The sequence below is a fragment of the Saimiri boliviensis genome, chromosome 2 (genome assembly GCF_048565385.1).
Source record: "Saimiri boliviensis isolate mSaiBol1 chromosome 2, mSaiBol1.pri, whole genome shotgun sequence".
Taxonomy (NCBI): Eukaryota; Metazoa; Chordata; class Mammalia; order Primates; family Cebidae; genus Saimiri; species Saimiri boliviensis.
In genome coordinates, this window is record NC_133450.1 from 6,088,157 (window position 1) to 6,344,529 (window position 256,373).

Genomic DNA, 256,373 nt, shown 5'->3' on the forward strand with positions numbered 1-256,373 from the left:
GGTGAGCCGAGATTGCGCCATTGCACTCCAGCCTGGGTAACAAGAGCGAAACTCCGTCTCAAAAAAAAAAAAAAAAAAAAAAAAAGATCCCAATAAGAAAGTAAAAACACAAACCAGTTTTAAAAAAAATTCATAGCATATCCACCAAAGGATTTGTATCCAGAATACAAAGAATAATACCTACAATAAAAAGACACCAACTTTAAAATGAGAAGACATGAAAGACACTTCATGAAAGATATACAAAGGAAAAATAAGCATATGAAAAAGTGCTCAACATCATTAATAATCAGGGAAATGTAAATTACAATCCGTTATTTCACGTGCTAAAATGGCTAATATTAAAAACACTGACAGTGTAATGCTGACAAATGTGTTTACCAACTGGAACTCTCATACATCATTGATGAGAGTACAAAATAGTAAAACCACTTTGGAGAACAAGAGGGCAGTTTCTTATAAACATACACTTACCATATGACCCAGTAATTTTCTACTCCTATTTTTCCAAGAGAAATGAAAACATATATCCACAAAAAACAAAAACAAAAGGCTGTGTAAGAATCTCCATAGCATCCGTATTCATAACTGCCCCCAACTGGAAACAACCTAAAAGTCCTTCAATAGGAGAATGAATAAATTGTGGTATATTCAGAATGAAATAATATTCAGCAATAAAGAACAATGTCCTGATACATACAATGCGGATGTCTTTAAAGCATTATCCGTGAAAGGAGACAGATGCAAAAGAGTACACTATTATACAATTCCATTTATATGAAGTCCAAAAGCAGGTAAAACAAATCTTTTTTTTTTAAAGACGGGGTTTCACCATGTTGGCCAGGCTGGTCTTGAACTCCCAACTTTGTGATCTGTCTGCCTCAGCCACCCAAAGTGCTGGGAGTACAGGCGTGAGCCACCATGCCCGGCTAAAACAAATCTTTAGTGATAAAGATCAGAAAGTGATCACTGGAGTGGGGAGGTGCTCAGGGATGATTTAAAGGTACTTGAGAACTTTCTGGGTTAATTGTAATGTTTTATGTCTTCTTTTGGTAGTTATTACGCAGATGTATACAATTGTCAAAACATCAAACAACACTTAAGATGTGTACATTTTGTAATAATATTAATTTCTATGTATCAATTTAAAATAAAGGTAAGTAGTGGATTCCTATTCCAGGAGTGTTTGTCTCCAACTCTTTTTTTTTTTTTTTTTTTTGAGACGGAGTTTCGCTCTTGTTACCCAGGCTGGAGTGCAATGGTGCTATCTCGGCTCACCGCAACCTCCGCCTCCTGGGTTCAGGCAATTTTCCTGCCTCAGCCTCCTGAGTAGCTGGGATTACAGGCACGCGCCACCATGCCCAGCTAATTTTTTGTATTTTTAGTAGAGACAGGGTTTCACCATATTGACCAGGATGGTCTCGATCTCTTGACCTCGTGATGCACCCGCCTCGGCCTCCCAAAGTGCTGGGATTACAGGCGTGAGCCACCGCGCCCGACCTTGTCTCCAACTCTTTATTGGCCTATTATCTGTTTGCTTCAGTGAGATTTTTGGGCTCCAATCTGTTCAGGGCCAGGTTATGGAATTTATCTTAAAGGGCACACAATCCAGTGTCCCAGAGATAGCATTTAGAATCTGTGAAGCAATTTTGTGGAAACAACAGTCATTTATTTCCATTGGTTAGTGAGCAGCCATTTGACCACTGTAAGGCACTGACTTGTACATGAACTTCCTTAAAAGTACAATACTTAACCTCCTTTATTGCAAGCTAGTCAAAATGATGGAGTAAAAATTAATTATTCAGAGCCATGCAGAACACTATTACCTTTCATTAATCCCATTCTCTATCATTTGCTGCCCTGACCTTTACAACACTCCAAATTAGTACTAGGATTTTTTGATACAAAATCATTTCCTAACCACAGCAGACTTCTTTTCCAAAGCAAGTAGACACTCAGATCATTCTTCCCTATTAGAAAACTCTTTAATGTTTTCCCTAGTTAGATAGAAATAAACCACAAGTCTGGTTATGTGGTAGGAATTTATTAACAAGCAAACAACTTTGTTCATACCAGGAAGACCAGCAATTAGATTATAAATGACTTGAGAGCGAGTGCAAGAACTTAACAATTTTAGAGCATTCCATTAGAATGTCTATTTGCCCAAGAAGGCCCACAAGATGTGCTCTACAAATGCTGGTTATTTTATGCTGTACTTCCTCTGAGAAAATAATGTGACATACAGAGGTGGGAGTACACATGGCAAGGGAGTCTCCTTGTAAGACGAAACTGGGAAATTCAAGTAATGGTGTTTCTGGATAGGATCCCTAAGAAAACTTAGGACAAAATCCTGCTGTGTGTGTGTTTACTCAGTGTTCAGGAATCTCACCAATTGACTCCAGAGAGCTAGAGCCTCACTGCACAAACCTCAGATTCATAATCCTAAGAACAGCCATTTAATGTGCACTGAACTGGCTTATAGGGCACTACTCTGCTGTTACACAGAAACAAATTTAAGCTATCAGAAGGAAATCGGAAATTTATAGAAACATGTTTGTAGCCTAAGCAGCTTACTGGGGGATAAACTGTCTCCTATAAAGAGCTGGTTTTGTATTTCTTTTTGAGACACAGTCTCACTCTATCGCCCAGGCTAGAGTGCAATGGTGCGATCTTGGCTCACTGTAACCTCTACTTCCTGGATTCAAGTGATTCTCCTGCCTCAGCCCCCTAAGTAGCTAGGACTACAGGCATGCGCCACCATGCCCAACTAATTTTTGTATTTTTAGTACAGATGAGGTTTTATTATGTTGGCCAGGCTGGTCACGAACTCCTGACCCTGTAATCTGCCCTCCTCGGCCTCCCAAAGTGCTGGGATTAGAGGTGTGAGTCACCATGTCTGGCCTGGTTTTATTTCTATAATCACCCGCCAAATTCTCACTCTGAAAGAAACGTGAATACTTCATGGCTAAGGGCAGGTGACTTGGAGTAAATACGAAACCTTTAAACATGTGTAATCAATAAAGAGGGTTTTATAGATGCCAAATAAGAAATAAACTGTTACTGAGGAAATATGTATATGAAGCCGATATCAGCTGGGCATGTGGCATGCACCTACAGTCTCAGGTCTCAAGAGGCTGAGGTAGGAGGATGGCTTCAGTCCTGGAGTTCATGGGAGTAGCGCACCCTAATTTTGTCTGTGAATAGCCATTATACTCCAGCTTTGGCAACATAGACCCCACCTCTAAAAAAAAATAGTAATTTTTAAGAAAAGCCAACGTCATCAGATCAAAATAAGTAAGATTGGACTTTGGAAATGCAGGGCTGCCTTCCTTAACTCATTAAAATGCTAGGGTGGCTCTCAAATGTGAGAAAAAAGGCATACTTCAGGTACTTCTTAACAGTGGATCTGAGGTTGCCAACAAAAGAGGCATCTGTTTTGAAGAGATGAGTCAAGATAAGAATTGAGTTTCCAGGGCAATCTTAGGTTCAAGTCCCCTAATCAGCCTATATATAATTTTAGCAGGTGCTTTTGGTAAGACTGAGAAGCAGATACAGTTTGGTGAAAATGATATACTGGTCAAATAGCCTCTGTTCTTAACTGGTTGAGTGGCCCTGGGCAATCCACTGAGTCTGTAGAATCAAGGTTAAGAACTTCAGACAAACCAACAGACCTTGTGTTCACTGCTGTACCTCCAGTGCCTGGCACTGTGGATGATAACGAATAAAACCTAGGTTTGTAACTTCATTCTGACACTAACAGGATGACCCCCGGGAAACTATCCATCTTGAGCTTCTATTTTCTTATTTATAAAGTGAAAATAGTAAATACATCATAAGATTGAGATGGAAGAGCTAGGAGCAGAGACACACGCCTATGATCCCAGCTACTCAAGGAGGCTGAGGAGAAGGGTTGCTCGAGCCCAGGAGTTCAAGTCCAGCTTGGCAACGTAGCAAGACTGTCTTTCTTTTTTTTTTTTTTTTTGAGACAGAGTTTCGCCCTTGTTACCCAGGCTGGAGTGCAATGGCGTGATCTCGGCTCACCGCAACTTCCGCCTCCTGGGCTCAGGCAATTCTCCTGCCTCAGCCTCCTGAGTAGCTGGGATTACAGGCACATGCCGCCATGCCCAGCTAATTTTTTGCACTTTTAGTAGAGACGGGGTTTCACCATGTTGACCAGGATGGTCTCGATCTCTCGACCTCGTGATCCACCCGCCTCGGCCTCCCAAAGTGCTGGGATTACAGGCTTGAGCCACCGCGCCCGGCAGACTGTCTCTTAAAAAAAAACGAGATGGACACAGAACATTTGGTAAATACTCAATAGTCACAATTATCTATCATATACCATTACATATATCTAAAAAATCAAAATTTCAGGGCATTTAAGTCAAAGACAATTTCCATAATATGAACCCAGTTAACTATGATCTCCAAGACCTCCCTCCCATTCCCATAGAGTAAGCTCTCATCATCCACATTTGTATTGATGATCCTGCCTCATGGATCTGATCGGTTGTCATGTGTCTGGAACAGTTAACACGTACTACCTGGAGCTATGGGGTGATTGACAGGAAAAGCAGCAGTAACAGCTGTAAGAGCAGTTAAGAGAATGATGTACAGATGGCAGACAATCCCACTTTAGGGATCCAAAATGGTTTTCTAGTTCCCAGTCCAATCTCATCCTGCCTTTTGGAGTCTCTGAGACAGCTCTGTATCCTTGTCTTTTGCCCAAGTCAGCACTGGTGTGCTTATTATTGGGACTAGGTTTTGTTTTCACATGTTCTTTGATCCTCACAACATTCCTATGTAACAGACAACAGCATAATAGAATGAACATACGGAATCAGACAAGCATGGCCCTGTTATATTAAATGTGTAACTCCGGAGTAAGTTAGTAGTGTATGAGTGTCTTTCCTCATAAAAATAGGGTAACAATGCTTGGAAGATACAGACAAAAGTAAGGCATCTGGCAAAAAGTACTAAACAAATTATAGTTCCTATTAGTATTACCATTTTACAAAAGGGAAAACTATGGCTGAGAAATATCAATATTCTTAATTCTATACACTTGGAATAAAAATACAAGATTATCAAAAGAATGAAAGAAGTGAGAAACTTGTGAACTCGAAGTGCTCTAAACAGAGTAACTCTAAGTGGAATTGTGAAGACTTGATGCAAACAGCTTAACGACAGTTTTGCTTATAACCACTCAACTTTGCTCAGACTCTGTATTATTTTACTTTCCCTAGATTTCTCCCCCTTGGTAAGAGAAGGTACTGCCAGTCAACATGGCTGCTTGTCAGTTCTACTTCTTGGTAAGGCTTTTAGTTTTGTGATTTTCTCCAAGGTGGGCCACTTACCAGAAAACTGACAAAAAAATCAAATTGGGCACTGCACACCAGACCTTTGGGAGGCACCATTTCACAAAACCCATTCAACTAGGGCCTCCAGTGAGGCCCTACTCTGAGCTCATCAATTTCCCTTGAATCATTTTGTCCCTTATGATCTGGAGTTTTTGGTTTCCATTCTCTTGATCAAGGATTGTAACCTAATCTGCACATGAGAATCACTGGAATTAGGGATGAGAATGGGGAAAGGGCTTTAAAAAACAGATGTCCTACCCAAAGCAATTAAATCATAACCTCCATAAGGTGAGATGCAGGCACTAGTATTTTTTAAAGCTTCTCAGTGATTCCAATTCATAGACAAGTTTAAGAATCACTGGTCTAGGTAATGTCAGATGGACAGTGGCAATAAGTTGCAACCCAAGACTAATAGAAGCTGGGAAAAAAAACTGCCCATGGCCGGTTTTTCTTTGGCCCACATTTAATTGAGAGAATTCACATTAAGTCTGGATTTCACAGGCTCCTCTCAGAGCCCGACTAGTCCAGGGTAATCTATTTCTAAAATATTTACTTGGCTCTTGTTGACATTTCAGTTCGAGACTCCTGGATTACTTGAGATCCCTGAATTACTATGGTAGTAAGGTTGTTGTGGCATTGATAGGACTGCTACATATCAATGTGTGACTGATTTACAAACTCTAACAGGCTCCTACCCTGAAAATGGTCCTAAATAAGCTTATCTGTGGCCCTAAATAAATGATAGCCTGAAAACTGCTTTTCACATGAATCTCTTATTATTTTTCCCATCTTAAATGCTACTGCCTAGAGGTCAACAATAGTTGCCTTAAAAATTGGACCCAACTCCACAAAAAAGCAAAAAATAAAAATCCAAAAGTTGTCTTAATGTTTACTCCGCTGGTAGGCACTATTTGATTGATATCCAATTGAGTATTTCTGAGATGGCTATTTCATCTTCAGTAACTACAGAAGCAAAATCCTTAATAATCCAGACAAAACCAACTTTATCCCCAAAGACATATGAAAAATCTGAGGGGTCCACACATTTTCCTGTTTTTGAAGAAACCAAAATTTTCTCATAAAGCTCACTGCTTATTATCTTTTTAAAGCCTCAAAAGGTCACAAGGATAAATGCTGAGATTCAGTGGATATGGGATGTTCTGTGCATTTTCAGTTATCAGTTACAAAACAAATCCTGTAACAATTTCCAGCACATTATCCAAAATTCTTTACATTGGAAATTTATTTGAATAAACCAACAACTGCAAATTACTTGGGCACTATTTAGCAAATCATACTAAACCATTTATTCTCAACTACCACGTGAAGTCTTCACATGAGGACTGCCTACCTTAATCTGCAAGATGAGAAGGGCTACTCTTCTATCGATGGGTGGTTTCTAACAATTAGGCAAAACACAGGGCCACATTAGTTGCAAACTGCCAACAAGAAATAAAAGATCAGAGATAGTATAGAGCAACCTCTAACAGTAGCACTGATAGGTATTTATATAGTCTTTAATGTGGTTTAAAAGTACAATATAGTTAAGAACTACCTTCGCTGGTACAGAATACTAGATCATTCTGAAACCAGAATAAGAAAATATGATACAAAGAGGTAGTATGATGTTAAGTTTCAGGTATAAGACACTGAAAATTTGAGTGAGTTATTTTACCTCAGTGAACCTTATCAACTTGCTTTATGAAAAAGGGCAATTTCCTTTTCCACTTGTTTTAGACAGTAAGTTGAAGTGCTTTGAAGAGGAAAGTGATAAACTCTCATAATTAAAGATCCAAATAAGAGTAAATTAAGTTGTCCTAAAACCTGGACTTGGCCAGAATATCAATGACAAACTATGTCCAACTTTGGGACCTTCTTTAAGAAAACTCTCCCTTCATCCCTATGTAAAGTATCCGCTTTAAAAGAGCTAAAATGAAAGTAATGTGAAGGAATCTTGAGGTTAGTTAAGAATAACTTTTAAAGTACTTTCTTTAAAAAAGTGGCATTCAAAGAGCTATTGAGCATTTTTGTATCATGTTACAACACAAACAATTTAAATTCAACTTTAGAGATGCAGAAATGGAAAACTTCCAGAAAATGCTCTGAAAGCTTCATTAACCAAGTTAAATGTTGGGGGAATAGGCTCATTCACAGTTCCCTGCAAAGAAACTGAACCAAATTTTGACATTTTATATTAAGTGGGAACAGTGAATAAGGCACATAACACAGGTGGCTACTGCCACCTTTAGTCATTTTTTAACTACAAAAATAAACATAAGTAACTAATGGAATAACAAAATAAACGTTTATTTTATTAGACTTAGGAATGTTCTTTCCCTCTGGGCAACCTGAACAGTCCAGTTACAATGAAATCTAAGAACAGTTATTTCCACAGCACAGGGTGCTCTATGCACAAAATTACAGGGTTAGGAGCATTTAATCAATTTACCAATCTGATTGTCTCACCAACCCACCCCATCCCATCCCCCAAGTGCTCTATTACCGGGATTTGTAGCTAAAAGAATTTGTTACATTAACTCCTTTTCTCTCTTGTATTAAATTTCAGTTCCTAATCATGGTTGAACCACATTATTACACTGCAGATTCAACCATTTCAAACGAAGTCAGCCAGTCTTGGATCTGTTGCGTATGTGTGTATGTATACACGTGTATTTAATATATTTATTTAAACACACATAAAACACATACAATCTGGGTTGCGGCAAATTACAGATAATTTAGAGTCTGATGATATTATATGCTACTCAATTTTACCACTGTGGTTTGTATCCTGAGCTTTGGATCAAAACCTTAAGTCACTGAAAGTCCATCTGCTGCTGAATGAATTGTTCAAATGAAGCATGCACTTTTCAAAAGACAATGAAACTGACCTCAAGACATGAAGACCTTGGTGCTTACTGTGAATAGAACCCTCTAATAAAAAGACTTATGTAGGTTAAACAGTAAGTTGTCATAATGCGGCTTACTTATCCCAGCTGGGGGTAATGAAGTTACTAACAACATAAGCAATTCACTCTGGGAATTCTGTCAAATATGATGGTATCTGTTAAAAGCCTGGAAGTAGAAAGGGCCAGTTCATCTTGATCCATATAAATTTAGAGAATGCACCCATAACTGCAATATCCTCAGTTCGTATGCCAACACTGAAACTAGAAAGCATCTCTAAAAAGCACTGCTCCTTCACAGGTGAAGACTGGTATTATGACGTGCACACACAATTTTTGGATATTTGTTGCAATAGGAACACGCAGAGGATTTATGACACTCAAACCTAGATACTGCAAAGTTATCTGGTAAGATTTTTTTTTTTAAACACCACACATACACAAAGCGTTTTAAGGGAGCCACATTTATCTATATAGCAACTCTGCTTTTCAAAGTTACCAGGGAAAGAAACTTAGGCTTTCTTTTAAAAAATCTCCATGGTTTTAATGTGTCTTTTTAAGTAAGATCAATGCTGTCATTTGAAGTAAAATCATGTCATATGGATAATGGGGGAAGAGGGGAGGGAGATGAGAATATGGAAGAAGCAGACACTGAGTTTAGATTTGCACCTGAGGTGGCAAGGGAGGGAAGGAGAAAAGGTACAGGTAAAGTTGATCCTAAAGCAACAAGTGGTTTAAGGAAGCAGCATAATATACTCAGCAAACATTCACTGATTTCTGATGGGAAAAGAACAGTTGCAAGTACATCTCCTGTAACAACCTTTTCTAAAAGGAAAAGTAGGGTTTGATTCAGCAAAGCCTAACTTAGGCAAAAGGCCAGAGGAAAGTGAACCTACTTCCCAATGGAGTAATAGGATGTACAATGTAAGAGCAGACAAAGCTGCCCTCACAAATGGTAAACACTCCCTAGGCACAAGACATTTAAAGGAAGACAAAGAGGTCCTCAGCCTCAAATGATTATTTCATATTTAGACCTCTTAATCTAGTTGCCTAGTTCACTCTGCACTCCCGTATAAAACTGACAGATTTACGGATGCTGACCTATTGAAAAATACCACAGCCAGAATGGCCTAAACAGGTATATAGTTAATAAAACCACCACCATCCTTTACTTTTAACATAGCTTAGTAGAAATTTCTTAAAAATGGACATCACAGCTAAAATGCATTATTAATTCTCCTATCTGCTGACAATAAAAAAGCAGCAAACTCAGTGATTTCTATTTAAATGTACTAGATGGGAATATCATGTTCTAGAGGTGTTTGCCTTCAAACCGAACCCATAGCAATACACACAAGCAATTTCAGTATCCGCCATTTTAATTCACAATCTGAGACTAAATGAATGGCTATTTATATTTAAAGCAAAACATTCTCTTTGACACCCTAATGTAGAGAAGGGGTGACAGATGAGCCACAACTAAAATCTGAAAAGGCTCAAAGCAGCAATTAAGGGAAAACCAAAAAGGAAAAGAAATTTTAAAATGCTTCCATTGGTTGTGACAGGGAACTCAGGAAGTCTAGAGCTGTGTGCAAAACATGGGCACACAAAAGTTTGGGTAGAGGCATGATGCCATGAGGGGGGATTAGGTTGGGAACAGGTTAATTTATGAACTATAGCAACAAAACTCCCTGCTGTAGCCCTTAATCAGGTCATGGCATTTAGTCAGAGCTTGACCTCCCTTGTCCCCGATCAAGAGCAGGAATTCAAGGCATGAGGCCCATGGCCAGCAACAGACATACCAAAACCAGAAAGGGCAAAGTAACCTCAGGAAAGTGAAAGACCTCTAGACAGGTCTTCCAGAGGTGCTAAACCAACACACCTTTTATCCCAACCCCAACCCTGGAAAGATAAGCAAACTGAAAGAAAATGCACAGCAAATAGACATAATCTTGAAGATTTTTAAAGAATAAATATTTTTTTGTAATTAAACATTATGCAAACACGTGCCACGCTTGCTTTGTCCATGCATATGCACTATATACAATTTTGAAAAATACTGTGTTGTCCTCTTGTTTTAAAAGTCATATACAAAGTTTTTATGTTTTTTGTTTGTCGAATCCTCTTGCTGCCTACCCCTTCCCCATCCCAAGATTTTCTTTACAAGGAACTAAGCATCATTCACTCATGAACTTGGGGTATGAGAGAAAGAGAGTCAGTTTGTGTGTGGGTGTCTGTGTATGTGTAGGGAGGAAGGGGAAGAGGTCCTTTACCAAAGTACAACAAAATGGCTGGTCTGAACATGAAAAGCAGTGTCAAGGAGCTGTTTGAAATTTTAACTGTACTACACTCAAGGAAAAGAAAAAGAAAAAAGGAGTCAGCTTTGAGAATGAAGCTACGTTACAAGTTAAAGTTGGAGGGCTTTTAGTGTGTCTGTCACACTTTTGTTGGCGGCCTAGAATACTGTTGTACAATGGTTTATCTACCTTTTTTATTACAATATAATTTACTTAAACTTTCCTTTAACAAAACAATTCTGGTACTACAGACCAGTGGTGTCAGAATAGGCTTAGTGCCTCCTTGTTTGTGTTTGTTTTGTTTTAATTGCATGAGCACTCTAGATGGTAAAGTTTTCAGAGTTCATTTTATGCAGGGCCATTCTCAGTCCTCAATGTACTCCCACAGATCTTTTTCATAGCCTTCATGCACATGCTGTAACAAAACCCTTCGTCGACTCTCACAGTATCTGCAATCAAAGAGAAAAAAAAAAAACTTGTTGTCAGCCTCTAATAATAAAAAAAGAGGCATTTGCTTATTTTTTAAGGCATCCCTATCATTTATCCAGACTTGGAACTAAGCACCTATTTTTAATTTTAATAGGCACATGTTCAGGTCTAGATGTACAGAGACATCAAGCTGCTTCTAACATTAAAATGTATTTTCTGAAAGCCAGAATTCCATGGAAATTAATTTTAAAGCAGTAAGGTATTACAAGTTCTGATGGACCTTAGAAATCATAATTCAATCCCATGGTTCTGCAGATAAACAGATTCAGAAATAATTTCATGGGTTATTTATTCACACCCTTAATATCTTTATTAACTGTAAAAGTACTATAAACACATTATAGAAGCTAAAATTGGCTAAGGGAAGGGAAAATACTGGTTAGGACTAAATGTCCGAGTCTTCCCAAGTCCCCAAGTTTCCTACTACTTTCAAAAGATACTAGCATTTGCCACTTTCTGGAAAAGAGCTTCATGTTGAGAAATCAAACACTTTGCACATCTTGAAAAATCACCTACTCCTAGAACAAAGTAAACATCTCCTTAGATACATATATTTTTTTAATCTAATAAAAACTCTAAAAAGTAAGTTTCCATAGCTCATTTGTGCATAGCCATGACCCATACATAGGATTCGCAAGCTAAGACCAACATCCGACTCTCACTCTCATCCTGAAGACCGCTTGCCTTTTTTGGGTTATTTCTTCCTTGCCAAGGTAGCAACTAAATAATTGAACAGAAGCATAATTAACCAGTAAAATAAATGGGCAAATTGCTCCTCTGTGCTTCACCAGTACCACTACCTGCAATTCAGTGCCCAACAGACAGAAGCAATCTGTGAGAAACATGGCAGCAGCTCAGTTGCTGGATATGCTAAACCCAGTTTCACTATCACTGAACTTCACCACTAAGGCATACATACTAGATCACTAGTAGGGAGTTTTACTCAACAGCTTAAAAAGAAAATTACCTGTACTTGTCTTGTACTTTCTGTTTTATATCCTGCAGAGAATCTTGGGAAATGTCTCGTTCAAGGTAGCCCGAGAGCACCTCTGTGGCATTCTCTAGATCTGCTTGGTTATTCTGTAAAAGGAAGAATATACAGTAAATTTTGGCTTCAAAATAAAGCTAAAAAAGAAACCATTTTCTCTGTTTCGTTGACTACAGACTGCTCTCAACACTGAATCCATAATTTTCATAGGTGGTAACTGCACCTGTAATGCTCTATAGCTTTCCTCTCTAATAATTTGTTCTTTTCCAGAACATTTTTTTTTTTTAATGTTAAAAGAACTAAAGATTTCGCCCATTACTTTTGTAAGAATACTGAAGACCATTTGAAAAGATTTAAAATGTCTTTTGGACTCTTCTAGTTCTAAGAGCTGCTCTTTGCTGAAAACTCAAAGGGAAACTTAAGAAAAAATAGAAACCTATTATTGCTTACATCTGGCTATACTTATTTCTTATAAGAAAACACTGTATGGAAGATTCAGATTGTATCATCCTTTACTACTATGGCTGGTTTTGTACATGTTAGCCAACTAAAGTCCCATCTGCTAGTCAGTCTTACTGTCTAGTCATATATAGATATCAATGTTTTATACATCAATTTTAAATGAGCATCTTTACTTGAGAAAACCTTTACTGCTAAAAGCTAGCTTTTTAGTCATTACTTCTCCACCAAAGATAACCACCACATTAACGTCTAATATTGCAGGGTCAGTTTTGCCTGAATAAAGGCTTTTACCAAGAACTTACAATGTTCCAGGTGCTGTATAGCAATTAACACAAATTGTCTCACTTAAACCCAATAACAACCTAGAAAGGTACTATTCTCACTTTAAAATGGAGAAATGAGAGGTTAGGTAATTTGCTCCAAATCAGCAAAACTAAAATATAATAAAGTGAATATTAAAATCTAGGGCTGACTCCAGAACCTGCATACATAATCACTAGCTGGCTAAACCACATCGATCTGAATATAATTTAGGACTAGAAATAGAAATTTCTTGTGTCTTTGTAATAAATACATTCATTTTACCTACATTTTCTGAACAAACAAGAACACTGAAAACTCTCTATCTTATGTATGAAAGACCAGGTAGTCCTATGATACAAAGTGGGCTTTTTCCTCACCCAGGAACTACTCTTACCTCAAAGATAATGGACTGGTTATTCTTTTTGAGGTAGAAAGCGAAGACATAAGTGTACATGAGTGTGGCACGACACTGGCAGAGGACATCAACTGCTTTCTTCAGGAACTGCACCTCAATCCAGGACATGTTGTGCTGTTGCATCTCCTCCATTTTCTGTTTCACCTGAGCATATAGTTTGTGCTCAAAACGCAGACTCTGCATGTGGTTCATATAGCGATTACAGTAGAACAGGTACCTCTGCAGGGCTGCCCTAGATCGCTGTCCCATTAAGAAAAATTGGGTGATATAATTATAACATATAAACTGTACACAAAAACTGGTATCAATTAAAACCACAATTTGGTATCACTTCACACCTGTTAGAATGGTTTTTATGAAAAAGATGAAAGGTAAGTCTTGGCAAAGATGAAGAAAGAGGGAAACTCTTGATACATTGTTGACGGGAATTTAAATTAGTATAGCCATTATGGAAAATGGTATGGGGAAGTTCCTCAAAAAACTAAAAACAAAACTACCACAGAATCCAGCAATCCCACTACTGGGTATACTATGAAAAGGAACTGAAATCAGTATGTCAAAGGGATCTCTCTACTCTCATGTTCACTGCAGCATTATTCACAAGAGCCAAGAAATGGAATCCAACTAAGTGTCCATCAATGGATGAACAGAGAGAAAACGTCGTATAGGTACACACACACATACTTAAACATCATTCAGCCTCAAAAAAGGAGACTACTATTTTTAACAACACAGACGAACTTCGAAGACATTACACTAAATGAAATAAGCCAGGCACAGAAAATAAATATTACATGATCTTGCTTATATGTAAAAACTATAAAAGTTGAACTGATAGACATACAGAGTATAATGATGGTTACCAAAGGCTTAGGGGAATAAAAGGGTAGGAATGGGGAGTTGGTGACCAAAGGCTACAAGTTTCAGATAGACTGAAGAAATAAGTTTTGAGATTTATTGCACAGCAGCGTGAATATAGTCAATAATAATATATATTTCAAAATAAGTATCATTTCAAATGTCTCACCATAAAAATGTTAAGGCAAGGCAATATGATAATCAGTTACATTTAATCATTCCACTGTTTACATATTTCAAAACATTCCACTGTACTCCATAAATGTGTATAATTACGATTTGTCCATTAAAAATATTAATAATTTTAAAAGCTGATCTACTGACAGTATTGTGATTTAGGCTAAAATCAGAAATCGACATCTATGGTTACTTTTGCTATTTAATACTTTTGAAAACTCTTCTATTAATTGTACTTTCCAACACAGTAGCCACAAGCCACACGTTGACTACTTAAAATTAAATTTAAGAAACTAAAAATTCAGTTCCTCATTGCTCAATAGTCACATGTGGTTAGAAGTTACCAAATTAGAGACTGGTGATAAGGAACATTTATATCACTACAAAAATGTTCTATTGGGTGGCACTGTTCAACAGCATGCAACAAGATGTAAAACAAGCAAAAAGCAGAGATATTAAGTAGAAAACTATAGAGGCAACTACATGCCACGTAACTGCTGATATAATACAATATAAAGTATAATCAATTAAGTATTCTGGGTTCCCTCCAACCACTGAGTCTGAATTTGATCAAGTTTCTTGAATTAATCACCAGTTTCAGAAAATGCAGGGATAGAAGAACCTATTACATGACACCATGCAGTTGCAATGAACAAAATCCATAATGTGGGAAACTCTACAGGACAGCAGGATCTAGTTTCCTCAACAAAGAAAAAAAAAGCAAGGAGGCAGGTAAGAGAAGGACCAATAGGTAGAGGAGACTCAACAGATATCAATTAAATCCAATGTGTGGACCTATGTGGATCCCAATCTGAACCAACTATAAAAGAAAATTTAAGATAATTAGGGATATTTGAACAATAGACAGATGATACCAACAGAGTATTGCTTTAAAACATATACAGTTGACTCTTGAATAACAAAGGATTGAACTGTGTGAGTCCACTTATATGTGGATATTTTTCAATAAATATATTGAAATATTTTTTGGAGGTTTACAGCAATTTGAAAACACTTGCAGACAAACCAAAATTAAGAAAAAGCATTGTCATGAATGCATAAAACATATGTGGTCTACCTTATCATTTACTACCATAAAATATACACAAATCTATTAATAAAAAGTTAAGGTTTATCAAAACTTATGTACACAAACTCTTACAGACTGTATATGGTACCTTTCACAGTTGAGAGAAAGGTAAACAAATGTAAAGATGCACATGGTCCTCTGGAAAGGATTGTCAATGCTAGAGAAGAGAACATGAAAGTCGGAAGGAGGGGACCTTGAAGATGTCATCATTGTTATAGAAAAAACTGTGATATCATCAAGCCTGATGAAACAATAAACTCCTGGTAGAGAAAACTGTGTCCAGATGTGCATGACTTCACAGAATCTACAACAGAGCCCAACAACAGAAATCATGAAAGAGATTGTGGGTATGGGAAAAAAAAAAAGGTGGGAGGAGAAGGATTAGTTAACAGACAACACACTAGAGGAATTAAAAGACCACTTGATGGAGATGAGCTGCTTCCAAACCAGTGCCAGATCATGAGAAAGAAGATGCTGAAGAAGCAGTGCCAGAAAATACATTGACATTTGACAATTTGACAGAGGGGCTCTGATTACTTAAGACTGCTTTGGACTTCTTTATGAATGGACCCTTCTATTAAACTAACGCAAACAGAAGGAGGATTGTTATTATATAGAAACATTTTTAGAGAAATGAAAAGGCAAAACAGATTATTATGTATTTCTGTAAAGTTACAATGAGTGTATCTGCATCTCCTGAATTCTCTTCCACTTCCTCCACCTCTGCCACTTGAGACAGCAAAACCAAGCCCTCCTGTACTTCCCTTCTCAGCCTACTCAACATGAAGACCTTTATGATGATCCACTTTTCTTTTCCTTCTTTCTTTAAATGGAGTCTTCCTCTGTTGTCCAGGCTGGAGTGCAATAGCACAAACTGCAATCTCCACCTCCCAGGTTAAAGTGATTCCCTGCCTCAGCCTCCTGAGTGGCTGGGATTACAGGCGCCTGTGTCCCAAAGTGGTGCTGGCCAGGTACAGTGGCTCACATCTGTAATCCCAGCACTTTGGGCAGCCAAGGCAGGCGGATCACCTGAGATCAGGAGTTCGAGACCAGCCTGGCCAGCATGGTGAAACTCTGTCTCTACTAAAAATACAAAAATTAGCCAGGTGTTGTGGCAGACACCTGTAGTACCAGCTACTCAGGAGGCTGGGGCAGAAGAATCACTTGAACTCAGGAAGTAGAAGTTGCAGTAAGCCAAAACCATGCCATTGCACTCCAGGTTGGGCAACACAGCATGACTCTGCTGCATTTAAAAAGAAAGAAAGAAAGAAAATAAACACATTTTCTTTTCTTAACAATTTTTTAAAATAACCTTTTTCCTAGCATAGTTCGTTGTTAGGAACACAATATAATAAAACATGTAACATATAAAATATGTAATAGACATTTATGTTATCAGTAAGGCTTCTGGTCAACAGTAGGCTATAAAACAGGTTAAGTTTTGGGAAAATCAAAAGCGGTACGTGGATTTTCCATTGTTGGGGATGGGGGGCTGGTGTCCCTAACCCCTGCACTGTTCAAGGGTCAACTGTAGTAACAAAGTTCTGTTAAGAGTCCGTCTTTAGAGACACATAAAGTATACTGTTATCAAAGAAACAATGTATCTAGTTTAGATTTGTTTTATATTATTATATTGTACAAATTATTCACATAAGGCCTCTACCATTATACTGTAAATCTCTAGAGCAGGCGTCCCCAAACTTTTTACACAGGGGGCCAGTTCACTGTCCCTCAGACCATTGGAGGGCTGCCACATACTGTGCTCCTCTCACTGCCCACCAATGAAAGAGGTGCCCCTTCCTGAAGTGCAATGGGGGGTCGGATAAATGGCCTCAGGAAGCCGCAGTTTGGGGACGCCTGCTCTAGAGAGAATGGACGTTCGGAAAGGTAAAGTATTTCCAGTACCTGATTTGTAGAAAATGATTAATAAATGCTTACTATATGCAACCACTATCAAAGGGGTTCTTAACAACACACATACATTATTTCTTTTCTTTTACCCTTACCTCCTCTCTCTCTCCCCCCATGTTTCACAGCCTGCAAATAACAGATACTACTTGGTCCTATGGTTGGTCCCTTGGACCAACTAATTCTGAACCACGTAATTAGCTAACCACATGATCCAGCATTACATAACACTGAAACTCTTCAAAAAACCAACACAATTTGGGTGTGGTGATGCACACCGCAAGTTGCCTCTAGTTCTAGCTACTGGGGAGGAGGAGGCAGGAGGACCACTTGAGCCCAGGAGTTCAAGGCTACAGTGAGCTATGATCATGCCATTACACTCCAGTCTGAGTAACAGAACAAGACCGTCATCTCAAGGAAAAAAAATAAAATCACAGCCATGCTATTAAAAGAGAGTGAGGTAGGTATCAAACCAATGCTTATGAACAGGAAAATTATGCCAATCTGAAAATACGTGGAAAATCTGCTTGGCATTTTATCTTCCCGTAAAGTACTAATATTCTCAAGCCTGTCAAATTCCCCAAATGAAATGGAAACCTTCACTTACCATATTGACATGTATGATCCTATGGAACTTGATTTAATCTAAGAATTCTGAAACTGCTTCTCTCTAAAATTCAACATGAAAAAAGAAAACCCGTATCATCACTGCTAGTAAGACTTTTTTTTTTTTTTTTTTTCTTTGAGACAAAGTCTTGCTCTGTTGCTTGGGCTAGAGTGCAGTGGCTCAACCACAGCTCACTGAAGTCTTGACTTCCCAGGCCCAAGTGATCCTCCCACCTCAGCCGGCGTGTATCACCATACCTGGCTAATTGTTTAAAATTTTTTTGTAGAGATAGGGTCTCAGTTGCCCAGACTGATCTCAAACTGCTGCGCTCAATCCTCCTGGCTTCAGCCTCCCAAAGTGCTAGGATTGCAGGCATGAGCCACTGAGCCTGACCAAGACAAATTCTCTAACCAAATGCCAGAATCTGGAATGAGAAATGCAATCGGTGACCTGAAAACAGTTTGGGGAGCAGGGAGAAGTCTATGAACTTGACTGCTTAGAACAGGGGCAGGCAAACTCTGGCCTGCATGACAAATCCAGCTGCCTGCCACCTGTCTTTGTAAATGAAACTGTTTTGCTTTCTTTGTTGTTTTTTTGTTCTGAGAAAGGGTTTCCATCTTCCAGGCTGAAGCGTGATGGCGTGATCATGGCTCACTGCAGCCTGGAACTCCTGAACTCAAGCAATTCTCCCACCTCAGCTCCCAAGTAGCTAAGGCTACAACAAGCACACACCACCATGCATGGCGAATTTTAAAACTTTTTTTTTTTTTTTTTTTTTTTTGCAGATATGTGGAGTCTCATGTTGCTCAGGCTGGCTTCAAGTGATCCTTGGGCATCCCAAAGCACTAGAATTACATGTTTGAATTACCCAGCCAGTAAATAAAATTTACTCAGAACAGTCATACCTATTCATTTACTCTACAGCTGCTTTAGCATTACAAGAGCAGAGGCAGAGTTGAGCAGTCACAACAGAGATTATGTAGTATGCAAAGCTAAAAATATATATCATCTGACTCTTCACAGAAAAAATTTGCTAGGCTTAGTCTAGAAGACAAGAAGATTCGAATATCCACCACTGTCAGCACTGTGGTACAATATACCAAATTAACAATTTTCTGTAACATAGGTACATCTTTTACAAGGCAGTCAAGGTACTACACAGAATCTTTCGAATATGTGTCAAACTTCTAGTAATTTTTCAGATACAACACCCAGTAAATGCTAGGCCAGAGCTTGGTAGTGGGGAAAGATGAGGAGGCTAGATAGCCATGCAATGGTATGATCCTTTCAGGAAACGTGGCTCCCAATCAGTTTAGTGAATCAATCAATCAATCAGTCAACGGAGTGATAGGAAATCTTTCCTTGTACTCTCACAGGTATAGAAGATTCTAGTTTAGTCCAACAGATGTGAAATAAAAAAATAATCTATTTTAGTATCTACAATCTAAACATTAGACTTTGGCTCAGAAGCTATCCACATAACCCACCCTCCCTGTAGATCCCAGACAGGGATTCTACCGGCATCCAAATGAAGACCTGATGAGGCCAAGGATAACTCATACATATTTTCTCTGTTGATAAACAGCATATATGGCTAGATAACTACATCAGGTTAATGGGGAAAAAAAGGGTAAGAATATATATCCATAATACATTCTGGGCAAGTCAAATAATGCATCATAAAAATTAATGTTGGAAATATAGATATACAGAAAAAGTTAGTGGGATATGACTTAAGGGATATCATTTAAGAAAGAAAAAAAATTGGTGGGAGAACAAGTTATCTCATGACATTTATTAGTACAGTAATAATACATTTAAAAAACCCCAAATAACAGTATCTACCAAATTAACATTTACTTGAGTTTCACTGATTTTGTGGTTCTCTTGATTTGGTTGTAGAGATGTGCAAGAGCCTGAGAGTTTATAACTTTTGTTTATAAATATTTAAATAATACTATAATGAATATAATTTAAGTCAATATTGGAATTTGTTGGGATGTTTTCCCCCTTTAAAAGTACCCAAACATTGTGAAGGTCTGTGAAAAATCATTTATAATTATAAAATATAATTTCCCAGTCATTTTACTATTTATTATTTATAGACAGAATCTCACTCTGGAGTACAGCGGTGCAATCTTGGCTCACTGCAACCTCCACCTCCTGGATTCAAGTGATTTTCTTGGCTCAGCCTCCCAAGTAGATGGGATTATAGGCACATGACACCAGGCCTGGCTAATTTTTGTATTTTTAGTAGAGACAGGGTTTCACCATGTTGGCCAGGCTGGTCTTTAACTCCTGACCTCAGGTGATCTGCCCGCCTCGGCCTCCCAAAGTGCTGAGATTACAGGTGTGAGCCACCACGCCTGGCCCAATTTCCTACTCTTTTTAAAAAGCGAAAGACAAAACTTTCACTTCTAATAATATGACAGACTAGGTTACATACATATTCATTTCTATGATATTTTTATTGGAAATACATTTTGAAGATATGTTAACAAGTAAAACAATAAGAAACAGATGCAAACTATATTTTAGATTGTATACTGGCTAGGAAAAACATTTGAAGAGTATTTCCAGGACAACTGGGGGATTTCAATATAGAATGGGTGAATTTGAATTTAAAAACTGTTAAATTCCAGGGTTCTACAATTCTGATAGAATTACCAGGCTGAAAGAAATGTGTTTGGATCACTTCTATAACAGTGGGTCAATCCCCTACGTAGCAATAGGGAATTTCTCAACTCCTGAGTCTCTCCATTCCAAATCAGCTCACCTATAATTAATTATTAGAGCTTCTTGATGGACAATAAAGTTTTTTTTCCCTCTCTCTTTTTTTGAGACAGGAGTACAATGGTGCGATCTCAGCTCACCGCAACCTCCACCTCCTGTGTTCAAGCAATTGATTCTCCTACCTCAGCCTCCCTAGTATCTAGGATTACAAGCATGTGCCACCATGCCCAGCTAAACAATAAGGTTTAAAAAAATTTAAATGAGTAAGATACTGCCTATAAATAGCACCAGGGCCATTTAACAAATGCTGTTTGCTACTGTTCTTCTTGGGGTAGGAGGGATCTTGAAGGCAAGACTACCAAAAGCTGAAATGTGCTACATGACTATATTAATTAAAAGAAAATAAACTTACTATAAATAAGAATGTTCTTGGCCGGGCATGGTGGCTCACACCTGTAATCCTAGCACTTTGGGAGGCTGGGTGGATCACCTGAGGTCAAGAGTTCACAACCAACATGGCAAAACCCCGTCTCTAGTAAAAATACAAACATTACTCAGGTGTGGTGCTGCATGCCTATAATCCCAGCTACCTGGGAGGCTGAGGAAGGAGAATTGCTTGAAACTGAAAGGTGGAGGCTGCAATGAGCCAACATTGCGCCACTGCACTCCAGCCTATGTGACGGGCGCACAAGATTCTACCTCAAAAAAAAAAAGGAAAAAAAAAAAACCCCAAGAATGTTCTTGATAATTATTATTTTGAATAAGATTCCCTTTCTAAATGTAAGTAGACATCCAATATTTATTGGAATGTCTTTCACCAATCTTTCAGAATTGAAAACTTCTACTTAATTATTCCCTGAGCCAAGCGTGGTAGCTCATGCCTGTAATCCCAGCACTATGGGAGGCCGAGGCGGGCAGATCATAAAGTTAGGAGTTCCGAGACCAGCCTGACCAACATGGTGATACCCTGTTTCTAGTAAAAATAAAAAAAAATTAGCCAGGTGTGGTGGCACATACCTGTAATCCCAGCTACTCAGGAGGCTGAGACAAAGGTTGCAGTGAGCTAATACTGTGCCACTGCACTCCGGTGACAGAAGATTCTGTCTCAAAAAAAAAAAAAAAAAAAAAAAAAAATCCCTAATGAATTATTCCCTAATGAATATATAATGTACATTCTTAGTCAACTATTATCCTGTAATACATACTTACCTCCTGTGCATCTCTTGCTGCCTTTGCATCATCCTCATTATAGCGATTACAGTTGTACCTTCAAGTAAATAAAGAGGAGTCCATAAAGAATAAAAATCAATGAAAAGGAAAAAAAAAAAAAAATCACAGAATTTTAACCTGGATTTACAGATTACCTGAAACCAACAGTGTCTTTTATAACAGAGAAACTGAGATGTTAAAACACCCAGGGTTCTACTGCTATAATGATAGAAATAGCAGGCAGAAAGGAATTGTTCTAACCCATATCTAGTGTTTGAATGCTCTCTAAAATAGTAAATTAGTTCTTCATCCAGTGATAGGAAATTCCCAACCTCTTGAGGCAGTCCATTTCAAATCAGCTCATCTATAATTATTAGAAAACACTGTCCTTCCAGAATTTTTATTGACTGTTGTCTGAATTTCTAACTCAAGTTTTTGAGAAAGAGATGATCTTATATTTTAGGCCATCTGTTATTTAGGCAAAATTTCTAATTTTCCAGGATTATTCACTTTATCTGCTATTTTATAAATCACAGAGAACCAACAGTTGACAACCTACCATGTAATAAATAGATGCTGTGCTATATGCTTTGCTATTACAGTTTTTCAGTCATTTAAGACTGTACAACATACAAAATAGTGGGAAGGGGAAAACGCACCCAGAGAGGTAAGCTGAGAGCACAGATAAGTTAAGCTTGTACTTCCCCTGTAGTGGTGACTATACCTCAGTGATGGGAGCCTACATTATGGGAGCAGCTATTTCCTGAGTGCTTACTATATACCATGCACTTGGCTAAGGACTTTAATTTTACTACCATATTATTTAATCCCTTAAACACTTTATGAAATATATGTTATTTTCTTCACTGAGAGGATGAATAATAAAATTCAGAGAGGATGGGTAACACAATTAAGGTCACATAACTACAGAGTTTCAGAGCTGGGAATTAAAAACTTTTGCCTTTCTCCCAATGGACGCTTATGCTCTTCACCAGTGAGAAAACTGCTCATATGCTTTGTCATGTCTTCAGAAATTTTTACAGTGATCTTTTTAGATCTAAAGGAAGAGATCTGAGTTTAATTAGAGCTATTATTTGAGCCTGTCAAGTTCTTCAGGATTTTAAGAGTTAGTATGTATTCAATCTCTCTTTGATGTTACCTCCAAATGTGTAAGATTTTTTTTTTTTTTTTTTTTTTTTTTTTTTTTGAGACAAAGTTTTGCTCTTGCTGCCCAGGCTTGAGTGCAATGGGTTGATGTTTGCTCACTGCCACCTCCGCCTCCCAGGTTCAAGCAAGTCTCCTGCCTCAGCCTCCCAAACTGTTGAGATTACAGGTATGGACCACCATGCGTGGCTAATTTTGTACTTTATTAGTAGAGACGGGGTTTCTTCATGTTGGTCAGGCTGGTCTCAAACTCCTGGGTGATCTGCCTACCTTGGCCTCCTAAAGTGCTGGGATTAGGGGTGTGAGCCACTGTGCTAGGCCCAAGATTTTTATATTAGTTCAAGTAAGTCATCAGCAAAATGAGGAAAGCAGTATATATATTTATTTAAAGAAAAAAAAAATGACAAAGCCTTTTAGCAAGCCTTTAAAGCATTCCACAATGGCCAGGCATGGCAGCTCACACCTGTAATCCCAGCACTTCGGGAGGCCAAGGCGTTAGATCCCCTGAGGTCAAGGAGTTCAAGACCAGCCTGGCCAACATGGTGAAACGTCATCTCTACGGAAAATACAAAATTAGCCGGGTGTGGTGGTACATTCCTGTAATTCCAGCAACTTGGGAGGCTGAGGCAGGAGAATTGTTTTAACCTGGGAGGGGGAGGTTGTGGTGAGCTGAGATCGCACCATTGCACTCCAGCATGGGCAACAAGAGCAAAACTGCATCTCAAAAACAAAAACAAAAAAAACAGAAACACACACATACACACCAAAACAAACAAAAAAACCCTCAAAAAACCCACAAAAGAAATGGTCATTCAATCAATCCCAAATATCCCCCCCTATATTCACTGCTGAGGTCCCAAACTTCTCAGCCCACACTGAAATACCTTAATGAAATCTAGAAAAAAATCCCTGAACCCACTATCCTAGTGGTATCATTTGATTCTGGGGTTTCAAATGAGGAAAAAAATTAAGTTACATGGTTCACATGCACTTTGTAGAATTAATCACACATTCTGGAGGTTTGGAATTACATTTTATGTTTCTAGCCTTTGGTATTTCTCTATTTTCCAAAATTACTCAGAAATAATCAACAATAGTCCATTAAGCTCATTTTTAAGTTTATAAAGTAGCCCACAGAAAATTCATCTAGGTCTGGAGATTTAGTAGTTTATTTTCCCTCTGCGTAGATTATAATCCTCTCCTGGCAACAACTCAGCTGAAAGATTGCTCCCCCGACCTCTACTTGTCAACTATTAACACTTCGCCCTATTAGATCCTTAAAAACTCTCCGAGACAGACAGACAGACAGACAGAGAGATAGAGATAGAGAGAGAGAGAGAGAGAGAGAGAGAGAGAGAGAGAGAGAGAGATTTTTTTTTTTTTGGGAGACAGGTTCTTGCTCTGTCACCAAAGCTGGAGTGCAATGGCACTATCTTGGCTCAATGCAACCTCCCACCTCAGCCTCCTAAGTAGCCAGGACTACGGGTGCAAGCCACCACACTTGGCTAATTTTTGAATATTTTTTTATAGAGATGGGGTTTCATCATGTTGCCCAGGCTGATCTTGAACTCCTGAGCTCAAGTGATCCATCCACCTTAGTCTCCCAAAGTGCTGGGATTACTGGCATGAGCCACTGTGCCTGGCTGATATATTTTTAATATACTTATAAGGCTCATCTCATTCTGGGCTTTATCCTGACAACATTATTAAGGATTTTAAGACCAGACAGGCAAATATTTAGGATTTATCTATACTTCTAACTCAGGTTACTGTTAATGTTACTTGAAATGCTATTTTGAGAATTCTGAGGCATTTTCAGATATAAATAAGAAAGTATAGCATGATTCACTTGCAATGTCAGCATGGGTAAACGCAAAACACAGGCAGCATTTTTGATGCCTCTGGTCCAGGCTATTCTTCATTCTTCTGTATCCATCATTTGTATTGTACCCCTTTCAGATTTCAATACAGCTCATTGAAAATCTGAGCTGTGATTAGAGATGTTATTACAAAAACATATATAGGCTTACAAAAGTATAGAGTGACATTAGTATCTGGGAACACTCTAATCCAGGCTCAGAATTAATTTCAGAGAAGAAATCCCTCTTACTATTCTTCTAGTTAATACAAATAATGAAAGTTTCAATGAAACTAAAAAGGAAAATTTGCCAGTCTTAAGTTTAGAACCTCATCATCTTGTCCTGAACCTGCAATCTCTATCCTCTATACCCAGTTCAAATTATGAGATAATACATGTAAAGCACATAATATAGAACCTTCTCATCTAAGTTTTAACTCTAACCATGTCAGTCCCATTTTAAATCGCGTGTTAACACCCAAACTATGTTAAGCCCTAGTCTGCTCTCCTATTCCCCACAACTTACCAGGGGCCACAAACTCAAATGCCAATCAATATAGGACAGGCAGGTAACACAAATTAGTGAAGTGGGCCAGTTGCATATTATAACACTCAAAACCATTCTCACTTGTATCAGTAAATGTGTTAGCTCCCATTTTTCTCAAAACTCAAAGCATCCCAGTCTAACTTGCATTTTCCCAAACTAGTAAGAAATACGTATGAACAAAGGTACGTATTGGTACTAAATGAAAAACAATGATGCTGTATGATATATGCAAATGATATTAGGCTTCAGTCTGGGGAAACACATCAAAGAGGAAAATAAAAGTTCCATTTAAAGAATTCCAACTCAGTTCCAGGTGACTGCTGCCAAACAGGAAAACACACTGGTTTCTAAGTTTCAAAGAAGAGCTAAAAATATAAATGTTGGACAATTTCCCAAATTTTAAATACAGGGCAAAACAACCTGCATGTTGGGTTTTGCCAACAGCATCTGAGTTTCTACCTTTTGCCTAGAGAGGCACATCTGATAATAGTTATTCTCCAAAAAAAAAAAAGTCATGTATTTTCACAGTATTCTATCTTTGCTCATGTTGCAACTTTTGCCCTAAACGTTTTACCTACTACTTTTTTTTTTTTTTTTTTTTTTGAGACGGAGTTTCGCTCTTGTTACCCAGGCTGGAGTGCAATGGCGCGATCTCGGCTCACCGCAACCTCCGCCTCCTGGGCTCAGGCAATTCTCCTGCCTCAGCCTCCTAAGTAGCTGGGATTACAGGCACGTGCCACCATGCCCAGCTAGTTTTTTGTATTTTTAGTAGAGACGGGGTTTCACTATGTCGACCAGGATGGTCTCGATCTCTCGACCTCGTGATCCACCCGCCTCGGCCTCCCAAAGTGCTGGGATTACAGGCTTGAGCCACCGCGCCCGGCTACCTACTATTTTTTTAGCTCATGAACTCTTGGTCCTCCTCAAAGTTCATCTCAACTGTTACTTACTTTATAAAATACACCTAACTAATCCCCCTACATCTTGCATATGCTTATAACATTAATCACACACACTGCATGTATTTATTTAGCTTCCAAATTATTTTTAAAACTCATTTATTTATTTTACTTTTTTTTGAGACAGGGTCTCACTATGTTGCCCAGGCTGGAGTGCAGTGGCTCAATCTCAGCTCACTGCAAACTCCACCTCCTGAATGCAAGCAATTCTCTTGCCTCAGCTGTGATAACAGGCATGTGCCACCACGCCCAGCTAATTTTTATGTTTTTAGTAGAGACGGGGTTTTACCATGTTGGCCAGGCTGGTCTCGAACACCTGACCTCAGGTGATCCACCACCCACCTTGGCCTCCCAAAGTGCTGGGATTAGGCATGAGCCACCACAGCAGGCCATAGCTTGCAAATTAGATGGTGATATTATGAGGCAGAAATATTATTCATAATACATGGCACATACTTAAATAAACACATTCTTCCCTTAATTTCCCCAACCTACCAGGCAGATCCATGTGGTTCCCAAGGGCCAAGACACACCCAGCAAAACTCTGCTTTACAGTTCTGGTTACGACAGACCATGTGATTACAACCGCCATCCTTCTCAATTGTGACATGGCATTTGGGACATTCCTATGAAGAGAAACTATAAAGTTGGTGTCAATGCTACACTAGGTTGCATTACAAACATTAAGAAAAAGCCAGTTCTAGATTTGGTTTGTTTTTAAACATCTTACTTATTGTGGTTAACACATACAAAGCACTTAGAACAGTGCTGAACACTTAAGTACTATTTAAGATGAGCTGCTACCATTGTTATCACAGGTTTTTAAGATGTACAACAATTTAAGAACTTGTTTTTTAACCTAGAGACAGTCTCACTACATTGCCCAGGCTGGAATGCAGTGGCTATTCAGAGGCTCACTAAAGCACTGAACTTCTGGAGTCAAGTGATCTTCTCACCTCAGCCTTCCTAGGATTTCTTTTTAAGTAGGGTTGAGAGACAAAAACATTTTAAGTACGTTTAATCATATATATAGTAATATTATAGAAGATAAAAACATTCTATTCATATAAATATACTATACTCTCTAGTGTCATCTAGAAATAATTGAGTACTTCCCATATCCCATGCACTGTTCTCAGTGTTATATATGCATTAACTCATAATTCCTACCGTGGTGCTATTCCTATTTCCAATTGTCAGATGAATAAATGGGAGAAAGAAATTATAAAGAAATTAGTCCAAGGTCACATCAAGTCAGGATCCAAACCCAAGCAATCTGACTTCAAATGTCAGGGAACTAGGAAATCAGACCTTGACTGGAAAATTCATGCTGTGGCTACTGGATTTTCCAACTTTCTCCTACCTAATACCCATGTTTTAAACTGTTCTCACTGTGACTTCTTAACAAGTATGCTACAGGGGTCATGTTAGATTTTTTCCCCCAAGTCCAAATCATTTTCTTTTTCTTTTTGAGACAGGGTCTTACTGTTGCCCAGGCTGGAGTGTGGCAGCACAATCACAGCTCACTGTGGCTTTGACGTCAAGGGCTCAAGTCATCCTCCTGCCTCAGTCTTCCAAGCAGTGGGACTACAGGTACACGCCACCACACTTGGCTAATTTCTGTATTTCTTGTTGAGATGGGGTTTCACCATGTTGCCCAGGTTGGTCTCAAACTCTCAGGCTCAAGCAATCTGCCCACCTTGGCCTCCCAAAGTGTAGGATTACAGGTGTGAGTCACCGTGCCTAGCCTCATATCATATTCTTGGTTGCTAGTAAGCCAAAGTTACTGCCCTGTAGGCCATTTTTTTTTTTTTTTTTTTTGTTTCTGCATTTGAGATCAAGATTTGTAACTCCCACAAGGAGGAAACACCACCCAATTTATTAATATTTGCACAATTTGGCCTTCTTTTTGAAACCGACTATGCTGCTCATCAATGATAACCATTCAAAATAGGCCAATATAGCAATTTTTTTTTTTTTTGAGACAGGGTCTCTCTCTGTGACCCAGGCTGGAGTGCAGTGGCACAATCTTGGCTTACTGCAACTTCCGCCTCCAGGGTTCAAACAAATTCTCCTGCTTTAGCCTCTTGAGTAGCTAGGATTACAGGTGTGCAACACCATACCCAGCTAATTTTTGTATTTTTTAGTAGAGATGGGGTTTCACTATACAGGACAGGCTCGCCTTGAACTCCTGACCTCGTGATCTGCCTGACTTGGCCTCCCAAAGTGCTAGGATTACAGGGGTGAGCCACGTACGTGCCTGGCCACAATTTTTTAATTATATAATTCCAATCAAATTTTTGAAATCACCCACATAAGAAATTTAACATTTTTCCAACCAAGTAAATTTCGCGCATAAAATATGTTTCATTCTACATTTCTTAGTTATAATTAACCAAATAGTATTAAACCTTCAAAATATTAGAATATCACTGACAATATGCAAATCTGTTTAGAGAGCTAATAATCATAAAAGCTTCTAAAACCTTTCTCCTTAGTATTCTCTCAAAAGTACTGAGTAGCTAAATTTGCTTTACAAATTGCCATTCTTCCTTGGTAATCTACAATCTAAACCAAGCCAAACATAGTCAAGCCTGGACTCTCTATTTTAAACATCTTTGGGGCTTAAAAGTAGGAATTTCTAACTAGATGCAGAAAGAAGGCTACCATTTAATTAAACCATGTAGTGAAAATATAACTGCCTTATTCTGAATACGAGTTTTTCAGAGCATATTTAAGGATTCTGGGACTTTGATGAACATTTCTTGTGGGAAAATCTTCAATTTTCAAAAAAGAATGCTTGGTTGGAATTTTTTAAAAAGTAACACAAGTAGTAAACACTTTCTGACATTACAGTACATTTATAGTAAGGTATTCTTTGATTCACATGAGTTGTGCTTATCATGATAGTTTCGGAGGGCACAAAAAATTTACTGTTTCACTACTTTCCGGGAGATAGAAATGTATATTCATGTTTTATCTGTAAGTATGCAAGATGTATACTTAAACACATACAGACAACTGTGTCAGCCTTCATCATTTACACACTTCTTACTCTCATTGTCCTGTGATGAGTGAGGGACGGAACAGTGCAAAGATAACTTTATATACTATGGGTCAAACAATTCAGCATTCTTTTTTTTTTTTTGAGACAGAGTTTCGCTCTTGTTACCCAGGCTGGAGTGCAATGGCATGATCTCGGCTCACTGCAACCTCCTCCTCCTGGGTTCAGGCAATTCTCCTGCCTCAGCCTCCTGAGTAGCTGGGACTACAGGCATGCACCACCATGCCCGGTTAATTTTTGTATTTTAGTAGAGACGGGGTTTCACCATGTTGACCAGGATGGTCTCGATCTCTTGACCTCATGATCCACCTGCCTCGGCCTCCCAAAGTGCTGGGATTACAGGCGTGAGCCACCGCACCCGGCCTTTAGCATTCTTTAAAGCATCATCTTCAGTAGTAATGTGAAAAATACTACTAAAATGAATAACCTATGAACCATCCTACCATTCATTACCCAAGGATGGATATTCATGCAACTTTGTATTAAAAAACTAGCTGGATACACGGTTGGCATTCAAATGCTTGCTTATTATATTAGTGATCGAGGAGAAGGGTACTCAAGATTAAAACACTTGTAAGGCATTCGTCTGGGGTTAAGAAAGTGGTTTGTGGTCATAAAAAGACTGAATTTTGAAACTAGTATCAAGAGCAATATACTTCAAAGCAAATAATTAGAAACAAAAAGGTAAATTAGCCTAACAGAACCAAGCTAAGTAAACTCCAATACATCTGTACACTAAAAGGCAACCAAGCACAAATCCCACACTTCAAAAATTATCAGCTTTTTCCGATCTAGTACACTACTCATTTTTCCAGTAGAAGTAACCTAAGGCAGAGAACTATGCATACTCTAGTAAAGCACTGAATATTCTAAAATAAACAGGAAAAGAAAAATAACAGTCAAGCATTCTCAAAAAAAAAGTCAATGGAGAAAAAGATGAAACGAAGCCTAGAAGTGGGTCAACCTACTGCTTTTGCTAATGCCAAAGCACCAATCCTTATCATTTTCATTACCAAGAGTTACTGAAGGAAAACACCAACCTTTGTGTTGGCTGCAATCCAATTGGAGGTTTCACTGTCATCATCACACTTTTTAATCCATTTCTTTAACCACTGTTAGGATATAACAAAAGACTTTAAAAAATAGCAACTTACTTTACCACTTAACTATAACCAAGCTTAAATGTAAAAGCCAATGAATAAGATTATCACTAGGCCCACTTCCTCTAAGGCCAGAGAAATCCCACAGCTGTAATGTTCAGTAGATAGAAAATCAACCAAAGCAAGATTTTCTTTGGTAGAAGCTGAGTGGGGAACCTACAGCTATAAGAGAAGCCCTTACAAAGCCTGACAAAGAGGTGCCTTAGCCACGGTTATCCTAATAATAATCAGGGGCTGACTTGACTTATCCTAAGAAATTACCTCTGATTATATGCAATGATCATCTGAAATTAAAAGGGTAAAATAAAATCTACCAATAGATAGATAACAAAATCATCAGCTGTGATTTTCAGTCACTCTTAGAAGTGTATCATTACATTGTTTAAAAATGAAAATGTCAGATAAACTCACCTTACATTTAACAGGATCATGCCAATTTTCTCCACAGTTAAAGCTGTTAAGTGACACAAAGAGTTAATAGAATTAAAACCTACCTACTGTAAGTAAGTAAATAAGCCAATCATTTCATGCCTTATAGTTCCACAGTATTGTGACTAGTTTCTAGTGACTGACAAATACAAGGAGAAAATCCATGTCTGCTTTACAGTTAATTACCCAGAATTCAGTATTAGAACCAGCACACAGTGGGTACTCAACATGCGTGCAATGAAGAATGAATGTAAGCATGAATACATGCTTTGGTGACAATTTCTTAATAGTTGTTGCTAAGGTGCCTCAGATCATATTGGGAAGTTTCAACCCACGCTTCACCAGTGCATTTTTAATCTTTTACTTAACATCCTAAATGAAGAATAAAAGGCTGACTTTGTAGGTTACCTATATAACAGCACTAATACATGGTAAACAATATATGGGAAGCAAATAGGTCACATCTTTGTATTACTTAAACAAATGAACCTCAGCCCTGTAGAGGGAAATAGTACCGGGCAAGGTATAAAACTAAAAGACTAAATACTTACTAAACATATACTAATCAGTAATTCACTTTTGTTCTTCTAGGTTCATGGCATGCACATTTGTAAAAGAACTATAATTAGCGAATAAACACAAATGCTTAAGATGAAAATAAAATGGCAGATTAGCTAATTAAATAATTTAGAAATGGCAAAAAATCCTTTGCTAAAGAGAGGAATAAACTATTATTGATTTAAATCAGGTTAGGATAATGATTATTTCTGAAAAGAAAGATGGGAAATGTGATAGAGCAGGGAACCAAAGAGCTACAAATTATATGTGTCATGTTTTATCTCTTAATGAAAAGAAAAAAAACCAAAATACTAATTTTGCTTTAGCTGGATTGTAGCTACATAGGTATCCACTGTTGTATTCTCTATACTTTTATGTTTGAAATGTGTCACACTAAAAATACACTGGAAGTAGGTGTTATCCACATTTTCTCTACAGGGTAAACTCTGAAACAACAATGCATATTTAATCTTTATCAAAACAGTAGGTGTTTTACACATTTAATTTGTGTGAGCTTACCTGCTCTTTTTGGAGACAGTTAATAAATTATTAATGATGTGTTAATTGTAATTCTATAGGTGTTTGGAGGAAAAAAAGAATGGTATGAAATACCAATAAAATTATCTCCCCCAAACAACCATCCCCTAAAAAATCTGGCCGAGCATAGTGCTTCATGCCTGTAATCTTAGCACTTAGGCAGGGCCAAGGCAGGTGGATCGCTTGAGGCCGGGAGTCCAAGACCAGTCTGGCCAACATGGTAAAACCCTGTTTCTACTTAAAATTAATTAATTAATATTCAATTAAATTAAAAAAAAAAAAAAAAAAAACAGCCAAGCATGGTGGCACACGCTTATAATCCCAGCTACTCCGGAGGCATAAGAATTGCTTGAACCTAGGAGGCAAAGGTTACAGTGAGCTGAGGTCATGCCACTGCACTCCAGCCTGGGTGATGGCTTCTTACTCCTCAAGACCCAAAGGAGCAGAAAATCATCTTAACTTCTAGCAGGATATGTTTGTGTCCCCTAAAATGCATTATGTTAAAATCTAATAATCAATGTGACAGTATTAGGACGTGGCAACTTTAGGAGGTGAATGGAATTGGCATCCTTTAAAAAAAAAAAAATGAGCTGCCTTGTCCTTTCTACAATATGAGGACCCAGCAAGTAGGCACCATCTATGAACCAGAAAGCAGGCCATCACTAGACAATAAATCTGTTGGCACCTTGTTCTTGGACTTCTCACCCTTAAGAAGTCTAAGAAATAAATTTCTGTTGTTTAGGAGCCACCCAGTTTATGGTATTTTATTATAACAGCCTGAAGATTAAGACAGAAAATGGTACCAAGAAGTGAGGGTGCTGTTGTAACAAAACCAAAAATGTGAAAGCTGATTTGAAACTAGGTAATGAGCAGAGGCTATAAGAGTTTGGAAGTGTAAGCTAGAAAAAGTCTAGATCACTGGGAATGAACTGAACAGGTTAGGGTATTCTGGTGAAGATTCAGAAAGACAAAGTGTGGCGAATGCCTCAATCATAGAGAAAACCTAAATAAATGGCCATGAACAGAATGTTGTTAGAAATATGGACAGCAAAGGCCATTATGATGAGATCTCAGATGAAAATGAGGCACATGCTATTAGAAACTGGAGGAAAGGCCATTCCTGATATAAAGTGGCAAAGAAGTTGGCTGAATTGTGTTTTGTGGAAGGTAGAGAAATGAAACTGAATATCTGGTTGAGGAAATTGCAAAGTGTTGAAGGTGTAGTTTAGCTTCTCTTGTATGTTTATAGTAAAATGCAAGAAGAGATGAATGACCTAGAGATAAACTGTTAATCAAAAGGAAATAAGAAGTTAAAAATGTGAAAAAATTTTAGCCTATTCATTTTGGAAAAAATGAGAACACCTGTAAAGAAGCCTGAACTGATTAAGACACCCCCTAATATGTAGCACTCGAAACTTCCTGGTAGTTCAAATCTAGAATTCAAAGACTAAAGAGTATACTATAGAACTCCAAAAGCCCAAGTTACCAAGAAAGCTGGGCAAGAGGAGTCATATGAAAACTCTTAGTTAAAAAGGAGACCATCACCTGAATTTATCTGCACATTTCCTTTGCATAAGTAAGGTTAAAATTTGGCAGAGTAAAGAAAAAGTCACAGTCCCAGATCTACAAGTTAGCTCCCATTAAGTTACAGTGGAACATAAAGGAAGATATTGATTACAGCTGTATATTTTCTCCATAAAAAAATACATCCAGGCCGGGCACGATGGCTCATGCCTGTAATTGCAGGACTTTGGGAGACTGAGGCGGGCAGATCACAAGGTCAAGAGATCGAGACCATCCTGGCCAACACAGCTAAACCGTGTCTCTATTAAAAATACAAAAATCAGCTGGGTGTGGTGGCACACACCTGTAGTCCCAGCTACTCAGGAGGCTGAGTCAGGAGAATCGCTTGAACCTGAGAGGTAGAGGTTGTAGTGAGGTGAAATTGTGCCACTGAACTCCAACCTGGTGACAGAGCGAGACTCTGTCTCAAAAACAAAAAATATACACACACATACACATATATCTATATATACCCAAAAGTTAGAACATCAAGGAAAGAGAAAAAATTGTAAGATGTGACCTTTTCATCCAATTCTCAAAAAGATACACACTATTTTTAGTATTAAACATCTCCCTGCCTAAGGTACACACTTTTTTCTGCTATTTTAATACCAAGAATAAACAAAAGAAATAGAAATGCTTTGTGCACTATTTCAATTTAGGAAATCACTTGCTTACCAAAATTGGCGCCCACATTTGCAGCGAACAGGTTTAGCATCAGGATATTGGACTTTAACAACATGGTGGCAATCTGGGGCAGGACACCACTTTAACAGTCGATTGCACTGAAATACAAGTTAGAAAATAAAAAATGACAGGTGGCCAGGCACAGTGGCTCACACCTATAATCCCAAAACTTTGGGAGGCCAAGGTGGGAGGACTGTTTGAGGTCAACTGCTTAAGACCAGCCTGGGCAACATAGCAAGACCTTGCCTCTACTTTAAAAAAAAAAAAAAAAAAAAAAAAACAGAATTTAGCCAGGTATGATGGTATGTGCCTACAGTTCTAACTACACAGGAGGCTGAGGCAAGAGGATCACTTGAACCCAAGAGGTGGAGGCTAGAGAGCTGTGATCATCCACTGCACTCCAGCCTGGGTGACAGAATAAGCCCTGCCTCACAAAAAGGCAGAAAATTAAATTAGGTCACAATGCAAGATTTCCTAGCACATCAGGCAATTATTTATATTGCTTCTCTGGTACAAGGGGCAAATGGGGGAGGTTGATACAAGCTTATGAAAACTTGCTTTGGTCTTCTACAGTAACATTTTGAGATGTACTGTTTTTTTTTTAAGATGACTGATCCCTGAAGACCTGGTTTTGTAAAATTTATGAACTATCTCTTGTTCTATCTTCAAAATCCCACTGAATAACTTTAAATATGTGATCATTAAACATCACTAATTTACTTACGGTTCTATTTTAAGACAATTTTCAAAAGACACAAGAAAACTAGATATACTCTTGATCAAGGAAAGTGTCTGGATGCGACAGAATAGTTCAAGCTAAGCTAAAGGATATGCATACAACTTCTCCCACAAAGAGCTCTTGTAAGAAAAAAAAAAAAAAAAAAAAAGCCAGTTCCTAAGCCACAGGCAAAGAGTGTACTTTAGTTCCTGAAAAGGAAATATAACTTTTATAGTATTTTTACTATGAAACAAAACACTCTAAACCAGAATTCAGAAGTCCATTGACCATTTCAAATAATATACTATTTCTAAAATAGGCTATTTCCAGGTTTAATCTTTTTTTTTTTTTTTTTAAGATGGGGTTTCACCATGTTGGTCAGGCTGGTCTTGAATTCCCGACCTCAGGTGATCCGCCCACCTTGGCCTCCAAAGTGCTTGGATTACAGGCATGAGCCACCACGCCCGGCCTCCAGGTTTAATCTCTAACGGAAATAATTACTTTCTAAAATTAAAACACCAAGTTACACTGATGTCATACAGGGGCTGGCAAACTCCTCTGTAAAGAGCCAAAAGGGTAAAGAATTTTGGTTTTGCAGGCCAGAACAGTCTCTGTAGCAACTATGAAACTCTGCCACTGTAGCACAAAAGGAATCATAGAACAAATGGGCAAAAACATGGTCCAGTAAAGTACAGCATTCTTTATTAACAAGATTTACTGGTAATGAAACCTAAAACAAGCAGAGAAACAGCAGGGTTAGACTCTCAAACATGATTAAACATGACATGATTAGTAATCTACTACAATTCTCTGCTAGGGATAAAGAAAAATAAAGGAAGAATACAGTAAAAATAATTTTATTATCCAAACTTAAGTCTATGAATAGATCTACTTGCTAGTTTGTCATACTCTTTTATTTTATGTTTTTATTAAGAGAGAGTCTCACTGTGTCACCCAGGCTGGAGTGCAGTGGTGCCATCTCAGCTCACTGCAACTTCCACCTTCTGGGTTCAAGCAATTCTCCTGCCTCAGCCTCCCAAGTAGCTAGGATTACAGGCTCATGCCACTGTGCCCGGCTAGTTTTTCTATTTTCAGTAGAGATGGGGTTTCGCCATGTTGGCCAGGCTAGTCTCGAACTCCTGACCTCAGGTGATCCGCCCGCCTTGGCCTCCCATAGTGCTGGGATTACAGGCGTGAGCCACCACACCCGGCCTGTCATACTCTTTTGAGAATAAAGGTATTTTGGTATCCTTCATAAATGCAATAAAGATTTGTTTACTGTTAATAGACCATAATTTTTTAAAATAGTATTTCTATTAATAAACAGAATTCCTTCTTACAAGAAGGAAAATAAATCACTTACCTCTACAAAGCTATTTGTTATTAAATGCTGATACTTTAATTTAACTTTTGAATCTGTGATCAGGCGCCTGAAACCAAGAATAAAAATAGATGAGAAAGTTTCCAGCCAAGAGTGTTTTCCACACATTTATAGAACGTAGTTCCAAAAGCTGTTTAGGCTATGGCTACAACATGTTTATGCCCTAAGCTGAAAATACTGAAATCCATATAGGCTGTCGACAGATGTAATTGTACTGATCAAAACAATAATTTCATAGTTTGTATAGCTTTATTTTCATAGACATTTTTTCCATGTTTCTTGTATTTTAAATATTCTACTTTTACCCCGTTTTTAGTATAGCCTAATGACTTACCAACTAATGCCAAGTTCAGGCCCATTTCAGGGTCTCTTGACTCTGATATCATGTCTTAAGACAGCAATTCTCAGCCACCTTCCTTGAGGCACCCCACCCAAATCAGTATGTGAAATGAGAGATATTGCTGACAGAAATGTTAAGAAATGGATCCAGGTTTTGTGATACATAAAGCTGACATAATTTCAGGAGCCTTATTCTGAGAGCTCTTGGAAACTAACCCAAAATGCTTACTAACTGCATCCTGGTCTCTTCTGAACACTCTATAATTCGTAAGAATTTCCAGAACTCACAGGAGTCCACCTAAGTGAGGAACTTGAAGCTTAAGTTTCATTAGTTCTATAGTAAACATTCCTCTCAGTGGAACAAGAAAAAGAATAATTCCCACTGAGAAAGACAGGAAAAACATGCATGTAGACCAACCCCATTAGCATCTTTAAAATGAACCAGACGATCTGGACTCATTTCACACTTGAGCTTCATAGGCCTCTCTCCTTCCACAAGATCCTACCTTTTCGTGTGCCACTTTCAGTGCACTCCTATTACATTCGTATTCTTGTATTTCCTTCAAAACAGTAGTACTGCCCTTCCTCAGAGGCTCTGCATAAAGCTGCCTCCCTTGGAAAGTCAAGAATATTATAATGGAACTCTGAAGTGGGACAGTCTAGGTTTGAATGCCGGCCTCACAACTCACTAGCTATGAATTGAAGGTAAATTCTTTGAACTCTCCATTCCTCAGGTTACTAATCTGTAAAATAGATCTCAGAAATACGGTTGTAAGACTAGAACAGTGCCTGGCAGATAGTAAGCACCCAATAAATATTAAATGCTATTACTATATTACTTCACTCAGTTACAATATAGTGGTAACTCACTCAAGAAAGCCTTTCCTGAGATTCCACACTCGTTTAGATATAGATCCCCTCTCAGTTCTCACAGTACCTCAAACATGTCCTTTATAGAATTTATCATAATTTTAATTAGACAGTTATCTCTATAATCATTTAATAGCTATCTTTCTCCTCCTAATGCCATGAAAGTATCCCTGGGTGTCTAGCACACTGTCTACCTGTAGCAAGTATTCAATGATTATTTTTTAAATGAGTAAATCTCCATATTTCACAGAAGTAGACCTGTGGTCTAAAAATAATTCATGTATTTTATAGTTCCTCAAACAGTTAAACATAGCATTACCACATGACCCAGCAATTCTTCGAGATGTATATATATGTATATATTCATGAGAATTAAAAACAGGTATTTGATGAAAAATTGTACACAAATATTCGTATGTTCATAACACAATTCCAAAAAAAGTGGAAATGTCCATATAATGGAACCATTATTCAGCAATGGAAAGAAGTAAAGTGATGATTCATAATACGACATGGATGAATCCTGAAAACATTAAAGAAGCCAATCACAAAAGGCAACATACTATATTATTTCATTTATATGAAATGTCCAGAATTGGCTAAATCCAGCAGATGAGTGGTTGCCAGTGTCTAGGGGGAGAAGGGAATGGTGAATGACTGATTAATGGATATAAGGTTATTAAAATAGTCTGCAATTAGGTGATGTTTGTACAATAATATGTATGTACTAAAAGCCACTGGATTATATATTTTAAAATATAGTTGCTGGCTGGGCATGGTGGCTCACGTATGTAATCCTAGCACTCTGGGAGGCCGAGGTGGGTGAATCATTTGAGGTCAGAAGTTCAAAACCAGCCTGGCCAACATGGTGAAATCTAGTCTCTACTAAAAGTACACAAAAATTAGCCAACTGTAGTGGTGGGCACCTGTAATCCTGGCTACTTGGGAGGCCGAGGAAGGAAAATCGCTTGAACCTGGGAGGCAGAGGTTGTAGTTAGCCAAGACTGTGCCACTAGTAAACTCCAGTCTGGGCGACAGACAGACTCTTTCTCAAAACAACAACAAAAACCAGTTGCTTCTTAAACAACACAGCTTTGAAATGCGTGGGTCCACTTATACATGGATATTTTTCAAACAAATGTGGATCAAAAATACAGTTATTTATGGGAGGTGAAACCTGCATATATGGATGGTCGAATTTTTGTATACACGGGCTCTGCTAAGCTGACATGAGTATGCACAGATTTTGGTATATTAGGGTAGAGGGTGTGGATCCTGGAACCAATCCTCAGCATACTAAGGATGACTATAATTAAAATCATGAGTTTTATGTTACAGATTTTATGTCAATAAATAAGAAAAGTATTGGCCAAAAGTCAGATGCCTTGATTGCCAAACAAACATATCTTATTTATACATGTATTATTCATATTGCTTTTCTGATATGACAAACCCTAATGATTTCTGACAGCTGACCTTAGCCTAAAAAGCTATCTAAACCTGGCATGGACCACCAGGACTGACATGAGCAAATATCAGCCAACAGTTACTAGGACAAGACTGCTTCTTTAGTTTATCTGATAATAAGGAGGTAAAAGAAAGTGAGCATCCATCTTCATGAACAGGCATTCTGAAGAAGCAAGTATCACTCTGGTCATTAATAAGAAAATTCTCTGGACAAAGATTTGCTGTCATCACAAATTGAAAATAGTTATTGGCTGGCACAGTGGCTCATGCCTGTAATCCCGGCACTTTGGGAGGCCAAGGTGAGTGGATCATCTGAGGTCACGAGTTCGAGACCAGCCTTGGTCAACGTGGCAAAACCCTGTCTCTACTAAAAATACAAAAATTAGCTGGGCATAGTGGCATATGCCTGTAAGCCCAGCTACTTGGGAGGCTGAGACAGGAGAATTGCTTGAATCCAGGAGGAAGAGGTTGCAATGAGCTGGTATCATGCCACTACATTGTAGCCTGGGTGACAGAGCGAGACTCAGTCTCAAAAACAAAATAGAAAATAGTTATTAGGTCACGTCTCTTAGTGGAAGACAGCTCTCTAGTTAAACAAAATGACTTCTACTGAATGCCTACTACACATGCTGAGCTTACTGTCAGATGCATTAAATGGGGAGAATGCCGTTTTAACAAATGAAGTAACTAAAGAAATGTGATTTGAAACTACATGACTTGAAATACAAGTTTTTGTTTAGTTTTGTTTTTTAATTAATGCCAATTGCTAAACCATGCCTTTTGTAGCACTGAGTAAATCAACAATATTATACTTTGACTTAGGACTAATGAATATAATATTTTCCTCTAAAAACATTTTCTTCCCAACATACTAATACAAATTATAGACAAGCATAGAGGAGGACATCAAAATCACCATAGGTAAACCCATAAAACTGTTATGAAATTTGGACTTTTTCTCCTTTTGTAATGTATGATAATTTTTAAATAAAGACTACACATAATTCTGCATCTTAGATTTTTTAGTTAACATTATCATATACATTTTCCAGAGCTCTTAAAATAATTCATAAGCTTTTCTTCTTTAAGAAAAAAATTTCTGCATCTTAGACTTTTTTGTTAATATCATCACAGGCATTTTCCAGAGCCCTTAAAATAATTCACAACCTTTTCTCTCTCTCTCTTTTTGAGATAGTGTTTAACTCTACTGCCTAGGCTAGAGAACAGTGGCATGATCATAGCTCACGATAAACTTGAATACCTGAGCTCAAGTGATTCTTTCACCTTGGACTTCCAAAGTGTTAAGATTACAGGTGTGTGCCACTGTGCCTAGCTCACAAACCATTTTTAATGGCTGTATCACACTCCATCTTCCTGTACTGCTGGGCACTTGGGTTGCAGAATTATAATCAAGCGATTAACACATTTATTTATTTATTTATTTATTTATTTATTTATTTTTTGAGACGGAGTTTTGCTCTTGTTGCCCAGGCTGGAGTGCAATGGCGCCATCTTGGCTCACCGCAACCTCTGCCTCCTGGGTTCGGGCAATTCTCCTGCCTCAGCCTCCCAAGTAGCTGGGATTACAGGTGCATGCCACCACACCCAGCTAATTTTATTTATTTATTTATTTATTTATTTATTTATTTATTTATTTATTTTTGGTAGTAGAGACAGGGTTTAACCATGTTGGCCAGGCTGGTCTTGAACTCCTGACCTCAGGTGATCCACCTGCCTTGGATTCCCAAAGTGCTGAGATTACAGACATGTGCCACCACACCCTGCCTTTGCTCAAATTTCTGATTGTAAAAATGTAACATTTATTGTCATCTGAATTAGCTAATCATAATCACAAGTCATGATGACCTTGCAGTTACTCCTGACTCATCTTTCCTGTATCTAATCCCTGGTTCTACCTTGAAAATATATCCAAACTCCAAACATTTTTCACTATCTTCTCTGCTACCAACCTAATCCAAACCACTATAACTTCTCACTTGGACTGCTATAATAATTTCTCGATCTGTCTCCCTGTTCCCACTTATAAGATTATTTTTTTAAACACTGGCAGTCAAAGCAACCCTCTCTGACCATGTCATTCCTCTGCCCAAAACCCTCTCTCATGGCTTTATCTTAGAATCAAAGGCAAAGACCATAACAAAGGCATATCAGGTCCTAAAGAATCCGCTTCTGGGTAAGCATACATCTGGAGAAAACAAACAAAAAGAATCTGCTTCATACACCCTCTCCAATTCTTCCCTGCCTCCCCTCAACATTTAAGTTTATATTTACTAAAAGTTTAGTAACATTTGAAAAAGTTTAAATTACTAATACTCAGCAATAATTTATTCTGTCTATATACTTTTTTTTTTTTTTTTTGAGACGGAGTTTCGCTCTTGTTACCCAGGCTGGAGTGCAATGGCGCGATCTCGGCTCACCGCAACCTCCGCCTCCTGGGTTCAGGCAATTCTCCTGCCTCAGCCTCCTGAGTAGCTGGGATTATAGGCACGCACCACCATGCCTAGCTAATTTTTTGTATTTTTAGTAGAGTAGAGACGGGGTTTCACCATGTTGACCAGGTTGGTCTCGATCTCTCGACCTCATGATCCACCCACCTCGGCCTCCCAAAGTGCTGGGATTACAGGCTTGAGCCACCGCGCCCGGCCTATTCTGTCTATATACTTAACCTTACTACCACAATTTGACAACTGTCTTATTTCACATTTCAATGAAACTAGGAAGTTGTTTTAGTTCAGGAACCATGAATCAGCAAATCAAGAAAGCAAGAAAATGAACTCTTGGCAATAGAGGCTGCTAGGAACTGATACTTTGTTATGCAAGAATTTGTTGCATTTATGCTGAGGAAAGATTGAAAAGGTAAATTAACTTTTCAAAGTAAAAAAAAAAAAAAGGTTATTTTAGTATGTACTTCAGCTCTGATCCCTGAAACATATATTCTAAAACAGACAATATACTATAGCTCTTGTGCTAAATTTCCTACCTAGAACACTCAAGTCCCTACTTTTCTGTTTCCCTGTGGAGAAATGATAGTGGGCATTCAATTTACTCCACCATGAGACATACAACTCTTAAGTTACATGTTATCAAAGCAGTCTCCATAAATTCTCAGCACCTTAAAAATAAATAGAACTTAAGGTAAGCAAAGATTTCTTAAATAGCAGCAATCATATATGGAAAGACATGAATTAGACAACAAAAGGGAAACTTTTATCCATTTAAAAAATTGTATTTGTTTTAGAGAAAAAAAAGGCAAGCTACATATTTGGGGAAAATAGTTGTAATAAATACAGCTATCAAGAGACTCATCAGAATAAAGAATTCTTACAAAGTAAATCACAGAAAAAAACGACCAATTTTTAAGAATGGGTAAATGACTCGAACAGGCACTTCATAAAAAGGGATACCCAACTGTTTAATAAATGTATGGAAAAATGTTCTATAACACTACCAGAAAACTGCAAATTAAAATCACAATTCACTAGAATAGTCAAAATTTTAAAAGATGGGTGACAGACGTATGAGCAAAGACTAGAGCTCTCACCTATAGCTAGAAGGAATATAGGTACAATGACTTCAGAAAACCACTTGACAGTATCTACTAAAGCTAGAAATTCTACTCCTAAGTATCTGCCCCCAAGAAAATTAGTGTATGCCCACCAAAAAACATACAGGGATAGTCTCTGATTTTTTCACGTAGCCAAAAGCAAACCAACCAACAAAAAATCTCCTAAAGGTATATTATCAAGACACTGAAGTAACTTACAGAAATCTCAAAAGATATTATCTTAACTGAAGCAGACATATGTACACAAAAGAAGGCATGCTATATGATTCCATTTAAATGATGTTCAAGAACTGGCAAAACTACCTCATGGTGACAGACGTCAGGGTAGGTAGCAGAGGGGAGACAGATACTGGTTGGAAAGGGCCAGGCACAAGGATCAACATTCTGGGTATTGGGAAAGTTCTATACCGTGATGTAGGTGGTGGTAAGACAAATATACTTTTAAGGTTAATGTACTTGACACACTTAATTCAATGTATTTGATGACCTAATAAAAAAGTAAAATGAGCCAATTCTAATTAAGAATTTTTTTACACTGTAAAAGATGAGATGCTCTACTGTAATGAGAATAACACACACTGTGGTTTAGTTTGTCTCTTGTCTCAGGAGGGTACAAACCATAGGACTTCACTTAATTGCTCCAGCCTAGGTAGCTTCACAACCCCATTTGTGATAGTGGTTAAGACTGAATGTAAGGTATAAGTGTCTGATTTGGATGCTAGAAACATTCTCCATAGAGCAGCACAGACTTAGAGGATTTACTTCTCTCTGGGTCCACTGAACTACTTGGTTTTACGATTATTTTTTATATAGTTACAACATTATGAACATATTGATTTAAAATTTTCTGAATTTACCTACTGACCAAACAGGAAATAATCAGTTACAAAACAGAAAAGCATTACTATAAGGTTGACAATGTAAAGTGACTATACGTCTAATAGACATTAGATGGTGAAAGAAATAAAGGTGGCCGGGCATGGTGGCTCAAGCCTGTAATCCCAGCACTTTGGGAGGCCGAGGCGGGTGGATCACGAGGTCGAGAGATCGAGACCATCCTGGTCAACATGGTGAAACCCCATCTCTACTAAAAATACAAAAAATTAGCTGGGCATGGTGGCGCGTGCCTGTAATCCCAGCTACTGAGGAGGCTGAGGCAGGAGAATTGCCTGAACCCAGGAGGCGGAGGTTGCGGTGAGTTGAGATCACGCCATTGCACTCCAGCCTGGGTAACGAGAGTGAAACTCCGTCTCAAAAAAATAAATAAATAAAAATAAATAAATAAATAAATAAATAAAATAAAATAAAGGTAAAGGATACCATAGAGGTACCAATTTCCTCCTTATGACCCCAGGTACCCTATGGGTCACAAAGAGGAAATTTAGGCCCTAAACAACTGCATGAAAAAAACCAACCAACTACTAGGACGAATACAGGTAGAATGACATTTATTTGGTTACAAATTATACGTAATTCAGAAAAGTAATTTTCATTAATCTTAGGAAAGCATCAAGGACAAATATAGTGACAAGGAAAGAGTTCTCAAAGTATACTGTTATCTCCATGACTATGGAAGCACAGCCCATTGTGTATGCAGGGAAACCCCACTTAGCCTTGATGGTATTATAGCACAAATCTCTGAAGTATACAATATTGACATAGTTTATGAAAGCAAGGGATAAAATATACTTCCAGTGACTTAATCGAAGATGCATGTCTATTAAATACCAGTTGCTAAGGAATAATTTTTTAAAAAGGAATAAATAAAGTCACTGAATTATCACTACTAGAATTTAAGAATCTAAGAAGCATTGAGAAGTCAGTGAATAAATACTTTCGGTGTAATACTTCCAAGGTTAGCGCTACACATCCTGAACAGAAATAAACAAATAATTCAGACAACATAATTAGAGGACCTGAGGTCACACTTCCTACAGCTTAAGAAAGAATACAGGCAAGAATATGGGCAATTATACAAGTGAATGGTAAACAAAATATGGAGGGGCTAAGGAGGTCACAGGATGCCTGACCAAACCAAAGTTAAAATCTAAACTCAGGCCTGAAGAATGACTAGATTAAGACAATTCAAGAGTAAAATTGGAAGACAGTATTGTAGGTGAGAAAGCCAGGAGGCAGTAGAGAAAAAAAGTAAACTCAAACCAAGCCAAATGCAAATAAAACCCATAGTATTTTCAAGAAACCAAATTCTACCTCGTTGGAATAGAGAATCTGAGAAGAGATAAAGCAAAAAATAAAGCTGTACAGGCAAGCAATGCAGGACAATGGAAGCCATCTGCAAAGAACTAGATGATAAAACTAAATATAAGGGAATCATTTAAGAGCCAGTTGTAGATTTCTAGCTAAGAGATGATGGTTTAGATGAGGTTAATGGCAGTAGGAACAGAAAAAAATAGATGGATTTATGGGTAATGAGGATGTGGATTTGACAGAATTTGGTGCAACGCTGATTGTGGAGGTGCCTATTCGGCGGAGGGACACATAGGTTTTAAGCTCAAAAGAGACATCAGATTTGGAGATTTCCAAAGACTGTCTACGGAAAGTATACAAAATAAGAAGAAATAGGGGACTGGATAGAACCCCAAGGAGCAATATTTTAGGAAGAGGCAGAAAAAAAGATGATTTTGCAAAGTCAGCTGGAGATCTGGCATGGGTGTAACGTAAGAGCCACAGAAGTGGGAAGCTGGGGTAAAGGGTATTTTACAGGAAATAAGTAGATTAGGGAAATGAAATGACAGAGATTCTCAAACTTAAGTACATCAGAGCCACACCAGGAAAGCTTGTTGTTCAGATTGTTGGGCTCTACCTCCAGAGTTTCTGATTCAGTTAAGTCTGGGATGGGCCTGAGAATGTGTATTCTTTTTTTTTTTTTTGAGACGAAGTTTTGCTCTTGTTACCCAGGCTGGAGTGCAATGGCACGATCTCGGCTCACCGCAACCTCCGCCTCCTGGGTTCAAACAATTCTCCTGCCTCAGCTTCCTCAGTAGCTGGGATTATAGGCACACACCACCATGCCCAGCTAATTTTTTGTATTTTTAGTAGAGATGGGGTTTCACCATGTTGACCAGGTTGGTCTCGATCTCTCGACCTTGTGATCCACCCACCTCGGCCTCCCAAAGTGCTGGGATTACAGGCTTGAGCCACCGCGCCCGGCCGAGAATGTGTATTCTTAACAAGTTCCTAGATGATGGTGATCTAGGGACTATACACAGGGGCACTAAAATCATCTGGAATGATAGCAAGCCTTGGGAAAAAAACAAAACAAAACACAGTGAGTTAGGTGTTAGCACTATGAATATCCAAAGTGCTAAAACTATTGGATGTAAGGCCAAAGAAGACATACATTTTTATAACTTGCCAAATTACATTCCAAAAATCTTGTGACAGTTTATAATCCTATTATACTATATTCTTACCCACATTAGACATTACCAAATCCTGTTTTACCAATCTGAAATGCTAAAACAAATTTTAGAGTGATTCTGACTTACACTTATTAAGCTAGACATGATAGCTTATGTTTATGGCCATTTACATTTCTTTCACTATGAACTGCTTTTTCATAGAATTATCTTCTTCCTACTGATTTCTTAAAGCCCTGTGATATTGAAAAAAATTAATCAGATTTGTTTCATGTGTTGGAAGTTTTCATTCATTTCCAATCTACTCTTCCCCCAAATAAAACCTTACTCAGAAATCCATTATATAAGATAGATGTAACAAGAAGTTCCTCTGGCTGAACCCACAGGAAGAAGTCCTACAACAGAGTTGCTGAGTACTCTCAGGAAACTTATGGCTTCATTGTACACAGCTTAAAAAATGTTTATCACACTGTCAGGACAGCGTCTGTAGAACACCTAAGTAATTGAAGAAGTTGTTAAACCTAACTGGCAGTGACACATCCATAGATACAACTCCAATCAGTTTCTTTGATTTACAAAGATGTTCTAAGTAGGACATAAATCAGTTTCATGGAATCCACTGGGAGTATAATCAAGAACTTTCCTCACTATTCTCCATATTCTATTAATGTCTCATTTTCTATTAATGTCTGAACTCACAGCAATTTGATTTCCACTTTCACCATTCTAGTAAAGTTGTTGTCATAACAGGGAAATCCAATGGTCTCGTCAATGCTGTTCTCTTTCACATGTCTGCAGGAAGTGATACCATTAGTAACCTCTTTGCTCACATTCTCTACTCCCTGGTTCCTGTACTATTTTCATAAACCATTACCTAAATATCTTTCAATATCTTTCAGTGACTCCGCCTCCTCTCCTAATGTCCCCTTGTCTAAGACGTCAGTCTTCCTTTGTCTTTCTATAAGTAATGGCTTCCTTTGCCATTATTTTAACTGTTTTTTGAATTCTAAAACTGAAGATTACTAGTTTCTACCTAATAGATCACATTAAAAATTGCAGATCCATGTACATAAGCTAATTATTCAAAAGAAAAAAAAAGAAAAATTGCAGATCTATATTGGAGATTTTTCATACCTTAAACCAATCCGTCTCTAAATTCTGTTTCTACTGGCTCCCCATTAGAAAACCGGCACATTATCATCTTTAAAGACTGGAACATTATTATCCATAGAAGACTGTAACGGCTGGGCACAATGGCTCATGCCTATAATCCCGGCACTTTGGGAGGCCACAGGTGGGTAGATCACCTGAGGTCAGCAGTTCGAGACCAGCCTGGCCAACATGGTGAAACCCCATCTCTACTAAAAATACAAAATTACAGGCATGTGATAGTACATGCCTGTAATCCCAGCTACTTGTGAGACAGGAAAATTGCTTGAGCCTGGGAGGTAGAGGTTGCAGTGAGCCAAGATTGCGCCATTGCACTCCAGCCTGGGCAACAAGAGTGAAATTTTGTCTTAAAAAAAAAAAGACAACGACTGTAAAAACCAAGTCTCACAGCCCAAATGCCTCTTCACTCTAAACCAAGCTTGTCCAGCCTGAGGCCCAGGATGGCTTTAAATGTGGCGCAACACAATTCTGTAAACCTTCTTAAAACATAATGAAACTCATTTCACGGTTTTTTTTAAAGCTCACCAGCTATCATTAGTGCTAGTGCATTTTATGTGTGGTCCAAGACAATTCTTCTTCCAATGTGGCCCAGGGAAGCCAAAAGATTAGACACCCCTGCCTAAACCATCCACCACTATACTACCAAAGTACTATTTTTAAAATGCAAATCTCATCATATTAAAAACATTCTATGACAACATTCATTATAAACTGTCAAAATTTTCATCCTCATCTGTCATAACCTCCTACTCTGCTCTAGCCAGCACAGAATACTTAATAGAGAAGTTCACGACCTATTTCTAAAACACTGACATTCTTTCTTTAACCAATATTACCCTCCACTCCCTCAATCTCAGTTTTTACTATTTTTCCCTAAGTCTCCTCAAACTCTTCAAGTAGAACAATCTGCTTCTTTCTCAGTATTTTATACATACCTTTATATACAAAACATAAATTGCTGCATTGTAGTTACTTATTATTGTGAATCTCCTGGGGGAAGGCACTATATCTTAATTTTTTGTTCTCCTGTAAATATGTGCTAATAAGTAGGTTCCCAGTAAATGTTTGTCAAATGGATAAAAGGATATAGCGACCTTTATTAATGAAATACACTGAGGAAACTTTATTAATGGAACTGGCATAGTGATGAAAGAATACAAGGAACAAGAAAGCATCAGAGGACAAGATAAAGACAAATTGAAGAATGGTGGTACTTCAAGATGATACATGGCTTATTTGTGCTAGCCTAAAACAACAATGGAAATAAGATTTACTAAAAAACATAACCAGTATTAACACAGAACTGATAACAGTAAATATGTTCCAAATAAATCAAAGGAGATAGAGATTAAGGAGGTTTAAAATCACTGAGTTTTATAAACTGTGCTGGTCAAGTCAATTTATGGCATTACTAGTTTAAGAAATGTACTCATTAAAGCCCATGGCTTTTAATTCTATTACCTCAAATTCTAGTGCTTAAATACAGGCATGCCTTTCTGTATAGACAACTATCCAAGACTGATTACACAAATTGCTTATGGATCATTCAGACCCTCAATCTGTTTATCCTCCTGGAGTGATGTCAATTAGGTAACCTGAGGTTTATGAAAACAGCACTAACCCAGTAATTAAGCAAACTGGGATTTTTATCTTGGGCTGAGGAACTAATAACTCTGCTTCTTTCTCCAAGTCTCTTTCCCTCTTCAAAAGAGAACTTTTCAATAAACAAGATGGACTGCTATCTAGATTAACAAAGAAAAAAGAAAGAGAAGACCCAAATAAGCGCAATCAGAAACAAGAAAGGTGACACTACAGTGGATCCCATGGAAATAAAAAAGATCCTCAGAGACTGTTAGGAACACTTTCATGCATATAAACTGGAAAATCTAGAGGAAGTGGATAAATTCCTGGAAACACGCAACCTCTCAAGACTGTATCAAGAAGAAATCAAAACTCTCAATGGACCAATATCAAGCTCCAAAACTGAATCAGCAATTTAAAAACCTATCAACCAAAAAGAGTCCTGGACCATGTGGCATTACAGCTAAATTCTATCAGATATACAAGAAGAGTTGGTCCAATCCTAATGAAACTTACCAAAAAATTAAGGAGAAGAGAATCCTCCCTAACACACTTTATACAAAACAAGTATCACTCTGATAAAATCTGTCAAAGACACAACAAAAAAAGAGAAAACTACAGGCCAATATTCCTGATGAACACAGAACAAAAATATTCAACAAAATACTAGCAAACCGAATCTAGTAGCATATCAAAAAGTTAATTCAACACAATTAACTGGGCTTTATTTTTGGGATACAGGACTGATTCAACATATGCAAACCAATAAATGTAATTCACCACATAAACAGAATTAAATACAAAAACCATATGGTAATCTCAAATGACACAGAAAAGGCTTTCAATAAAATCCCACATCTCTTCATGATAAAAACATCAACAAACTAGGCTTTGACATAGTTTGGAACATAGCTCAAAATAATAAGAGCCATCTATGATAAACCCAAAGCCAGCATCATATTCAACAGGCAAAGGCTGGAAGCATTCCACTTAAGAAAAGAATGCCCCACACATACTCACCAGACCTATAGTACTGAAGTTCTGGCCAGAGCGATCAGGCAAGACAAAGATAAAAATGTATCCAAATAGAAAAAGAAGTCAAATTATCAGTCTTCACTGATGATGATTTTACATGTAGAAATAACCTTAAAGACTCTCCCAGAACTGACAAATAACATCAGTAAAGTTTCAGGATACAAAATCAATGTACAAAATTCAGTAACATTTAATATATACCAGTAACATTCAAGGAGACAGCCAAATTAAAAATGCAATCCTACTGATAATAGCCACACTCACATAGGAATACAACTACCAAGGAGATAAAAGATCTCTATAAGGAGAACTACCAAACACTGCTGAAAGAAATCACAGACAACAAAAACAAATGGAAAAACATTCCACGCTTACGAACTGAAGAATCAGTATCATTAAAATGGCCACAATGCCCAAAGCAATATGCAGATTCATAACTGTTCCTTATCAAACTACCATGTCATTTTTCATGAAAGCAGAAAGAACAATTCTAAAATTCATATGGAACCAAAAAAGAGCCCAAATACCCAAAGCCATCCTAAACAAAAAGAACAAAGCCAGAACTACCACATTATTCAACTTCAAACTGTACTACAAGGTATAGTAAACAAAACAACACGGTACCTGATATGGAAACAATCACACATCAGGGGAACAGGATACAGAACCCAAAACTAAAGCCACAAAACTGCAACCATCTGATTTTCAACAAAGTCAACAATAATAAGCAATGGCTAAAGGACTGTATTCAATAAATGACTGTTGGGATAACTACCTAGCCACATGCAGAAGAATGAAACTAGACCCCTTTATCTTTCACCATATATAAAAATTAACCAAAGGAATAAAGACTTAAAAGTAAAATTCTCAAATCTATAACCTTAGAAAAAAAATCTAGGAAATACAATTCTGGACATCAGCCTTGGCAAAGAATTTATAACTAAGTCCCCAAAAACAACCACAACAAAAGCAAAATTAGGTGAGACTTAATTAAACTAATGCGGTTCTGTACTGCTAAAGAAACTATTAACAGAGTAAACAGATAACCTACAGAATGGGAGAAAATATTCACAAATTATGCATCCAAGGGTCTCACATCCAGAATCTATAAGGAATTTAATCAAACAAGCAAAAAACTAATAATTCCATTAAAACACGGGCAGGTTGCTTTGTCTATGAAGTAGCCATTTCTTTAATTAACTTGCTTTCACAAAACAAACAAACAAAAAACAAAACAGAAGGAAAAAGGCAAAGTAGATGCAAAGGTATTTCTCAAGAACACAAACATGCAGCCAACAGGCACAAAAAAATACTCAACACCACTAATCATCAGAGAAATGCAAACCAACACCATAATGATATACCGTACCATCTCACACCAGTCATAATGACTATTATTAAAAAGTTAAAAAAAAAAATTTAAGCAAAAAAAATTTTTTTTAAGTAAAAAAATAACATGTTGGTGAGATTGCAGGGAAAATAAATCGTTCTACTAAAAAAGACACATACACATGGACTAGTGTGTTCACTGTGGCATTATTCACAATAGTAAATAAAGGAAATCAATCTAGATGCCCAACAGTGGACTGGATAAAGAAAATGTGGTACATGTACACCATGGAATACTATGCAGTCACAAAAAAAGAGCACAATCATGTCCTTTGCAGCAATACAAATGCAGCCAGAGGTCACCATCCTAAACGAATGAACATAGAAAGCTCAGTACCACATGTTCTTATTTTTAAGTGGGAGCTAAACAGTGAGTACACATGAACATAAAGCTGGGAATAAAAGAGTGGGGGCTATTAGAGTGGATAGGGTGGGAGGGCAAGAGTGAAAAACTACCTATCAGGTACTGTGCTTACTACCTGGGTGATGGAATCATTTGTACACCAAACCTCACGGACAAGGAATTTACCCATGTAACAAACCTGCACATGTACACCTGAACCTAAAAGTTCAAAGGAAAAAAAAGAAAAGAACCTTTCACAAGTAGAGTTGTTAGCTGAAAGCCTCCAGCTGCAGGTTGCTTGAAATCAGTAGCAGTATTCCAGCAAAGACCATGATTCCCTGGGTAGTACCAGCCAATGACTGAGCATATCAAGGGTACTTGGCTTGGCTCTTTATACTTACTGAGGTATTCCTCTTTGGGCAATCTACACACTGAAGTTCCCCCACAGGGCTGCAAAAGACTCTCACAGCTGTATCTTACAAAGTCTCTTCCTATTGAATCTTCCTCCTTGTCTTTAACAGATATCAGGCCTACATTGATGTTGCTGTTTACCTTGCACAGATGCTATTCCATAATGAGTCAGTTTCACTTTTTATTCTATCTTGGGATCTGCTTCCAAGAGCACCTCAACTAACACATGCATACATTCTAATCACCAATTCCAAGGTTTATCAAAATCTAGTTAACCATGCATTTCTAAGAATAGTGATCAGGCATTTAACCAAGTTACAAATGGGCTTTTGGACTACTATGAGGGAATGTAGAGAGTTTCTTCAGACTTTGAGAAGTTTCACTTCCTTTGAGGAGCTAAGTAAAAATTAATTTGGTATAACCAACTAACCAATATTCACATGCAGAATCTATCGAAAATACTTACATAACTGTGTTGTCATCCACTAAGATATCACAACCATGAGCAGGACACGAAATAGTCTGAAAAAGATTGAAATTTAAACTGTCTTCATTCAACAAATATTTAATGAATGCTTACCATCGCCAGGCACTTTGCTAGGTTCTCAGAATACCTTAAAGTTTACAGATCTCAATCCTTTCCTTTTTACTTAAAGGAAATATGTGTGAGAGTTACTTTATCACCATAAAGTAACTAGAATTGCTAACCTAATAATTGGTTTTTAAACACAAAACTTTAAAGGCAAAAGTGTGCAACGAGTTTAACTTAACATATACCAATACTGATGCCGGCTGAGAAAACGTTACCTGGATTGGCTCTTTAACTGGAACGCCATATTGCCTATTATCTTTAGTGGTCTGAATCTAGAAAAATGTTCCCCATGCGATTCATATTCCACAAAGCTTTACCTGTTTTTATTTGTGCAAGGGTCTAAACACTAGAAAATTCAACAAAAACTGAAAAACAACTTGGTATCTTTACCTGACCCATGCCTTCTTCCATTATTTTGGTAGTTAAATATTCACTCCAGCATTGCATACAAAACTTATGTCCACATTCAAGGCCAGTGAAATACTGTAAGAAAAATAAAACGTGAATTTAACAAAGACATTCTCAGAAAAATCACTGTAAACAATGACTCCATGGGGCTCGATAAGGTTACATTTCTTACAGTGGCCAATTTTACAATAGATGGGCTCCTAAAATGAACTTTTTGTGGCGAAACATAGACATCAATACACTGAACACACATGTTTTAGGAAAGGTGGGCAACAATGTTTGCATTAAATGTAAGAAGATAGACCAATGAGCATATGGAAGAACGCTCAGTATCATTTGTCATTGTGGAAATGCAAACCAAAACCACCATGAAGACTGGGCAATACGGCAAAACTCTGTCTCTACAAAAAATACAAAAATTAGTCAGCCATGATGATGCACATTTGAGCCTGGGAGGCAGAGGCTGTAGTGAGCTGAGACCGCACTCCAGCCTGGGTAATAGGGTGAGACCATGTCTCAAACAAAACAAAACAAAGCAACACCTCACAATGAGATAACATTTCACACTCACCAGTTACAGCTATAAATAAAAAGAGAGACAAAGCAGGGCATGGTGGCTCACATCTGTAATTCCAGCACTTTGGGAGGCTAAGGGGGGAGAACTGCTTGAGGCTAGGAGTTCAAGACCAGCCTGGGCAACATAGTGAGATTCTGTCTCCACAAAAAAATTAAGAAATTAGGGAGGTGTGGTGGCACATGCCTGTAATCCCAGCTACTCAGTGGGGCTGAGGTAGGAAGATCACACGAACCTATGAGGTCAAGGCTGCAGTGAGCTGTTACACCACTGCACTCCAGACTGGGCAAAGTGAGGCTCTATTTCAGGGAGGGAGCGAGACATAATATTAATAACAAGTGTTGGTGAGGACATAGAAAAATTGGAGCCTTCATACACTATCAATGGAAATGTAAAATGGTATAGCAACTTTGGAAACAATCAGGTAGTTCCTCAAAATATTAAACATAGAGTAACTAAAGGACCCAGCAATTCTTATCCTAGGTATATACTCTAAAGAAATTAAAACATATATCCATACAAAAACTTGTACAAAAGTGTTCATTTTTTTTCATTTTTTTTTTTTTAAAAGATGGGGTTTCACCATGTTGGTCAGGCTGGTCTTGAACTCCTAACCTCTGGCGATCCGCCTGCCTTGGACTCCAAAGTGCTTGGATTATAGGCATGAGCCACCACGCCCGGCCCCACAAGTGTTCATTATAGCATTACTCATAACAGCCAAAAAATGAAAACAATCCAGATGTCCATCAATTGATGAAAAAATACTTTTTCCATATAATTTCCATAAATCAAATATTATTCAGCCATAAAAGACAACAAACCCAAACCGGGAGTTGGAGGTTGCAGTGAGCCAAGAACGCATCACTACACTCCAGCCTGGGTGACAGAGCGGGAACTTCATCTTAAAAAAAAAAAACAAAAAATCCAAAAGATTTCTCATGTAGTACCGCACTGGTACACGTGTGGGTTTGCCCCTTTATAGAAAGGTACCACAATTTTATTTACAGTCTACTATTAATGAACCTTTACACTGCCTTTTTTCCCCCTACTACTGCATTAACTATATAAACATCTTTGTGATGTTTATCAAATTATACATGCTACAATATGGACAAAAATTGTTTTCAAGGTTCTTGTCTTACCACTTGTATAGTGAAATTTCTTATAAAAGAGTGAAAATAAGCCAGTCACAAAAGATCACATATTGTTTGATTCTTTCATATGAAAGGTCCAGAATATGTATATCCATTGACCAAAACAACAACAACAACAACAACAACAACAACAACAAAAACAGATGAGCAGTTACCTTAGGAGCTGGTGGACTTGAGAGAAATTAGAAGGTAAATTTAAAAGGGTATGGAGTTAGCTGGGTATGGTGTCTCACACCTGTAATCCCACCACTTTGTGAAGCTGAGGCGAGCAGATCACAAGGTCAGGAATTCAAGACCAGCCTGCCAACATAGCGAAATCCCGTCTCTACTAAAAATACAAAAACTTAGTTGGGCATGGTGGTACACACCTGTAGTCCCAACTACTCAGCAGGCTGAGGCAGGAGAATTGTTTGAAATGGGGAGGCAGAGGCTGCAGTGAGCTGAGATTGCACCACTGCACTCCAGCCTGGTGACAGTGTGAGGCTTCATCTCAGGGTGGGAAAAAAAAGGGTATGGACTTTCTCCTGAGGGGGCTTATAAAAATGTTTTTAAAATTGTGGTGATGGTGCATAACTCTGTGAATATACTAAAAACCACTTTAAATGGGTGAACTGGGTAGTATATAAATTACATCTCAATAAACCCTTTATGAAAAGATTTATTCAGAATAGCTAAAAGTAATAGTAACACTTTGTTCATTAGATGATCTGGAGGATTATGTCTTTTAAAAAGATTCAAATAATGGTTACCTTATTTTAAATAACATTTTGCAATAATTTACTACTCAATTATTTTTAATTGAATAAGTTATATAGGGTTACGGTTAAAAACAATTTTTGACAGTACAAGTTCAGAGTTTATTTGGCTCATGCCTGTAATCCCAGCACTATGGGAGGCCGAGGTGGGCGGATCACTTCTGGACAGGAGTTCAAGACTAGCCTGGCCAACATAGTGAAACCCTGTCTCTACTAAAAATACAAAAATTAGCCAGGTATGGTGGTGAAGCAGGTTTATCACTTGAGGTCAGGAGTTCAAGACCAGCCTGGACAACGTGGCAAAACCCCATCTCTACTATAAACACAAAACTTAGCCAGATGTGGTTGCACCTGTAGTAGCAGCTACTTGGGAGGCTGAGAAGGGAGAATCGATTGAACCCAGGAGGTGGAGGTTGCAGAGATCGTGCCATTGCACTCCAGCCTGGGTGACATAGACTCTGTCTTAAAAAAAAAAAAAAAAAAAAGGCCTCCCTCACTCCCAACCTTATTGCTCCTTTCCTCTACTCAGAGGCAACTGCTATTTCCAATTTTTTACGTATTCTTCCAGAGGTGTTCAAATGTGTACACACACACACAGAGAGTAATAGTACCACCTATTCTCTTCTGTACCTTGTTGTTCTGTTAAAAAAAAAAAAAAAAATCCAATAGCTGTGGTGGCTCAGGCCTGTAATCCTGGCACTTTGGGAGGTCAATGTGGGCAAATCATTTCAGGTCGAGAGTTCAAGACAAGCCTGGAAAACAAGGTGAAACCCTGCATCTACTAAAAATACGTAAAATTAGCTGGGCGCAGTGGCAGATGCCTGTCACCCCAGCTACTCAGGAGGTTGAGACAGGAGAATCCCTTCAACTCAGGAGGCAGAGACTGCAGTGAGCCAAGACTGTGCCACTGCACTCCAGCCTGGCACCTGGCGACAGAGTGAGACTCTGTCTCGGGGGGAAAAAAAAAAAAAGCCAATAGCTTTCTCATGTGTGGGTTTGCACTCCAGCCTGGCGCCTGGTGACAGAGTGAGACTGTCTTAAAAAAAAAAAAAATCCAACGGATTTCTCATGTGGTACTACACTGGTACATGTGTGGGTTTGCCCCTTTAGAGAAAGGTACTACAACTTTATTTACAGTCTATTATTAATGAACCTTTACACTGCCTTTTTTTCCCTACTACACTACTACACTGACTATTTAAACATCTTTGTGATCTTAAGAATCTATCTAAGACAAATCTGTAGAAGTGACATTATAATAAATATACTTTTCTTTTTTTTTTTTTTTTGGAGACAGAGTTTCACTCTTGTTACCCAGGCTGGAATGCAATGACGCGATCTCAGCTCACCGCAACCTCTGCCTCCTGGGTTCAGGCAATTCTCCTGCCTCAGCCTCCTGAGTAGCTGGGATTAAAGGCACGCGCCACCACGCCCAGCTAATTTTTTGTATTTTTAGTAGAGACAGGGTTTCACCATGTTGACCAGGATGGTCTCAATCTCTTGACCTTGTGATCCACCCGCCTCAGCCTCCCAAAGCGCTGGGATTATAGGTGTGAGCCACCGCGCCCAGCCCAATAAATATACTTTTATAATCTAATAGCTATCACTAGGTTCCCCTGCAAAGAAATTGTCATCATTTATACTGTACAAGAGTACTTGGTTTCTCATGCCCATGACAATGTAGTATATCATCCAACTCCTTGATCTTTGCCAATCTAATACGTGAAAAATGCAGTAACTTCATTAGTTTTGATTTGAATTTCTTTTATTATGAAGTTTTAATATTTCAAAAAAGATTCTACATTGTGTATTTCTTTTTCTGTATACTCTCTTCATATATTTTGCCGACTTTGCCTGTGGGTTTTTTACTTATTTATGGGGACTTTTTATTTATTTAGGAAACTGGTCATTTGTAAGTAGGGGAAATCTTTTCTTCCACTTTCAATTCATAGTGTTCATATTTTTTGCCATAAATAAAAGCTCTTTATTCATACACAGTAAAACTTATCACTGTTTAAATTTATGGCTTGTGAATTCATTAACTTTGATTTATGAAGCTAGGTAGGAAGTTTCTATTACATAGGGCTACCAAGTTCCTCCAACACCGTGTATCAAATAATCCACCTTATTTGAAATGCCTCCTCTATAATACACTAAATTCTCCTCATGCATATTTGACCCTGTCGTGTTCCATGCTCCGCCTATTCTTGTATCTAGTAGGACTAGTCCTCACTCAGCTCTCCCCTGTCAATCTAATCTTCTTTTCCAATATTTTCCTATTTCTTCTATCTCAAATATTCAAGTCATCCTATTACCTTTTTTATTTTTTCCTGAGACAAAGTCTCACTCTGTCATCAGGTGCCAGGCTGGAGTGCAATGGCAAGATCTCAACTCACTGCAACCTTCCCATTCTAGGTTCAAGCAATTCTCCTGCCTCGGCTTTCTGTGTAGCTGAAACGACAGGCATGCACCACCACACCCAGCTAATTTTTGTATTTTTTAGTAAAGATGGGGTTTCACCATGTCTCTACTAAAAAAGGATGGTTTCAATTTTTGACCTTGTGATAGTCTGCCTCAGCCTCCCAAAGTGCTGGGATTACAGGCATGAGCCACTGCGCCTGGCTCCACCTATTATTATCTTATTATTTGAAGTTTTCTTCACAGTAATCTTTCACATTTCTTATCAAATTTATTCCTAGCTCTTTTATTCTTTTTGCAGCTCTTATAAAGGGTATCTTAAAATCCCCTTAGACTTTTCATTTAGCCATTATGTGACATGTACTTATAAAATTTCTGATGTTACTTCTGATATTAGATACAAATATCTGGTTAGGACAGAAATTCTATATAAGGCATATCAGCTATATTTTCTAAATGCACAGACAAAGACACGAAAAGAAATGTATGAGAGGGCTAGGCGCAGTGGCTTGTGCCTGTAATCCCAGCAGTTTGGGAGGCCGAGGCAGACGGATCATGAGGTCAGGAGTTCAAGACCAGTATGGCCAACATGGTGAAACCCTGTCTCCACTAAAAATACAAAAATTAGCTCAGCCTGGCATGCCTGTAATCCCAGCTACTTGGGAAGCTGAAGCTGGTGAATCACTTGAACCTGGGAGACGGACGTTGCAGTGAGTCAAGATTAAGCCACTGCACTCCAGCATGAGCAAGAGTGAGACTCTGTCACATAAAAAAAAAAAAAAAAAAGTGTATCAGAGCCCTGCAATTAGTTTTACTAAAGAATGACGTGTAAAATGTACAGCAAGCTTAAAGGGAGTCTATTATCATTACTCCCCATCAGAGAAGGAGATTTGGCACTAACTTGTTACATCACTAATGGAGACTCTGACTTCTAAGGCTATTAAAGGAAGGGGCATTCTGTAAAAAAAAAAAAAATACAGTAAATAAATCAGCAACTCCAAAATGTTTTATTCAAAACTTAAAAACATATACATATACTTATATGCTTCATTCTTTTTTCAAGTAAGAATCCTTAAGAGAGATCAATGAGGCCGGGCACGGTGGCTCAAGCCTGTAATCCCAGCACTTTGGGAGGCCGAGGTGGGTGGATCACGAGGTCAAGAGATCGAGACCATCCTGGTCAACATGGTGAAACCCCGTCTCTACTAAAAAATACAAAAAATTAGCTGGGCATGGTGGTGCGTGCCTGTAATCCCAGGTACTCAGGAGGCTGAGGCAGGAGAATTGCCTGAACCCAGTAGGCGGAGGTTGCGCCACTGCACTCCAGCCTGAGTAACAAGAGCGAAACTCCGTCTCAAAAAAAAAAAAAAAAAAAAAGAGAGATCAATGGTCACAATGGTTACTAAGTGATCACTTTAAGACTCAACCTTTGTGACTTCTAGTCTAGAGCTCATTTTAAGATAAAAAGATGGAAGATAAAAAGATTCTTTTACAGTTCATAAATGTAATGATTGGGTATTCGCACTTGTGTGAGATCTGCCTCTCTCATCCTTGTTACAACTTCAGCACATAGATAAAAGCTTTTTATTCTTTAAAAGCTTCTTTTAAAATAGCTTTTTCTAATTAGATAAGATTAAACAAGTTAGAAATAAATCATACGTCTAAAGATAAAGCAAAAAAATAAGAACACCAAAAAACAAAACACAAATTAGTGGTCTAAAGATACACATTCATTGTGCTCTAAAGGAACATGTTATTACCTTGTAATATTTATTACACACTTGTTATTACACACTTGAGACAGATACCTTCCTGTCTACCTCACTTCCCTTTCCTTCTTCCTCCTCTGATATATTCGTTCCCTCATAATCTTGAGCTTACCTACATGGCTCCCCGGGCTTTCCCCTGTCCCAGGGGATCATATTATCTATTCATTAAACTTATCCCTGTTTAAATCACAAATACATCTGATCAAGAAAGAGTACATGATAAATACATGAAATATTATCAACAAAAGAAATTAATGGACTTAAACTAAAAAATACACTCTTAAAGGTTTCATATATCACGATCACTTTACATAACACAGCAACTAATGTCAAATATCAGTAAGAAAATTAAGAATAATTTTTCTTCTATAAGAAATTGTCCATATAACCTCTCAAGTTGAAGCCCCTTTGTTTATAAAAATTGAGTAAATGGGTAGGGTGGGGTGGCTCACGCCTATAATCCCAGCACTTTGGAGGCTGAGGCAGGTGAATCACAAGGTCAGGAGTTCAAGACCAGCCTGGCCAACATGGTGAAACCCTGTCTCTATTAAAAATACAAAAATTAGCTGGGCATGGTGGCGTGTGTCTGTAATCTCAGCTACTCGGGAGGCTGAGGCAGGAGAACTGCTTGAACCAGGACCTGGAGGCGGAGGTTGCAGTGAGCTGAGATTGTGCCATTGCATTCCAGCCTGTGCAACAGAGCAAGACTCCATCCCAGAAAAAAGGCAAAGGATCTAGAGATTAGTTCCCTTGTGTGTAGAATGATATGTGTTAAAAGAAATAGGGCTGGACCTAGATATTTTCAAGCAGTGGTTCCAACAGCACCAAGATTCCAAAGTCGGGCTTCAGGGTTGAAGCATGGAAGGGTGGACCACCCTTCCTCACAATTTCAGCTGCCTATATCTACTTCACATATCTTATTCTTAGAAAATAAAAATTATTGGCCGTGCGTGGTGGCTCATGCCTGTAATCCAAGCACTTTGGAGGCCAAGGCAGGCGGATCACCTGAGGTTGGGAGTTCAAGACCAGCCTGACCAACATGGTGAAACCCCGTCTTTATAAAAATAAAAAAAGAAAAGAAAAATTACTTACTTCTTGAAAATGAGACACTGGCTGGGTGCAGTGGCTCACACTTGTAATTCCAGCACTTTGGAAGGCCAAGGCAGGTGGATCACCTGAGGTCAGGAGTTCCAAGACCAGCCTGGACAACATGGTGAAACTTCATCTCTACTAAAAATACAAAAATTAGACAGACGTGGTGGTGGGCACCTATAATCCAGCTACTAAGGAGGGTGAGGCAGGAGAATCTTTTGAAACTGGGGTGCAGAGGCTGCAATGAGCCGAGATCATACCACTGCACTCCAGCCTGGATGACACCGCAAGACTCCATCTCAAAAAAAAAAAAAAACAAAACAAAAAAAACCAAGCTACATTTCCTATTGAAGTGGTGGGGCAGTACAGCTATCACAAGTGCTCCAATGTCTGAGGACATTGTTTTTAAAGAAGCAGCCACTTAGGATAGTTATCTCCAAAGTGTAAACTAAGCTATCAAAAGCACTTACTTAAAAATGTGCCTGCGACACTGCAATAAGCAAAAATTGCTTCCTGGAAGGATAAAGACACTGACAATACAAATGCTTGGAGAGTAGCATAAGTAAAATGTGGGCATTATACAATGTAAGTAAAGAACTCACTCATCCAATTAATAAAGCGTCATGAAGAATTTCAGGTGACATTTATTTCCAAAACCGAAGAGGACAAAATTATTCTATGTTAGTCTCAACATTATGAGAAAAGACATCCTAGTTTTGTGATGATACTTTTCAGAACACTTAGCAGTTTCCATAATGCTTTAACTCACTTGCCAACCCATGCTGTTCCTTTTGCTATCTTGTCCTATCACTTGGATAGTGAAATTTCTTGTAAAAGAGTATACATTTATTGCTTCCATTTCTTTTCCCACATTCAAGTCAGTAACTCTTTAGCCCATGAAGTCTGGTTTCCCATCCTACCCCATTCCTTAAAATAACTTCATTTCAAATTGACTTTTTAAGACTTTTCTCTGAATCTTTTAGCACTGTTTACCATTCCCCAAATCCTGAAAGTACATTCTCTCTTCCTTGGGCTTCTGTATTGCTACATTTTCCTGGTTAGCCTAACGACCATGCCTTCAAATGTTAGTTCAGATTTCTATGAATTTCTGTGGTAAGTCTTGCCTGATCAAAACCAAAAACTGAGTTAGGTATCCCTCCAACACATCCCCATCATACTGTATCTTTGTATTTGCCCTCTCAAAGCACTTACCATTCTTTCTGAATAAGTCATCTTACTACTTATCTACCCAACTAACCTGCAGATTATTTGAAGTTGGAATTATGTATTCATGTGTTCAATGAACAGTACGTTCTCCATCATCAGTTACAAGTACAAAACAAACACTCTGTAAATCTCAAATCATGATTTTGAATTCTAGTTGAGACTATTAGACAATACCAAAAACAGTTAGAAGGTTATAATGAGTATTTGTAAGCAGCTAGCTTCAGTACTCAACTGAGAGTTAAGATTAAAATTAAGAAGGAACTGGCCATGATACAGCAGGAGGAAAAACACCAAGAAGTAAGGAAACCTTGTATAACCTGGGACAAATTATTTGGGTCTCAGTATTACCTCATGGAAACGTTTAAACTATAAGCACTATATAATGTCAACTGGCAAAGAGAATCTGTTAAAGACAATAAAATAGTCAAAACATGAATTTAATGTGTTTTAACAGTAGTAATGATTTTTAATTGTGATTTAAGGTAAGAGAAATAATACAATTCTCAGGCGGGAAGAAAATTTAAATATCTTATTCAACTCACTAGAAAGAAAAAGAAATTGCTGGGCATAGTGGCTCACGCCTATAATCCCAGCATTTTGGGAGCCCAAGATGGGTGGATCACCTGAGGTCAAGAGTTCAAGAGAAGCCTGGCCAACATGGTCAAACCCCCGTCTCTACTAAAAATACAAAAATTAGCCAGGCATGGTGGCAGGCACCTGTAGTCCCAGCTACTTGGGAAGCTGAAACAGAACAATCCCTTGAATTCGAGAAGCGGAGGTTGCAGTGAGCCAAGACTGCACCATTGCACTCTAGCCTGGGCAACAAGAGCAAAACTCTGTCTTGGGGTAAAAAAGAAAAGAAGGGCAGGGTGGGGCAAGGCGGGGAGGGGAAACTGGAGGAACACAGTGGCTCACACCTATAATGCCAGCACTTTCAGAGGCCAGGTGGGTGGACTGCTTCAGCCCAGAGAAGTATAGACCAACCTGGGCAACACAGTAAAATCCTATCTCTACAAAAAAAGCAGAAAAATCAGCCAGACATGGTGACATGTGCCTGTGGTCCCAGCTACTTGGGAGGCTGAGGTGGAAGGATGGTTTGAGCCCAGCAGTTTGAGGCTGCAGTAATCACACCACTGCACTCCAGCCTGGACAGTAGAGCAAGACTGTCTCAAAAGAAAGAAAAGAAAAATCCAGTGAGATTAAATGGCTTAACTCCTCCTAAATTTCATGTTAGAGTTATGATCAGAACTTGAGAATTTAAAAATTCAGTATACCACTTTACCTACTAAATAACTGATCATTCTATTTAAGATTACTTTTCTTTTAAAACTTTTCTCATCATTTGTATGTGAACAAATTAACTCCCCACAAATGGACCCTAGAGATACACATTTACAACTCTAGGATAAACAACAGAAATCCTTCAACATTTACAACTCTAGGATAAACAACAGAAATCCTTCAACATAAATATAACATTAGCCAGGCCTGATGGTACATGTCGATAGTTCCAGCTACTTGGGAAGCTGAGGGAGGAGGATCACTTGAGCCCAAGAGTTTGATGGATGCTGTAGTACACTATGACCGAGCCTGTGAATAGCGTAACACTCCAGCCTGGGTACCACAGTGAGATCCCATCAATCAATCATTAAAATAATGGTGCCAAAGACTTGGTATATAGTAATTACTAGAAAGAGCTGCTTAACTATCAAAGCAGAGGATATGAACAAGATGGTTATAATTATCATAGAACTGTTTCTTAGATATCTTAAGACTTTTTTTTTTTTTTTCTTGAGACGGAGTTTCGCTCTTGTTACCTAGGCTGGAGTGCAATGGTGCGATCTCGGTTCACCGCAACCTCCGCCTCCTGAGTTCAAGCAATTCTCCTGCCTCAGCCTCCCGAGTAGCTGGGACTACAGGTGTGCGCCACCATGCCCAGCTAATTTTTGTATTTTTAGTAGAGACGGGGTTTCACCATGTTGATCAGGATGGTCTCCATCTCTTGACCTCGTGATCCACCCGCCTCGGCCTCCCAAAGTGCTGGGATTACAGGCGTGAGCTACCGCGCCCAGCTAAGACTTTTTTTTTTTTTTTTAAAGACAGAGTCTCACTGTGTCACCCAGACTGGAGTGCAGTGGCGCAATTTCAGCTCACTGCAACCTCCACCTCCTGGGTTCAAATGATTCTCCTGCTTCAGCCTCCAAAGTAGCTGGGACTACAGGCACCCACCACCATGCCTGGCTAATCTTTTTTGTATTTTTAGTAGAGATGGGTTTTCACCAGTTAGCCAGACTGGGCTTGAACTCCTGACCTAGTGATCCGCCCACCTTGGCCTCCCAAAGTGCTGGGATTACAGGCGTGAGCCACTGCGCCCGGCCTTAAGACATCTTAAGACTAAACTTCCTTAGTAAATACTCAAATCATCAAGTAAGTAAATCATCTCAGTTCAATAAATTTTATTTTATATTTTGCGATGGACTCTCTGTTGGCCAGGCTGGAGTGAAGTGGCACCATGTCAGCTCACTGCAATCTCTGCCTTCCAGGCTCAAGCAATTCTCATGTCTCAACCTCCCAAGTAACATTACACCCAGCATTTTTTTTTTTTTGTATTTTTAATTAAGACAGGTTTTCACCATGTTGGCCAAAATGGTCTCAAACTCCTGGCCTCAAGTGACCCACCTGCCTTGGCCTCCCAAAGTACTGGGATAACAGGAATGAGCCACTGAGCCTAGCTTCAGTTTAATAAATTTTTAGGAAGGATATTTGTACTTAAGGGATTAACATCAGTTTTTTGGTTCTCTTCCTATAGCACTGGTTCTGCTCCAACTCTGTCCCCACATGCCACATTTAACAATCTCCATCTGAATTGATTTGTCTAAGTGAAAATCGTATGTTGTGAAGAATTCTAAGAGTTCCCTAGCAAACAGTATTAAAGATATTTTATAAGTGCTTCTGGATATTTAAAAAAAAAAAACAAACCAAAAAACTTAAAGTTTAAATCTATTTTAATTTGGATGAGAAACAATTCTACTCACTGCCTACCTATTACATAATTCTCCCCATGGTGATAAACTACAGAAAGATTTACGTCTATACTGACAACTTGGACATGTTGCTGCTTTCAAAAACAAATGGGGGTTGGAGGTTGGAGGAACCAAGATCTTATTCTTTTTCTTCCTTTCCTCATTCTGAATATATTGATAGGTTATAGCTTACAAGTTACTATTCCCAGATCCACAGATTTTCCTTTGTTTAAATAATGGAAGTTGATTTACCCTCTGAAATACAAAGGCAGCACTAGCCTTAAACTACCAGATACTCACCGAGTTAGGGTAGTTCAAGTAGCAAATCTGACAAGGCATATCCTGTGCTGATGACCTTGTATTCATCTGGCGTGTTCGAGACTTTTTACTTGGATTAATTACATGACACTCAGCAAAGAGCTTCTCCAGGTTTCCATCAAAGTACCTGCATTATTTAAACAGAAAGGGTAAGAGTCGAGCAATTGCACATTGTTAGAGCTCTCCGAAAAACCTTATTTTCTATAGGGAAAAACAAGAAGCTTAATTTAAATAAAACAAGATAACCTTTGTACTCACAGAGGAAATAAAAGCTATATGGTACAAATTACAGCAAATAAAGGGTGTGTGTGTGTGTGTGTGTGTGTGTGTGTGTTGTGTGTTTATGCATATATATATTGCAAGCAGAAAAAACTCAGTCTACTCTTATATATATGAGTATGTGTGTGTATGTATGTATGTGTGTGTGCATATATATATATATATATGTATGTATGTATACATACAATGAGTAAAGACTGGGTTTTTTGCTGCCTTTAAAAAAAACAACAACAACAACAAACTTTGTTTTTAAATAATTGAATCCTGGGAGGTTAAACTATTAGTATTTTAACAGTACTACAACTAAAACGTAAGGATTAAAGTAAGTTGTACTGTTGCTAGGGGTACCTATGAAGAATAATATTTTACATGGCTAGGCTGTATTTTAATACACAGGAATTCATTTTCTTAATAATTTTAAAGCAATTTAAACAGATTAGCTTTAGTAAAGCATTATTTACCTCACAAATCATCTTAAAAATGAAATTATTATATGTTTCATTCTATGTAACAGACTTGCTTTCTAAACATGCTTTTGAAATATTTTTAATTTACTGAGAAAGGAGAAGGAATAAAACAAAAAAGTATTTCTTCAAACAATTTGTATCAAATAAATTACGCCTTTGCTTTTCATAAAATATGTACCTAAATATAGAGTAGTTCAACATCTAAGATATCAGGCATATAATATGCCAAATACTATCGAGAGTTTTAATTAAATAGCAAACCTCTTAACAGAAGACAGTAGTGAGAAGCAGACCTCAAGAAAGAGGGGCAAAAAGGATAGTAGTACTTGGCACAATGTTTCCCATTAATTCAGGTGACATGTGGTCCCTGGCCTCCTGAAATAGCTTACTATTCTAAAGGGAAAAGCAATAGATTCTATAAAATCAATATAACCAGCAAAAATATTAATGCACAATCTGGACAATTACTTTTCAGCTTGTAAGTCCAGGTTTCAATAACTGTAATACTCTTCATACACAAACAGGAGATTTTCAATTTTAAAAGTAATCAATACTCAAAAGAAATTTCCAATATTTGTAATGAAGGTCTTGTTTAGGCTTTATGTCAAAGGCTACTATATCTTATTGTGCCTCCAGAAAAATCATTCCGATGAGAACAAACCATATCACTTCTTTCAAGACTAATAAATATCTTTATAAATACCTTGACAATAACATATTTCAATGAAATAATCATATTATCAATTGAAATGCAAACACATTATAAAAAGGAGGACTGGCCGGGCGCGGTGGCTCAAGCTTGTAATCTCAGCACTTTGGGAGGCCGAGGCGGGCGGATCACGAGGTCGAGAGATCTAGACCATCCTGGTCAACATGGTGAAACCCCGTCTCTACTAAAAATACAAAAAATTAGCTGGGCATGGTGGTGCGTGCCTGTAATCCCAGCTACTCAGGAGGCTGAGGCAGGAGAATTGCCTGAACCCAGGAGGCAGAGGTTGCAGTGAGCCGAGATCGCGCCATTGTACTCCAGCCTGGGTAACAAGAGCAAAACTCCGTCTCAAAAAAATAAATAAATAAATAAATAAAATAAAATAAAAAGGAGGACTATCAGAAAGTTAAAACTTACCAGAAACTCACACAAATAGAAAGTGAATGTCTCCGATGATTCAGATAATGAGACTATATCTACAGCAGAAAATCAAATGCTTTCCTACAAATTCTATCTCTGAGAAAACACAGACCAGGCAAGATGGCTTATGCCTGTAATTTCAGCACTTTGGGAGGCCAAAGCGGGTGAATCACTTGAAGTCAGGAGTTCAAGACCAGCCTGGCCAACACTGGGCGTGGTGGTGGGTGCCCGTAATCCCAGCTACTTGGGAGGCTGAGGCATGAGAACCACTTGAAGCCAGGAGGCAAGGTTGCAGTGAGCTAAGATGGTGTCACTGCACTCCAGCCTGGACAACAGAGTGAGACTCTCAAAAGACAAAAACAAAAACCAAAAAACCCAAGTTTTACCTGCACAATAAAAGCATCAGAGCCTAACATTAAATATAAATTCATAAACCAGCTAAACACCTTGTTTTATAAATGCTCACAAGATAAGACAAACTTCTGTAATCCAAAATCTGACAACACGGAACTAATGACTCTCATTCTTTGGTTAACATTCTATTCTAGACAGCATTCTATGCATATACAGCCACACAGACATGTGTCTGTAACTTCATATAAATAACACCCTAGCCCAGATTTATAACCTGCTTTCTTCACTAGACAATATTTAACAGATCTTTGTCAATAATTTACACATTTTTCATTTTTGCACAATATTCCACTGTATTTACTGTAATATACCTAACCAACGTTATTTTCAGAAGGACATTTACATGTGCCACATATAAGAAATCCTAGATTACAATCTTGGCCCATCAGATGGGAAAAAATAATCTAGACTTAACTTTTATTTAATTTATTTATTTATTTATTTATTTATTTATTTATGAAGGTGAACACTTATTCCTTATTAAATTCAGTGTGTAAAGAGGAAGAGTAAACCTTTATTTCATGGGTTACTTTCTTTCCCCAATTTCTTTCTTGTCTTTGAACCTTCTTTAATGGTGTTTAATTACCACTTTAAAATTTTTATGTAGGCACATCTATCATGCTACCCCACTGTGATTTCTGCAGTTCATATCATACTTTAAAAGACCTCTACATGCAAAAACTTTTTAAATGAACATTCATTAATGATTTAGATCTCACCTTTAAATTGTTTCCATCAAAACTGTTGATTCATTTGGAATTTATTTTTGCATAATAAGGAGTAAAGCTGAGATTCCATTTCATTTCAATCCAAAAATCTGATCATTTACTGAAGGGTGTTTCATATATTGGAAACACTTTTTCCCACCTTTAGGTTCCAGCTTACCCCCGACTTCCTCAAATAAGTGATCTCTGGCAGCTTCTCACTCCCACCCCTATTAGATAGATAAGGTTCCCTTGAATTACATCCTGTTGTTACTCGGTAGTCCTTTCTAGCACTTACAACATTACTAACTGTAATTACTCTTTATGCTTGCTCTGCTAGAATGTAAACCCCATGAGGACTACTATATTATTCCTGGCGCTCTAATGTCTACAGGCATGTTATAAGCACTTAGTTTCTTCTTAAACAGTAACTCACTACCTCTCTCCACGGATCTGTTTGTCATATACCAAATTTCATATTTAGACAAGTTTATTCCTGTATTCTCCCTTCTAGTCCACTAACTTGCCTGCTCTTGTAGTTGTTAATTTTCAATTATTTGACAAAGATCCTTTTATCATTCTTCTCTTATAGAATTTTCTCTGCTATTCTTTCATATTTGTTTCTTCAAGTTAATCAAGTAGTATCATTGTTTACTTTTCAAGTAAGTATAATCACTGTTAAATTTTTTTTTTAATCCTGTTGGAACTTTTACTACAATTATATCAAGAGTAAACTGACTGAAAGAACGGACTCTATAATATTGTCTTCCTAGCCAAGAACAAAGTATCTTTCAATTTACTTAACTCCAGTTCCTGTTCAGTTTCTCAATAGTTTTACAACTTTTTTTCACTATGTGGATCTTGCACATATTTCAGTAACTTTATTCTCAGGTATTTTAAGTTCTTTTACTGTCAATCTGAATTCCTCTGCTTTAGATAGCATGCACTGGTGTTCATAGCATTTTTAAAAATAGCGTATATTGAAGTTTATAGCTTAAAAAAAAAAATAGGGTTAGGGTCTCATTATGTTGCCCGGGCTGGTGAGCGGCAGCTTTTCACACGTGCAATAATAGCATAATACAGCCTTGAACTCTTGGGCTCAAGGGATACCCCCACCTCAGCTTCTTGAGTCCCTGGGACTATAGGTGCACACCACTCACTACACGTGGCTTGGAGTTTATAGCTTTTTGATCCATTCTAGAAGCCACCAAATGAACTTTCAAATACTGCTAAATATCCGAAATAAAATATGAGTGGGAAGATAAGAATCCACTCATATTCTTGGGGGCAGTAGGACTAGAAATCTTTTTCTTTTATCACAATTTCATGTATTTGTTCTGATCTGTATTTATTACATGGTCTGTTTACCCTGACTCCACAAGGATTATTTGGAAATTACTAAAATCTAATTTAGTTTTACTAGGAATTGCCTATGTAATTAATAAGTAAATACATTCCTTAATTTATGAATCTTAAATAATACATCAACCATCCCTATGATTTTGGTTGGAAGTTCCTAAAGCTCTTCCCAGTTGATTATAATTTTACATAATTTTCCCACTAAGTACATTGTTTTTATATTATGTAGCCTTTTTTTAAAAAATGATAACTGCTTTTTGTTTCATAAACTTGATCACTTCGAATTACATAGACATAATTCTAATGTTTAAATGTATTCAAAGGCTTACTTTGGCCAAAATCATTTCCCTCCTCAGTATTCACATAGAGACAGTGTTCTATTTTCTTGTTACCTGTTGTTACTGAGGAATTCTGTGGCCAAAATAATTTTCTGATTTTATTCTTCATTCTGGAACTTTAGTGGTTCCACTAGGCTTTATTCTAAGCATTTAACTTTCTCTTTTGAACTGTCATTTGAATATTAATTACCTCAAGATCCTTTAGTTGTTAAGTATGTGCTTTATGTGCATCCAGTCTCTTAATTTGTCCTCCATGTCTACCATTTGGCTACTTACTTCTTTGTCCTTTTCCTGTCTTCCAGATCTATCTTCTGTAATACCTGCTCTATTTCTTTCTGCTATCAATGTGGTTTCAAATTCTACAAGACCACTACTTATTTATCCTTTCGTTTTTTTGGTTAGTTTCCTTTTCACAGTGTTATCAGTTTACCTTTGATCCCTCATCTCAGAGTCTATGTTTAATTTCCTTAAATCTGATTTTTTCTAATTATGATTGTTTTATTTAATACTATTATGCCTGGATCACAGTCCAGGCATAGTAGAATAGGCTGGATTCTTACTACCCACACTGTCTACCTGGGTACTATCTGGAAGTTTCAGTTTGCTGACTTCCATGTAAATCATTGCTTCTGAAAATCAGATCAAAATAAAAAGGAACTGACTCAATGTGAAGCACTGTAGTTGAGGCATCTTGTTTAATGAGCTAAGCAAACACTACTCTGCTTCACTGACTTAAAACAACTGCAAAGCTTATCCTAGGACTGTGCTTCCTTCCTTCCCTGCAACCCTATCCATCCTTTTCAGGAAATCGTATTGATCAAAATAAAAACAAAGTTGCAGTGTGATTTATCCTTCAGTTCAGCCTCTCCTTACTGAAGAAAGGGCACAAGCAGGGTATTCCCTACTCCCATGGCCTGTATTTCTCTACACTGAATATACTTTTTCTTTCTTTTTTTTTTTTTTTTGGAGACAGAATCTCGCTGTATTGCCAGGCACCAGGCTGGAGTGCGGTAGTGCAATCTCGGCTACTGCAACCTCCACCTCCCAGGTTCAAACAATCCTCCTGCCTCAGCCTCTGGTGTAGCTGGGACTACAGGCGTGTGCCACCAAGCCTAGCTAATTTTTGTATTTTTTAGTAGAGACGGGGTTTCACCATGGTCTCTATCTCTTGACCTCGTGATCTGCCCGCCTCAGCCTCCCAAAGTGCTGGGATTACAGGCATGAGGCGCCTGGCCTACAATAAGGTTTTCATATATATAATTCTGTATCAGTTAAAAAACATCATTAGATTTAAGTAGTTTCTGAGTAGACTATAAATTCCCTTATTTCAAGGATTCTTTCTGCACATTGAGCATATTTACAGAAATAAAGGTGAGCAAGCTGACACTCAGACCACTTTCCAGAATATTTGGATTTTAAATTTTCATTTTACTTGCCTGCTATAGAGAAACATGCCAAATAATATGAATTAAATTTCAAGGCGGGGAAGTTACAGCCTAAGAGCTCTTATGTCTGGTTAAGACGAGAGGAAATGGGACTGGTAGGGATCACCATTACCTAGTGTTTCTTTTTGAATCCTGAGTGACTGTGGCATCACTGTTTGCCATTCTAATAGTTAATTTTATATTAAAAGCTACTAAGTGTTCATACTTCATCAAGACCAACCATTATTGGAGAAGTACTAATTTTCATAATAGCACAATAGAATCAGAAAAGCAAAATGTTAAACCAACTTAAAAGATATACAGTAGGCTTCTCTATGCTGTATTCTGTGCTTTTTTGTTTTTTGTTTTTGTTTTGGAGACAAAGTCTCTCTGTCACCCAGGCTGGAGTGTAATGGCATCATCTTGGCTCACTGCAACTTCTACCTCCCAGGTTCAAACATTTCTTGTTCCTCAGCCTCTGGAATAGCAGGGATTACAGATGTGTGGCACCACACCCAGCTAATTATTTTGTGTTTTTTGTGTTTTTGGTAGAGATGGATTTCACCATATTAACCAGGCTGGTCTCAAATTCCTGGGCTCAAGTGATTTGCCCACCTCAGCCTCCCAAAGTGCTGGGATTACAGGTGTGAGCTACCATGCCCAGCCTCTACATTTAGTCTTAAACTACCTGAGGTCAATCCTCCTGTCCAGTCTTTAATGCTCCCATTATATATCTGCAAGTGAACTAGCCATTGCTATAAGACTGAGAGGGAGTAAAAATAAACATACATATGTAAACTTAATAAAAAACACATTATATATGTATCCATGTATGAAAATGCAAATACACATAATGTTTACTTGTAAATGACCAAAACATTTTTAACACTCACATGTGGCAGTGTATGAGTATCAGACTGCAATTTCAAAATGCTACAGAAGTCACAATTATTCTATACCTTGTAGTTCTGACAAAGAACAAAAATCCATGATGCCAAAACCCTTTCAAGAACTGCCATTTCAACTCCTCCCCAACCCACATTAACCTGTTAATGATGTAGCTTTTTCTACTTTTAGAAAATGTACATTTAAGGGAAAATATCAAAGGAGCAAAGGAATATCTTAAATTCATTTAAATCATATAAATAAGAACTGCCGTCACATTTACAAAAAGCAAAACACAAGATATAAAAATAGCCCTCTTAAAACAGCAATATGGAATAGTAAAAGTCATAAAAAATACTAAAATAAATAGTTCTTTCTCTTTTGGGGAATGGGATCAGAACAGAGTTTGGAGCACTATTTTTGATTTATAACTCTTGGGAAACTATTGGACTTTAAAAAAATCATGATTGTGTTACTTTGACAAAAAATTACATTTCAAAGGGTTCCTGAGGCAGAATATAAGTTTTCAAACAAAACTTACTGCTATTTTCTTTGTGTTTTTTTAAAGATATTCTTTCAAAAGAATGTAAGATGGCTGGCATACCTACATAACTCTACTGAGTAAGTTCAGAATTCCAAAGAACCATAACCGATTAAAGGGGTGAAGGATAGAAAAACTTTTTTGAGACAGAGTCTCACTGTCGCCCAAGCTGGAGTGCAATGGTGTGATCTCAGCTCGCTGCAACCTCCGCCTCCCAGGTTTAAGTAATTCTCCTGCCTCAGCCTCTAGAGTAGCTGAGATTACAGGTGCCCACCACCATGCTTGGCTAATTGTATTTTTAGTGGAGACAGGGTTTCACTATGTTGGCTAAGCTGATCGCAAACTTCTGACCTTGTGGATCCACCCCCCACCAACCCCGCAACCTCCCATAGTACTGGGATTACAGGCGTGAGCCACCATGCCTGGCAAGACAACCTTTTTTCCTAAGGAAAGCTTTTAGGCATCATTTAAAAAAAAAAAAAAAATCAAATGAGAACTTGCACAAGCTGTCTGTAACAGCTTGCTTTAAAATTTAAAAAGGTTTAGGTTTCGTAGAAGAAAAGAAAAAAAAAATTAAAAATAAATAAATAAAAGGTTTAGGTTTCTTATGCTAATCTTTTTTTAAAAAACATGTATTCTATGTAGTTTTTAAAGCTAAATAAGCATATTGCTCACATATTTTTAAGAAAAAGTAGAAAGCCGGGCGCAGTGGCTCAAGCCTGTAATGCCAGCACTTTAGGAGGCTGAGGCGGGTGGATCACGAGGTCAAGAGATCGAGACCATCCTGGTCAACATGGTGAAACCCCGTCTCTACTAAAAATACAAAAAATTAGCTGGGCATGGTGGCGCGTGCCTGTAGCCCCAGCTACTCAGAAGGCTGAGGCAGGAGAATTGCCTGAACCCAGGAGGTGGAGGTTGCAGTAAGCCGAGATCGCGCCATTGCACTCCAGCCTGGGTAACAAGAGTGAAACTTCGTCTCAAAAAAAAAAAAGAAAAAAAGAATAAGAAAAAGTAGAATACTTTGAGGCTGTAAGATTTTTCTTGTTAGCCTAATAAAAAAGCTTTATAATGAGCCGGGCGCAGTGGCTCAAGCCTGTAATCCCAGCACTTTGGGAGGCCGAGGCGGGTGGATCACGAGGTCGAGAGATCGAGACCATCCTGGTCAACATGGTGAAACCCCGTCTCTACTAAAAATACAAAAAATTAGCTGGGCATGGTGGCACATGCCTGTAATCCCAGCTACTCAGGAGGCTGAGGCAGGAGAATTGCCTGAACCCAGGAGGCGGAGGTTGCGGTGAGCCGAGATCGCGCCATTGCACTCCAGCCTGGGCAACAAGAGCGAAACTCCGTCTCAAAAAAAAAAAAAAAAAAAAAAAAAAAAAAGCTTTATAATAAAATAAAACCTAAAAAACAGTATTATAATAAAATCTCCTGAGTCTGCTTACAGCTAAGCAAAAGAATGCTTGACAGATCAGCTACTAATTAATACTATTTCCAAGTGGCCTCACAAAAATCCTATTGCATACTTTATCCTTTTTAGTTCTGAGCCAAGATGAAGGCAGGTGGATTAAGGAAGTAACCACAGTGAAAGAGATGTTAAGATAACTCTTTCTAGGCTCAAATTCACAAAATCATAACAGAAACATAATAAATTATGCCATCTTCCAAAAATGATCCAATACTCACTGACTACAGAAAAATCTAAATATACAAAAGCCAAGTGAATAGTAAATTGACCTCTTACTTCCCCCTCATCCAGCTTTAACAATAAAAAATTTTGCTAATCAAAAAGCTTTTTAAAATAATAACATTTTATTGCTCCTCATACGAGTTTTCAAGGTAGATGTAAACTATGGTGGTAAGTAATATTTCAAAAGAAAAAAAGGCTATGTCCAGTAACTCGCTGCTTGTGTCCCAGCACTGTGGGAAGCCAAGCTGGGAGGACTGCCTGAGCCAAAAGTTCAGAACCTATCTATCTCTATTAGAAATGAAATTTTAAAAATAAAAATAAAACTACAGAGGACATTTACAAAAGAATCTAATGACTATTCTTTTTCTAACACAGAATGGAGAAAATCTCTGTAACGGAGGCTTTAGAAGACACAGATGCTGATTTTCTCAAGGTGTTCCAGCCACACTTACAAACATATGTCATCTTTGCTGGTGGCTGTCTATGACTTCTGGCTTGATTACAATTATTTCAATGTTACCAAGTTCATCAAACACATGAATTTGTAATCGGAGGTTCTTGGAACTTCAACAACTGTGCAGAATCCAAAACATTATAACTTATTTATAAATGTTCTCTGCCCCCAACCCACCCCCACAACCCCAACCCCTACTCCCAGGAGAAGGTTCAAGATTGTATTACTTATTCAAAAGAGACTACGGTCCCCAAACAACAAGAACCATTATTTTTTTAAAACTGCTTTTACTTCAAAAAACAAAAACAAAGACAGTGGCTTTTTCCAAATATATGCATTAAAGGAAGTCTATACCCTCTGCCTAATGGTCTTTTGCTCCTGCTACACATTTTTATCTAGAAAATAAAACACACTACTTGTGATTCATGTAATGTGGATCTGATTCCAACTGAAGAGGAATATTGTTTCTTCAAGTACATAAAAAGAAGTGTCATTTTATTGTTTTGATAATGATTTTTTCCAATATATTTAATGGAAGTCCTCAGGTTGTAAAAGTTGAAAGCCTATCAATCATGTAAGTATGTTTAAAATCTGGCTATGTTAAAACAACAAATTATCGATCAAAACACAAGGTAGTACATAATTAAATTCCATTTTACACAGTTCCCTTACGTATTCAGCAACTCAATGTAGGAATTACGCTAGTTAGTTGTATGTCAATTCTTTTGAAGGAAAGAGATTAACACCTATATGACATGCTATTTAACAGGCAAGAGGCCGGAGCATTCTAAAGAAGTATAGAAAACAGTAACTTCGAGAAATTGAAATAAGTTGGTAAATGTGGTAAGAATTTAGAGAAGAAGAAGATAAAGGAGGCATCATAAATGTTATTTGAAGATGATGTCTATGAACACAACCCCAAAATGAAGTATTATTGATACGCTCTGATTTTATACAAAGCTACAGCTCTTAAAATTGAGGTCTAAATAGTAGAGGGCATCCCAAGGAATATACAATTATAAGCATAGACATACAGAATGGAGTGAAGGTACACAAGGTTTTCAATCCCCGGGAGTATAACATTGACGTGGCAGAAACCACAGAGGTAGTAGAGGTTAGTCAAATAAGTTAATACTATTTAAGTTAAATTTAGGATAGATCTCCTATACTGGAGTCTAGGAGAGCAGTGAGAAAAGCTGTTTAGGCAAAACGATAGATACACTTGTAGGTACAAAGGAACTATTAATCCTACATGTCCAGAAAACAAGCTGGACCTTCCCTTTAAGATTGCTCCTTTTCCTATGTCTGTGTATACGTGTTTTCAAATAATTTTTATTTTGCAGCAACACAATTCTAGAGAAGTACATAAAATGCAGCTTACAAACTGTTATAAAACAACGCCAGTATATAACCACCACCCAGCAGAAGAAATAGAACACTGCTAGTAACACACGCACCCCCCAACGTATAATCACTACCATTTTTTTTTTTTTTAATAGTTACACCACCTAAATATGCATCCTTAAACAATGTGAACTTAGTTTCAAATGTTTTAATCACTGCCCTGGCTTTTTTTTTTTTTAATAGTTACACCACCTAAATATGCATCATTAAACAATATAAACTTAGTTTCAACTGTTTTTGTTTTATGTAAGTAGAACCACATAATAGATAGGTATTCCTTTGGATCCTTTTTGTTTCCCTCAGTATGTTTTTAAGATTTATCTATGCTGTGGCTTGTAGCTTTCGTTCATTTATTTTGCACTGCTGAAACAAGTTACTCTGTCAATATGCCGTAATTATCTATGTAGTCTAATAGTGATAAACATCTGGGTTGTTTACAGGTTGAAGTATGAATAATAGTGCTATGAACATGCTTACATATAACTTTTTCTTTTTTGAGACAGAGTCTTGCTCTGTTGCCCAGGTTGGAATGCAGTGATGTGAAAATGGCTCACAGCAACCTTGACCTCCTAGGCTCCAGCAATCCTTCCACCTCAGCCTGAGTAGCTGAAACTACAAGTGCATCCCACCAGGCACGGCTAATTGTTTAATTTTTTGTAAATACCGGGTCTCACTATGTTGCCCAAGCTGATCTCTAACTCCTGGCCTCAAGTGATTCTCCCACATTGCTGAGTTTACAGGTATGAGCTACCACCAGTCTTATATAGGACTTTCAGTGCAGATGTGCACATATTTCTTTCTACTGGATATATACCTGAGAGTAGAATCACTGGGTCAAAGAAGAAAAAAGAAAATTTTCATATTTCTTTGTAAAGACATTTATTCTAACAATTTACCTATAGACTCTGATTTTTTCCACATATACTATCACATTGTCCGTGAATATTAATAGCCAGGGGGTGGGCCCAGTAGCTCACACCTATAACCCCAGCACTTTTGAAGACAGGTGGATAACTTGAGCTCAGGAGTTCAAGACCAGCCTGGCCAACATGGTGAAATCCCATCTCTGGGCTTTCAAATATCTAAAATCAAAAATTAGCTGGGCTTGGCAGGAGGCACCTGTAGTCCAAACTACTCGGGAGGCTGAGGCAGGAGAACTGCTTGAATCTGGGAGGTGGAGGTTGCAGTGAGCCATGATCAAACCACTACACCACTGCACCACAGCCTGGGAGACAGAGCAAGACTCCATTTCAAAAAAAAACCTCAAAAACCCCACAAAGCACAGGCATTTCTCTTTAACACCATACTTTCATTTTTTGATGTTCTACTACTGGCTAGAATAATTTCTAGTATAATGCTGAATTGAACTGGAGATAGGATATCCATATCCTGAACTCCATCTAAAAGGGAAATCTTTTCAACGTTTCAGTATATAAACTATGATATCTCCTACAAATGTTTCGATAAGATTTATGAGGTTAACAAAGATTGCTAATAGCTTCTTTTTTAAAATCATGAATAACTGCTGATATTTAGCAAATGCTCCTCGACATCTACTGAAATGTTTTTCTCATTAATTTGTTCAAGTGACCAATCAAACTAAATTGCTTCAGGTTAAACCAACCTAGCATTCCCAGGATTCACGTCAGGCGGCCATACTGGGTTACCCTTCTTTTTATATATGTATTACTGAATTAAATTTGCTAATATTTTAAGGTTTTAAAAATCATTCCAGTTTTTGTTTTGTGTGTGTGTGGGGGGGGTTGTATCTAAGTACATGAAACTGGTGTGTAAGCTTTCCTTGGGTTTTGATGTAAAGGTTATAATATCCTTAAGAAGGCAGAAGATCCTCTTTTTCTGTCCTTTAGAAGAATATAAAGTTGAATTTACTGTTATACTACACGTTGCTAGAACTTTCCAGTATAACCATTTGAACTTCAACTTTTCTTTATAAAAACATTTTAAATTATGCATTTCATTTCTTCATAGTTAACAAGAATACAAGTTTACTATTTCTTATGTCAGTTTTGGGAAATTGCCTATTTCTAGGAATCTACTCATTTCGTCTAAAATACCAAGTTTTAACAGTTATCTATAATCTTAAGAGTTTTCTTTTTTAACCATCTGCAAGATTCTAGTGCTATCTAGTGATAGTTTTCATTCCTGATATTGGTTAGTTAGGCTCTCTGGTTTTTCTAACCTCAACAAAGTACCAGTCTTTTAAAAACAAAACAAAACAAAACAAAAAACCACCTGGGGCCAGGCCCTGTGGCTCACGCCTGGAATCCCAGCACTTTGGGAGGCCAAAGCAAGCGGATCACAAGGTCAGGGGTTCAAGACCAGTCTGGCCAACATGGTGAAATCCCATCTCTATTAAAAGTACAAAAAATTAGCTGGGCATAGTGGCAGGTGCTTGTAAATCCCAGCTACTCAGAAGGCTGAGGCAGGAGAATCTCTTGAATCCAGAAGGCAGAGGCTGCAGTGAGCTGAGATCATGCCACTGTACTCCAGCCTGGATTGACAGAGTGAGATTCTGTCTCAGAAAACAAAAATAACAAACAAAAAAACTTACAGCTTCTTGATCCCTTCTACTGCATGTTTTCTATTTTATTATAGTCTGTTCTTTCTATCCTTGTATTTACTCTGTATTTATTTTGTTGCTCTTTTCCTAACTTGAGATACCTAGCTCATTACTTGAGACTTTTACAATGAATGCTTAGCTCGTTATGCATTTAAGGTTATAAATTCCAAAGTACAACATACTGCAAGATTTTTCCTCTTAACAGACACATAGTTGTTTAAATAACAATTATGCATATTTGAAACTTCAATCAACACTGACAGAACAAAATGCTGGTTGGCTTTAAAAAGATACAAAAACTAGGTACAACATAAAACCATTTATATTAATTAAAATTACTGTTTATGAATGTATTTTCCATGAATACAGTATTCTAGGTAAGATTTTCTTTCAAAAGATGGAGGTATCATCTTACTATCACTTTCATTGTTGCTGTTGAGCTGTGTTCTAGATTATTATTATACCTATGCTTTCACCTTTTGAAAGCAGCCTTTCTTGTATCTCATCTCTTTAAAGATTTTTTCTTTATTTTTGCTGATTTTCTAGTTTTACTAAGATGTTTTCACAAGTGGATTTCTGGCCAGGCATGGTGGCTCATGCCTATAATCCCAGCACTTTGGGAGGCTGAGGCAGGCAGATTACCTGAGGTCAGGAGTTCGAGATCGAGATCAGCCTGGCCAACATGGTGAAACCCTGTCTCTACTAAAAATACAAAAATTAACTGGGGATGGGAGCATGTGCCTGTAATCCTAGCTACTCAGAAGGCCGAGGCGCAAGAATCGCTTGAACCCAGAAGTGCAAGTTGCACTGAGCTGAGATTGCACCACTGCACTTGACTTGGCAACAGGATGAAACCATGTCTCAAAAATAATAATAGTAATTAATAAAACTAAATGTGGATTTTTTTAAACCATACTTCATAAAATCTAAAATGCTTTCATGCTGAAATTTCATGATCTTAACCCAAGTTGACATGGAAAATTTTTCGAGTCAAAATTTCAATCTTGTTAGACTGTAAGGTACTATTAATTGAAAGATACATCCAGATTTCATATCTTAAAATGTGAAAAACTGTTTATCTTAAGATCAATGAAACAAGTAGCTATCTCACATGGGTACTGTTAGGTTTCTTAAATCTATGACATTTGGGTCCTTTACCAATCTGGAAAATTCTCAGGCATTTTATCTTCAAATACTGCTTGCCTCTGCCATATTCTCTCCTCTCTAAAACTCAGTGAGACTTTCCCATTTATATCGTCTGTATTTCTTAACCTCTTCTGTATTTTCCATGTTTTAATAGATATACTTAATTCTGGATCATTGTCTGATCTTCGAATACACCAAACTCTCTTCAGCTTTGTCCAATCTGCTGTTAAACTATCTCACTGGGTTGATTTTGCTTATTTTGTTTAGTTATATAAATTCTGATTTTTTTTTCAAATCTGAATGACAGCTCCCTCATGATAGCATACTCCCTCATGATAGCATATTCATTTTAGTCTAGGTCTGACAATTCCAGTACCTTAAGTCCCAGGTTGTTAGGTTTTAAATAGAAAAATATTTGAGAAAATAGTTTAAGGCCTTAAATAATGTTCTTTCCCTAGAGAAAATTTACATTTGTTTCTGTTATATATGGTGGTTACTGCAATCCAAGTTCAAGGTTTAAGGTTTTCTGGACTGCCCAAAAGCCATGAAGATCATCTTCAGTCTTTGAGGAGCTAGTGTATCCAATTCTCACTCTTAGTATACGTAATATTCCAACTCCCCTCTACTAATCAAAGAGCAAACAAAACTCACAGCTCAGTCTCTCAGCTACCTCTTCTGCTATACTGCTAAGGCAGCAAGGAGTGGAAGCCTGTTTCTCTAGATTTCTCTTGATTCTCAAACTCAGACTTGAGCCTCTTTCTTATCTTACTAATTCTCTGATAATCTTACTTTTCAAATATCTTTCAATATTTCATCTAGCCCCTTCCATTGTATTAAGTTAAATGAATGGTCCAAATTACCATGTTTCCCAGTCACCTATATTTTCTGTCTCAGTTAAAACTACATTTTACTTACACTTCCATCTACCCTCTGCTATCAATTTAGCTGTCATTAAGTTAGAACAATATTTTCCTTTTACGTGGATTGTTAAAATAGCTCATTTGTTACTAGATTTTTTTTTTCTGGAATAATGCTTTTCTGTCATTATTTCTTCATGAAACAATGTTCAAGGGCTTCCCAAAAAAGAGAGAAAATTGCAAATTCACTTATTGAATATTCAAGACCCTCATAATGTGCATTAAACATTTCCAACCATTGCCCCTCTATTCTTCACATACTCCAGACATTCAATCTCATAACTGTTCAACATACATTCTTTAAACATTGTGCCCCACTTGGTTTTGTTTTCTGAGCCTTAAATACCCAGGTTCCGGTATCGCTCTGCCCCTCCTTGCCCAATCAAATGCCACACCTCATTACTAAATCCTTTCCCACTTAAGTCAAAAATAAAAATTTATCTCTAAGTACCATGGGGTCATAAACACTTATGTCTACATACCATGGGAGTCTATAGTATGATACACTGTTGTGTCTAACTCCTCATCACCACTGCTGCTCAATGTCTTAAACATAGCTGATATTTAAAAAACCCTTGGTAGGGTGCAGTGGCTCAGGCCAAGAGAGGATTGCTTGAGTTCAGGAGCTCCAGACCAGCATGGGCAACAAAGTAAGAGTCCATCTCTACAAAAAAAAAAAAAAAAATTGCTAGGTGTGGTGGTGTATATTCCTAGCCACTAGGGAGGCTGAGGCAAGAGGATCACTTGAGCCCAGGAGTTCAAGGATGCAGTCAGCTGTGATCATGCCACTGCACTACAGTCTAGGTGAGATAGTGAGATGGGGGAATAGGGACTCCACATTCTTAATCACTGTACCATAATGAAATGGTACATTTGCCTCTTACCCTTCACTATTCTCCTCAATAATATGTGAAATGTTTTTTGGTTTTTGTCTGAGATAGCGTCTCACTTGGTCACTCAGGCTAGAGTGCAGTGACATGATCACAGATCACAGCTCCACCCTCCTGTACTCCAGCAATCCTCCTGCCTCAGCCTCCTGAGTAGGGACTACAGGTATGCACTGCCACACCCAGCTAATTTTTTATTTTTTGTAGAGATGGGGTCTCCCTATGTTGCCCAGGCTAGTCTCAAACTCCTAAGCTCAAGTGATCCTCCTGCCGCAACCCCCTAAAGTTCTGGGATCACAGGCATGAGCCACTGTACCCGGCCCTGGATTGTTCAAACAAGAAAAATTTCACTATATTGTAGGATAGTGATAAATGTCATCAAAAAGGCAAGGTTTCTGAAAAATCAAACTTACATTCACCATCTCAGAGGTTAATTATGAAATGATATATTAATAATGTGGCTGCAAAAAGCTTCATGTTAACAAAATCACTAGTGTTAACACTAGTATCTATTCATTAAATGGGTATTAATGCTTCAGAATGAAAAATGAAAAGCTATTTGTAACAGAGTGCAGGAAAGACTGAATGTTTGTTCAGGATTCTTTAATTATTACCTGTCCAGGTATAATTTTTATAGGTGGTTAAGTTTTCAGTCACCTGTATTTCACTCCACCTCAAACACACCAGTTAATTCATTACCATTTACCCTATACACTACCACACTATCAACTGAAGTGAGTTTTTAAAATATATCATAATAGATCTACAAGAAAAGAACTCTGAGCTGCAGGAAAGGGAAAGATACTTTAAAAATTTTTTTTAACTTGTTACCAACTCTAAAGAGCTCCACTATTGATGTTGTGTTTTTAAAAGCTCCCAAAATGAGATCTGATTTGTATTCATGTCATACTTCCAATAAAATTCTATTACAGAGAAGAAAACCTATAAATGGCTGGATTTAATTGAAATATTTAGTAAACAATGGCTATATATTAGGAACTGCATTATGTGTAGGAATATAAGATAAGTAGGATAGTTTCCGCACAAAGAACTTCAAACAGAAGTGGTAAAATACTAAACAATACAGTACAAAGGAGGTAGATCTTGACAGAAGAAAAGCTTGACTTGAGTTCTGAAGGAAAATAAGGGAAAAAAGACAATAAAAAAGGCAAGTCAGGCCTAGGCCAATGACAATACAATCCCAAAGATGCTCCCTACAGCTGCACAGTAAACAGAAGCCCTGTGTCAAAACACATTTGCAATGCTGAGACAGCAGAAAAATGAATTTGGTGACTATCACAGAGGTTTTGTTCTACTAAAGTGTAATATGAGAACAGACATAAGGATATGGAGATAAAAATAAGCTAGCAAGGTAGACAGAAGACCATTCACTTTCCCACCTCTCTCCAGCTGAGATAATTCCTCCCCAGCAGGATCAGGGAGACAGTTTATCAAAAACGTAATACTCAGAGAAGGTTCAATGAGGTAATCTATCAAAGGAGTAAGGAGATATCCAGCTTTGAGAGGTTGCAGAGGTATTAGTTTTAGTGTCATACCAACATGATGTTATTAGCAGTGATACCTGTGCCCAATGGCAGCACCAACAATGCATCCACTAAAATAGTTTTGACACTGTGATTTTGACACTTGATCGCACAGCCTTCACACCTAAGATCTCACTTTTTTTTTTTTTTTTTTTTTTTTGAGACAGAGTCTCACTCTTTCGCCAGGCGCCAGGCTGGAGTGCAGTGGCACAATCTCGGCTCACTGCAACCTCCGCCTCCTGGGTTCAAGCAATTCTTCCCCTCCCAAGTAGCTGGGACTACAGGCACACGCCACCACGCCCAGCTAATTTTTGTATTTTTAGTAGAGACGGGGTTTCACCATGTTGGCCAGGATGGTCTGGATCTCTTGACCTCGTGATCCACCCGCCTCGGCCTCCCAAAGTGCTGGGATTACAGGCTTGAGCCACTGCGCCCGGCCAGATCTCACTCTTTAATGTCTATTTCACTTTTAACCTCTTAAAGTTACAAAAAGTCCTGACCGATATACACCAGGAAAGGAGGAAAAGGTTCAAGATATGACAGATGAAATAATGAAAGCAATACACCACAAAAATCATGATAGTATCAAAACCAGATGGAAGACTTGACAGATATAGTTGTTGCTAGTTTGTAAAACAAAAGAGAAATTAATCTGCAGAGATTAAAAAAAAAAAGCAGAAGACTGGAAAAGAAGGAATATGACAGAGGTCTGGAAAACTGCTATAATGGAGAAAAGAAAGACCATAAAGTTAAAGGTGTCCTTTCTCCACCAGCTCCCCACCTTTGCCCAAAATTTGTCTTACTTAATTTTTTAAGAGTCGGGGTCTTCCTCTGTCACCCAGGTTGAGTAAAGTGGCATGATCAGGGCTCACTGCAGTCTCAAACCTCTGGACTGAAATGAGATTCCCACCTTGGCCTCCCTGGTAGGCAGGACTGCAGGCCCACACTACCATGCCCGCCTAAGTTTCTTATTTCTTTTTAAAGGCAGAGTCTCACTGCGTTGCCCAGCCTGGTCTGGAACTCCTGGCTTCAAGTCATCATCTCACCTAAGTCTCCTAAGTCACTAGGATCACAGGGTTGAGCCACTGTATCTGGCTCAAAATTTATTTTTAGAAAGAATAAATCACAATTCATTTTTAGAGTCAGTACAAATTTGTTTAAACTACAGACTAAGAGGCATGGGGCAAATAATAGGAATAACTGGCAAGGATCTATTTATATTTCTATTGCCCTCACTGGACCATGAGCCCCTCCCTCTAATGAATAAAATAAAAAGAAATATTAACATGCCTGGTATATGGAAATAACAAAGAAGCATAAAATTTTAAAATATTTCACAATTTTAACTAGGATAAGATTAATCTTTAAGTATATGAAAATAAATAGAAATGATACTTCAATATATTCAGTGTTATCTACTAGGAAGCAAGATTTTTTAAAAAAAATACTATGTCACACACCTTACGGGCTACATGTAAACTAAAGGTAGGTGTATTGCTTATCTTTTCTTATAATTTCTAGGATACTAAATACATACAGGATTAACATATCGGTAACCTCCATTTTTATATGCAAAAATGCAGAGATTAAACATGGCAGCTCATGCCTGGAATCCCAGCACTTTGAAGGGCTGAGGTGAGAGGATCACTTGTGGCTAAGAGTTTGAGACCAGCCTGGACAACACAGTGAGAACCTGCTTCTACAAAAAAAATTAACAAAACAAGAATGCAGAGGAACATAGGGTCACTGAAGCTACAACTACTTACATTCCATGTTTCTTTTCATTTCCCAAGGGAACTGAAGGAGGAAATAACGAAAAGGGACCAGGCACTGTGGGGTTTTTTTGTTTTGTTTTTTAACTTCTCAGGTGATTTTAATGGGCAATCCCTGTCATGGTTTACTAGTGGATTCTTCTGGGTTTCCTAGATTACATATTCTACATATAATTTATCTTTCTAGTCTTTATGCCACTTATTTAAAATTCCATGTATTATGTTACTTATCAGAACTTTTAATAAATTCAAATGGTGATGACAGCCATAATCTTTGTTTGATTTCAATGGGCATGCCTCTGATATTTCAACATTAAGTATAATTTTATTGTACATTATTAGTTGATACCTTTAATCAATCTGAGAAATTACTTTCTCAGTTTGCTAAGAATTTAGTTTTCACTAAATCATGAATTAATGCACAATTTTATTAAAATGCATACCTGGCATTTATTATGATTATCCTTTGGTTTATCTTCATTAATCTGTTAATGTTATAAATGTTACGAACGAAAAATTCTTCCCCCAGTGAGCTGTTCTTGCATTCTTAGGAGAAATCCTACTAAACTGGCCAGGCATGTTAGCTCACACCTGTAATTCCAGCACTTTGGGAGGCCGAGGTGGGCATATCACTTGATGGTCAGGAGTTCGAGACCAGACTGGCCAATGTGGTGAAACACCATCTCTACTAAAAATAAAAATGGAAAAAACTAGCTGGCTATGGTGGCACGCACCTGTAGTTCCAGCTACCTCAGAGGAAAAGGTGGGAGAATCATTTCAACCTGGGAGATGGAGGTTGCAGTGAGCTGAGATCGCACCACTGCACTGCAGCCCAGGCGACAGACTGAGACCCTGTCTCAAAAAAAAAGATAAAAGATAAAAGATAAAAGAAAGAAAGAAATCCTACTGACAGTCAATGATTCATTCAATTAAGTACCATTTTATTTATAAATTCAGCAAGTATGGTGGTGCATGCCTGTGGTTTCAGCTCCTCGGGGAACTGAAATGGAAGGACTGCTTGAACCCAGGAGGTCAACACTGTAGTGAGCTGTGATCTCACCACTGCACTCCAGCCTGGGTGACAGAGTGAGACCCTGTCTCAAAAAGAAAAAAAATAAAATCAAACATCAACTTATCAAGCTGATAGGGAAAAGGAAATGACAAAGAAAAAAACGTATGCTACAGTTTTTTGTCTTGTATAGAGGATACAAAACTTCAAGTAAATATTGTTATAAACATTTATATAGTTTTAAGTATGCAGGTACAAATTATAAAAGTGACTAGAAAAACTGTAATAGAAAACATATATAACTTTGAAATAATTCAAGAAAAAGGAAAATCTGATGAAGTCAACAGAATAAGCGAACAGAAATGGTAATTATAAAGCACAACTTAAAATGACAATAATGAAATCTAAACATTAATTATAAAACATGAATATGTTACTCAGTTATTAAAAAGTAAGTTTTTTTATTCAGATTTTTTTAAAACATCATCCACATGGTATTTACAAAAGATACTCCTAAAACCAAATAAGCCAGAAAGGTTGAATATTTAAAAAATGGAAAAGATACATCGGTAAAATGGTTTAAAAAGAAAATGTGTCTAATAGCAGGCAACATAAAACATAATGTGAAAATCATTAAATTAGACAAAAAGATATTGCATATTGATTTTAAAGAATGAATTATAAATCTTTTAAGTACCCAATAGCTTATCTACAGAAACTGCAAGGAGAAACTGAAACGTTCACATACTCAAGAAGTTTACCAGAAACCACCTTTCAATTTTAAATTCTCATTTACCACTTTTTTTTTTTTGAGACGGAGTCTCACTCTGTCAACAGGGCAGCGGCACGATCTCAGCTCACTACAACCTCCACCCTCCCAGGTTCAAGCAATTCTCCTACCTCAGCCTCCCAAGTAACTGGAATTACAGGTGCCCGCCACCATGCCCTGTTAATTTTTTGCATTTTTAGTGGAGACAGCGTTTCACGATGTTGGCCAGGCTGGTATCGAACTCCTGACCTCATGATTCACCCACCTTGGCTTCCCAAAGTGCTGGGATTACAGGCGTGAGCCACCATGCCTGGCCAGCTCCACTTACTTTTTTTAGAGCAGTTTAAGGTTCCCAGAAAAACTGAGCAGAAGTCACAGTTCCCAAATTAAGTACAAAATTAAGGATAATGGTACATAAATATTGAGTCAATATTTAATGGAAAAATATTTTCAGCAGTGTTATAGGACAAAATTCAGAATGTCTTGGAGAAACACATTAATATGGAAGAAACTGAGTAAATCAGTGTAACTCATTACTTTTAGAAGTAAACAATAAAAACCCTTCCTACTAGAAGAGGTGTCTATTAGCCAGAAAGTAAATGTTACCAAAATTAAAGAACACCACTGACATCAAAAAACATGGTCAGATCCATTAAAAAAAAAGAAAAAAAAAAATCAAACTAGGTATCCTTCATGGGAACCATGGGAAAGCTTTATACAGAATGCCTTTAAGACATAGTTTTGAAGCCCAACAAACCTGTGTTTTGGTGCTAACTCCTTGTGTTACAAAACTTACAGATTAAAAATTTAAGCTTCAAACCTTAGTTTCCACATCAATTACATGGGAATAGTTTCCAGCCTCATAAAGCTATCAGGAGGATAAAGTAAAATACTTGATAGAGGGTTCAAAAATTGATAGTTATTTTTGTTACTATTAAATTGTAATTAGGATGCAAGGTGTATGAAATGGGGTGATAGTATTATTTAATATCTGTTTTATAAAATACATTCTGTATTTAAAAATCAAATGAGAAATAATTTCCATCTATTTCTACAATATACAGGTTCTCGTTTATCAACAACTAGTTGTAATTTTTTATTAAAATTAGGATTGATAATGGAATATAAATTGTCATCCTACCACCATTAATGCATGTCCCAAATTTCCAATTGAACAAATTTCCAATCTAAAAAGCAGACCAGGATTAAGAATGACATTAATACTGTCATTCTCCAGTCCCACTAACGTTTTCTCTTTCAGAACTAGAAAGGAAACATTTTTTGTTTGACACCAAGCTCAGTCATATCTAGGAAACACTTTTTAAAACCCAATGGAACAGAATCCTGCCCTGAAACCAGAAAACCAGTTCAAGCACCTGGTCTGGTGGCCAAAAAAGCCTAAGCAACTTCTCAATTTTGTTTCTACTGAATAAATGTTACTAATATGCCTGACACAGGCTTAAAAGTTTATGAGCAAGAAGTCTTTTTAAATAATTAAAGGAAGATCATATTCATTTATTCCAAGAATGTTATCAGGTGCTTTTTTTCTATACCTGTTTTTGGTTCTCGGTACCCAAGAGGATATATGTAGAAGATATTGAAGCACCACCCCCAAACACACATACTCTCAAATAAAAAGAAACATAAGCCTGAATTCCCTAATATTAAATTTACTGCAAAATTTACAAAAGGGGAATACAAGAAATTAAAGTTGTTACTAGTTGCAAATTTCCAAACCACATACTGCTATAACAGTATGTGAACAAACCACATACTGGTGTATTAATCAATTCCTTACTCGATTCTTGTAAATTTAGTTCAACAGGCTTTCTGTTGTTACTTCTAAGTACAAAGCTGACAATATAGTTCCTTACCTTTCCATTAGCTTCTCTTTATCCCAATTGAAGTGGCTAAGGAGTATTCTTGTGATAGTTGCTGGATTCTAAAGGAGGAGGGGAAAAAAAGTCATTTTTTAAGGTAATAGCACTTCATTGACATTTACTGAACTCCTAGGTTGAAGTTAAATTTCCATAATACTCCACCCAAATTTCCATCCCTAGAATAATTCTTTATTCCTCTAAGGAAATACGTTTTAATGATAAGATCAAGACTATTTAAACATAGCCTGCCATATTACTATGTCAGGTTTCTTTAGGATTCAAAATAACCCAAAAAGATATTAAACAAAAAGTAAGTTACCATAGTAAATCAGGTGCTGTCTTAATTGCAAAAAAAATAAAAATAAAAATTTCAACAGACCACCACATCAGCACACTAAATGTAATCAAGAAAATTTCGGCCAGGGAAGGTGCTTATACCTGTAATCCCAGCACTTACGGAGATCAAGGCAAAACCCCGTCTCTACTAAAAATACAAAAATTAACCAGGCATGGCGACACACACCTGTAGTCCCAGCTACTTGTGAGGGTGAGGCACAAGAATTACCTGAACCCAGGAGATGGAAGTTACAGTGAGCTGAGATCACACCACTACAGTCCAGCCTGGGCTATAGAGCAAGACTCTGACTCAAAAAAGAAAGGGGGAAAAAAAAAAAGAAAGATAATTTCTAACACTCAGGTGCAATCTCGCATGTGCCTATAGTCCCAGCCAATCACGAGGCTGAGGCAGGAGTATCTCAGGTCCAGGAGTTTGATTCCAGCCTGGGCAACCTAGTCAGCCCCATTTAAAAAAAAAAAAAAAAAAATCATTGAATACCTTATGCACTGAATAGTTCAAATGAGTCTAAGTCACTTTTAAGTTAGAATGACACTTCAGAGATATTTAACCAAAATGAAAAAATATCTGTACCACATAGTAGTTTACAGGGTATTATTTTAGGCTGCCAGTTCAAGAAGGAAACGTTACTACTATAAAATAAAACCAAAGTTTACTGCCCCATCATTCAATGCTGTCACAAATATCTCCATTTCCCGTAAAACTAGTGAGCTTACTATTTAGAGTACAAAATTTTAACTAAAAATGCAATGGAGCCTAAGAAACCAGCAAGGCCTGACTCATTCAAAGATATGAGAGCTAGTTACAATAGCAGAAGCAGAACTCAAACATGGGTCTGCTTATTTGCATCTCATATACAATTTTACTACATCAAATAACCTTCCAAAAAAGATCTCTGTGGACTAAAACTACTTTACTTCATCAGAGCTGGACCATAATTAGCAACTGATTTAATACTTTAAACATTACTATCTTGTATAAAAATAACAACATGAAAGAAATGTATGCCAATTGTTTTCAACGGTACCATTTGTTACAGAAAAATTTACATACATGCATACTCCCCTCCAAAAGCCAAAGATACAGACACTCACTCACTCACCTCAATACATTTTGCTAGTTTTATCTAGGTACTCCTTACTTCTTTGAACCCACACCCCCCTAAGAATCCATCTTTAACAGAGCACTGTAGATAGACACCACACATCTGTAAGAATTAAGATGTGAAAAGAAACATTTTAACTGATCCTAAGTTATCATTTGCACAGAATACAGAGACAGTCATCTCCAGCTTTTTCTTAGAAATGTGATTTAAAACTTATTTTAAAAGAACTCTGAGATTAGTAACAGATTTTAACAAGAAGATTTGCCTACAACTGCAATAAAGTCACTAATTTAGATTTAGCTATATGTAAAATAAGAGCAATAATCCATCAATTGAGATACAAGTCTCCTGTTATTATAAAACTGCATGACTGTAACTTTGTGGCATCCAGTACACTGTATTTTCTACCACTGGACAGGGTACTTGGGGTAAGATATTTCAGGAATTGTTAAGAGCCTCAACTTGCCAAAAGGGAAAAGAGAAAGGAGAGGGAGTGTAACTTGATGTTGCTAGTGCCAAATATTGGTTCTAGCCACAAGTTCCCAATCTGCTACTGGTTTACCAAAAGTAACTAGGTTAAGTTTTGTCAAAACAGAGTCCTAGTTTCCATCTCTATATTTTTATTTAACATGGTTAGGGCAAGGCCTCCCTAAATGTGCTCACTGCCATGTGAGGCATGACAGGTAGAAGACTAAAACTCTAATTCCATGCTTCTGGCTAGAGCAATAAAGAAGGCTCCTGGGAGCTGAAGACTATGGGTATGGGTATAATCACTGATGACAGAGACAGAGAAGCAGATCCCTAAGTCTGTGGATCCAGCTGCAAGCTACCTATATAGACATGGAACACATCCAAAGAAGTCTAAGAGAGGCTTTCTCAATAGAACTATGATATAAATCACCACTCAATTCTGATTAGATCAACCAAAGTGGGAATGGGAGGGGCAAATGCCAACAACATGGTAAAAATTTTGAAAACTGAACAGGTAATGGAAGCACTATTTAAGATGAGAAAGAAGTTGCAGGTATAACCTAACTAGGTTGATCTGTGTACTAAAACAAACAAATCTTCAACTTTCTCTAAAGGATTTTAACAGGACTCAGAATCGCACAATATAATAATCAAAACATCTGGGACAGAATCTAAACTACGAGACATAGCAAATACAGAAACAAAAAAACTGACCAATTCTTTTTTTTTTTTTTTTGAGACGGAGTTTCGCTCTTGTTACCCAGGTTGGAGTGCAATGGCACGATCTCGGCTCACCACAACCTCCCGCCTCCTGGGTTCAGGCAATTCTCCTGCCTCAGCCTCCTGAGTAGCTGGGATTACAGGCACGCACCACCATGCCCAGCTAATTTTTTGTATTTTTAGTAGAGACGGGGTTTCACCATGTTGACCAGGATGGTCTCGATCTCTCGACCTCGTGATCCACCCACCTCGGCCTCCCAAAGTGCTGGGATTACAGGCTTGAGCCACCGTGCCCGGCCAAAACCGACCAATTCTTAAAGCAGAAGATAATCAACAGATGCTGACTTCTAGATGACCCAGATATTACAATTATCAACTTTTAAAGCAGTTATTAAAACCACGATCCATTAGGTAAAAAGTGAACACCTTAAAACAAACGAAATACAAAATTCTCTTGGTTTTTTTTTTTTTTGGATGGAATCTTGCTCTGTCATCCAGGCTGGAATGCAGTGGCATCATCTAGGCTCACTGCAGCCTCAAATTCCCAAGTTCAAGCGATTCTCCTGCCTTAGCCTTCCGAGTAGCTGGGATTATAGGTGGACACCACCATGTCCTGCTAATTTTTTTATTTTTAGTAGAGACAGGGTTTCGTCTTGTTGCCCAGGCTGGTCTTGAACTCCTGATCAAGCGATCCACCCACTTTGGCCTCCAAAAGTGCTGTGATTACAGGTGTGAGCCACTGTGCCTGGCCGAAATTATTTTTTTTGAGACAAGGTCTTACTCTGTTGTCCAAGATGAAGTGCAGTGGTGCAATCTCAGCTCACTGTAGCCTCAACCTCTTGGATTCAGGTGATTCTCCCACCTCAGCCTCCTGAATAGCTAGAATTACAGGCATACGCTGTCACACCCAGCTAATATTTTTTATTTTTAGTGGAAACAAGGTTTTGCTATATTGCCCAAGCTGGTCTCGAAATCCTAGACTCAAAATGATCCTCCCACCTCGGCCTTCCAAAGTGCTGAGATTATAGGCATGAGTCACTGTGCGCCATCTGAAATTCTCAAAAAGAAAGAGTTTACTTTTTTTTTTTTTTTAAATGGAAATTTTAGAACTCACTCACTGGACTGGCTCACTATCAGAAAGATGACAAGAAGAGTCAGTGAACTTGAAGACATGGCAACAGAAATTATCCAATAAAAATAAAAGAAAGAAGAAATATTTTTTAAAAAATGAACAATCTCTCAGGGCCTTGTGGGTTAACAAAAGTATCAGGCTAGAATTCCATATTCAGTGAAAGTATATTTCAGAAATGATGACAAAGACATTATCAAACAAATAACAAGAACAGGTTAGGCACAGTGGCTCATGCCTCTAATTCCAGTCCTTTGGGAGGCTGAGGCAGGAAGATCACAGGAGCCCAGAAGTTCAAGACTAGCCTGGGCAACATGGTGAGACTCCACTTCTACAAAAACTACACAAAATTAGCTGAGCGTGGTGGCATTTGTCTGTAGTCCCAGTAGCTGGGGAGGCTGAGATGAGAGGATCATTTGATCCTGGGAGGTTGAGGCTGCAATGAGCTATGATCACACCACTGCACTCCAGCCTGAGCAACAAGGCAAGACTCTTGTCTTAGAGACAGAGACAGAGAGGGAGGAAGGAAGGGAAAGAGGGATGGAAGGGGAAAAAGAGCTAGAGAAAGACCTGCTCTAAAAGAAAAGCTATATAAGAAATTATTTGGTTGGAAGGGAAACGATACTGGGGTAAACTTGCAAACACAGGAAAGAAGGAAGAGCAACAGAATGGTAAATACTGTAACATCATGCTTGGTGGGAAGAGTTAAATGTTTATAGACATAACACATATGACAACTATCATATAAAGAGGCTGAGGGAAAATCTGTTTTACTTTGAGGAGATAAAATAGTTACCCTAACTAGAATGTCAAGAGTTAGATATTTATATGATAATTCCTAGTACAACCACTAAAATCATAAGACCAAGAGATAAAGCTTTTTAAAAGCCAATAGATACATAAACTAGAATATTTTTAAAATTTCAAATAATCTAAAAGGCAGAAAAAGGAGGAACAAAGAAAAAATAGGAACACTCTTACACAGTTGGTGGGAGTGTAAATTAGTTCAACCATTGTGGAAGACAGTGTGGTGATTTCTCAAGGATCTAGAAATAGAAATTCCATTTGACCCAGCAATCCCACTATTGGGTATATACCCGAAGAACTATAAATCATTCTACTATAAAGACATGTAGATTCATTGCAGCCCCATGTACAATAGCAAAGACCTGGAACCAACCCAAATGCCTATCAATGATAGACTGGACAAAGAAAATGTGGTACATATACACCATGGAATACTACGCAGCCATAAAAAACAATGAGTTCACGTCCTTTGTAGGGACTTGGATGAATCTGGAAACCATCATTCTCAGCAAATTGACCAAAGAACAGAAAGCTAAGCACCATATGTTCTCACTCATAGGTGGGTGTTGAACAATGAGAACACGTGGACTCAGGGAGAGGAGCATCACACACAGGGGACAGTTGTGGGGGGGTAGGGGAGAGACAACGGGCGGTGGGGAGGGAGGGGAGGATGGGGAGGGATAACATGGGGAGAAATGCCAGAAATAGTATGTATCTAAAGTAAAATAAATTTAAAAATAATAATAATTTTAAAAGGCCTAAATTCAACTACATAAGTAATTACATCAAGTATAAATGTTCAAAACAAACCATTTGGGCAACCACTCAGATTTTTTTTTTTAATGGCAAAACTATATACTGTCCATAACAGCTCAGTTTTCAATATAATGATATGTAGAGATTAAAAGCAAAAAGATGAGAAAAGATATATCATGCAAACACTAACCAAATGAAAGCTACTGTGGCTATATTTCTTTTTTTTTTTTTTTGAGACAGAGTTTTGCTCTTGTTACCCAGGCTGGAGTGCAATGGCGCGATCTCGGCTCATCGCAACCTCCGCCTCCTGGGTTCAGGCAATTCTCCTGCCTCAGCCTCCTGAGTAGCTGGGATTACAGGCACGTGCCACCATGCCCAGCTAATTTTTTGTATTTTTAGTAGAGACGGGGTTTCACTATGTTGACCGGGATGGTCTCGATCTCTTGACCTCGTGATCCACCCGCCTCGGCCTCCCAAAGTGCTGGGATTACAGGCTTGAGCCACCGCGCCCGGCTGTGGCTATATTTCTATCAGATAAAGCAAACTACAGAACAAGGAAAATTACCAGTATAACTTCAAAATAAAGCAAAAACGTACAGAAATCAAACAGATGATTCTATAATTATATTTAAGAGATTTCAAAACTCCTCTCAGTAATCCACTGAATATGTAGACAGCCTACTTCCAAATTAAACCATATTTTACTAAATACAAGCTTGAAAGAGGAAATCTCAAATAAAACTAGAAAATATCTTGAACTAGACAAAAATGAAAATGCAACATATCAAAGTTGTGGGACATAATAGTGTTTACAGGAAAGTTTATCACATTAAATGCTTATATAAGAAAATCAGAAAGACCTCAAATACTTCAGGGGAAAAAAAGGGAAGAAAAATCCAAAGCAAGCAGAAGAAAGGGAATAATAAAGAGAAGCCAATGAAATTGAGAGGGGGGGAAAAAAAGAGAAACAAAACCAAAAGCTAAAGATGAATGAAACTAATAAAACTCTCCCTTGGATGAAAAAGCAAATACTATGAACTCTTTGCCCATTAAATTCATCAACTCAATAAAACAGGCCAAATTCTCAAAGACACAAATTACTAAACTTCACTAAAGGAAAAACAGGTAACACAAACGCCCCGGTACCTATTAAGCAAATTGAATATGTAATTAACTCTATTCCACAAAGAAATCTCATGAACCAAAAACTTATCACTGGTAAATTCTACTGATCATTCAAGGAAGCAGAATAAGAAGAAGAAGAAAAAAAAAAAACAAATCTACACAACTCTTCCAAAAACTAGACAAAGATGGACCACTCCCCAATTCCCATAGGATCATACTGATATCAAAATTCGACAAAGACATTTCAAGAAAATTACTGTATGAACAAAGATGCAAAAATCCTCAACAAAATATTAGGAAATCCAATCTAGCATTATATAAAAAGGATAACTACACCAAGGTCAAGTGTGGTTCATCCCAGGATTTTAAGGCTAGTCTTAAACATTCAAAATTCAATTTAATTACCACACTAAATGCCTAATGAAGAAGTCATAGGATAGGTTACAGATAAAGCATTTGACAAAATTCAACATCCACTATCATAAAAATCTCTCAGCAAACTAGGAACAGGCACTTCTAGGGCAGGTGCGGTGGCTCACACACATAATCCTAACACCCTGGGAGGCAGAAGCAAGTGGATCACTTGAGGTGGTCAGGAGTTCGAGACTTGTCTGCCCAACAAGGTGAAACCATAGCTCTACAAAAATACACAAATTAGCTAGGTGTGTGGTGGTGGGTGCCTATAATCCCAGCTACTCCGGAGGCTGTGTAAGGCAGGAGAATCACTTGATCTGAAAGTCAGAAGCCGTAGTTGAGCTGAGATGGTGCCACTGTACTCCAGTATGGGCAACACGAGACTCCATCTCAATAATAAAAAACAGAAAAGATACTTCTTCCATTTAGTAATCTACCAAAACAAAAAACTAATGTTAACATTATATGAATGGCGACAGACCACATGCCTTTCCCCTAAGACCTGAAACAAAACAAGGATGTCCACTTTCATCAATCCTAGTCAACTCTGTACTGGAGTCTTACAAATACAATATGGCAAGAAAAAAAGAAATAAAAGATAGAAAATGGAAAGGAAAAAAGCTGTTTCTAGTAACAGATGACTACGTATGTGGCTATGCAGAAAATCCTATTAATCTATAAAAAATAATCTTAGAAGAAATGAGGTTAGCAAAGTCCAAGGCTAATATAAAAGATCAGCTATATTTTTACATACTAGCAATGAGTAACTGAAAATCAAAAAAATTTAAAGTGCCACTTACAATAGCAACAAAATGTGAAATATATACATATAAATTTAATATATGAAGAACACGTACACTAAAAACTGCAAAATACTGATGAAATAAATTTTAATAAGATCTAAATAATGGAGATATACACCATCTTTAGGGATTGGAAAACAAAATAGTTAAAATGTTAATTCTTCCCAAACTGACCTCCAGATTCCACTCAATGCCAATCAAAATCCAAGGATTTTGGGGTAAATATCAAAGTGATTCTAAAGTTTATATGGAATACCAATGAAACTAGAATCGTGAAATTTTGAAAAATTTTAAAACAGAACACCTGATTTCAAAACATAATATTAAGTTACAGTACAGGCAAAAAGATACACAGATCCAAAGAATCAAAGAGAAACCAGAAATAGACCCACATAAATACAGCAAAACTGATTTTTCACAAAAAAACAGTAATAGATTAAGATGTACACATTTTTAAAATGTACTTTAGCTCACATTTAATAAAAAATTAATAATGGATGAGACCCAAATGTAAATCAGACTATAAAACTTAGAAAATGTTTGAGACCTTGAGTTACACAAATAGTTCATACATACATCAAAAGCATAATCCATAAGAGAAAATTGGCAACACTGAAATCCACCAAAAGTAAAAACACACTGTTATGAGAATACAAGATATATCACAGACTAGGAAAAGATAGCTGCAAATTACCTACTGACGAAGAATTTGTACCTATAATAATTTCAAATTATCTCAAAACCTAACAATAAGAAAATAAAAGCCCAATTTAAAAATGAGTTTGATTCCATTTACATGACACAGTGGAAAAGCCAACATTACAGGGCACAGGCCAGGAAAGGTGGGACATGCCTGTAGTCCAGCTATTCAGGAGGCTGAGGCAGGAGGATCACTTAAGCTAAGGAGTTCAAAGTTGTAGTGTGCCAGGATCCCATCTGAATTGTCATTGCATTCTAGCCTAGGCAGCAGAGTGAGGCCCCATCTCACTTTAAAAAAAAAAAAAAAAAAAAAAAAAAAAGGTGCTGGGCTTACACCTGTAATCCCAGCACTTTGGGAGGTTGAGACAAATGATCACTTGAGGTCAGGAGTTCAAGACTAGACTGCCCAACATGGTGAAACCTCAGCTCTACTAAAAATACAAAAGTTAGCCAGAGTGGTGACGCATGCCTGTAATCCCAGCTACTTGGGAGGCTAAGGCATGAGAATCACCTGAACCCAGAAGGTGGAGGTTGCAGTGAGCAGAAATAGGGCCAATGCTCTAGCCTGGGTGACAGAGCAAGACTCAGTCTCAAAAAAAAAAAGGGGTGGGGGGGCAGGCGCAGTGTAATCCCAGCACTCTGGGAGGCCAAGGTGGGTGGATCATCTAACATCAGGAGTTTTGAGACCAGCCTGACCAATATGGTGAAAGCTCGTCTCTACTAAAAACACAAAAATTAGCAGGGCATGGTGGCTTGTGCCTGTAGTTCCAGCTACTCGGAAGGCAAAGCAGGAGAATTGCTTGAAAGCAGGAGGCCAGGAGGTGGAGGTTTCAGTGAGCCGAGATCATTGTCACTAGACTCCAGCCTGGGCAACGGAGAGTGACTCTGTATCAAAAAAGAACAATGAGAGTAAAAGGGAAGCCAAACAGGAGAACACAGATTTGAAATTATGTAGCGCCAGAAATAATGCTAGATACTTTATATACATTATTTCATTTAATCCTCACATCAGTATTTTATGCAAGGTAGATATGATTTACATTTTGCAGATGAGGTTATAGACGCTAAATGACTTGGTCCAAGATAAAAAAGTCTAATAGGATTTGAATATATGGAGGAATTATTTAATTTATGATTATAGCACCATCCCTACCAGGACTTGTCAAAGCAGAGAAATTCACTTCTGTGTGCCACCAGAACTGATAGTTTAGTGAAAAGCCAATTCAAGCTCTTGGCTGAAATAAAGAGCTCTTCATACTTTTTAGAGGATATAAACAAACCAAACAAAAACAGTTTGAGTAAAATCACTAGAATCAGAAAAGTAGGACTAATACTAGCAGCAGTACATTTAACTTTTAGGACCATAAGGCAACCAAAAACTTACATCTTTTCTAGTTATATAACTCTAAATCAGTACGCCCTGTCCCCATCCATTCTGGCTACATATTAGAATCTCTTGAGGAACTTTAAAAATTAATCATTGCCGGGTGCGGTGGCTCAAGCCTGTAATCCCAGCACTTTGGGAGGCTGAGGCGGGTGGATCACGAGGTAGAGAGCTCGAGACCATCCTGGTCGACATGGTGAAACCCCGTCTCTACTAAAAATACAAAAAATTAGCTGGGCATGGTGGTGCATGCCCAGCTCAAAAAAAAAAAAAAAAAAAAAATTAATCATTAATTGGGCTTTACCCCCAGCAATTCTGATTCAACTGTCAGGGGTAGAATATGAGTATATGAGTATATGTTTTCATTCAACATTTTTATCTGAAGGTCCCCAGATGATCCTGACATGTAGCCAGAACTGGGAACTACTGCTCTAAACAATTTCCCATTACAGAGGCTCTGAAAAAGCACATCTGTAGAACTCCCATGAATGTGGCAATCTAGTATTTTAATAATCTAAAGAAAATGACATTCCAGGCTCACAGCAGCTGTATCTGCTTTAAAGTTTTGCATTTTAAAAAAGTTTACTAGTGACTCCAATTAGGTCAAATGTCCCAGATAAAGCTTTAACCATCATCCCCTATCCTTTGATCAAATGGTTTTCAATTTTAGTAGCACATAATAATCAACTAGGAAGCTTTTAATTATTTATTTATTCATTCATTCATTCATTTTTAGAAACATGATCTTGCTATGTTTGTTGGTTCATTCATCCATCCATCCATTCATTCATTTTTAGAGACAGAATCTTGCTATGTTGCCCAGGCTGCTCTCAAATTCCTGGGCTAAAGCAATCCTCCAGCCTCAGCCTCCCAAGCACTGGGATTATAGGGCATGAGCCACTGTGCACAGCCATCTAAGAAGCTTTTAAACAAGCTACACCCCAGACCAAATACATCAGAATATTGGGGGTGAGGAAGAGGGCTGAGGAGGAGACCTGGGCATTACTATTTTCAAAAGCTCCCAAGAGATTCCAATAAGCAGTCAAGGTGGAGAACCATAATGTGGATGCACACATGTGGGCAGACAGGCCCACATTCAAGAGTGTGACAAACTCTCCAGGTAGAATCACAACCAAAGCCAGACTTGGTTGCTCACACCTGTAATCACAGCACTTTGGGAGGCCAAGGCAGGTGGATCACTTGAGGTCAGAGTTTTGAGACCAGCCTGGCCAACATGGCAAAACCTCGTCCCTATAAAAATACACAAATATTAGCCGAGCATGGTGGCATGCGCCTGTAATCCCAGCTATTTGGGAAGCTGAGGCAAGAGAAACACTTGAACCCAGGATCCAGAGGTTGCAGTGAGCTGAGATTGTGTCACTGCACTACAGCCTGGGTGACAGAGCGGAACTTGTCTCAATCAATCAATCAATTCACAACCAAACTGCTGAATGGCATTCCTTTATTTAGCAAGGTGGGAGGCAACTGCTTTTTCAAAAATCTCCAGAGACAACTTTCTTATTTTAGGATAAAGCTAAGTAAAAAAAAAAAAAAAAAAAAAAAATTCCGGTTCGCATACAGAGAAAGCCTCCAAAACCCACCTTTTTATTATTTCAGAATTTGATCTGAAAGAGAATTAAATAGGTTAGAGGCACTCAGTTTTAAGATTTTCCTACAGAAGAATGGGCTAATGTTTTCATCAAATCTACAAGCTCCTCCAATGAGCTGCTTATGGTTCAAAATTTAAAGAGTATTTTTAAAATACTTCTTAAACAGTATTAGAAACGGAAAGGCCACGAAGTACAAAAACATCTGTATTCTAAGGAATATTTATAAACTCTACAACAAAATTAAATACGCATACTCATTCATAAAGAAAATAATCCAACAAAAATGGACACTTCATCAATTCACAAGTTACACTTGGCTGAAAAACACAAGAAAACATCTAATCTCCTTATTACAATGAATGCTTCAAATCTTCCACAATGACTAAGTTCTTAAAAACTGATACTATCTATGAGCTGGGCGCAGTAGCTCACGCCTGTAATCCCTGCTGAGGCAGTCGGATCATGAGGTCAGGAGTTCGAGAGAAGCTTGGCTAACATGGTGAAACCCTGTCTTCTACTAAAAATACAAAAATTAGCCAGGCATGGTGGCACGTGCCTATAATTCCAGCTACTCAGGAGGGTAAGGCAGGAGAATTGCTTGAACCTAGGAGGCAGAGGCTGCCGTGAGCTGAGATCACAACATTGCATTCCAGCTCTGGGCAACAGAGCAAGTCCCTGTCTCGAAGGAAAAAGACAAAACACAACACAACACAACACAACACAACACAACACAACACAACACAACACAAAACTAAACTAAACTGATATATTCAGTGACAAAGGTAAGAGAAACAGGTCATAATTTGTTGTCGAGATGGCAACTTTGGTCAAATCTCGAGGTGTGGCAGAAAATTTAAAATGCACATGAACTAGGACCTAGAAATCCCCATTCTAGGAACCTGCTCAACAGAAATACCAAGTATAGAAGTATAAGAATTTTCATATCCACATTATTTGGGAAAGCATTTTCCCACTTCTACATTTTTTCAAAAGGAGCTTGCCTATAAATTATGCTATATTCATACTTGAAATATGCAGCCATTAAAATTAAACTGATCAGTATGTACTGCCATGGAAGGTTATTCATGAGAAAGATATTACTAAGCGAAAAAAAAAAGCAAGCTTTTGAGCAGTGTACAATAATCAATTTTTGGGTTAAAAAGGCAAATTTCTGAGACCAGGCGCGGTGGCTCACACCTGTAATTTCAGCACTTTGGGAGGCCGAGTTGGGTGGATCACAAGGTTAGGAGTTCGAGACCAGCCTGACCAACATGGTTAAACCCCATCTCTACTAAAAATACAAAAATTAGCCAAGCGTGGTGGTGTGCACCTGTAATCCCAGTGACTTTGGAGGCTGAGGCAGAATTGCTTGAACCTAGGCGGTGGAGACTGCAGTGAGCCGAGATGGAATGCCACTGCATTCCAGCCTGGGCAACAGAGCAAGACTGTCTCAAAAAAAAAAAAAAAAAAAAAACAGGTAAATTTCTGTGAATTATTAATACTCAAAAAGAAGTTCACATAAATAGAAATATAAATTATTTTTATTTATAACTATAAACACTATAGGCTTTGCTACTCAAATTGTGGTTCACAAAATCACAATCACCCGAGTTTGTTAGAAACGTAAAATCCTAAGTCCCAACCGACATCTACTGAATCTTCACTTCAAAGACACCTCAAGTGTTCCCAAGGTGATATGTATGCATATTAAAGTTTGAGGAGCACTGATATAAGCTACAGGAGGTAATGCTCTTGAAGAGTTGGTTAAACTGCAACTGTAAATGGTTTCATTTCCAAACGGTCCTCAGATTTGATTAAAAACTTGATGCCTTCTAAGAAATTATTATGTGTAATTCAGGTATAGTCTTTCTTCTTTTTAAAGGTATATAAGTTTGTTGAGAGCTTTATACTTAGTCACTAAAAGGGTCAATATAATTAATGCTCAGTCAATGACATATCAGAGAATAACCTCTTTATATATCTGAAGTTCAATGACAGAGGCAGGAGGCAGAGACATTCTAGGCAGACAGGGGCGGGTACCCAGTGAAACCACAACTTGGAACCAAAACCCTGAACTGTGGCCCAAAGTGAGAACTTCTATCCTTGTTCACCAATTCTCTCCCAATTTGTTCTTTCTGAATAATGTCTTTTTCCCAATCGAATGTTGCCTTTTCTAAAACTACTGACAGCCCATCCCACCCCTCATTCTGTGTGGATAAAGACCCCAGACTCAGTCAGTAAAGGGAGAGAAGCAACTTGACTGGAAAGGTGCCTGGACTTCAGAGGGATGGCTTGACATCAGGGAAGATTATCTGCCCATCCTGTCCCCTCTTTAGCTTCCTTCTCTGCTGAGAGCCATTTTCATCACTAAAGAAAATTCTCTGCCTCCACCATCCTTCAAATGTCTGGCATGACCTCATTCTTCTTGAATGTGGGACAAGAAAGAGCTTGGGACCCACTGAATGCGGGTGCCCAAAAAAGGCTGTCTACCTGGGCGCAGTGGCTCACGTCTGTAAATCCAACACTTTGGGAGGCCAAGGCAGGTGGATCAACCTGAGGTCAAGAGTTGAAGACAAACCTAGCCAACATGGCAAAACGCTGTCTCTACTAAAAATACAAAAATTAGCTGGGCATGGTGGCGGGTGCCTATAATCCCAGCTATTCAGGAGGCTGAGGCAGGAGAATCTCCTGAACCCAGGAGGTGGAGGCTGCAGTGAGCTGAGATCGAGCCACTGCACTCTAGCTTGGACAACAAGGGCGAAACTCCATCTTGGGAAGGAAAAAAAAAAAGCTGTCACACTGGCTCTCTGTCCTCACTAGTAGAGGGCAGCCGCCCCACACAAAGCAAGGGGCCCACTGAGCTGGTAACACACCGCTGTCCACAGATGGTAGAGCTAAGGGAGCACTGTAAAACACCCTCTGAGGCTTCAGCGGTCACCGGTACTGCAACCTGGGTGCCTTCGTGGGGCCTGCATGAAACTTGCTCCTGACAGCACCCAAAGCAGCCGGCTAGATCCTGCATTTACTTGCTCACGTGCTCCCTCCTGCAAGCGGTTGAGTGCTGCAGGCCAAGTAAATGGGGTACCCCATCACAAGTCCAAAGAAAGGGTCAAGAAAAATACTGCATCACATACAGTACTATCTACAAAACGGAAGAGTAGCATTTTGTCATCAAAGGATGCTCTTGACTTTGGTCAATCAGGATTTGGTGGAGGGAATAGAAACCACTAGATATTTTGAGAATACGGCAAGTTAAAAAGAATCAGGTACTTAATTATGGGAAAGAATGAAGGCGGGGCTATAGGGAATGTCTCCAGAAGTGACTACCAGAATACTACAGAACTGAAATCACAAGAAGCTACCAATGGAACCACTAAATCTAAGAACATATGGCAAATAACTGTTATCCAAGGATTGGAAAGCCTGAATCAGGAAGTTGTCACAACTGCCTCTGAATACCCCAGAAGCTACGGTATGTAAACGATGAAACAGTCTAGCTGCTGCCTTAGCCACAAAAGCCTCTTGATAACTCAAGATGCTGGAGAACAAATAATGCTATGCTGCAGTTTTGCTACTATTGGCAAAATCTCACTTCTTCATGACCCAGACCAGAAAAACGAAGAAACTCCCTTCAAATCTCCCATATATATATAGTCTAATTGTCATCAACTATTTTATATCTAGAACCCTAAATGCAAGATAGTCCGAGAAACCATTTTTGGCCTTCTAGACCACTGAAGACAGAGAAGCACTTAGTGGGGCTGAGGGAGACAATCCACACAATCTCTAGATGACTTAAAAGTAATGTGCATTTTAAAAGAATTTACAACTAAACACTAATAATCAAACTTTCTAGTTTTGAGTATTTACTTTTAAGATACCTTCAGAGAAGAAAGGTAAAAGAAAAGGTAAAAATGTTGAGGGTAATATTCTTGGGAAAACTACCCCTTGTAGATGCTTCCCAGATTACTTCAGCAGGAATGTCATACTTACATCACTCACTAATTTTTTTGTTTTCATTTTGAGACAGGGTCTGGCTCTGTCACCCAGGCTGGAGTACAGTGGCAAGATCTTGGCTCACGGAAGCTTCTGCCTCTCAGGCTCAAGCAATCCTCCAACTTCAGCCTCCCAAGTAGCAGGGACTACAGGCATGCAATATGATGCCAGGTTAATTTTTGCATTTTTTTTGTAGAGACAGGGTTTTGCCATGTTGCCCAGGCTGGTCTGAAACTCTTGGGCTGAAGCAATCTGCCTGCCTCAGCCTCCCAAAGTGCTGGGATTACATGCATGAGTGAGTGCCCAGCCACTCATTACTTTTGGAGATTATTTAAAGCAAAATTTAACCATGGCAAGTTTCAATTAACTGTTGGCTATCCTGTAAATACATGACAATTTGAAATTTTGCAGTGGTATGCATTTGATTTACAAATGTAAACCTGATGCATCCAAACTTGTTAATAAATACGCCTAGCCAATAACACATAGGGGCTTTGCTGTTCTTTGCACATTTATTTTATGAGGGAAATTACTTCCTTCTACACCATCCTAAATATATTATAAAGATTTCACCGGCCGGGCGCGGTGGCTCAAGCCTGTAATCCCAGCACTTTGGGAGGCCGAGGCGGGTGGATCACGAGGTCAAGAGATCGAGACCATCCTGGTCAACATGGTGAAACCCCGTCTCTACTAAAAATACAAAAAATTAGCTGGGCATGTTGGCGCGTGCCTGTAATCCCAGCTACTCAGGAGGCTGAGGCAGGAGAATTGCTTGAACCCGGGAGGCAGAGGTTGCGGTGAGCCGAGATTGCGCCATTGCACTCCAGCCTGGGTAACAAGAGCGAAACTCCATCTCAAAAAAAAAAAAAAAAAAAAAAAAAAAGATTTCACCTCTAGAAAATATCAAGAGTTTAATCAGCATTTAATATAATGTTTCTATAAATGGAAGGGATATTATCACTATGTATAATCATTTGATTTCTTCCATAAAAATTCAAACCAAAGGAGGAAAGGATAATGAAAAGGATATACTTACAAAAACAATAGAAGCAATAGGTAAGGTATTGTTCTATTTTGTATCAGAAAAACAAACTCAAGACTTAAATAGCAGTCGAGAGACAAGTCACTTCCAACACGTAACACCCTAGTTTTTAAACTTTTCCTGTTACCTGAAATCCCATTCATAAGGCAAGATTTGCTTGGATTGCAGTTTCTTAACTGGCTATTCCTTGAGTGGGCAAAAAAGCCCTATTGATAAAAAGGATACATAAAGGCAGGGCCAAGAACCAGATAACTTAAATTCCAAACTGCCCTGGCAAAATGGGGCTAATCTAAACCATAAATATAAAATACCTCATACTACTTTATTATTTTTGTGGTGGTTCAGAATTGTGAAATGATTAAAGTCATTTTGTAACCTTTCAATTTATTTGTTCACATTCTTATTTCTGGGTTCCAACTGTCAATCCCTAAGTATTAGCATTCCACATATCTCTTGCGGCACATCTAAAAATGTTCTACCAAGCACACAGCAAAACATCTGAGTGACTTCTATGCAACTCCACTTCTTCAACTGACACAACCACTAGGTCATCCAATCATCTAGAGACAGCATACAAAAATTTGATTTTTAACAGCATTTGAACCAGTACTTTCTCAAACCATGCAACTCAAAACACTTACTGTTAAGTGCTAAGATACTGATCAGCAATTCACTGACTGCTTCTTACTCATCTATACTATATATAGGTATACACGGTAAATAAAATTTTGTTTCAATAACATAAGATTATTTGAAAACCATACTTCTAATTTTATTTTCAAAGAGTGGGGTTTTATTTAAACAAATTTATCTCACAAACTGTTTTGTAAGAAAAACCCTACTTTTGAAAAAAGCCATTGTAGATTTATTTAAAGTTAATAAAAGTCATAAATTCAAATGACCTTGAATTAGACAAAAATATATTCCTGTATCCTTTAAGTTTTAAAACCAACCAATCAGCTGGGCACAGTGGCTCACACCTGTAATTCCAGCACTCTGAGAGGCCAAGACGGGCAGATCACCTGAGGTCAGTTGTTCGGGAGCAGCCTGACCAACATGGAGAAACCCCATCTCTAGCAAAAAAAATACAAAATTTGCCAGGCATAGTGGCACATCCCTGTAATCCCAGCTACTCAGGAGGCTGAGGCAGGAGAATCATTTGAACCCGGGAGGCGGATGTTGGGGTGAGCCAAGATTATGCCATTGCACTCTAGCCTGGGCAACAAGAACGAGACTCTACCTCAAAAACAACAACAAAACAAGCAACAACAGGCCATGTAAATCTCTAGTACATTCTGTCAATTTTTCTCAAAATATACAGCTCAATAATTAAGAATTGTGACACAGGAATAATGTGTACATCCTTTGATGAAGGCTGAGAGTGAATAGCTGGTCTAGGAACACATCTACATAACTGTCCTGAAGAGATTTTAAAGAATGAAGGTATCACTAAATGCAGACCTTAGGGATTACATTAAATCACTTTTAAATTATTTTATTTAATATATATACATAGTTTTAAAAGTTAATGGTACTGTAAGATTTAACAGTCTTTTTTGCCATACCTCAGTCATTACTGATTTCTAATCCTCTGAGGTAACCATTTTAAACTCTTCTGTGTCTTCTAGTACTTTTATCCTAAATAATATGCTTATGCTCAAAGAGTTATTTTTCCATTTTAGATATTATCACCTGCCTCATGTGAAAGATGAGGATTTAGCACTGCTACATGCATCCCTCAGTCTTTCTTCCATAACTTATCATTATTTTAAGTTATGTCCATTGTTTTTAACATTCAACTAACAGGAATTTCAAAAGGAGAGGAGAGGAAAGGAAATTAGCAAAGGAGTAACAGAAGTAAATTTCCCAAAGCTTCATAAGGACACAAGTCTTCCAGTTGAAAGGGTCTACTAAAGATCCAGTACAATAGATCGGAAAATTCACATCTCTTCAGAATGCCAAAGATAAAAAGGCTAAAACGTAAAAAAAATCACAGTCATAAAGAAAGGAGAAGACACAAATACAAAGTGAATTAAATGTCTAACAATAGGAAAACTGATCAACTGATATGGTTATATTAGAAAATAACATATAATTTTAAAATCTATAGTATACTGCTGAAGGAAAAACAGCAACTTGAAGAATAAAGCAGAACTGGAGTAGAAGTAAGTAAGAACACAAATGTACCTCATTTTTATTTTAAAAAGTCAAATCTTTCTGAACAGTGGTTTAGATCTAGTTAAGAAGTTCACATTTTTACCTCCTTAAGACTCCCCTTTTGTGATCTATTTAGTGGAATATTAAATACCTAAATACATTTGGGAGAAGGTGCTAAACCTCTGGTAAAACCAAAAACAGATTATTGATAGGGTTTCCAAGACCACCCCCTGGAAAAAAAAAAATCTTTAAAAAACCCAAAACATTTTAACACTATTGATTTTGCAACATCCCAACTATGATATATTATGAAGCTTCACTTCCACATTCAAGAAACTATATGTCCTCAATATAGTATGTGGAGTTTATAGAAGTATTAACTAACATCAGCATTTGAGTCAGAATTTAGGCAGCGGTAACATCTTAGGTTTTACAGTTACTTTGAAAACCTAGCCATCTTCACTGAAGACCAAATAAAAATTTTTATCTGACTTCATTTGGGAAGCCTTGAGAAGCACTCTATTAACCTGTTCAGGAAAACATAGCCCCTTTTCTTTTTAGAAGCATTAACAGCATAGAAAATGATGTAAATATCTGCATCATTCCACCACCCCTATAGCACATCACTTTACAGCCAATACTAGAATGATACATGCAACCTAACACTTAGCCTTTTAAGTTTTCCATTTCATCTTCAACTGTTTGCAATGTCTTAAAACTTCCCTGTAATTTACGTTTTAGGATTCAGAATAAAAATGCTATTGCCCTTCCATCCTAACCCAGTAATTTTCTTAAAGCCAGAAATTGCTATTATAACTGCTATCATTTAGCAATAAATTGATACAAATACTTAAGTAAATGGTACAAATATTTAAATAGAATTTCTTAATCTTCCTCACAGAAGTTGGCAAAATAACTGGAAGATTTAGCTTATTTTCATCAAAATATTCCGGAATCAGGAATATAAACATTATCACATAAATATACACACATAGCTCAATCTATCTTTTCTGTTTCTCCTCCCACAGTTTACAAAATAGGATCCTTTATCACATTTCTGAAAATCAGCCAACTCCATGAATCAAATTAATACTCTTAATATCCTCCATTTAAGATGCTATTATTCAGCATCTTAAAGGCAGTGGTAAATCCCAATTACTTTGTTGCCTAAGTGTCAAGTAGGCTTCTGGTTTAAAACATAATAATAAAACTGTGCCCTTTACAAGTACGTCACATTTGTCATGTCAGAACAAGCTTTCCCATAAAGATTTATAGGATAAATGATGTGCCTTTAATTAATGAGGTACTTGTTGCCATTGTCTTGTGTGTAAGTATGTGTGTTTAATGGTCCTTTAATGACTTGTCTTTGGAATGATTCTGTCCTACCTTTGCTGCTGCAGCCCGCCTGTCCTTTGCATCACTGAATTCATACTTCTGGAAGTACCCAATATGCACTGTAACAGACAGATGGACAGATCAATGGGCCACAGCGGCAAAGGCCAAAGAGACACACTTGATAAAAATTAAAATCAAGGTATATAAAGGGGTAGGGAAACCCAGAAGAAAACACATCTATCTATATTCTATAGTAAAATACCTTAACTTGGTGTTTGCCAACCATCTCATGCACATATCTAAATAAGATACTCTTGATTATCACAACAGACAAAATAAATCATTTTTAATAGCATTGACAGTTACAGATACAGCAGACACTTCTGTAACCAGGCCACACAGTTTCTTCAAAGAGAGATTGCTCTTTGATACATAAACTATCACATCCATAGAAGGTTTTCAACACGAAAATTAAAGATGGCAATTACTATAAGCAGAAAGTTTCTACTGTGACATGAAGGTCTGTGTGCTCAGAGTATGCTTGTATTTCAGCATATTGCCATTCTACATTCCTGTCTTTATAAAATGGCTGCTAGCACCACATCTAGGTAAGACAACTTTGGGGGCTTAAAACAATATATAACAGTACTATTTAGATCGATTACCAAGCTATGATAGTGACACATTTATATACAAAACTATGGCCAGGCACAGTGGCTCAAGCTTATAATCCCAACACTTCAGTAGGCCAAGGTGGAAGGACTGTTTGAAGCCAAGAATTTGAGACCAGCCTGGGCGACAGAGTGAGACCCCATCTCTACAAAAAAAAATTTTTTTAATTAGGTATGGTGGTTTGTGCCTGTAGTCCCAGCTGCTCAGGTGGATGAGGTGGAAAGATTGCTTGAGCCCAGGAATTGAAGGCTGCAGTGAGGTGTGATCGTACCACTGCATTCCAGCCTAGGCAACAGAAAAAGACTGTCTCTTAAGGGAAAAAATTATGGGATATATGGTTATATAGATATATATCATATATTTTTGCATAATATATATATCTCTGTATATTTATATCGTATACCTCAAGAAGCTTTTAAAAGCTATTTTTAAAAAACAAGCCTTGAAACAATGTCTCAAAATTCTAGCTCCAGCCAGTATATATATTGTGCTTTGATACAGAAATTTTTTGCCTCACATTAACCCAAATGTCTTTGTCTGACCTGTCTTCACCAAGAGCTTATAATCATGAAGGAAGAATTTTAATTTAATCCGATGTTTTATTTTACATGCATCTAAAATAAACTAGATCCATGCTACATGTTTAAGAAAGTTTCAGGAAAAGGATTTCCTCTTTTGTTTATAGGAGAACTAACCATTTATTATTTTAACCCATCAGGAACATGGGTAAATAAAGAGACATGATAATCAAATGCAGTCCATGATCCTTGACCAAAAGACATATTAAACAAATGTGGAAAACTGAATTAGATTTTTTTTTTCTGTGACAACTTGAGATATACCATAAAATTATCAAGAGTGGTTCAGTGGTTTTGAATATATTCAGAGTTGTGACACATAGTTGTGTCAACCATTAATTTTAGAACATTTCATCACCCCAGAAAGAAACCCTATACTCATTAGCAGTCACTCCCCACTTAGCCTCTGATAACCACTGATCTACTTTCTATCTCTATAGATTTGCCAATTCTGGACATTTTGTATAAATGACATCACACAGTATGAGGACTATCGTGACTGGTTAATTCCGTCACTTAGGCGGACAAGCTGAGAGCCTGCCATGGACACTGCATAGGTCTCTTTTACTGAGGGAATGGAGAGCAACTATTAACTATTCAGCAAGTTAGTTAAATGAAAGTTGCTTAAAGCTTCAACTACGCAATTACAATACTCACAGATGATGAAACAATTTATTAAAATCAAATTACATATGAAGTCACAGAGCTGGTAAAAGGCAAAGCTGGAACTGAATGTGATTCTAAATGGCACCAAAGACTTAATCATTAAGTTACTTTTTTTTCCTAATAATTAGTCATTTCTCACTGATATCTTGAATGCCTTCCCTCCATTCCAGCCTTGCTAGCCTATTTCTTTCACAGGTTATTCTAATGAATTACTCACTACTCTCCCAGCTTCCTAACCTCTTCCTGTTCTCATTTATTCCCTACAGTGCCAACAGAGTGGCCTTTTAAACTCGAATTTGATATTAATTTAAACATTTAAAGTTTTTCCATGTACTCCTAGTAGATTAAGTCCATCTCAATAGCACTATGCTAAAGGCATACACCAATCACACTGCCTAAGCCCCAGCTCCTACCAGTCTACCTCCCAGTAATTTCAGCAATGTTCAATTCCTTATTGTTTATTCAACATAAAAGAACTTCTATTCCTCTTCCTCCTTTATCAGGAATGCCACCTCTAACCCCTAGTAAGCTGCTATTCATTTCAAGCTACTGACTAGTAAGCTAGTATTCATTTTTCAGAATTCAACTTCCATTGTTACCAGTCAGTCTTCCCAGAGAACAGCATTAAACATTCCTTCTTGACCGTATGCTTCTACTGGGAAACATATCAGCACTTTATAATTTATTCATACATGTCATCTTAAAGAGTTGTCCATCATCTGTATTCCCCCTGCAGTATGGCAGCTAAAGAAATCTCAGCTGATAAAAATAAATCAAGTACTCAATTTACATATGGTTCCCAATTAAACTGAAGCATTATTTTTAGGGACCCACTAATCTCAGAAATTCATTAATAAAAAACTATAACATGATATTTAGGATGTTATAAGAAATATAAATATCAAGTTGGGGAAGGGTTCTGCATTTACAAGGAAAGTATTAAGACATCATAAATCTGAGGTTTTGGAGAACAGTTCAGTACACAACTTATTTCTGTATTTTGTTTTGATTACATAGAATGAAGAAAAACCTGATTCACAAACATAAGTTTGCAACACGATTTCAATATTCTTTGCTTAAAGTGACCTAGAATCTTTAAAAAGGTAGTAGAAAACATTGTATTCAGAGCTAACTAGCTGTCTAGAAAGTGCTTTTATTTTTACAAATGCTGAGTCAGAGGAAATATACAGAACTCAAAACTATTAATAATATAACATCAACATTAATTACTTATTCATTTGTTACTGTAAAACCCAGCAACCCTTCAGTACCTGCAATGAGAGTGTTAACAAACAGATCTGCTTGTATTTATTTAATTGAAGAGGGTGCACATGTGCTGCTGTAGTTTTCTACCTTATGTAACTTTGAACAGACATGCACAAGCCTCAATCCAAAATACCAGTGCAGAATAATCTTTCTAATCAACAATCCATAATAAATAAACCCAGAATAAGCAGCAGCTTCATTCTGGGTTCTGCAACCCAAAACGAAAGTGTTAGTCTGGATTAGGTTATTGCACTGGTAGTCGCCAAAATGTTAAATAAATCTTTAAAATTACAGAATGGCTATCACAAGAAGGATTAGAACCAGATAGGTTCAGGTAAAATGCAACAGAAAGGCAAAATCAGTAAATGAAAGAACTCTAAATCAGAGCTGTTCGAATATTAAGTGTGCTCACTTCTGCAAGTGGCTGTGAAGGTTTAGCCATAGTAGACATTTACGAATAGTCTACAGGACCACTTAATAGGGAGGTAGTACTTGATACGTGGTTGGCTAGGATAACTATTAGGATCCTTCCAACCTTGTTAATTTGACTCTCTGAATCAAAAGCTGTGTTGACTGTGGTACAAATCAAAGATTAGGCAAGCTTACTGTCATCTTTAATTCTTCAAATATTGCTTAATGTTATACTTTCATTCCTAAAGGTGACTAAAGTATTTCTGTGTATTTTAAAGTCCTATTTTCACCACTTTGGCTTTACACCTGGGTGGAATGCGACATTATAATCAAGTGTCATACATTACCATGTTTCCTAAGGACCTGGCTATTAATGCAATATGATTAGAGATGATTATTAAAAACGGATAAAATTTTGAGGGCCAATGAAATGGAATTATTACATTTAAAAATTCTGTAACAAACCAGTGACTAAAATCATGTACATAAGTTATTTTCAAAGGAACATTTCCAAATTAAATGACAAGTAATCTGGGGCCCACTCCCTAAGTTTTCCCCTTCATAAGAGGTGAAGTAGTGAAGAGCAGATTAAAAACTAAACATATTTTCTTACATTTGAGGTATTAGTAATAAGCTTACCTGAGAACTTCACTCAAGAACTATTTTCTTATTACCGAGCAAAATAAACTGGCTATTCTCCCTTTAAAACAAGTATCTGCCGAGCAAAATAAACTGGCTATTCTCCCTTTAAAACAAGTATCTGTTGGCTGGACACGGTGGCTCATGCCTGTAATCCCAGCATTTTGGGAAGCCAAGGCAGGCAGATTACCTGAGGTTGGGAGTTCGACACCAGCCTGACCAACATGGATAAACTACTAAAACTACAAAATTAGCCAGGCTTGGTGGCACACACCTGTAATCCCAGCTACTTGGGAGGCTGAGGAAGGAGAATCGCTTGAACCCTGGAGACAGAGGTTGTGGTGAGCAGGGATCAGGCCATTGCACTCCAGCCTGGGCACAAGAGCGAAACTCAGAAAAAAAAAAAAAGACAAGCATTTGTTATCTAGTGCCTCCGTAACAGTTTCAAGGTGCTATTCTTCCAGAGTCTCTTGGTACTTCTTTCAGAATAATGCTGGGCTTTGTGGACCACTAGTCTAAGTGTGTAACTTCATACATAAATCTTGAACAAATTTTAGGTAATATACACGCATTCTATTACTTTGGTCAAGTAGAATTTTTTTTTTTTTTTTTTTTTTTGAGACGGAGTTTCACTCTTGCTACCCAGGCTGGAGTGCAATGGCGCGATCTCGGCTCACCGCAACCTCCACCTCCTGGGTTCAGGCAATTCTCCTGCCTCAGCCTCCTGAGTAGCTGGGATTGCAGTCACGCACCACCATGCCCAGCTAATTTCTTTTTTTTTGTATTTTTAGTAGAGACGGGGTTTCACAATGTTGACCGGGATGGTCTCGATCTCTTGACCTCGTGATCCACCCGCCTCGGCCTCCCAAAGTGCTGGGATTACAGGCTTGAGCCACCGCTCCCGGCCGATAGAATTATTTTTTATTATACTTTGGGTTTTTAAATGCTTAGAGCAGAAAATAATAAATGTTGTAACAGCAATTTTGACTTGAAATTTTCTTGAGGATGGTACACATGTAAGTTGTATCTTAAATGGTGTATGTAGTAGACTTCTGACTCCATTCCACTGTTTATCATTTATTTGGATTCAGAGGCCACATCAATGAAGTCACAAGTCAGAGCCCACTGACTCAGCGTGTATAAGTCAAGTCTTCTGGGACACAGAGCAGGATGGGAAAAGGTAGGAGTTCCACAGAGGAAAACAGAAAATACCCAGTGCACACAACAGTAACATTCACACGTTTGTGTATATTTCATGATATAATATATAGAGTTCCAACCCCAGCTATGAAAAGCTGGTTATTTAATGCCTCTATGCTTCTAATTCCTTAACCATAAAATAGTAAAAACATCACCAATTTCACCTAACAATTGCGATAACAAAAATTCTGTAAGATAACTGGTTAAGGGCAAAAAATAGTATGCTAGAGAATGAGAGAAGGGTTAAATTCAGTGTATCACAGTAGATGAGAAATGTGAACAATTAATTCACAAAGGAGAAAAACAGGGACAGTATCAAGACATTTTTAACAATAATAAAATCAATCAGAAAATTCATTCATATTTGACTTTTCAATCAATGTCTATCAACTATATTCCAGGAACTTCATGGGTCCAATGGTAATATCAAAATTAATACACTGATCCAACTATGAAGAATTTCAGAGTCTATCTAGTAGAGGGAACAAATTATATCAGAGATAAGAGCTTTTTATTATAAAAGTATATACAAAATTCTGAGGCTCACAGGGAAAGATTCAAAAAAGAAACAATGTCTACAGTGGACTGTGAAGTATGAATGAGTTTATGGGGGGAATGGGGGAAGCATTTGAAGCAAAAGAAAAAACTTTACAAAGGCATACCAAAAATTTCCACAGGGAATATCATTATTATTGCTATAATACAAAAAAGCACAAAGAATTGGCAGATAAGGTAGATAGGGGCAAATTATGAAAAGCCTGATGTATCATCGTAATAATTTTATCCTAATCTGCACTGTTTAGTCATTAGGACTCAAAGGCTCAAAACATGTTCAGCTGAGTAGGTTCTTTTTAAGTTTCCTATCCTATTGGCTGCCCACATAATCATTCCTATTCTTGCTTCCTCTCCCATCCCTGCTTACCATGAATGATAAAGATTTGATATGCTTCCTCAGGTTACAGATTTAGGCCAAATATGAACCTTTTTGAGACTACAGTAGAGCAGTCCCCACCTTTTTGGCACTAGGGACCTGTTTCAAGGAGAACAATTTTTCCAGGAGGAGGAGGGGGAGAGAGGTGGAGATGGACGATGAGAAGAATGACTATTCCACCCCAGATTATCAGGCATTAGATTCTCATAAGGAGTGTACAACCTAGATCCCTCAAATGCAGAGTTTACAACAGAGTTTGCGCTTCTATGAGACTCTAACACCAATCTGACAGGAAGCAGAACTCAGGTGACAATGCTCCTGGCTGCTCACCTCCTGCTGTGTAGCCTGGTTCCTAACAGGCCACCGCCTGGGAATTGGAAACCCCTGCTATTAATAAACTGAGTAAGGTGACTAACCTGTAAGAGAAGAAGACATTTCAGCATTCCCTGAAGAAAATTTTGCTAGAGACTAGGTCTCACAATGTTGCCCTGGCTGGTCTCAAACTCCTTGGTTCAATCAATCCTCCTACCTCAGCCTTCCAAAGTGCTGGGATTACAGGTGTGAGCCACTGCACCTGGCCTCCCTGAAACATCTGTGGTGACTATACATTATTATATTCCCAAGGCTACAAAGGCCTCATTTTCCATAATTATCATCCTTTTCATGTTCTTTTGATTTTTCTGATTTTTTCCAAAGAAAGGCTTCTAATAGCTTCAATCAAGCCTCTGCTTATCACAAAGATCAGTATTTTCCTTTCCTTAAAACCAACTGGTTGCTTTGGAGGGCAAAGCTTTCTGTAAGTCAGATGCAAAGAGGTCCCAACATGAAACAGAAGTGAACCACACCAGGGTTGACATCTTACAAAACTAACATTTCAAAGGACAAACTGGGGCTGGGCCCAGTAACGCATGCCTGAAATCCCAGCACTTTCGAGGCAGAAACGGGCAAATCACCTGAGGTCAGGGGTTCATGACCAGCCTGGCCAACAGGGTGAAATCCCACCTCTAAGAAAAACAGAAAAATTAGACAGGTGTGGTGGTGGACGCCTATAATCGCAGCTACTTGGGAAGCTGAGGGAGAATCGTTTGAACCCAGGAGGTGGAGGTTGCAGTAAGCCAACATCATGCTACTGCACTACAGTCTGGGCAAAAAGGAGTGAAACTCCCGTTTCAAAAAAAAAAAAACAGACTAGTAGTGTGTGCAATTTTGAGGTAACAGCAATGCACTAAGATCCTCAACTTTGAAAACCTGGCCTGGGTAGGTCCAGAAACAGAAACATTTTTATTTTGAGACAACCACCATGCTTCAGTACGCAGAAGTGCTTTATACATACCTCCCATTTTGTCACACAGGCAATTAAGATATGTCCTTAAGGAATAAGACTTAATAAAACCAGTAATTTTTACTTCTTCATTTAGGATTAGGTGAAATGTGTTTTTTTGCTCTGAGTGTGTAATGCTGAAGAATACAATGACTACTAGTATAGTTTGGTGCCACTGGTATCTTGATTTGATCTAAGGGGCCAGTGGTTTTACCTACTCATTGCCCTGCAGCATCATCGCAAATGTGAGAACATTTTATAAGTCAAATAATGTCTTTCTGTTATTGTTAAATAGTTTTGTTCTTATGGACCATACTTTGAGAACTACTGTATTAAACAGATTCAACTGTCTTTTTTTTTCTTCTTTTTTTTTGAGACAGGGTCTCACTGTTGCCTAGGCTGGAGTGCACTAGTGCAATCTCGGCTCACTGCAGCCTTGATTGACCTCCCGGGCTCAAGCAATCCTACTCCCACTTCAGCCTCCCAAGTAACTGACTACAGGTGCATGCCACCAAGCCCAGCTAATTTTATTTACTTTTTTTTTTGTAGAGAAAGGGTCTCACTATTTTGCCCAGGCTGGTCTCAAACTCTTGAGCTCAAGCAATCCTCCCGCCTCAACCTCCCAAAGTACTGGGATTACAGGAGTGAGCCACCGCACCTGGCTGATTCAACGGTCTTTAGTATCATCACTGTGTCAGTTCACACAAAGCACCAGGGAACTACATGCAAATAATAGTTTCACCTAAAATGCTGAATATTAAGGGGACTTAAGAAGCTTATTCTCCTGGAATTTAAACATTTCTTCCTTGCCATCTTCTTATACTATTCACTTTGGCATTATCTAGAAATCATACATACAACAATTTGTTAGTGCCAGAAGAAAATCTTGTCTGGATCCCTTTGGTTTACTACAAGGAAACTGAGAAAGCAAGCATTTACCAGGAAGGGGCAAACTTCAACAAATATTTACTGAGTTTCTTCTGTCAGAGATTCATTGTGCCATATGCTACCAACACAAAGATGAAGGAGTTTAGTTCTCACCTTCAAAATCCTCATATCTAGATACCTAGAGAGGTTTGGATATAGGGATGGCTATATCATAACCTCTTATAGGCTATACCAAAGATCCATATGAAGCACTATCCAAACATAGATAAGGAAGCACAGGAAAGGTAGAGGAAAAGGACCTGGAAAGAGATGAGTCACAGCAAGCAGCCTGAGCAGATTCTCAATAGGAATATTATCAGGCAGTTAAGAAGAGAAGGGAGGCCAGGCGCAGTTGCTCAAGCCTGTAATCCCAGCACTTTGGGAGGCCAAGGCAGGCAGATCACAAGGTCAGGAGATGGAGACCATCATGGCCAACACGGTAGAACCCCGCCTCTTATAAAAACTACAAAAAAATGAGCTGCGTGTGGTGGCGCACGCCTATAGCCCCAGCTACTCAGGAGGCTGAGGCAAAAGAATGGCCTGAATCCAAGAGGCAGAGGTTTCAATGAGCAAAGATTGTGCCACTGCACTCCAGTCTGGCAACAGAGAGACTCCATCTCAAAAAAAAAAAAAAAAAAGAGAGAGAGAAAGAAAGGGAGCTGAGCACTGTGTCTCATGACTGTAATCCCAACATCTTGGGAGGCTGAGGCAGGAAAATCTTTTGAGTCCAGGAGGTCGAGACCAGCCTGGGCAACAGCAAAAAACTCTGTCTCTAACAAAAACAAAACAAACAGACAATAAATAAAAACAATAATACAAAAAATTGGCCAAGTGTGGCAGCACGCACTTGTAGTCCCAGCTACTCAGGAGGCTGAGGTGAGAAGATCGCTTGAGCCTAGAAGTTCAAGACTGCAGTGAGCCATAATCATGCCACTGCACTCAAGCCTGGGCAATAAAGTAAAAACCCTGTCTTAAGAAAAAAGAAAAAGAGAAAGAAAAGGTATCAAAAGAAGAGAAAAGAGCATGAACAAAAGCACAAAAAAACAATTAAGGAATTACAAACAATGCAACTGGGGGTGATAAGGGATAAGGAACAACAGCAGATGTAACTGAAAAAAAAAAAATCTATATTAAAATGAGGAAGCCATGAATGCCATAGTAAGAAGTCAAGGATAGACTTTGGACAGGAAGTCTCTTTTTAGCAAGAGGATGACTATTGTACTTGTGTTTTGTAACAGAATGACACACTGGCAAGGAGGCAAAATAAAAAGGTCCTAAACTGGCATTCATTAGTAAAAAGGACAGCAACAACATGAAACAAATTTCAGAGGTGATTTGATCAGGGATAACTGGATGTGAAAAATGAAGGAAAATATCAAGATCACTAAAATTCCAAGAATGGTTCTAAGATAAGTCAATCAAAAGGGGAAAAGCCTCAAAGAGAGAAGGTATTAAATTTGAGTTTTAAGTAAGTTTCAGATAAATATCTGTCCAAATGTCACAAATTTCAAGGTAAATGTCCACATTAGAGGCTTTTATTTATAAATACTGGCTAAGATTCAGATAATACTTCTCGGTTTTTAGTCTACGCTTTATCCCTAAAAACACTGTACAGTTGTGATCAAGAGAGAGGACATATTACCAAGTAATTAGAGTCAGTTAATATCTGAGTTATAAGTATGACAGTTTCAAAGGCAATGGCAAAGCAAGCCTGGAGAGAAGTGTCTAGGATGATAACTATTCTTAGCATTGTCTAAGTAAACGTCTCAGTAACAAGAAAATGTTACCTAATACTTCATTACCTGCTCTATTTTTTGCCAAAATGTATTGTGAGGGCACTTCAAACACTTTTAAGTGGAACATAGCAAAAAAGGAAAGAACAATACTATTGAACAATATTTACATAAGAAAAAAAAACAACAGGAGAAAATTCCTGGAATATTTGGCATTTCTTATTTAAACCTTCTAACTTTTGGCCTTAAAATCAAAATTGTCAGGCTGGGCACAGTGGCTCATGCCTGTAATCCCAGCACTTTGGGAGGCCGAGGTGGGCAGATCACCTGAGGTCAGGAGTTCAAGATCAGCCTGGTCAACATGGTGAAACTCTGTCTCCTCCAAAAAACAAAAAACTTAGAGAGGCATGGTGACACATGCATGTAACCTCAGCTACTTGGGAGGTTGGGGCACGAGAATCACTTGAATTCAGGAGGCAGAGGTTGTAGTGAGCCAAGATCATGCCACTGCAGTCCAGCCTGGGCAGCAGATTCTGTCTCAAAAAAAAAAGTCATTTTTACAAATAAAAAAAAAGTAGGGCTCTGAAAGCGGATTTGCCAGATCAGATGTTAGAGCAATAAAATTTTTTAAGCTGCCTTCTGAGATAGCATACTATCCATCACCTTAAACACTAAATTGGGCATCAACTATACCCCCAAGCTGTATCAAATGAGCCCTTACAGCAGTCCCCTTTCATCCTCATGTCCCAAGACCCTCAGTGGAAGCCTGAAAGTGCAGATAACACTAAACTTACACATGCTATGTTTTTTCAATCTGTTAACAGCTAAGTGACTAGTAGAGGCCAGTAGCAGGTAGGTAGTCTATTTACTGCTACGTACTGGAAAAAGGGGTAATTCACGTTCTGGGTGGGATGTTGAGAGATTTCATCACACTACTCAGAATGGTGTACAATTAAAAACTTACAAATTGTTTCTTTCTGAAATTTTCTATTTAACATTTTCAAACTGTTACACACCTCAGTTAACTGAAACCTTTGAAATTGAAACTGCAAAAAAGAAAAAAGAAGAAAAAAAGAAATTGAAACTGCAATTAAGGGGAAACCATTGTATTTCAGATCAAGTCAGCTATCACTAGGTGAATGACAATTTAGGGGGAAAAAATCAAAAATTTAGAAAGAAACTTAAATCATAAGTGATTAAAGAAATCTACTGAATCTATAAAGTGGCTTGAAAGCTTTTAAAAAATATATACATGAGGCTTTTTAAAACACTGAAAATAATGCAAGGACCACCAGTACTATCTCTGTGGGCCCCAAAGGATCCAGTCACTCCAAGTTAGAAGCAGCCTGATGACTATCTCACCCAATGTCAGCCTAAATAAATTCTCATTCTTCTACTTATCCCATCATTTAATGAAAATAATTAAGCTATTTATATGAAGTTATATAGTAATATAGTGTCAAGATCAAAGGATGAGTTGTGTATTTAACAATGATTTAGTCAAGTTATGGCCCATGATACTATGCCTATTATAAGAAAGTGGCTACCTAGAAGATAGGAACGACTGAGGAAAGGGGGTTGATTAACCTCAGGAAGAAGTTTTTCCTTAAGGATTCCAAAGCAATAGTTATATAAAAAAACAAAAGCATTCAGGGTGCTACTGGTACTAAGAACAATGAGTAAAAGTTAATATGTAAGTAGATTTTATTTCCATTAAAAAAAAATCAATAGGCGGCCGAGCGCGGTGGCTCAAGCCTGTAATCCCAGCACTTTGGGAGGCCGAGGCGGGTGGATCACGAGGTCAAGAGATCGAGACCATCCTGGTCAACATGGTGAAACCCCGTCTCTACTAAAAATACAAAAAATTAGCTGGGCATGGTGGCGCGTGCCTGTAATCCCAGCTACTCGGGAGGCTGAGGCAGGAGAATTGCCTGAACCCAGGAGGCGGAGGTTGCGGTGAGCCGAGATCGCGCCATTGCACTCCAGCCTGGGTAACAAGAGCGAAACTTGGTCTCAAAAAAAAAAAAAAAAAAAAAAAAAAAACAATAGGCAAACACTGGATGGAGCTGCATCACAAAATAGCTCACTGTTATTTACTTGTAGTTAAGCAGAGACGGTAGTGTTATAGGAAAGTTTTTTTCAGAGACAGAGTCTTGCTCTGTCACCCAGGCAGATCTCAACTCACTGTAACCTCTGCCTCCTGGGTTCATCCAATTCTCCTGCCTCAGTCTACTGAGTAGCTGGGATTACAGGCATGCACCCACCACCACGCCCAGCTAATTTTTGTGTTTTTAGTAGAGATGGGGTTTCACCATGTTGGTCAGGTTGGTCTCGAACTCCTGACCTAAGATGATTCACCCACGTCGGCCTCCCAAAGCAGGAGCTCTCAACCCTGGCTGTGCATTAAAATAATCCAGGAAAGATTTTTGTTTAATGGCAAAGCCTGGCCCAAACCTCCCACCCCAAGACTCACTCGGTATGGGGTAGGGCCTGGGTACCAGTGTTTTTTAAAATCCCCAGGTAAGAAAATCTGAGTAAGATCACTAGATCACATCAGTGTCATTATCCTCATTGTGATACTGTGCAAGATGTTTTGCAAGATACTCTTTTTAGATGTTACCATTGTAGAAAAATCGGTAAAGAGTATGTCGAATTAAAGCCGGGCGCGGTGGCTCAAGCCTGTAATCCCAGCACTTTGGGAGGCCGAGGCGGGTGGATCACGAGGTCAAGAGATCGAGACCATCCTGGTCAATATGGTGAAACCCCGTCTCTACTAAAAATACAAAAAATTAGCTGGGCATGGTGGCACATGCCTGTAATCCGAGCTACTCAAGAGGCTGAGGCAGGAGAATTGCCTGAACCCAGGAGGCGGAGGTTGCGGTGAGCCGAGATCGCGCCATTGCACTCCAGCCTGGGTAACAAGAGCAAAACTCCGTCTCAAAAGAAAAAAAAAAAAAAAGTATGTCGAATTCAATGCAATTTCACTTTAGTTCTGCAAGAATGGCCATAATCAAAAAATTAAAAAATAATCGATGTTGTCATGGATGCAGTGAAACTTCTACACTGCTAGTGGAAATGTAAACTGGTATAACCACTATGAAAAATGGTATGGAGATTCCTTAAAGAACTAAAAGAAGTACTATTTGATTCAGCAATCACACTACTGGGTATCTACCCAGAGGACAAGTCACACGAAAAAGACACCTGCACATGCATGTTTATAAAGCACAATTCAGCCCAAATGCCCATCAATCAACGAGTGGATAAAGAAACTGGTATATATCTATGATGGAATACTACTCAGCCATAAAAAGGAGTGAGTTAATGGCATCTGCAGCAACCTGGATGGGATTAGAGACCATTATTCTAAGAGAAGTAAATCAAGAACGGAAAAGTAAACATCGTATGTTCTCACTCATAAGTAGGAGCTAAGCTATCAGGATGCAAAGGCATAAGATGGATACATGAACTCTGAACATTTGGGGGAAAAGGGTGAGAAGGGAGTGAGGGATAAAAGACTATAAACTGAGTTCAGTGTATATTGCTCAGGTGATGGGTGCACCAAAATCTCACAAATCACCACTAAAGAATTTACTCATGTAACCAAGTACCACCTGTTCCCCAATTACCTATGGAAATGATTTTTTTTAAAAAGAAGACTATGAGGGATTTCTGCATTATTTCTTGCAACTGCATGTGAATCTACAATGTTCTATTAAAAAACGTGTAATGAAAAAAAAAGTAATGAAGAAAATCCCCAGGTGATTCCATTATGTAGCTAAATTTTTTAAAAACTCAGTAAACTAGAAAATCTCAAAGTCCTACCAATTCTAGGAGACTACAAGCTATTTTAAACTTAAGCCACTAAAAGGTAATTAAGAATGCTTAACATTGCCGGGCGCAGTGGCTCAAGCCTGTAATCCCAGCACTTTGGGAGGCCGAGGCGGGTGGATCACAAGGTCAAGAGATCGAGACCATCCTGGTCAACATAGTGAAACCCCGTCTCTACTAAAAATACAAAAAATCAGCTGGGCATGGTGGCGCATGCCTATAATCTCAGCTACTCAGGAGGTTGAGGCAGGAGAATTGCCTGAACCCAGGGGGCGGAGGTTGCGGTGAGCCGAGATCGCGCCATTGCACTCCAGCCTGGGTAACAAGAGCGAAACTCCGTCTCACAAAAAAAAAAAAAAAAAAAAAAAAAAAAAAAAAAAGAATGTTTAACATTTACAGGTGCCGGGCGCGGTGGCTCAAGCCTGTAATCCCAGCACTTTGGGAGGCCGAGGAGGGTGGATCACAAGGTCAAGAGATCGAGACCATCCTGGTCAACATAGTGAAACCCCGTCTCTACTAAAAATACAAAAAATCAGCTGGGCATGGTGGCGCATGCCTATAATCTCAGCTACTCAGGAGGTTGAGGCAGGAGAATTGCCTGAACCCAGGGGGCGGAGGTTGCGGTGAGCCGAGATCGCGCCATTGCACTCCAGCCTGGGTAACAAGAGCGAAACTCCGTCTCACAAAAAAAAAAAAAAAAAAAAAGAATGTTTAACATTTACAGGTGCCGGGTGCGGTGGCTCAAGCCTGTAATCCCAGCACTTTGGGAGGCCGAGGAGGGTGGATCACTAGGTCAAGAGATCGAGACCATTCTGGTCAACATGGTGAAACCCCGTCTCTACTAAAAATACAAAAAATTAGCTGGGCATAGTGGCGCGTGCCTGTAATCCCAGCTACTCAGGAGGCTGAGGTAGGAGAATTGCCTGAACCCAGGAGGCGGAGGTTGCGGTGAGCTGAGATTGCGCCATTGCACTCCAGCATGGGTAACAAGAGTGAAACTCTGTCTCAAAAAAAAAAAAAAAAAAAAAAAAAAAAAAAAAAAAATTTACAGGTATAACGTTTTACAAAGCCAAATGTAAATAATTTATGGTTAATCCAAAACACTATGTTCTCCTAATAGTATACAAAAAGATTGGATAGAAAGGCATTCATTATACAATAGCTGTCATTTACCTCTTAGAGATGAGAGAGAAAGACAGCCAGCCAGCCTCTAAGATGGCCCCCAAAGATCCCTGCCTCCTGCTCTTGACATCTTTGTATAATTCCCGGGCTTCCCTGCCCTGTTTGAATATGAACTGGATTTGGTTACTCACTTTTAACAACAAATAGAATATTGCAAAATGATGCAATGTTACTTCTGAGATTAAGTTATAAAAAGACTGTTGCTTCCATCTTAGGGGCATTCTCTCTGAGATCCCTCACTCTGCAGGAAACAAGCTACTGTGTTGTTAGCCACTTTACATAGAGAGGACCACATGGCAAGGAACTGATATCTGGGCAATAACCCAGAGTGAAAATCTGGCCTGGTCACAGTCAAATAAGTAAGTCTGGAAGAGGAACCTTTCCCAGTCAAGTCTTGAGAACAGCTACCCAGGACAGACACGGTGGCTCACACCTGTAACCCCAGCATTTTAGGAGGCCAAGGCGGGCAGATCCTTTGATCTAAGGTGTTCAAGGGCAACCTAGGCAATGTGGCAAAACAAAAAAATAATGGTTTCCACCAAAAAAACCCACAAAAATATAAAAATAAGCTAAGCGTAGTGGTGCACACTTATAGCCCCAGCTACTCAGGAGGCTGAGGTAAGAGGATCACTTGGGTTGGAGAGGTGAGAGTTGCAATGAGTCAAGATTATGCCATTGCACTCCAGCCTGGGTACCAGAGCAAGCCTTTGTCTTTTTAAAAAAAAAAAAAAAAAAAAAAAACGCCGGGCGCAGTGGCTCACGCCTGTAATCCCAGCACTTTGGGAGGCCGAGGCGGGCAGATTACGAGGTCAAGAAATCGAGACCATCCTGGTCAACGTGGTGAAACCCCGTCTCTACTAAAAACACAAAACATTAGCTGGGCATGGTGGGGTGTGCCTGTAATCCCAGCTACTCGGGAGGCTGAGGCAGAAGAATTGCCTGAACCCAGGAGGCGGAGGTTGCGGTGAGCCGAGATCGCGCCATTGCACTCCAGCCTGGTAACGAGCGAAACTCCGTCTCAAAAACAAAAAAACAAAACAGAGAGAGAGAGAGAGAGAGAGAGAGAGAGAGAGAGAGAGAGAGAGAGGTGCTACCCAGCTGTCACCTTGGTTGCAGCCATGTAAGAGACCATGAGCCAGAGGCCCCCAGGTAAGCCACATCCAGAATCATGACTCAACAGAAACTATGATATAACAGATGCATGTTGTTTTAAGTCACTAAGTTTTGGGGTAACATAAGGAAAAACACAACTAATCTATATAGTTACCACAGGTCAACCCCAAAAGGAAGGAATCTAATCTGATGACTTATGCTTATCTTTCATCACAGTATTTAATCTCCCAGGGTCTACATTATTATCCAGCATTTATCAACTCCATTCTACTTTAGCTGACTTCACCATTACTCAAACTCTCCTCATTCTCACCTCGTTCAATTCCTTAGAATGACTTCCTCTTTTCTATCCACCCAAATCTTAGCCATCTTTGATGACACCCACAGATGTTTCTTCCATAAACACCTATTACCATCCACTTATTTAAATTACTCACTAACCTAACAGCTTTGTTTTATTTAACTCTAAGAGACCGTAAACTCCTTAAGAGTAAGTCTTATCATATTCCTTTCAACAGATGTATTTATGCTATCCAGGACTTTGTATCTCTTCCAGCATACTAATAAATAAGAAAACTCAACGCTCTGCATTTAAATAAAAAAAAAAAAAAATCTATAGCACTTAAGTGTCCTTTGATGTGATAAACGGAAAAAAGAAAAAAAAAAATCTAAGAGTGGAAGGGAAATCAAGAACTCCAATCTAGAATGCAAGATGTCATCAGTTTGGCTTATATATTTGAAAATACTGGCCAGGCACAGTGGCTCACGCCTGTAATCCCAGTATTTTGGGAGGCCAAGGTGGGTGGATCACGTGAGGTCAGGAGTTCCAGGGCAGCCTGGCCAACATGGTGAAACGACATCTCTACTAAAAATCAAAATTAGCTGAGTGTAGTGGGGGCGCCTGTAATCCCAGCTACTTGGGAGGCTAAGGCAGAAAAATCACTTGAACCAGGGAGGCGGAGGTTGCCGTGAGCTGAGATTTTGCCACTGAACTCCAGTCTGGGTGACACAGAGAGAAAGAGAGACTCTGCCTCCAAGAAAGAAAAAAAGAAAATACTGAGTAAAGACCACCTTACCTGAAGAAAAACAGCTACAATGACAAACACCTTCCAACCCTATGATTAGCCTAGTAAGTGTTGCCTGGGTTCTGGAAATTTTCCCATTATTACTTTCTGAGTGAATCTCTGTCACCCAGGCTAGAGTGCAGTGGTATGATCTCAGCTCACTGCAAACTCTACTTCCCAGGTTCAAGCAATTCTCCTCCCTCAGCCTCCCAAGTAGCTAGGATTACAGGCACCCACCTTATATTTGTATTTTTAGTAGAAACAGGGTTTCACCAGGCTGGTCTTGAACTCCTGACCTCAAGTGATTTGCCTGGCTGAGCCTCCGAAAGTGCTGGGATTACAGGCGTGAGTCACCGTTCCTGGCCCCCTATTAGTTTCTTAAACTTACCTTCCTTCATTAAGCCACCACTGTAGTAATTTATCACTAGACATAACACACAGAGAAACACTGCTGTCAAATTTCAACTGCATCATCGGTTCTCAAACTTTTAACAACCCCTGAAGGCTTGTTAAAACAGACTGCAGGACTCTATCCCCAGAGTTTGATTCATAAGACTACTGCCATAGTAATTCAACAAGTCTTGGTCTAATTTAAGCTTACAGCTCAAGGAGATCAGCTGGGAAAAGATAAAAGTTCAAGAATAATACATCTAAACTATACCAAACACTTTAATAACTTCAAAACGTATGCCTGCACACATCATGCACAGGCTTTCACGCCCTCTTCCTCCTCTCTCAACTAATGAATTTAAATTAACCATGAAATGCACACCTGAATTTAATTTCTTGGAAAAACGAACATCTTCAGTTAACTCAGGTTTTAAAAATGATGTTAAACAAAACACTTAACGTAGAAAAGGACCAAACTAGTATTTCTACTCCCTCATTTTCAGTCCCAGATTAAAAACAAAACAAGGCTAGGGCACAGTGGCTCACACCTGTTATCCCAGCACTTTGGGAGGCGGTGGGGGGGGAACAGATCACCTGAGGTCAGCAGTTCGAGACCAGTCTGACCAACATGGAGAACCAACCGCACCCCCCTACCCTGTCTCTACTAAAAATACAAAATTAGCTGGGTAAAGTGGTGCATGCCTGTAATCCCAGCTACTCATGAGGCTGAGGCAGGAGAATTGTTTGAACCCGGAAGGCAGAGGTTACAGTGAGCCGAGATCGCAACACTGCACTCTATCTAGCCTGGGCAGCAGAGTGAAACTTTGTCTCAAAAAAAAAGAAAAAAAGAAAAAAACCACTTTTTAATAATAGCAATACTGGTTAAGATTTAAAAAACAAAACAAAAAACCCTGGCTTGGAGTGGTGTGGTGACTCACACCTGTAATCCCAGCACTTTGGGAGAGCAAGGTGGGCAGATCACTTGAGGCTGGGAGTTCAAGACCAGCATAGCCAACCTGGCGAAACAATCTCTACTAAAAATACAAAAACTAGCTTGGGGGGTTGGGGGAGGAAGCTGAGGCAGGAGTATCTCTTGAACCTGGGAGGCAAAGGTCGAAGTAAGTGGAGATAGGCCACTGCACTCCAGCCAGCCTGAGCAACGGAGCAAGACTGTCTCCAAACAAAGCAAAAGAAAAACCCTCATTTTTTGCTGTTGTTGTTAAAAGCTCAAAAGGTAAGCCAGGTAGCCACAAACATACCAGTGTGTTTAATTTGGTCTTTTATTTAAACGCTAATTGGGAAGTTACAGAAAAGCAAGAGCTTTCTAAAAGAAAAATAATGTTGACCTATTTGAAAACTAAACATAACCTGCAGATAACCTGTTTACATCATTGCCCCAGAACTCCTCTCCCAGAAAAAATAATCAAATTCCCAAGGAAAGATTAAGTTAATTTGGTGATCTTTCAAACTTTTTTTGCCTTCAAACGTATCTTACCCGATTTCATATTGAAAATCAGAACTGGGAACAGGGAATTTAAATTTGTAGGGTTAACAGTAAGCTTTCTAATGCAAATTAAATAAAACTCAGTGTTTTTTAACTTGGTAAAACGTGTTGTTTATCAAAAAGACATTAAAAACCTAGATAACTGGTATTTCCAACCTCTATTAATACAAAGAAATCTTCAGTAAGAAATAAATATCCCAAACAGAGGCAATGGGCAAAAGAGGATAAAATGAGCAAAAAGCACGGGGCAATTTAAAAATACCAAGCCCAATAAACACGATAAACTTCAATCTCACCAGTTGTTTTTTTTGTTTTTTTGTTTTTTGTTTTGGCCAAACACCGACTGGTTGGGAAAACTAGCATAACCTTCCTGAAAGCAATGTGGTAGTATGAATCAATTGCCTTGAAAATGAGCAAATTCTTTTGACTCAGCAGTTCTTTTCCCAAGAAAATAAGAATACTCAAAGGCTGACTTACGAGGATATTTTCAACGATGTTTATAAAAGCCATAAACTAGAAAATAACAGATTGATTAAATAAATTAGTTTAGATCTATAATCATACAAGTTCTTGAAAAAATTAACTGACAGTAGAAGGTTGTTCAGAAAATCTGTTTTTGTAATGTTTTACCACTGAAAACACAAAAAGAACATACAGTATGGTTCCACTGTTATTAATGTGGAACCATATTAATGGCTATCCGAAGGTCTAAAAAAATAACTACAGTTCACTTTTTGGTGTAGGTCTCTGGGTGGCAGGCCTATTTTATCTTTTTATTTTTTCTTATCTTATCAGATTTTTCTTATATGTGCACGCTTTACCTGTGTAACTAAAGTCTTAATCTATTAACTTGCAACATAACAAAAGCCTAATTTAGACCTAGTAATTATACCATTCAGAGAAGAGCTGGTCTGGGATACATCCTACCCTTTGATTTTACTGCTATATTTCTAAAGTTTATTTTAACAAGGTATGGCTATAACTTATATGTTCAGGAATTCTATTAAGAGCATCCTTATGGTGAAATACACCAGAAAAAGCGTTTTCCCAAACATCTGGCATGGAAACATGGTAAAAGTAGGACACCAAAAAAAACAAAACCCCTAGTTTTTTGTAGGTCTTATTAGTTCATTTCATCAGCATTTATTTTCTTTCACCTAAGCTAATAAAGAATGATGTCGTATGTATTAGCTATATTTGTTGCAGAAGTGACACACAGAACTTTTTGGCCTCAATGATTAGGACACATCTAAGCTGATGATGTTTAAGAAAACAGAATGTAAGTAAGTCAAAAAGTTAAATAATGAATAAGCATGATTTTTAAAAAGCTAATTAAAATGCCAGTAAGCTAGGTGATAAATTTGAGAACAGATTTTATATAGCTGAAGAAAAATGAAAAGACCATTCAGTTTTACTGCAAATTATTTTAATGAAGTTCCCTTAAAAAGAAAAAAAGTTCTCAATTTAGTTACCTAAGAACTCAATTGTCATATTTTTAGAATCAATAAAAGAGCTTTAAAATTTATATTCTACAGACTGGGCGCAGTGGCTCAAGCCTGTAATCCCAACACTTTGGAAGGCCAAGGCGTGTGGATCACGAGGTCAGGAGTTCGAAACCAGCCTGGCCAGCATGGCGAAACCCAACTCTACTAAAAATACAAAAAATTAGCCGGGCATGGTGGTGCGCATGTGTAGTCCCAGCTACTCGGGAGGATGAGGCAACAGAGCGAGACTCCGTCTCAAAAAAAAAAAAAAAAAAAAAAAAAATTATAAATGTATATATATATATACGTCTTCTACAATCCTCAACTTCCTTCTTAGACTATGTTCTCTATATTAAAAACTAAGACTTCCACTATTTAGTAACAGCTCTACCTATTAGATTTTTCTTATCATGCAAAACACTGTATTCAAACATTGCCTGAATAGAAGCTTTAATTTTTAAAACTGTTACTTATAATACTATAAAAATCTGTTAACAATGTAAAGTCAACGAGTAGGCAGTGACAATACTTCTAATTTGTCAACGAATATTGAGCCAACCAATTTAAGTTAAAGAAATAATGACTGACATGCAAGAAGCAATAGTAACTTGTTTCCAGGTTTTCTAAAAGTTGCACTGAACCAAGCTTCATTTTTATTCTTCAGCTATATCCCTGATTCCTCAGGACAAGTAGGTTTTTTTCCCCCAAACAAATGAAAACTTGATTTTCTGAAGCTCAAAAATGCAAAAATTTGACACACATACTTAAATAAGATGGTTACCAATTTATACCAAGCCTAACTTACCACGAAATAGAAAATATCAGAGAAAAGAGTGCAGACGCAGAAGGCCTCTGCTTTCTAACTCACAATAAGAGTGTTGTTCAGTATTAGACAACACTGCGTTTTGTTGTTTTAGCTACAAGGATGGGTATGCAATATGCAGTTAACTATTCTAACAACTTCAAGCTAGTCATATGCTACGACTAGAAAAAGTAGCAGTTAGGTTACAAACAGCAAAGACGTAAAAAAGATGGGAGCAGAAGCCGCACCATCTGAAAAGGCGGCCCATCAGCACCTCTTCCGAGAAATAGTTCCCTTCCCCCACCTTTAAGTAGGCACTTGAGACTGCCAAGAAGATCCATTTCTTTATTAACTGGTGCCCACTTGGGGCAACCGTACACCAAGCTGCTCTTAGGCCTACCCTAATCCTTTCCAAAAGTGCTCAAATGAGGCTAAGGCCGGGGTAAGCCTCGTCGGGGCCCAATTCTTCCTGACTTCTCTTCCCCACCCCACCCCACTCCTCCGCCCCGCCCCAGTAGGCGCTCGACCGGCCGGAGGAAGGACACAGGGCCCGGAGACTGGCAGAAATTGCCCGCAAGAGAAGGCTCAGGCGGCCGAAGACCTCCGCCATAGCAGGACTTGGGAAGCACCGCCCCCAGCGCACCTCCCCGCACCCGGATAACCAGCGAACCTCTGCTTTCGACACCCTCTCTCCCCAGCAGAGGCAGCGGAGGAGACAAGGCCGGGAGGCACCCGGCTGGGCTGCGCACCAGGCCCAGGCCTGTCCCTCGGGACCGCGCGGGCCGCCCGAATCCGCCCCCCAGTCGGGCCCGGTTCAGCTGACGCGGCGGCCACCCTCACCTGGATGACCTCGTTGACCTCCCGGATACATTCCACCATGTGTTGTAGAATCTGCTCGGCCGTGAGCACCTCGTAGCGGTAATCCTCCTCCTGCTCGTGCCCCGGCCCGCCGCCACCGCCGCCACCGCCGCCGCCGCCGCCACCGCCGGGCCCCAGAGCGCTGCCGCCGCCACCGCCCGTCTCCCCGCACAGCAGTCCGTCCCGCTCCCCGCCGACGCCCAACCCGGGCTCCACCAGCTCCACCTCGCCCAGATCCAGGTTATCGTCGTCCGGCTCGTCGTCGTCTTCGTCCTCCTCCTCCTCGGCGCCGCTGTCTTCCTCACTGCACTCCTCGTCCTCGTCGAACTCGTAGTTGTAGCCCTCGTCCGAGTCCATGGCGCGACGCGCGGACGCCCGGCGGACGCTGGCCGAGGCGGGGAGAGGGCGGGGACGCCGAGGCCCCGGCTCTCGCTCCGGCTCCGGCTAATGTCCGGACGCAGGCCTGGCTCCGGCCCCGGGGGCCGCGGCGCCTCCCCGGGTGCGGCGGCTGGCGGCTGGTGGCGGCGGGGAGGGCGCGGAGGAGAGAGGGAGGGAGCGAGGGGGCCGCTTGCTGCCCGCCTCAGTCAGTTGCGGCTCCGCTCCGGCCTCCGAGAGAAAACAGTCCCCAGCGCCACCTCCACGGCCGCTGCTATCGCTACTGAGCCAACAAAGGGGCGTGCGTCACCGCGTCGCGCTGCGCCGTCGCGTCACTCTTTTTGCGTCACGGCGCCCCGCCCCGCCGCCCCTGCGTGCAGCGCGAGGAGACCCCACGGTCCGCTCTTCCTGGGCCCGGGACCGGCGCAGCGCTGCGCGGGAATTGCCTTCCCGGTCCGTTCCGCTGCCGCTGTGTGGGCCGGGCGGAAACCCGTAGACCTTTAATGTGAAGAGATGGCGGTCTCCAGGTCACCAGTCACCGAGAGAGGGACTCGTGGACCGTGTAGGTGGGGGTTTTTGCCGCAGGCCATAGGCCCTCACGTAGTCCCGTGGGGACGCGGCCTTCTAGCCCGTCGGTAAAGGCGCTTCCCGCCGCCCTGCGGTAATCCCGGGAAGCCCTGAGCCGCTAAAATTTCTGTTCCCTTGCCTACTGATGGAAACCTGTTGTAAGTGGAACCCCAAAACTGTGTGACAGGCGAACCCACTTTAGGTAGCTGTGTGATACTGTCCCCTTGTACAGACGTGCGGTGGTTTTTAAAGTGTCCTATACTGACGTCATTTTAAAGGGGCATTTCCTCAACTCCACTGACAAGAGCCCCTCTTGAGGGCCCTAATCGATGCCAACAACGATGGTTTTCATGAATTGAGCACTGTGTAAGGGCTTTACATATATTCTCACCTTCACGGAGCCATAGTACCCATTTTACACCTGAGGAACCTGAAGCTCAAAGAGGAAAAGGGACTTGCCCAAGACCACCGAACGCTTGCCCTGTTTTAAAGCCGCTGGCTGCCTTAAAACATCAATGACAAAAAATGCTTTGTAATGCATATGTATTGTATACTATGTAGTACATAAAAGAAATGAATGCTTCAACAAAATATAGGCAATAATAGAAAAACCTGCAAGGACCAAATGTAGCCAGAGAGATAATGCTTGAGTCTTGTATGGAAGTGTGCTGTGTGAGCTGAGTGTTGATGAATGGCTAGGGGTTAACAGAGAAGGTGGAGAAGATGGTCTGGCCGAAGAGAACTGGCAACAGCGCAGAAAGTGTGTCAAATAATTAATAGTTTCGGGAGCTTAAAAGTGCGTGGATAGTAGATGGCAAAATATTAGGCAAGTTAGGGGTCATGTCAGAGCATTTTATGCCTTTCTACCAGGGGGCTTAAATCTTTGTAAACAGGACATGAGAGCCAGAAGAGTGTTCCGAAGGAAGGAAAGACTTAAGAAGGCTCCCTCTTGAGATAATCTGAAGTACTGGTCAGATTGAAAACCTTTTAAAATCTAAATCCCTGATTTGTTGACACATCTTACTGTTCAACCTATAGGTTCCCTTTGGAAATTGATTTTGAAAAGTGAAAAATTCCATTATAATGTTTAAAAGCCTCTATCAATTTCTCCATTTTGTAAGTTTTAAAATACTGATAATCAGATTTGATAAAGTAATCTCAGGAGTTACAAAGTAAAGCTTTTAACGTCAATACTGATAGGTCTAGTTTCCTTTCTTCTTTCTTTTTTTCTTTTTCTTTTTCTTTTGGAGACAGAGTCTTGCTCCGTCGCCCAGGCTGCAGTGCAGTGGCCCCATCTCAGCTCACTGCAACTTCCGACTCCCAGGTTCAAGCACTTGTGCATCAGCCTCCCAAGCAGCTGGGACGACAGGCATGTGCCACCACGCCCGGCTAGTTTTTGTATTTTTAGTAGAGACAAGGTTTCACCTTGTTGGTCAGGCTGGTCTGGAACTCTGACCTCATGATCCACCCGCCTTGGCCTCCCAAAGTGCTGGGATTACAGGTGTGAGCCACTGCAACTGGCCTAATCAGTTTTATTTTAATTATGCTTGTAATGTACACAGCCTGTGTTATCCCCATTTTCTAGTGAATAAAATTGGTCTGATATTTTTATCAGAAACCTTTTCCATGATCTGACCTCATTTTTTATTAATATCACAAACAGTATTACAGTGCTTCTGAATTTTTGGATTTCCTACCATTGCTAAATCATGGTAACCATAGTTTGATGGTTAGTTAACATTTTCTGTACATATTTTATTTAATTTGTTCTATAAAAATATGTATAGAACTATACGTATAGAACTATAGAACTATATGTATAGTTCTATACATATTTTTATAGAACGAATTAGTTAACATTCGTTCTATACATATTTTAGAAACCATCTTAGATTCAGGTTAGGTTATGGTGCTATTTAAGGAAAACCAGTAGAACAACTTCTCTCTGGCCCAACATTGGCCAAGGGATGACCCACATACATTATTTTGTTTTGTTTTTTAATGACTTGTTCTTAAAGGTATTGCCTGTGTTATTGTTTTCCCAGCTATGGTGATTACTAGCTAGAAGCACAGTAGTCTTTAAACAACAACAGGAAAAGGTTCTTGAAAAAGAAGATACACCAATTAACACCTTTTTGGTGACAAGATAATTATTGTTGGTAATTTGGCACTCCCATTGTCCCCAGGTCCTCGTAAGGTCAAAAAATATTGGTATACATTTATAAAATAACTATTCATGGGGCAAAATTCCATAAATGTTTATATGCTAACCAAATGATTATGTACTGAATACTAACAGGAAGAATATGCAGGTGCTTTTCAGATACATATAAATTACAGTAGCACTGGAATTTTTCTTCCTTTTTTTTTTTTTTTTTTTTTTTGAGATGGAGTCTTGTACTGTCACCTGGGCTGGAGTGCAGTGGCACGATCTCGGCTCACTACAACCTCCACCTCCCGGGTTCAAGCAATTCTTCTGCCTCAGCCTCCCAAGTAACTGGGATTACAGGCACCCATCACCACGCCCTGTTAAATTTTTGTATTTTTAATGGAGACGGGGTTTCACTATGTTGGCCAGGCTGGTCTTGAACTCCTGATCTCATGATTTGCCCACCTTGGCCTCCTGAAGTGCTGGGATTACAGGCGTCAGCCACTGCACCTGGCTAGCACTGGAATTTTTCTAATGGCAGATAATAGAACTGTAAGTTATGGAAAAGCCAACTGTACCAACTCTACCAGTTGGCTCAGGACAGGGGTTTCCTGGGACATGGAATTTTTCAGTACCTAAACTAGGTAGATCCAGGCAAGGTAGGATTTGGTTTGGTCACCCTACAGGGTACCTGACCAAAAATTCTTGTTTATAAGCAATTGTCTCTAAAATCAAATGGGAAGAAATTGCTTTTTGTCATTTTGTTTATAAAATCAGTTTTAATGCAGCACTTTTTTTTTCTTTTTTCTTTTTTTTTTTTTTTGAGACAAAGTCTTGCTCTGCCACCCAGGCTGGAGTGCAGTGGTGTGATCTGCCTCCCAGGTTCAAGCGATTCTCCTGTCTTGACCTCTGAGTAGCTGGGATTACTGGCATGTGCTACCATGCCCAACTAATTTTTTGTATTTTTAGTAGAGGCAGGGTTTTACCATGTTGGCCAGGCTAGTCTCAAACTCCTGACTTCAAGTGATTCACCTACCTTGGCCTCCCAAAGTGCTGGGATTAAAGGCGTGAGCCACCGCAGCTAGCCTGTTTTTGTTTCTTAATGTTTTAAGTGTTCCTGTGTTTCACTAGGAAGTAGGTAAAGAAATTAAAATTAAATGTTACTACAAATTTAATACTAAATTTAGTCAATTGAGAAAAAGAAACACCGATAAGCTGAGTACATTGCATTTCTGTAGAAACATCTATGTATTTCAAATTTTGTTATAGATACCAATTAAGTGTTACAGTATTATTGAGAGATCATATCACACCAGTTCTAAGTGGTAATAATATTATTATTATTTAGCAATGATAGGAAATCCAAAAATTCATGTAACTGAAGTTACATGTCTCATTAGAAGTCTAATAGAGAGAGTGACAACCACAAGTAGAACCCAAGATTCCCAACTGCAGCCCTTTCTTTAAGATCTCCCCATCCTGGCACAGTGACTCACACCTGTAACCCCAACACTTTAGAAGACCAAGGTGGGATAATCAATTGAGGCTAGAGTTTGAGACCAGCCTGGGTAACGCAGCGACACCCTGCCTGTACAAAAAATAAAAAATAAGCAAATTAGCCAGGGCTGAGTACTGTGGCTCATGCCATAATCCTAGCACTTTGGAAGACTGATATGGGAGAATTACTTGAGTGCAGGAGTTCAAGACCAGCCTGAGCAACGTAGCAAGACCCTGTCTCAAAAAAAAAAAAAAAAAAAAAAAATTAGCCAAGCACAGTGATGCATGCATGTAGTCCCAGCTACTCAGAAGGCTAAGGCAGAAGGATCTCTTGAACCTCCAGGAGTTTGAGGCGTAGTGAGCTATGATCACATGGTTACAGAGCAAGACCCTGTTTCTAAAAAAATAAAAATAAAACATATTCTCTACCTTACCTTTCCTCTACAAAACAGTTGTCCCTTGGTATCTGCAGGAGATTGGTTCCAGGACCCCCACAGAAAACAAAATCCATGGTTGCTCAACTCCATTATATAAAATGGCATGTTATTTGCATATAACCTACATACAGGTTCTCAAGCATTTTAAATCATCTCTACTTGTAACACCTAGTGCAATGTAATGCTTTATAAATAGTGGTTATATTATATTATTGTTATCTTTGAATTTTTTAAATTGCTGTAATGTTACCTTTTATTTATTTATTTTTTTTAATTTTCAGTCCATGATTGGTTGAATCTGTGGATGTAGAACCTGCAGATACAAGGGGGCCTATTGTACAGTATCTATAGACTTTATTATTGAGCCTGAGCTTTTATACAAGTAATTATCTAATATGTGATAAGATAATGCTGGAACTCATGCCTGTAATCTTAGCACTTTGGGAGGCTAAGTGGCGCATGCCTGTAATCCTAGCACTTTGGGAGGTTAGGGTGGGCAGATCACTTGAGGTCAGGAGTTTGACACCAGCCTGGCCAACATAGTGAAACCCTGTCTCTACTAAAAATACAAAAAATTAGCTGGGCGTGTTGGTGGATGCCTGTAATCCCAGCTACTTGAGAGGCTGAGACAGGAGAATCTCTTGAACCTGGGAGGCAGAAGTTGCAGTGAGCCAAAATCATGCCACTGCACTCCAGCCTGGGCAACAGAGCAAGACTCCATCTCAAAAAAGAAAAAAAAGGTAATGCTGGAACTAGAAATAGGGTATATACTATGATGCAATTAGACAAATGTACAAAACCATAGTGTCTATGTGCCCCATGATTGCAAGATAGATTTATTTGGTCTTAAATGTGTACTTACACTACAACAAAAAATAATATATGATGACCTTCCAAAAAGTGAACATAAATTTGTCCTAATGACAACCATTTGAAGGAAAAAAGTATCTTTGCAACTAAAATTTGCAAAAGAAACGTTTCTCTGTAGTTCACAATATCTCTATTGTGTTGCTTTATGGGTATATTTGACTGAATGGATGAATAGGCAAAAAGTTAGCAAATATATTATTGAGTCAATACTAGATGCCACATTAGATGCATTTTTAATTTCTTCTTTATCATCTTGTGAAGTTTGAAGTCTTAATTTTGTAGATGAGAAAAAAGGCTCAAAGGTGAAAGTAATTAACCAAAGTACACAACAGGTGGCAGAACCTTGATTCAGATCTAAGTTTTCAGAATTCAAGTCCAGTTTTTTTCCATATAATTCTCAGTGACTGTAATAAGATCTTATTGTAAAATTTGTCTTTGTATTTTTATAAGGGAGTGATTGCCATCAACCCTACTGCTTTCTGGATTGGCATAAACATTGACTGTATATAGTATTTGTTCCTCCTGGAACTAGGTAATAAAAGTAGCATGGTGAATAGACGTTTTATCTTCTGCTCACAATGTTCTACTTTATTCCTGTAAATATTTTCTTAGCTTTTTTTGTTGTTGTTAAACATAGTCTTGCTCTGCCTCTCAGGCTGGAGTGCAATAATGTGATCTTGGCTCACTGTAACCTTTGCCTCTTGGGTTCAAGCAGTTCTCCTGCTCAGCCTCCCAAGTAGCTGGGATTACAGGAACCCACCACCATGCCTGACTAATTTTATGTGTTTTTAGTAGATACAGGGTTTCACCATGTTGGCCAGGCTGATCTCAAACTCTTGACCTCAGGTGACCCACCTATCTTGGCCTCCCAAAGTGCTGGGATTACAGGCATGAGCCACCGTGCCCAGCCTAATCTTAGCATTCTTTTTTTTTTTTTTTTTTTTTTGAGACGGAGTTTCGCTCTTGTTACCCAGGCTGGAGTGTAATGGCGCGATCTTGGCTCACCGCAATCTCCGCCTCCTGGGTTCAGGCAATTCTCCTGCCTCAGCCTCCTGAGTAGCTGGGATTACAGGCACACACCACCATGCCCAGCTGATTTTTTGTATTTTTAGTAGAGACGGGGTTTCACCATGTTGACCAGGATGGTCTCGATCTCTTGACCTCGTGATCCACCTGCCTCGGCCTCCCAAAGTGCTGGGATTACAGGCTTGAGCCACCGCGCCCGGCAATCTTAGCATTCTTAATGACGATTTTAAGTACATACGCGATGATTTTTTTGGTTAATCAATCAGTAGTTACTTACCAGTGTCTATTCAATGCAGAGCCCCTTTCTAGGTGTTCTGGAGCAATAGCAAGAGATTATAATTTAGGGAAAGAGACAAACTAAAAGGTTAATTTAAAAAATGATAACTGCGGCCAGGTGTGGTAGCTCATGCTTGTAATCCCAGCACTTTGGGAGGCCGAGGCGGGTGGGTCACTAGGTCAGGAGATCGAGACCATCCTAGCTAACATGGTGAAACCCTGTCTCTCTACCAAAAATACAAAAAATTAGCCAGGCATGGTGACACACGCCTGTACTCCCAGCTACTCCGGAGGCTGAGGCAGGAGAATCACTTGAACTTGGGAGGCGGAGGTTGTAGTGAGCCGAGATTTTGCCACTGTACTCCAACCTGGGCTACAGAGTGAGACTCCATCTCAAAAAAAAAAAAGATAACTGCACAGTTGAAAGAGATGTCACAAGCCAAGAAGAATGGCACAAATGGTAGTGCTAAAGGAGTTCTTGGCCATGGTGCCACGTGCCTGTAATCCCAGCTACTTGAGAGGCTGAGGCAGGAGGGTTGCTTGAACCAAGGTGTTCAAGACTAGCTCAAGCAAAATAGCAAGTCCCCATCTCAAAAAAAAAAGTTATAGGAAAAAAGAGGTTCAAATTCTCGCTAGGGACAAAAAGGAGATAGAAGTCACTAGACTGGGATATTCTACAAAAACGTTAATATGCTAGACTTTCTCATGCCTCCTGCCTTTGTACCTCCTGTTGCTTCTGCCTGACCTCCTTCCCACCTACTCTTTCCCACAAACTAATTCATGTGCTTCAAAAATACTGTTTTTTTTTTTTTTTTTTTTCAAATCATTCTAAACATGGTGCTTGATGCCTAGAACATGTAATCATGTATTGCCCATTCCCAACAAACTTCCAGGCTTTTGTTAATGCTGGAATAAGTTAATATAAACCTGAAAATAATAGACATTTATTGTATGTATTCTTACCTCAAAGTATGCTGAATCTTGCCAACATTAAATCAACACTGGTGATCATGAAAACTTGAAGGTTGTGTGGAGCAGAAGGAAGAGGGGGTCTGATATGCGTATGTTCTCCATGGCACTCTTTATCTAGGATTTTTCTAGGGCAAATGCTCATTTTCCCTTTCACATCCCCAGTGGTACCTCAGCCTTTATTTTTATTTATTTTTTTTTTTTTTAGAATAAAGAAAAGGAAGAAAGAGAAAGAGGAAGAGGGAGAGAGGATGGGGGTATTGCTTTATTGCCCAGGCTAGAATGCAGTCCAAATATGGGTATGCCTATAATTGTCCTTAATAATGGAGACATGAAAGAAAATGAGGGAAGAGAATAACAAACAAGGAGCCAACCAAGATTTCATTTAAACTTCTAAATTGATATGATGTGGTACTGATAAGAGTGTATATTTTGTATATTTAAAATGGAGAGTTCTATAAATGTTAATTACATTTACTTGTTCCAGATCTGAGTTCAAGACCTGAATATCGTTGCTAATTTTCTGTCTCATTGATCTGTCTAATATTAATGTTGAAGTCTCCCACTATTATTATGTGGGAGTCTAAGTCTCTTTATAAGTCCTGTAAGTCTAGGTATTCCTGTATTGGGTGCGTATATATTTAGGATCTTTAGCTCTTCTTGTTGTTGCATTGATCCTTTTATCATTATATAATGTCCTTCTTTGCTTCTTTTGATCTTTGTTGCTTAATTGTAACTTCTGCTTTTTATTTATTTATTTTAGCTCTCTGTTTGGTTGGTAAATCTTTCTCCATCCCTTGTTTAGAGTCTTTGTGTATCCTTGAATGTGAGATGGATCTGGATGCAGCATACTGATGGGTTTTAGTTTTTTATTCAAATTGCCTGTCTTTGGATTGGGGGATTTAGTCAATTTAAATTTAGAATTAATAATAATATATGTGAGTTTAATACTGTCATTAGCTGGCTATTTTGTCCATTAGTTGATGTAAATTCTTCATTATATTGATGCTCTTTTTGATAATTTTTTTAGAAAGGCTGATACTGTTTGTTCCTTTCATATGTGTAGTGGTTCTTTCAGAAGCTCTTGCAAAGCAGGCCTGGTGGTGATGAAATCTCTGAGTGCTTGCTTATTCACAAAAAAGTTTATTTTTCCTTCACATGTGAAGCTTAGCTTGGCTGGATGTAAAATTCTGGGTTGAAAGTTCTTTTCTTGAAGGATGTTGAATATTGGCCCCCACTCTCTTCTGGCTTGTAGGGTTTCTGCTGAGAGATCTGCTGTAAGTCTGATAGGCTTCCCTTTGTGGGTAACCTGACCTTTCTCTCTGGCTGCCCTTAGTATTTTCTCCTTCATTTCAACCCTGGTGAATCTGACGATTATGTGCCTTGGAGTTGCTCTTCTTAAGGAATATCTCTGTGGTGTTCTCTGTATTACCTGGAGTTGAATATTATCCTGCCTTACTAGGCTGGGAAAATTTTCCTGAATAATGTCCTGAAGCGTATTTTCCAGCTTGGATTCATTCTCTTCGTCACATTCAGGTACACCTATCAAGCGTAGATTAGGTCTTTTCACATAGTCCCATATTTCTTGGAGACTTTGCTCGTTCCTTTTTATCCTTTTTTCTCTAATCTTGTCTTCTTGTTTTATTTCATTGAGTTGATCTTCGACCTCTGATATCCTTTCTTCTGCTTGATCAATTCGGCTGTTAAAACTTGTGCATACTTCACGTAGTTCTCGTATTGTGTTTTTCAGCTCCATCAATTCACTTATTTTCCTCTCTAAATTTTGTATTCTTGTTGACATTTCGTCAAACCTTTTTTCAAAGTTCTTAGTTTCTTTAGATTGTGTTATAACAAGTTCTTTTAATTCACAGAAGTTTCTTATTATCCACGTTTTGAAGCCTGCTTCTGTAATTGGAACCCACTCGTTCTCCATCAAGCCTTGTTTCGTTGCTGATGAGGAACTGGGATCCCCTGCTGAGGAAGAGGCGTTCTGATCTTGGGTATTCTCAGCCTTTTTTGACCGTTTTCTTCCCTTCGTTGTAGATTCATCCATCTGTGGTCTTTATAATTACCGTCTTTGCAATTGGGTTTCTGAGTGGACGTCCAACTTACTGATTCTCAGCGCCGAAATCTGAGCAACCCACTGCACCGACTAAATCAGCGGCGTTAAGATTGAGGGTGCTTTTCCGACTCTGCACCGAGAACCGACGCTCCGAGGCGCCGGCAAAACCGCCTCGCCGGTCACAAGAGTCGCGCTGGCGACCCGTGGGGCTCCTCCGCTGGGAATCTCCTGGTGCGTGAGCAACAAGAATTCATGTGAAGGTGTGGCGTCCTCTCCTTCTTTGCGCTTTCAATGGGAGCTACAATCCCGAGCTGCTAGTGATCAGCCATCTTGGATCTCTCTCCACCTCAGCCTTTAATACTTCATGGCAAGATAGGATTGATGTTGGAATCCAACTCAATTGGACACAAATGATACAATGCAGCTTGGTTATGAATGAATAAAGGACTGCAACAAGAAGCAAAAAATCTTTAGGACTTGAAGATTGTAGTAATAGGAAACCCAGAAATAGCAGCACCTGACAGGACCACACAGCCCCAAAACTTTCAGAAATGAAAGAGCTTTTCTTATTTTGTCTTTTTGTTTTCTCTCTTGTTTTTTTTTTTTTGGTTCTTTTGGTTTGTTTCATTTGAGACAATACCATGATTTAGTAGGCATAGTCACCTCTTCGACTCCAGGAACCAAATGCCACTCCTTACAGTTATTTTGCAATGTGGCAAGAATTGGTTTTTCAGTTCTGTCTTTCTAGCCGTACCCTCACAGACATCTTTAGTAAAGTAATAATGGAGGGCTTGTGATACATGACAAGAAGTCTTTATGAGCTGCTTTACATTTTGCTTTCCGGAAAAGATAATTTAACGTTGGATACATGTATTGACATATTCAAATTGCTGAAGCAGTATATCAAGTTCCCTTTTTTTGTTGTTTTTTTTTTTTTGAGATGGAGTTTTGCTGTTGTTGCCCAGGCTGGAGTGCAGTGGCGCCATCTCGGCTCACCACAACCTCCGCCTCATGGGTTCAAGCAATTCTCCTGCCTCAGCCTTCCAGGTAGCTAGGATTACAGGCATGTACCACTATGCCCAGCTAATTTTGTATTTTTAGTAAAGATGGAGTTTCTCCATTGTTGGTCAGGCTGGTCTCAAACTCCCTACCTCAGGTGATCTGCCCACCTTGGCCTCCCAAAGTTCTGGGATTACAATCATGAGCCACGGTGCCCATCCTCAGGTTCCCATTTTAAAGAATTTGACAGGACAATAAAATGAAAATCATTACATTGTATCTTAATTTTATTAAAACAAGCCGGGCGTGGTGGCTCAAGCCTGTAATCCCAGCACTTTGGGAGGCTGAGGCGGGCGGATCACAAGGTCAAGAGATCGAGACCATCCTGGTCAACATAGTGAAACCCCGTCTCTACTAAAAATACAAAAAATTAGCTGGGCATGGTGGTGCGTGCCTGTAATCCCAGCTACTCAGAAGGCTGAGGCAGGAGAATTGCGTGAACCCAGGGGGCGGAAGTTGCGGTGAGCCGAGATCGCGCCATTGCACTCCAGCCTGGGTAACAAGAGTGAAACTCCGTCTCAAAAAAAAAAAAGAATTTTATTAAAACAGAATAGACCCAGAGGATTATACCATATTTATTAGTATATTTGTTTGCAGTAAGCAAAGCTGAGTATGTGTGGACACATTTTTTTTTCTAAATCACAAGCTGCCTATGTGGGCTATGAGCCTTTGTTTCTCCTAAGTGAGTGTATATGGGAGGTTGCAGGTGAAGGTCAGACAAAGGGATGAGATATTGTGCAAAAGTGAATATTCTTAGTCAGCTGACTTTGAGAGGTATAATAGTGTAGTAGTTAGCACCGTATTTGCCAGAGCTACAAACCCTACTTAATAAATATGTGAACTTAGGCAAATTACCTCACCTTTTACAAGCCCGTTTCCTCATCTGAGGAGGGAAAAGGAAAAATAATAAGGTTTTCTTCATTGGATTGTAATGATGAAATGAGTTAGTGTAAAGGACTTACATTATTATCATTATTTGACACAGGAATTGTACAGTGCTTTGTTTTAGGTCTGACTATATACAAAGATGATTATTCCTTCAATTTTAAAGTGGTGGCCCTTTGAAGAATAAAAACAAAATTCATTTGTCAAATTGTTGAAAATGCTGCTGTGCTCTTCTTGTATGCTCGTATTTTTATTAGTTAATTCAATAAGTTCGTTGTTCACTAACATGTCAGGCAGTGTGCTAGAAACGTTGAAATTAAGAAATTCAATAAGGCTGGGTGCAGTGGCTCATGCCTGGTAATCCCAGCACTTTGGGAGGCTGAGGCGAGCAGATCATGAGGTCAGGAGTTTGAGACCAGCCTGACCAACATGGTGAAACCCCATCTCTACTAAAAATACAAAAATCAACTGGGCATGGTGGCACGTGCCTGCTACTCAGGAGGCTGAGGCAGGAGAATCGCTTGAACCCTGGAGGCAGGGGTTGCAGTGAGCCAAGATTGCACCCCTGTACTCCAGCCTGGGCAACAGAGTAAGACTCCGTCTCTAAATAAATAAATAGTAAAACCATTTCAGCTCTCAAGAAGTTCACAGAGTAGTAGGAGAGACATGTAAACTATTAATTATACTGTGATAAGTACTATAGCAGAAGTATGATCTGAATGTTGGGGAAGCAAGAATATACGGTATTTAATTTACTATAGAAGGCACACAAGATTGTCATGGAGGCCTTCCTAGGGAAAGAAAGTATGGCCTGAGCTGAGTATTGGAGGACAAATTCCTTGGGAAGAGAAATGTGAATGTATATATAAAATATTTAAGAGTGAAATATGGCGTATTTGAGCCATGCCCTATTTGGGGAACTGCCAGAAGTTCAACACGCCTGAAATTTTGGATGTATATAAGACTGTTAGGGCCACGTGTGGTGGCTCACAATTATAACCCCAGCCCTTTGGGAGCCAAGGCAGGAGGATCACATGAGGCTAGGAGTTCGAGACCAGCCCTGTGAACATGGCAAAACCCTGTCTCTAGTAAAAATACAAAAAATTAGCCAAATGTAGTGGCACTCGCTGGTAATCACAGCTACTTAGGGAAGGGCTGAGGTACAAGAATTGCTTGAACCTGGGAGGCGGAGATTGCAGTGAGCCAAGATCAAACCACTGCACTCCAACCTGGAGATAGAGCAAGACCCTGACTCAAACAAAACAACAAAATCCTACTAGAAATGCCATTGTATCCTTCCTGTATCCTTCTTGTATCCTTCCCGTAGAAAGGTCCCTTTTTTATCCTCTTTCACTTTCTCTTATAACTTGGCTCAAGGCTCCTCCCTCAGCTTGCAAATGATAAGAGGTAGAAATCAAAGCCCTGATTCATCTCTCTGTCTCTAGTCTATACTCCTTCTCTTACGCTACTTTGAAGATTTTTCATTCTTTGAATAAAATTTGTTAGTAGTTTACTAAGATTTTTGTGAGGGAGATAGTGATAGGTTGCACTTTACTAGGCTGACTTTAATCATTACATTTAGACTTTATAGAGCTGGCCGGGTATGGTGGCTCATGCCTGTAATCCCAGCACTTTGGGAGGCCAAGGTGGGCAAATCACCTGAGGTCAGGAATTCGAGACCAGCCTGACCAACATGGAGAAACCCTATCTCTACTAAAGACATACATCATTAGCTGGGTGTGATGACGTATGCTTGTGATCCTAGCTATTTGGGAGGCTGAGGCAGGAGAATCACTTGAACCCTGGGGGTGGAGGTTGCAGTGAGCCGAGATCGTGCCATTGCACTCCAGACTGGGCAATAAGAGCAAAACTCCATCGCAAAAAGAAAAAGGCTTTATAGAGCTAGTAGGATGAGTGCAAGTAGGGGAAGATGTATTCCATATTAATTCAATAAACTATACATATACTGAATACAGTTGGACATAACCATTGTGTTAGCTATTATTGAAAATACAAATCAGGTTACATTTTCTGTCTTTAAGAAGCTTATATTCTAATACAGGAAATCATACAGGAAAAAATGTAATGCCAGATGGTTCATCAAATAGCTGTCTATCAAGCTTAGCACTAGGGCCATGTTTCTCAATTTTTGTTTTTATTATCAGCCCCCTGTGGAACCTTTTTAGATCTGTTTTTCCTAATCAGCACCCCACTGTAAAGTTTTAATACCACAGATACACCATATATGCTTTAATGGATTGTATGTATATTTATGCTTTATATATAAGGCATGCTTATTTTTATACCCTCCCAAAAAAACAACTTTTTCCTCTTGGGGAGTAGTACTGCCCATGTTGAAAATGTGCACACTAAACTAGAGTTACCATTTTCAAGGTCTAAGATTGGGAATCAAATTCTAGTTTCAGGACTAAATATTATACCTTAGAAATTAAATTTTCTGAATTCAGATAAAACCCATAGCACTGTCAGCATCAAATCAAAAAATAAAACAATTGTGTATTCGCATACAAGTGTGGCTAAGCTCAGGGTTGTCACATTGTGCAACTTCAGGAGAGTATATTTACAATATAGTCTGTGTGATAGGAAGGAAAGAAGAGAATGAAAAATAATTTGAAATTATAACCATGATGTGATTAAAAGAGAAACTCAGTCATCTTAAACTTTTCTTGACATTCCTATCTTGTACAGAATTATGTGTTTGTCCTTTGCAATATGTAATTAATTCTCTGTGAATGTTTAATTCACCCACATATTAATTTACATAGAGGCCAAAAATGTATACCAACCAGTATTCACAGTGTATATACACTTTTTTAATTCTTGAATATAGAACTAAGAACATGAATGCTGTGCTAATTTTTACTCCATAAAGACACTATAAATCAGTTGTATCAAAGCTTAAGTACCCACGCTAGGACAAAAATAAATTATTCTGACCTATATGCCATGGAACTAAAGGAGGTCTCCAGCCACCAAAAAACCTGTAAGGAACTGAATTCCCACCAGAGAACTGAAGCCTTGGCTTAACAACAGCCTATGAGGAGCTACATTCTGCCAACAACCATGTGAGCAAAGTTGGAAGTGAATTTTCCTGCAGATGAGATTGCAGCCCTGGACAAGACTTTGTTTGCATCTTTGTGAGAGATCCTGAAACAGATAACCCAGCTAAGCCATACCAACATTGTGACCCACGGATACTCTGAAATAATAAATGTTCATTGTTGTTTTTTGTTTGGTTGGTTGTGCGTGTGTATGGTTGGGTTTTTTCGGTGCTCCCCTTCCCCGAGATGAGGTCTCCCTATGCTGCGCAAGCTGGTCTCTAACTCCTGGGCTTAAGTAGTACTTCCATCTCAGCCTCCTGAGTAGCTGGGATTACAAACTTGCACCACTGTGCCCTGTTGTTTTTTAATTGAATCCTTCTTCACGTCAACCAAACTACCTCCTTTTAAAGATCAACTGCTCAATAGGTACCAGAACAATTGATAGATTCCACGTACTACACTCTACTGTAGAAGTTAGCACTTCTTCATAACATTTGTCAAACTTGCACTTAAATAGTATGTTATCTCTCTGAGTTGGTAAATTACATAAGGATGAGAACATTCTTGCTGTGTTTATTACTAGAAACCATATATATAACACAGTTTTTGATACTTGGAAGACATGCACTAAATAAGGTAAAAATTTATCTCCACATTTATTCTAACAAGTTATATCCTTGTCCTGTGTTATATATAAAAATAAAATCTAGATAAATTAGAGGTCTAAAGAAAGAAAACATAAAATTAGTAAAAGAAATATTGGTGAATATTTAAATATTTGGGAGTGGGGAAGGCCTTATCAAGGACAGTACCCAAGACAATATCTGCAAAGCAAAAGATTGATAGGTATGACCATATGATTTGACTTTCTTCTGCAAAAACAACATAGATAAAAAATATAAACTGGAAAAATGCAAAATATATGACGAGGTTATTTATCTTTAATGTATAAAAGTCTCATATGAATTCATAAGAAACACATGTACACATATTAGTGATTTGGGGAGATGGACAGAGAAGGTAAACTGAAATTCAAGTGTCTAATAAATAACCAAAAATTCAACTTTATTAGTAATTTAAATGTAAATTAATAACAAGCTACCATTTCTACCTGTCAGAATTACAGAGACTTTATAAAATACTAATACTGAGTTTCGATGGGAGAAAAGCAAAGACAGAATGACTACTTGTAGGAGTACAAATTGGTACAGTTTTTTTTAGAGGGCAATTTGTAAGTAAGAAAAACCTTAAAATAAACATGCCTTATGATCTAGCACTGATTCTTTTAGTAATTTAACCTAAAGAAATTTGCACAAAACTTAAACTGCAAAAATGTTCAGGGAATCAATTGATTAAACAAATTATGCCTGGGCGTGGTGGCTCATGCCTGTAATCCCAATACTTTGGGAGGCTGAGGCAGGTGGATCACGAGATCAGGAGATCAAGACCATCCTGGCTAACATGATGAAACCTGGTCTCTACTAAAAATACAAAAAATTAGTGGGGTGTGGTGGCATGCACCTATAGTCCCAGCTGCCTGGGAGGCTGAGGCAGGAGAATCGCTTGAACCCAGAAGGTGGAGGTTGCAGTGAGCTGAGATTCACCATTGCGCTTTAGCCTGGGTGACAAAGTGAGACTCCATCTCAAAAAAAAAAAAGGCTGGGCACGGTGGCTCATGCCTGTAATCCCAGCACTTTGGGAGGCCAAGGCGGGCGGATCACAAGGTCAGGAGATCAAGACCATCCTGGCCAACATGGTGGAACCTATCTCTACAAAAAAAAAAAAAATTACATACTGAATATAAAATAAAAAAACTATGCCCTCATTTAAAATAATGTTGTGGAATGTGAATTGAGCTGGAAAGATGGTCACAGAATGTGGTTGAACAAAGGAAAAGGAGATAGTTTCAAAGCAGTGTCAGGGCGCAGTTCGGTGGTATATATATATGCATTTGTATGAGCAGAAAGAAAGCAAGGAATTAAGGGAATTTCAAAAACTTTATTGACTTTTAATTTACATATTGTAAAATTCTACTGTTTTAAGTATGTGATTCAATGACTTTTTTCTTTCTTTTCTTTTTCCAGAGACACTCTCAGCAAGAAGATTCAATGACTTCTAATACATTTACAGAGTTGTGCAGCCATCACATTCCAGTTAAAATGATCCTTCATTTGTTGCTTACCTATATTCTGCTTCCATGCTAGGTATGTATAACTGGTCATTTTAAAAGTTAAATTCCCCCTTCAGTACTGACTTCTCCAAAAAAGAACAAAAAAGAAGCAAAATATAAAATGTCAGAATAATAGTAATGATAGCTAAAAAGATAAGCAAATACACTTTAACTTTTGTAGAGAGATTAAATATATGCAGAGAGGTTGAAGGACCTGCTTTCAGTCTAAGTGTGCCTATTTGCAAAAGGGCTTTACTCTTTTATCCCCACCCACCCACTCTTTCTATGACTTTGCTGATCCTCCCAATGTATTTCCGCTTTAAAAGGCTAAGGAGTTTTAGTATGGCAGTCATTAAAAGTCCTAATTCAGCCTTAATTCCTAAAAGTAAAAGAAACTATGCTTGATAAACATAAGGAAACATTAATTCAAGAAATAGGAACACAAAAACAGAAAAGAAAATGTTAGCGGCGCATGATGGTTCACACCTATAATCCCAGCATTTTGAAAGTCAGAAGCAGGAGGATTGCTTGAGCCCAGGAGTTTGAGACCAATCTGGGCAATATATTGAGACCCCCATTTCTACAAAACGTTTAAAAAGTGGTGCTCACTGTGGTCCCAGCTACTCAAGAGGCTGAGGTGGGAGGTCTCTTGAGCCTGGGAGGTCAAAGTACAGTGAGCTATGATCACACCATTGCACTACAGCCTGGGTGACAGAGCAAGACCCTGTTAAAAAAAAATTCTACTGGAATACATTGCTTTTTCAAAGATCAACATAAAATAGCCAATTATTATAGCTGTGAAAACTGTACATTTTGTATATTATATTACATTTATATGTTATAGCTGTGAAAACTGTATACAAAATAAAAAGCAGTGATTTGCCATGTTGGGCAAAACCACAATAATTTTCCAACTTTAAGCAACTTCTGCTATCATCAAGATATCAGATCTGAAAGTACCAGAAAAATAGGGATGAGATTTGAAATTTTCTAAAAATTTTATGCTACTCAAATACATCTTGTTTTACAGAAATAGAAACAGGACACACATAAAATACATATGTACCTGTGTTTCGCTGTTAGAATGTAAGCTAGTGCTGGAATAAATATGAAAATATAGGAGAAGGGGGTGAAATGCCAAAGTCCTTTCATATCAGGAGACAAAAGATCAAATACACACTTTTCACACAATAGAATCGCAGAGTATTATGACACAGTAGTTGTGTCTACTTCAACTTATTTATGAATGAGAAAATCGGAACAATTATGACCTATCCATAGTGATATATTAGTTATTTTTTGTTTGTTTGTTTGTTTGTTTTTTGTTTTGTTTTTTTTTTGAGACGGAGTTTCGCTCTTGTTACCCAGGCTGGAGTGAAATGGCGCGATCTCGGCTCACCTCAACCTCCGCCTCCTGGGTTCAAGCAATTCTCCTGCCTCAGCCTCCTGAGTAGCTGGGATTACAGGCACACGCCACCATGCCCAGCTAATTTTTTTGTATTTTTAGTAGAGACGGGGTTTCACCATGTTGACCAGGATGGTCTCGATCTCTTGACCTCGTGATCCACCCGCCTCGGCCTCCCAAAGTGCTGGGATTACAGGCTTGAGCCACCGCACCCGGCCTGTGATATATTAGTTATGATCAAAAATCATAAATCTCCCATCTCTTTCATCATAGTCAAGTATAGTTTTCTTTAATCCTTTCTTTTATAGGACACAATAGAGTAGAAGGCTGTGGAGTCTAAGTGCTTGATTTCAAATCCTATGTCACCACCTAACTAGCTATGTAATTTTGGGCAAGTTACTGAATATTTCTGGGTCTTATCTGTATAGTGGAGGAACAAATAGTACTCTAAATTTATAACAATTGATATGTTGTGTGTAAATTGCATAATACAGTGCCTGGCACATAATAAGCATTTAGTAAACACTAGCTATTTGTTACTCAGTGTGAATAAAATTTTTTTTTGAGATGGAGTCTCGCTCTGTTGCCCAGGCTGGAATGTAGTGGCACGATCTTGGCTCACTGCAACCTCCCCTTCCCGGGTTCAAGCAATTCTCCTGCCTTAGCCTTCCTAGTCACTGAGACTACAGGTGTGTGCCACCACGCCCAGCTAATTTTTTGCCTTTTTAGTAGAGACATGGTTTCATTGTGTTAGCCAGGATGGTCTCGATCTCCTGACCTTGTGATCCGCCCATCTCAGCCTCCCAAAGTGCTGGGATAACAGGCAGAAACCATTGCACTTGGCTAAATAAAGTTTTTAAATGTTAATCTCATGGGTGAGAGTGTGACTAAACATTTGTAAAACAAGGGGTCAAAGAAGTTGAATTTGTGGAAGCAGAGAAGGGAAAAAGGGGTATGGTGTGAAGAGGGAAATTATGAGTCAGGAAACAAACTAGAGTTAATTAGAGCAAGATAACCAGAAGAAAGCTGGACCATAATTTTATTTTGCTTTATTTAATTAATTTATTTTTTGAAACAGGGCCTCACTCTGTCTCCCAGGCAGGAGTGCAGTGGTGTGATCATGGTTCATTGCAGCCTGAACCTTCCAGGCTTAAGTGATCCTCCCACCTCAGCCTCCTGAGTAGCTGGGACTACTGGCACACGCCACCCAGCAAATTAAAAATTTTTTTTGTAGAGACAAGGTCTCACTGTGTTGCCCAGGCTGGTCTCGAACTCCTGGACTCCAGTGATCCTCCAGTTTTGTTCTCCCAAAGTGCTGGAATTACAGACATGGGCCACTGTGCACAGGCTAAAGCAGATCAGCCGGGCGCGGTGGCTCACGCCTGTAATCTCAGCACTTTGGGAGACCAAGGTGGGCGGATCATGAGGTCAAGAGATTGAGACCATCCTGACCAATGTGGTGAAACCCCCTCTCTACTAAAAAATACAACAATTAGCTGGGCGTGGTGGCGCATGCCTATAGTCCCAGCTACTCAGGAGGCTGAGGCAGGTGAATTGCTTGAACTCAGGAGGCAGAGATTCCAGTGAGCCAAGATTGCGCCACTGCACTCCAGCCTGGCGCCTGGCAACAGAGTGAGACTATGTCTCAAAAAATAAAATAAAATAAAAATTAAAAAATTAAGAAAAAAGCAGATCTTACTATAACAAGTAGTTCTTAAAAAACAAAGCAAAAACAAAAACAAAAAAAATCCCTACATCTAGGCATGGTGGCTCATGCCTATAATCCCAGCACTTTGGGAGGCTGAGGGGGAGGGGATCACCTAACATGCTGAAACCCCATGTCTAATAAAAATATAAAAATTAGCCAGGCGTGGTGGTGGGCACTTGTAATCGCAGCCACTTGGGAGGCTGAGGCAGGAGAATCACTTGAACCCGGGAGGCAGAGGTTGCAGCAGGCTGAGATCACATCATTGCGCTCCAGCCTGGGCAACAAGAGCTAAACGTCATCTCAAAAAAAAAAAAAAAAAAAAATATATATATATATATATATATATATATATATATATATATATGTATGTATATTCTAAAAGCTGGCCCATGTATGCTGTATAATGTGAGTTATATCACCCTACCAAACAGTTAAAGGCCAGAAACTTTGGTGCTGGAGTCAGAGCCAAAACTATTTCAGGTGGTAGCTGCAGGCATATCCATTAACCACTGGTAACACAAGAGACTTTTGTCCACATATTTACAGCATTTGTCCCCGATGTTTACAGGGAGATTTGTTCAAAGTTACCAAAACAATGATAGAACTCTTAAGACTTCTGTGGACCCCATCTTGAACCTTTCTTTTGAGATGGCAGTGTCCATATAAGCTCTTTATGCGCCGTTAAAAACAGCCAGCAGTATTGGAAATTAGAATCTTAAAATAAAATCTTGGTTCCCCAGAATGCCAAAACAAGTAAAATTTACTGGGTTTGGAGGTGGAAGGGACTTTCAATGTCCCTAATTTTACAGAAGGGGAAACTGAGGCTCCACAGGGTAAATCGACTTGTCTGTCATCAAAGTGACCAATGGCAGAGCTGGCACTAGAATTTCAGTCACCTAATTTCTAGTGCAATGCTATTTCCACTGTCAAAAATTATTAAAATTATATATTTAAATGGATCTTTTAGAAAACTCAGTCCAGGGATTCCTAAGTAATTTCCCAGGAGCTGGTCCTGGATTGGCTGTAAGAAATTATTAGTAGTACTTCTTAGAGATTCTGATTAAGTATGGTCAAGATATGGAATCTGTATTGTTTAAAACTATCGAGTTAATTCTCTTGATCAGCTAGGACTAAGAAACATTCTCTGGACCACTCTTTTATCAGATGTATCAGTACCGTCAGTAACATTGGTACAGCTTCTGCTTGAATACCTTCAATATAAAATTTATTACATAAACAAGTCCTTGAGAGTATGATACCTAAGCAGAGGAAAATGAGGACAGGGTTTAAATTCTATTTTAAACTTTAGAGACCTCTACTCAAGTTTAGGCAGAGAAATAGGATTTCTCCAGCAGGATGAGGTGGCTTAAACCTGTAATTTCAGCACTTGGGGAGGCTGAGGTGGGCAGATCACCTGAGGTCAGGAGTTTGAGACCAGCTTGGCCAACATGCTGAAACCCCGTCTAAACTAAAAATACAAACATTAGCTGAGCTTGGTGGCATATGCCTGTAATCCTGGTTACTCAGAAGGCTGAGGCAGGAGAATCACTTGAATCTGGGAGGCAGAGGTTGAAGTGAGCCAAGATTGCATCATTGCACTCTTGCCTCGATGACAAAACAAGACTCTGACTCCGCAAAAAAAAAAAAAAAAAAAAAAGTAGGATTTCTCATGTCTTTATAATCAATTGGGCATAGATGTCAGTTTTCACATAGTTTGGGACTGTGTTAATGAAAACATGGAAATAGGCAGAATATCTGTTGAGTTCAGTGATAGAACTGGGTTCTCTCAGAAAGCTGGACATAATGATACTTTTTCATAAATTAAGACTCTGTGTCCAGAATCAGCAGAACTCATAGTTTTTGGCACTTGTAATTAGGATTTCACTATCAAATATATCAGTGTACATCTCACTCTGAGGCTAACTATATAGAGAGCAAGCAACAAATTTATTATAAAAGCTATTGTACTTGGGAGGCCAAAGTGGGCAGATCATGAGGTCAGGAAATGGACACTATTCTGGTTAACACAGTGAAACCTCGTCACTACTAAAAATACAAAAAATTGCCAGGCACGGTGGCTTAAGCCTGTAATCCCAGCACTTTGGGAGGCCGAGGCAGGAGGATCACAAGGTCAAGAGATTGAGACCATCCTGGTCAGCAAGGTGAAACCCCGTCTCTACTAAAAATACAAAAAATTAGCTGGGCATGGTGGCACATGCCTGTAATCCCAGCTACTCAGGAGGCTGAGGCAGGAGAATTGCCTGAACCCAGGAGGCGGAGGTTGCGGTGAGCCGAGATGGCGCCATTGCACTCCAGCCTGGGTAACAAGAGCGAAACTCCGTCTCAAAAAAAAAAAAATACAAAAAATTAGCTGGATGTGGTGGCACGTGCCAGTAGTCCCAGCTACTCAGGAAGCTGAGACAGGAGAATCAACTGAATCTGGGAGATGGAGGTTGCAGTAAGCCAAGATTGCGCCCCTGCTCTCTAGCCTAGGCGACAGAGCAAGATTTGTCTCAAAAAAAAAAAAAAAAAGCTATTATACTATTACTATTAACATAGTAATATAACTTAGTTAATTTCAGAATTTATGTTCCCCTTCTTCCTAAAGAACTTTGTTTTTGTTCAACTTCCTCCTCCCTTCCATGATCTCTATATAATTCTTTGAGGCTCACCTTATCCCTAGCCCTAGCTGTTTTATTATGACCAGTGAAAGCATGGTATTCCTACTTCCATGCCAATGTTTGTTACTTGCTCCAGAACTGGGCTTAAGGCAATCAGCATGTAGCATTGTTATGGTTACTATTATTGATCTGGGGAGAACCTACATTGACCAATCAAACTGAAAGGCAAGTCTTAACATTCAATAGGAGATGAGGGGTTTCCTTTCTTTCCATCTATACTAGAATAAAGATACATGTTTACAGCTACTGCTCTTGGCAGCCATCATGTGGCCAAGAGGAAAGCCGTTTAAGGATGAACCCTACACTCTGAGGAAGGCAGAGCTGAGAGAATAGCACAGAAATGGAGCCAGAGCATGGCTCTAGACACCCTAATCACTGGGCTTTGTTTTGCAAGGTAATAAAATTCTATGTTGTTTTAGCTGGTGTGAATTAGGTCTCATCATATACAACTGAAAACATCCTAACTATTCATGCATAAAATACATTGTGAGGAGGGCAGGGGATATGTTGGAAATCTCTGTCCACTTAATTTTGCTGCTCCAAAACTGCTCTAAAAAATAAAATCTTTTGGCCGGGCACTGTGGTTCACACCTGTAATCCCAGCACTTTGGGAGGCTGAGGTGGGTGGATCGTGAGGTCAGGAGATCAAGACCATCCTGGCTAACATGGTGAAACCACGTCTCTACTAAAAATGCAAAAAATTAGCTGGGCGTGGTGGCACATTCCTGTAGTCCCAGCTACTCGGGAGCGTGAGGCAGGAGAATCGCCTGAACACGGGAGGTGGAGGTTGCAGTGAGCCAAGATCGTGCCACTGTACTCCAGCCTGGGTGACTGAGCAAGATTCTGTCTCAAAAATAAATAAATAAAGTCTTTTTTAAAATATGTATTGCAAGGTCCAGCCCAACAAATACTTAAGATTAGTATAATGTGACCTACTGTAATCCTCAAACTGTAGCAAAAGTATATTTAATCTAACCAATGAGTATTTGACTTGGAGTCTCTAAGTTTCTGTTTGCATCACCAAGACTTCATTCATAAGGCTATTGTCCTACCTACAGAATATGTAAACCCTTATTGAGGGACACAGTCTGAGAAAGGCTCTCTGGAATCATTCAGGAGCTATGGCATGGTGTTCACATCAGTATATATTATACTTAATAATAGGTAATGAGTCTGCAAAAAGATTTACTTACTTATTAAGCACATGCAAAGATTGAAAGGTGAGGCCATTTAGGTACAAGCCAAAGTAGGGGACTGTAATGTTAGGGAAGCAGAAAGAAAAAAATGTTTTGAGAAGGAAAGAATAATCAGCTGTTCAAGCACTTCTAGAAGCTTTCTTGGAATTTAAAATGCAAGTGAGTAGGCAAGATACTCACACATTATAAAACAAAGTCACATATAGTAAATGTGATGTGAATTTAAAGGCTGTATATTCTAGCTCTTTCCTACTCAAAAGAAGCATCACTTAGGAGCTGTTAGAATTGCAGAACCAGCCAAGCATGATGGCTCACCCCTGTGATTCTCAAGAGGCCCTAGGCAGGTGGATCCCTTGAGCTCAGGAGTTCAAGACCAGCCTGGGCAATATGGCGAAAGAAACTCCATCGCTACAAAAAATACAAAAATTAGCTGAGCATGGTGACATGTTCCTGTAGTCCCAGCTACCTGGGAGGCTGAGGTGGGAGGGTAGGTTGAGGCTATAGTAAGGTGTGATTGCACCATTGCACTCTCCAACCTGAGCAACAGAGCAAGACCCTGCCTCTTAAAAAAAAAAAAAAACCCAAAGAACAAAAAACAAAAAAAAAAGGAAACACAGAACCTCAGATCTCAGATACCAGTCCCACCAATCTCACCCAGAATCTACTGAATCAGAATATCACATTTTAATAAACTGATGAAGCCTGGCGTTTTAGAAATTTAACCAAGTGATACGCAGTATGAAGTGAAGAGAAGCAATCTAGAAGTAAGGGGATAGGCTTGGTTTTTGTGTTTTGGTGGTGGTTTTTGTTTAACACTTAAGTCTTCATTTTAATCAAAATTTCATATTTTACATATTTATATATACACATATTGTATGCATATATAATATGTACAATTCATTGTCACCTTTAAATGTATATATACATATAAAATGTATGTGTATATATGCAATTCTTTTTTACCTTTTAAAAATGTGTGGTATATATATGCATATATTTGTGTATATATAAATGTTATGATATAATTCTGGCTAAGTCTGGTCAGGCACAGTGGCCCACACCTATAATCTCTGTACTTTGGGAGGCTGAAGTGGGAGGATTACTTGAGGTCAGGAGTTCAAGACTGGCTTGGACAACACAGCAAAACCCTGTCCTCCTCTTTTTTTTTTTTTTTTTTTTTAGATGGACTCTTGCTCTGTCACTCAGGAGTGCCGTGGTGCAATCTCAACTTACTGCAACCTCTGTCTCCCAGGTTCAAGTGATTCTCCTGCCTCAGCCTCCCAAGTTGCTGGGACTACGGGCATAGTACGCCCAGCTAATTTTTATATTTTTAGTACCATGTGAGCCAGGTTGGTCTCGAGCTCCTGACCTCAAGTGATCTGCCCACCTGGGCCTCCCAAAGTGCTGGGATTACAGGTGTGAGCCACTGTGCTTGGCCTGTTTTTCCTCTTCCTAATGGGGTCTTTTGCAGAACTTTTTCATTTTCATGAAATGCAGTTTCTCAATTTTTCCTTTTTTTTTTTTTTTTTTTTTGTAGAGTTAGGATCTTGCTATGTTGCTCCAAGCTGATCTTGAACTCCTGGCCGCAAACAATTCTCCCACCTCAGCCTCCCAACGTGTTGGGATTACAGGTATAATCCACTGCTCCCAGCCTACTAGATAATCTAGATCAGGCGTCCCCAAACTTTTTACACAGGGGGCCAGTTCACTATCCCTCAGACCATTGGAGGGCCGCCACATACTGTGCTCCTCTCACTGACCACCAGTGAAAGAGGTGCCCCTTCCTGAAGTGCGGCGGGGGGCCGGATAAATGGCCTCAGGGAGCTGCACGCGGCCCGCGGGCCGTAGTTTGGGGACGCCTGATCTAGATAATATTAAGTATTCACTTTTTTTCTTCTTAATTTTTAATTTTTTTTTTCTTTTTTGAGACAAGGTCTTATTCTGTTGCCCAGGCTGGATGCACTTAGCTCACTGCAACCTCCGCCTCCCAGGTTCAAGTGATTCTCCTGCCTCAGCCTCCTGAGTCACTGGGATTACAGGCATGTACCACCATGCCTGGCTAATTTATATATATATTTTTTTCTTACTTTTATTTTTTAAGTCAAACCTGTGAGTTCATAATTTTTATATTTTTAGTAGAGACGGGGTTTCACCATGTTGGCCAGGCTGTTCTCAAACTCCCAACCTCATGTGATCCACCCATCTCAGCCTCCCAAAGTTCTGGGAACACAGTCATGAGCCACTGTGCCCAGCCTAAAAATGTTTTAAAATTTTTTTATGGGCAGCCTTTCCTTAGAGAAACTTGCAAATATTCGCATGTATTTATATGAATTGTATTTGGTTTGGAACATATCATATTATTAGGATACGCTTTTCATGTCTGTAGCTTTAATTATTTTCAAAATGTAATCTGTGTTTTCTTTATTTTTGTTTGTATTTCTTATGATAATTTGGAATGTTTGTATTTTTTCTTTTCTTTTCTTTTTTTTTTTTTGAGACGGAGTTTCACTCTTGTTACCCAGGCTGGAGTGCAATGGCGCGGTCTCGGCTCACCGCAACCTCCGCCTCCTGAGTTCAGGCAATTCTCCTGCCTCAGCCTCCTGAGTAGCTGGGATTACAGGCACACGCCACCATGCCCAGCTAATTTTTTTTTTTTTTTGTATTTTTAGTAGAGACGGGGTTTCACCATGTTGACCAGGTTGGTCTCAATCTCTCGACCTCGTGATCCACCTGCCTCGGCCTCCCAAAGTGCTGGGATTACAGGCTTGAACCACCGCGCCCAGTGTATTTTTTCTATTGAATTCATTTATTTTATTTTATTTTATTTTATTTATTTTTTTTTTTTGAGACGGAGTTTCGCTCTTGTTGCCCAGGCTGGAGTGCAATGGCGCGATCTCGGCTCACCGCAACCTCCACCTCCTGGGTTCAGGCAATTCTCCTGCCTCAGCCTCCGGAGTAGCTGGGATTACAGGCACGCGCCACCATGCTCAGCTAATTTTTTGCACCATTAGTAGAGACGAGGTTTCACCATGTTGACCAGGATGGTCTCGATCTCTTGACCTCGTGATCCACCGCCTCGGCCTCCCAAAGTGCTGGGATTACAGGCTTGAGCCACCGCGCCCGGCCTGAATTCATTTATAATAACTCTATATATGTCCTAACTCTCATTTCCTTTGTTGTTGTTGTTGTTGTTTTGTTTTTTGTTTTGTTTTTGTTTTGTTTTCTTTTGTTTCTTTTTTTCTTTTCTTTGTTTTGTTGTTGTTGTTGTTGTTGTTGTTTTGAGGTGGAGACTTGCTCTGTTGCCCAGGCTGGAGTGCAGTGTCACGATCTCACTCACTGCAATCTCCGCCTCCCAGGTTCAAGGGAGTTCTCCTGCTTCAGCCTCCCAAGTAGCTAGGATTACAGGCACCTGCCACCATGCCCAGCTAATTTTTGTATTTTTAGTTTATATTTGGCCATGTTGACCAGGCTGGTCTCGAATTCCTGACCTCGTGTTCCACCCACCTCGGCCTCCCAAAGTGCTGGGATTGCAGGTGTGAGCCACCGCACCCGATCTGTTTTTGTTTTTGTTTTTGTTTTGTTTTTTTTTTACCAAAATCAGGTGGAATATCTCATTTTCTTTAGATTAGTCTAATGACTGTTACGAGAAGGATGCAATTGATAGTGGAATCTTTCCTCTTGTTTCCCTTTATTCTTTTTAACTTCCATCATCTGATTTTATTCTTATTTTTTAAGAAATAAGGTCTTATTGCTTATTGGCCTTTTGGCTAAGCTCAAATGTGGAGATAGGGGTCTTGCTATGTTGTCCAGGCTGGATTTGAACTCCTGGGCTCAAGCAGTCTTCCCACCTCAGCCTCCTGAGTGATTGGCATGAGCCACTGCACCTGGCTGATATTAGACATACTGTCTTTTGTCGTATATACACTTTGCGAAAACTATGTAGCTCCCTGTAATAGACAATCCAACTAATACTGGCTTTGAAAATATGGCTTTAGTTTTCTCACATAACAAGAATTCTGGAAGTTGGTAGTTCTTGGCAGTTTCCCCTGCTCAACACTGTCATTAAGGACTTAAGGTTTTTCTGTACTTCTGCTCTTCCATCTGCAGTATGTTGGCTCTTGAGTTCGTGCTTTTTGCTTCGTGTTTCCAAGATGACTGCTGCAGCTCTGGCCATCACAATAGCATTTAAGAACAGAGGAGGCTGGGTGTAGTATTTCACACCTGTAATCACAGTACTTTGGGAGGCTGAGGCAGGAGAATCACTTGAGCCCAGGAGTTTAAAACCAGCCTGGGTAGCATAGTGAGACCCTGTCTACAAAAAATTTTTAAAAATTAGCTAGGCATTAAGTCCCAGCTACTCAGGAGGCTGAGGCAGGAGCATCACTTGAACCCAGGAGGTTGAGGCTGCAGTGAGCCATGATCAAGCACCACTGCACTCCAGTCTGGGTGACAGAATGAGACCATCTTAAAACAAAGAGGGAAAAGCTGAGAGCAGCATTATTAGTGTTATGCAAATATGTTTTTACTCTATTGTCTCATTGGCTAGAAATATGTCATATAGCTGTAGAGAAGGAAAGAAAGTGATTGATTATGTGATATGCCACTATTGAAATTGGTCTTTTGTTCTGTCTTGTAAGAAAGTTTTAAAGTTTTCTTCATATATATCTTCTACAATTTAATCTGATTTAAGTAAGGTATGGCTAAAATTTTAACTATCCTTTTAGAGAATTGGTATTTTAAAACTGTCCTCTGTTAATTCATATTTACTAAGAGGAATGTCTTTTCATGCTTCTTGCCCTGTCTATTCTCTATTGTCTCCTTGTTTTATTTCCTTTTTTTTCTTTCTTTCTTTTTTTTTTTTTTTTCTGAGACAAGGTCTTACTCTGTCACGCAGGATGAGTGCAGTGGCTCACTGCAGCCTCAATCTCCCAGGCTTAAGCAATCCTCCCATCTCAGCCTCCCAAAGGGCTGAGGTTACAGGCATGAGCACTGCACCTGGCCTACTCCTTTTTTCTTACCTAATGGTTCAGAAACTAAACTATGTGGGAAGGGGATGATAGCATTTGTTGAAACCACTTTTAAAGATGATAATATTAAAAGACCAGAGAATTTTACTAGTTAGCAAGAGGTACAGGAAGGCAGCAGCACTAAAACAGTGACTGTTTAAGGAGTTAAGAATGGATTTTCATGGTGAACTACTAATATTCCCAACAAAAAACTACCTTTCAATTTCAAAGGCCACAATCCCTTTTGAGAAACCATTTATGATCTCATGGAAATTCCCTGAATCTAGACGGCGTACTCTCTCAGAGAGTCTGGATTTTTTGGCTTTTTCCTTCTTCTCCACTTCTTTCAAATTGTTGAAAGAAGTGGGTATGGCCGGGCGCGGTGGCTCACACCTGTAATCCAAGCACTTTGGAGGCCAAGGCGGGCAGATCTCTTGAGGTCGGGAGTTCAAGACCAGATTGACCAACATGGTGAAACCCAATCTTTAAAAAAAAAGAAAGAAAGAAAGACAAAAGAAAGAAGTGGGTATTACCTACTTTTTTGTTTGTTTGTTTGAGACGGAGTCTCACTCTGTCACTTGAGCTGGAGTGCAATGGCACAATCTTGGCTCGCTGCAACCTCCATTTCCTGGGTTCAAGCGATTCTCCTGCCTCAGCCTCCCAAGTAGCTGGGGCTACAGGCATGCACCACCATGCCCAACTAATATTTTGTATTTTAGTAGAGATAGGGTTTCACCATGGCCAATGGCCAGGATAATCTCAAACTCCTGATCTTGTGATATGCCCGCCTCGGCCTCCCAAAGTCCTGGGATTACAGGCATGAGCCACCGAGCCCAGCCATTACCTACATTTTTTAGGAGCAAACTAACTAAAATAAAGAAGTGACTTACCAGAAGTAGTCTTGGAATACTGAATTTAATTACTCTAACTAGGTGAAGTTATCTACTAAAATAACCTGGGGTTGTATGGGCCAACAGGAAGAACTACTATATTGTTTGTTATTGGTTGTCACAAAAAGGTAGCCGTAGAAGGAATCTCAAAGCCTAGATTCTGATAATTAGCAGAGCTCTTGAATCTCCATAGTCCCAGAGCTGATTTGGGGAAAAGGATGGGGGAAACATGAATTGCTGTAAGAAAGGATATGTTGACTGGGCACAGTGGCTCATGCCTGTAATCCCAGGACGTTGGGTGGCCAAGGTGGGCAAATCACGAGGTCAGGAGTGCGAGACTAGCCTGGCCAATATGGTGAAACCCTGTCTCTACTAAAAATAAAGTAACCAGGCATGGTGGTGCGTGCCTGTAGTCCCAGCTACTTGGGAGGCTGAGGCAGGAGAACTGCTTGATCTCGGGAGGTGGAGGTTGCAGTGAGCCGAGATAAGTGCCACTGTACTCCAGCCTGGACAACAGAGCGAGACTCCAACTCAAAAAAAAAAAAAAAAGAAAAGAAAGAAAGGATGTGTCAGTGAAGGATCTTAGGCTCAAGAAAGTTGCATCTTAGGCCCAAGAAAATTAAATCTTTGCCAAACATGAGACTAACTCATTAGGGAAATGAAGGCCAAAACTGAAAGTACTGAATATCCAAACTGAATGCTCTTTCCGTTTCACTGGGGTGTTCCGCCGTGTGGTCATGGAAGTCTGGAAAGGCTTGGCACCCAGGGGAACCCATTTATAGCCAGCCTTTTCCAGTCATAGCACACGTTTTCTTTGTGATTCAAAAGTTGGTGCCTTTGATCTACACCATGCAAATGACTTTCTTTCATCCAAAATATCAACTTCTTCAGTCAATGAAACATAAACTAAGGAGAGGTCACCAGAGTCTTTATTCTTTCATCTCAGATATACCTCTGATTCTCCTACCAGTCTCCTACAGACCTACAAAACACCTTCAAATCTGAAGGGAAATCTCTGTGCTGCACTTAAAAAAAAAACTCTATCCTCTACTACTTCATATCTAAGATTAAATATATTTTTTTTTTGCATTTTAGGTTTTGGGGTACCTGTGAAGAACATGCAAGATTGTTGCATAGGTACACACATGGCAGTGTGATTTGCTGCCTTCCTCCCCATCACCTATATCTGGCATTTCTCCCCATGCTATCTCTCCCCAACTCTCCACCCCCACTGTCCCTCCCCTATTTCTCCCCGACAGACCCCAGTGTGTGATGCTCCCCTCCCTGTGTCCATGTATTCTCATTGTTCAATACCCACCTATGAGTGAGAACATGCGGTGTTTGATTTTCTGTTCTTGTGTCAGTTTGCTGAGAATGATAGTTTCCAGGTTCATCCATGTCCCTCCGAAGGACACGAACTCATTGTTTTTTATGGCTGCATAGTATTCCATGGTGTATATGTGCCACATTTTCCCTGTCTGGTCTATCATTGATGGGCATTTGGGTTGGTTCCAAGTCTTTGCTATTGTAAACAGTGCTGCAGTGAACATTCGTGTGCATGTGTCCTTATAGTAGAACAATTTATAATCCTTTGGATATATACCCAGTATATAGATTAAGATTAAATTTTTAGGCCGGGCGCAGTGGCTCACGCCTGTAATCCCAGCACTTTGGGAGGCCGAGGTGGGTGGATCACGAGGTCAAGAGATCGAGACCATCCTGGTGAACATGGTGAAACCCCGTCTCTACTAAAAATACAAAAAATTAGCTGGGCATGGTGGCACATGCCTGTAATCCCAGCTACTCAGGAGGCTGAGGCAGGAGAATTGCTTGAACCCAGGAGGCGGAGGTTGCGGTGAGCCGAGATCGCGCCATTGCACTCCAGCCTGGGTAACAAGAGCAAAACTCCATCTCAAAAAAAAAAAAAAAAAAAAAAAAAGAAATGTAATAATCTTCTTTCTCTCCATCCTGCACCCACTCCTTTTCTTAATTCCCCCCACTCAATCACGTGTCTTGCCAGTTCTAACTTTTTAAAGTTTTCAAACCTACCCTGTATGTCTGTTTCCACTTCCTTAGACCATCTCTTTGCTGTGTCTGTCCTGGATTTCTGTAGCACCTTTTTACCTGGTCTTTCTGCTACCAGGCTTGCTTTTCTTCAGTTTATTCTTCACCAAGTTACCAAGTTACCAAGATTAAGGCCTCTAAAAAGCAAATCCGATTATGTCTCTCTTTTGATTAAAATACTCTCATTACTCCCCATTGATATAAAGTAAAATCCTAACCTGTTGGAATAAATTGGTAAAGTCCTACAAGATCTAGGTTTTGGTCACTTATTTAGCTTCATTCAATTATTCAGTATTTCTGAGTGGTAAACACGATGTGGACATTGTATATAGACTGGTAGATCAGTATCAATGATCCAAGAATGAGACTAGCTCCCACCTCCTTGTATGAAGTAGCAAAGTTTTCCTAGACTGCCTAGTAGGATTTTCTTAGTGGTTATTCACATAGGAGGCAGTTTCTCATTTTTCTAGCTCATCTCTTTCCCAGTATATCATTGATGGAAGCTGAACTTAATGCTCTAAATGGCATCAATATTTTCTTTTTCTTTTTTTTGAGACAGAGTCTCCCTCTGTCACCCAAGCTGGAGTGCAATGATGCAGTCTTGGCCCACTGCAGTCTCCGCCTCTCAGTTCAAGCAATTCTCCCACCTCAGCCTTCCGAGTAGCTGGGATTACAGGCATACACCACCACACTTGGCTAATTTTGTATTTTTAGTAGAGATGGTGCTTCACCATATTGGCCAGGCTGGTCTTGAACTCCTGGCCTCAAGTGATCCACCCGCCTCAGCCTCAGAAAGTGCTGGGATTACAGGCGTGAGCCACCATGCCCAGCCAGGATCAGTACTTTCTCCCATTTCACACTCTTGTTCTTCATTTCAGATTGACAGGACTGAACACAATATGAGAAAAAGGAGTATTTGGGGCCAGGTATTGTATAATGTGGTAGAAAACAGGATGAATCTTTATGTAATAAAGTAGTTACAGATGGAATGTCAATGTCCTAAGTAGTAGCATTCTAGTTTCAACTAAGGTAGTTGATGTCTATTTGTCAAGAGCACTGTATAGCATCTTTAATTTGAGTTACCTTTCTGGGCGCTAGTGCTAGTTAGGTCCTTTGCTCGCCAGTGAATGTCCTATAGACCTTCCTAGACCCAGTTCTCTACCTATATTCTGTGGGCCTTAACGCTTGCATGTTTTCTGGCAGACTTCCAGTAGCTAACATCTGCATCTGTTTTCCTAAAGACTTTCGCTGGAGCCAGGAAAGGATTCTCTCCCTAAGCTGGCCCAGATGTTCTAGGGAATTAATATCTGGCTCTGAGTAGCCCTCAAGCAGATCCCTGCCCCTGTGTGTGGGAGGTATAACTCTGAAGCATGGATTTTATGTTGCTCCCATTATCTCTGCAGGATTAAGCTCTTATTGACCATAGTGGCAGCAAGCTTGGTAATGCATCCTTTATTGGTTGCCTTTTTTACTTTCCTCACTTCCCCTCTCCTCTTTCCCACCTTCTGTTTGACTTAGCATCCTGAGATGGAGATAAAATTAAGAAGGAAGGGCCGGGCGCGGTGGCTCAAGCCTGTAATCCCAGCACTTTGGGATGCTGAGGCGGGTGGATCACGAGGTCAAGAGATCGAGACCATCCTGGTCAACATGGTGAAACACCGTCTCTACTAAAGATACAAAAAAATTAGCTGGGCATGGTGGCACGTGCCTGTAATCCCAGCTACTCAGGAGGCTGAGGCAGGAGAATTGCTTGAACCCAGGGGGCGGAGGTTGCGGTGAGCCAAGATAGCGCCATTGTACTCCAGCCTGGGTAACAAGAGCGAAACTCCATCTCAAAAAAAAAAAAAAAAATTAAGAAGGAAGAAGTATTGAGATGGAGATAAAAGTATGAAAAGGAAGAAGTATTGATGCCAATTGGGGCATCAACTCCCCACACCATTCCATTTGTACCTTTGAAATAACCTAAATTTACTTGAATCTTTGTCTAGGATTGACTTCTGGACATTGGACACCCAACTAAAGAGGCAGAAGCTACTACTTGCTCAAAACTTTAGTGGTTCTTAATCACTACACCTAAGGGAGATGATAAACTTCCAAGAGAAACAGTCTGATAGTTCCTCAGCATACCTCCAGTTATGTCAAAGGACAGTGTAAAGAACATACAGGGCCAGGTGTGGTGGCTTATGCCTGTAATCTCAGCACTTTGGGAGGCCAAGACAGGCAAATCACGAGGTCAGGAGATCGAGACCATCCTGGCCAACATGGTGAAACCCCGTCTCTACTAAAAATACAAAATTAGCTGGGCATGGTGGCACACACCTGTAGTCAAGCCAAGTGAGCCAGGATCATGCCACTGCACTGCAGCCTAGGCAACAGTGCAAGACTCTGTCTCAAAAAAAAAAAAAAGAAAAAAAAAAAAAGAAAAGAAAAAGAAAAGAAAAGAATGTACAAACAGCAGACAGGAGAAGATCATTCTGGTGGGAAGCAATCTGCCTATGGTCATTCTGGCAATATATGTACCATTGTCCCACCACATAAAAACTAGACAATTGCTACCTAAGTAATTCAAGACCACAAAAGTTGTCATGTTTAGGATTAATCGTATTTGGCTTCTTTCTGGAAATACTGGAACAAACCTTTTTTTTTTTTTTTTTTTTGAGATGGAATCTTGCTCTGTCATCCAGGCTGGAATACAGTGGCGTCATCTATCTCGGCTCACTGCTACCTCTGTCTCCCAGGTTCAAGCAATTGTCCTGTCTCAGCCTTGGTAGTAGCTGGGATTACAGGTGTGCTCCACCATGCCCGGCTAATTTTTGTATTTTTAGTGGAGATGGGGTTTTGCTATGTTGGGGCAGGCTGGTCTCAAACTCCTGACCTCACGTGATCCACCCACCTCAGCCTTCCAAAGCTGGGATTACAGTTGTGAGCCACTGCATCCAGCCACCATTTCTTACTTGTTACAAAAAATCAGGAAATAATTTCATACTTAAGAGAAAAGTTAACAATAGTTCAAAAACACCTTATACTCTGCCTGAACTCACTTTTTCTCTTATACTTTAACATTTGCTCCCCTGATTTATCTGTATATGTTGGGCTCTTTTATAAGGCCTCTTAACTTCTATGTTTGCCACCAGCCAGCTCATGGATGACAATAGCCATTTCCTTTATTCTGTGGGACACTGGGCTGATGCCCCATCTGTTTTTGAAAATAGTCTCCAATTCAGAAATGATAATAATTGTGGGAAGTGGAAAAGTTCCTTTTTAAAGTTTCTTTTCTTGTTAAAGAGTAAGTGTGCTAATAACTTTGTTAGGCGCTATCCTATGTAGCTGTTAGACATGCCATGCTTGCAGGCACATAGTACACTCTATGTCCTTGTATTTTAACCACGATATCTGTGCTGCTCACAGGCATGTCCCAGCTCTCCATTGCTTTTACCTGTTTAAAAAAAGTTTTAAGTTGTTAGCCAATCAGGTTTTAGTTTAGATGTGAGGTCTGACTCCAGCCAATGGAGATCAGACACAGCAGTAAGGACAACCCCAAATGCATAAGGGATAAATTTGTCTGTTTTCCTTTATTCATTGTACTCTCGTGGCAAGATGGCTAGTGAGAGTACCCTTCCTGCAGCCCAGGAAGTAAAAACTGCATTGTCTAAAGATCCTTTGTCTCAGTGCAAATTTTTCTTTGCAGCACTGAGCATCTATTTCCAACAGTAGTATTTGAGTAAATATCTATTTTGTTGTGGAACCTTCTATTTCTGATCCTCTTATCAATTATTCTTTGGTTTCATATATATCTATTGCCAGTTTAAGCTGCTTGTTCATTTGATAGCAGGGGGCATTCACTATACATTGGTGCTAACTCTGACTACATTTATCACAGAGCCAATTATATCTGTTTCTTTGCATATTTGAACCATTGCCTTGCCCTTTGGGATTATAAGTAGTTTTATGGCTTTAGCACAAATGCATTAATTAGTTTGTTCAACAAATATTTGTTAAACACCCATGCATACATACTAGACATTGTTCAACTCATTGAGTAAACACCAGTGAACAAAACTGTAAAACACCTCTGTCCTGAAGTTTACATTCTAGGGGGGTATATGTTAGTCAGCTGCATTGCTGCAACAATGCTGCACAATAAATACTTCAAATGTTCTCAGTAGCATACAGTAACAGACATTTATTTTTCTCACTCACAGGTCTGCAGATCAGACAAAGTTTGGCTGATCTTGGCTGGGTTTGTCTATGTTTGGCTGGGCAAAGTTGGACTCCAATCTTTGATCAAGTTTGTGCCTGCTTCACATGTCTTCATCATTCTAGGACAAGTTGCCTACCTGAGATACATTCTTCCCACAGTGGGTGACAGAAGTACAAGAGAGGTAGGTAGAAATACATAATGCCTGTGTAAAATACAGGATTTTCACAGCCCCTTCTGCTTATGTTCCATTAGCCAAAGCATGCTATGCTATGCCTAATATCAAGGGAGCAGAGAAATATATTCCATCAACTATAGTGGAGGCTTTGCAAAGTCACATTGTAAAGGGCATGGCTGGATAATCTAATATTAGACTGGGGCAGTCAAGAATTTAGAACGATGGGCCAGGTGTGGTGGCTCACTCCTATAATCCCAGCATTTTGGTAGACTGAGCTGGGAGGATTGCCTTAGCTCAGAAGTTCAAGACCAGCCTGGGCAAAAAAGTAAGACCCCATCTCAATTAAAAAACAATTTTTTTTAAGAAGTGAAAACAGGCCGGGCGCGGTGGCTCAAGCCTGTAATCCCAGCACTTTGGGAGGCCGAGGCGGGTGGATCACGAGGTCAAGAGATCGAGACCATCCTGGTCAATATGGTGAAACCCCGTCTCTACTAAAAATACAAAAAATTAGCTGGGCATGGTGGCACATGCCTGTAATCCGAGCTACTCAGGAGGCTGAGGCAGGAGAATTGCCTGAACCCAGGAGGCGGAGGTTGCGGTGAGCCGAGATCGCGCCATTGCACTCCAGCCTGGTTAACAAGAGCGAAACTCCGTCTCAGAAAAAAAAAAAAAAAAAAAAAAAAAAAAAAAAAAAAAAAAAGAAGTGAAAACAATGATCCAATCTACCATCAGGAAGGGTGGGAGACAGAAAGTAAATTAATATATATCAAATACATAAAGCAAGTTAAAGGCATAGAGAATGAAGGGATGGAGTACTATTTAAAATAGGGCGGGTCAGGAAAGGCTTTTCTGAAAAGGTGACACTTGATCAGAGTCCTGAAAAAAGTAAAGAATTAAGATTAGTGGAGAGAACAGTGAATGAAAAAGCCCCAAGATGGGCACTTGCTTGAAAGGATCAAGGAACCACAAGGAAGGCAATGTGACTGAAGCACCATGAGGAAGAGAGAGAACAGTAGGAAATGAAACTATCTAGAGATATAATTGCTGAGTCATAAGATATATGTATCTCCTAGATTACTAAGTGTTAAGGAATTAATTTCTATTTTTTTTTTTTTTTTTTTGAGACAGGGTTTCACTCTGTTACCCAGGCTGGAGTGCAGTGGAGAGTTTCAACTTCTGAGCTCAAGCAATCCTCCTGCTTCAGCCTCCCAAGTTATCTGGGAATACAGGTGTGCACCACCATGCCTGGCTAACTATTTTTCTTTTTAGTAGAGATGTGGTCTCACTATGTTGCCCAGCCTGGTCTTGAACTCCTAAACTCAAGTGACCCTCCTACCTCACCCTCCAAAAATGTTGTGATTACAGGCATAAGCTACTGCACCTGGCCTAAAATGTTTTTTAACCAGTGTGTACTCCCACCAGCAGTATATAAAAATTCCTATTTTAGCCAGGCACGGTGGCTCAAGCCTGTAATCCCAGCACTTTGGGAGGCCGAGGTGGGTGGATCACAAGGTCAAGAGATCGAGACCATCCTGGTCAACATGGTGAAACCCCGTCTCTACTAAAAATACAAAACATTAGCTGGGCATGGTGGGGTGTGCCTGTAATCCCAGCTACTCGGGAGGCTGAGGCAGGAGAATTGCCTGAACCCAGGAGGCGGAGGTTGCGGTGAGCCGAGATCGCGCCATTGCACTCCAGCCTGGGTAACAAGAGTGAAACTCCACCTCAAAAAAAAAAAAAAAAAAAAAAAAAAAATTCCTATTTTATCAGAAGATAAGAAAAAAAGTTTGATAATATGAGCCTTTTAAATATAATAATTGTATTATGTATTTACACATTTTACTATAACATTGTATTAATAATCTCATAACGTGTATTAAAATTTTATTATAACATTTTATTGTTAGTGTTTTTTTACTTCCCTAATTAAAATTTTTAATTTAGCAAACATCTTTCTTGTGTTATTAGCCATTTGGGTTTCCTTTTGTAAATTGATTATGCAGATTCTTTGCCAATCTTCCTTTTTCTCTCTCTCTCTCTCTTATTTTTTAGAGTTGGGGTCTCTCTCTGTTAGCCAGTAGTATAATAATAACTACTGTTATAGTAGTTCACTGTAGCCTTGACCTCCTGGGCTCAAGCAATCCTCTCTCCTTGGCCTCCTGAGTAGCTGAGACTACAGGCATGCACCACCACATCTGGCTCATTTTCCTGCCTTGGCCTCTCAAAGTGCTTCAGTTACAGGCATGAGCTACCACACCTGGCCCATGTACTAATTTTTCTATTGGGTAATTTGGTCCCATCCCTCATTTTTCTTTGCATAGAATTTACTTATATATTCTAGATACTGATCCTTTGTTCATTATATATAGTAAATATCTTTTTACAGGCCAGCTTATCTCTTTTACTGCTTTATATTTTGTAGCATAGAAATTTTAGGGGTTTTTTTGTTGTTGGTGTTCTGTTTTGTTTTGTTTCTTTGTTTTGTTTTGAGATGGAGTCTTGCCCTGTTGCCCAGATTGGAGTGCAGTGGTGTGATCTTGGCTCACTGCAACCTCCACCTCCTGGGTTCAAGCAATTCTCCTGTCTCAGCCTGCTGAGTAGCTGGCACTACAGATGCACACCACCATACCTGGCTGATTTTTGTATTTTTAGTAGAGATGGGATTTCACCGTATTGGTCAGGCTGGTCTCAAACTCCTGATGTCAGGTGATCCACCCACCTCAGCCTCCCAAAGTGTTGGGATTATAGGCATGAACCACCATGTCCAGCCAAAGTTTTAGTTTTAAAACAGTAAAATTTAACAAGATTTTTTTGTTGTGGTTTGTAAATGCTGTTTCTCTTAAGAACAACTAAATTCATAAAACTGTTTTATTATTATTCTCTGATTTTCTATCTTCAAAAATGTTCTTATTTATTTTGCAGAATTTCAAACCCAGAGAAATGTTGAACAGTCAAATGAATACTGTTATACCTCTTACCTATATTTATCAGCTATTAACATCTTGACACATTCACTCTCTCTCTGTTTCTATGTATATTTTTTCCTTTTTGACAAACCGTCTGAAAGTGACTGTAGGCATTGTGATATTTTACCTCTAAATATTTCAGTGTATCTTGGCAGGGCACAGTGGCTTACACCTGTAATCCCAGCACTTTGGAAGGCTGAGGTGGACAGATCATTTGAAGTCAGGAGTTTGAGACCAGCGTGGCCAACACGGTGAAACCATGTCTCTACTAAAAATACAAAAATTAGCCGGGTGTGGTGGTGCATGCCTGTAATTCCAGCTACTTGGGAATCTGAGGTGCAAGAATCGCTTGAACCCAGGAAGCAGAGGTTGCAGTGAGCTAAGATCAGGCCACTTCACTCCAGGCTGGAGGACGGAGCGAGACAATGTCTCAAAAAAAATTAAATAAATAAATAAATAATTTCAGCATATTTCCCAGGAAACAATGACATTCTCCTACATATTGATAGCATCATTACCACACCTGAGGGGGGAAAAAACATTAATTCAACACAACTTCCAACATTCTTTACATACTCAGATTTCCTAAATTGTCAAAGAAAAAGGCTTATATATATTTTTTTTTGAAAATCACTTTATTCTAATTAACTCACAAAGAATAAAATCATAACAGCTAGTTTAAGGAGGCCACACAAACATTTGACCAGCTCCAAATTCAACAGAGTAGGAACACCCCCTTCTATTTCAATTCTGAAGCAAGGAAGCTAGGAATGACAGGAGAGGTTTAACTGATGGCTACACTTTATACCTTCACTATTAATTAAATTTTATATTAAATTAACTTGGTTATAAGAGCTGGTTTTCCATTTCTCCAGGTTGAACTTCTTGATTAGGCCAATCTGTTTGCAAGTCCACACTGTTTCAGTACCTCACTGAAACCCTCACAGAGCTTGATGTCACGATGGTTCTGGGCATACTCCAAAAACTGTTTGATCTCACAGAAGCAAGGCTGCTGCTGCTGCGCCACCTGGGTTCCCTGAGGCTCCTGGTAAGTGATGTCAGGCCTCACAGGCTCAGGATTACTTCCTCCACTGAAGCCCCCAGTAATGGCCTGGCCCAGTGTGTGCCCCACAGGAGAGCCCACAGCCACGCCAGCTGCAGTGGTTGCCATCTGGGCCAGCAGACCTGGCTGCCGGGGTGCAGCAGCAGGAGAGCCAACTACAGATGGGGGTGCTGCTGCTGGTGGCTGAGCAGCTGGTGCTGGCCTGGGCGCAGTTATCTGAGGGGCCCAACTGGCCAGAGGGGCCAGGCAGGAGGTGCGGCTTCAGCTTCCACCTGGCATCCTAGCTTTGGGGCGGCTCAGCCTTTAGACATGCAACAACCAGCGAAGAAGAGCTTATCGGCTTCTCGGTATATACATTTTTTGAAAGTCCAGATTTAATGGATTTTATCTGACTGTTATATGCCTGTAGTCTCCTTCAGTTTAAACAATACTATTACCTTCTTCTGCTCCTCAAAATATTAAATCCTTAAATAGTGGCCAGTCATCTTGTAGACTGTCCCATAGTCTGGATTTTTGTGTGACTATTTATCATTAGATTCAAGTCAGACATTCCTAGCAAAACACCACACAGTGTATACCTCCTACTGTATCATATCTAAAGACACAGGATGTGCTAGGTGTGGTGGCTCACACCTTCAATCCCAGCACTTTGGCAGGCTCAGGCAGAAGATTACTTGAGGCCAGGAGTTCAAGGCTGCAGTAAGCTGTGATTGCACCACTGCACATCAGCATGGGCAACACAGCAAGACCCTATCTCAAAAAAAAAAAAAAAAGGCTATGACAACCACTTAGTTAAGATTGTGATTATCAAATATTTTGATTGCAAAGGTACTTTTCCTCTTTGAAACTAATAAATATTTAATGGAGTGATAATTTGATACCCTGTTTCCAAATAACCATTTAATAATGACCTATCAGTGATCCTTGCCTTAATTATGTTGGGGATTATAAAATAATGATTTTCAATTACTATCGTTCCTTCTATACTGATTAGCCGGCATTCTTCTATAAAAAAAAGTCTACCTCTGCTTTTTTTCCTTTTTCATTGATTCTGTCTTTTGTGGAGTGTCACTGTGGACACATGGATTTTTTTTTTTTTTAATTCATAGTGTGGCTGGATGCAGTGGCTCACGCCTATAATCCCAGCACTTTGGGAGGCTTAGGTGAGTGGATCACCGGAGGTCGAAAGTTTGAAACCAGCCTGACCAACATGGAGAAACCCCATCTCTACTAAAAATACAAAATTAGCAGGGCATGGTGGTACATGCCTGTAATCCCAGCTACTAGGGAGGCTGAGGCAGGAGAATCGTTTGAACCTGGAAGGTGGAAGTTGTGATGAGTCAAGATGGTGCCATTGCACTCTAGCCTGGGCAACAAAACTGAAACTCTGTCTCAAAAAAAAAAAAAAAAAAAAAAAACCCACAAAATTTAAAGTATAATAATCTGTTACTTTCATTATTCTTTTTGATGCTCAGATTTCCTCCAGATTGGCCAGTGAAGGTTCCTAAAGTTTGCTTTTTACATATAGGCCTTTCATCTTTTGGAACTTAAAAACAAGAAGATCACAAAGCAGGTTGTAGTTTCATGTTTTTCCCCTATTTAACTAGCCATATCAGCCCCTTAGGTAGACAGTCCATAGCTTCCTCATTATGCTTTTTTAATGTTTCTTCTGTATTTCTAGGCTTTCCTATACTTCTAAGCTTTCTATTCTGTTCTGTTTGTTTGTGTAATCCTGTGCCAGTACTACACTATCTTTTTTTTTTTTTTTTTTTTTTTTTTAAAAAGAGGGAGAAACATGTCATTGTGTTTGTTGTTCAGGCTGGTTTTGAACTCCTGTCCTTAAGTGATCCTCCTGCCTCAACCTCCCAAATAGTTGAGATTATAGATGTGAGCCACTCACCCGACTTCCACAGTCTTAATTACAATAGTTTAATAAGTCATCTTCACATCAGGAAGTGTAAATGTCCCCTTTCTTTTGTTTTTCACAATTATCTTGGCCCTTCTGGGCCCTTTGCAAAGATGACAGAATGAGCCATCCTGAATTTGGGGAACTGGTTCTTATTCATTTTCCACAGGAAAAAAAAAATCTCTGAGATTTTTTGTTGTGAATTGTGTTGAATCCACAGGTTAATTTGGATGTAGATTCAAAATAGTAAGCAGACTTTGATAGTATTACAAGGAAAAAATTTAAAACGTGAAGCTATCATGGGAGACTCAACACAGAAAAACATAAAGAGTAGTAAAGATGGTGGGGCGCGGTGGCTTAGACCTGTAATCTCAGCACTTTGGGAGGCCGAGGCGGGTAGATCACTTGAAGCTGGAGTTCGAGACCAGCCTGGCCAACATGGTAAAACCCCGTCTCTATTAAAAATACAAAAATTAGCCGGGTGTGATGGTGACTTCCTGTAATCCCAGCAACTAGGGAGGCTGAGGCAGGAGAATCACTTGAACCCAGGAGGTGGAGGCTATAGTGAGCCAAGATGATGCTATTGCACTCCAGCCTGGGAGACAGAGCAAGACTCCATCTCAAAAACAACAACAACAAAGAGTAGTAAAGAAACAGAAGATGTAAACAATAAACTATGCCTGAGTAATGTATATATAAATATTATATCTATGTATATACTTTAGTTGTGCCCTTTTCATGCTTTCTCTCTCTCTCTCTCTTTTTTTTTTTTTCTTAATTGAGCTTATTTATAGTTTGCCTTTCATTTAGTTTTTGTCCAAAGAACTAGATTTTAGGCTATCACTTGAACCTTAAGGTTTTTTTCATATTTTTACAAAGTTTACTTTAAAAATGTTCTTCCTTCTTTTGGCTTTTCTAGTTATTCTTTTACAGGTTCATGAATTGAATGCATAACTCATTTATTCTAAACTATTTTTGTTGGTTTTATTTTTAATTTATCTATGCATTTTGGTTACAATAATTCTTTCATGGTTGTTTAGTTCTAAATATTTTATTATTTCCATCGTGATTTCCTTTTACCTCATTATTTTAGGAAGCATTATTTTGTGCTAAAAGATGTAGAGCTTTATCTTTGTTTTTTTGTTTTGAAACAGTCTCGCTCTATCACCCAGGCTGGAGTGCAGTGACATGATCTCAGCTCACTACATACTCTTCCTCCCAGGCTCAAGCGATTCTCGTGCTTTAGCCTCCCAAGTAGCTGGTACTACAGGCATCTGCCATTGCACCCAGCTAATTTTTTTTTTTTTTTTTTTTTTTTTTGGGTAGAGATGGGGTTTTGCCATGTTGGCCAGGCTGATCTCAAACTCCTGGCCTCAAGCAATCCATCCACCTCAGCCTCCCAAAGTGCTGGGATTACATGGATGAGCCACAAGGCCCGGCCAAGTATTTTTTTTTTTAATCACTCTCATTATTGAGTTCTAATTTAATTTCATTATTGTCAGGATGCATGGACTGATATATCCTTTGACATTTAATGAAACTATATAGTATTTCATCAATTTTTGTAAATGTTCTAGATAGATCTAAACATAGAATAGTTTCTCTCTGTTGCTTGTGCTATCTACATTTTATCCTATTGGATTTTTTATTCCAATTACCACTTTTCCATTTTAATGATTTATAATTGGTTCTTCATTCTTTTTTTTTTTTTTTTTTTTTTTTTGAGACAGAGTCTCGCTCTGTCACCAGGTGCCAGGCTGGAGTGCAGTGGCACACTCTAGGCTCACCGTGCCTCCTGGGTTTAAGCAATTCTCCTGCCTCAGCGTCCCAAGTAGCTGGGACCACAGGAGCGTGCCACCACGCCCAGCTAATTTTTGTATTTTTAGTAGAGATAGGGTTTCATCATGTTGGCCAGGATAGTCTCAATCTCTTGACCTTGTGATCCACCCACCTCCGCCTCCCAAAGTGTGGGGATTACAGGCGTGAGCCACCACACCTGGCCTCTTGGTTCTTTTTTATTTAAACCTGTTCTTGTTTTATTTCTACCTATTTTTGTTTCATGGTTTTGGTTCTTTTTAATTTATGATTCTGTCATATATCTGTTTGTGCATCCTAAGAATACTTAGTCTTTATCACATTATACCCCAAATTAATCTAGAATGAATTCATATTCCTATTGTTGACTTTGTTAATTTTTTTCTGAACTTTTTTTTTTTTTTTTGCAACAGGGTCTTGCTCTGTTTTCCAGGCTGGAAGGCCAGTGGCATGACCATGGTCATTGAAGCCCTGACCTCCCAGGCTCAAGGATTCGAAAACTACAGGACTTCCCAAGCTCTTAGGACTACAGGAGTGCACCATCACACCCAGCTAATTTTTAAAATTTTTGTAGAGATAGGATATCATTATGTTGTCAGGGCTGGTCTCAAACTACTGAGCTAAAGCAATCCTCTTGCCTTGACCTCCCAACATGCTGTGATTACAGGCATGAGCCACCATGCCTACTGAACATTTCTTTTTTTGAGATAGAGTTTCGCTCTTGTTGCCCAGGCTGGACTGCAATGGCACCATCTTGGCTCACCACAACCTCAACCTCCCAGGTTCAAGTGATTCTCCTGCCTCAGCCTCCCCAGTAGCTGGGATTACAAGCATGTACCACCACGCCTTCCTAATTTTTGTATTTTTAGTGGAGATGGGGTTTCTCCATGTTGGTCAGGCTGGTCTTGAACTCTTGACCTCAGGTGATCCGCCCACATCGACCTCCCGAAGTTCTGGGATTACAGGTGTGAGCCACCGCGCCCAGCCCCTGGCTGAACATTTATTTACATGTTTGGAATTTCTGTTTGTAGGCACATTTGGTTTATTTGTTTTTGTTTCTCCCTCTCTTCTTATTCTATCATACCTGGTAGTTTTGGGGTTTCCTTACATTGGCCAAAGGCCTCAGTCCAGAATCAGGTCTCTAAATGTGGTATTTCAGATTTTCTGTTCTATTATGTTACCAAGGAATATCACAGACACAGTTAATGAGCCAACAGGCTGCTTAGTTTAGCAAGGTTATATTTGTGTGCTTCTCCCTCTTTAGGTCTGCAGTTCCAGATAAGCTAGTTAGTGCTGGGCAGCAGTTTTTGTTTAGCTTCTTTTCTAGAGCTCTTCTTCGATGTAGGGTTGTGAAGCTAGCTTCAGTCTCTTTCTTGAGAAGCACTTTTAGTCCCTTTCACCTGATAGGAGCTATCTCCTTGTTCATCTATGCTTTCTTTGGGACTTAGAGCCTGTGAAGTCTAGGGCTTAGCTTGAATCATAGCATTAGTTGCTTTTTTTTTTTTCCAGTCTATGAAAATGTTTGTCTTATTTTAACTGGACTATACTTCTTTCTTCTTCCCCCACTTCCCATCTCTATCGTTTTTTGTTTGTTTGTTTGTTTGTTTTTATGAGATGGAGTTTCACTCTTGTTACCCAGGCTGGCGTGCAATGGCGTGATCTCGGCTCACCGCAACCTCTGCCTCCTGGGTTCAGGCAATTCTCCTGCCTCAGCCTCCTGAGTAGCTGGGACTACAGGCACACGCCACCATGCCCAGCTAATGTTCTGTATTTTTAGTAGAGACGGGGTTTCACCATGTTGACCAGGATGGTCTCGATCTGTTGACCTTGTGATCCACCTGCCTCGGCCTCCCAAAGTGCTGGGATTACAGGTGTGAGCCACCGCGCCCAGCCCCATCTCTATCTTTCTTCCCACTTAACCTATTATAAAATATGTATAAAACAGAGGGAGTGTATGAAAGGGTAATTTGCTATCTGACTGGAAATACACTTAAGCTTTTCTTTGTTTATTGAGGCAGGACCTTGCTCTCTCGCCCAGGCTGTAGTGCAGTGGTGCGATCTCAGCTCACTGCAACCTCTGCCTCCCGGGTTCTAGCAATTCTCTTGCTTCAGCCTCCCAAGTAGCTGGGATTATGGGCACTCACCACCATGCCTGGCTAATTTTTGTAGTTTTAGTAGAGATGGTGGTCTCACCATGTTGGCCAGACTGGTCTCAAACTCCTGGCCTCAAGTGATCCACCCGCCTCGGCCTCCCAAAGGGCTGGGATGACAGGCGTGAGCCACCACACCTGGCCCACTTAAGCTTTTTAAGGAATTATTTACAAGCAAAGAAAGAGAGAAAAAAGAAAACAGAAAGCATCCAGTGTCCAAAGGAGCAATGAAAGATTGTCTCTGCTTAAAAGATAATTCCTCAGCAGCAAAGTGGAGAACTTGGCTATAATTACTGCCAATTATCCTTTAATAGCCAGGGCATTTGTTGCTTTCTTATTATCTCACTTATTCCACCTTCATTCAGACTTGCTTTCTTCCCTTCACCCCATTTAGAACTTTTGTTCCCTGAAGAGTCATCCATGTTCAGCATCCTGTTAACTTAGTCATATAATTAAAGTATTCAAACTAAATTACAAATAAAGATTGTGAACCCAGTAAGCAACCAGTTAATGTATAGGTTAGAGTTTGTGTGTGAGTGGTAATGTGAGGAAGGGGAATTGGCTTTGACTCCATGTCTGTTCTTACAACCAGACAAAGGCCCAGGAACAGCCTGAAGAGCCTCTGAACAGAGGCCACCTGAAGTAAGGAGGCAGAAGTAATTCTGCCATGACAAAATTCACCTGGTTGGAAGAGGGGCATCAAGAAAAGTGTTTTCTAAAGCAGGATCAAATGAGGTATGTGTATATATGTATGTGTTTCTGTGTGGGGGTGCATACACACAAAGAAAGGGAGAAAAAAGAAAATGGAAGGCATCCAGTTTCTACAGGAGCAATGAAAGATTGTCTCTGCTTAAAAGATCATTCTCCAGTAGCACATAGCAGTCACTGTATGTAAGCTCCTACCCACAGGAATAAAAGCCTAAGTATTAACCTAAAGAGCTTCCAGTTACTATTTGGAAATGTTTGGAAATTATTGATCAGGACCAGGATTATAAGAACTATATAATTGCTCAATGTCTATTATTTTTTTTTCTGCAAAGATTACTAGTGAATCTCTAAATTAAACCAAAATGACCCAAAGGCTTATCTTTGCATCCAGCAAGAGGGGAAGTGGGATACTGTAGTCCACTCCATGGCCAGCTTTGGGGAGAAGAATAGATCTCAATCAGTAGAGTAGTAGTGGCAGCAACTAAGGATATGAAAGACAAAATGAGTATCAGGGACCTTATGCATGAAATCTAGTGTGAGTGTGAAAGGGATCTTTAGCCATCAAAAGACCTATATGATTGCCTGAAAATACCACTTCCTTCCCTGTACTTAGTTTTACAGGATATATAAAATATGGAAAATTTTTCAGCTTATATAGATGTAGATGTATTATAAATATAGATATATAGATCTATCAATCAATCATCTATCAATCTATCATCTATCTACCGATCTATCTACTATACATCTGCTGAAGGAAGCCCTTTAGTCCTATTTGGCTCAGTAAAACATAGTTGATGCTTAAGGAATCAAAGGGGTCACAGACCTGTCAAGAATTTGATGGAGCTGGGCACAGTGGCTCAAGCCTGTAATCCCAGCACTTTGGGAGGCTGAGGCGGGTGGATCACAAGGTCAAGAGATCGAGACCATCCTGGTCAACATGGTGAAACCCCGTCTCTACTAAAAATACAAAAAAAAAAAAAAATTAGCTGGGCATGGTGGCGTCTGCCTGTAATCCCAGCTACTCAGGAGGCTGAGGCAGGAGAATTGCCTGAACCCAGGAGGCGGAGGTTGCAGCAGTGAGCAGAGATTGTGCCATTGTACTCCAGCCTGGGTAACAAGAGCGAAACTCCACCTCAAAAAAAAAAAAAAGAATTTGATGGAATTTACATGAGCCTATCTTCTTGGGGCAGGGGAGAATCTGATGGAATCTCTGGCTCTCTTCACAGAAGAATACATATACAAGTTTTGTATAGAATTTCAGGGAGTTTATGGATGCCTGGTTAAGGTAGCTCCCTGCCTAGGGAGAAGCAGTGGTTTTACGTAATAGGTTTTACGTAAAGATTTCAAATTACCAATCCTCACAGGAAATAAGACCCCATGGATTCCCTATAATCTACCCAGCACCTCTCAGTTCCTTTGAGGAGTAGGTCTTATATCCATTGATATTTGTTCTATTTCTGGTATGCTGTCAAGTTCAGATTCAACAGTATTTGTCCAAGTGCTTTCCATCCTGAGTATACCCAAAGCCACATATAATAAAGAAAATTCCAAACAGAAGTAATTAACGTGCTTTTCCATGGGCCATTCCGGTCCATGAGTTCCCTGATACCCAAAGAGATGTCTGGTCTACACACTGCATCTTTCACTAGTTTCTTTCATTCATGACTCTAAACAATGTTGTTGTTTTTTTTTTTAAGAAATATTTTTCTTAAGTGAGTTATTACTTACTTTTTGACTATCATACATATTTTTGACCCAATGCACACAAAAGACATTTCATTAGCTTTAATGCTGTCTTCTCCAGAAATATGGACATGATATTAGGAGGGTTTCCAAGAATTTATGCAATCATTCCCAACTCAGCTTCTCTCCTGCTTTTAAGACAAGCAATAGTTAGGTTTTCCTATCACCATCACAGTCCTGCCTTTGGTAAATTTTTCTGTCTCACATTTTGAGATTTCATCTTAGACCTTGGCCCTTCATTTTTAGCAGGTGATACTGTAGTCACTGGACCAAACCCCAGCCTTGATATCTCTGTTGGAATCACAGTGATACTTTGATCATGGGTAGGAGATCTGGAAGTAAAGTAGTTGAGAAGAAAGATAATCCCTAGGGGAAGATAATAATTTGAGGTCAGGTTCAATAGGTAATGGTCTTTTGGCTTTTAAAATTCTTACCCATCCTTTAATAACCACATTAAGAGGCATCTTTTCAGTGAACCCTTCTCTCCCCCAGCAGAGTTACTTTACCCTCCTGTGCTCCAATTGCATTATAGTATTTCTCAGACTGGTTAGGACAAAACTTGAACCTCCCGGATTCAGATTTCTGTTCCACTATTTTCTGTGTGGTCTTGCCTAAGTTTCTCAACTTGTCCATGCCTCACTTTGTGATATAACAAGTTGCTAATGCTAGGTTTTCACACTCCAAAATCCACCCTTTCTTCATTACACCATACTGACCCTCCAAATATCGGTGTTCTGAAAAGGAACAGTCAGTGCTTCTATTTCTCCTAGATTATGCCTCCCTTTCCAGAAGTGATTTCCCTATCCATCCTTCCAGCATAGAGCAGGGGAGTAACTCACCAGCAACCGTGTAAAAGAAGTCACTGCACCAGTTAAGATAATAGGTCCATAGGAAATCTGACTCCATGGTATCCCTAGTATGCCAGTGAACCTGTGCCACAAACAGGTTGAGACAGAGGAGCAAGCAGGTAGCTAGGACCAGAAGGAAAGATGTCATAATCCATCAGCATCTTCAGTCTGCCTTCCCTGCCACCACCCAGCTCTTTGGCCTCCAGAGGCCATACGTATGGCAAGGATCAAAAAGATAAAAACTTGGGGATTGACCAAGATGAGAGAATAGGATTTATACCCTGGTAAAGTCAGCTAAGATGTGTGCTATATAATTAGATAAGGCAGGTAGCTGGCGAGTTGACGGGATACTGAAGAAGAGCAAAGAGATAAGAAAAAGAGTATGAGAGTTTCATGGAGAAACTTTGTTACCTTGACTATTTTACCATGGTATTCCCTGCCAGTCTCGGTCTGTACCTGAGATGAAGCTGAGCATGGATACCTTCAGATCCAAGTTGGTGGTCATGCTTCCTCTACTAGGGAGGCAAGAGCTGAAGAGCCAGCCAAGGCTAATGAGTATGGTGAAGATAGAGATGAGAAAGAAGGCCCTGGAATATTGGAGATAATCTGCATGAAGAAGAGAAAAGGAAGAGTGTGGTTAGTCCAGTGAGGGACCTTCCCTTAAGAAAGCCAGATAGACTCTTAGAGAAGGATATAGGGACAAAGGAGGATGGAGCAGAGCTTGCTACATGGCATCCTTTTTGCTTGGAATTTCTTTACTATGATTGTTAAAATGAAGATAATATTCAAATACTCCTGTGTACATTGATTTAGATATAAACTAGCTTATAAGAGGTGTGACCAATGACAAAACAGATTAAACCTTTTTGTTTCTAATTCTAAAAGTAATACTCATTCAACATAAGTATTGAAAAGACTACAAAAGAACAAAGAAGCAGGAAGAAAATCAACCACAATCCCACTACTTAGAGGAAACCTTTTTTTTTACCCACCCCCCCAATGGAAACCATTGTTAATATTTTATTTTTCTACCCTCTGTACATAGTAGATATGATACTAGATGTCATGTGGGTTTTTTTCTTAAGAATATATAATTTGATTTCCCCAGAGATCTGTTGTAAATATTATTTTCAATGGCTACAAAATATTCTATCCTATTAATATATTTTGCTTAATGATTTACCCATTGCTTAGTTCCATTTGTCTTTCACTTTCAGCTGTATCTGGCATGTACAGGCCTTGTCAGCCTATGACTACAAAATGAAGTCACATTTACTTTATTTATTTTATTATTATTTGTTTGAGAAGGAGTCTCATTCTGTCACCCAGGCTGGAGTGCAATGGCACAATCTAGGTTCACTGCAGCCTCCGCCTCCTGGGTTCAAGTGATTCTCCTGCCTCAGCCTCCTGAGTAGTTGGGATTACAGGTGCATGCCACCACGCCTGGCTAATTTTTGTATTTTTTTAGTAAAGACGGGGTTTCACTATGTTGGCCAGGCTGGTCAGTGACCTGACCTCAGGTGATCCACCCACCTTGGCCTCTCAAAGTGCTGGGATTACAGGCATGAGCCACTGCACCCAGCTACATTTACTTTAATTCCCATATTACAATGATTTCAAGCTCCAATTTACAAAACTGCAGGAACTTACCACAAAATGTCTCCCTTTTTTTTAAATTCTGAGAGTCCCCACCAAGTCCTATCATGTTTGTTCAAGTTGCTCCAATGCCCTTATCCAAGTGCCACACCTCTCCTTCCATGTCTTGGATCTAGATGTCTTCTCCTTGGCTTTCCCACTGTGGACTGGATGTTGGTAAGAGAGCAGGAGGGACGTGCTCAAACTTACTTTTTGCTACCACATCCCTACAATGGATCAGTTTCTTCCTTTGATTTCCCCAGCAATATTTTATTGAAGATTTAGAAGGTAACTTACAATTACAAGTAGTTGTAGCTTTTCTGAGCTATCAGAGACCCAGGAATATCTTCAGTATCCTTTATAAGGTGGCTCCTTGTCTAGCTTCTTTTTCTGTCCCAATGTAACAGGGACCAGTCACCCCCACCACTGAAAGTTCTCTAACCACTTATATGCCTAAGAATCCAAGCCCAGCTTCTGAGTAACCCAGAGAGCAGAAATTATGTATCAAGCTTATCCGGTCTAATATCTGCCTCGTTGTTTCATTTTGTTCTCTAGAACCTGCCATTTAGTAATACAATGAATTACAGGAATTTCCATTAAGAGAAACCACACCCCTACCCACAGAGGTTAAGTTCCTCTGTGGCCCCCAACAAGTGAGACACATTAAAACATAATAATTCACAAGCTGCACATTTTCTGAAGACTGGATTATTCAGAATTAGCAGTATATGTAGCCAGCTAGTACATAAGCCCAGATTGAGCTGTGTGAAGCCCAGGGTAACAGGCGTCCTTTGTGGTATTTAGTCCACAGTCCCCCATGGGCTCCAGCAGCCTTTGTCTCTAGCCCTGGGCCCTCTGACTATAGCAAACTGGACTAAGGATGGGAACCTGACCCATACTGGAACAATTTTATTCTTACACTTGGAGATTTGGATTTCCTCTTTTGCTTGCTTGAACTGAGAAGATGTAAAGTTTGACCGGAGTATCACCTTTTAGGCATTTACACACTAATAAACAGGAAAAACTGAGCTGTAGAGATAAAACAAAGTATAAACAACGATGAGTGACAACGTGACTCTAAAAAATCTGAGTGACTAGCTGGCTTGATTTTCTTTATCTGAAATCCCAGCCTCCTCTGGAATCCTCTAAGGTACAGTGAACTTCCTGCCTTGGGAGTCTGTGTGATTCTTCTGAATCTTTTTTTTTTTCCTTTATCTATTTCTTTGAGATGGGGTCTCACTCTGTAACCCAGGCTGGAGTGCAGTAGCGTGATCTCTGCTCACTGCAGCCTCTGCCTCCCAGGCTCAAGTGATCCTCCCAGTTCAGCCTCCTGCATATCTGGAACCACAGGTGCGCACCACCACACCCAGCTAATTTTTTGTATTTTTGGTGGAGATGGGACTTCACCACATTGCCCAGGCTGGTCTTGAACTCCTGAGCTCAAGCAATCTGCCCACCTCAGCGTGCCAAAGTGCTGGGATCACAGGTTTGATCACCACACCTGGACGATTCTTCTGAATCTTTATAAATAAGTTCACTCTTTAGCTTATGCTAATTCAAATGATTCTAATATTCAAAACACCAAGAAGCACTGTCAAGAATATTTCCTGTCCAACTCCAGTCTAACGTATAAAGTCCAGTCCCTCTTCTACCATGAGGGGAAGACTGCAACTTTATGTATTTCTTACAGTTCTCTCTGTGTTACCATCTCATCTCCTGAAAACTACATAAACGAGATCTTCACAACTCCACAGGAACAATTAAAGATTTGCAACATAGAAGAGTCTAACATTCCCCAAGTAACCAAGTCTATTACGAATAATCATGTACAACAAATTATATAAACAAATTAACACTTAGATTCAGAGTCTAAGACATCTGCATTTGGTTAACTTTATAGTTTTTTAAATTAATATTACTATAAATAAATAAATGTCCAAAAGCTGATTTCAAGCTTCCATCTCCGGTAACACCAAAACTAATTTCAGCTTTTAAACAACAGTTTTTGCAGCAGCTTACTCATCAAAGTTTCAAAAATCTTAGGATCTAAGTAACAAAAGGCCCTGGTTGTATGTTTCAGTAAGCAGCCTTGGTCTAGAAAAAAGGAGTGCCTGAGATAAAATGAACACCCATGTGTCACCTGTGTGGGTCAACTGTATCCAAACATTTCTGAAGTTTTCCTTAGTGATATACTTTAATGTGGACTTAAGTTACAAGAATACCAAGGCGCCCCTCCCAACTTACTGAAGCTAATACCTTGGGAAGAGAAAGGATATCACTTTCCGTTTGGGGAGGAAGTACAAATAATCTGAAAAACTTGGTAAGATTTTTGTAGGTGTTCTCAGGATCAGTCCAGCATCAGTTAGGAATGCCACACTTCAGAGTACCATTGGGTAGGATGTGAAAGCTACCAAGATTGGAGGGGGCACCACCCAACCAGAAAACAGTAGTGTTTTGTGGCATCCCCTCAGATCTCAGTGAAATGAGAACATTCACCACTTGGCAGTTTGTAAATAATGGGCTGGATCTCCTTCTACTGTTATGGAGGTAAGACTTAAACAGGGAGCTTTGAGAAAGTGGTGCTGCTGGAGACAAGCTGGGGAATCAGCTCACTTATTTAGCCAAATATGAACTTCCATGCTGCTGCCATTGTGACTGTATTCAAGGTGGAGAAGGCCAACACATGACTTCTCCAGGCTCAGAGGAGGTGCCCAAAGGGGGTGGTTTTGAAATGGAAATGATCCTGGTGGAGACTTAGGACCCTTAAGAGGTGTCTGTGAAATCTGCTTAGTATTTATGCTCCCCTGTAACCCAGTTGGAGTGCCAGAATGATGCATCCCTATACAGCTTGCCAATGTGTATTGTATTCCTAGAGTACTAACTGTAGAGTGCCCAGTGCCTTGACTAAAAAAGGCTTATCCTTTCTTTCCTACGCTCTGCAAAACCGTTCAAATTACTCTCTGTGGCAATATATCGTTTACATTTCAGCCTGATCTCACCAGTGCTATGGGAAAATAACAGATGGGTCTGTTCTACACTTGAGACTTCCTAGTAAAAGTGATGGTTAGTGTCCTCTCCTCCCATCCCTTCAACATCCCATTAGCAACAGCCACAGCAGAGAAGCTATCAGTCATCTAGATCCAGGTGAAGTCAGAGACAGAAGCACAACACCCTGAAATGAGCCCAGCGAATAGGAATATGCGCATGCACATTCTTGAACACACCAGAGATAGCCCCTGTGAAACTTGTGAAAATGACTGAGGAAACTGTCAGGGAGGGGAGCTAAATTCTTACAATCCGGTAGGTAAAAGTTTGAAGTCATTGAATTGGACAATAATTATTAGATAATAATATATTCGAAGGTCGGTCACAGTGGTCATACCTGTAATCCCAGCACTTTGGGAGGCTGAGGCAGACGGATCACCTGAGGTCATGAGAGCAAGACCAGCCTAACCAACATGGTGAAACCCCGTCTCTATTAAAAACACAAAAATTAGCCGGGTGCAGTGGTGCACACCTATAATCCCAGCTACTCGGGAGGCTGAGTCACAAGAATTGCTTGAGCCCAGGAGGCAGAGGTTGCAGTGAGCCAAGAGCATACCGCTGCACTGCAGCCTGGGCAACAGAATGAGATTCCATCTCAAAAATAAATAAATAGATAAACAAACAATAATAATAATGCATTCAGGCAATAATAACATTATATTGTTGTCACAGGAAGATGAGGCCTGGACATTTTGATTACATTTTGGGGGCTTCCTTATGAGATCTGTATTGCAGACTAATTACTGACTTTTTTTTTTTTTTTTTTGAGACAGAGTTTCGCTCTTGTTACCCAGGCTGGAGTACAATGGCGCGATCTCGGCTCACCACAACCTCCGCCTCCTGGGTTCAAACAATTCTCCTGCCTCAGCCTCCCGAGTAGCTGGGATTACAGGCACGTGCCACCATGCCCAGCTAATGTTTTATATTTTTAGTAGAGACGAGGTTTCACCATGTTGACCAGGATGGTCTCGATCTCTCGACCTCGTGATCCACCCGCCTCGGCCTCCCAAAGTGCTGGGATTACAGGCTTGAGCCACCGCGCCCGGCCCAATTACTGACTCTTGAATTAGAACTAGTTATAACAACATGGAAAATAAAGTGGATACTTAATTTATAATTATGTACCTTAAGGACTCAGTTGACTTTCTCTAAACAATTATACTCTGTAAAGATAAAACAAAGCATAAACAAAGATGAGTGACAAAGTGACTCTAGAAAATCTGAGTGACTGGAGCTTAATTTTCTTGATTTTCTTTATCTGCATAAAGGTGAATCCAGGGCTCCAAGAAATAAACTGCTTTAAGTGACATAATTTCAGGATTCTAATTTATTAAAGTTTTTTTTTTCTTTTGAGACAGGGTCTCACTCTTTTTGCCCAGGCTGGGGTACAGTGGCACAATCTCAGCTCACTACAACCTCTACCTCCCAGGCTCAAGCAATTCTCCCACCTTGGCCTCCTGAGGAGCTGGAATTACAGGTGCCCACTACCACGCCCAGCTAATATTTATATTTTTTGTAGAGACAGGGTTTCGTCTTGTTGCTCAGGCTGGTCTCAAACTCCTGAGCTCAAGCGACCCCTACCTCAGCCTCCCAAATTGCTGATGTCAAAGGCGTTTGAACCAGAGCAACTCCATCTTGAATAGGAGCTGGGTAAAATAAGGCTGAAACCCACTGGGCTGCATTCCCAGAAGGTTAAGGCATTCTTAGTCACGGGATGATAGGAGGTCAGCACAAAATACAGGTCATAAAATATCATATCACTGCTGTGATAAAACAGCCTGTGGTAAGAGCCAGCCAAAACCCACCAGAACCAAGATGGCAACAAAAGTGACCTCTGGTCATCTTCACTGCTCATTATATGTGAATTATAATGCATTAGCACACTGAAAGACACTCCCACCAGTGCCGTGACAGTTTGCCATGGCAATGTCAGGAACTTATCCTATAGGATCTAAAAAGGGGAGGAACCTTTAGTTCAGGAATTGCCCATCCCTTTCCCAGAAAATTTATGAGTAATTCACCCCTTGTGAATATGCAAGAAATAGCCATAAAAATGGGCAACCAGCAGCCCTCGGGGCTGTTCTTCCTATGGAGTAGCCATTCTTTTATTCCTTTACTTTCTTAATAAACTTGCTTTCACTTTACTCTATGGACCTACCTCAAATTCATTCTTGCCCAAGATCTAAGAATCTTCTTATAGGGTCTGGATCAGGACCCCTTTCTGGTAACAGGATTATAGGTGTGAGTCACCACACCCAGCCCTAATTTATTAAAGATTTAAATAATAATCTAAGGCCTAAATTCTAGCCTGGGCACCCAGTTACATAAATATGATTGCAGCTTAATCTTTTTGCCTGAATATTTTAATCCATTTCTAGTTATTTCTTTGGAATTAATTTCTAGAAATGGAATTATTGACTCAAAGGAGATGAACTTTTTTTTATTTTTATTATGTTTATTTTTATTTTTGAAATGGAGTCGCCGGGCGTGGTGGCTCAAGCCTGTAATCCCAGCACTTTGGGAGGCCGAGGCGGGTGGATCACAAGGTCGAGAGATCGAGACCAACCTGGTCAACATGATGAAACCCCATCTCTACTAAAAATACAAAAAATTAGCTGGGCATGGTGGCGCGTGCCTGTAATCCCAGCTACTCAGGAGGCTGAGGCAGGAGAATTGCCTGAACCCAGGAGGCGGAGGTTGCGGTGAGCCGAGATCGCGCCATTGCACTCCAGCCTGGGTAACAAGAGCGAAACTCCGTCTCAAAAAAAAAAAAAAAGAAATGGAGTTTCACTCTTGTTGCCCAGGCTGGAGTGCAATGGCATGATCTTGGCTCACCACAACCTCCACCTCCTGGATTCAAGCAATTCTTCCGTCTCAGCCTGCTGAGTAGCTGGGATTACAGGCATCCACCACCATGCCCGGCTAATTTTGTATTTTTTACTAGAGACAGGGTTTCTCCCTGTTGGCTAGACTGGTCTCGAACTCCCAACCTCAGGTGATCTGCCGCCTCAGCCTGCCAAAGTGCTAGGATTACAAGGTGTGAGCCACTGCGCCTGGCCGGAGGTGAACATTTTTAAGTCTCTGGATATACCTAATCATATTGGTTTGGTTATACCATTGCATGGTATGTACAGTAATGTGTATGGGAGTGTATAGCAGTTGCATTATCATTTAAAAATCTGTTAATGTGCTGGTTGAAAAGTTGCATCTTGTTATTCATTTGATTTACCTTTCTTTAATGATTGATTGAGATTAAATTACTTTTACTATGTTTATTAGACAGTAATAGTTCTTGTTTTGTGCATGTCTGTTCAAAGAGAACTCATTTATTTGAGTTTTTGTCTTTTTAATACTTTGTGTATCCTTTTACTATATTAAGGCCATTAACCTTTATCTTTCATAATTGCTGCAAATATTTCCTCTAGTTTTTCTTTTTATACCATTGAATTGTCTGCCTGCCTTTGATTTAGTTTCTTCTCAAGATCATGCAGGATACTGCCCCTTAATTTCAAATGTCACATCCCACGGCCGAATAAATGATGCTCTACCTCAGAGTAGGGCTCAGGTGCTCCCCTCCTGCTTATGTGAGTAGAATAGATGGGACTCCTGCTTACATGAAAGATTAGATGGTTTACTTATACATGTTTTCTTTCACAATATCCACCCAATATTTTTCTCCATAGGCCCTGGTTTCATAGATGCACTTTGAGACATAGTCTATGCTAACACAGATGAATACACACATCACATATTTTCCCTCTTTTAATAGCATTTCCCTCTTTATAACGCCAGATAGAAACCTTATAATTTCTTACTGTTATCATTAGTGCCTTGCTCAGCACTGTGCCCAACTGATGCCTACTCAGTGTATTTTCATAAAGATGCTGAGGACAGCCAGCATCTTTTATTTTCCATCACCCACAAGATATAAATTTCTTTGTGTAAATTTGTTGTCTTGTGAATGATGGGAAAACTGTCAGTGTAATGTTATCTTTCCTCTAAGTTTTTGATTTGATTGGAAAACTCATGCATATGATATTTTTAGCCCCAAAAACTTTTTTTTTTTTTTTTTTTTTTTTGAGACGGAGTTACGCTCTTGTTACCCAGGCTGGAGTACAATGGCACAATCTTGGCTCAGCGCAACCTCTGCACCCGGGTTCAGGCAATTCTCCTGCCTCAGCCTTCTGAGTAGCTGGGATTACAGGCACGCGCCACCATGCCCAGCTAATTTTTTGTATTTTTAGTAGAGATGGGCTTCACCATGTTGACCAGGATGGTCTCGATCTCTTGACCTCGTGATCCACCCGCTGCAGCCTCCCAATCAAAAACTTATTTTGAAATATGTTGTGTTGCACTTTCAGATTTATTTAAATTCACATAAAATTTGACATAAATATTATCTTCATAGCAGGCATTTCTTGTATCACATATCTAACCTAGATTTAAGTTCTCTTCCACTGCTAGAAGAACAAGCTGACCTTGAATGTTAAATGTAACAGAGGTTAAGATATTTGCTTATCTTCCAGCTTTGATCTGTCACTTCTCTTCTAATTTAGCAAGACACATTAGAATATCAATCACAATGCTTAGCAGTAACACCTTGTAAATGACAAAAGAGTTTTTCCTAGGGCAGGTATGGTGGCTCACATATAGTCCTGGTACTTTGGGAGGATCACTTGAGGCCAGGACTTTGACACCAGCCTGGACAACATAATGAGACCTTGTCTCTAGAAAAGAATTTTAAAAATTAGCCAGGTGTGGTGGCACACCTCTGTAGTCCCACCTATTCAGGAGGTTGAGTGGGAAGATTGCTTGAGCCCTGGAGGTGGAGGCTGCAGTGAGCAATGATAGTGCTACTGCACTTTGGCTGGGTGATAGAGCAAGATCCTGTCTCTAAAAAACAAACAAACAAACAAACAAACAGTTCTTCCCATAGAGTAAAGAGAGTATAACCCATTATTTAGGACTGAAAACAATCTAGAATAGGAGGGAAAAAGGGTACACTCAGGATACCAAAGAAATGACTACATTGACAACTTGGCTGAGATCCATCCTGCACTTGGAGAGGTGAAGGCCAAAAGATCTTGGAGGAAGAAGGATGAAGGGCCGATTTGTGTGAACAGAAAGCTCTGAAATTGTGGGGGGCCTGTGGCATTTAATTTGGTGTCACTCACAGGGTGGCTTGGGTGTGTGGCTCCAGCACAGCTCATGGTTGCATAAGGTCCAGAGTCCTGCGTAGAGCTCAAGGCCATTCCTGTTCACCAGGAACTGCACCCAGTTCAGTGGGGACATGCCGATCAGCATTAAGAGGCTAAAACTACAAAGGCTGCCACAGAGCATTCGGATGTAGATGTGTGTCTGAACCACATGCTGCTGCCGCCTCTGAGATGACATCGAGGCACTTGGATGTTTTTTGGCAGGGAGGGTAGGCTACAAGGATGAGGGAAATATTGCCTACTCGAAAGGATAACCTCTGATCCCCCGGGTCACCTACTCTTCTCTACCTCAAGCATTCCCATGTGTGTTTGATTTATGGATATCTATCCCTACTCCTAAAAAAACACACACAATTTTCAGGGTGATCTTTTCTGTCTTTAGGATGCTCAGTCTAGCCCCGCCTTTAAGTAAGTCCTCTTCTTCCCATCTGACTTTCAATTATGTTCCTCCTCACCCTTTGGTATTTCCGGTCCCCCTTTATTTTGGGAACCTCAGGACTGTGGAAAGTTAAGGTTAAATGTTCCCTCCGCTCCATCTTGGCCGCCAGTTCTCTTTCTAACTGCCACGGAATTTGCCTCTGCATCTCCTCACACACGCTGGCAGAAGCAAAAAGGGCCAGGACTCATGGCACAGATCGTGTTTCCGTTTTGTATTTTTGGTCTGATCACCTCAGGAAGAGATCATCACATTTGAAGCATGTGCATTTATATGTGATGCTCCCCACCCTCTGTTCTCCACCTCCTCCCAACTCGCATTAAATAAATCCACAAATATTTTGTTAGCAGTTGCTGGGTGTCAGGCTTTGTGCTGGGACACAAAAACTAATAAGACACAATTCCCTCATAGCAAATAATAAAAGGGGAACTCATATATATGCTTGTTGACCACATGTATGTCTTCTTTTGAAAAGTGTCTGTTCATGTCCTTTGCCCATTTTTTAATGGAGTTGTCTTTTTCTTATAAATTTATCCAAGTTCCTTATAGATGCTGGATACTAGACATTTGTCAGATGCATAGTTTGTAAAAAATTTCTTCCATTCTGTAGATTGTCTGTTTATTCTATTGATAGCTTTTTTGCTGTGCAGAAGCTCTTTAGTTTAATTAGATCCAATTTGTCAATTTTTGCTTTTGTTATAATTGCTTTTGGCATCTTCATCATGAAATCTTTGCTGGTTCCTGTGTTCAGATCATTAGAGAAATTAAAACCACAATGAGATACCATCTCATACCAGTCAGAATGGCTATTATTTAAAAGACAAAAAATAACAGACTGTGGCAAGGTTGTGGAGAAAAAGGAACACATACACTGTTGATAAGAGTGTAAATTATTAATTCAAACATTGTGGAAAGCAGTGTGACAATTCCTCAAAGACCTAAAGACAGAAAGAACTACCATTTGATTCAGCAATCCCATTATTGGATATATGCCCAAAGGAATATAAATCATTCTATCATAGAGACATGTGCATGTGTACATTCACTGAAGCACCATTCTCAATAACAAAGACATGAAATCAACATAAATGCCCATCAATGGTAGACTGGATTAAAAAAATGTGGTACATATCCTTCATGGAATACTATGCAGCCATAAAAAAGAACAATATCATGCCCTTTGCAGGAAAATGGATGGAGCTGGAGGCCATTATCCTTAGCACACTAATGCGGGAACAGAAAACCAAACACTGCATGTTCCTACTTATAAGTGGGAGCTAAATGATGAAAACACATGGACACATAGAGGGGAACAAACAGATCCTGGTGCCCATCAGAGGGTGGACGGTGGGAGGAGGGAGAGGGTCAGGACAAATAACTAATGAATACTAGGCTTAATACCTGAATGATGAAATAATCTGTACAACAAACCCCCACGACAGGTTTACTTATATAACAAATCCCCCCTGTACCCCTGAACTTAAACGTTAAAAATGGGGGCAACTCAGATGTTTCCAGATCTCTATTGGTTGTAGTTCTAATTTAAAATTATATTCCTATCAGTAGCCAGTAGCCTGGAGTTCATGACAGGTTTGTCTCAGTAGGCTCATGAACCAGTCTGTCAGTCATAGTCCTTCATACGGCATCCATCTTTTTCTTCCTTTTTTGCTCTGGTTCCCTCTTTTCAATGCCCTCTATTCACGAAGCCATTTAAGGGTGCTGCTATACCACTGCCACTGCTGACAGGACCCACTATGAATGTGCCAGTATCTGTAGTTCAGAAGACTATAAGCCAATGTGCTAAAAGTCACTTCTCTTCAAGATACCATAGTAGTGCTGGGTTCAAAATGTTCCATATGACCCCCAAAGCAGCACTCTGTAATAGCCCCAAATTGAAAACTACCCAAATGCCCATCAACAGAAGAATAAAAGATTGTGGTCTATTTATACAATGAAATACTATACAGCAATACAAGTAACCTACAACCACCTGAGCAAAGAGGGATGAATCTTATTAACATAATGCTGAGCAAGAGAATCCAAACACAAAAGAGTACTTATGTATGATTCTATTCATATGAATTGCAAAACAGGCAAAACTAATCTATGTTGTTAAAAGTCAGAAACACTCTGGGGAGGAAGATGGCTAGGGAATAGGAGGAGACACGCGAAGGGTTCTTGGGGTACTAGAAAGGTTCTTTCTTGATCTGTGCACTGATGACCAGCTTTGTATATGCACGTTTTTTCTATATGCATTGCTTTTGTATCTGCATGGGTTTTTTTTGTTTGTTTGTTTTATCTTGTTTTGTTTTTCTTTTTTGAGGCAGTCTTGCTCTGTCACCTAGGCTAAAGAGCAATGGTATGATCTTGGCTCACTGCAACCTCTGCCTCCCAGGTTGAAGCAATTCTCCTGCCCCAGCCTCCCAAGTAGCTGGGACTACAGGTGCCCACCACCATGCCTGGCTAATTTTTGTGTTTTTAGTAGAGGTGAAATTTCACCATGTTGGCCAGGCTGGGCTTGAACTCCTGACCTCAAGTGATTCACCTGCCTCAGCCTCCCAAAGTGTCTATATGCATGTTATACTTCAATTAAAAGTTAAAAGAGGCTGGGCATGCCTGTAATCCCAACACTCTGGGAGGCCGAGGCAGGTGGATAACTTGAAGTCTGAAGTTCAAGACCAGCCTGACCAACATGGCAAAACTCCATCTTATCAAAAACACAAAAATTAGCCAGGCATGGTGGCGCATGCCTGTAATCCCAGCTACTGGGGAGGCTGAGGCAGGAGAATCACTTAATCCCAGGAGGTGGAGGTTGCAGTGATCAGAGATCAGGCCATTGAACTCCAGCCTGGGGAATAATTTGAATATATGCATCAAGAAGCTTAAAAATATTTGTATCTTTTGTCTCAGTAATTTCACCCCTAAAAATCTATAAAATCAATAACTAAGATTATTACAGCTTATTTCTATAACATCCCATCTACAAGGAACTGTGCTTTTTAACCTGCTTGCTTTTTGAATCACAATTTTTCCCTTTATTTTCTGATTCATTATTGCTAATGAATAAATTATTTCTTCAATGTATTTACCTTTTATCTGATCACTTGACTGAATTATTTAAATTCTAATCATACTCTTGGGCAATGTCTCTTAGATTTTCTAGATAAACATCCTATCATCTGCAAATCATGATAATTCTGTTTCTTCCTTTCCAATATATGTCATATTGCCAGACATGGTGGCTCACACCTGTAATCCCAACACTTTGGGAGGCTGAGGTGGGTGGATCACTTGAGGTCAGGCATTTGAGATCAGCCTGGCCAACATGGTGAAACCCTGTCTCTATTAAAAATACAAAAAAATTAGCCAGGCATGGTGGCACACACCTGTAATCCCAGCTACTCGGGAGGCTGAGGCAAGAGAAACGCTTGAATTCGAGAGGCAGAGGTTATCGTGAGCTGAGATTGAGCCACTGCATGCTAGCCTGGGCAACAAAGTGAGATTCTATCTCAAAAAAAATAAAGTCATATTGCATTGATTAGACCTTTTAGAATAGTCTTCGTGAAATATTAAGGGTGGTGGGCATTGTTATCTCACTCTTGACTTTCATGGAACTGGCTTTATTGGTCTTTGTTCATTTGTATATTCATTTTTGTGTTAAGTTCCATTCCATTTCTATTTAATCAAGATTTTAAAATTTAGAATGGCTGTATCAAATTCCCTCTTAGCCTCTAGAATATGGCTTTTCTTCTTTAATCTATTCAGTGTAAAAATTGCATTGATACATTTCTTAACATTTATCTGATTTTACATTCCTATAAAATATTTATGAGCACAGTACATTATTCTTTAATATTAGGAGTATTTGTTTATATACTCAAGCCAAGAATTATCTAGAATTTTAAAAATATATCCACGTTTAGATATTTAATTTTTTTAGTTTTAATAAAGTATGATCAAATAATATGTCCTACAAGAACTCTTTTCCTTTTGGAATTTTGTAACATTTGTCTTTTAGCCAGTTTTTTTAAATGTCCTATAGGCATTTATAAACAATGTAACATACAAAGTTTTCAATATATTTGTGTAGAATATGAGATTCTAAATCTATCACATTAAAATTGTCAATAATAGTATTCAGGTTGTTTCTATTCTTGTTAATTTTTTCTCCACTTGATAAAATTTAAAAATAGGTTGACATAGTGGTTCACACCTATAATTCCAGCACTTTGGAAAGCTAGAGGTGGCCAGATGGCTTGAGTCCAAAAGTTCGAGACCAGCTTGGGCAACATGGTGAAACCTCATCTCTACAAAATATACAAAAATTAGCCAGGTGTGGTGGTGCACATCTGAAGTCCCAGCTACTGGCGACTGAGATGGGAAGATTGCTTGGGCCAGGGAGGTTGAGGATTCAGTAAGCCATGTTCATGCCACTGCACTCCAGTCTGGGTTATAGAGTGAGATCCTGTCTCAAAACAAATACATAAATAAATAATAAAAATGAAATAAAAATAGACTGTTAGCTCTTTATATGCACACATGAAAAGATGCCCCTAATATATTATCAAATATTTTGCAAAATAATTTATCAAAATTTTTTGTAAAATAAATTATCAAAAAAATTGCAAAATAGTGGTTATATTGTGTCCTGATTTTTTGTTATGAAGCATTATAAATGTGTGTATACAGAAAATAGTAAGGCTGGGCACCATAGCTCATGTCTATAATCCCAACACTTTGTAATGCCAACGCAAGCAGGTCTCTTGAACACAGAGTTCAAGACCAGCCTGTGCAACATGGCAAAACGCTGTCTCTGCTGAAAACACAAAAATTAGCCAGGCATAGTCTCAGCTACTTGGGAGGCTGAGTTGGGAGGATCACTTGAACCTGGGATGTCGAGGCTACAGTGAACAGTGATTACACCAGGGCACTCCATCCTGGGTGACAGAGCAAGACCGTGTCTCAAATAAAAAGAAAAGAAGAAAAGAAAAGAAAATGGCGGTCATATAACGAAATAACCGGCCAGGTGTGGTGGTTCACTTCTGTAATCCCAGCACTTTGGGAGGCTGAAGCAGGTGGATCACGAGGTCAGGAGTTCAAGACCAGGCTAGCCAGCATGGTGAAACCCGGTCTCTACTAAAAAAATACAAAAATTAGCCGGGCGCGGTGGCTCAAGCCTGTAATCCCAGCACTTTGGGAGGCCGAGGCGGGTGGATCACAAGGTCAAGAGATCGAGACCAACCTGGTCAACATGGTGAAACCCCGTCTCTACTAAAAATACAAAAAATTAGCTGGGCATGGTGGCACGTGCCTGTAATCCCAGCTACTCAGGAGGCTGAGACAGGAGAATTGCCTGAACCCAGGAGGCGGAGGTTGCGGTGAGCCGAGATCGTGCCATTGCACTCCAGCCTGGGTAACAAGAGCGAAACTCCGTCGCAAAAAAAAAAAAAAATACAAAAATTAGCTGAGCGTGGTTGTAGGCGCCTGTAACCCCACCTACTCGGGAGGATGAGGCAGAGAATTGCTTGGACCTGGGAGGCAGAGGCTGCAGTGAGCCGAGATCACTCTGCTTTACTCCAGCCTGGGCTACAGAGCAAGACTCCATCTCAAAAAAAAAAAAAAAAAAAAAAAAAAGGTATCCAAGAGAAAGATCTAAAAGGCACTCCAAGGAGTAAGACATTTAGACTGTGCTCTTACCACTGAAGAGTCCACTCCTAGCATCAGTGAAATTATGTGTTTTGGAAACCTGTATGACAGTAATATGTCACTTACATTTTATGAACTCAAATGTTAGTGGATGGCCAAAGTAGAGAAAAGTTACAGGGGTCTGTGCTCTGAGGTTCCTGGAGGCTGTAGCCTGGCTATTAGTCAAGGGAGGAAAATAAGATATGGAGAACTCAAGCAGGAAGAGACTGGGAAGAAGGCAAGGAGTGAGCAAGGCCCACTGGGAAATTCCAGTGCACAATAACATAAGATCTGAATTGCTTTTTTTTTTTTTTTTTTTTGAGACGGAGTTTCGCTCTTGTTACCCAGGCTGGAGTGCAATGGCGCGATCTCGGCTCACCGCAACCTCCGCCTCCTGGGCTCAGGCAATTCTCCTGCCTCAGCCTCCTGAGTAGCTGGGATTACAGGCACGCACCACCATGCCCAGCTAACTTTTTGTATTTTTAGTAGAGACGGGGTTTCACCTTGTTGACCAGGATGGTCTCGATCTCTCGACCTCGTGATCCACCCGCCTCGGCCTCCCAAAGTGCTGGGATTACAGGCTTGAGCCACTGCGCCCGGCTTGATTTGCTTTTTGTAAAGGATTTAGATACTCAGTGTTTCCATTTCATCATTGTCCCATCTCCCTTCAGGAGGTTTCGGATTATTTTTGTGGATTCGATCAACATGAGCAGCCCTGTCGTAAAATGTATCACCATCAAGTCTCTAGGAATGAGGCCTAAGGATCCAAGTTAGGCTCAAGGTTAACTCTAGTCGGGAGCCGCTCTCAGGATGCCTGGGGCGAGAGGATATATATAATCTAGGAGGAGTCCCCACTGAAAGAGCTTTAAACCACACGCAGCTGTCATAGCCCTATAACTCTGCCCTATTTTGATCTAAAAATCCTAAAGTGGAGGCCCTGGACTATTGGTCTAACCCTGGATGGGACTTTTGATGTTTTTCCATGAGTTTTGCCAACCTTGATATAAGCTTAAATTGGGAACAGCCCTAATCAAACAGCTCCCATGGTAAAGGGGATATTACCAATACATTCCTCAGCTGGGCACGGTGGCTCACGCCTGTAATCCCAGCACTTTTGGGAGGCTAAGGTGGGTGGATCACCTGAGGTTGGGAATTTGAGACCAGGCTGACCAACATGGAGAAACCCTGTCTCTACTAAAAATACAAAATTATCTGGGCATGGTGGTGGGCGTCTGTAATCCCAGCTACTCAGGAGGCAGGAGAATTGCTTGAACTCAGGAGGCAGAGGTTGCAGTGAGCCGAGGTTGCAGTAAGCCGAGATCACGCCATTGCATTCTGGCCTGGGCAGATCGCACCATTGCATTCTGGCCTGGGCAACAAGGGCAAAACTCCATCTCACACCTGTAATCCTAGCACTTTGGGAGGCCGAGGTGGGTGGATCACCTGAGGTCAGGAGTTCATGACCAGCCTGGCCATCATGGTGAAACCCCATCTTTGAAAGAAAAAAAAAGTACATTCCTCATGGCATTATTGTGAGAATTAAAGGAAATGACATAGACTTTTTAAAAAAACTAAAATGTCATAGGTGGAACATATTTACATGGTACAAAATACAAAACATACAAAAGGAGATACAAGGAAAGTCTCCCTGCCATCTTATGCCTTACCCACCCAATATTCCTCTCCAGAGGCCCTGGTTTCATATGTGTGCTTTGAGACATAGTCTGTGCTAATACAGATGAATACACACATCACGTATTTTCCTTCCTTCAATTGCATTTCCTTCTTTATAACGCCAGATAGAAACCTTATAATTTCTTATTGTTGTTGCTAGTGCCTTGCTCAGCACTGATGCCTACCCAGTGCATTTTCATAAAGATGCTAAGGACAGCCAGTTGTGGTGATTCATGCTTGTAATCCCAGAACTTTGGGAGGCCGAGGCAGGCAGATCACTTGAGGCTAGGAGTTTGAGACCAGCCTGGTCAGTATGGTAAAAGCCTGTCTGTATTAAAAATACAAAAATTAGCTGGGCATGGTGGTGGACACCTATAGTTCCTGCTACTAGCTGGGTGAGGTGGCAGAATTACTTGAATCCAGGAGGCAGAGATCGAAGTAAGCCAAAGTTGTGCCACTTCACTCCAGCCTGGGCAACAGAGCAAGACTCTGCCTCACACAAACACAAAAAAAATGCTGAGGACATCACCCAGTGTGGCCTAATTGCACTAGCAAAGTTTCCAAGGTATATCTTGAGTCACTTTCTATCTTGCGTGGAACTTTGTGTCCCTAAAATGGGTCCACTCCTGTTGTCCCTTGTCTGTAAAAGCTGTAAAACCCTCAAGTGTCAGGAGTTGCATACAAGTTGTTAATTTTGTTCTTTATATTCTACTGGCCTGTAATTGAGATGTGGATACAAATAGCCCTGAAGTTCCATTGGAGGAAAAACATCCTGAAGATGACAGAATGAAGGGCAGTTGCTATTTCATTTTTTATCTATAGATCTCTAAGGCTCTCAGCCTAGTACACTATTAAAAAATAATAGTTTAAATGTTATTTAAAAATATGACAGCTGAAGGTGTGTTAATTTTTTCTAACAAAATAAAATCATGGAGTTGTGTGTGTGTGTGTGTGTGTGTGTGTGTGTGTGTGTGTGTGTGTGTTCTGAGATGGAGTCTCTCTCTGTCACCCAGGCTGGAGTGCAGTGGAGCGATCTCGGCTCACTGCAACCTCTGCCTCCCGGGTTCAAGCAATTCTCCTGCCTCAGCCTCCTGATTAGCTGAGATTACAGACATGCGCCACCACACCCGGCTATTATTGTACTTTTAGTAGAGACGGGGTTTCACCATGTTGGTCAGACTGATCTCGAGCTCCTGACCTCGTGATCCACCCACCTCAGCCTCCCAGAGTGCTGGGATTACAGGTGTGAGCCGCCACGCCCAGCCTATATATGTTTTAATCAACACCATCATCACACAGATTAAAAAACAGCCTTTTAAGGGCTCCAATGTGTAAATTCATGGGAATAGTTTATTGTTAGCAGACAAACTGCATATACATACACACAGAGACACACACACACACACACACACACAATGTGTGTGTGTATACCAATTACAGTGGCAGTGATCAAGCCAGTTAAAAAAGCTAAGATATGGCGTATGCCTTCCTAGATACATGGGAGTGCTGAACATGGATAAATAATCATAACACAAGTTTGGCTGTAGTAAAAGATGTATTTGTGGAATCCAGATTATGGAATTACAATGGAGGAATTAACTCTGATGGGGAGGATCAGAACAATCTTGATTTGCACAGAGCTTTGGAGGACCGTAGGATCACCACTGGCATAGATGGGAGAATGAGAGGGTCCCGGAGCTGGAAAATTAGATGGAGTAGGGCTGAGGTGGCCATTATGTGTCTTGTGCAACACTCCAGTTAGGAGAAAATAGAGGTTTTTTTTTTTTTTTTGAGACGGAGTCGCTCTTGTTACCCAGGCTGGAGTGCAATGGTGCGATCTCGGCTCACCGCAACCTCCGCCTCCTGGGTTCAGGCAATTCTCCTGCCTCAGCCTCCTGAGTAGCTGGGATTACAAGCACGCGTCACCATGCCCAGCTAATTTTTTGTATTTTTAGTAGAGACGGGGTTTCACCATGTTGACCAGGTTGGTCTCGATCTCTCAACCTTGTGATCCACCCGCCTCGGCCTCCCAAAGTGCTGGGATTACAGGCTTGAGCCACCACCCCCGGCGGAAATAGAGGTTTTAAGGCAGTTGAAGTAGCTGAAAAGCAAAGAGGAAAACTGATCAGGCATTCTGAGAGAAGCAGAAGAACCCTGAGAGAGAGAAGATGAGAGAGTAGCCAGGCCCTTGATTTCTGCTCTTTTCGAAGTTTGGTTTTGTGCTTTTTTGGGTTTGCTATGTATATCCCTTTCATAGACTTCTGTTTTCCTGAAATAATGTAAGTCTCTATTCCTTGCAAGCAAAAGGCCCTGATCATAACAGTGGATTTAATCATAACAGTGGATTTAATCCTGATAGCATTGCACAGCCATTAAAAGTTCTGGAGAAGGAAGATGACTTGATCAGACATACAATTTAGATAAATAAAACTCTGACAGCAGTGTAGAGCAGTGGTCCCCAAACTTGTTGCTACCAGGAACTAGTTTAGAGGAAGACCATTTTTTCACGGAATGGTGGGATAGGGAGGGGGAGAATGAGTTGAGATGGTTTCAGGATGAAAGTGTTCCTCAGATCATCAGGCATTAGATTCTCATAATTAGTGTGCAACCTAGATACCTCACATGTGCAGTTCACAATAGGATTCACACTCCTATGGGCGTCTAATGCTGCTGCTGATCTGACAGGAGGTGGAGCTCAGGTGGTAATGCCCACTGGTCTTCTGATCACATCCTGCTGTGAAGCCCTGTTCCTAACAGATCACAGACCAGTACCAGTCCATGGCCCAGGGGTTGGGGACCCCCATGTAGAGGTTGAATTGAGGAGACCTTGAAAATGTCCTTTCTTGCCTTTCCCCTCATCTACATCATCTCTGATCTGAGTTCACTCTATTAGCCTCCATCTCTACTCTGTTCTCTTATCTCTCACAAACTTTTCTCTCATCTTTGCCTCTAATTTTTGGCTATCTTTTCCCAATTTCCCTTGACTACATCATATATTTTCATGATTTCAACTGTTATCTCTGGGCAGATGACTCTTAAAGCTCTCTGGTGAGCTCCCAATCTCAGCTCTGCTGGACATCCTAATTGTCTGTTAAAATTCCTCAAAATGGTCTGAGCGCAGCGGCTCACACCTGTAATCCCAGCATTTTAAGAGGCTGAAGTGGGTGCATCACCTGGGGTCAGGAGTTCGAGACCAACCTGGCCAACATGGTGAAACCCCTCTCTACTAAAAATACAAATATTAGCCAGATGTGGTGGCATGCATCTGTAATCCCAGCTACTCAAGAGGCTGAGACAGGAGAATTGCTTGAACCTGGGAGATGGAGTGTACAGTGAGCTGAGATTGTGCCACTGCACTCCAACTTGGGTGACAGAGCAATACTGTCTCAAAAAAAAAAAAAAAAAAAAAAAGGCCGGGCGCGGTGGCTCAAGCCTGTAATCCCAGCACTTTGGGAGGCCGAGGCGGGTGGATCACGAGGTCAAGAGATCGAGACCATCCTGGTCAACATGGTGAAAACCCGTCTCTACTAAAAACACTAAAAATTAGCTGGGCATGGTGGCGTGTGCCTGTAATCCCAGCCACTCAGGAGGCTGAGGCAGGAGAATTGCCTGAACCCAGGAGGCGGAGGTTGCGGTGAGCCGAGATCACGCCATTGCACTCCAGCCTGGGTAACAAGAGCGAAACTCCATCTCAAAAAAAAAAAAAAAAAAAAAAAAAATCCATCAAAACAGCATGTCCCAGAGCTCATCCTCTTTTTCCCGTATCTGCTCTTCCATTTGTACTGAGCCAGTGTACCATCATTCCCCTGGGAAATGTAGTGGGCTGTGATCATGCCACTGCACTCCAGCCAGGGCAACAGAGTGAGATACTGCCTCAAAACAACAACAATAAGAAAAAAAAGAAAGAAAGAAAAAGGAAAGAAAAAAACAAAATACTCCTTTAATGAATAACTAAAGTCATGCTCTTTTCCTTTCCCAGCTGGTACACGGTCACGTCCTTTCCCCATCCCCGCAGCACCCAGTTAGCTGCTGAGTTCCATAATTCTGTATCTGAAATATTATTGCATTTGTCCCACAGCCTCCTTTCCACGGTCACTCCTTTAGCTCAGATCTGTCGAAAGTTCCCCTGGAGCTTAAGTTTTATGACACACAAAAAAATCCTTTGTAAAAAATTCAGGCCATAAATAAACCGAGGCCTGGCTAGGTGTGGTGGCTCACAACTGTCATCTCAGCACTTTGGGAGGCCTAGGTGGGAGGATTGCTTGAGGCTAGGAGTTCAAGACCAGCCTGGGCAATATAGCAAAACCCTTAAAAAGCACAGCAAGTTTCTACAAAGAAAAGAAAAGAAAAGTCTATTTATAGCCTCAGATTGGAATAGATATAGGACAAAGCCAGTTATTGCAAGGTGTATATGTTTAGATTTAGGAAAGGCTGCTAAGACTTACTGAGTAAAGCTGACTAAGATAACTGGGATAATTATAAGACTAGAAGACAGGAAGTGATTGGGCTAAAAGAAAGGACACTGGACACAACATTTTATTTTTGGTAAAGATAGAGATGGGGTCTCCCTATGTTAACCAGGCTGGTGTTGAACTCCTGGGGTCAAGTAATCCTCTTGCCTCTGCCTCCCAAAGTGCTGGGATTACAGGCATTAGCCACCACACAGGACCCTGGACACATTTTTAGAAACCCAACAGAAAATTGTATATATTCAGAAGTAATAAATTGGATAGAGTTTTGTAAATCTAGAAATAGGGATTGAAGAGCTTAGAGGCAACTGGGTAAAGCAGAGGCAGAGGCAGAGGCATGTGAAATGGAATGGGTTTAAAGAGTGTCAGGATGGCTGGGCCAGTGGCACATACCTATAATCGCAGCACTTTGGAAGGCTGAGGCAGGAGGATCGCTTGAGCCCAGGAGTTTGAGACCAGCCTAGCAAACATAGGGAGACCCACATCTCTACAAAAACTTTAAAAATTAGCCTGGCATGGTAGCATCTGCCTGTAGTCCCAGCTACTTGGGAGGCTGATGTGGGAGGATCCTTTGAGCCCAGGAGTTCAAGATTGCAGTGACCCATAATTGTGCCACTGCACTACTGCACACCAGCCTGGGTAACAGAAGGAGACCCTGTCTCTAAAAAAAAATTTATTTATTTATTTTTTTTTTTTGAGACGGAGTTTCACTCTTGTTACCCAGGCTGGAGTGCAATGGCGCGATCTCGGATCACCGCAACCTCCGCCTCCTGGGTTCAGGCAATTCTCCTGCCTCAACCTCCTGAGTAGCTGGGATTACAGGCACACGCCACCATGCCCAGCTAATTTTTTGTATTTTTTTAGTAGAGACGGGGTTTCACCATGTTGACCAGGATGGTCTCGATCTCTTGACCTCGTGATCCACCCGCCTCGGCCTCCCAAAGTGCTGGGATTACAGGCTTGAGCCACCGTGCCCGGCACTTTTTTTTTTTTTTTTTTGAGACGGAGTTTCGCTCGTTACCCAGGCTGGAGTGCAATGGCGCGATCTCAGCTTACCGCAACCTCCGCCTCCTGGGTTCAAGCAATTCTCCTGCCTCAGCCTCCCAAGTAGCTGGGACTACAGGCATGCGCCACCATGCCCACCTAATTTTTGTATTTTTAGTAGAGACGGAGTTTCACCATATTGACCAGGATGGTCTTGATCTCTTGACCTCGTGATCCACCCGCCTCGGCCTCCCAAAGTGCTGGGATTACAGGCGTGAGCCACTGCGTCCGACCTAAAAAAAATTTTTTTTAACAAAAAATAAAGATGGCTGGGTATGGTGGCTCATGCCTATAAATCCCCAGACTTTGGGAGGCCGAGGTGGCTGGATCACTTGAGGTCAGGAGTTTGAGACCAGCCCGGCCAACATGGCAAAACCCTGTCTCTATTAAAAATAGAAAAATTAGCTAGGCGTGGTGGTGGGTGCCTGTAATCCCCGCTACTCAGGAGGCTGTGTCAGGAGAATAGCTTGAACCCAGGAAGCAGAGGTTGCAGTGAGCCAATCATCCAACTGCACTCCAGCCTGGGTGACAGAGCAAAACTCCATCTCAAAAAAAAAAAAAAAAAAAAAAAAAAATTAAAAAGGGAGTGGGAGTCAGGGTGCACAGAGAATTTTGGCAACCTCCACTTCTGTAAACATTGACAAGTTAAAAAAAGCTTAAGTGTTGCTGGTCTGGCCACCTAGCGTGGTAGAAAAGAAATGAAGCCATCAGTCCCAAGTGAATTTAAGTCTTCACTTTCTGAGTCCCACATCACATAAGGATGGTCAGGTTGTTAAATTCTTAGCTAATAGCCTCAGAGATAATTTCCCTGCACTTAGCTTTCACATTCAATCTCTCCCTCATACATGAACAGATAAATCTTAGTTAATCTTAGCTCTGACCTTGTCGTTCCTCAACTAAAGAAATTTCTCTCACTTGCCATGGACTCGAGTAAAATCTGCAGCGTAGCTTTCAAGGAACTGTGCTAGATATAAAAAGAAATGGACTTTGGAACAGAAGACCTGGTCCAAACATTCGTTCTGACAACTGTATGAGACTTGGGTCAAGTTATTTTAATTCTGAGTCAATTTCCTCATCTGTAAAATGTAGCTAGGACTCATTTTCACACAGCTGTTGATAGCGATAAATAAGACAAATATGTCTGCTACCTCACTCAATTTCCTACTTTCCTTACTTTACAATCCAGTTTCAACCTACTTTCTAACATTCCTTTTGTTAGTATTTCTCTTCATGCACTATTTGTTCTAGCCAAACAGAATTGCTTACTTCTCCAGTGTCTCTCCAGATGCTTTGGAGATCTCTGCCTGGGTTCATTTGCTATTTCACTGTATGCATTCAAAAAGTATTCATTAAGCATCTGCTATGTGCCAGGCCCTCTTCCAGAACCTGGAGATCCTGAAGTGAACCCCTTTCCCACATCACAGCACACACAGGAAGAGACTGCTCTTGACTGGAGTGACTGGCCAGGATGACTAGCTGCCCCAGGTCCTACCACCCCAAGGATTGAGGGGCTTGCTGTTTCAGCACACCTGTAGGAGATTCAAGAAGTAACTATGCCAGGCATGGTGGCTTATGCCTGTAATCCCAACACATTGGCAAGCTGAGGTGGGAGAGTCACTTGAACCCAGGAGTTTGAGACCAGCCTGGGCAACATGGTGAGATGCCATCTCTTCAAAAAATTTAAAAAATTAGCTGGGCATGGTGGCAGGCACCTGTGACCCTAGCTACTGGGGAGGCTGAAGTCGGAAGATTGCTTGAGCCCAGGAGGTCCAGGCTGCAGTGAGCTGTAATTGTATCAGTGAACTCCAGCCTGGGCAACAAAGTGAGACCCTGTCTCAGAAAAAAAGAAGGAACGGAGGGAGGGAAGGAGGGAGGGAAAGAAAGAAAGAAAAGTGGGAAAGAGAGAAAGAAAGAAAAAAGAAACACTATTTTTGTTTCGTTTTGTTTTGTTTTGTTTTTGAGACAGAGTTTCGTTCTTGTCTCCCAGTCTGGAATGCAGTGGTGGCATCTCAGCTCACTGCAACCTCTGTCTCCTGGGTTCAAGCGATTCTTCTGCCTCAGCCTCCTTAGTAGCTGGGACTACAGGCATTCGCCACCACACCCAGCTGATTTTTTGTTGTTGTTGTTGTTATTTTTAGTAGAGAAGGGGTTTCTCCATGTTGGCTAGGATGGTCTTGATCTCCTGATCTCATGATCCACCCACCTCAGCCTCCCAAAGTGCTGGGATTGCAGGCGTGAGCCACCACACCCAGCCTGCCTGTGATCCATTTTTAATTAAGTTTGTGTATGCTGTGAGGTAGGGGATCATAGTTCATTTTTCCCACATAGGGATATCTATTTTCTTCATCACCTTTTATTGAAAATAACTTGCTTTCCCCACTAAATTGGTGTCTTTGTTGAAATCGAGTAATAATCAAATGGATCTTTTCCTGGCCCCTCTATTTCGTTCCATTTATTTGTCTGTCAAGCCAAAACCACACTCTATTGTATTGTAAGGGGGGATATTTTGAAAGATCAACAAATTTATCTGGTGTCACTTACTTTTATGTATGCCTAAGAATAATATTTGGTTAAAAAAATCTGGTTAAGTCTAAAAGAACTCTTTCAGTAGTAATGAAATAACTGAATCACTGTAATCCACCACGCTTGGCCCTATTAGTAATTGTTTATAACCTCTTTATTTGGATCTAGCTCTTTCATCTTGTGTGACTCTTTTAAGTAAATGACTCCTCTCTTCTGGTAAAGGTTGAGTATCACATAAAAGGGTGCCTTGGCATGTGCTCAGTCCTGAAATTCTACTTTGATGTACCGCTCTCATCTTTCTGCTCTGAACTCTCCCCAAATTATTGATCCTATGGGCCTGATTATGAACTTGGCTTCTAACAATGCTTCTCAAAACCTCTACCTTTGTACCTTTGGTAACGTCTCTCCTGACTGGCAGAGTGCCCAGACACGTACTAGTGCTGATGAAAATTAAGATTTAAGTAAAGAAGAAATTAGTTTAAGAATGCGCTGGCCGGGCGCGGTGGCTCAAACCTCTAATCCCAGCACTTTGGGAGGCCGAGGCGAGTGGATCACGAGGTCAAGAGATCGAGACCATCCTGGTCAACATGGTGAAACCCTGTCTCTACTAAAAATACAAAACATTAGCTGGGCATGGTGGCGCGTGCCTGTAATCCCAGCTACTCAGGAGGCTGAGGCAGAATTGCCTGAACCCAGGAGGCAGAGGTTGCAGTGAGCCGAGATCGCGCCATTGCACTCCAGCCTGGGTAACAAGAGCGAAACTCCGTCTCAAAAAAAAGAATGCGGCTAGGCTCACACCTATAATCCCAACACTTTGGGAGACTGAGGCAGGCGGTTCACAAGGTCAGGAGTTCAAGACCAGCCTGGTCAATATGGTGAAACCCCCAACTCTACTAAAAATACAAAAATTAACTGGACATGGTGGTGAGTGCCTGTAATCCCAGCTACTCAGGAAATGAGGCAGGAGAATCCTTTGAACCCGCAGTGGAGGTTGCAGTGAGCCAAAATCGCACCATTGCAATCCAGCCTGGGCAACAGGGCAAGGCTCTGTCTCAAAAAAAAAAAAAAAAAAAAAAGAATGCAAGAAGCCTTGGGATCTGAAACTTGATAACTGCGGGATCTAATTTCTGCTTCTTTTGCTGCAGGCTCCATTCTTTTTTTTTTTTTTTTTTTTTTTTTTTTTTTTTTGAGACGGAGTTTCGCTCTTGTTACCCAGGCTGGAGTGCAATGGCGCGATCTTCGCTCACTGCAACCTCCGCCTCCTGGGCTCAGGCAATTCTCCTGCCTCAGCCTCCTAAGTAGCTGGGATTACAGGCACACGCCACCACGCCCAGCTAGTTTTTTGTATTTTTAGTAGAGACGGGGTTTCACCATGTTGACCAGGATGGTCTCGATCTCTTGACCTTGTGATCCACCTGCCTTGGCCTCCCAAAGTGCTGGGATTACAGGCTTGAGCCACCGCGCCCGGCCGCTGCAGGCTCCATTCTATCATAATCAACTTTCAAAGACAAATTGTTTGATGAATCTCTGTATTATTAATGTTTCTTTGATTTCTCATCAAAGCCATGTATGTATAACTAGTAATTAGGTACCTATAACCTGAATATAAATTATCATGATTTCAGTGGCTCTTTACTTGTTTTTTGTTTTGTTTTCGAGAAAGGGTTTCACTATATTGCCCAGGCTAAACATGAACTCCTGGGCTCAAGTGATCCTCCTGCCTTAGACTCCTGAGTAGCTGGGACTACAGGGATGTGCCACCATGCCCAGTGAAAGCCCTTTATTTTAAAAAGTTCATTTTCCTGCGCTCTACATGTATTTTAATACTAAAATTCAATTTTAAAATTTAAAATGTACCTACTAACTAATTAATGCCACCCAATAAAAATAGCATTATTTGTATTATGTTCGGGTAATACAGTGGTAAACAAGGAAGACAGGGTCTCTGATAATTGCGGAATTCCCCTTGATCCCTTCTCAAGCCTCTCTTCTGGATATCCACTATTTCTTGGATCTACAGCTCTCTACCTTCCCCACTTTTGTAGTTCAGTCTCTCATTATCCTCTACCTCCAATAAAAAAGGGCCTCCTAACTAGTTTATTATCCATGCAACAATTCAGCATATTTCTAAAATGCAGATCTTTCGGGTCGATTTGCAACTGCTCACAGAATAAATTCCTCAACTTCCTATGTAAGCCTTTGCAGGACCAGGCCCCTGTCATGATCTCTGGGCACTCTCCATCTTGCACCCAAAGCCCCAGCAATATTTTACTGCTTGCAGTAAATACACACCAGGGTATGTGGGGTTTTGTTTGGAGAAAAGGGATGTGAGGATCAACTAGATTTACAGTCAGACTTGAAGCAAAGAGTTCATGTCGTAGGCAGGCAATGGAATGCCTCAAGCTGGCTCTGAAGGTACGCATTTTTTCCAGTCATACGTAAATCACATTTGTGTGATCTTGTGATCCCCTCTCTAGCACAGCCGTGCAGACGACCTACTTCCAGCCCTCTCTTGCCCCACGAAATTTCACATCACAGTGACTTGTGGTTTTAATCCCCTGTTCCTGCTTCTGAAGTTAGTTCAGTCTGAGAAGTCCTTTACCTTCCAGTAGGCCTGGCGAGCTCTACCTACCAAAACGTTCAAGATTCAGCCTAGAGCCATCTGGGAAACTTTATTTCCAGCTGGCCCTGCGGCCTCGTCTTCCCACTCCGCGCTTCTCGAGTCGGGTGCGCTGTCTAGTTCAGCCGGCACGACCGCAGGGGTGGCGGGTTATTTACCGCCCCGCTGGGCCAGTGAGCCGCCCGGGCAGCAGAGCCATTGCAGACGCTCAGCACGCTCCGCCACCCGCAGCTGGAGCCCCACCCCCAGGCCGGAAGTGAAAGGGCAGGGAGTGGGTCCTCGCGGGGTCGCAGGGGCGGAGCCGCCTCTGGTCACGTGATACGCCGATAGTCACGGGGCCGCCGCTCACCTGACCAGGTTCCCACGTGGCCAGCCCCCTCCGAGAGGGGTGACCGGCTGGCCATGGCAAGCTCCAGGCTTTGGTTTTCGCTGCTGCTGGCGGCAGCGTTCGCTGGGCGGGTGACGGCCCTATGGCCCTGGCCCCAGAACATCCAGACCTCCGACCGGCGCTACGTCCTTTACCCGAACAACTTTCAATTCCAGTATGATGTCAGCTCGGCCGCGCAGCCCGGCTGCTCCGTCCTCGATGAGGCCTTCCAACGCTATCGGGACCTGCTTTTCGGTTCCGGGTCTTGGCCCCGTCCTCACCTCACAGGTGAGTTGGACTTGTCCTGCCCGGTTCCCAGGCCCTGAGAGAGCCTCCCTGAGGACGCTTACCCCAAGGCTCCGGAGACGCCCTCTGGGCTTTTGCCCAGCCCTCTGATCGCAGGCACTCCACTTCCTCCTCGAGCTGTATTAGGTTTTCATCCAGAGATACCTACTGTAGGACAGTGGGTATCTACTGTCAATCAGGACATCAATTTATTGAAAATAATATGCCAGCAGAAATCCAAGGTTCTGACCATGTTCAAGCGATGAGGGATCCCAGTGAGGCTGTGACCAAGGTCTGGGTAGAGGAGACCACAGAAAACACTCCAAGTTAGGGAGACATAATGCGGGAACTATGCAAAGTTACATACAAGTGTCTAACACATAGAATGTTCTGCGGGTGGATCACGAGGTCAGGAGTTTTAGACCAGCCTTGCCAACATAGCGAAATCCCGTCTCTATTAAAAATGCAAAAATTAGCCGGGTATGGTGGTGCGCGCCTGTAGTCCTAGCTACTTGGGAGGCTGAGGCAGGAGAATGGCTTGAACTCGGGAGGCGGAGGTTGTGGTGAGTCGAGATCGGGCCAGCCTGGGCGACAGAGGGAGACTCCGTCTCAAAGAAAAAAACAAAAAACAAAACAAAACAAAACAAAACAACCTGTAAGCTGTGAAAGAAATCACAGAACATTTCCGTAAGGAAGTGAGTTTCCAGCGGCCACTTGGAATGGGGTGGTAGATGTGATTAGCTGGGACTGAAAAGAGGGTATTCTAGGCAGGAAGAAAGGCTTGAACAGTGGCACAGAGAGTTATGATTGAGCTCAAAGTTTAGGTCTGGTAGATGTGATGAGGATAGGGGCTCGGATTAAGGACGGATAAGGGTGGGAAACGTGTGAAATTGAAATGAAAAGTCAAGAGTGCTTTAGACATTGGTTTTATATAAAATGGAAGGGGCTAACAGTTTTCATTTAGGCAGCTATGTAATCAGTACTGAAAATTGCATCTGAGAATAATTATTCCACAGCACATTTATAAGTCGAGTCAACAATGGAAAGGAATACAATTCTACTTCATGGGTTCAAAATTTAAAAGTTTCTTGATAATCTCCTGGAATCTAGCTCTTTGGTTATATTGTATAGATGTTATGGGGGTGGGAGCCATATTTACAGTTGAGTCATATAGTAATGTCATTTCATATGTTGTTTCAAGTGTGCTTAAGTTATTTTCACAAAAGTTATCATTTGATATATAGAATTTAAAGCATTTAATTAAACAGATGATCCTTAGAGAGTGACATTTGATTTAGGGAAAGAAATACAATCTCAACATCAGGGTAGTCCTTAACTGGTAAAATGCATTAAGCTGGAGAGTAGCACCTGGTGCTACTTCTTTCTTTCTTTCTTTTTTGAATCTGCCTGCCTTCCAGACATTTCTCAGGATAACAAGAAAATAGTTATGAATATCTTTTCAGTCTTTGAAGGAGGGTATAATAGTGGGAGGACGCCGGGCGCGGAGGCTCACGCCTGTAATCCCAACACTTTGGGAGGCCGAGGCGGGTGGATCACAAGGTCAAGAGTTCGAGACCATCCTGGTCAACATGGTGAAACCCCGTCTCTACTAAAAATACAAAAACTTAGCTGGGCATGGTGGCGCGTGCCTGTAATCCCAGCTACCCAGGAGGCTGAGGCAGGAGAATTGCCTGAACTCAGGAGGTGGAGGTTGCAGTGAGCCAAGATCGCGCCATTGCACTCCAGCCTGGGTAACAAGACTGAAACTCCATCTCAAAAAAATAATAATAATAATAATAATGGGAAGAACTTGGTGATTTCAAAAATAAAACAATGAAAATTAAAAGTCCGAGCCCCAGAGATGCCCTTCCTTCCATTTCCTTCTATCCCACTTCTTACCTCCAAACAGAAGTGAGAAGCATAGCACTGGAAAGTTTCTGACAGTTGAATCATTGTTGTTTTGTTGTTGTTTATTTGTTTTTAACAGTCCATGCTAGGGCATATTGTCCATTTCTTAGCCTGTTAAAGACATAAGTCTCAATCCCTTTCCTGTTGATGATATAGAAGGAAAGGAGTTTTACTGCCTTACCAGTACTTCTTTTAAGAAATAAAGCTGGGTATGGTGTCTCATGCCTGTAGTCCTAGCTACTCCAGAGGCTGAGGTGGGAGGATGGCTTGAGCTCAGGAGGTAGATAGAGGTTGCAGTGAGCTGAGATCGTTTCACTGCACTCCAGCCTGGACAACAGAGCCAGACCTTGTCTCAAAAAACCAAAAACACAGAAACAAAAACAAAAGAAAGTGGTCACTCTTACGTTTCTGCGGTTTCCTAAATTTCTCCTACTCGCCCTGAAAATAAGTGATAAAATAGAGTCAATTTACATTATCCTCAAGAGGTTTCACAACCTTTGTGGGGCCACTGCCAGCAAAGTCAGCTGAAGAAATGAGGTAGGGTCTGTAGGGGTAAGAGAGGCGCATGTTTGAAGAGTTTTCTGTGGTGTGAACTGTCTCAAGTTTTATGTGTTTACAGTCTATTGTAATAGAGAAGTGGATTATATTTTCTTTTCTATTCCTGGCTGTAATGAATAAAACCCATTATTGGGTCAGGAACTTGAGTCTTCTCTCTTCATGTCCATTGTTCCATTTTAAGCTATGGGCATTTGCTGAAGCTTCCTGGCCACACACTCAGCCCTGATCCCCAGCCAACTGTGGTATGTTATTGTTGTGTCCACATCTTGAGGCTGGTTAGGCTTGGGTGTGGTGTAGACCTCCTTCCTGTGGAAGTGTATACTCAAATGCAGGGTGCTTGTCAGCTTGCCTGTCATTAAGCAGCCTTCCCCTTCTTTTGTAAAGCTCTTGGGATTGACGGGGTAAGGGAGATGGCTTACTAAATACACTGTGTTATGCATGAAAAGTTTAACTACTATACTGTTCAACCTTGTCCTTGTTGTAACTAGGATTCCACATTAGTGGCTTTGTTGTTTTGCCTCGAGCTGCAGCCCTAGGTTGGAGATTCAGAGTTCCAAGGCCATGTCCCTTTTATATGTTGAAGTGTCAGCCTGTTCACACACAGAGTGGCATCTCACAGTAGTGAAGCCTTCAGTTGCCTTAAGAAGTTTATGAAAAACCCTTCAAGGAACCTGCTTCTAGAGTATGGCTCTGTCATAGGAGACCCTGCCCCAGGACTCCTCTGGCCAAATGAGAGAGTGGAGGTTTGCTGGGGCAAAACTGTCTTATTGGGAAAAGGGAAGTAGAACACAGAAGGAAACTAGCATTTATTGACTGTCAGGCACTTGATATATGTTATTGCCCTTTAATCTTCATAACAGCTCTGTGAGATCAGTGATATCCTAGTCTTTCAGAATGGACACACAGAGGCTAAGTAACATGCCCAGGGTTACACAGCTGGTAGGGGTGGAGCAGAAATTCCAGTCATGCATAGATTTTGCTCTTGTCACTGTACAGTCTTGTGGTATACTCATATATGTCTTTATCAAGCCAGTTAGCAATTTGGAAAACTACTGGCCTCTGGCAGGATTGAGCTCTGATCACATCTTAGCATTAGTTAGTTCAAATAGGTAGTAACTTCCAACATCTAGTTGCTTATTCATTAGCACTCAGGTTATGAATATTTTATCCCTGGTCCACTGTTATCAGATTCCAGTAGCATTTCTTCCTTCCTTTCATCCATTCTTAGTACAAGTAGTGTTTATCAAGTAACTTTAATTGTCAATAGCACTAGGCCCACGGAATGTTAAATTGAACACCCCCACCCCAACTCCCCATCCTTAAAGAATTTATAATTCCTGGAAGTGGGGATACAGACAGACAAAGTGTGATTTTTTTTCTATGATAACTGAAGTGCAAGGTACTTTGGGAGTGCAGAAGAGGGACACCTGATCTAAGTGTGTGGGGGGAAAAGGGGAAGGTGCATATTGAAAAGGCTTTCCTAGAGAGCTGTTGAATGAGATCTAAAAGTAGAAGTCAATGGGGGTGAAGATAGTTTTCCACATAGAAAGAACGATGGGTACGTGGTAAGGGCCTGCAAGAAGGCTTCATGCCATATTCAAGGAACTCAGGATGTCTAGCTGAAGTACACAACTCTAGGGTGGATCAGCAAGTTCTGAAGCTAAAGTGGTGATACATGTAAAGGTCATGAAATGGCCTAATAAGCCCTGGTAAGGAAGGGAGCTTTATCCTAAGGTCAAAGAAAGCCGGTAAAGTCCATTCAACAGGATAAGTGATGTGACTAAACTCTGGCTACATTGGGGCTTGCCAGAGAGTGGGATTAGAGGTGGGAAACCCAGTTAAAAGGCTGCTAACAGTGGTGTAGATAAGAGAAAATAGTGACTGAAGTCTGGTTGATGGTTGTAATGACAAAGAAAACTATAAAGACTGAAGAGAGATTTGGGAGGTGGCTGCTTGGAGGTGGGAGTGAGGTTGGAGGGAGAGGGTGCTGAGGATGACTCACAGATTACTGACTTAGCAATTTGAATGTTGGCTCTCATTCAGTTGTGCTGCCATTAACAAAGATAGGAAAAATAGTAGGAGAGGAAAGGAAGGAGTAAAAAGAGCGAAACTGATTAAGAGGTTGAGAGGTAGAGTGAGAATCGTGAAAAGTAAATCTGGTTTTGACGTGTTGACTATGAGGTATCTAGCAAACAGATAGCTGTATAGTACTAGAGCTCAGAAGGATGAGTTTGAACACTTCCTGAGGAGAAGAAGATCCAAAAGCAACCACAGGAAGGTTGTTGAGAAGGAGGAGAATGTTGTTGGATGACCGCTAAGCCAGAACATGGGTTAGTTCTTCGTCTTGGGTGTTAAAAATCATCTAGGATGACAGCCAACCTTGGGATGGAGGGGAATACTGGGCACCAGGATCCAAAGTATTAAGTAAGTAAAGCTGGGTACAGTGGCTCACAGCACTTGTAATCCCAGCACTTTGGGAGGCTGAGGCAGATGGGTCACTTGAGGTCAGGAAATTGGAGACCAGCCTGGCTAATGTGGTGAAACTCCATCTAATTTGTAAAAATACAAAAATTAGTCGGGTATGGTGACGTGCACCTATAATCTCAGCTACTTAGGAGGCTAAGGTGGGAGGATCGCTTGAGCCTGGGAGGCAGAGATTGCAGTGAGCTGAGATCGCGCCACTGCACTCCAGCCTGGGCAATGGAGCAGGACTCCATCTCAAAAAAAAAAAAAAAAAAAAATTTAAGTGAATAAAGAAGTGATCAAGAACCTGCAGAGTGTTGTAACAGAGAGCTGGAGATTTAACAGCTAGATGGCATGAACCACAGAAGAAAGGTGTTTTACTACTTGGTGGTAGTGGAATGGGTGACCCAGAAGCAGCCCCATATCTCTCAACCCTATGATGTGGGAAGTGGCTGCCTCTCAGAGCATGTTGTAGGAAAAGTGTGTGGTATTCCTGGGAAGAGCCAGGCTTTGGTTAGGGAGGAAATAGAAGAGGCTGAGGCAATTAAATAACTACACAAAAAGATATCAGAGGATTTACAAGGTGAGTGGTACATTGTACAGGTGGTCTAGTGGAGAAGAGGAAGCAGCATGCATAAGAACAGAAGTGCAGGACTAGAAGTGGGCAAAGTGACAAAAGATGGTAGAGATATGACATGGTGGAGTTTCCTGACAATAAGATTGCCAAGAAAATAGATTCCAGAGACAAGCAAACATGTGTATATATGTGGGAATTTAATATATGATCAAAGAAGTATTTCCAATCAAAAGTGAAAAGATGTATTAGTCAATAAATACGTAAGGATGACTGGTTATCCAATTAGGAAAACATTAAATCCTTACCTCATATCAAACACGAAAGCAAATTTTAGGTAGATTAAAGATCTAAAGATAAAAGATAAACCATAAAAATATTAGATAGAAATGAAGGAAACTATTATTATAATTTTTGGGGTAGAGGAGGCCTTTCTTTTTTTTTTTTTTTTTTTTGAGATAGTTTCGCTCTTGTTACCCAGGCTGGAGTGCAATGGCGCAACCTCGGCTCACCGCAACCGCCGCCTCCTGGGTTCAGGCAATTCTCCTGCCTCAGCCTCCTGAGTAGCTGGGATTACAGGCACATGCCACCATGCCCAGCTAAGTTTTTGTATTGTTAGTAGAGACGGGGTTTTACCATGTTGACCATGATGGTCTCGATCTCCTGACCTCGTGATCCACCTGCCTCAGCCTCCCAAAGTGCTGGGATTACAGGCTTGAGCCACTGCGCCTGGCCGAGGAGGCCTTTCTAAGTAAGCAAATAAAGGAGACCATAAAGGAAAAGAGTCACGGCTTTGACTACATAAAAATTAAAGCAAAAGAAAGCATGAAGTAAAAAATAAAGGATAATATGAGGCAGATATTTGCAACAAGTCAATAAAATAAAAATAACTTTAAAAAGTAGAAAGAATTTGGCTAGCAAGTGTGAAGAAATGCTTAATTCCTTCGTTACAAGAAATGCAGATTGATTTGCTTGAGGCCAGGAGTTTAAGACCAGCCTGGGCAGCATAGTGAGACACTGTCTCTACAAAAAATAAAAATTAGCCTAACATGATGTTGTATGCCTGTAGTCCCAGCTGCTTGGGAGGCTGAGGCAGGAGGGTCACTTGAGCCTAGGAGGTTGAGGCTGCAGTGAGCTATGATTGTGCCACTGCACTTCAGCCTGGGTGACAGAGCAAGACCCTGTCTCTAAAAAAAAAAAAAAAAAAAAAAAAAAAAAAAAAAAAAAAAAAAAAATTGAAACTGTGTGTGTGTGTGTGTGTGTGTGTGTGTGTGTGTGTGTGTTAATGCAGCTGGCAATGATGAAAAAGAATTGAGATGGTATAGTGTTGGAAAGATGTGGAGAGACAGGCCCATATATGTGGATTTGGGTGTAAGTCAGTACAGTAACTTGGAAGAAGAATTTGGTAGTATCAAAACCAAAACTTTTCATATCTGTGGCCTAGCATTTCTACCTCCAAATATCTTTTACAATTGCATATATATATATATATATATATATATATATATATACACACACATATATATATATATATATATATGGATATTTATTAGAGCATTGTTTATAATACTAAAAACTTGGAAACGTTACCAAATGTCCACAAACAGAAGAGAAGTTAGAGAAGTTAATGTATATCTCATCATTGGAATTCTATTCAACCTTTACAAATTAGGATGTCAATCTATATATATTGACATTAACAGACCTACAACTCATTTTGGTAAGGAGAAAAAGGTTACAAACTCATAGTATTAGGATCTCATTTTTATTTTTTTCTTGTTTTGTTTTTTGTTTTTTTGAGACAGTCTCACTCTGTTGCCCAGGCTGGAGTGCAGTGACATGATCTCTTGGCTCACTGCAACCGCCACCTCCCGGGATCAAGTGATTATCCTGCCTCAGCCTCCCAAGTAGCTGGGATTACAGGTGCCTGCCACCACATCCAGCTAATTTTTGTATTTTTAGTAGAGACAGAGTTTTTGTGTGTTGAGCCAGGCTGGTCTCGAACTCCTGAACTCAAGTGATCCACCTGCCTCAGCCTCCAAAGTTCTGGGATTACAGGTTTGAGCCACTGTGCCCAGCCCTGTTTTTATTTTAAAACTAATACATTTATAAATTTATAAACTATTGGAAGATTGTGCAAAATGTTATAACTAAAGTTATCTCTTGAGATCTAGAATTTTGGGGAGATATTATCATTTCAGTGGGGATGGGGTGGGAGGGACAGATCAGTTTTTTTTGTTTGTTTGTTTTGTTTTTTGAGACGGAGTTTCACTCTTGTTACCCAGGCTGGAGTACAGTGGCGCGATCTCGGCTCGCAGCCTCCGCCTCCTGGTTCAGGCAATTCTCCTGCCTCAGCCTCCTGAGTAGCTGGGATACAGGCACGCGCCACCATGCCACCAGCTAATTTTTTTTGTATTTTTAGTAGAGACGGGGTTTCACCATGTTGACCAGGATGGTCTCGATCTCTTGACCTCGTGATCCACCCGCCTCGGCCTCCCAAAGTGCTGGGATTACAGGCGTGAGCCACCGCACCCGGCCCGACAGATCAGTTTTAAAAGTAGGGCAATACAGAAAATTTTTTATGGCAACTTTTCCCCAAAAGAGATGAGTGCAACTTTTACCCAAAAAATATGAGATGGGAATGAGAGGAAGGAAGAACATTCAGGATTCATCTGTGGGCTGGAGAGAGTGATATTTCCAAGTAGATATTAATAATCTGTGAAGGGTGAAGAATCTTATAGGAGGAGGTACCATGATCTAGACTGAATTCAGTAGCACTAAGGAGAAGGCCCCAGCTCAGGTCAGCTGATTTCACGAACTCCCGCTTTACTGGATTACGAAATTTGACAAGATTGGCCTTGATCGACTTCTCTTCTAGCCATTTCCTAGTGGTTGGAATTCACTTCCCAGGCTTGGAATACCTTTTTTCCTCTTGGTGTAGCTTGGTGAACACCAATTCAGGGTTCATGATCCTACTCAGAAGTCTCATTCAGTGTCAAGCCTTGCACCTTCCCTGGACGTGGCTGTTAAATCCACCACAGCCCTTATCAGAATGTTTGTAGTTAGCATTTGTGTTTATCTCTCCTGCTAGACTGTGATCTCCTCAAGGGTAGGGACCAGGGCTTGTTTTCTTTTTAACTGCCCCAGCTCCTTGCAGTTTTGGATGCACATCAAATGCTCAGTATATCTTGGTTGGAATGAACAAATGAGTGGGAAATGAATTATTTAATGGGCTTTTCTAAATATGGGGGAGATGAAACCTGGATATGATGTGTATAAAGGTGGGAAGGGGAAGAGAGCAAAGTGGGCATCTTCAGCACCAGCCTAGGAGGGTCCCAGGGAATATGGGGGCACCGTAGACATTAAGGAGTGGGGAAGTGGCAAAGGCTGGGTTGCCTTTCTTCCAATCCAGAAGCAAAATCAAGTACCACTTTATAACCAAAACCAATTTTTTTTTCATACTGCTAGGATTCTGTGACTCAAATACATTGATACAATGGAACTGTTTTGATTCAGGAGGGAACAGGGTTAGTAGAGGGAAAGGCTGTTATGCACTGAGGTAAAGATTGATAGTTTCCAGATTACCCTAATAGTTATTAGTTACCCTAATATAGCAATGAGTTTTTCCTTTCAGAGAAGTGGAAAGACCTAAGTCTTAGAATTTATGGATCCAGAGGTCTTCAGAGCAGTGTCTGAAAAGGCACTTTGTGTACATCTGGGTGTCTTCTTAGCATCACCCACCCCAGTCTGAGGATTTCAGAAATACTTGGTTTGGGGATATAAAAGTAATCTCTACATTAACTACTTGCTGTGTATACCTGATTATCATGTAGCACAATCATAACATTAAATATGCATTTTTAAAATTCCAACATCATTTTTTCAGCCAACATTTTTTGAATGACCGCGTATCAGGCACTGGGAATACAAAGACACTGAGATTGGTCCCTGCTGTTGAGGAACTCACAGCCTAAGTGAGGAGATAGACAAATAAACAGTATATCTTAAGTGTTTTGAAAAATGTATATATACATTGCTTCGTGATCACATAGGAGGGTCTCTTAGGAAAGGGTAGGAGAATAATAAAAAGTTTCCTGAAAGGAAAACAGAGCTGTTTCTTAATTAGGAGAGATATGGAGGGGAGGCAAAGTTTGTTTCAATTGGAGGAAGCAATATGTGTGAAGAAAAATATGGAGAAAATATGGCATTTTCAGGGTTCTGTTAAGAGTTCATTGTTCATTGTGAGAGTTCCTGCACAGGAGCAGAAAAAAGCAAGGTGTTTTCTTATGATTACCCAGTGAGTTCTGGACTTTAATCTGGAAGCTATGGGAGCCATTGGAAGATTTTAAGCAGAGATTGTCATGTGCTGATTTTCATATTCTAATATCCTTGAAGATGGTAGATTGACATGGGTATTTAGGGAGGTGGGGAAAGACTGCCTGGGAGATTTCTTATAGTCATCCATGTGAGAAATTACAAGAGGCTGAATTAAGGCTTTGGTCCGGTGGGGTTGGGAAAACAGCGACGTGTTAAGAGATTATAAGGATTGTATAATTGTAAGACTTTTTTTTTTTTTTTTTTTTTTTTTTTTTTGAGACGGAGTTTCGCTCTTGTTACCCAGGCTGGAGTGCAATGGCACGATCTCGGCTCACCGCAACCTCCGCCTCCTGGGTTCAGGCAATTCTCCTGCCTCAGCCTCCTGAGTAGCTGGGATTATAGGCACGCGCCACCATGCCCAGCTAATTTTTGTATTTTTAGTAGAGACGGGGTTTCACTATGTTGACCAGGACAGTCTCGATCTCTTGACCTCGTGATCCACCCGCCTCAGCCTCCCAAAGTGCTGGGATTACAGGCTTGAGCCACCGCACCTGGCCTTCTCTCTCTCTCTCTTTTTTTTTTTTACTCATTCTGGGGCAGCAAGATCCTCCATCTAATTGTAAGACTTTTTAAAGTCTTTTTACTATTGTTAATCTCAGTGCTTAACACAATGTGTGAGATAGCAGACAGTCTGTATATGTCATTTTGAGTTAATGAACTTGTGGTCTACTTAGAGGAAAGGTGTGAAAGGAGTCTTCTGGTCTAGGTAAGTAGATGGGGCTGTTATCAAAGTGAGAGGGAAGATCAGCCTGAAGGAATGAAGAGTTAGGTCAGTTTTGTGTTTAAGCTTCAAGTTGCTTTTGAGGCATTTGAGTGGAGGCATACAAGTCTAGATCTCCAGAAGAATTTGCTTGGAAAGATAGATTTGGGAGTCATCAGCCTGCTATGGTAGTGGATGACATTGTCTATGGAGAGCGTAAGTGAAGAGAAAAAGAGAAGTTTGGAGCCCTGAAGACCCTGGGGAACACTAGCACGTTGGGGTTGCTGAAGGAAAAGTAGAATGAAGAAACATATTCAAGGAGTTAGAAGGAAAACCAAGAGAACAATGTCCCCTATGCTAAGGGAGTTTAGTTTCAAGAAGGTCAGGGATGTCCAATGCTGCCAAGAGGTCCCAAAAGGAGTGGGTGGTTTCTATTAGCTCTGACAGCAGGGATTTTTGTGTTTTGACCACTGCTGTATCCCCAGCACTTCCAACACCCTGGCAAATAGTAAGCATTCAGTAAATAACTGTCAAACAAATGAGTGAATGGAAAAGAGTCCCTTGAATTTAGTTATAGAACCACAGGACTTTGGTGAAGCCATTTTGAGAGAAGTGGTGGTGAAGGAAGCCAGATGATAGTGGATTGAAGAACATGAGGTTGTAAGGAAGCAGCTACAAAGAGAATACTAAGCACGACCAACATCATGAGCACTTACCTTGTACCAGGCCCTGAACTAAGCACTTTACATGTATTAACTCATTTACCCCTCCCAGCAGCCCAATTATATAGGCATTATCATGATCCCCACTTTACAGTTAAGGAAATTGCAGCTCAGAGAGGGTAACTTGCCTAGGGAATGCTTGCAGCTACAAAGTGGTAGAACCAAGATTTGAATCCAGATCTGTCTCCCTTTGGAGTTCAGGTCCTTAGCTGCTCAGGCCACATTTCCTCTAGGGTGTCTTTGTGGCAGGAAGGTAAAAGAGTGAGTGTTTGAGGTGACATGCAGTTGAGACCAGGAAGGTTGCAAACATTTTTTTTTTTTTTGAGACAGAGTTTCGCTCTTGTTATCCAGGCTGGAGTGCAATGGCGCAATCTCGGCTCACCGCAACCTCCGCCTCCTGGGTTCAGGCAATTCTCCTGCCTCAGCCTCCTGAGTAGCTGGGATTACAGGCACGCGCCACCATGCCCAGCTGATTTTTTTGTATTTTTAGTGGAGACGGGGTTTCACCTTGTTGACCAGGATAGTCTCGATCTCTTGACCTCGTGATCCACCCACCTCGGCCTCCCAAAGTGCTGGGATTACAGGCTTGAGCCACTGCACCCGGCCGGTTGCAAACATTTTAATGCTGATGAGAGAGAATCAGTAGAAAGAAGTAATTTGAACGCTGGGAAAAAGGGGACTAATTTATACAAGAGGGAACTGAGAAGAGCTCCAGCACACGGGTAAAAGGAAACCGCTTCCACTGAGGTGGAGGCTGGGGAGAAGGTAAAGGCAGGTGTGTGTTGCAGATATTTTTGTCAGTGGGTAGAGGCGAAGAGGATGGGGATAGTTGAAAGTTCTCTTCTGATTGTCTGCTGAGCCTAAGGGAGGTGACGATCAAGTAGACTTGAGGAAGGTGTAGAAAATAGAATGAAGCAGCGGTAGAGAGAGAGCATTTCCAGGGTAGCATCAAGGGCCCAACCAAGATGGAGACCATGATTTTGTAGTGGTCCAATCCTGTTTTGTGATTTTTCTCCCTTCTCTCCAGTAGAATACAGTAGCCAGGCTCAGGGGCACAGCAGGCAGATATTAGATTGATCTAAGGTTGAAAGTTTTGCCCACTGGTTGTGACAGAAGAAAAGAGACGTACTGTTGAGAGTATTGGCTAGACTGCATTTGAGGTGATGGATCACCACATGTAGGCCAGCAGGGAAGGAAGCGAGGCTGAGAGCGGACCCGGAACAGAAGGGAAATGGAGGGGTCATAGTACTGGAGTCTGCAGAAAGTTCAACAGTAGGACTTTGGTGGTAGGTGCGTCCTTCTCCTAAGAATTCCATGTCCACAGATGACCTGTCTGTGATGAATAAGGCAAAATTACATAGCGGGCTACAAGGGTAGAAAACTACCAGTGATGTTTATCTCTTTACGAGGGGACTAAGGAAGGGTGCCAAAGATATTTTTATTTGTTTATTGTAAACATTTTCTACTGTTTGGTAGCACCGTTTGAATTTTTTTTAACTAGTATGTACTACTTTTTTTTTTTTTTTTTTTTTTTTGAGATGGAGTCTCACTCCGTTTCCCAGGTTAGAGTACAGTGGTGCACTCTCTGCTCACTGCAGCCTCCATCTCTTGGGCTCAGGTGATTCTCCTGAGTAGCTGGGATTACAGGGCTCACCACCACACCCAGCTAATTTTTTTTGTATTTTTGGTAGAGACAGCATTTCACCCTGTTGGCCAGACTGGTCTCAAACTCCTGACGTCAAGTGATCCACCCGCCTCAGTCTCCCGAAGTGCTGGGATTATGGACGTGAGCCACCGCACCACAGCTATACAGTAGTACTGTTTTAGAAAAAGATACAGGCTGAGTGCAGTGGTTCACGCCTGTAATCCCAATACTTTGGGAGGGCGAGGCGGGCAGATCATGAGGTCAGGAGTTCAAGACCAGAATGGCCAACATGGTGAAACCCCCTCTCTACTAAAAAATACAAAAATTAGCTGGGCATGGTGGCTCGTGCCTGTAATCCCAGCTACTTGGGAGGCTGAGGTAGGAGAATGGTTTGAACCAGGACCTGGGAGGCAGAGGTTACAGTGAGCTGAGATCACACCACTGCACTCCAGCCTGGGCTACAGAGCAAGACTCCATCTCAGGAAAAAAAAAAAATGTTTTCAGTGAACCCAAAGAGAAGAGTAGGTTTACGTGAAAGCAGAGAGACAAGTGAGCTGGAGGTAGGAGGCTGTGGTCCTGAAATGGGACCCTGGAGTGTATTATCTATCTGTGAAATCACAAGGTCTTAGATCTGAAGAGGAGTAGCTGGAATCTGGTCCCACCCTGCCATTGTTTACAAGGGAGGAAATGGGAACCCTGAGACTTGCTCAGCTTGGCAGCAGTAGAACCAGAACCAGAAGTAACCTGTCCTGATTTCCCAGCCCCCTGGTCTGTTTTTCATGCTGCCTCCTAAGCCCTTGAGGCTTCTTAATTTCCTGCTGTCCTAGCCAGGCTCACAGCACATGTGGCCATGACGTTGCTGGCTGATCAGGCTGTTTGCCATACTGTGCTTCCCACACGTCAGTGCTTCTCAGTGTGCGGGTGTGGGCGGTAGGTGTTTGTAGAGGCGGCTGTACTGTCCCCTGCCTATTTCCTGCCCTCTTCATAGCCAGGCAAAGTAGCAGCTTGGAGGCGGAAAAGCACAGTGGTGATACCCTATTTGCATCCTTTTAAATGACCTTGTGTCCCTCCTGTTTTGCCAGCTCTTGTGTTGCTGCCTCCCCCAAACATCTCTCTCATAATTTGTTTAAGCAGCAGCCATGCCCCTGTATCTACTTCTTTCAGCCCAAACCCAGATGAGTCACTGAGAAAACTTCAGACAGAGATTCTTCACTGTGAGATTGATGGCAGGGAGTGGAAGAATTGTAATTCTGGAGAAACAGCCCTTAAGTTAGGAGCATCGTTCTGGGAAAAAAGTGCTTTCATATTCAGCAGATCTGCAAAGGAGTCTGTGACTCTCCAGAAGACTACAGATTTAGGGAATGGAGTGCCAGTTTGTTTTAGAAAAATGAATTTTTAAAAAAAATCTAAAAATTAGATATTTTTCTGTCTTCCAAGTAATAGTTGAGATAAACCTGGTGTTTGTGCAGCTTCTCTTCTTTTGTCATCAGGGCAGCGAGCCACGGTAGTTGCGTATGGATTAGTTGTGATTTCTCCTTACGTGGCAGGCTGAGCCCTAGAGGATTAGCAGTAAAGCTCAGGACTTTGGCTGTCTTTTGGATGGCTGCCTGGGTAGATATGCAGATGAACTTTCCACACAGTGATAGTGGGGCTCCATGATGTGCGGAGTGGGGACAGAAAGGCTGAGGGTATGGTTTTTCCTCACCCTTGCTCCTAGGTTAAGTTCTCATTGGTCTCCCTGTAGAGTCTTCCTGTAGAGATGGGTTTGCAGACATAGCCTGTCTTGTTGGAGAGCTGGATGGCCCTACAGATTCTGCCTTGAGTGTGGTCTTGGCATCAACTGAAGGTCTGCTTGTTCTTTTGTGTTGCAATAATGTATTTTTAGGGTTCAAGAATGGAGTTAAGAGTTGACCTGGCCCAGAGTTGCCTCAGATTCCTTCTTCTTTGCAGAATGTAGGCAGGTATTGCTATGGGGATCCAGAGTACTGACTGGTAAGAGAAAGAATGTGTTTATTCGTGACGGTAGGAAAACCTTATTGGCTTGCTTCTTGGCACACCTAAGAGCTGAGATACAGCCATGTAGTAGTGCTCAAGAGGTCTGAGCAGGCTTCCTTGGATTTCTTCTCTCTAGAGATGAGTAACATTTGAGATTCCAATTTAGTTCTGAATTCTCTCTCCTTGCCTTCTCCTGGGCCATCTTGTCCCTGACTTTGCAGTACCACAGGAATGTCATGGATGTCGTGATGCCAGTGGGATGCATATGGCTCCAGGAAAGAATAGAATAGAGAGGGGTTCATTAAGTTAAGGCTTGGGGCTATAAAATCAGAGCCACCCTGAAAATCACAGGGAAGAACCAGTGGGAGGCTGAGAAGAGACAGTGTATTCTTATTTTGGCTTTGGCATTTTTGTAAAGCTATATTAGATACTACATTGGTTCATACTTCACCCACTGTTTGGGTGAAGTCTATCTTGGATAGAGAATCTGTTTGGGAAAAGGAAGGAAGGGAGCAAGATGGGCTGGTGACCCTGACCTTCTCTGAGGTATCAGCTGGATCATCTCAGGCCTCCTGCATGGGAGATCCTTTTGTTATCTGCTCCATTAGCTCCTGGGCTTTTACAAAACTGGAAACCCTTCATCTGGAGCCCTCAAGAGCAGTACTACTTAATGTGCCAATCTGCAATGAGATAAGAAGCATATGTACCAGAATGTAAGACTGATCTCTTCATCAAGAAAATCTTGTATGAAAAAAATGTTAGGGCCGGGTGCTGTGGCTCATGCCTATAATCCCATTTTGGGAGGCCAAAGCAGGCAGATCACAAGGTCAGGAGTTCGAGACTAGCCTGGCCAATATGGTGAAACACATCTCTACTAAAAATACAAAAATTAAGCCGGGAGCAGTGGCTCACGCCTGTAATCCCAGCACTTTGGGAGGCCGAGGCGGGTGGATCACGAGGTCAAGAGATCGAGACCATCCTGGTCAATATGGTGAAACCCCGTCTCTACTAAAAATACAAAAAATTAGCTGGGCATGGTGGCGCGTGCCTGTAATCCCAGCTACTCAGGAGGCTGAGGCAGGAGAATTGCCTGAACCCAGGAGATGGAGGTTGCAGTGAGCAGAGATTGTGCCGTTGCACTCCAGCCTGGGTAACAAGAGTGAAACTCCTTCTCAAAAAAAAAAAAAAAAAAAAAAAAAAAAAATTAGCTGGGCGTGGTGGCAGGTACCTGTAGTCCCAGTTACTCAGAGGCTGAGGCAGGAGAATTGCTTGAACCCGGGAGGTGAAGACTGCAGTGAGCCGAGATCATGCCACTGGACTCAAGCCTGGGTGACAGAGCTAGACTCTGTCTCAAAAAAAAAAAAAATTAGAACTAGAGAATGTGTTTACTCTGACATAATCAATTTACCTTCAGGCTTCATATAAGCTTTCTATTTAGTGACCAACTGGTAACATAGTTTGCGCATTGGCAGCTAATCCGCAGACCACACTTGGCATAGCAGTGCTCTAGAACTGCCTCTCATTCAGAAGCAGTTGTGAGGTCATGGAATTGTTTGTTTGGTTAAGGCTAAGGCCAGCCAGGAATATAGAGTCCTGGTTATGAAGAGCTGTCACCCAGAGCATTCAGACATGGGTCAGGGTGGCCACTGAGGAGAAAAGGGGCACAACCAGAATGAAAGAGCTAAACAGATGATCAGGCAGTGCCTACGCCAAGGGTAAATGCCATGTCCTCCCTTTCCTTTACCACAGGCATGTGAGCTGAGGGACTAGAGCTAGGGCCTTGGTTTTGCCTGTTGCTTCTTTTTTTTTTTTTTTTTTTTTTTGAGACGGAGTTTCGCCCTTGTTACCCAGGCTGGAGTGCAATGGCGCGATCTCGGCTCACCGCAACCTCCGCCTCCTGAGCTCAGGCAATTCTCCTGCCTCAGCCTCCTGAGTAGCTGGGATTACAGGCTTGAGCCACCACGCCCGGCTGCCTGTTGCTTCTAATGGCTGGTTAGCTACACCAAGTATACCCTGTCTTTGCAGGAAAATGTCATACCCTGGAGAAGAATGTGTTGGTTGTCTCTGTAGTCACACCTGGATGTAACCAGCTTCCTACTTTGGAGTCGGCAGAGAATTGTAAGTACCGCCCTGTTCCTTGTCTTAGAAGAGAAAACACTTGTCTGAAGCTGTAAGTTTTTGGATGGCCTGGCCTAAACTGTAATGCTCGGCCTGGAGTCCCACTTGACCATGGGGGCCGAGGGTCACCAAGTGCTGAGTTTTTCCTCTGTAGAAGCCTAACCATTGCTAAAGGTGGGCTGTGGAACATCACACTGGCTCTTCACTGAGTCCCACAGGACACCTACCTGTTGGATTGAATACATTTCTATTTTAGGAAAGTATACTTTGCTAGTTTTCTCTAATAGACCCTACACTGGGGGAAAGAAGGAGTTCTGGTCACTTATACTGAGATCAAGTTAAGCCATTAGTCTAGTGACTGCCTCCCATCTTCCCTGAGCAGCATTTGGGGTCTTCTCAGTCTCCAAAGTGAACATTGTAGTTTTGGCTTCTTCCTCACAATTCTTGGAGGAGGTAGCTGAAGCATAGAGCAAGGGGAAAGGAGGGTGATTACAAAGGCGTTGGGAGCATTGCTTGCTGCACTGACCTGGCAGGCATCCCTTTTCCCTTTGCCAGGAGAAGACTTCTTTCATCTTTCTGCTGTGGAAACTGACCAGCAAGGTAGGTGGTGCTTTGTACAGAACTCCACTCCAGCCTGACCCTTGCTGTACATCATCTTCCAGGGTCTACAGAGGCACTGCGGTGACCACCCTCCCACTGCGGCCCCACACCAGGCCATCCTATAGCTGTCTTGCTCTGGGAACATTTCACTGAAAGATTTTTTTTTTTAAATATATTATCTTGCTGTTTTTTAATCCAAGGATTTACATAGAATGTCTGGTCTATAATCTGAGAATAGAAAACTTTAACCAACCAAATGATTTCATTTCTGTCATTTCAGATACCCTGAACATAAATGATGACCAGTGTTTACTCCTCTCTGAAACTGTCTGGGGAGCTCTCCGAGGTAACAAACTGGGGCTGATGAAGAGAGAGAGAGAAAGGATGATGTGAGAAGGTTGGGGTTGGTGGAATGCAGTGGCCCCATCCCTGCTCACTGCAACCTCTGCCTCCTGGGCTCAAGCGATCTTCCTCCCTCAGACTCCCAAGTAGCTGGGACTACAGTGCCTGTCACCATGCCCAACTAATTTTTGTATTTTCATTAAAGATATGGTTTCGGCCAGGCGCGGTGGCTCAAGCCTGTAATCCCAGCACTTTGGGAAGCCGAGACAGGTGGATCACGAGGTCAAGCGATCGAGACCATCCTGGTCAACATGGTGAAACCCTGTCTCTACTAAAAATACTAAAAATTAGCTGGGCATGGTGGAGCGTGCCTCTAATCCCAGCTACTCAGGAGGCTGAGGCAGGAGAATTGCCTGAACCCAGGAGGCGGAGGTTGCGGTGAGCCGAGATCGCGCCATTGCACTCCAGCCTGGGCAACAAGAGCGAAACTCCGTCTCAAAAAAAAAAAAAAAGATATGGTTTCACCATGTTGTCCAGGCCGATCTTAAACTTCTGGCTTTAAGTGGTTCACTCATCTCAGCCTCCCAAAGTTCTGGGATTACAGGTGTGTGCCACTGCACCCAGCCAGGAAGCTTTCTTTATGGGAACGATTGGTGTGTTTTCCCATCTCCGTGCAACCGTCCCTGGAAGTTGCAGGTTTCACCCTGTACAGCTGCTGCCCTAATCAGGGGCCCTGGGAAGCAGTGGGTGAGTTTGCCGGCTGATGCTATAGGTGCCAGCAAGGGACAGGTAGCTGGGGGGCAGGGGGAATGATGCCATCACAGGTACTGCCTGTCCAGCTCTTGCTAAAGACATGTAATTGGAAAGGTGGGTTCTTTTTTGTTTGTTTTGTTTTGTTTTGTTTTTGAGACAGAGTCTCGCTCTGTCACCCAGGCTGGAGTGCAGTGGCACAGTCTCAGCTCACTGCAGCCTCCACCTCCCTGGTTCAAGCAGTTCTCTGCTTCAGCCTCTCGAGTAGCTGGGATTACAGATGCCTACCACCAACCACACCCGGCTAATTTTATATATATACGTGTGTGTGTGTGTGTGTGTGTGTGTGTATATATATATATATACACACACTTTTTTTTTTTTTTTTTTTTTTGAGACAGAGTTTCGCTCCTGTTACCCAGGCTGGAGTGCAATGGCGTGATCTTGGCTCACCGCAACCTCCGCCTCCTGGGTTCAGGCAATTCTCCTGCCTCAGCCTCCTGAGTAGCTGGGATTACAGGCACACGCCACCATGCCCAGCTAATTTTTTTTTTTTTTTTTTTTTTTTGAGACGCAGTTTCGCTCTTGTTACCCAGGCTGGAGTGCAATGGCGCGATCTTGGCTCACCGCAACCTCCGCCTCCTGGGTTCAGGCAATTCTCCTGCCTCAGCCTCCTGAGTAGCTGGGATTACAGGCACGTGCCACCATGCCCAGCTAATTTTTTGTATTTTTAGTAGAGACGGGGTTTCACCATGTTGACCAGGATGGTCTCGATCTCTTGACCTCGTGATCCACCCGCCTCGGCCTCCCAAAGTGCTGGGATTACAGGCTTGAGCCACCGCACCCGGCCGTAGATGGTATTTTTATATGCTATGTCCAGCCATGAACCCAGGCTCCTTGGAAACCCAAGCTTATGATTACTTTCTCATAATTTAATCTAGAACCTCTTTTCTGAGCTCTCTTAGCTTCTGGTAAGGGTTATCCATGTAAAGCCCAACTCTTGCAGGGTACTTGTCCCTGTGTCTGTCCTCATGAGTATACCTCTTGGCCTCTCAATATTCTTGTCAAAGCACAGGAAATACTGATAAGAGGTATGTGGGTTTTTAAGTTTAATATATTGTAAGAAGGAGTACTAAAACCCTTGCTCTGACATGTCCGAAAATAAAATACAGAATAAAGATGGATACTGGCTTCCTAATATATTCCCGTTTCTTTTCTTTTTTTTTTTTTTTTTTGAGATGGAATCTTGCTCTGTTGCCCAGGCTGGAGTGCAGTGGTGCTATCGATCTTGGCTCACTGCAACTCTGCCTCCTGGGTTCAAGCAATTCTCCTGCCTCAGCCTCTGTAGTAGCTGGGATTACAGGTGCGCACCACCACGCCCAGCTGATTTTTGTATTTTTAGTAGAGATGGGGTTTCACCATGTTGGTCAGGCTGTTCTCAAACTCCTGACCTCATGATCTGCCTGCCTTGGCTCCCTAAAGTGTTGAGATAACAGGTGTGAGCTACAGTGTCCAGCCAGTATCCCTTTTTCATCAGTGTTGAGAATCGTCAAGCCTACACTACATCCATTTTCACTGTGTACCAAAACGTTAATGCTCTGCCACACTGAGAATATTCCAAATAGATAGATCTCTTTTTCCCTCCCTGAGTCTTTGCTCTGCCTCTCTACTTATTCCTAGGTCTGGAGACTTTTAGCCAGCTTGTTTGGAAATCTGCTGAGGGCACAGTAAGTGTGGACCTTCAAAAAGGGCTCCTTTTTCATCTTAGGGGTTTTATCCCAATGTTGAGAATCCTAGAAAAATCTTATTTTGCCTTAGGATCCTGGTGGCTTGAGATAGCCCCAGTAGAATCGTAAGAGGACACGTGGGCGGAAAACTGGTTTGGTAGATTTGGTCTATTTGGAATCACTGCAGTTTGGTCCCCCTGAGTCATTATTTAATAATGACATTGAGACTCCACTGCTTTGAAGAAAATAAACTATGTTAACAGTTAGGAAAATCTAGAAATTGTAGGCTGGGTGGTATATGGGACAGTTGTATTAGGCTGGCATTGGACAGTTGCTCTCTGGGAAGGTGGCTGCTTATGGTCATTGATAGAGCTGGGAACATTTGGGGAGATAGTGACTCTGAGAATAGTTACAGATTGGCTTTTTTTTTTTTTTTTTTTTTTTTTTTTTGAGACGGAGTTTCGCCCTTGTTACCCAGGCTGGAATGCAATGGCGCGATCTCGGCTCACTGCAACCTCCGCCTCCTGGGCTCAGGCAATTCTCCTGCCTCAGCCTCCTGAGTAGCTGGGATTACAGGCACGCGCCACCATGCCCAGCTAATTTTTTGCACTTTTAGTAGAGACGGGGTTTCACCATGTTGACCAGGATGGTCTCGATCTCTCGACCTCGTGATCCACCCGCCTCGGCCTCCCAAAGTGCTGGGATTACAGGCTTGAGCCACCGCGCCCGGCTCAGATTGGCTTTTTAAGAATCCTGGGAGAGTTGTCTTCATCTCCCTGTGCCCCCATGGTAACTCCCTTTGAATCTGACATGTTCAATGTTTGTTCTGCACAGTTCTTTATCAACAAGACTGAGATCAAGGACTTTCCCCGCTTTCCTCACCGAGGCTTGCTGTTGGATACGTCTCGCCATTACCTGCCACTCTCTAGCATCCTGGACACGCTGGTACCCAGGCCTTAACGCCTTCTTCACACTTAAGAGTTCTGGGGCGATAGAGCAGCAAACAGACCAAGTTTCAAATTCTTAAAGAGTTAGAGAGAGAATGTGTGGACTGGGCGTGGTGGCTCACGCCTCTCATCCCAGCACTTTGGGAGGCCAAGGCAGGTGGATCACCTGAGGTCAGAAGTCCGAGACCAGCCTGGCCAACATGGCAAAACCCCATCTCTACTAAAAATACAAAAATTGGCTGGGCATGGTGGCACATGCTTGTAATCCCAGCTACTCAGGAGGCCGAGGCAGGAGATTCACTTGAATCCAGGAGATGGAGGTTGCAGTGAGTGGAGATCACACCACTGCACTCCAGCCTGGGCGAAAGAGTGAGACTTGGTCTCAAAAAAAAGCTATAACTATGAGCTCCTGGGAAACAGTGTAGAAGATGACCTGCTCTAAGCCTCATAAAATAACAAAGAGTAACTTAAATCTACCCTACAGGCTACTGTAGATCAATGGTCATACTGTTTCCAGGGATATAGATGTTTAGGGAAATTGGCTTCTTTGGCAAAATTAACTTTATTTATTTTGAGACAAAGTCTCAATTTTTTTTCTTGTATTTTTTTGTGGAGCTGGAGTTTTGTCATGTTGCCCAGGCTGGTCTTAAACTCCTGGGCTCAAGCAATCTGCCCACCTTGGCTTCCCAGAGCAGTAGGATTACAGGTGTGAGTCACCTGGCCTGCAGAGCTAACATTAGTTAGGTCAAGGTCGTAGGAGAGAGATGTTCAAAGCCTTACTGGGGGCCAGGTGCAGTGGCTCACACCTGTAACCCTAGCACTCTGGGAGGCCGAGGCGGGTGGATTGCTGGAGCTCAGGAGTTTGAGACCAGCCTGACCAACACAGTGAAACCCCTTCTCTACTAACAATACAAAAAATTAGTCAGGTGTGGTGGTGCGAGCCTGTAGCCCCAGCTACTCAGCAGGCTGAGATGGGAGGATCACCTGAGCTGGGGGGAGGTCAAAGATGCATGAACTGTGATTGCGCCACTGCACTCCAGCCTGGACAACAGAAGAACCTGTCTTTTTTTTTTTTTTTTTTTTTTTTTTTTTTTTTTTTTTTGAGACGGAGTTTCGCCCTTGTTACCCAGGCTGGAGTGCAATGGCGCGATCTCGGCTCACCACAACCTCCGCCTCCTGGGTTCAAGCAATTCTCCTGCCTCAGCCTCCTGAGTAGCTGGGATTACAGGCACGCGCCACCATGCCCAGCTAGTTTTTTTGTATTTTTAGTAGAGACGGGGTTTCACCATGTTGACCAGGTTGGTCTTGATCTCTCGACCTTGTGATCCACCCGCTTCGGCCTCCCAAAGTGCTGGGATTACAGGCTTGAGCCACCGCGCCCGGCCTAAGAACCTGTCTTAAAAGTAAATAAATAAAAGAGCCTGAGGCACGAGAATCACTTGAACCTGGGAGGTGGAGGTTGCAGTGAGCCAAGGTTATGTCACAGTACTCCAGCCTGGGAGACAGAGCAAGACTCTGTCAAATAAATAAATGAATAAATAAATAATAAAGCCTTACCTGGGGAGGTTTCTAACTCTCTTGAGTTTAATATGCAGTCTAATCTGACAGTTCCCAGTCCAGTTCCTGTGTCTGCCTTTTCCTTTGCCCCTGTGATGGAACCAAAGGAGGCTACACATCTGCCAGCCTTGGCTTCTGAGATTATGAGAAGAGGCCACTAAGTTGCCAGGAGGTCTCACAGTTGGGGTTAACACCAGCACAGATGGCAAGAGGAGGTGTTGTCTTCAGGCTTTTGGAGGATTCCAAGGTGCTACAGTAGCTGTAGCCCTCCTCTTAATGTGGCCAGAATTTATTTCAGTAAGAGGAAAGACCACTTTTGTCATCCATCTTTGGGTGTGTCCTGGGAAAAGTAGAAGTGTGCTGGGTCTTCCTCCATGCCATCCCTCCCTGATGGGAAGGTTTGATAGAGAGTCTCCATAAACACTTCGTTGAGAGCTGAGGCAGATCAAGCCTATAGGGGTGTGTGGAGCAGCCTGAGAGCCTACCCAGCATTCCAAGTTTGAGACTGAAACTGGAGAGACCGATGGGTTCACAGTGTGCACTTTAACCTACAGGACGTCATGGCGTACAATAAATTGAACGTGTTCCACTGGCATCTGGTAGATGATCCTTCCTTCCCATATGAGAGCTTCACTTTTCCAGAGCTCACCAGAAAGGTATGTTCCCATTTCACTCAGGCCAAGTTTATGAGTCAATGTCTGAGGCTGGCTGTGGTCCTGCTGGCAAGGACAGGGTCTCTCATCTTAACCAGCCAGTTTTAGACCAACATAGGGGAAGAACACTGGATTTGGAGTCAGCAGACTTGAGTTCAAGTCCAAAACTTTGCCAATAATTTTGCCTTGTGACCTTTAGGAGATAATCTCTTCTGGCTTTATTCCCTTTTTATTTATGTACATTCTGTTAAATGGACATAATATTAATATGCACCATGATTATCTCACTGGCATTATGATACTCGGATAAAACAGATGTGAGAACTTCTGGGAAATTATTATCAAGTTTTTTGAAGATAGTCCTTGATTCCAAAGGGCTGTGGGCAGGTTTTCTGATATCTGGGGAGTCTTGTGGGCATTTTGAGTATCTTCTACTCAGCTAGCTTTCAGGAAATGTGAACCTGAAGTCTTCTGCCTTTCAGGGGTCCTACAACCCTGTCACCCACATCTATACAGCACAGGACGTGAAGGAGGTCATTGAATATGCACGGCTCCGGGGTATCCGTGTGCTGGCAGAGTTTGACACTCCCGGCCACACTTTGTCCTGGGGACCAGGTAAGAATAATGTTTGTGACCGGAGGGACTTGGCTTATTATGCTCAGAGTGAAGCTTCAGGGCACTGGCTTATGGATCAAGTGGCATTTCCCAGCCTTGGTCCTTGGAAGAATGCTTTCCATCAACTTCTTCCACCTGGAAATTTACATAGAATTTACATAGAAGAACTCACTTTGGGCAACAGAGGCCGCTTCTTAGTACTAAAATATGTACTATTAGATATGTAAGGGCACATTTTTCTCAGATGCCGTTGCAGGTAGTTGTTCCCTAGAGTGGATACTGAGGAATTTGACCACCAGGGTAGAATCTGAAAGGAAGAAGCCCAAGGCAAGCCTGCCAAGATCAGAATCAGACAGTCACTACCCCTGCCCCCTTTCTTCTGTATAGCCTCAGCCCTCCAGTGTGAGTCCTCAACACTGGCTAAACAGTGCTTGAAAGGGGCTACTGGCCTGATAGAAAACTGAAGCTACTGGCTGGGTGCAGTGGCTTACGCCTATAATCCCAGCACTTTGGGAGGCCAGGGCTGGTGGATCACCTGAGGTCAGGAGTTTGAGACCATCCTGGCCAACATGTTGAAACCCATCTCTACTGAAAATACAAAAATTACATAGGTGTGGAGGTGGGCACCTGTAATCCCAGCTACAGGAGGCCAAGGCAGGAGAATCACTTGAACCCGGGAGGTTGCAGTGAGCCAAGATTGTGCCACTGTATGATGGATGACAGAGCAAGACCCCATTTCAAAAACCAACAAACAACAACAAAAAAACCCTGGAGATATCTTGTGGTGTCAACATGAGGAAGTAAAGACTCTGGGCCAAGGGAGATGCCCCTAAGGAAATGTAAGAAGATTCTGGGTGATGGTTGACCCCATGTACAGGAGGAGATAGAGAGGAAAGATTTTGCCAGTTTGGCTGGATTAGGCTCTCCCTCTGCCGAAAGGCTTGTGAGGAGAACAGCCTTGGGAGCAAGGGTGGCGCCTGCTAGAAGCAGTGTGTCAAGGCAAGAGTGTGTGTGCTGACATCTCTCTGGCTGGAACTCAGCCTCTGCCTATGATTGTGATATATTTGTATCTTTTTATTGTGACTAAATGGTGGTGACTACCAGTGTCTGTGAGTGCCTGAGTGCCTACCTAAATGTGTGTGATGTTTATGAATACATTTGTCTTTCTTTGTGTGACTTATGTCCTTACTTGTAGGACTGTGCATGGAGGTTTATGTATTTGTGACATTCATGTGGGTTTCTCTGTTGGCTTAGGTATCCCTGGATTATTGACTCCTTGCTACTCTGGGTCTGAGCCCTCTGGCACCTTTGGACCAGTGAATCCCAGTCTCAACACTACCTATGAGTTCATGAGCACATTCTTCTTGGAGGTCAGCTCTGTCTTCCCAGATTTGTATCTTCATCTTGGAGGAGATGAGGTTGATTTCACCTGCTGGTATGAGCCCTTTGATCTTCCCACTGTGGCCTGATCAGTTGCTTACTCAGAATGGAGGTTAGCACCCGAGGGGCTGCCTAGCTCAGCTGCTGCTCTCAGCGGTCTGTGTCGGTTCACACTGCTCTTAGGCCTTCCTCTGCCCATCTACATAGAGATCCTACCTGATTTGAGCAAGGCTTTCACTGTGAACCTCTTCCTTCATACTCTCATATTCTTGAGGTATTAGAAAAACCAGCTCTGGAAACAGAATTGTCTTGGAAAAGTTCAGAATAGAGAGAAATAATCCCGGTGTATGAAGGCTTAAAAGTGTCTGGTTGAAGAGTCAAGATGCAGAATTCAAGACTAATAGATGACAGTGTCTAATTAGTATTCAGCTGTAAAATCCAAACCCCTTAGTTCTAGTGAGCTCAAAAGAGGTAGAGGGCCTTCTTTGAGAAGAGGACGCTAGAACTGAATCGGGGAAAATATTGCAGAAGAAGGGCAATGTGAGCAAAATGTGGACATTGTAACACAAGGACTCTGCCGCAGGTGATAGACAGCAAGGCTTCTAATCCAACTGCAAGAGCAGATAGGAAAGCCAGAGTCCAGTGTGCTGGAGCTTTAAGTTAAAACCTTGGATCCACATGTTGCGGTGCAGAGTGAATTAACGTGTTTTCCTTGGGAGTTTAAACTTAAAACTCTTCAGGTCCAGACTCAGCCTTTCTCAGCCTGTGTCAACAGCCCACTTCACATAACTTTACTTGGCCACATTTTCCACATGTAGGGCTTCTGAGATCCTTGCTTATTTGGTTTTTCAGGTGAAAAGAGGAAGTTATAAAGGGCCAGGTGACTAATCCCCAGGCATTGGGCTTTCAGTGTGTTCAAAGATCAATCTTCATTTTCTCTTGGGATTCAGGAAGTCCAACCCAGATATCCAGGACTTCATGAAGAAGAAAGGCTTCGGTGAGGACTTCAGGCAGCTGGAGTCCTTCTACATCCAGACGTGAGGAAGGAAGGAGGGTGGGTGGGGTCTCTTGGGGGTCACCTCCTGTGGGGTCCTCCCTTTCCATACCAGAGTTAGGCCCTGCTTAGCCACTTTCTGGCCCCTGCAGGGTTCCCTTGTCCTTTGTCCCATCCTTCAGGTTTGGAATGGTCAGTTTCCAACCCTGGGGAAGACACTGCTCAGTGAGGAATAGGCCCCTGGCCAAGCTGAAGCCCTAGAGCACTGGCACAAACAGTCTAGAGTCTGTCTGAGCTAAGCAAACACTTACTAGACACTTCTCTCCTCTCCAGGCTGCTGGACATCGTCTCCTCTTATGGCAAGGGCTATGTGGTGTGGCAGGAGGTGTTTGATAATAAAGTAAAGGTGAGCCAGGGCAGAGAAGAGAAGAAGCCGTCAATGGTACCTCCCTCTAGTCTCCCCAGCTCCTCCCTGCCTCTGCAGAGACCGATCCTCCTGGTTTGGATTGGGCTGTCATGGTCAGAGCACTCTCCTTTTCTTTCTAGAAAGGCCACAGAGTGCTGGGTGCGGTGGCTCACACCTGTAATCCAAGCACTTTGGGAGGCCAAGGCAGGTGGATTGCTTGAGCCTCAGAGTTCAAGACCAGCCTGGGCAACAGAGCAAAGCCCTCATCTCTACAAAAAAAAAAAAAAAAAAAAAAAATTACAAAAATCAGGAGGCTAAGGTCAGGCTCCTTGAACCCAGGAGGCAGAGGTTGCTGTGAGCCAGGATGTGCCACCGCATTCCAGCCTGGGCAACAGAATGAGACACCCTGTCTCAAAAAAACCAAATGCCACAATGATATCAGCCCTGGGTTTATGTGTCAGAGTCTCTATCTTCCCTCACTACAAACTTGATGAATAACTATTTCTGCTGCTGGGTTACTTGGATACGCTGGCTTTTTCTTCCTAATGATAGATTAAGGTCTTCTGGGTCTGTGGGAGCAAGGCTACCTTCTCCTTTATCAGTAAGATCCCAGTCTCCTGTCACATCCAAGGACTCTGCAGGAACCTTGTCCCATCCCAGAAACATCTGGAGACTTTTGGACATGGCAGCTTGTGGGTCCCACTGTTTGCCTCCCTCAGCTCACAGTGGGTATTACTAGCTCTGTGTGGACAGGGAGGCTGCAGAGGAGCAGGGAGAGGAGGGCCGCAGGGAGGCCTCTTAGGGCCCTGGATTCCTTGGCCTATGTCCTGAGATGTGAGCTCAGTGGTCAGGAGTCACAGAGACAGAGTTTGCTGCTGGGGAACAGAGGGAGGACACACCTGTTGTCCCATGTTGCCTGTGTATGAATAAGGCCGAGGAATCTCCTCAGGTTTGTGTCTTTACTGCCATTTGACCTTTTATAACAGGTTCGGCCGGACACAATCATACAGGTGTGGCGAGAAGAGACTCCAGTGAACTATACGAAGGAACTGGGACTGATCACCAAGGCCGGCTTCCGGGCCCTTCTCTCCGCCCCCTGGTACCTGAACCGTATATCCTACAACCCTGACTGGAAGGAGTTCTACCTAGTGGAACCCCTGGCATTTGAAGGTGAGAGCAGGGAGCTCTTCTTGCTGACCAGAGGAGGCTAGGCTGGGGCACAGGATGGGAGGCAGGAAGGTCTGGGCCAGACATTTCAGGTTAGGAAATGAAACAACTTAGCTGGGGTGAGGGCCACATTGGGAAGGTGGTTAAGGGGGACCCTAGAATTACCCCACCATCACCAGACTGTTGTTGCTTGTTTTCCCCCAGGCACCCCTGAGCAGAAGGCTCTGGTGATTGGTGGAGAGGCCTGTATGTGGGGAGAATATGTGGACAACACAAACCTGGTCCCCAGGCTCTGGTAAGGGTTTGCTGGAGCAGGTGGAGGGTTGGGCCTGAGAACAAGGGTTTTCCCTTACAAACTCAATCCCATCTATCCACGTCCAGACTAGTACCCTCCTTTCAGGCCCAAGAGAGAGCAGGCAGTGCAACAAGGCTTCTGAAGATTTGTGCGCAATATTCACTTGCCACATGACTTCCATATATATCCCTCCAGCCACCTGTTAGGTATATGGGATAGGGATGATTTCCCTTCCCAGAGAGATAATGAGGCCTGGAGAACACAGGTGACTTGCTCAGGGTCCAGCACAAGCATCCATGGTTCCTGCAGTAAGACTTCCCTCTGCTGTTTCCACTGCAGCCTTACCAAGTATGGTTGGGTGTGCAAAGTTTACATTTTAAGGACATCTGTTGCTGCCACTATCGTTAGTGGTTAATGATACCTTTAAGACTTATTCTTATTATCCCTATCTTTGGGAGAGGAAGAGAGTGGGGATTGCTACCCACATTTTAATGAAGGTGGAACTGAGCCCCAGGACTGTCTGGGAGCCATCCAGCCTGGCTGTGGCTGATAACTGTCTGGGAGCCATTCAGCCTGGCTGTGGCTGATAACAAGGTATTGATCACTTCCTTTGGCCTGAGCTAGTCCAGGGTGCCTAGATAAGAGGTAGTGGCTTGTGGATGTCCAGAACCTTTGCAGGGAATACAGGGCCTAATCTGGCACATGCCCCCTTTCCTCCAGGCCCAGGGCAGGGGCTGTTGCTGAAAGGCTGTGGAGCAACAAGTTGACAGCTGACCTGACATTTGCCTATGAACGTTTGTCAGACTTTCGCTGTGAGTTGCTAAGGTAAGCAGGCTGTGGGGCCTTCGCAAGGTGGGGTAGGGCAGATCCAGGACTGGGAACCCCTTAGAGAGAGGAAGAGAATAATAACAATAGTTAACCCTTATAGAGGCTTACATTTGTTCCTCATGTGTGGATTCAACCAACTGCAATAAAAAGTATTCAGGATAGAGAGAAATACAATAACAAATAATAAAAATTTTAAAATACCACATAACAACTATTTACATAGCATTTATATTGTATTAGGTATACATAATCTAAGATCATTTCAAGTATATGGGAAATGGTACATTGGTTATATGCGAATACTATGTCATTTTTACATAAAGGACTTGAACTTCCTTCGATTTTGGTATCCATTGGGTTCCTGAAACAAATCCCCTGCTGATCCTGAGGGACAACTGTATTTTGTGGTAAACACTGTGCTGAGCTTGTTACACATATTGTCTCATTTAGTCTTCACCACAACCTTATAAGATAGATGCATTTTTATCCCCATTTTAGAGATAGACAGCTGAAGCCCAGAGAAGTTCAGTACCTTGCCCAAAGTCACTAAAAAAGCAGGATTTGAACCAGGCTGACTTACAGGATCTCATGACACCTTTGCCTCTGTCAGGGATGTGCCTGTGTAAGAGAGTCATTTCCCTGATTCCTTCGTTGACTAGGTCTTCAGAACTTGGGGGGCACAGCCTAGTGCAGAACAGCGCTGGGCTGAGAGTCAAGCATGGTGGTGTTTCAGCCTCAGCTATGTCGTTCACTGGGTAACTTCCAGCTGGTTCTCTGAACATGTTGCTTACTTGGATAATAAGGGAAGCATGCCAAGAGATCCCCTGAGGAGACTGGTCAGGTTATAGTCTGAGACCCAAGGACAGGAGTTCATGTCCATATTCATGGGCAGGACAGCACCTAAGTCCCCCAATGCCACCATGTTTACAGCGTTTTAGAGTGAGCAACAGGGGGCTAAGTAGGCCAAGCGCACTGGTTACCTTTCAGGCATCCACCTATTTTCTAAAGGGATTGAGTTGTTCGGGGTCAGGGTACAGAGATAGGCAGGATAGAAACAGAGAGGTGTTCCCAATGTTCCTGGATCTCCAAGATCTGTATCAAAATCACCTCAGACGCCGGGCGCGGTGGCTCAAGCCTGTAATCCCAGCACTTTGGGAGGCTGAGGCAGGTGGATCACGAGGTCAAGAGATCAAGACCATCTTGGTCAACATGGTGAAACCCTGTCTCTACTAAAAATACAAAAAATTATCTGGGCATGGTGGTGCATGCCTGTAATCCCAGCTACTCAGGAGGCTGAGGCAGGAGAATTGCCTGAACCCAGGAGGCGGAGGTTGCGGTGAGCCGAGATCGCGCCATTGCACTCCAGCCTGGGTAACAAGAGCGAAACTCTGTCTCAAAAAAAAAAAAAAAAAAAAAAAAAATCACCTCAAGCATCTGTTCAACTTGCAAATTCTTGCCAATACTTTGCCCTACTCCAAGTGAGAATCTCTGGAATTGGGGTTCCCAGGTACATTTGGTGTATAGTGACAGTTTGAGAGTCACCGAAATGGGGAAGGAGAGACGAGTGGTGTAGAAAGTGTTGCTGGGGCCTATGACTGACCCTTTCTGGGGGCTCATCTTGCCATTTCTTCATATCCTCTTGCAGGCGAGGTGTCCAGGCCCAGCCCCTCAATGTAGGCTACTGTGAGCAGGAGTTTGAACAGACCTGAGCCCCAGGCACCAAGAAGGGTGCTGGCTCTAGGAGACTGGTAGTGGAGCCAGGCTTCCACTGCATCCTGGCTGGGGGATGGAACCCTTTGCCTGCGTGCCCCTGTGCTTGGAGAGAAAGGGGTGGGAGCTGACGCTAGCATCCAATAAAGAGTAATGTGGCATTTTTCTGTAATAAACATGGATTACCTGTATTACCAAAAAAAAAGTGTGAGTGGCCTTAGGGTAAGGGCACAGCCAAGCTGGAGTCGGTATCTGCCCCTGAGGTCTTATAAGTTGAGTAATGGAAATGAAATCTGTAGCCTCTGCTGCTCTGCCTAGGCTGTAAGCTATGTTACTCCTCTCCCATTCCTGAACGTATTCCAGACATCTGCCCTCATCCTCAGCCTGCCCTCTTCACTTCTGCATTACATCTCCAAGGCCTCGGTATATGGGAGAAGCTGTAGGAGCTTGGAGGCATTCTGGACAGTGGAGAGGGCTCCACACCCAACCTGGTCACAGAATAGCCTCTCCCGCAGGCATACTCATCCACTTCCATCCCCTAGAGCTATTCTCCTTTGGCTTTCTTGCTGCTTCAATTTCATACAACCATTATTTAAATATTATTAAACATATTGTTCTCTAGGCACCGTAGTAGTGGGGTTTTTTGTTATGTTTTTGTTTTATTTATTTATTTGTTTGTTTGTTTGTTTGTTTGTTTGTTTTGAGGCAGAGTTTCACTCTTGTTACCCAGGCTGGAGTGCAATGGCGCCATCTCGGCTCACCGCAACCTCCGCCTCCCGGGTTCAGGCAATTCTCCTGCGTCAGCCTCCTGAGTAGCTGGGATTACAGGCACGCGCCACCATCCCCAGCTAATTTTTTGTATTTTTAGTAGAGACGGGGTTTCACCATGTTGACCAGGATGGTCTCGATCTCTTGACCTCGTGATCCACCCGCCTCGGCCTCCCAAAGTGCTGGGATTACAGGCTTGAGCCACCGCGCCCGGCATGTTTTTGTTTTTAAGACAGAGTTTCACTCTGTCGCCCAGGCTGACAGTGCAGTAATGCAATCTTGGCTCACTGCAACATCTGCCTCCCAGCTTCAAGCAATTCTTGTGCCTCAGCCTCCTGAGTAGCTGGAATTACAGGCGTGCATCACCATGTTCAGCTGATTTATGTATTTTTAGTAGAGATGGGATTTCACCATGTTGGCCAGGCTGATCTTGAACTCCTGACCTCAGGTGATCCTCTTGCCTTGACCTCCCAAAGTGCTGGGACTAGAGGCATGAGCTACCACACTGGCCTGTGGTAGTGTTGAATTTGAAGGACTCAGAGGCCCTGGTCAATTCCAAAATAACACAGGTGACTTCCATCTCCTTCCTCCCAACCGTTTTCAGCCTAAAGTATCTTCGCAGGGAATGGATGTCTGCGCTGAGACCCGAGAGCAAAGCCCCTGGAGGGTGTGGAGATGGGCTGTGGCTCTGGAGAGGGATTTTGCAGGTGTGGTTTTCTCTAGAAGGAAATGTCTCATCATGGGCCCATACTGCCCCCTGGTGGTTTTGTGTGCAGAAGTGACACCGCAGGCCAGAGGCGGGGGCAGTAGTGGATCGCAGCCATTTTAGATGAGGATTTCCTTGGCTGTTGTTCTTGGCTGGGCTCTGGGCTTGGGGGGACAATGGACAGGTACCAGGCATTTCTTTCAGAAAGCTTCCAGTGTAGTAGATACAGAAACTTGGGGAAGGCAGGGCTGAGAAGGATCTGAGTAAAACTTGGTCCTCCAGCACCATCCTTCAGCCCCTGGGCCATGTTCCTTTGGGGTCCTGGTGGGAGGTAAACCAGCCCGGCCTTGTGCTGTTCTTGTAAGGACAGGGTGGGCATTTTCTGCTAGCAGAATTCCCTCGGAATTTTCACACAGTCCAGCCTAGCCAAGTCCAGGGCTATGGTATGGCCAAGATATACATAAGTTGAGGCCCCAGCACTGGCACCCAGCACAGGAGGCCCCCTACCTCGATTACCCAGAAGCTTGTAGGAGGAGTGGTCCCCAGACAAGGACCCTACAGAAATGCGACCCTGCTTCCCTCCTGGTCATAATTTTCATGTTACTATTGCTTGGGTTAATGTTATAAAAACAGCAGACACTGCGTCGTAAGTCTCAAGTGAATGAAGGCAGAGATCATGAAACACTTGAGCTAAAGAAGTAGGATTCTATCATTTTTCTATTCATGTTGTAAACATTTTCTTTAATGTTTTTACCACTTTATTATTTTTACTACTAAATTAACGTGGCCTGGTCACAAACTTCATTGGTAGAGTGTACTGTTCCTCACTGCGGCTCCTTTGGTCCATTGATCATGAGAGCATTTACCTGATAGTTGTCAGACCTCGAATGCCAACGGCTCAGAGGCAGTGGCCTGCAGTTACCACCCAGTCTGCTCCAATGCACAGAATCTCTGTTTCCCCAACTTATCTCCCTTCACCTGGGCTGTAAATTGAGAGTCCCAACCAGATCAGGACACAGGCTGTCTTGTGTTCTGTGCACCACCAGGGGGCAGGGAAGTTCTCAGACTGATTTCCTGGCCCCAGTCGCCGTCCCCCACCCACTACCACCCCTTTCCGTTCCAGGAGTCTGCTAAGGAGGCAAAGCAGGCCTAATGGGTGTAAAAGCAAAGGAGTAAATGGAGACTGGGAGAATGTTCAACCTCCCCTGTCCTTGGTAGGCGCTGAGGCTGCATGTCAGGTACTGTCCCTTCTAGGAATCTAGTAAAGCTGTGTCACCGGTGTTCCAGGTGTGTCTCAATGGATTACTGTAGGAATAGGATATCAGGATGTGAGAGCACAGGTGCCACCACAGCACTAGTGATGGAGAGCCATTGCCCCTAGACTTCTGGGACAGTGAGACCCTGAGGAAAGCTGAAATGATAGTGGGAAAGGGTGAAATGAAGGACATAGGATGAATTTATTTAGTATTAATCTAGATACACATGCCTTATGGCAGTATTCCTAGCACTGCAAAATCTAGATTTGCATAGTTTTTATCAATATCTTTTGTAAGCTTAATGAATACAGGTCGTGACAAGTATGTGTCACATACTTTTTTTTCCATGAAGAAAACAAGTAGGAATTGGGTGCTTTATCAAAATTATTCTGTATTTCTTTTGTAAATAAATAAAGTTTGAAATAAACTCCAAGAGGTTGAATATTGGTATCTTTTCTAGCTTGGCCATCGTTTTTTAAAATCCTCTTTGAAGCAATCGCGTGCACGGGCACGTGTGTGTGTGTGTGTGTGTGTGTGTGTGTGTGTGTGTGTGACTGCGTTTTTCAGTGAGTTTTTTTTTTTTGTTTTTTTTTTTGAGACAGAGTTTCACTCTTGTTACCCAGGCTGGAGTGCAGTGGCTCAATCTCGGCTCACCGCAACCTGCCAATTCAGGCAATTCTCCTGCCTCAGCCTCCTGAGTAGCTGGGATTACAGGCACGTGCCACCATGCCCAGCTAATTTTTTTTTGTATTTTTAGTAGAGACGGGGTTTCACCATATTGACCAGGGTGGTCTCGATCTCTTGACCTCGTGATCCACCCGCCTCAGCCTCCCAAAGTGCTGGGATTACAGGCATGAGCCACCGCACCCAGCCTTCAGTGAGATTTTTAAAAATTGAAATGTCTCAGGTACCATGGCTCATGCCTCTAATCCCAGCACTTTGGGAGGCCAATGTGGGAGGATTGCTTGAGCCCAGGGGTTAAAGATCATCCTAGGCAACATGGTGAGACCTTATTTCTACTACAAATTAAAAAGATTAGTTGAGAATGGTGGTATATGCTTGTAGTCCCAGCTACTCAGGAGACTGAGAAAAGAAGGATCACTTCAGCCTGGAAGATTGAGGCTGCAGTGAGTCATGATTGCACCACTGCACTCCAGCCTTGGCAACAGGGTCTCTGTTTCAAAAAAAAAAAAAAAAAAATTAAAATGCCTGTGAACCTTGCTTTTTTCACAGTAATTACTGCACTCTAACCACACCCATGTTCAATCTAAAGTACCCCAGTAAATACTCCTATTTTTTCATGATTTCAAGTGTTTCAAACAACCGAAAAGTCTAGAAGATAAAATAGTGAACTGTGTAACCACCCAGCTTTGTTGCATCTCAGTAGTCATATTTGCTTCAGATTAGTTTTTTTTTAAAAAGATGAAACATTAAATTATAATGTCCCCCTTCCCAATACTATTCCCTTCTCCAAAAACAACTATTTTCTAGAATTTCTTTTTAATCTCATGTCCTCTGGAGAATCTGATACTTAGCTATGATTTTTTCATCATTGTTAATAAATTCTTTATGGCTCACTCTTTATAGCAAATTAGAAAGAGATGTTTTGGAAGCCATTCAAAGAAGGGAGTGTGTGTGGGAAAGGAGGAAGAGCAGCTGGCAGGCAGACACGGGTGGGAAGGGGTGCTGTGCTCACTGGTGTGCTGCAGAGTGTGTGAGTGAGAGCGTGTACCTGGGTGTCTGGATGATCTATTATGAAAGAGGATATTTGAACATAGGAACTCAGAACTGCTGGTGTTTATCTAGACTCACATGAGTCAGAAATCTGAATGAAGATAGATGTGGCGATCCAGCTAAGAGAACAAAAGTGCTTCATCATTTTTATGTACTTGCTGTGTCAGGCACTATTTAGTCTTGGTTTATCGCCCAGGCTGGAGTGCAGTGGCGTGATCTCCGCTCACTGCAACCTCCACCTCCCAAGTTCAAGCTATTCTCTTGAACTTCAAGCTATTCTGCCTCAGCTTCCCAAGTACCTGGGACCACAGGCATGTGCCAACATGCCCTGCTAATTTTTGTATTTTTAGTAGAGACAGGGTTTCACCATGTTGCCAGGCTGGTCTCCTGAGCTCAGGTGATCCTCCCACCTTGGCCTCCCAAAGTGCTGGGTTTACAGGCATGAACCACTACATCTGGCCTGTCAGGCACTATTATAAGTGCTTCACTGGATGTTAATGTATTTAATTCTCATCCCAACCAATGTGGTGTCAATATTACCCTCATTTGACAGATAAGGAAACAAACATAGGAAAGTTAAGTGACATCTATATGTTACGCAGCTACACTGAATCCCGACTTGCACTGGGGAGCTGCAGGGGATGTGACTCCTAGCTCAGCTACCTAACTCTAGCCCCTACTGCCTTCAGCCACCGACCTGGGTGTCAGACATCTTCCTCCTCTTTGACACCAAATACAGACGTACAGATAAAGCTGGCAACTCAGCTATTTCTGGCCTCAAATCCATTTCTTCTATGTTTAAACAAATAACATTAAAATCCCTCAGTCCTGCTTTTCTTAGTCAAGTTGCCTGAAACAGTTACAAGTTTGTCTGTTTCACCATATTCCACAGTTGGGCTGTAATCCTTATAAGGGCCACTTGCACTAAGGCCACAGTAACCTACATGTTGCCAAATCAAGGGACATTTCTCAATAAGGAAAAAATTACCACACCTCCCAGGCTCAAGTGCTTCTCCTGCCTCAGCATCCCGATTAGCTGGGACTACAGGCGCACACCACCACACTCGGCTGAATTTTTTTGTACTTTTGTAGAGACAGGGTTTTGCCATGTTGGCCAGGCTGGTCTCGAACTCCTGACCTCAGGGGATCCACCCATTTCAGCCTCCCAAAGTGCTGGGATCACAGGGGTGAGCCACCATACCCGACCCTTTCTTCTTTTATACTTTGTTCTTAGTCATCTCATTTATACTTAGACAATCTTTTTTTTTTTTTTTTTTTTTTGAGACAGAGTTTCGCTCTTGTTACCCAGGCTGGAGTGCAATGGCGCGATCTCGGCTCACCGCAACCTCCGCCTCCTGGGTTCAGGCAATTCTCCTGCCTCAGCCTCCTGAGTAGCTGGGATTACAGGCACGCGCCACCACGCCCAGCTAATGTTTTGTATTTTTAGTAGAGACGGGGTTTCACCATGTTGACCAGGATGGTCTCGATCTCTCGACCTCGTGATCCACCCGCCTCGGCCTCCCAAAGTGCTGGGATTACAGGCTTGAGCCACCGCGCCCGGCCTATACTTAGACAATCTTAGTGTACAATCTCACACCTGGATAGTAATAGGGAGGTAGTTAGGTAGGTAGTCAGGTAGATTAGATAGATGACAGGTAGATAGATAGATAGATAGATAGATAGATAGATAGATAGATAGATAGATGATAGATTAGATAGACAGACAGACATGTATGTGTATTTCCTCTGGGCTCCAAGCTCAAGTAGCCAACATCTTCATATCATCTGAGTGTCCATTACATACTTAAAGCTCATGTCCCAGGCAGAATTCATCTCTTCATAGCTCCCAGCTCTATTCGTCCTGTACAACTATTCTGCTGGCCATTAGAGCCAACATCTGGGAATCATCATTAACTCCTTTCTTCCTATCATAATTGTCACCACAACATGCCCACTGTGTATTAAATAACTCTGGTTAATTTATTCCTCTGTATCTACACTGCCATCATTTTTGTTTAGGATCCTAATGAATGCACCTGCCTCAAGTCTTCCAGTCATCATTTTAAACTGCAAGTCAGATTATGTGTGTCCTGCTTTGCCTACTGTCCAATTCACTTCCTCTTCAAGATGATGTCTCTTGAACACTCCATAATCATTTTCTAACCCTCGACCTATATTAGTTACAAGGAAATAGCTGAAACTGGATTATGCAAAAAAAGATAAAACATTGTGGCCTGTTACACATCTCCACATATACATCCAAAATTCTGACTTAGGTCAGCCTAAATAAACATCAAAGGAGTACACAATTATATGATCTTGGGGATAAAGCTATCAAAAGACATAAGAACTTTGTGGAAAAAATTATTAAATTTTGGAAAGACGAGAAGATAGAGATGCGGAGCTAGAACATGATCATGAATGAGAAAACTCTATTTTTCTTTTTTTTTTTTTTTTTTTTTGAGACGGAGTTTCGCCCTTGTTACCCAGGCTGGAGTGCAATGGCGCGATCTCGGCTCACCGCAACCTCCGCCTCCTGGGCTCAGGCAATTCTCCTGCCTCAGCCTCCTGAGTAGCTGGGATTACAGGCACACGCCACCATGCCCAGCTAATTTTTTGCACTTTTAGTAGAGACGGGGTTTCACCATATTGACCTGGATGGTCTCGATCTCTCGACCTCGTGATCCACCCGCCTCGGCCTCCCAAAGTGCTGGGATTACAGGCTTGAGCCACCGCGCCCGGCTTTTTTTTTTTTTTTTTTGAGACAGAGTTTCGCTCTTGTTGCCCAGGCTGGAGTGCAATGGCGCGATCTCGGCTCACCGCAACGTCCGCCTCCTGGGTTCAGGCAATTCTCCTGCCTCAGCCTCCTCAGTAGCTGGGATTACAGGCACATGCCACCATGCCCAGCTAATTTTTTGTATTTTTAGTAGAGACGGGGTTTCACCATGTTGACCAGGATGGTCTCGATCTCTTGACCTCATGATCCACCCGCCTCGGCCTCCCAAAGTGCTGGGATTACAGGCTTGAGCCACCGCGCCCGGCCGAAAACTCTATATTCTTAAGGATTTTAAATTAATCTGCAGGTTCAGTGTGGTTCCTATTAAAATTCAATTTTCTTTTTATTTTTGGAACTTGAAGCTGATTTTAAAGTAAGTGCAAGAACACATAAGAATAATGAAAAAGTCAATTTTTAGGAAGAGAAAAATAGGCTGAGTGCAGTGGCTCACTGCTATAATTAATCCCAACACTTTGAAAGGCCGATGCAGGTGGATCACTTGAGGCCAGGAGTTCGAGACCAACGTGGCGAAGCCCTTTCTCTACTAAAAATACAAAAATTAGCTGGGCATGGTGGCACATACCTGTAATCCCAGCTACTCAGGAGACTGAGGCAGGAGAATTGCTTGAACCCAGGAGGCAGAGGTTGCAGTGACCTGAGATTGAGCCACTGCACTCTGGCCTGGGAGACAGTGAGACTCCATCTCAAAAAAAAAAAAAGAAAAGAAAAGAAAAAAGAAACATGTACAACATGGAATAGAGTCGATATCCAGCCAGTATACACTTTCAGTGATCTTATTCACAGTCAGACACATCTTCATCTACCCTTATATAAAGTCACAGACTCATGCCTGTAATTCCAGCACTTTGGGAGTCCAAGGCAGTAGGATCACTACAGCCTGAGTTCAGGACTGCAGTGAGCTATGATTGCACCATTGCACTGCAGCCTGGCCAACAGAGTGACCCTGTCTCTTAAAAAATAAAAAGAAGTCATAAAGTATAATCATCAGGACAGTTGGTATTGGTGCAGAAATAGACAAATAACCCCATAAAACAGGCTTATTCATATGCAGAAACCTGAAAAATAAACCCATAAAAAGAGGCTTATTCATATACAGAACCTGAAAATATACAGAGGTTATGTAACAAATTGGGAGACTTCAGGTTCTTGTAGGAACATGGTAGAAACCTGGTTTTTCATCTTCCAACTTCTGTAAAAACCATACAGAGCAACAAGGTGAATTTAAAACCCAAAAGGCACAAACTAGTGAAACAAGAAGAGCCTAAAGACTGCAAACTACCCAAAGTTAATGCTAATAGCTGGTTCAGGAAAATTTAATTTATTCAAATTTTCTTACATTTATTCAAGTGAGTACAAATACTGCATATATACATACAAGAAAAAGATGAAAACCATTTCAAAAATTAAGGCTGGCCAGGTGCAGTGGCTCATGCTTGTAATCCCAGCACTTTGGGAGGCCAAGGGGGGTGGATCACCTGAGGTCAGGAGTTTGAGACCAGCCTGGCCAACATGGTGAAACCCTGTCTCTACTAAAAATAAAAAATTAGCCAGCCATGGTGGTACACACCTGTAATCCCAGCTACTTAGGAGGCTGAGGCAGGAGAATCACTTGAATTCAGGAGGCAGAGGTTGCGGTGAGCAGAGATGCACCATTGCACTCCCTCCTGGGCAACAGAGTGAGACTCTTGTCTCAAAAAATAAAATAAAAAATAAAAATGATGGCTACTTTCTCATAATGGTAGACTAGGTAATTTGGAACAATCTTACCCCTGGAGACAATTAGAAAAGTTTGAGGGCATTGGAATGATAAAATATCATGAAACATTGTTTGGGTGAGATATGAGAAAGACTAAAACCCAGAACAGTAAGCCTAGCATTTTGGGCCTTGTCTCTCCTGTATGCAATTGCCAATTCCAAATAAGGCTGATAAAATGCTCTGAAGCACTTCTGACAACCTCACAGGGTTAGGGATTAAAAGTTGTACTCCGTTCCTTGTAATTCCAGGAGGTAGGAAAAAATAAATAATAAAATGAAAAACACGGGAGGCTGAGGCAGGAGAATTGCCTGAACCCAGGAGGTGGAGGTTGCGGTGAGTCGAGATCGCGCCATGGCACTCCAGCCTGGGTAACAAGAGCGAAACTCCACCTCAAAAAAAAAAAAAAAGAAAAGAAAAAAAAGAAAATGAAAAATAAAAGTTTTAATCCAGGGCCCATAGAAAGGACCCTGGAAAACTCTCCACTCTGGGTTGAGACCCGAAAAGACCAAACTACAAGATAAATTGAAAATAGACCATTCATTGCAGAAACTGCTCATATTTGAATCATCTCAATCACTAAAATTAGTTTGATTATCTTAAATTGCTAGAGCCCCTAGATGCCTTCCAGAAACAAATGTATATCCATTCTGTAGAAGAAAAATGTACCCCTAGACCTCCAATTATTTCTAAAAATATTTTTCAAACACAATGCCTATCATATAATCAGAAATAACCAGGCACATGAAGAGAATAATAAGGGAGTAATAACAATCAAGAATTTTACAAAATTAATGACAGGCAACAAACCACAGATCCAAGAATCTCAGCACCAAGCAAGATAAATGCCAAGTAATAATCTACATCTATACATTGTTCTATTCAAACTGCAGAAAACCAAAGACAAAGAAAATCTTGAAAGGGGCCAGAGGAAAAATAACACCTGCCTATAGGGGAACAAGGATAAGGATTACATTGGCCTTCTTTTCAGAAAACATGCAAGCAAGAAGAGAGTGGAGTGGAATATGTAAGAAAGAAGACAAGCGGGAAAAAACTCACCAGCCTAGAATTCTGTTTCTAGCAAAATTATTAATCAGAAGTAAAGCAGAAATAGATTTTCTCAGACAAGACTTGAGAAAATTTACCACCAGTAGATCTGTCTTGCAAGAAAATTAAAGAAGGTCTTTAAAGAGACAGAAAATGATGTAGGGGGCTATATGAAAAATCTTGGGGCTATCCGAAGAAAGGAAGAGCATTTGAGGAGTAAATGAGGATAAAACATTTTATTTGTCTTAATCTGAAGTGATCTAACAAATAGCAGTTTGTTCAAAATAATAATACCAGCAATGTATTCAGTGATTACCTTACAAATAAGTGAAATACACGACAGCAATGTTATAAAGAATGAGGCTGGGCTCTGTGGCTTACACCTGTAATCCCAGCACTTTGGGAGGCTGAGGTGAGCAGATCACAAGGTCAGGAGTTTGAAATCAGCCTGGCCAACATGGTGAAACTCCATCTCTACTAAAATTACAAAAAATTAGCTGGGCATGGTGGCGCACACCTGTAATCCCAGCTATTCAGGAGGCTAAGGCAGGAGAATTGCTTGAACCCAGGAGGCAGAGGTTGCAGTAAGCTAAGATCTTGCCATTGCACTCCAGCCTGGTGACAGAGCAAGACTCTGTAAAAAAAAAAAAAAAAAGAGAGAGAAATTGGAAATCTCAGTGCTTTGGGAGAACAAGATGGGAGGATTGCTTGGGATTGCTTGAAGCCAAAAGTTCAAGACCAGACTGGGCAATATAGCAAGACCTGTATTCTCTACAGAAACTAAAAATTAGCCCAGTGAACCTAGCTACTCAGGAGGCTGAGGCAAGAGGATTGCTTGAGCCTGGGAAGTAAGGCTGCAGTGAGCTAATATTGCACCACTACACTTTAGCCTGGGTAATAAAGAAAGACCCTGTTAAGAAAGAAAAAAGAAAAGAAAAGGAAAAGAAAGGAGGAAGGAAGGGAGGGAGGGAGGGAAGGAGAAAGAAAAAAGGAAAAGAAAGAGAGGGAAAGGAAAAGAGAGAAAAGAAAGAAACAGAGAAAGAAAAAGAAAAGAGGACTTGGATTACTTATAAATGTATATGGTGAAATTTAGGGCAGCAACTAAAAAAATTTTAAAGAGAAGGATTGGGTGCAGTGGCTCACACCTGTAATCCCAGCACTTTGGGAAGCCAAGGCAGGAGGATCACTTGAATCCAGAGTCTGAGAGCAACCAGAGCGAAATATTGAGACGCCCTCTCTACAAAAAAAAATTTTTTAATTAGCCATGGAGAATCGCTTGAGCCTGGGAGGTCAAGGCTACAGTGAACCATGATTGCGCCAGCTACTCCAGCCTGGGGGACAGAGTCAGACCCTGTCCCTTCCCCCCAAAAAAGGTGTAACTGCTATATTAAGAGAAAAGAGAAAGTGGAATATGATCAGTTAAAACTGGAGAAGACAAAAATGAAAGAAAAAGAAATAGTGGCCGAGCACGGTGGCTCAAGCCTGTAATCCCAGCACTTTGGGAGGCCAAGGCAGGTGGATCACGAGGTCAAGAGATCGAGACCATCCTGGTTAACATGGTGAAACCCTGTCTCTACTAAAAATACAAAAAATTAGCTGGGCATGGTTGCGCGTGCCTGTAATCCCAGCTACTCAGGAGGCTGAGGCAGGAGAATTGCCTGAATCCAGAAGGCTGAGGTTGCGGTGAGCCGAGATCGCACCATTGCACTCCAGCCTGGGTAACAAGAGTGAAACTCAGTCTCAAAAAAAAAAAAAAAAAGAAAAGAAAAGAAAAAGAAAAAAAGAAATAGCAAGCGCAACTTCAGGAATGGTCTAAATACATGAATTTTTTTAAAAGGGCCAGGCATGGTGGGTCATGCCTGTAATTCCAGCACTTTGGGAGGCCAAGGTGGGCAGACTGCTTGAGCCCAGGAGTTCAAGTCTAGCCTGAGCAACATGGCAAAACTCCATCTCTACAAAAAATACAAAAAGCTGGGTGTGGTGGCACGTGCATGTCATCCCAGCTACTCCAGAGGCTGAGGCGGAGGCTGAGGCAGAGGCAGGAGTATCACCTGAGCCCAGGAGGTCAAGACTGCAGTGAGTTGTGATTGTGCCACTGAACTCCAGTCTGGGCGACAGAGAGACCCTGACTCATAATAATAATAGCAATATAAAAACAAGACCCAACATCTGTTGTCTATAAGAAATAACTTGAAATATAGACACAGATGTGTTAAAAGTAAAGGAATGGAGAAAGATTTATTGTGCTAACACACCAAAAAAAGGCTGGAGGTGTGAGCTCAGCACTTTGGGAGGTTGGGGCAGGAGGATCACTTCAGGCCAGCAGTTTGAGACTACCCTGGACAATATAATGAGACCCCATCTCTATGTAAGAACAAAGAAAACTGTATTAGTTTCAGATGGAGTCAACTTCAGAGCAAGGAAAAATATCAAGATAAAGAAGGTCAGATGCAATGGCTCATGCCTGTAACCCCTGCACTTTGGAAGACCAAGGCAGGAGGATCACTTGAGACCAAACTAGGCAATGTGGTGAAATGTCATCTCTACAAAAAACACAAAAGTTAGCCAGGCATGGTGGTATGTGCCTGTAGTCCCAGCTATTCAGAAGGCTGAGGTAAGAGGATCACTTGAGCCTGGGAGTTCAAGGCTGCAGTGAGCCATGATTGCAACACTGCACTTCAGCCTTGGTGACAGAGCAAGACCCTGTCTCAAAAAAAAAAAAAAAAAAAAAAAAATGGATAAAGAGAGGGGCATTGCATAATGATAATGAGATCAGTTCTTCAAGAATACATAATCCTTTATGTGTGTGCTCTAGTATCAAAATACATGAGGGGATAAAAAAAACTGATAAAACTGCAAAAAGAAGTAAACAAATCTGCTATTGTAGTTGGAGTCTTTGACAGCCCTGTATTAGGAATTAACAGATTCAGGAGGAAAAAAATTGATAGTGACATAGTTGAACAGCAGCATGAGTCAACAGGATCTAGGCTGGGCGTGGTGGCTCACGCCTGTAATCCAAGCACTTTGGAGGCCAAGGGAGGCGGATCACCTGAGGTTGGGAGTTCAAGACCAGCCTGACCAATGTGGTGAAATCCAGTCTTTAAAAAAAAAAAAAAAAGTAAAACAACAACAACAACAACAAAAACAAGGTCTATACATTCTGTTTAGAAAAGAGCAGTACGAAGAACGGCCTATCTTCTCTTTGTCTTTTCTTTTTTGTGTGTGTGACAGAGTTTCACTCTGTCACATAGGCTGGAGTGCAATGGTGCCATTTTGGCTTATTGCACTTAAAAATGAGCAATTAGGCCAGGCATGGTGGCTCACATCTATAATTCCAGCACTTTGGGAGGCCAAGGCAGGTGGATCACCTGAGGTCAGGAGTTCAAGACCAGCTTAGCCAACATGGTGAAACCCTGTCTCTACTAAAAATACAAAATTAGCCAGGTATAGTGGGGTGTACCTGTAATCCCAGCTGCCTGAGAGTCTGAGGTAAGAGAATCACTTGAACCCGGGAGGCAGAAGTTGCAGTGAGCTGAGATTATGCCATGGCACTCCAGCCTGGGTGACTCCATCTCAAAAAAAAAAATAAAGAAAGAAAGAAAAAAGAAAAGTTAACTCCATCTCAAAAAAAAAAAAGAAAAAGAAAAACAATTAAAACTACTCAATTGAAGACCATACATAGTCATTATAAAAAAGAGGAAGATAAGGAATAATACCATAATGTCCCTATTGACAGTGAAAGCATAGCAGAAAGATTTACCCTTAAAACAAAAGAAAACCATTGAGAAAATAAAAGGGACTATGAAAAATCAATAAAAGAATTAGAAAAATTCAGAAATGTGATGATTGGAAAAAATAAGATGTTTAGGAGTGAGGTTACAGAACTCAAGAGCAAATTAGAATAGATGAAAATTTATTTCAGAAATAAAGTCTATTCTAAAAATCACACAAGCAAAAATGACAATGGAAAATACCTTCAGACAAACAGAAGATTACATGGAGGAACTTTTTTTTTTTTTTTTTTTTTTTTTAGACTGAGTCTTACTCTGTTACCCAGGCTGGTGTGCACTGTTGTGATCTCAGCTCACTGCGACCTCTGCCTCCTGGATTCAGGTGATTCTCCTACCTCAGCCTCCTGAGTAGCTGGGACTACAGATGCCCACCACCAAGCCTGGCTAATTTTTATGGGTTTTCTTTTTTCTTTTCTTTTCTTTTCTTTTCTTTTCTTTTCTTTTCTTTTTCTTTTTTTTGAGAGGGAGTTTCCCTCTTGTTGCCCAGGCTAAAGTGCAGTGGCTCAATCTCGGCTCACTGCAACCTCTGCCTCCCAGGTTCAAGTGATTCTCCTGTTTCAGCTTCCTGGGATTACAGGCACATGCTACTATGCCCAGCTAATTTTTGTTTTTTTTTGTTTTTTTTGTTTTTTTTTTTATTTATTAGAGATGGGGTTTCATCATATTGGTCAGGCTGGTCTCAAACTCCTGACCTCAGATGAGCTCCCTGTCTCAGACTCTCAAAGTGCTGGGATTACAGGTGTGAGCCACTGCACCCCACCAGATACTTCTCTTATGGATTCAGTGGAGGCCACATGGAACTCTTTTCCCTCCTTGATAGAGTGATATCATAGGGATTTCTAGTTGGAAGCTTCCACTCCCACCCAGCAATAATGAAGCCACCTTCCCTTTCAATCAAAGTGGTTTCAGCAGAGACCAGTAGGAAATCTTAATTTCAACCCTCGTCTCACAATAAGAAGGCAGTGTCCTTCTTTCCTCATTAGTTGGGGGTGAAAGGAGGCCTGCTAACCATGTTAAAATTAGATATAAACATTTAAATAAAATCCAGAATCTCATAATAAAATACCCAAAATATTCAGGAATCAATTGAAAATCTCTCATTATACTAGGAATCAAGAAAATCTCAAATTTAATGAGAAGAGATTATCAATATGCACC

At 40.6% G+C, this 256,373-nt stretch overlaps 4 protein-coding genes and 2 pseudogenes across 7 annotated transcripts; 3 read left to right on the plus strand and 3 right to left on the minus strand.

The window, feature by feature from the left end:
• Nucleotides 1–2,023: 2,023 nt before the first annotated feature.
• Nucleotides 2,024–131,844, minus strand: ARIH1 (ariadne RBR E3 ubiquitin protein ligase 1). The gene is made up of 14 exons (XM_039468840.2): nucleotides 131,384–131,844; nucleotides 88,916–88,983; nucleotides 65,311–65,455; nucleotides 52,981–53,073; nucleotides 52,465–52,520; nucleotides 36,410–36,476; nucleotides 34,320–34,426; nucleotides 30,966–31,008; nucleotides 30,435–30,506; nucleotides 26,826–26,956; nucleotides 21,803–21,860; nucleotides 13,200–13,460; nucleotides 12,020–12,132; nucleotides 2,024–11,012 (listed from the first exon to the last, which is right to left on the minus strand). Exons 1-14 carry the CDS (start codon nucleotides 131,756–131,758, stop codon nucleotides 10,928–10,930), a joined length of 1,674 nt encoding a protein of 557 aa, XP_039324774.1. The 5' UTR covers nucleotides 131,759–131,844; the 3' UTR covers nucleotides 2,024–10,927.
• On the plus strand, nucleotides 59,383–59,475 carry LOC120364203 (small nucleolar RNA U13; annotated as a pseudogene).
• Nucleotides 131,845–131,848: 4 nt separating the features above from the next.
• Nucleotides 131,849–172,059, plus strand: LOC120364003 (uncharacterized). 4 transcript variants are annotated; one of them, XM_039469286.2, is made up of 4 exons: nucleotides 131,849–132,338; nucleotides 148,720–148,839; nucleotides 167,958–168,137; nucleotides 171,973–172,059. In XM_039469286.2, the coding sequence occupies exon 1, from the start codon at nucleotides 131,849–131,851 to the stop codon at nucleotides 132,278–132,280; it is 432 nt and encodes a 143-aa protein (XP_039325220.2). In that variant the 3' UTR covers nucleotides 132,281–132,338; nucleotides 148,720–148,839; nucleotides 167,958–168,137; nucleotides 171,973–172,059. The 4 variants fall into 4 exon arrangements, with proteins under 4 accessions (XP_039325220.2, XP_074248800.1, XP_074248799.1 ...); XM_074392699.1 differs by lacking the exons at nucleotides 167,958–168,137; nucleotides 171,973–172,059 and adding an exon at nucleotides 157,333–157,405; XM_074392698.1 differs by lacking the exons at nucleotides 148,720–148,839; nucleotides 167,958–168,137; nucleotides 171,973–172,059 and adding an exon at nucleotides 141,611–145,157 and having other exon boundaries at nucleotides 131,849–132,501.
• On the minus strand, nucleotides 171,710–172,439 carry LOC101051817 (coiled-coil-helix-coiled-coil-helix domain-containing protein 2 pseudogene; annotated as a pseudogene).
• Nucleotides 172,440–179,828: 7,389 nt separating this feature from the next.
• Nucleotides 179,829–192,753, minus strand: TMEM202 (transmembrane protein 202). Its single transcript, XM_003929659.4, has 5 exons — nucleotides 191,685–192,753; nucleotides 191,188–191,443; nucleotides 181,790–181,939; nucleotides 181,325–181,456; nucleotides 179,829–180,851 (listed from the first exon to the last, which is right to left on the minus strand). Exons 1-5 carry the CDS (start codon nucleotides 191,811–191,813, stop codon nucleotides 180,655–180,657), a joined length of 864 nt encoding a protein of 287 aa, XP_003929708.2. The 5' UTR covers nucleotides 191,814–192,753; the 3' UTR covers nucleotides 179,829–180,654.
• A 17,265-nt stretch (nucleotides 192,754–210,018) lies between these two features.
• Nucleotides 210,019–241,984, plus strand: HEXA (hexosaminidase subunit alpha). Its single transcript, XM_003929660.4, has 14 exons — nucleotides 210,019–210,335; nucleotides 227,300–227,392; nucleotides 228,273–228,338; nucleotides 230,765–230,811; nucleotides 231,646–231,756; nucleotides 233,870–233,971; nucleotides 234,451–234,583; nucleotides 235,838–236,018; nucleotides 236,914–237,000; nucleotides 237,291–237,363; nucleotides 238,350–238,533; nucleotides 238,735–238,825; nucleotides 239,546–239,650; nucleotides 241,299–241,984. Exons 1-14 carry the CDS (start codon nucleotides 210,083–210,085, stop codon nucleotides 241,360–241,362), a joined length of 1,590 nt encoding a protein of 529 aa, XP_003929709.1. The 5' UTR covers nucleotides 210,019–210,082; the 3' UTR covers nucleotides 241,363–241,984.
• Nucleotides 241,985–256,373: the final 14,389 nt, after the last annotated feature.

Bases quoted from the DNA above. Each gene is read 5' to 3' on its own strand.
- ARIH1 (XM_039468840.2), bottom strand. From the start codon at position 131,758: ATGGACTCGGACGAGGGCTACAACTACGAGTTCGACGAGGACGAGGAG. The intron at 21,861-26,825 runs GTAGGTTGGGGA...ATTTACTTGAAG, and splicing joins GAACCACATGGATCTGCCTG to GTACAACTGTAATCGCTATA. The intron at 11,013-12,019 runs GTAATTTTCTTT...CTTTGATTGCAG, and splicing joins AAAGTACAAGACAAGTACAG to ATACTGTGAGAGTCGACGAA.
- LOC120364003 (XM_039469286.2), top strand. From the start codon at position 131,849: ATGTCCGGACGCAGGCCTGGCTCCGGCCCCGGGGGCCGCGGCGCCTCC.
- TMEM202 (XM_003929659.4), bottom strand. From the start codon at position 191,813: ATGCAGAGGCAAATTCCGTGGCAGTTAGAAAGAGAACTGGCGGCCAAG. The intron at 181,940-191,187 runs GTGAGTGACACC...TTCTTCATGCAG, and splicing joins CCACACACCCAAGCCACCCT to ATTATCTCCAATATTCCAGG. The intron at 181,457-181,789 runs GTACAGACCGAG...TTCTGGTCCTAG, and splicing joins CATGCTCAGCTTCATCTCAG to CTACCTGCTTGCTCCTCTGT.
- HEXA (XM_003929660.4), top strand. From the start codon at position 210,083: ATGGCAAGCTCCAGGCTTTGGTTTTCGCTGCTGCTGGCGGCAGCGTTC. The intron at 210,336-227,299 runs GTGAGTTGGACT...CTGTCTTTGCAG, and splicing joins GCCCCGTCCTCACCTCACAG to GAAAATGTCATACCCTGGAG. The intron at 234,584-235,837 runs GTAAGAATAATG...CTGTTGGCTTAG, and splicing joins CACTTTGTCCTGGGGACCAG to GTATCCCTGGATTATTGACT.